General features: G+C 45.1%; 3 protein-coding genes, 1 long non-coding RNA gene and 1 other non-coding gene across 11 annotated transcripts; 2 read left to right on the top strand and 3 right to left on the bottom strand.

The window, feature by feature from the left end:
• Window positions 1–20,424: 20,424 nt before the first annotated feature.
• samd9l (sterile alpha motif domain containing 9 like) lies at window positions 20,425–107,138 on the bottom strand. Of its 4 annotated transcripts, XM_036941528.1 has the most exons (15): window positions 106,933–107,115; window positions 106,711–106,757; window positions 44,980–45,095; window positions 37,841–38,111; window positions 36,842–36,922; window positions 33,079–33,141; window positions 31,948–32,029; window positions 31,619–31,823; window positions 30,722–30,824; window positions 30,160–30,353; window positions 28,804–28,951; window positions 23,258–23,385; window positions 22,923–23,046; window positions 22,568–22,638; window positions 20,425–22,319 (listed from the first exon to the last, which is right to left on the bottom strand). In XM_036941528.1, the coding sequence occupies exons 4-15, from the start codon at window positions 38,100–38,102 to the stop codon at window positions 22,149–22,151; spliced, it is 1,632 nt and encodes a 543-aa protein (XP_036797423.1). In that variant the 5' UTR covers window positions 38,103–38,111; window positions 44,980–45,095; window positions 106,711–106,757; window positions 106,933–107,115; the 3' UTR covers window positions 20,425–22,148. The 4 variants fall into 4 exon arrangements, with proteins under 4 accessions (XP_036797423.1, XP_036797420.1, XP_036797421.1 ...); XM_036941525.1 differs by lacking the exons at window positions 20,425–22,319; window positions 22,568–22,638; window positions 22,923–23,046; ... (8 more) ...; window positions 37,841–38,111; window positions 44,980–45,095 and adding exons at window positions 93,795–99,172; window positions 99,277–99,333 and having other exon boundaries at window positions 106,711–106,759; window positions 106,933–107,138; XM_036941526.1 differs by lacking the exons at window positions 20,425–22,319; window positions 22,568–22,638; window positions 22,923–23,046; ... (9 more) ...; window positions 44,980–45,095; window positions 106,711–106,757 and adding exons at window positions 93,795–99,172; window positions 99,277–99,333 and having other exon boundaries at window positions 106,933–107,107.
• A 2,379-nt stretch (window positions 107,139–109,517) lies between these two features.
• Window positions 109,518–137,128, bottom strand: LOC110538772 (serine/threonine-protein kinase/endoribonuclease IRE1). 2 transcript variants are annotated; one of them, XM_036941524.1, is made up of 23 exons: window positions 136,813–137,128; window positions 131,706–131,826; window positions 128,077–128,110; window positions 127,643–127,715; window positions 126,964–127,036; window positions 125,324–125,446; window positions 123,137–123,238; window positions 120,540–120,801; window positions 119,206–119,284; window positions 117,661–117,820; window positions 117,252–117,367; window positions 116,951–117,154; window positions 115,574–115,817; window positions 115,280–115,370; window positions 114,785–114,974; window positions 114,460–114,559; window positions 113,877–114,076; window positions 113,503–113,650; window positions 112,695–112,822; window positions 112,428–112,551; window positions 111,640–111,707; window positions 111,188–111,550; window positions 109,518–111,157 (listed from the first exon to the last, which is right to left on the bottom strand). In XM_036941524.1, exons 1-23 carry the CDS (start codon window positions 136,891–136,893, stop codon window positions 110,933–110,935), a joined length of 3,309 nt encoding a protein of 1,102 aa, XP_036797419.1. In that variant the 5' UTR covers window positions 136,894–137,128; the 3' UTR covers window positions 109,518–110,932. The 2 variants fall into 2 exon arrangements, with proteins under 2 accessions (XP_036797419.1, XP_036797418.1); XM_036941523.1 differs by having other exon boundaries at window positions 109,518–111,550.
• Window positions 137,129–137,241: 113 nt separating this feature from the next.
• Window positions 137,242–138,257, top strand: LOC110538769. Of its 2 annotated transcripts, XR_002475811.2 has the most exons (4): window positions 137,242–137,449; window positions 137,536–137,649; window positions 137,854–137,955; window positions 138,140–138,257. It is a non-coding gene; the product is annotated as an uncharacterized LOC110538769 (long non-coding RNA). The 2 variants fall into 2 exon arrangements; XR_005035602.1 differs by having other exon boundaries at window positions 137,244–137,449; window positions 137,536–137,955.
• A 31-nt stretch (window positions 138,258–138,288) lies between these two features.
• On the top strand, window positions 138,289–138,430 carry LOC118938612. The gene has a single exon (XR_005035819.1). It is a non-coding gene; the product is annotated as a small nucleolar RNA SNORA50 (small nucleolar RNA).
• Window positions 138,431–139,050: 620 nt separating this feature from the next.
• tex2 (testis expressed 2) lies at window positions 139,051–179,188 on the bottom strand. 2 transcript variants are annotated; one of them, XM_036941522.1, is made up of 13 exons: window positions 178,889–179,188; window positions 177,347–177,452; window positions 158,362–160,066; window positions 154,400–154,600; window positions 153,718–154,072; window positions 153,283–153,509; window positions 151,342–151,497; window positions 151,003–151,102; window positions 146,688–146,808; window positions 143,800–143,907; window positions 143,106–143,315; window positions 142,366–142,486; window positions 139,051–141,436 (listed from the first exon to the last, which is right to left on the bottom strand). In XM_036941522.1, exons 3-13 carry the CDS (start codon window positions 160,039–160,041, stop codon window positions 141,281–141,283), a joined length of 3,435 nt encoding a protein of 1,144 aa, XP_036797417.1. In that variant the 5' UTR covers window positions 160,042–160,066; window positions 177,347–177,452; window positions 178,889–179,188; the 3' UTR covers window positions 139,051–141,280. The 2 variants fall into 2 exon arrangements, with proteins under 2 accessions (XP_036797417.1, XP_036797416.1); XM_036941521.1 differs by having other exon boundaries at window positions 177,347–177,449.
• Between the last annotated feature and the right edge of the window lie 34,741 nt (window positions 179,189–213,929).

Raw genomic sequence — 213,929 nt, 5'->3', positions numbered from 1 at the left:
TTTTTACCTCGTCAGCTCGGGGATTCAATCTCACAACCTTTCGGTTACTAGTGCAACACTCTAACCACTAGGCTACCTGCCACCCTGGGCTCCATGCACTGTGAACACCGAAATTTAGAACCAGGAACACATATAGCCCTTGGTTCTCTCCAGACCGGACTTCCCTTAACCAACACAAAAACATCCTGTTGTGTTCTGCAATAGCGTCGAACAGCCCCCGTAAAATGCAACTTTTAGGGAAGTTAGAAACCAATATACACAGGCAGTTAGAAAAGCCAAGGCTAGCTTTTTCAAGCAGAAATTTGCTTCCTGCAACACAAACTCAAAAAAGTTCTGGGACATTGTAAAGTCCATGGAGAATAAGAGCACCTCCTCCCAGCTGCCCACTGCACTGAGGATAGGAAACTCTGTCACCACCGATAAATCCCCTATAATTGAGAATTTCAATAAGCATTTTTCTACAGCTGGCCATGCTTTACACCTGGCCACCCCTACCCAGGTCAACAGCACTGCACCCCCCACAGCAACTCGCCCAAGCCTTCCCCATTTCTCCTTTTCCCAAATCCAGTCAGCTGATGTTCTGAAAGAGCTGCAAAATCTGGACCCCCACAAATCAGCCGGGCTAGACAATCTGGACCCTTTCTTTCTAAATGATCTGCCGAAATTGTTGCAACCCCTATTACTAGCCTGTTCAACCTCTCTTTCGTGTCGTCTGAGATTCCCAAAGATTGGGAAGCAGCTGCGGTCATCTCCCTCTTCAAAGGGGGGGACACTCTTGACCCAAACTGCTACAGACCTATATCTATCCTACCCTGCCTTTCTAAGGTCTTCGAAAGACAAGTTAACAAACAGCTTACCGACCATTTCGAATCCCACCGTACCTTCTCTGCTATGCAATCTGGTTTCAGAGCTGGTCATTGGTGCACCTCAATCTAGAAGAAAAAGAAACGCACACCTATTAAGACGAGGTGCTGGCTAGCGGAGTAGAAACTTGAAAATAAAAGAGAGCCGCACACTAAGAGCTCAGATGCAAAAATGTAATATCAACGTTTCGACAGCGAAGCTGTCTTCATCAGGGTATAATCACAAACACTGCGGGATGACTCGTTTATGTAGTGTCAAAAGACACAGGTGTCTGTAATCATGGCCAAGAGTGGCCTAATATCATTGATTAATAATCAAATATTAAAATGTCATACAAAGAACAGCATACAAACAAATGGATAGCATACGATCATATATTAATTTAACTACACAAGTTTACAAACAATTACAATGGCAAAGTCACAATAGTCAGAAGAATGGCTTCAGATCAAAGTCTACGTTGAGACCGAAGGGCGCAGGGGTCTTTAAATTAAAGATTCAGGCAGCCTCTCGTTTTAACAATAAATTATCAAGGTCACCCCCTCTCCTAGGGAGGGTGACATGTTCGATGCCAATGTAACGCAGAGACGAAATCGAGTGGCCTGCCTCCAAGAAGTGGGCCGCAACTGGATAAGTAAAGTTTTTACACCTAATGGTGCAACGATGCTCTGAGATACGTACTTTTAATTCGCGCTTTGTTTTACCTACATAATTTTTACTACAAGGACAAGTTATAAGATAAATAACTGCCTTAGTGGAGCACGTAATAACACCTTTTATTGGGATCGATTTCCCTGTTTGTGGGTGTTTGAAGGATCTACACGTATAAGTGCCATTGCATTGAGCACAGCCATTACATTTGTAATTTCCATCCAGTAGGGGCGCAAAAAGACATTGTTCAGGAATATCTTGGGGTGGTAAATCAGAGTTTATCAATTGGTCTCTGAGATTTCTGCCCCGCGAGAATACGACCAAGGGAAAGTCCGAAAACACATTACCGAGACTATCATCGGATTTTAGGATGTGAAAATGTTTGTGAACAATTCCCTTAATTTGTTCAGAGCACTTTGAATAGCGGGTAGTTAGAACGCAAGAATGCGTCTTTTTGCGAGACTGACCTTGAAAAAGGTCATGTTTTGTTTTCAATTTTCTCAATGGCAATATTAATCTGATCATTCTTGTAGCCCCTCTCCTTGAACTTTCTTTGCATCTCAGACATATTTCTGTCGGATTGTTTTTTGCAAATTCTTTTGATTCGACAGAATTGGCTGTAGGGCAAACTATTTTTCAAGGGAAGTGGGTGACAACTATCAGCCCTCAAACTGTTACGATCAGTAGGCTTCCTGTAAAGATCAGTGTATAGAACATCATCTTCACACAAGATCAGAAGATCAAGAAAACTGATTTGACGTGTATCAGATTGCATAGTAAATCTCAGATGCTCAGAACAGGAGTTAAGAAAAGCATGGAACGCCTGGAGCTGTTTTGCATCACCCCTCCATAGAACAAAAATATCATCAATATACCGTTTCTAAATAATGATGTGAGGCAAGAAAACATTTGAGAGGATTGAAAATAGACTGTTTCTCCATGTAACCCACATACACATTAGCATAGTTAGGAGCCATGGGGGATTCCATAGCAGTACCTTTCGTCTAAATAAAGAAATAATTTAGAAACATGAAATAGTTATGCGTGAGTACTATTTCAGCCAATGTTACAATGCATGCACTGGAAGGTAGTTCATTAGGGTCACGTTGCAGAAGAAAATGTCCCATAGCTTCAATACCGCCCTCGTGTAGAATATTAGTGTATAATGACTCAACATCAAAAGTAACTAACAAGGTATTCTCAGGGAGAGGATCAAGAGATTCAATGATAGAGATCATACTGCTGGTGTCCTTTACAAAGGAGGGGAGCTGTTCTGCGAGTGGTCTAATAAAAAAGTCAACAAAAGTAGATAGAGGGGCCGTTACAGCATCAATGCCCGCTACAATAGTGCGCCCTGGAGGTTGTGTAACATTCTTGTGTAATTTCGGCAAAGTATAGAAAGTGGCAATTTTAGGGTGTTGAATAGCCAAAAAAAGCATGTTCTTTTTTGGTTAACTTAAATACCCATCTAGGGCAGTCAAGATAGTATTCTGAAATTGGGAAGTGGGGTCACTTCTGAGTTTCTTGTAAAAGGTGTTGTCAAGCAGCTGTCTATGACACTCATGTACATAAGCTGTCCTATCCATGAGTACAACCGACCCACCCTTATCAGCGGGACGAATAAGGACTGACGTATCAGATTGTAAATCAAGCAAAGCTTGTTTTTCATTCTTGGGTAAATTATGGAAAGATTGGGATCCCTGTTTATTCTTAAGGAGAAGTCCAACATCATTTTCCACAAGTCTGCAATATGTCTCGATAGAGTGATTGCGATTGGCTGGAGGTATAAAATAACTCTTGCTTCTAAAAGGAGTCGGAGTATGTGCAGGAGAGCAACCTACTGGTTCAATAGAAGTGTCAGAATTAGGGGAGCTAAAGTATTCCCTTAAACGGATGTTTCTAAAAAACTTAAACATGTCTACATTAACATCAAAATCGTTGCACTGAGTTGTAGGCACAAAAGATAACCCTTTATTAAGCAAAGAGACATGGGCAGGGCTCAATATCTTGCTTGATAAATTAAAGACTCAGTCCCGTGGGTTCTGGGACCATGTGAACGGTCTCTGCCTCTGATAGTCGTTTCTTCTTACCCCGTCGGGTGCGACATCTCGTCGATGCGCGTGCCTGCGGCCTCCTCTGCCCTTCCGTCCGTCCAGTCTCTCGTTGAATAAAAAACTACCACTGGAAGCCGATGAGGCGCTGGTTGTGGAGCGTTGATCAGACAAGGGTGGATAGAAGTAAGCGGCATCCCTCCTGCGTCTGTCATGGAGAGGGGGAGCAGGACCTCTTTTGTCAGGGTTTCTCCAGAAGTAGACTTTACCATCGGCCTTGTCTTTTTTGTCTTGGTTGAATTTCTTGATTTCAAATTCCTTTATTTCTGTAGACAACTTGTCCTGGAGCGCTTGGTTAGTTTTCATCAGTTCATTGAATATGCCATCATCATTAACAACTGTTTGTAGAGCTGTGCGTTTGTCTTTAATCGTGTTATCTATTTCAATAAAATCCTTCAACTGGTCAACAATTAATGTCATTAAATCAATAGAGCATTTGTTCAGGATGGCACACCAGCGCTCACAGTAATCATCTGTGCGCTGTCCCAATGATGGTTATTTTTGCCATCTGAGTCCCCGTGGAATAATGCCTTGACGCACATAATCACTAAGAGTGACTATATGTAGATGCGTTCTCGTCTGGCGCTTAGATAAATGTAACAGTTCTTTCGAGAGGTCGGAATTACCTCCCGGCATGTCAAAAAGGGACTCCGAAATAATTATCTTATCACGCTCCCTTTGACTATATTCAAAGTAATCTTGTATGGGTCTATGACCAGTGTCAGGAAAATAATTATCATTCGGCATCGTTTAAGAGCTTTTTTTGTCGGTAGGGTGCTGTTTACTGGGTAACAGAACGATCTAGAAGAAAAAGAAACGCACACCTATTAAGACGAGGTGCTGGCTAGCGGAGTAGAAACTTGAAAATAAAAGAGAGCCGCACACTCTAAGAGCTCAGATGCAAAAATGTAATATCAACAGGCAAGCTGTCTTCATCAGGGTATAATCACAAACACTGCGGGATGACTCGTTTATATAGTGTCAAAAGACACAGGTGTCTGTAATCATGGCCAAGAGTGGCCTAATATCATTGGTTAATAATCAAATATTAAAATGTCATACAAAGAACAGCATACAAACAACAAATGGATAGCATACAATCATAGATTAATTGAACTACACCGCCTCTCCTTCCAGTTCTCTGCTGCCAATGACTGGAACGACTGGTATTACATTTTTGCATCTGAGCTCTGAGCTCTTAGAGTGTGCGGCTCTCTTTTAATTTCATGGGTGCACCTCAGCCATGCTCAAGGTCCTAAACGATATCAAATCAAATCAAATCAAATTTTATTTGTCACATACACATGGTTAGCAGATGTTAATGCGAGTGTAGCGAAATGCTTGTGCAGCAAGACAATACTGAAAGACAATTCATTGACCTGGCCAAGGATTTCGACTCTGTCAATCACCACATCCTCATCGGCAGACTCAATAGCCTTGGTTTCTCAAATTATTGCCTCGCCTGGTTCACCAACTACTTCTCCAACAGAGTTCAATGTGTCAAATCTGAGGGCCTGTTGTCTGGGCCTCTGGCAGTCTCTATGGGGGTGCCACAGGGTTCAATTCTTGGGCCGACTCTCTTCTCTGTATATATTAATGATGTCGCTCTTGCTCCTGGTGAGTCTCTGATCCACCTCTACGCAGACGACACCATTCTGTATACTTCTGGCCCTTCTTTGGACACTGTGTTAACAACCCTCTAGACGAGCTTCAATGCCATACAACTCTCCTTCCGTGGCCTCCAACTGCTCTTAAATGCAAGTAAAACTAAGTGCATGCTGTTCAACCGATCGCTGCCCGCACCTGCTCGCCCTTCCAGCATCACTACTCTGGATGTTTCTGATTTAGAGTATGTGGACAACTACAAATACCTAGGTGTCTGGTTAGACTGTAAACTCCTTCCAGACTCACATAAAACATCTCCAATCCAAAGTTAAATCTAGAATTGGCTTCCTATTTCGCAACAAAGCATCCTTCACTCATGCTGCCAAATGTAAAACTGACCATCTTACCGATCCTCGACTTTGGCGATGTCATTTACAAAATATCCTCCAACACCCTACTCAACAAATTGGATGCAGTCTATCACAGTGCCATCCGTTCTGTCACCAAAGCCCCATATACTACCCGCCACTGCGACCTGTACGCTCTCGTTGGCTGGCCCTCGCTTCATACTCAACGTCAAACCCACTGGCTCCAGTTCATCTACAAGACCCTGCTAGGTAAAGTCCCGCTTTATCTCTGCTCGCTGGTCACCATAGCTGCACCCACGCGTTCCAGCAGGTATATCTCACTTGTCACCCCAAAGCCAATTCCCCCTTTGGCCGCCTCTCCTTCCAGTTCTCTGCTGCCAATGACTGGAACGAACTACAAAAATCTTTGAAACTGTAAACACTTATCTCCCTCACTAGCTTTAAGCACCAGCTGTCAGAGGAGCTCACAGATCACTGCACCTGTACATAGCCCATCTATAAATAGCCCAAACACCTACCTCTTCCCCTACTGTATTTATTTATTTATTTTGCTCCTTTGCACCCCAGTATTTCTATTTTGCACACTCATCTACTGTTAAATCTACCATTCCAGTGTTTTACTTGCTATATTGTATCTACTTTGCCACCATGGCCTATTTATTGCCTTTACCTCCCTTATCTCACCTCATTTGCTCACATTGTATATAGACTTATTTTTCTACTGTATTATTGACTGTATGTTTGTTTTACTCCATGTGTAACTCTATGTTGTTATATGTGTCGAACTGCTTTGCTTTATCTTGGCCAGGTCGCAGTTGTAAATGAGATCTTGTTCTCAACTTGCCTACCGGGTTAAATAAAGGTGAAATAAAAATAAAAATACATTTAAAAAGTCTACGAATCACAAACCAAACTCTACTTAGTGCCTCCGTCTTTTATCCTCTCACTAAACTACTTTCATCAATGTTTACATTTTGTCTCGAGATCTATCTATTTTTCGTTCATGTTATTAGCTCTCATGAGGTTTTCTGCTCAAAACTAGTCATTAGCTGACTACACCCATGAAACATCAAGTTGAATCCTGTCCTAAGGGTGGTTTTCTCATAATTTCATATCGTTATTTCATTACACACAACATATCCCATACTACTTACGGGAAAGCCATACTACTTACGGGATGGGATAGTCTTCTGCTCTTGCTGATGTTGAGTCAGCTTATACCCAAGTGGGATGGGTTAGAGGCGTGTCTGATAAGTTCAGGTCTACCAGTACCATGCAGGGTGTGATTTACTGTAGTAGGGAATGTAGAGAAGTCATAAGCCCTTAATCTAAACAAGGAAGGTAGAAACACAGTATGAGAGAAAACAGATGTACACTATAGATGTACAGTACGTTTTAGAGTAGCTACTGTACATAAACAGCAGGCCCCTAATTAAATGAAGAAAAGTAACCAGAATAATTCAACATCAAAAGTTTAAATGGACAATGTAAAAAATCTGACATTTATTATACAGTTGAGTTCCTTTATTTCAGTCAGTAGACCTACACTGTTTTGTTGAGTCCAAACCTGCATTCCTGCAGGACCAGAAGATTGATGATTTTTATTTATCACACAAAAGCGATATACTGTCTGTTCTTTATGTTCACTTCCTGTTTTCTGTAAAAAGCATGAGCTGACGCACACCCAATTTATGTAGCGGTGCTGACTAGCGGAGAGTAAACTGTATAAAAATACAGAAAGTCACACACTATGTATATATGCAACTTTCTGTCATTATTTTTCTACACTTCCTTTTTCCTCTCACTAATCTTCTCACGACAATGTTTACTTTTTGTCTCCAGATTTCTGTTTGAGTTATGTTTACGGCCTCATTAGGGTCTCCTACTTGAAGCAACGAACTTCCTAACTACACCCATTAAACATCCAGTTTAATCCTGTCCTATAAGAGTGGTATTCTATCCCATTTCACATATAATCATATCCTTGACCCTTCTAAAAGTCTGATAAACCTTGTCAAAATCACAATGTATACAGTATTAATAGAATAATGGGATACTACTTATGGTACCAGATAACTTATTCTGCTCCCACTGATGTTGATAGCTTGTGAGACGTACACCGAATGAGGATATACTTCCTCTGAAAGTGGGATGGGTTAGAGGTGTGGCTGAGAAGTTCAGGTCTACCAGTACCACTAACAACGCAGGGTGTGATTTACTGTTGTGGGGAATGTAGAATGTAGATAAGAAAGGTAGAAACAGTATGAGAGAGAAAACAGATGAACACTACAGATGTACAGTGTGCTGTAGAGTAGCTACTGTACATAAAACAGCAGACCATAAGGCCCTATTCAATGAAAATCGATAACCCAGAATAAGTCAACAAGTTTCGATAGACATTGAGAAAAGCATGTTTGAAATGATGATACAATTTAGTTTCTTTATTTCACTCAATAGGCCTGATGTTTGTATTGTTGTGAGAATAACATGAGTCCAAACCTGTATTCCTGCAGGACCGGAAGATTGATGATGATTTTGACACAAAACCGATATCTGGGTTTCATTAAGAGGCCAACTGTCTCTAGTCCACTATTCTGCTGATGAATACTCATTTCAGCAACCCCTTCATGAAAGGATATCTAAGGGTTCAGATAGCACTAGAGAGTACTGCCCCGTATCACTGCCTGTCCTGCATCTGCTGGCCTTAGGAGGACGATACTATACTGCCAAGAGATGAGTCCTACTTTGCTGTACATGGCCTTCAGGTCAGAGACGGAAGAGGAAGCGAGAGAACTCACTCATTCCTTTTTTTCTGGTTCATGTACAGTCAATAAACATAGCAGACCAGACCCAGCTGCTAATGCATTGTTCCCTATGGGAAAGCCACCCCTTAAGCCGACCGGAACTGTGACAATTATTTTCAATGGCAAACGGCCTGAGTGGGAGATCTTTATTCATCCATCAACTTTTCTTGAGGTCTCTAGGGCCACGCTCATGAGGGTGGAATGATCTGAACATGGTAGACATGTCTTGTATAGAACTGGCATCATTCCCCATTTTACATGACAGAGAACCATGTCTGTTCTACATAATATACAGTATTTCTATCCAGTATTTCCATCTGAGCATTCTGTAAAGTTAAACTCAACCCAGGTGGACTCCATGATAGGACAGTGCACACATGAATCATCTATGTAACTAGTTTATATCTGAACATAAATATGTTGGGTATTAATTATACCCTACCACAACAGATAGGCATAATCCTCCCTTATTACAGCAAGTTGGTGGCATAATAAAAACACATTTTGAGGAAGGTCTTCCGCTTTCTCTGGTGGAATCATATACATATACGGGTTGGAAGCAGCAGTTAGAAATCTTTCTCCATAACAAAGGTCCCTGAAATGCTGAAGGTCAAATAGGAACACTGTGCTTCACTATGTAGTGATCTGTAACTGTTACTGCACATCCTGACAACAATGCAGTGGATTGTGAAATACAGTTGACTCCTGTTGTGAGAGCAACTGAGCATGCCGTTATCATGTGCAATTACAGTAAAATAACATAGGACAAGAAAACTGTATCATTCGTTTGAGCAGTGTGCATCTTATCTGAAGTGTGCTGAGTGATGAAATTAACATAGATATGGTGTTAATAATTGACCACAATGATTGGCCATATATCTACTATATTTGATCTGATTGGTCATACATCTACTATATTTGATCTGATTGGCCATATATCTACTATATTTGATCTGATTGGTCATACATCTACTATATTTTATCTGCATGCCACATACTGAGGAAAATATTTGACTACTAGTATGAAGCAAAAGATGCAGCCTTGCTGTATAGCTAAGTTTAATAACAGAATGAATAATTATTTTTATGTGGTACTACATATTCATAGGCCAACTATTAACAACTGTATGTGTTTTGCATTGTTCCCATACGGTAACTGATTTTGTTATAGGAAACACACAATAATCATTCAAAACAAACCAATAAAGTTATGGAAACTTTAATAGATGAGTATTTTAAGAACACAATGAAAACAAACTCCATCTTTGCACTAGTCACTCATCATACAAAAAAGGCAACATAATATTGAAACTGGTTAGAAGAAAATATATAAAAATTCCTATGAATTTGAAAATGTTATAGAGGGGGCCATTTCACATGGTAAACTATAAAAGAAAATGTATGAGAAAAGTACCCGGTTGATTAGCCATAATAGATTACTGTTTGGTCACAATACATATAATATTACACAGGCTTGATGAATAAGATAAGTTATAATATAAAGATATACAATGTTCTTTAAGAATGAAACAAAAAAAGACATCTCATATCTGCATAAGTTCACAACAAATTCCTTTAATATTGTCGGTCCAAATGGACTTCACTTGCTATAACTTATTCAAACATATATACACAATAGCCATGTATGTAGGCTACATTCTGTGATCGGAAGCATTACAGTCATAGTCGTCTGACAAACTGAAAACACATTTTCAACAACCAAAACCATTAAATATATTTGTGTTGTAAAAGTTCTGTACATACATTTTTGTTGGTCCAAAGTGTTGACAAAGTGTACAAAAAGAGATATTCAATAACAGGCTGCCTTGTCTGGCAGCATCTGTCTAACTGGCCTCTCTACCTTCTATTGCGACCTTACTTTTTCACAGTGATGTTGTACGCAACAGGTCCTCTGAATGTGAAGCCCAAGTAGAATGTGACGTTTTCATTGCCATAGGGAACTGACGCTGCATACAGTGGATGGATAGTGAACTTCTTTTTAGGACCCACAAGGTAGACGGTTCCATCTTCTGTCCAGCCAGAGACACGCTTAAACAGCTTTGTGATCACTGGTGTTGTCCACATTTCCCCACGAAACCACTTCATTCTTTTCACTGACACAGAGAGGAGCTTTGTGGTCATTTCAACTTTGCTTTTGTGGACAATCTTCTCCCATCCAGTTCCATTCCCCAGGAAAAAATGAGTGTAAATCCTCCTTTTTCGCTGTGGAATATCCTTCATTTTGGTCCAGTAGCTTCTTTTCAGGAATTCAACAGCTGACTGTACAATGTCATATTTGCTCTCTTTGTCTTGATCCGTGTCATGCTCTTCTGGCCAAAACAGCAATGTGAGTAAGAAAAGAGCACTTGAAAGGCATTTCTGTTTCTCTTTAGGAAATTGCTGACCAAGTTTCTGAAGATCTTTGAGAGTAGCCAGTTTTGGAGACAGAGTAGAAAGGCAGCTTAGGGCAACGTGAGATGCTATGTAATTGACCAGATCCATCTGATCCATCCTCACCCTCAGAGGGTTGGTAGGATACATAAATATGATATCTTCCAGCACTTTCACTTGGTCTTTATCCTTCTGGTGAGTCAGGAGGGATAAGATTGTGGTTATATTTCCACCACCAAGGCGATAGATTATCATGCGTTTTGTGAAAGGAGTTTGGACTAGGTTGGACTCTGATGTTTTTTGGGCAGTGCTGAGTGAAAAGTCACTGAAGTACTTCCCATATTCGGAGGCCTGTCTCACTAACCACTTCATGGGATTGAATATCTTCATCTCAGAACTTTCAATAGTCTCCTCCTCATCCGCACCAATGTCAGCTTGAAAGTAACTCAGGTCTTCTGAGATCCAATCAAGGGATTCGTGCAGAGTAGTTTGCAGGTTCTTCAGTTTGCTGTGAAAACATTCCCAGGGTTCCTTGACTTCTTCAGGAACATAGTCTGTGAGCAAGTACTTCAAACTTTCTGAATGACCATGTGCCTTGTTTGAAAACACACGCAGTGAGGAAATTAGCTTTAACAAGCTGAATCCGACTTCAACAGCTGCAAAAAAGCCTGAATTGTTCATGGAGTTATGGTCTGCGATTGCGACCTGCTCACATTCTTGGAAGCATTCCATAGCTTTCAGTGCAGTTTCTACTGCATCAGCTGTGTTTTCTACGGTCTTTGGGACGTTCTCTATTGCTTTACACTTGGCATTGAACCAGCTCCTGTAGACCTGACCTTTGGTGTTCAGGATGTAGGAGTTGTTAGGCATCTTTTTGCCTGCTATTTCTGCCCACTGTTCTGCCTCTTCAAATTTGTTGTGTCTGTAGTTCAGGCGGGCAAGCTGCTGAGCAAAGAATGGATCTTTGTTGAAACGTTTATATGCCTCCTTGAGGAGCTCGATTGCCTTGTCAGGGCCATCATTTTTACTCACATGCTCAATGAGTGGAGAAAAAAAGCTGTCAGATTCATCACCTTTGCATATTCTGCAACGCTTCATGAACAGGTCTCGCAGAAACTTCAAGTAATCCTCTTTTCCAAACCTGTGTTCGAAAAGCACATCCTCATGAAGAAGATCCATTGCTAATCTGCCTTGAGTCCCTTGACCTTGCTGGTGGTCACCCAAGCTGCTGGAGAATTTCCTTTGCTACAAATGGATGAATGATTCGGATTGATTCAATATATGTTCTGTCATCTCTCAGGTGTATGAAGACGAGTTTGGCCGGCTCACTCAGTGATCTCTCAAACGTATGCTGGCGAAACCTATCCATGTGAATAGTTAGAGCTAGCAGAGTTTCACAGTGGGACTGGGAAATGAAGGAGTTCTGAACATATGTGTTCAGCAATGCCACATAACGAATGAGGCGAGTGACAACAGATCCATGGTCAATGCCTTGCAGCAGATGTTTCACAAATTGTTCAACATACTTGACAATCTTTTTGTGCTCAAATTCTTCACTCATCAAGACAAATGTCAAGATGAATTCTGGCTGGTACTGTTCTTCAAGCTTCTGCCGTTTCCCAGCAAACTGTCTCTTCTCTTCTTTTGATAGTTTGTGAGTGACAGCTACATTCTGCAATGGCAAGTCCTTGCACATCTTCTCTGGGTTATGGGATCGTCTGCAGCTCAACAGAATGAAACACAGTGTTCCTTGCGCAATTTTTTTAGTGTAGCTTGCAACCTCTAATTCATGCTTCAAATCATCCAGATGTTCTTTGTCACAGTCCTCAACCAACAGGAGTACTGGGAGGCATTTCTGGGAATCTTTTTCTTTGTACTCTCTAAGTTGAACAGCATGCTCAGAGACTATGGTAGCAGAGTATGACGGTTTCACAACAGCACATCTTAGGTCTTTTCTGTTGTTCCACAGCACCTGCCTTACCACTGTGCTTCCACCACTTCCTGGGTGATGGTAGATGTTGATACTGTTCACAGCTAATTGGTCTATACTCCACTTCTGAGTGTCGCTGAGAAGTTTTGAGACGTCCCAGTAGGCATCCCGTTGAATGACATCCCCCACAAACTTCTTCTCTGCAAGCCAAAAATTAATCCAGCTCACTCTACTCTCACTCTGTAAAACTGTCTTTCAATGTTTTCTTTCTCTGCCTCGATAAAGTCATCACTACTTTCATCACAATGGTAAACACTGAGAATCTCTAGAGAATACATCCTTTCCTCGTCACGGGTCTCAAAAGGGCACTGTCCTTTAACATGGGTAGACAGATGTTTGGTTGCTCTAGTGGTGACATGTTGAATACGTTGAAGTGTGGCATTCACATGGCTCATTTTCATCCCAACAACACTGGAGGGGTTCACAGTTTCTGTTCCACATGAGAGCTCAGCAAAGTGTTGCCATTTCTGATAGTTGTCTTCAGATTCTGAGATACAGATGATGTCATCATGACCCTCCATGTCAGTGAAGAATACATTGAAGGTGTGCAAGAGTGGTTTCTCGACTGGGGAGGTGAGAAGCAAGACCACAGTGAATGTGCCTATTGGCAAAATCTGTTTGCAGATCAGTGACACGGAATCCCTGAGGAGTGTCATTTTTGTTTTGATCCATGTAATTTCATCGGAGGGACTTTCATTTCCTTCATAGTCATTCCGTCCATTGCAAAAGATCCAGCTGGTTTGCTAAAACAAATGCAGGTGACTCACAAAGTCTCCAATGCTCATGCCATCTGGGATTTTGTAGTTCTGCATGAAATGCATATTTGCAGCATGGTGCTGAATGTATTTACTGCAGAATCCTGACACTTTGGAATCAGGGTCAAAATCGAACACACAGAAAATGTTCATGTTGAGCAAGAAGGCAATGCTGCTCAAGTCATCTGGTTGGAACTGGTTAGTGACAAGAATGTACCATTTCCAAGTGAAAGTTGAAAAGACATCTTTCACGGACGCTATATAGATGTATTTTTATGGATGTTCAAATTGCATATGACATTAAAGCTGTATTTTTATGGATTTTGAAGAGACGTCTCTGCCAGATGTTGAAAACATATAATCAGCCCTTTGACTTTTTCCACATTTTGTTACGTAACAAACAGCCTTATTCTAAAATTGATTAAATTAATTGTTTTCCTCAATTTTCACACAATACCCCATAATAACTCAAAATTGAGACTCAAAATTGAGCTTAGGTGCATCCTGTTTCCATTGATCATCCTCAAGATGTTTCTACAACTTGATTGGGGCGGCAGGGTAGCCTAGTGGTTAGAGTATTGGACTAGTAACCGGAAGGTTGTAAGTTCAAACCCCTGAGCTGTCGTTCTGCCCCTGTTCCTAGGCCGTCATTGGAAATAAGAATTTGTTCTTAAAACTAGTCCACCTGTGGTAAATTCAATTGATTGGACATGATTTGGGAAGGCACAAACACCTGTCTATATAAAAAGTACCACAGTTGACAGAGCAAAAACCAAGCCATGAGGTCAAAGGAATTTTCTGTCCATCATTCTTAAATGGAATAAGTTTGGAACCATCAAGAGCTTTGAATCTGGTTTTTAGGGCGGTGCTGAAGTGATCTTAGAAGTAAACAGCGGCTTTGAGAATGATGATCGCATGTAATGATGAGCAAAAAATGACTTACCCCCCTCACTGTCCATTTCTTGTTTTTAAACGATGAGAGATTGGAGGTGGAGAGAGATTGTAAAACAGAAATAGTTGCTTTATGCATGCTGTACCTTACGACATGAGACATGACACGTCACGATGTAACAGAGGGTCCGTTATTTCAACTAAAACTTCAGAGTTTATCTGCTGTGTGAATAACGAGGCATAAATAGAGTCATTACCATGTTGATCAATGCTTGAATAGAAACCTAGTTCACACCCCGGATTTTGAAGTCAACACAGTCGCTACAGTCCCATTAGTCTTCTTTGTAGCCTCGTTTGAATGTTGCGGTTGCGCACATTTGTACGGAATGGGGTGAGTTTACTTTAATGAGCATGCAACTGCAGAATGGTTGTTAAGACACTAACAGCTTACAGACGGTAGGCAATTAAGGTCACAGTTATGAAAATGTAGGACCCTAAAGAGGCTGCTAAAATGTTTAGTTGATTACAAAATCACAAGGTAATGAATGCAGGTCTAGACACGGTTCCAAAATAATGGCTCAAGTCTCTTTGCTACAGTTAATAGATAGTTTGATATTTTCTTGAACATTTTCCAATACTAAGTAGCTAAATAAATCGTCAAATTAAGTTTAATCTGTTGTCTCCAAGCAAAGTAAATATTGGGCTTACCAATGGGGCGGGTGCAGATAAACCAGACGTTGGCGGGGATATTTTCCTCTGCAAAAAAAATATACTCCAGTTTTAGATTGCAGAGATAAAACAGACGCCCAAGAGGTTTGAAACAAGGTTAGGTATTTATGCCTCGTTATTCACACAGCAGATAAACTCTGAAGTTTTTCACCTGACAGAAATAAAGGGATAGAAATAAGTTTTGCTTTGTTGCCGCACTCTCGACAAGCATAGCCTACAGGGTATAGTTCTCACCTTGTGAAATTGTTCTAGAATACTTCTCCTCATGAAATTGTACCATTGCATACAGAAATATGTTTAGCTCTTAATACGCCTCACATCGTTATTTTTTTATGAAAAACTCGGGAAAAAAAGAAGATAACGTAATTGCAACTATAAGTCGCACTAGTTATGAGCTAAAATCTAAATTGCTAAAATATTGTTATATAAATATTCATACACATAGCTCATATAAACAAAGACATTCCATCGCAAGAACACATACACCCAGCCATAAGACTGACCACCTCTGTTCTCTTCTTTCACGACCCACTCTGCTCTCCTGTATCAGATTTCCAGACACACAATATCTCCTTGTATAAACACACATCTCATCCCCCTCTACTGGTTGGGGGCCAAGAGCAAAGGACTTTTGCTGTGCACCAATGGGGCCCGCTCTGGCTAGAGCAAGGCCCGCCTCCAACCCTTTGTGACCAGTCAGAAGACTAAAACGACAAGACTCCACCTACTTTATTCTATGTATAAAAATGAATGTAACCGTTGTATAAGGCCTCTTTTTCACCTGACTCCTTGCCGAGTTATATGAACTAGATCTGTGCACGTAAAACTGCGGGACAAGATATCTTTGACTCATTAAAACTGTCTTTTGTTACAACTGAAATCCACTCTGTCCAGCGTCCGTGATTTGGTCTCAACTCTCCAGTATTTAAACACTAACAATATACATCTATAGAAGGCTCATCTTTCCAGCTGGTAGATCTTTGTCTGCTGCTGTACTTGAGATGGTTGGTGTCGAATGCGTTCTCGCGGTCAGTCTCTTTGTGAAAAGCAAGGAACCGAACGCGTCATAGAAATGACGCCATTAAAGGGGCGGGCTTTTATCGGTAAATTTCGTTTAGGAGAAAAGGAGAGTTATCGGTGCAAGCAAGGCAGCCACTGGCAAGGTGTCATGGACCCCCCTCTGGCTTGCAGCGGAAGTCAGTTACATAACAAGCAATACTTGCATTTCTTATGTTTGCTTTGTCCCAAGAACTGAAAAAATGTCAAGTTCAAAGTCCCAAATATAATGCTGATTTATTTGGCATTTTCACTCAAGCAAGGATATCTTGTTGGCAATGCAAAATGAGAAAATTGTGAAACAGTGGTTCTCTATTCTTGCATAATCAGGATGGTATGTTAAGTTTTTTAGACATTGAATAATTAAGCAATAAGGGCGAAGGGGGTGTGGTATATGGCCAATATAATCTACTATGACTAACGCTTCGATCACACCAACATTGTCCTTGCATTTTGGTACCCCAGAATTACATTCATTGCGCAATTACCCTGTCGGTGTGTCGACAGCATCCTTGCGCAAAATAGCACGCAGCATCATCTGGATATGTATGCAACAAAAGTTCAACATTCACCTTCTGCTACCATTTCTGTCAAGCCGTCTATCTATACATACAGTTTGGCGCATAGGTTCAAAAAATCCAACATATGCACCACACCGAACACCATGCAATGCAATGCTGCAAGGCAAATACAGTGTTTCATTGATAATGAATGTAATTCTGGTGTACCAAAATGCACTGATGCTGTTGGTGTGTTCAAAGCGTAAGGGATGTTCTTATGCACAATGCAAGTGCCTGGACACAGCCCTCAGCCATGGTATATTGGCCATATACCACAAACCCCCAAGGTGCCTTATTGCTATTATAAACTGGTTACCAACTTATAGCAGTAAATATAAATGTTTTGTCATACAACTGGTATATGGTCTGATTTACTGTACCACGGCTGTCAGCCAATCAGCATTCAGGGCTCAGACCACCCAGTTTATAATCCAAATTATAATGGGTGGTTTGGGTGGTTTGAGCCCTGAATGCTGATTGGCTGACAGTCATGGTATCTCAGAGCGTATGCCACAGGGGTTAATTAAGCAATAAGGCACGAGAGGATGTGGCATATGGACAATATACCACAGCTAATGGCTGTATCCAGGCACTCCGCCATGCGTTGTGCCTAAGAACAGCCCTTAGCTGGGGTATATTGACCATATACCACATCCCCTCGTTCCTTATTGCTTAATTAGCCCATTAACCAAATCATTCATTTTGACTTTAGCTTAAAACTCTAATTTGACAAAATGCACAAGTAACATTTTTAGGGATGTATACTAAACAAAAATATAAATGCAACATGCAACAATTGTATTTTACTGAGTTAAAGTTCATATAAGGAAATGAGTCCATTAAAATAAAAATATTAGGCCCTAATCTATGGACTTCATGACTGGGCATAGGCCCACCCACTTGGCATCCAGGCCCATCCACTGGGGAGCCAGGCCCAGCTAATCAAAATATGTTTTTGCCCCTATATGCATGAAGTCACGTCTTTCTCTGCTATTTTACATCTTTCTTTTGCTATTTTACAGCATAAACAATCATGGACCAAAGCGTGTTATAGATCACTTTATAAATCAAATCCTTTGTATTGTCTTCAAAACCTTAAACTAACAAGAGCTTGTGCTTTTTGAAATTTTCTTTGATAAAAAGTAGGCCTAGGGCATATCATCTCATACCCCCTCAATTCCAGTCTTGGTTTTAACCTCACAGCTCTTCACTGGCACAGAAGTACGCTATTTAAAAAGTGCATGGTGGGTGGAGGAATTGACTGACAAATCTATGGATATAGCAGCCTATAGCTTTGTTTTGTCTATCAAAGAGGTAGGCCTACCTCTTATTTCTTAAATAGGAAGACAAATAGGCTTCAACATAAAGCCCTCTTGTTGTTAGTAAAGTCTAATTAAAATGAAGACAGTTTAAATGAATGCCTCCTCGAATTTGCCTATTTTCAGCACCATGAGCTGTCCATTTCTGATTGATTGTGCCGCTGCTTCAAGTTTCAGCACCACAATGTAAGTTACTTGAATCTGGCTTATTGTGATGTCAATGAGTCTGATAAATTGGCCTACATCATGGGCAAGAAACATATTGTTTTGAATAAAAATCAATTATAGTATTAGCAAGCTATCAAAGTTGACCTCTGATCCTCCTTCTCATATTCGCTCTCTCCTTCTCAAACTGAACAGAACATAGGCTATAGGCTAGTCCACATACACACATTTTTGGGGGACTAGGTCTAATTAACAAAAACAAATTCTGAAGAAGCTTTTGACTTCCACTGAACTGCCGCACAGCCTACACAGCGGCACGATTGGTTAGGCAGCAAACAAACAGTAAGAGCAGAGCCAACCCGTGCTCAGTGTTGGAATGGCCATTGTAGTGTGTAATGCTGCCTAGTTTTATTTACATCATCCCAGCAGCTATCATAGGAATATAACTTTGCTCTGTGCTTCTCCAAGCATGCACTTAGTAGTCTATAGGCTATGGATCATTTGATTGAGACCACACTAAATAGCCTATAGGCTATGGATAATTTGATTGAGACCACACTAAATAGCCTATAGGCTATGGATCATTTGATTGAGACCACACTAAATAGCCTATAACCTGTGGATCATTTGATTGAGACCACACTAAATAGCCTATAGGCACACTTGATATTGCACACCCAGTGGAGAATCAGAGATGAGGGGCGGCATCAGGCACACAGCGATATATCGCCTGATAAACAACTCATTCTAAAACACTGAGAAATATTGACATTTCATCAATTACAAATGACAAGACTCTCCCCTGGACTAGAGTTAAAAATACTAAACCCTCCCCCGAGGGTTTGAAATTGAAAAAGCATGACCCTCCTCCATTTTCCTCTGAGTACCCATTATGTAAATGTGGATCTTTCCCTAAGAATTTCACTGCACCTGCAATAACATCTGCAAAATGTGTACGAGACCAGTAACATTTGATTTGATTTTGATAATATACAACTACTAGAATAATACAATACCAATCAATAGATATGATGTAATTCATTGCCAAGAGACAGAACACTTACCTTGTTTCTTATGGCCCATAGAAGACTTAGTCCTCTTTATATGCTCCTTTGCGTTTTTCTAGATCTGCAGAGGGAGGAGCGACAGCCAGTAAGCAAACAATGATAACTACATTTACAGTATAGCAAGAATTGATCCAGAATTATGTTGTCACGAGAGGCAATCATTTTGTGATTCCACCAAGAAAGGAGATGTTGCTGTAGCCTGGTCCAGATCTGTTTTAGCCAACACCTCTGACAATCATTGTCATGGTGCTCTTGAGTTGGACCAGGCTAGTGGCTGTGATATACAGTACTTCAATTATATTAAGGACTTACAGTCTGTTGATGTTCAAATACTGGTCCTCAGACACCACCTTTCAGGAAGATCCTCAGTGATGTGTTCCATCCAGTTCCTCTTGACCACTGTTTCTGCCTCTGACTCCAGCTGATTGATGATGGCATCATACAACTCCGTCAGCTTTGACTATGCATCAATCCAGTCACTCACATCCTACAGGGGAAAACATGGCTTAATTCCTCAAAGATCTCCTTTATTACCTTCTTGCTGTATATAGCTAAGGGAGCCCACAATTTCAGATGGCCAGAAAATAACTAAATAAAAGATTTAGCAAACATGATATGCATAATGCTCTAATTAATGACTCAAGGCCAAACAGACTCCAGAAAGAGATTCCAGTCATCGAGAAGGAGGGCTACAGTATTGCCTCTTATCTAAAAAAAAATTCAGAATGGCACAAATTCCCCGATTTCAGGGTACACATGTCAACATGTTTGCTTTCAGAGCATATTTGATCAAAATATATCCCATATGTACTGTATCCCCATTGTAGTTATTGTTGGTAAGATTTATTCAGGGAATAAAATGACTTGATTTTCTATTGTAACTAAAGGTGACCAATTATACTTGATCGTGACCTGGAAGAACATCAGCTGTTTCTCCAGGCTCCAGAAGGGGTGTTTGAGCACGCTCTCAGTAGAAGGCCTCCACTTGGGCTCTATAATCAGCATCTATTCTATCAGGTGTTTGGCCAAGTTCTCTGGGATAGTGTGAGAAACACACTGTGGTAGGATTTTAACAGTGAGGCAACAACAATACTGAACTGATTTTTCCTGCCCAGAGTCAGGCTTTTATTTGCAAAGTGAGGATAAAGAGCCGGCAAACAGTACAATTATTTACACAATCAAATAAATAGACCTTACCTTGTCTGTCTCTAAAACCATGAGGGTTCTTATACTCCTACCCATAATGCATTTAACCAATAAAAACAAGGCATTTCACACACTGATCAATCAACATTCAAAAGACATGAATTACAATAGAAATGTCTTCAGATCAGAAACATACTTGAACATACAGCATACATGCACACATATCAATAAAGGGGCTTCCCCTGCTTTAAGGATCAATACAACCTGGGATATAAACATGTACATCCCTCGGGATAGGCTACTACCACATTACCTGTCCCAGTCAATAACTATGCAGTCGAACGCACCACTGCTTGCCCCTCAATTCTCAGACCAGGAAATGAACAGAACCCTCTTCAATAAACAAAGAATACAAGATAATCATACTCATTTCGGACTACCTTCACATTTTAAAGCTGCAATATGTCACTTTTTAGGCGACCTGACCAAATTCACATAGAAATGTGAGTTATCGATCTGTCATTCCCATTGACAGCAAGTCTAACAAGCTGTAGATGTTCTATGTGCACTATTTATATGCTTCCTGTTCTTTAGTTTCATTTTTACTCCTTTTACTGTCAGTTTTGTACACCAGCTTCAAACACCTGGAAATACAATATTCTTACTATTGAAGAGATATTTCACCACAGTTTAGATGGTGCAATGATTCTCTACACTATACAGTATATTACTTGTTTTGTCACAAACTGAAATTAGGCAAACTATTGCAATTTAAGAAACCAGGAATGGCAGAGTGATTTCTGCATATTGCACCTTTAACGAACTCATCAACATTCTTTTTGAAGGACTATCATCAATCCAGATGCCTAGATATTTATTAGTTGGGGACATAATCAATGAGGGCACCATCCAATGTACGTATACATAAATCAGATACATTTTTTACGTGATATGGAATATAATATATACTTGGTTTTACCTTGCATTAATTATGTAACAATTTCAGTTAATAAAGGCTTTCGTCAAGACAATAAAGGCAGATTAAAGCTCTGACAGAACCTGGTCAGCCATTGTGTCACGTTTTATCAAGGTGGGTGGAATTAGGCGCAGAGAGCAGGTTTCAGTGATTCGACAGTTTATTCTCCTGCGCAAAAAAAACACGTCAACCCAACATACAGGGTGAATAATCCAACACAGGATCAAAAATAGACCGGAGAAATAACACACATGTACGTACTACACCAAATGACATGAATAAAAAAACAATCCCGCACAAAACAAGGGCGGGACAACCTACTACATATAAGGACGCTAATTAAACTAAAATACACACAGGTGAAACTAATAAGACAAAACCAACAGAAACGAAAAAGGGATCGGTGGTGGCTAGTAGGACGGTGACGACGACCGCCGAGCTCCGCTGGAACAGGCAGGAGAGCCAACTTCGGTGGAAGTCGTGACACATTGGTGAAATAGGATACACAACAGTGTCATCTGCATACAAGTGAAAGTGATTGCTTCTTCTTCAGACAAACCACTATTGTTCATGTAAAAAGAACCGTGACATTACAGTGTACTGGCATAGATTGGAGGTTTGCTGGTGTGGGATGGAGTACTTCTCAGCGGAGCGCCTGACTTCACACTATGGTAGGTAGTAATGTTATGTCTTCACACTACTACATTAGGTAGTAATGTTGTAAAGTCAGCTCCTCAGCAAAGGAACGCACGGCGAGGAAGGTGTGCAGCAGCAGGTGGGGGAAGCGGGAGGTGAAGTAGGAGACAAAGTCATCAGGGATGGAGCCCAGAGTCTCCTGGACCTCCTTAGGAGAATCGTGGTAATGGTGTTTCTATGAGAAACAACATGTTGCTTATAAAATGTAATTTACACACATTTAGTTTCTTGTGTCAGATAAATACTACATTTAACAGGTTTATGGGGGTAGTAGGTGGCATAGAGGATGCCTGCATCCTCTCATGTTTTGACTAATTAAATAATATTTTGCAAATATACCAACATGTTATTATTATGCTTCATTTGTGTATTTTAATATAGTATGGCAATTGTATTTGGACAGAACATTTGGACAGAACACACCTTGTTTCTTATGGCACGTAGAAGACTTTTAACAGAGCCCTCTTCATATGCTCCTTTACGTATTTCTAGATCTGCAGAAGGAGGAAACACAGCCAGTAAACAAACAACAATACTATTAAGATACAGAATTATGATATCAAGAAAGTTTGTCATTAGTGTAATATAACACAACAACAAAACAGAGATGTTGCTGGTGTCTGGTCCAGCAATAAACTCATCTTGCAAATGTAGTCATGTCATTCATGACACCTATGATCTGGATGTTAGTGTTACTAGAAATATACTGTAATAGAAAATGGCTTTACAGGCTGCAAAGTGTTGCTGTTCAAAAGCTGATCTCAGACCAGTCACTAACCTTTCCGCAGAACTGCTGTGATGTGTTCCATCCAGTTATTCCTCACCACTTCCTGTCCCCCTGACTCTAGCTGCTGTATGATTGGACCATCCAATTTCTCATTTACAATTCTGTCACTCACGTCCTACAGGGGAAGACAGTACTTTAATTAATCCAACATCTCGTTTACCACCCTCTTGCTGTATGCTCAATGGACTCCACTATTGCTATATATTCTATTGATAGAATACCCAATGTTTCTGTTGTTGCAGTTACATTTTTCCCTACTAGAATTAAATAATATTGTAATCTAGCTAACTGACATTAGCTATGCATTGATTATACTTAATAGTGACCTGGAAGAACATCAGTTGTTTCTCCAGGCTCCAGAAGAAGGGGTGTTTGAGCACGCTCTCAGCAGAAGGCCTCCTCTGGGGCTCCATGTTCAGCATCTGTTCTATCAGGTCTGTGGCCACGATGTCCTCTGGGAAAGATAAGACCAAACACACACACAGACACAGTAACGATGGGCAGGTTCAAGGCCAAGGCACTTTGTTCATTCAAAAACATGGTGATGAAAGTACCCACACTGGACACACCACGTCATATGAAAGTACCCACACTGGACACACCACGTCATATGAAAGTACCCACACTGGACACACCACGTCATATGAAAGTACCCACACCACGTCATATGAAAGTACCCACACTGGACACACCACGTCATATGAAAGTACCCACACTGGACACACCACGTCATATGAAAGTACCCACACTGGGCACACCACGTCATATGAAAGTACCCACACTGGGCACACCACGTCATATGAAAGTACCCACACTGGACACACCACGTCATATGAAAGTACCCACACTGGACCCACCACGTCATATGAAAGAACCCACACTGGACACACCACGTCATATGAAAGTACCCACACTGGACACACCACGTCATATGAAAGTACCCACACTGGACACACCACGTCATATGAAAGTACCCACACTGGACACACCACGTCATATGAAAGTACCCACACTGGACACATCACGTCATATGAAAGTACCCACACTGGACACACCACGTCATATGAAAGTACCCACACTGGACACACCACATCATATGAAAGTACCCACACTGGACACACCACGTCATATGAAAGTACCCACACTGGACACACCACGTCATATGAAAGTACCCACACTGGACACACCACGTCATATGAAAGTACCCACACTGGGCAGACCACGTCATATGAAAGTACCCACACTGGACACACCACGTCATATGAAAGTACCCACACTGGACACACCACGTCATATGAAAGTACCCACACTGGACACACCACGTCATATGAAAGTACCCACACTGGACACATCACGTCATATGAAAGTACCCACACTGGACACACCACGTCATATGAAAGTACCCACACTGGACACACCACATCATATGAAAGTACCCACACTGGACACACCACGTCATATGAAAGTACCCACACTGGACACACCACGTCATATGAAAGTACCCACACTGGACACACCACGTCATATGAAAGTACCCACACTGGGCAGACCACGTCATATGAAAGTACCCACACTGGACACACCACGTCATATGAAAGTACCCACACTGGACACACCACGTCATATGAAAGTACCCACACTGGACACACCACGTCATATGAAAGTACCCACACTGGACACACCACGTCATATGAAAGTACCCACACTGGACACACCACGTCATATGAAAGTACCCACACTGGACACACCACGTCATATGAAAGTGGACAACTGGGTAATATTTGGTGGAGATTTTGATCAATGAGAATATAACCTACAGTATATTTACCCACTAAAAAGAGAGCCAACAGTTGTTGAACGTTTGTTGTTATCACTATGCTTTAGACCATCTACTGTAAAAGCACAACCAAATTACAATGGGAAAAGAATGTCAATTGTTGGTTTGTTGTTACCTAAATGTGTTATCACTGCACTTTCAAACATTTAAAACAAAGTTAAAATACCAATGTCAGATATTGTGTTTATTTATACAACTACTTAATGTGTTATTACTGTGCTTCATCTAATAGCACAATCAAATGAACTGGATTCAGTTGATTACATAGGAAGATATTTATTACAGTTACATCAACATGTGGCCACGGATGTGTTACTCATTTTAAGGTTGAATAAATACTGTTACAATAGTTTATAAGATAACTTTAGGCTAAGGCTATATTACAAAAGTAATTTTGAATTGTGTTTGGTTTACAACGCAACCAAATATCAACATTTGAAGAGTTTCATTCTAAAACACTATTTATCCATTTTCAGAAAGTTTGGTAAATCAGCTTTAATTGTTTAAAGAAATTCTGAAAGAGATTGGTGTGTTTTTTTTCACAATCTAACCATGGCATGGGGTTGTTCAATGACAGACGTGTTTGTTTAAAATCTATCACTTGATGGTTTCACAGTTCTATATATCTGTCTCACTCAAAGATAAATCATTTGTACTGCTAGGTTTTACACATGCAAATGTAACAAATAACGAATTGTTTAATAAAGAAATGTACAAATTATACTTTGTGACATCAATATTAAAACTTTTTTGTATTATTCAATACAGTAATATCTGTATGTCAACCATTTACATGAACATTTTAGACATTTAGCAGATGCTCTTATCCAGAGTGACTTATTTAGTGCATTCATCTTAAGATAACTAGGTGAAACAACCACAAATCACAGTCAAATATCCATTTCAGCTAAATAATGGACATATATAGTTTAGCAAAAAAACAACATTTTCATACACATCATACAAATCTATGAATAAAAACAGTAACATTTTACACACATGAAGGTACCCATAAGCAATCATTTGTGAAGAAAAAACACAAATGTGAAAAATTGGTAGTTGTAGCGTTTTGGAAATAAGCTCTTAATTTGAAGGAGATTATCTTCTGCTTAGATAGTTCCATCTGTGCCACTGACTTAGTCTGGCTTTAATTCCAGTTTGTCTACAAATTAATAATTTAGATGTTGGATGTGTGTCTCCAAAAATCTAAGTTACAGAAATAGGACAAAATCAAATCGAATCTACCTTTAAATGTACTTTAAAGGTGCACTGTGCAGAAATCGCTCTGTCATTTCCTGGTTGTTAAAACTAGTCTGCCTAATTTCAGTTTATGATACAAAATAAGCTAGTATAGTGTAGAGCAGGGGTCTTCAACTCTTTCCCTACGAAGTCCGGAGCCTGCTGGTTCTCTGTTCTACCTGATCATTAATGGCACCCACCTGGTGTCCCAGGTCTAATCAGAACTTGATTAGAGGGGAACAATGAAAAAACGCAGTGGGACTGGCTTCGAGGTCCAGAGTTCAGTTTGAGGGGTGTAGAGAATCCATATAAACTGCTGTGAAGTATAATTACCATAACCAAAAATATTGTTTTCTCAACTGTTTGAAACTGGTTTACAAATCCAAAGTAGAAGACGCAAAAACAAAACATTAGAGCAGGAAGTATAGAAATAGAGCACATAGAACAGATCTACTGCTACTTAGACTTGCTTTCAAATAGAATGATGGATCTATAACTCACATTTCTATGTGAATTTGGTTGGGTCGCCCAAAAAGCTGCATATTGCCACTTTAAATAAAGTTTGATTTCATTATTAATTTGTAGATTACATTTGAAATTAACTAAAGTTTGAAACCCTAGGCCTATATATATTGTCTATTTTTAGTTGAATCCTGGGCTAAATATAAACAATAGCTGTTGATGACTTGGTGTATAGGCCTAAATAGCATCATGGATGATATATGATTGATAAAGTATGTTTACCTTTAATTTGCTCTGTTAAACCTACACTTTGGAATTACATCGATTGCAACAGTGAATCTATTTAGGTTTTAAGTGGAGATCTCTCAGCAATCCTTCTCATGATAGCACATTGGTAACTGACTATAAAACAGGACTGGGCTTGGTCAAAACCCTGGATCAAAGGGATAGCTGTAGATAGATCTATTCCCCAGTAGGAGGTGCTGCCCAGCCTATAGTTATTTACTGATAGTGTATATAAAGTTGAAGATCTGACTAGGGTTGCAAAGCTATCAGTCCTTTACCAAAGTTACTGGAAGTTTCAGTACTTTTGGTAATTAACAAAAAATCTGTCAATCTATGTAACTTCGGTAATTTATACTTTAACTTTTTTGAAAAATATATTCATATATAGTATTAATTTGATATTTCTGTGTCCATATTGTCATTGAGTTTCTAGTAGATAGACCATTATTTTTCAAGAGAAAATAGCAAAATTAATGAAAAAAAGTATCTTATCAACAATGGCATTATTTTCAATTACCTCTGAAACTCATCCAACTATTCATTATTTTCAATTACCTCTGAAACTCATCCAACTATTCATTATTTTCAATTACCTCTGAAACTCATCCAACTATTCATTATTTTCAATTACCTCTGAAACTCATCCAACTATTCATTATTTTCTCAACTGCCACCAGTTTGATTCCAAAACACTGACAATAAATACATATTCACATACTGTAGCAAAATAAATAAGTGTGTAAAAAATATATAAAGATAAATTAAAGATTCTGGTAGATTCTGGTAGTTTACTAGTAAACTTTGAAAGTTTCCAGTAATATACCCTCCCTTTGCAACCCTGGATCTAACATTGTTTCAATGGAACAAATTCAACATATTTTATATACGGTTTGTCTCTGTTGAACATTGGTTACCATGATGCATAATCCTGTGGTTGAAATTTCACCCTCAAAACAACAGTTTACGTTTTTGACTTTTTGCAAATTCAATGTATTTTACACATAGATTCTACATCCCAATACGTTGGCAAATTACATTCAAACAACGTTGATTTAACCAGTTTGTGCCCAGTGGGTATTTCATCTGAACCAATGTGATGATTATAATGAAGAAAGACACAGAATTTTAGTTGAGACAAAGATGATGACAAAAGCAATCAATGGCAGTGCTTATTATAACATTTGATCAGGCCTCTGTCAAAGCCAACATTACAGATCACTATTCCATTGGGTCAAATTCTGGCTTGGTGTCTACAGATGTAGGATCTTAATTTGAATACTCTTTTGTTGTTGAGAATTTTCCTGCTTGGCAGGAAATGCAAACTTGTAGTGTATTTGTGGTTTAAAAAGTCTTCTAAAATGTGTAAATTCCTCTTTGAAATTTCTGAATTGATTTGCCCTAACAAAAAATGTGTTAATCCCTACAAAAAATGCTAAGTATAAACTAAATAATAATTCATATTTCCTGTTGCTGCAAGATTATTTTCCTGCTTTAGCAAACTAGCTCAAATTATGATCCCACATTTACATGGGCCATTTACAGGAATGAGAACAATACTAGATTTGGTTAATCATAAGTGAGAGGTCATATATTTATCAACAATATGCCATTTAAAAACCCACAACCATCATTAGCACATAGACTACATTTTCTTTATTTTCCTGCCACTTCCACTCTGCCAGATTGTAATCTCTGTTCAGTCAGTCATGCGTCTAGCTATTTGTTATTATTTAAGATCCTGTTGTGCCTGTTTCCTTGCCTGACGCTGTTTCGCTGCTCTGACTCTGGTTCCTGTCTCCTGTTCCATATCTCACCACCGTGCTACTCTGTCTGCATTCAACTCCGGATCTGTTTACCCTGTCCCAACCCAGCTCACTCCAATCTCAGCCTGCACATCTGGTTTCCTACAACTCCTCTGAGCTTCCCTGGATCTGCACTTCATCTCTCCCTGTGTTACAATAAATATCTTGGTTCATTCATCCCTGTTTCCTGGTCTGAGTCTGCTCTTGGGTTCCCCTGTGCTAACACAACCTTTCAGTTGTACCTTACCATGTTTGTCTTTCTGTAATCCGTTAAGGTTGTATTTGCCATCCATGATATTAGCAGTCTGCCGATAGGGTTCTCCAAAGGGATGTTTGCCTCCTGTCAACACATAGTAAAACACACAGCCGGCAGAGAAGATGTCCACAGCACTGGTCTGTAGAGGAAGAGGAGTGTCTTTAATAGTTGTTTCAGAACAGTACCACAATCACTACTAGTTCTAATCTACAGGCAACCTTAAAGAATAGTTCACACATTTCCTTTTTTGTCATGTACGGAATCAAACTCAAAAATGTTTCCATTGCATTTTCAATTCTACTCATAGTTTTGTCACAAAAACGGTTGAATTCAATAGAAATGTGTCTACTCTGGTCTTGGCACGTGCTCTCTAGCTAGCAGATACAGTCAGGGTAGGGTAGTCGACATGATGAGACTATGATGGATAAGAGACAGAATATTTTTGTCAAATGGAAGTCAAACATCGATCATCATGTCACCAGAATAAGACCCTCGATATTTATTGGAAAGGAGCATCAAGCTCACCACCTTTCATTTTTTGGGAGCAGCAGTGGTTAGAGCGTTGGGCAAGTAACCGAAAGGTTGCTAGATTGAATTCCCGAGCTGACAAGGTAAAAATCGGTCGGCAGTTAACCCACTGTTAACCCACTGTTAACCCACTGTTCCTAGACCGTATTTGTGAATAACAATGTGTCTTTACTGACTTGCCTAGTTAAATAAAGGTACAAAATATTTTCAAAATCACCCTCCTGTCAAGTTCATCATTTATTTAACCTGTAGCCTAATAAATGGCTTGGTTTCTGAAGTCGTAGTGGGAGGACCACACAACATATCATCGTGTGACTCCAAGTTTACTTCAGTATGATGGTTATTATATCAATATTTGAGCATGAAGCCGTTTTTACTGCCATTTCTCACATAAATCATTTTACAGACACAAAAAGATCCCACCATGTCGAACGAACAAATTATCTATTGGCAATCATAAAATTGTACAGAAACTTCCTGGTTCCATCATTTTTAATGGTACACTTTACTGGCATAAACATGTTGGATTAAAGGGGTTATTGTCTAATGTCAAGCATGGTCCACATCCCACACCATGGTTGTGTAGATGGTGCCTATCTTTCTTATGTACGTATGTGTAATATACTGTAGCTTGATCTCCACAACAGATGATCAACTTTTTAGGGTGAACTGTTCCTTTGAGCAATGGGACAATCCGGTTTAACTCCTGTAAGGAAATCCCAATTAGCCTATTTCATCACATTTCTTTCAGGATTATCTCTGAATCTGTAATGACTTGAACAGTTCTCTGGTCTAGTGTAAAGATCAGGAGCCACTCACAGGGTTTACTTTCCTGCTGTCATCCAGGACCTCTGGGGCATTCCAGCCCATGGTGCCAAGGGCTCCCGACCTCATGCTGTAGCTTTGTCTGCTGTCCGCTAACTGCTTACTCATCCCAAAGTCTGAGATCTTGACCGTGACTGAGTCAGAATGGTCTTTCAACAGGATGTTGTGGGGCTTCACATCACGGTGGACTGGGGAGAAAAGATCAGGATGAATCAGTCTACTGGAGTTGTGGGAAGATCATAGATCTGATCAATGGTAATATAAGGAAAAGTCATCAATACTGTAACTTCATTAGGATTATCTACAGTCTACAGCATTTACTGGGCTCCTGAGGGTTGCAGCGGTCTAAGGCACTGCATCTCAGTGCTATGGGTGTCACTACAGACCCTGGTTAGATGCCAGGCTGTATCACATCCGGCCGTGATTGGGAGACCCATAGGACGGTGCACACTTGGCCCAGCGTCATCCGGATTAGGGTTTTGCCAAGTGGTTTCTTAACTGGCTTGCCTAGTTAAATAAAGGTTCAATTAAACTGTTTTAAAAATGTAATTAGAACCTATGTTGTGAGAGTGCAGGTGTTCCAGTCCTATCATGGTCTGCTGCAGCAGCATCACTGGGTTCAGTCCGCGAAGGTCAAAAGGATTTTCTTTAGTAAAACACTGGAAGAGACACCCAAGTATTAGTGCGCTGATGAACACCAAGCATTCTAACCTTGGAATGTACACTGAACAAAAATATAAATGCAACATGTAAAGTGTTCGGCCTATGATCCATGAGCTGAAAAAAATAAAAGAAATGTTACACACACACAAAAGTTGTATTTCTCTCAAATTTTGTACACAAATTTGTATACATCCATTAGTGATAATTTCTCCTTTGCCAAGATAATCCATCCAACTGACAGGTGTGGCATATCAATAAACTGATTAAACAGCATGATCATTACACAGGTGCACGTTGTGCAGGGGACAATAAAAGGCCACTCTAAAACGTGCAGTTTTGTTACACAAACACAATGCCACAGATGTCTCAACTTTTGAGGGGGTGTCCAGCAACTTCGCACAGCCATTGAAGAGGACTGGTACAACATTCCACAGCCCACAATCCACAGCCTGTGTTGCAGTGCATGAGGCAAATGGTGGTCACACCAGATACTGACTGGTTTTCTGATCCACGCCCCTACCCTTTTTAAGGTATCTTTGACTAACAGATTCATATCTGTAGTCCCAGTCGTAAAATCCATAGATTAGAGTCTAATGAATTTATGTCAATTAACTGATTTCTTATATGAACTGTAACTCAGTAAAATCGTTGAAATTGTTGTATGTTGTGTTTATATTTTCGTTCAGTATATATTCTAACACAGATAATCATTATGTGAGACTGTTATAATAATCAAGTTTTAACCCCTTGGATAAGTCAGAGAATAAAATAGTGAGTCATTGACTTAGACCTTATCTAAAGAGACGGCACACAGCTCGATGGCGATGTATAGGAATTGCCCGTCCTTCTCAGTGCAGAAGTAGCGGACGACGTGGGGATTGTCGTCCAATTGAAGAAGCAAAGCGACCTCTCGATCAGCATTGCTTTCTTTTGCTAGTTCAATTCTCTTCACTGCCGCAGGACGCTTGTTGGCATCATCACAATGGAAGTAACCCCTGGAGGATAGCGGTAGAGAAAGATAAACATTTAGTCAATGAACCGATCGTAAAGACATTTTTGCTGCAAAGAGGGGATTAGGGTTACAAACACATTTCCACAATAACGTTTAAGCTGGTTTACCTGAACACAATTCCATCGGCACCTTTTCCAAGATGGTTATTGGTGTAGTATGTGATCTTTCCAATCGATTCCTCATCTGATGCTGTATCAAAATGAAAACGCTGTGTTCAGACAGAACATACCACCCTACTGTACCTTTATTGTCAAGACACAGAACCTTATCTGTTAAATCAAAGGCTTATGAGAATTATACATATGTAGGATTTAAATTTGAGCCAGTTTGCTACCACAGCAAAATAAACAACTGAACATTTTAATTATTATGTAGATTATAATTAATGGACATTTGTTTAGGTGTTAATGCATTTTTTCAGAACGGAAAATCAAATCTGAAATTGTAAAGTGAAAATAACAAACTTCAGAAGCCTTTTCAAACCTCAAATACACTACAGGTTTTAAATGTCCTGCATTGCAGGAAAGTTCTCCTGCAACAGGGTGATGAAATTAAGATCCTACATATACAGTAGGCCTAGCTACAATTACACATTCTATTAGTTTAGCACCTATTGCTGTGTTGAATTTAACATCTGTAAGGAATATTGAAATGCATACATGCTGTTGTAAATTTGGATCCAAACGGGGGGAATACTCTTTGGTCAATTGGATCTTTCGGTGTGGTTCTTGGGTGGTTTTAACAAGCATGTCAAAATGGTTGAAAGCTCACAACGTTCAACTGATTATCTTACAGTCCCAGGCAATATATTGGAGGCAGGAGGTAATGCAGGACCTAAGATTGGATAACATCAATCATACAGTGGAATCCATAATTATTGGATCCCTTGATAAAGATGAGCAGAAATACTATAAACAAAATACAATACTGGGCTATATTGTATGCTCAAATATTTTCATAAAATAATATTATTTTATACTAATACAATTGCTCAGTGAAAGAGAAGTAATTAAAACAAATCAAAAAAAAGATGGGGGTCAAACGTATTGGATCCCCGGTTTTCAAAAAATAAATGACAAATGTATGCAGTTTGCTCAAAACAATAGTATTATTTTTGAGTTGATCCCAAAGCAAATATGCTGTTGTAAATCGGGAACCAAAAGGGGGAATAGCCTCTGATCAATTGGAACTTTAGGTGTGGTGGATGGTTTCAAAATGTCAAATAGTTGATAGCTCACCAACTACAGCAGGTTTTCCTCCAGTCCCAGGCAATATATTGGAGGCAGGAGGTAATGCAGGACCTAAGAATGGATAACATCAATCATACAGTGGAATCCAAAAATGATTGGAGCCCTTGATAAAGATAAGCCAAAAAAAATCTAAAATAAATAATTAAAATACTGAGCAATATTGTATGCAAAAACGTTTTGTTTTAATATCTACTAATACAATTGCTCAGAGACATATATTTTGTTTAACAAGTAGTAAAAAAATGACACATAGCCTTCCCATTGCTTGGAAGGCAGCCACAGTTCGTCCTTTATTTAAAGGGGGAGATCAAGCTGATCCTAATTGTTATAGGCCTGTTTCTATTTTTCCCTGTTTATCAAAAATGTTGGAAAAACTTGTCAATAATCAACTGACTGGCTTTCTTGATGTCTATAGTATTCTCTCGGGTATGTAATCTGGTTTCCGCTCAGGTTATGGATGTGTCACTGAACTTAAAAAGGTCCTCAATGATGCCCCCGTTGCCCTTGATTCTAAGCAATATTGTGCTGCTATTTTTTATTGACTTGGCCAAAGCTTTTGATACAGTAGACCATTCCATTCTTGTGGGTCGGCTAAGGAGTATTGGTGTCTCTGAGGGGTCTTTGGCCTGGTTTGTTAACTACCTCTCTCAAAGAGTGCAGTGTATTAAGTCAGAAAATCTGCTGTCTCAGCCACTGCCTGTCACCAAGGGAAAGGCACCAAAGGCTCAATACTAGGCCCCAAGCTCTTCTCAATATACATCAACAACATAGCTCAGGCAGTAGGAAGCTCTCTCATCCATGTATATGCAGTCTTATACTCAGCTGACCCCTCCCCGGGTTTTGTGGTAAATACTCTACAACAAAGCTTTCTTAGTGTCCAACAAGCTTTCTCTACCCTTAAACTTGTTCTGAACACCTCCAAAACAAAGGTCATGTGGTTTGGTAAGAAGAATGCCCCTCTTCCCACAGGTGTTATCACTACCTCTGAGGGTTTAGAGCTTCAGGTAGTCACCTCATACAAGTACTTGGGAGTATGGCTAGACGGTGCACTGTCCTTCTCTCAGCACATATCAAAGCTGCAAGCTAAAGTTAAATCTAGACTTGGTTTCCTCTCTCGTAATAGCACCTCTTTCACCCCAGCTGCCAAACTATTCAGATGACCATCCTACCCATGCTAAATTACGGAGACATAATTTATAGATCGGCAGGTAAGGGTGCTCTCGAGCGGCTAGATGTTCTTTACCATTCGGCTATGTGATTTGCCACCAATGCTCCTTATAGGACACATCACTGGACTCTATAGTACTCTGTAAACTGGTCCTCTCTGTATACCCATCGCAAGACCCACTGGTTGATGCTTATTTATAAAACCCTCTTAGGCCTCACTCCACCCCTATCTGAGACATCTACTGCAGTCCTCATCCTCCACATACAACACCCGTTCTGCCAGTCACATTCTGTTAATAGTCCCCAAAGCACACACATCCCTGGGTCACTCCACATTTCAGTTCGCTGCAGCTAGCGACTGGAATGCGCTGCAACAAACACTCAAACTGGGCAGTTTTATCTCAATCTCTTCATTCGAGTGCCTCATGGACACTCTTACTGACAGTTGTAGCTGCTTTGTGTGATGTATTGTTATTATTATTCTCTACCTTCTTGCCCTTCGTGCCGTTTTTTTTATTTATTGCTACTTTTACCCATTTTTCTCCCCAATTTCATGATATCCAATTGGTAGTTACAGTCTTGTCTCATCGCTGCAACTCCCATACGGACTCGGGAGAGGCGAAGGTCGAGAGCCGTGCATCCTCCGAAACACAACCCAACCAAGCCGCACTGCTTCTTGACACAATGCCCACTTAACCCGGAAGCCAGTCACACCAATGAGTCGGAGGAAACACTGTGCACCTGGAGACCGTGTCAACGTGCACTGCGCCCGGCCCGTCACAGGAGTCGCTTGTGCGCAATGGGACAAGGACATCCCTGCCGGCCAAACCCTCCCCTAACCTGGACGACGCTGGGCCAATTGTGCATCGCCCCATGGGTCTCCTGATTGAGGTTATCTGTAACATAGTCTGGACTCGAACCCAGAATCTCTAGTGGCACAGCTAGCATTGCGATGCAGTGCCTTGACCACTCGGGAGGCCACCCTGTGCCCAATAACGTTTGTACCATGTTTTGTGCTGCTACCATGTTGTGTTGCTACCATGTTGTTGTTATGTTGTGTTGCTACCATGCTGTGTTGTCATGTGTTACTGTCTTGCTATGTTGTTGTCTTTAGGTCTCTCTTTATGTAGTATTGTGTTGTCTCTTGTTGTGATGTGTGTTTTGTCCTATATTTATATTGTATTATTATTTTATTTTTTATCCCAGGCCCCTGTCCCCGCAGGAGGCCTTTTGGTAGGCTATCATTTAAAATAAGAATTTGTTCTTAACTTACTTTTTCTATAATGTTCTATAACCCCACATTCTATAACCCCACATTCCTCCATACAGAGTCTTCTTTCTAGATTCTTGATATCCTTATTTTGCTGTTATGGACTACCCTCTTCAATTCAAACCACAGGTTTTCAATGGGGTTCAAGTCCAGAGACTGAAATGGCCATTTCAAAATGTGGCTTTTGTAGTCAATTAATAAATTATTTGTGGAGTTGGATTATTGCTTGGGTTAATTGTCTTGCTGGAAGATCAACTTGCAGCCAAGTGTCAGACTCCTGGCAGAGGCAACCAAGTTTTTGTCTAAAATGTCCTGGTCCTTGGTAAAGTTCCTTATGCTGGGGCCCCAGGATCAGCGGAAGCAAAACAGTCCCATAACATCTAAGATCCACCACCATATTTTACTGTAGGTATGAGGTACTTTTCTGCATATGCTTCTGTTTTTCAATGCCAAACCCACCATTGGTGTGTGTGGCCAAAGAGCTCTATTTTCACTTGGATGGGAACTAGTTCTATCGTCAGATAACATGAAAATAGAGCTTAACCACACCAGTGGTTGGTTTGGCGGTAAAATATGGTGGTGGATCTTTGATGTTATGGCCCTAATTTGCTTCCACTGGTCCTGGGGCCCTTAAGGTCAAAGGCATCATGAACTTTACCAAGTACCAGGACATGTTAGACAAACACCTGGCTGCCTCTGCCAGGAGGCTTACACTTCCAGCAAGACAATAACCCCAAGCACCAATCAAAATCAATTGACCACAAAATCAACATTGTGCAATGGCCATCTCAATCTCCTGTGGTTGAAATTGAAGAGGGTAGTCCATAAGAGCAGGCAAATGATATCAAGGATCTGGAAAGATTCTGAATAGAGAAATGGTCTAAGATCTCCCCGAACGTGTTCTCCAATCTCATAAAACATTTTAGATTAAGGCTCAGTGTAACAGTGTAATTATCCTTGCAAGGGGAGGGTTCTGGAGTTATGAAAACAGGGGTGCCAATCATTTTGACCCCTATCTTTTTTATTACTTGTTAAAAAAATATATTTCTCTTAACAATTGTATTAGTATAAAATAATACAATTCCCTCCTTTTTTTACTTACCATATAGCTCAGTATATATTATTTATTTAATAGAGTCTTTTTTGCTCATCTTTATCAAGATTGCTAATAATGATCAATCTGACTGCATATAACAAAATCATGTCATTTAGAACTACCATATCCACAATAGTGGATATAAACCATACATTTTATTATTGTCAATAAAGATAAGCCTAAAGAGGACCTGAGCGAGAAATTATAAAATACAACACCTGGCTGAAAATGTCCTGCAGATCTCCCTGAAGAAGATGCTTCCATGTTAAAACCATCTCCTAGAGCTCCAACAGGGCCATCTAGGGGGAGAGAGAGCGAGAGAGACACAGAGACAGTAGATAACAAATTATAATAGAAAATATGGTAGATTAAGTCGATTCAAAGCAAGTTACTGTAAATACAACTCTTAAAAAAATGTACTTTGTGTCAGGACCCAGTTACGAACCCGGGTCTTCGGAGTGAGAAACAGTCACTTAACCTACTGAGCCACGAATAGTCGGCAGAACCCAGAAGATGAGGCAGACACAGCAGTACTTGAGACGGTGTATTTAATGAAGTAAAAAGAGAAGTCCTTCAGGAAAACATGTAACTTCACAACCTCAAAAGGAATTCCACAAGAACAAAGGTAATCCTCCAAGACAAAAAGGTAAATCCACAAGGTGGTAGGAATAGCATAAAAAGCCTCAAAAGATACTCAAAAATAAATCAACAAGAACAAAAACAGAATTCCACAAGAGAGTCCACCGGGATCAACAAGAGTTCACAGAATACTAGGGCTGGGTGCTAACATACAAACACAGAGCAAAGAACTGAGGAAAACTAAGGGTTTAAATACAATCAGGGGAAACGAGGCACAGGTGCAAATAATAATGGGGATCAAGGGAAAACAAAAGGTCAAAAAGCACAATGGGGGCATCTAGTGACCAAAAACCGGAACAACCCTGGCCAAATCCTGACACTTTGAGATAATCTTTCTAATTCTACAGGATAAATAATGATATTTCATAAATTCCTTAAAAAGAGGTGGCAGGTTGCCTAGTGGTTAAGAGTGGTAGGCCAGTAATTAAAAGGTTGCTTGTTTAAATCCCCAAGCTGACTATGTGAAAAATGTGTCAATGTACCCTTGAGCAAAGCAACTTAACCCTAGTTGCTCTGGATAAGAGTGTCTGCTAAAAAGTTAGATAGTAAGCAAAGACTGTATTTCTCAACACACTTACATTTGTTTTTTAATGTTTCAGCTAGTTGGTTCTGGTTCATCTTCCTCAGGATCTCCAGTGTAATCTTCACAGCGTCCTCAGGTTGGTAGGTCCCCACTATCTTACTGATAGTATCAACTCTGTCAGTGTTCTCCAGCTGGCTCACTGGGATGAGTTGAGGGAAACCTTCCACGCCTTGACGAAGATACCATTTAAATTTGTCCATCTCTGCTTTACCCAAATCATCCAGAGTGGCCAGCAGCAGCTCAGGAACGGCAGCCATTGCTGGTCACTGAGAATAAAACATGGAGGCTGTTAGCCCTCGGCTAAGTGCAGTGTGAACACAGCTTTGTAGCTCATTGAGGATAAGACATGGAGGCTGTTAGCCCTCGGCTAAGTGCAGTGTGAACACAGCTTTGTAGATCATGGGGATAAGATATGGAGGCTGTTAGCCCTCGGCTAAGTGCAGTGTGAACACAGCTTTGTAGATCATTGAGGATAAGACATGGGGGCTGTTAGCCCTCGGCTACGTGCAGTGTGAACACAGCTTTGTAGATCATTGAGGATAAGACATGGAGGCTGTTAGCCCTCGGCAAAGTGCAGTGTGAACACAGCTTTGTAGATCATTGAGGATAAGACATGGAGGCTGTTAGCCCTCGGCTAAGTGCAGTGTGAACACAGCTTTGTAGATCATTGAGGATAAGACATGGAGGCTGTTAGCCCTCGGCTAGGTGCAGTGTGAAGACAGCTTTGTAGATCATTGAGGATAAGACATGGAGGCTGTTAGCCCTCGGCTAAGTGCAGTGTGAACACAGCTTTGTAGATCATTGAGGATAAGACATGGAGGCTGTTAGCCCTCGGCTAAGTGCAGTGGGAACACAGCTTTGTAGATCATTGAGGATAAGACATGGAGGCTGTTAGCCCTCGGCTAAGTGCAGTGTGAACACAGCTTTGTAGATCATTGAGGATAAGACATGGAGGCTGTTAGCCCACGGCTACATGCAGTGTGAACACAGCTTTGTAGATCATTGAGGATAAGACATGGAGGCTGTTAGCCCTCGGCTAAGTGCAGTGTGAACACAGCTTTGTAGATCATTGAGGATAAGCCATGGAGGCTGTTAGCCCACGGCTACATGCAGTGTGAACACAGCTTTGTAGATCTTTGAGGATAAGACATGGAGGCTGTTAGCCCTCGGCTAAGTGCAGTGTGAACACAGCTTTGTAGATCATTGAGGATAAGACATGGAGGCTGTTAGCCCACGGCTACATGCAGTGTGAACACAGCTTTGTAGATCATTGAGGATAAGACATGGAGGCTGTTAGCCCACGGCTACATGCAGTGTGAACACAGCTGTGTAGATCATTGAAGATAAGACATGGAGGCTGTTAGCCCACGGCTACATGCAGTGTGAACACAACTTTGTAGATAATTGAGGATAAGACATGGAGGCTGATAGCCCTCGGCTAAGTGCAGTGTGAACACAGCTTTGTAGATCATTGAGGATAAGACATGGAGGCTGTTAGCCCACGGCTACATGCAGTGTGAACACAGCTTTGTAGATCATTGAGGATAAGACATGGAGGCTGTTAGCCCTCGGCTAAGTGCAGTGTGAACACAGCTTTGTAGATCATTGAGGATAAGCCATGGAGGCTGTTAGCCCACGGCTACATGCAGTGTGAACACAGCTTTGTAGATCTTTGAGGATAAGACATGGAGGCTGTTAGCCCTCGGCTAAGTGCAGTGTGAACACAGCTTTGTAGATCATTGAGGATAAGACATGGAGGCTGTTAGCCCACGGCTACATGCAGTGTGAACACAGCTTTGTAGATCATTGAGGATAAGACATGGAGGCTGTTAGCCCACGGCTACATGCAGTGTGAACACAGCTGTGTAGATCATTGAAGATAAGACATGGAGGCTGTTAGCCCACGGCTACATGCAGTGTGAACACAACTTTGTAGATAATTGAGGATAAGACATGGAGGCTGATAGCCCTCGGCTAAGTGCAGTGTGAACACAGCTTTGTAGATCATTGAGGATAAGACATGGAGGCTGTTAGCCCACGGCTACATGCAGTGTGAACACAGCTTTGTAGATCTTTGAGGATAAGACATGGAGGCTGTTAGCCCTCGGCTAAGTGCAGTGTGAACACAGCTTTGTAGATCATTGAGGATAAGCCATGGAGGCTGTTAGCCCACGGCTACATGCAGTGTGAACACAGCTTTGTAGATCTTTGAGGATAAGACATGGAGGCTGTTAGCCCTCGGCTAAGTGCAGTGTGAACACAGCTTTGTAGATCATTGAGGATAAGACATGGAGGCTGTTAGCCCACGGCTACATGCAGTGTGAACACAGCTTTGTAGATCATTGAGGATAAGACATGGAGGCTGTTAGCCCACGGCTACATGCAGTGTGAACACAGCTGTGTAGATCATTGAAGATAAGACATGGAGGCTGTTAGCCCACGGCTACATGCAGTGTGAACACAGCTTTGTAGATAATTGAGTATAAGACATGGAGGCTGATAGCCCTCGGCTAAGTGCAGTGTGAACACAGCTTTGTAGATCATTGAGGATAAGACATGGAGGCTGTTAGCCCACGGCTACATGCAGTGTGAACACAGCTTTGTAGATCATTGAGGATAAGACATGGAGGCTGTTAGCCCTCGGCTAAGAGCAGTTTGAACACAGCTTTGTAGATCATTGAGGATAAGACATGGAGGTTGTTAGCCCACGGCTACATGCAGTGTGAACACAGATTTGTAGATCATTGAGGATAAGACATGGAGGCTGTTAGCCCTCGGCTAAGTGCAGTGTGAACACAGCTTTGTAGATAATTGAGGATAAGACATGGATGCTGTTAGCCCTCGGCTAAGTGCAGTGTGAACACAGCTTTGTAGATCATTGAGGATAAGACATGGAGGCTGTTAGCCCTCGGCTAGGTGCAGTGTGAAGACAGCTTTGTAGATCATTGAGGATAAGACATGGAGGCTGTTAGCCCTCGGCTAAGTGCAGTGTGAACACAGCTTTGTAGATCATTGAGGATAAGACATGGAGGCTGTTAGCCCACGGCTACATGCAGTGTGAACACAGCTTTGTAGATCATTGAGGATAAGACATGGAGGCTGTTAGCCCACGGCTACATGCAGTGTGAACACAGCTGTGTAGATCATTGAAGATAAGACATGGAGGCTGTTAGCCCACGGCTACATGCAGTGTGAACACAACTTTGTAGATAATTGAGGATAAGACATGGAGGCTGATAGCCCTCGGCTAAGTGCAGTGTGAACACAGCTTTGTAGATCATTGAGGATAAGACATGGAGGCTGTTAGCCCACGGCTACATGCAGTGTGAACACAGCTTTGTAGATCTTTGAGGATAAGACATGGAGGCTGTTAGCCCTCGGCTAAGTGCAGTGTGAACACAGCTTTGTAGATCATTGAGGATAAGACATGGATGCTGTTAGCCCTCGGCTAAGTGCAGTGTGAACACAGCTTTGTAGATCATTGAGGATAAGACATGGAGGCTGTTAGCCCTCGGCTAAGTGCAGTGTGAACACAGCTTTGTAGATCATTGAGGATAAGACATGGAGGCTGTTAGCCCACGGCTAAGTGCAGTGTGAACACAGCTTTGTAGATCATTGAGGATAAGACATGGAGGCTGTTAGCCCACGGCTACATGCAGTGTGAATACAGCTTTGTAGATCATTGAGGATAAAACATGGAGGCTGTTAGCTCACGGCTACATGCAGTGTGAACACAGCTTTGTAGATCATTGAGGATAAGACATGGAGGCTGTTAGCCCATGGCTACATGCAGTGTGAACACAGCTGTGTAGATCATTGAAGATAAGACATGGAGGCTGTTAGCCCTCGGCTAAGTGCAGTGTGAACACAGCTTTGTAGATCATTGAGGATAAGACATGGAGGCTGTTAGCCCACGGCTACATGCAGTGTGAACACAGCTTTGTAGATCATTGAGGATAAGACATGGAGGCTGTTAGCCCTCGGCTAAGTGCAGTGTGAACACAGCTTTGTAGATCATTGAGGATAGGACATGGAGGCTGTTAGCCCACGGCTGCATGCAGTGTGAACACAGCTTTGTAGATCATTGAGGATAAGACATGGAGGCTGTTAGCCCTCGGCTAAGTGCAGTGTGAACACAGCTTTGTAGATCATTGAGGATAAGACATGGATGCTGTTAGCCCTCGGCTAAGTGCAGTGTGAACACAGCTTTGTAGATCATTGAGGATAAGACATGGATGCTGTTAGCCCTCGGCTAAGTGCAGTGTGAACACAGCTTTGTAGATCATTGATGATAAGACATGAGGCTGTTAGCCCACGGCTACATGCAGTGTGAACACAGCTTTGTAGATCATTGAGGATAAGACATGGAGGCTGTTAGCCCACGGCTACATGCAGTGTGAACACAGCTTTGTAGATCTTTGAGGATAAGACATGGAGGCTGTTAGCCCTCGGCTAAGTGCAGTGTGAACACAGCTTTGTAGATCATTGAGGATAAGACATGGAGGCTGTTAGCCCACGGCTACATGCAGTGTGAACACAGCTTTGTAGATCTTTGAGGATAAGACATGGAGGCTGTTAGCCCTCGGCTAAGTGCAGTGTGAACACAGCTTTGTAGATCATTGAGGATAAGACATGGAGGCTGTTAGCCCACGGCTACATGCAGTGTGAACACAGCTTTGTAGATCATTGAGGATAAGACATGGAGGCTGTTAGCCCTCGGCTAAATGCAGTGTGAACACAGCTTTGTATATCATTGAGGATAAGACATGGAGGCTGTTAGCCCACGGCTACGTGCAGTGTGACCACAGCTTTGTAGATCTATGAGGATAAGACATGGAGGCTTTTAGCCCTCGGCTAAGTGCAGTGTGACCACAGCTTTGTAGATAATTGAGGATAAGACATGGAGGCTGTTAGCCCACGGCTACATGCAGTGTGAACACAGCTTTGTAGATCATTGAGGATAAGACATGGAGGCTGTTAGCCCTCGGCTAGGTGCAGTGTGAACACAGCTTGGTAGATCATTGAGGATAAGACATGGAGGCTGTTAGCCCACGGCTACGTGCAGTGTGACCACAGCTTTGTAGATCATTGAGGATAAGACATGGAGGCTGTTAGCCCTCGGCTAAGTGCAGTGTGAACACAGCTTTGTAGATCATTGAGGATAAGACATGGAGGCTGTTAGCCCTCGGCTAAGTGCAGTGTGAACACAGCTTTGTAGATCATTGAGGATAGGACATGGAGGCTGTTAGCCCACGGCTGCATGCAGTGTGAACACAGCTTTGTAGATCATTGAGGATAAGACATGGAGGCTGTTAGCCCTCGGCTAAGTGCAGTGTGAACACAGCTTTGTAGATCATTGAGGATAAGACATGGATGCTGTTAGCCCTCGGCTAAGTGCAGTGTGAACACAGCTTTGTAGATCATTGAGGATAAGACATGGATGCTGTTAGCCCTCGGCTAAGTGCAGTGTGAACACAGCTTTGTAGATCATTGATGATAAGACATGAGGCTGTTAGCCCACGGCTACATGCAGTGTGAACACAGCTTTGTAGATCATTGAGGATAAGACATGGAGGCTGTTAGCCCACGGCTACATGCAGTGTGAACACAGCTTTGTAGATCTTTGAGGATAAGACATGGAGGCTGTTAGCCCTCGGCTAAGTGCAGTGTGAACACAGCTTTGTAGATCATTGAGGATAAGACATGGAGGCTGTTAGCCCACGGCTACATGCAGTGTGAACACAGCTTTGTAGATCTTTGAGGATAAGACATGGAGGCTGTTAGCCCTCGGCTAAGTGCAGTGTGAACACAGCTTTGTAGATCATTGAGGATAAGACATGGAGGCTGTTAGCCCACGGCTACATGCAGTGTGAACACAGCTTTGTAGATCATTGAGGATAAGACATGGAGGCTGTTAGCCCTCGGCTAAGTGCAGTGTGAACACAGCTTTGTATATCATTGAGGATAAGACATGGAGGCTGTTAGCCCACGGCTACGTGCAGTGTGACCACAGCTTTGTAGATCTATGAGGATAAGACATGGAGGCTTTTAGCCCTCGGCTAAGTGCAGTGTGACCACAGCTTTGTAGATAATTGAGGATAAGACATGGAGGCTGTTAGCCCAGGGCTACATGCAGTGTGAACACAGCTTTGTAGATCATTGAGGATAAGACATGGATGCTGTTAGCCCTCGGCTAGGTGCAGTGTGAACACAGCTTGGTAGATCATTGAGGATAAGACATGGAGGCTGTTAGCCCTCGGCTAAGTGCAGTGTGAACACAGCTTTGTAGATCATTGAGGATAAGACATGGAGGCTGTTAGCCCTCGGCTAAGTGCAGTGTGAACACAGCTTTGTAGATCATTGAGGATAAGACATGGAGAAAGTTATCTGTAATATACTTTAGATACACCGCAGCAAACATGCCCACCAACTTGTTACTATCATATATATTTTTTACAAGAAAAACTGTTACGTTTCTCATATGTCACATGCACTTATTTAAGTATTTTTTGGGCAGTGAACAAGATCAAATTGTTTTCGGACATCACACAGCAGAACAGACTGTGGTAGACCTGGGCTTGCTATGTGTGCTTTTGGAAGCTTTGCTAGGAAGCACGGACTTGATGTTTCACTTTCACTCTTGCCAGAGCTGTATTTATATTTACTGTACATTGACTATAATAGTTTGTTGTACTCCCTATAAAGACAATGTACTTATTTATTTCAATCCCCAGAAAACAATGTTCACACTGAAAATAATACAATGCATTAAACTTCACAAGCACAACTGATAAGGAAGTCTACAATACACTAACCAAAATGTACTTAGTGCCTCCTTCTTTTATCCTCTCACTAAACTACTTTCATACATTTTTACATTTTGTCTCCAGATATCTATTTTTGGGTCATGTTATTAGCTCCCTTGAGGTTTCCTGCTCAAAACTACTCATTTCCTGACTACACCCATGAAACATCAAGTTGAATCCTGTCCTAAGAGTAGTTTTCTCACCATTTCATATTGTTATTTCATTACACACAACATATCATTCTTGACCTTAACCCTTCTAAAAGTTTCAATCTTTTCAAAATCACAATATATACTGTATTTATACAAACTAAAGCCATACTACTTACGGGATCGGATAGTCTTCTGCTCTTGCTGATGTTGAGTCAGCTTATACCCAAGTGGGATGGGTTAGAGGCGTGTCTGATAAGTTCAGGTCTACCAGTACCATGCAGGGCGTGATTTACTGTAGTAGGGAATGTAGAGAAGTCATAAGCCCTTAATCTAAACAAGGAAGGTAGAAACACAGTATGAGAGAAAACAGATGTACACTATAGATGTACAGTACACTGTAGAGTAGCTACTGTACATTAAACAGCTGGCCCCTAATTAAATGGAGAGAAAAAAACTAACCAGAATAATTCAACAACAAAAGTTTAAATGGACAATGTAAAAAGTTTGTCATTTATTATACAGTTGAGTTCCTTTATTTCAGTCAGTAGACCTACACTGTTTTGTTGAGTGAATAACATGAGTCCAAACCTGCATTCCTGCAGGACCAGAAGATTGATGATTTTTATTTATCACACAAAAGCGATATACTGTCTGTTCTTTATGTTCACTTCCTGTTTTCTGTAAAAAGCATGAGCTGACGCACACCCAATTTATGTAGCGGTGCTGACCAGCGGAGAGTAAACTGTATAAAAATACAGAAAGAAAGTCACACACTCAATGATGTATTCATGCAACTTTCTGTCATTATTTTTCTACACTTCCTCTTTCCTCTCTCTCTTCTCACGACAATGTTTACTTTTTGTCTACAGATTTCTGTGTTTGAGTTATGTTTACGGCCTCATGAGGGTCTCCTACTTGAAGCAACTAACTTCCTAACTACACCCATGAAACATCCAGTTTAATCCTGTCCTATAAGAGTGGTATTCTATCCCATTTCACATATAACCATATCCTTGACCCTTTTAAAAGTCTGATAAACCTTGTCAAAATCACAATGTATACAGTATTAATAGAATAATGGGATACTACTTACAGTACCAGATAACTTATTCTGCTCCCGCTGATGTTGATAGCTTGTGAGACGTACACCGAATGAGGATATACTTCCTCTGAAAGTGGGATGGGTTAGAGGTGTGGCTGAGAAGTTCAGGTCTACCAGTACCACTAACAACGCAGGGTGTGATTTACTGTTGTCGGGAATGTAGAATGTAGATAAGAAAGGTAGAAACAGTATGAGAGAGAAAACAGATGTATACTACAGATATACAGTGTGCTGTAGAGTAGCTACTGTACATAAAACAGCAGACCATAAGGCCATATTCAATGAAAATCAATAACCAGAATAAGTCAACAAGTTTCTATAGACATTGAGAAAAGCATGTTTGAAATGATGATACAATTTAGTTTCTTTATTTCACTCAATAGGCCTGATGTTTGTATTGTTGCGTGAATAACATGAGTCCAAACCTGTATTCCTGCAGGACCGGGAGATTGATGATGATTTTGACACAAAACCGATATCTGGGTTTCATGAAGAGGCCAACTGTCTCTAGTCTACTATTCTGCTGATGAATACTCATTTCAGCAACCCCTTCATGAAAGGATAACTACCGGTTCAGATAGTATTAGAGTACTCACTCCAGTGCTGCCATGGATCACTGCCTGTCCTGAATCGACATCTGCTGGCCTTAGGAGGATGATACTGTACTGCCAAGAGACGAGTCTTGCTTTGCTGTCATGGCCTTAAGGTCAGAGATGGAAGAGGAAGCAAGACATCTCACTGTCTCCTTTTTTTCTGGTTCATATACAGTCAATGAACTAAGCAGACCAGACCAGGCTGCTAATGCATTTTTGTCTGTGGGAGAGCCACCCCTTTGCTGAGGTTTCTAGGGCCTCAGGAGAGTGTAATGATCCTGTTTTGCGTAGAGCTGGCATCATTCCCCATTCTACACTGAACAAAAATATATAAACGCAACATGCAACAATTTCAAAGATTTTACTGAGTTAAAGTTCATACAAGGAAATAAATTAATTTGGCCCTAATCTATGGACTTCACATTCTACTGGGCAGAGGCGCAGCCACTTGGGAACAAGTCACAGTCAGTCTTAGTTTTTCCCACAAAAGGGCTTTATCACAGAGAAATATTCCTCAGTTTCATCACCTATCTGGGTGGCTGGTCTCAGACGATCCCGCAGGTGAAGAAGCCGGATGTGGAGGTCCTGGGCTGGTGTGGTTCCACATGGTCTGCGGTTGTGAGGCCTGTTGGACAAATTCTCTCAAACAACGTTGGAGGTGGCTTATGGTAGAAATTGTTACGTTAAATTCTCTGTCAACAGCTCTGGTGGACATTCCTGCAGTCAGCACGCTCCCTCAAAACTTGAGACATCTGTGGCATTGTGTTGTGTGACAAAACGACACATTTTAGAGTGGCCTTTTATTGCCCCCTGTGTAATGATCATGCTCTTTAATCAGCTTCTTGATATGCCACACCAGTCAGGTAGATGGATTATATTTGCAAAGGAGAAATGCTCACTAACAGTGATGTAAACACATTCGAGCACAGAATTTGAGAGGAATAAGAATTTAGTGCGTATGGGAAATTCCTGGGATCTTTTATTTCAGCTCATAAAATATTGGACCAACACCTTACATGTTGCATTTATATTTTTGTTCAGTATACATCATTTGTCATGTACTGTCATGTTGTGTCTTTCTGTCCTTTCCTTTCACCCTGTCTCCCTCTGCTGGTCGTATTAGGTTACCTTTTCTCCCCCGCTTTCCCCCAGCTGTTCCTTGTCTCCTCTGACTACCCATTCACCCCGTTTCCCACCTGTTCCCTTTTTCCCTCTGATTAGGTCCCTATATCTCTCTCTGTTTCTGTTCCTGTCCTTGTCGGATTCTTGTTTGTTGTGTTTCATGCCTGAACCAGACTATCGTCATGTTTGCTGTAACCTTGTCCTGTCCTGTCGGAATCTGCCGGTCTATCTGAGCCTACCTATGTTTGGTTATTAAAGAAGCTCTGTTTAAGTTAATTCGCTTTTGGGTCCTCATTCACTCACCGTAACAGAAGAATCCGACCAAGAATGGACCCAGCGACTTCGGATCCTCTCCACTCAGCCGTCGGGATCCAGGGAGCGATGCTAGGCAGACACGAGCAGGAATTGTCTGCTGCTCGACATGCCGTTGAGACCCTGGCCACCCAAGTCTCCAACCTCACAGAACAGGTTCACCATCTCCGCCTCGATCCACCGGCCACTTCCAGGGCTTTCGAATCTCCGGAGCCCAGAATCAATAACCCGCCGTGTTACTCTGGGGAGCCCACTGAATGCCGCTCGTTCCTCACCCAGTGTGATATTGTGTTTTCTCTCCAGCCCAACACTTACGCCAGGAGCACTGCTCGTGTCGCCTACGTCATATCTCTCCTTACTGGACGGGCTCGTGAGTGGGGCACGGCAATCTGGGAGGCAAGGGCTGAGTGTACTAACCAGTATCAGGACTTTAAGGAGGAGATGATACGGGTTTTTGATCGATCTGTTTTTGGGGAGGAGGCTTCCAGGGCCCTGTCTTCCCTATGTCAAGGCAATCGATCCATAACAGACTACTCTATTGAGTTTCGCACTCTTGCTGTCTCCAGTGGCTGGAACGAGCCGGCCTTGCTCGCTCGTCTTCTGGAGGGTCTCCGCGCAGAGGTAAAGGATGAGATTCTCTCCCGGGAGGTTCCTTCCAGCGTGGATTCCTTGATTGAACTCGCTATTCGCATTGAGCGACGGGTTGATCTTCGTCACCGAGCTCGTGGAAAGGAGCTCGCGCTCTCCGTCGCCCCCCTCTCCGCATCACTACCATCTTCCTCTGCCGGCTCGGGAGCTGAGCCTATGCAGCTGGGAGGTATCCGCATCTCGACTAAGGAGAGGGAACGGAGAATCACCAACCGCCTCTGTCTCTATTGCGGTTCTGCTGGTCATTTTGTCACTTCATGTCCAGTAAAAGCCAGAGCTCATCAGTAAGCGGAGGGCTACTGGTGAGCGCTACTACTCCTGTCTCTCCTTCAAGATCCTGCACTACCTTGTCGGTCCATCTACGCTGGACCGGTTCGTCAGCTTCCTGCAGTGCCTTAATAGACTCTGGGGCGGAGGGCTGTTTTATGGACGAGACCTGGGCTCGGGAACATGACATTCCTCTCAGACAGTTAAGGGAGTCCACGGCCTTGTTCGCCCTGGATGGTAGTCCTCTCCCCAGGATTCAGCGTGAGACGCTACCTTTAACCCTCACTGTTTCTGGTAATCATAGCGAAACCATTTCTTTTTTAATTTTTCGTTCACCTTTTACACCTGTTGTTTTGGGCCATCCCTGGCTAGTTTGTCATAATCCTTCCATTAATTGGTCTAGTAATTCTATCCTTTCCTGGAACGTCTCTTGTCATGTGAAATGTTTAATGTCTGCTATCCCTCCTGTTTCCTCTGTCTCTTCTTCACAGGAGGAGCCTGGTGATTTGACAGGGGTGCCGGAGGAATATCACGATCTGCGCACGGTGTTCAGTCGGTCCAGGGCCACCTCTCTTCCTCCACACCGGTCGTATGATTGTAGTATTGATCTCCTTCCGGGAACCACTCCCCCCCGGGGTAGACTATACTCTCTGTCGGCTCCCGAACGTAAGGCTCTCGAGGATTATTTGTCTGTAGCTCTTGACGCCGGTACCATAGTCCCCTCCTCCTCTCCCGCCGGAGCGGGGTTTTTTTTTGTCAAGAAGAAGGACGGGTCTCTGCGCCCCTGCATAGATTATCGAGGGCTGAATGACATAACAGTGAAGAATCGTTATCCGCTTCCTCTTATGTCTTCAGCCTTCGAGATCCTGCAGGGAGCCAGGTTTTTCACTAAGTTGGACCTTCGTAACGCTTACCATCTCGTGCGCATCAGGGAGGGGGACGAGTGGAAGACGGCGTTTAACACTCCGTTAGGGCACTTTGAATACCGGGTTCTTCCTTTCGGCCTCGCTAACGCTCCAGCTGTCTTTCAGGCATTAGTCAATGATGTCCTGAGAGACATGCTGAACATCTTTGTTTTCGTTTACCTTGACGATATCCTGATTTTTTCACCGTCACTCCAGATTCATGTTCAGCACGTTCGACGTGTCCTCCAGCGCCTTTTAGAGAATTGTCTTTTTGTGAAGGCTGAGAAGTGCACTTTTCATGCCTCCTCCGTCACATTTCTCGGTTCTGTTATTTCCGCTGAAGGCATTAAGATGGATCCCGCTAAGGTCCAAGCTGTCATTGATTGGCCCGCCCCTAAGTCACGCATCGAGCTGCAGCGCTTTCTCGGCTTCGCGAACTTCTATCGTCGTTTCATCCGTAATTTCGGTCAGGTGGCAGCTCCTCTCACAGCCCTTACTTCTGTCAAGACGTGCTTTAAGTGGTCCGTTTCCGCCCAGGGAGCTTTTGATCTCCTCAAGAATCGTTTTACATCCGCTCCTATCCTTGTTACACCTGACGTCTCTAGACAGTTCGTTGTCGAGGTTGACGCGTCAGAGGTGGACGTGGGAGCCATTCTTTCTCAGCGCTCCCTCTCTGACGACAAGGTCCACCCATGCGCGTATTTTTCTCATCGCCTGTCGCCGTCGGAACGTAACTATGATGTGGGAAACCGCGAACTGCTCGCCATCCGGTTAGCCCTAGGCGAATGGCGACAGTGGTTGGAGGGGGCGACCGTTCCTTTTGTCGTTTGGACTGACCATAGGAACCTTGAGTACATCCGTTCTGCCAAACGACTTAATGCGCGTCAGGCGCGTTGGGCGCTGTTTTTCGCTCGTTTCGAGTTCGTGATTTCTTATCGTCCGGGCTCTAAGAACACCAAGCCTGATGCTTTATCTCGTCTCTTCAGTTCTTCAGTAGCCTCCACTGACCCCGAGGGGATTCTCCCTGAGGGGCGTGTTGTCGGGTTGACTGTCTGGGGAATTGAGAGGCAGGTAAAGCAAGCGCTCACTCACACTCCGTCGCCGCGCGCTTGTCCTAGGAACCTTCTTTTCGTTCCCGTTCCTACTCGTCTGGCCGTTCTTCAGTGGGCTCACTCTGCCAAGTTAGCCGGCCACCCTGGCGTTCGGGGTACGCTTGCTTCCATTCGCCAGCGTTTTTGGTGGCCCACCCGGGAGCATGACACGCGTCGTTTCGTGGCTGCTTGTTCGGTCTGCGCGCAGACTAAGTCCGGTAACTCTCCTCCTGCCGGCCGTCTCAGGCCGCTTCCCATTCCCTCTCGACCGTGGTCTCACATCGCCTTAGATTTTGTCACCGGACTGCCTTCGTCAGCGGGGAAGACTGTTATTCTTACGGTTGTCGATAGGTTCTCTAAGGCGGCTCATTTCATTCCCCTTGCTAAGCTTCCTTCTGCTAAAGAGACGGCACAAATCATCATCGAGAATGTTTTCAGAATTCATGGCCTTCCGTCAGACGTCGTTTCGGACAGAGGTCCGCAATTCACGTCTCAATTTTGGAGGGAGTTTTGCCGTTTGATTGGGGCTTCCGTCAGTCTCTCTTCCGGCTTTCACCCCCAGTCTAACGGTCAAGCAGAACGGGCCAATCAGACTATTGGTCGCATCTTACGCAGTCTTTCTTTTCGCAACCCTGCGTCTTGGTCAGAACAGCTCCCCTGGGCAGAATACGCCCACAACTCGCTTCCTTCGTCTGCGACCGGGCTATCTCCTTTTCAGAGTAGCCTCGGGTACCAGCCTCCGCTGTTCTCATCTCAGTTCGCCGAGTCCAGCGTCCCCTCCGCTCAGGCTTTTGTCCAACGTTGCGAGCGCACCTGGAAGAGGGTCAGGTCTGCACTTTGCCGTTATAGGACGCAGACTGTGAGGGCTGCTAATAAGCGTAGAACTAAGAGTCCTAGATATTGTCGCGGTCAGAGAGTTTGGCTCTCCACTCAGAACCTTCCCCTTAAGACGGCTTCTCGCAAGTTGACCCCGCGGTTCATTGGTCCGTTCCGTATTTCTCGGGTCATTAATCCTGTCGCAGTTCGACTTCTTCTTCCGCGATACCTTCGTCGCGTCCACCCGGTCTTCCATGTCTCCTGTATCAAGCCCGTTCTTCGCGCCCCCGCTCGTCTCCCCCCCCCCCCCCCCCATCCTTGTCGAGGGCGCACCCATCTACAGGGTCCGCAGGATTTTGGACATGCGTCCTCGGGGCCGTGGTCACCAGTACCTCGTAGATTGGGAGGGGTACGGTCCTGAGGAGAGGAGTTGGGTTCCCTCTCGGGACGTGCTGGACCGTGCGCTGATCGAGGATTTCCTCCGTTGCCGCCAGGTTTCCTCCTCGAGTGCGCCAGGAGGCGCTCGGTGAGTGGGGGGGTACTGTCATGTACTGTCATGTTGTGTCTTTCTGTCCTTTCCTTTCACCCTGTCTCCCTCTGCTGGTCGTATTAGGTTACCTTTTCTCCCCCGCTTTCCCCCAGCTGTTCCTTGTCTCCTCTGACTACCCATTCACCCCGTTTCCCACCTGTTCCCTTTTTCCCTCTGATTAGGTCCCTATATCTCTCTCTGTTTCTGTTCCTGTCCTTGTCGGATTCTTGTTTGTTGTGTTTCATGCCTGAACCAGACTATCGTCATGTTTGCTGTAACCTTGTCCTGTCCTGTCGGAATCTGCCGGTCTATCTGAGCCTACCTATGTTTGGTTATTAAAGAAGCTCTGTTTAAGTTAATTCGCTTTTGGGTCCTCATTCACTCACCGTAACATCATTGGACAGGAAAATTTGCAACGCTCGCTCACTATAAAAAAATAATTGTTTTATTAGACAAGTTTAAAGATTGACGTTTCAGCCTTCAATGGCCTTCTTCAGAATAATCACAACGTGAATGGACAAGTTCATATAGGGCATAGGGAAGACGACTTGTGAGAAAACTCTCCTCAGCGTGTGGTGCTAATGAGAGACAGTGTGGTAGACCATACAGGTTGTTACTCAGGGTGTGGTGCTAATGAGAGACAGTGTGGTAGACCATACAGGTTGTTACTCAGGGTGTGGTGCTAATGAGAGACAGTGTGGTAGACCATACAGGTTGTTACTCAGGGTGTGGTGCTAATGAGAGACAGTGTGGAAGACCATACAGGTTGTTACTCAGGGTATGGTGCTAATGAGAGACAGTGTGGTAGACCATACAGGTTCTTACTCAGTGTGGTGCTAATGAGAGACAGCGTGGTAGACCATACAGGTTGTTACTCAGGGTGTGGTGCTAATGAGAGTCAGTGTGGTAGACCATACAGGTTGTTACTCAGGGTGTGGTGCTAATGAGAGACAGTGTGGTAGACCATACAGGTTGTTACTCAGGGTGTGGTGCTAATGAGAGACAGTGTGGTAGACCATACAGCTTGTTACTCAGGGTGTGGTGCTAATGAGAGACAGTGTGGTAGACCATACAGGTTGTTACTCAGGGTGTTGTGCTAATGAGAGACAGTGTGGTAGACCATACAGCTTGTTACTCAGGGTGTGGTGCTAATGAGAGACAGTGTGGTAGACCATACAGGTTGTTACTCAGGGTGTGGTGCTAATGAGAGAAAGTGTGGTAGACCATACAGGTTGTTACTCGGGGTGTGGTGCTAATGAGAGACAGTGTGGTAGACCATACAGGTTCTTACTTGGGGTGTGGTGCTAATGAGAGACAGTGTGGAAGACCATACAGGTTGTTACTCGGGGTGTGGTGCTAATGAGAGACAGTGTGGTAGACCATACAGGTTGTTACTCAGGGTGTGGTGCTAATGAGAGACAGTGTGGTAGACCATACAGGTTGTTACTCGGGGTGTGGTGCTAATGAGAGACAGTGTGGTAGACCATACAGGTTCTTACTCAGGGTGTGGTGCTAATGAGAGACAGTGTGGTAGACCATACAGGTTGTTACTCAGGGTGTGGTGCTAATGAGAGACAGTGTGGTAGACCATACAGGTTGTTACTCAGGGTGTGGTGCTAATGAGAGACAGTGTGGTAGACCATACAGGTTGTTACTCAGGGTGTGGTGCTAATGAGAGACAGTGTGGTAGACCGTACAGGTTGTTACTCAGGGTGTGGTGCTAATGAGAGACAGTGTGGTAGACCGTACAGGTTGTTACTCAGGGTGTGGTGCTAATGAGAGACAGTGTGGTAGACCGTACAGGTTGTTACTCAGGGTGTGGTGCTAATGAGAGACAGTGTGGTAGACCGTACAGGTTGTTACTCAGGGTGTGGTGCTAATGAGAGACAGTGTGGTAGACCATACAGCTTGTTACTCAGGGTGTGGTGCTAATGAGAGACAGTGTGGTAGACCATACAGGTTGTTACTCAGGGTGTGGTGCTAATGAGAGACAGTGTGGTAGACCATACAGGTTGTTACTCAGGGTGTGGTGCTAATGAGAGACAGTGTGGTAGACCATACAGGTTGTTACTCAGGGTGTGGTGCTAATGAGAGACAGTGTGGTAGACCATACAGGTTGTTACTCAGGGTGTGGTGCTAATGAGAGACAGTGTGGTAGACCATACAGCTTGTTACTCAGGGTGTGGTGCTAATGAGAGACAGTGTGGTAGACCATACAGGTTGTTACTCAGGGTGTGGTGCTAATGAGAGACAGTGTGGTAGACCATACAGGTTGTTACTCAGGGTGTGGTGCTAATGAGAGACAGTGTGGTAGACCATACAGGTTGTTACTCAGGGTGTGGTGCTAATGAGAGACAGTGTGGTAGACCGTACAGGTTGTTACTCAGGGTGTGGTGCTAATGAGAGACAGTGTGGTAGACCGTACAGGTTGTTACTCAGGGTGTGGTGCTAATGAGAGACAGTGTGGTAGACCGTACAGGTTGTTACTCAGGGTGTGGTGCTAATGAGAGACAGTGTGGTAGACCGTACAGGTTGTTACTCAGGGTGTGGTGCTAATGAGAGACAGTGTGGTAGACCATACAGCTTGTTACTCAGGGTGTGGTGCTAATGAGAGACAGTGTGGTAGACCATACAGGTTGTTACTCAGGGTGTGGTGCTAATGAGAGACAGTGTGGTAGACCATACAGGTTGTTACTCAGGGTGTGGTGCTAATGAGAGACAGTGTGGTAGACCATACAGGTTGTTACTCAGGGTGTGGTGCTAATGAGAGACAGTGTGGTAGACCATACAGGTTGTTACTCAGGGTGTGGTGCTAATGAGAGACAGTGTGGTAGACCATACAGCTTGTTACTCAGGGTGTGGTGCTAATGAGAGACAGTGTGGTAGACCATACAGGTTGTTACTCAGGGTGTGGTGCTAATGAGAGACAGTGTGGAAGACCATACAGGTTGTTACTCAGGGTGTGGTGCTAATGAGAGACAGTGTGGTAGACCATACAGGTTCTTACTCAGTGTGGTGCTAATGAGAGACAGTGTGGTAGACCATACAGGTTGTTACTCAGGGTGTGGTGCTAATGAGAGTCAGTGTGGTAGACCATACAGGTTGTTACTCAGGGTGTGGTGCTAATGAGAGACAGTGTGGTAGACCATACAGGTTGTTACTCAGGGTGTGGTGCTAATGAGAGACAGTGTGGTAGACCATACAGCTTGTTACTCAGGGTGTGGTGCTAATGAGAGACAGTGTGGTAGACCATACAGGTTCTCATGGTGTGGTGCTAATGAGAGTCAGTGTGGTAGACCATACAGGTTGTTACTCAGGGTGTGGTGCTAATGAGAGACAGTGTGGTAGACCATACAGGTTGATACTCAGGGTGTGGTGCTAATGAGAGACAGTGTGGTAGACCATACAGGTTCTCATGGTGTGGTGCTAATGAGAGTCAGTGTGGTAGACCATACAGGTTGTTACTCAGGGTGTGGTGCTAATGAGAGACAGTGTGGTAGACCATACAGGTTGTTACTCAGGGTGTGGTGCTAATGAGAGACAGTGTGGTAGACCATACAGGTTGTTACTCGGGGTGTGGTGCTAATGAGAGACAGTGTGGTAGACCATACAGGTTCTTACTCGGGGTGTGGTGCTAATGAGAGACAGTGTGGTAGACCATACAGGTTGTTACTCGGGGTGTGGTGCTAATGAGAGACAGTGTGGTAGACCATACAGGTTGTTACTCGGGGTGTGGTGCTAATGAGAGACAGTGTGGTAGACCATACAGGTTGTTACTCGGGGTGTGGTGCTAATGAGAGACAGTGTGGTAGACCATACAGGTTCTTACTCGGGGTGTGGTGCTAATGAGAGACAGTGTGGTAGACCATACAGGTTGTTACTCGGGGTGTGGTGCTAATGAGAGACAGTGTGGTAGACCATACAGGTTGTTACTCAGGGTGTGGTGCTAATGAGAGACAGTGTGGTAGACCATACAGGTTGTTACTCAGGGTGTGGTGCTAATGAGAGACAGTGTGGTAGACCATACAGGTTGTTACTCAGGGTGTGGTGCTAATGAGAGACAGTGTGGTAGACCATACAGCTTGTTACTCAGGGTGTGGTGCTAATGAGAGACAGTGTGGTAGACCATACAGGTTGTTACTCAGGGTGTGGTGCTAATGAGAGACAGTGTGGAAGACCATACAGGTTGTTACTCAGGGTGTGGTGCTAATGAGAGACAGTGTGGTAGACCATACAGGTTCTTACTCAGTGTGGTGCTAATGAGAGACAGTGTGGTAGACCATACAGGTTGTTACTCAGGGTGTGGTGCTAATGAGAGTCAGTGTGGTAGACCATACAGGTTGTTACTCAGGGTGTGGTGCCAATGAGAGACAGTGTGGTAGACCATACAGGTTGTTACTCAGGGTGTGGTGCTAATGAGAGACAGTGTGGTAGACCATACAGCTTGTTACTCAGGGTGTGGTGCTAATGAGAGACAGTGTGGTAGACCATACAGGTTCTCATGGTGTGGTGCTAATGAGAGTCAGTGTGGTAGACCATACAGGTTGTTACTCAGGGTGTGGTGCTAATGAGAGACAGTGTGGTAGACCATACAGGTTGATACTCAGGGTGTGGTGCTAATGAGAGACAGTGTGGTAGACCATACAGGTTCTCATGGTGTGGTGCTAATGAGAGTCAGTGTGGTAGACCATACAGGTTGTTACTCAGGGTGTGGTGCTAATGAGAGACAGTGTGGTAGACCATACAGGTTGTTACTCAGGGTGTGGTGCTAATGAGAGACAGTGTGGTAGACCATACAGGTTGTTACTCAGGGTGTGGTGCTAATGAGAGACAGTGTGGTAGACCATACAGGTTGTTACTCAGGGTGTGGTGCTAATGAGAGACAGTGTGGTAGACCATACAGCTTGTTACTCAGGGTGTGGTGCTAATGAGAGACAGTGTGGTAGACCATACAGGTTGTTACTCAGGGTGTGGTGCTAATGAGAGACAGTGTGGTAGACCATACAGGTTGTTACTCGGGGTGTGGTGCTAATGAGAGACAGTGTGGTAGACCATACAGGTTCTTACTCGGGGTGTGGTGCTAATGAGAGACAGTGTGGTAGACCATACAGGTTGTTACTCGGGGTGTGGTGCTAATGAGAGACAGTGTGGTAGACCATACAGGTTGTTACTCGGGGTGTGGTGCTAATGAGAGACAGTGTGGTAGACCATACAGGTTGTTACTCGGGGTGTGGTGCTAATGAGAGACAGTGTGGTAGACCATACAGGTTCTTACTCGGGGTGTGGTGCTCATGAGAGACAGTGTGGTAGACCATACAGGTTGTTACTCAGGGTGTGGTGCTAATGAGAGACAGTGTGGTAGACCATACAGGTTGTTACTCAGGGTGTGGTGCTAATGAGAGACAGTGTGGTAGACCATACAGGTTGTTACTCAGGGTGTGGTGCTAATGAGAGACAGTGTGGTAGACCATACAGCTTGTTACTCAGGGTGTGGTGCTAATGAGAGACAGTGTGGTAGACCATACAGCTTGTTACTCAGGGTGTGGTGCTAATGAGAGACAGTGTGGTAGACCATACAGCTTGTTACTCAGGGTGTGGTGCTAATGAGAGACAGTGTGGTAGACCGTACAGGTTGTTACTCAGGGTGTGGTGCTAATGAGAGACAGTGTGGTAGACCGTACAGGTTGTTACTCAGGGTGTGGTGCTAATGAGAGACAGTGTGGTAGACCGTACAGGTTGTTACTCAGGGTGTGGTGCTAATGAGAGACAGTGTGGTAGACCGTACAGGTTGTTACTCAGGGTGTGGTGCTAATGAGAGACAGTGTGGTAGACCGTACAGGTTCTTACTCGGGGTGTGGTGCTAATGAGAGACAGTGTGGTAGACCATACAGGTTGTTACTCGGGGTGTGGTGCTAATGAGAGACAGTGTGGTAGACCATACAGGTTGTTACTCGGGGTGTGGTGCTAATGAGAGACAGTGTGGTAGACCATACAGGTTGTTACTCGGGGTGTGGTGCTAATGAGAGACAGTGTGGTAGACCATACAGGTTGTTACTCGGGGTGTGGTGCTAATGAGAGACAGTGTGGTAGACCATACAGGTTCTTACTCGGGGTGTGGTGCTAATGAGAGACAGTGTGGTAGACCATACAGGTTGTTACTCGGGGTGTGGTGCTAATGAGAGACAGTGTGGTAGACCATACAGGTTGTTACTCAGGGTGTGGTGCTAATGAGAGACAGTGTGGTAGACCATACAGGTTGTTACTCGGGGTGTGGTGCTAATGAGAGACAGTGTGGTAGACCATACAGGTTGTTACTCAGGGTGTGGTGCTAATGAGAGACAGTGTGGTAGACCATACAGCTTGTTACTCAGGGTGTGGTGCTAATGAGAGACAGTGTGGTAGACCATACAGGTTGTTACTCAGGGTGTGGTGCTATAGAGAGACAGTGTGGAAGACCATACAGGTTGTTACTCAGGGTGTGGTGCTAATGAGAGACAGTGTGGTAGACCATACAGGTTCTTACTCAGTGTGGTGCTAATGAGAGACAGTGTGGTAGACCATACAGGTTTTTACTCAGGGTGTGGTGCTAATGAGAGTCAGTGTGGTAGACCATACAGGTTGTTACTCAGGGTGTGGTGCCAATGAGAGACAGTGTGGTAGACCATACAGGTTGTTACTCAGGGTGTGGTGCTAATGAGAGACAGTGTGGTAGACCATACAGGTTCTTACTCAGTGTGGTGCTAATGAGAGACAGTGTGGTAGACCATACAGGTTGTTACTCAGGGTGTGGTGCTAATGAGAGTCAGTGTGGTAGACCATACAGGTTGTTACTCAGGGTGTGGTGCTAATGAGAGACAGTGTGGTAGACCATACAGGTTGTTACTCAGGGTGTGGTGCTAATGAGAGACAGTGTGGTAGACCATACAGCTTGTTACTCAGGGTGTGGTGCTAATGAGAGACAGTGTGGTAGACCATACAGGTTCTCATGGTGTGGTGCTAATGAGAGTCAGTGTGGTAGACCATACAGGTTGTTACTCAGGGTGTGGTGCTAATGAGAGACAGTGTGGTAGACCATACAGGTTGATACTCAGGGTGTGGTGCTAATGAGAGACAGTGTGGTAGACCATACAGGTTCTCATGGTGTGGTGCTAATGAGAGTCAGTGTGGTAGACCATACAGGTTGTTACTCAGGGTGTGGTGCTAATGAGAGACAGTGTGGTAGACCATACAGGTTGTTACTCAGGGTGTGGTGCTAATGAGAGACAGTGTGGTAGACCATACAGGTTGTTACTCGGGGTGTGGTGCTAATGAGAGACAGTGTGGTAGACCATACAGGTTGTTACTCGGGGTGTGGTGCTAATGAGAGACAGTGTGGTAGACCATACAGGTTGTTACTCGGGGTGTGGTGCTAATGAGAGACAGTGTGGTAGACCATACAGGTTGTTACTCGGGGTGTGGTGCTAATGAGAGACAGTGTGGTAGACCATACAGGTTCTTACTCGGGGTGTGGTGCTAATGAGAGACAGTGTGGTAGACCATACAGGTTGTTACTCGGGGTGTGGTGCTAATGAGAGACAGTGTGGTAGACCATACAGGTTGTTACTCAGGGTGTGGTGCTAATGAGAGACAGTGTGGTAGACCATACAGGTTGTTACTCAGGGTGTGGTGCTAATGAGAGACAGTGTGGTAGACCATACAGGTTGTTACTCAGGGTGTGGTGCTAATGAGAGACAGTGTGGTAGACCATACAGCTTGTTACTCAGGGTGTGGTGCTAATGAGAGACAGTGTGGTAGACCATACAGGTTGTTACTCAGGGTGTGGTGCTAATGAGAGACAGTGTGGAAGACCATACAGGTTGTTACTCAGGGTGTGGTGCTAATGAGAGACAGTGTGGTAGACCATACAGGTTCTTACTCAGTGTGGTGCTAATGAGAGACAGTGTGGTAGACCATACAGGTTGTTACTCAGGGTGTGGTGCTAATGAGAGTCAGTGTGGTAGACCATACAGGTTGTTACTCAGGGTGTGGTGCCAATGAGAGACAGTGTGGTAGACCATACAGGTTGTTACTCAGGGTGTGGTGCTAATGAGAGACAGTGTGGTAGACCATACAGCTTGTTACTCAGGGTGTGGTGCTAATGAGAGACAGTGTGGTAGACCATACAGGTTCTCATGGTGTGGTGCTAATGAGAGTCAGTGTGGTAGACCATACAGGTTGTTACTCAGGGTGTGGTGCTAATGAGAGACAGTGTGGTAGACCATACAGGTTGATACTCAGGGTGTGGTGCTAATGAGAGACAGTGTGGTAGACCATACAGGTTCTCATGGTGTGGTGCTAATGAGAGTCAGTGTGGTAGACCATACAGGTTGTTACTCAGGGTGTGGTGCTAATGAGAGACAGTGTGGTAGACCATACAGGTTGTTACTCAGGGTGTGGTGCTAATGAGAGACAGTGTGGTAGACCATACAGGTTGTTACTCAGGGTGTGGTGCTAATGAGAGACAGTGTGGTAGACCATACAGGTTGTTACTCAGGGTGTGGTGCTAATGAGAGACAGTGTGGTAGACCATACAGGTTGTTACTCGGGGTGTGGTGCTAATGAGAGACAGTGTGGTAGACCATACAGGTTCTTACTCGGGGTGTGGTGCTCATGAGAGACAGTGTGGTAGACCATACAGGTTGTTACTCAGGGTGTGGTGCTAATGAGAGACAGTGTGGTAGACCATACAGGTTGTTACTCAGGGTGTGGTGCTAATGAGAGACAGTGTGGTAGACCATACAGGTTGTTACTCAGGGTGTGGTGCTAATGAGAGACAGTGTGGTAGACCATACAGGTTGTTACTCAGGGTGTGGTGCTAATGAGAGACAGTGTGGTAGACCATACAGCTTGTTACTCAGGGTGTGGTGCTAATGAGAGACAGTGTGGTAGACCATACAGCTTGTTACTCAGGGTGTGGTGCTAATGAGAGACAGTGTGGTAGACCGTACAGGTTGTTACTCAGGGTGTGGTGCTAATGAGAGACAGTGTGGTAGACCGTACAGGTTGTTACTCAGGGTGTGGTGCTAATGAGAGACAGTGTGGTAGACCGTACAGGTTGTTACTCAGGGTGTGGTGCTAATGAGAGACAGTGTGGTAGACCGTACAGGTTGTTACTCAGGGTGTGGTGCTAATGAGAGACAGTGTGGTAGACCGTACAGGTTCTTACTCGGGGTGTGGTGCTAATGAGAGACAGTGTGGTAGACCATACAGGTTGTTACTCGGGGTGTGGTGCTAATGAGAGACAGTGTGGTAGACCATACAGGTTGTTACTCGGGGTGTGGTGCTAATGAGAGACAGTGTGGTAGACCATACAGGTTGTTACTCGGGGTGTGGTGCTAATGAGAGACAGTGTGGTAGACCATACAGGTTGTTACTCGGGGTGTGGTGCTAATGAGAGACAGTGTGGTAGACCATACAGGTTCTTACTCGGGGTGTGGTGCTAATGAGAGACAGTGTGGTAGACCATACAGGTTGTTACTCGGGGTGTGGTGCTAATGAGAGACAGTGTGGTAGACCATACAGGTTGTTACTCAGGGTATGGTGCTAATGAGAGACAGTGTGGTAGACCATACAGGTTGTTACTCGGGGTGTGGTGCTAATGAGAGACAGTGTGGTAGACCATACAGGTTGTTACTCAGGGTGTGGTGCTAATGAGAGACAGTGTGGTAGACCATACAGCTTGTTACTCAGGGTGTGGTGCTAATGAGAGACAGTGTGGTAGACCATACAGGTTGTTACTCAGGGTGTGGTGCTAATGAGAGACAGTGTGGAAGACCATACAGGTTGTTACTCAGGGTGTGGTGCTAATGAGAGACAGTGTGGTAGACCATACAGGTTCTTACTCAGTGTGGTGCTAATGAGAGACAGTGTGGTAGACCATACAGGTTTTTACTCAGGGTGTGGTGCTAATGAGAGTCAGTGTGGTAGACCATACAGGTTGTTACTCAGGGTGTGGTGCCAATGAGAGACAGTGTGGTAGACCATACAGGTTGTTACTCAGGGTGTGGTGCTAATGAGAGACAGTGTGGTAGACCATACAGCTTGTTACTCAGGGTGTGGTGCTAATGAGAGACAGTGTGGTAGACCATACAGGTTCTCATGGTGTGGTGCTAATGAGAGTCAGTGTGGTAGACCATACAGGTTGTTACTCAGGGTGTGGTGCTAATGAGAGACAGTGTGGTAGACCATACAGGTTGATACTCAGGGTGTGGTGCTAATGAGAGACAGTGTGGTAGACCATACAGGTTCTCATGGTGTGGTGCTAATGAGAGACAGTGTGGTAGACCATACAGGTTCTTACTCGGGGTGTGGTGCTAATGAGAGACAGTGTGGTAGACCATACAGGTTGTTACTCGGGGTGTGGTGCTAATGAGAGACAGTGTGGTAGACCATACAGGTTGTTACTCAGGGTGTGGTGCTAATGAGAGACAGTGTGGTAGACCATACAGGTTGTTACTCAGGGTGTGGTGCTAATGAGAGACAGTGTGGTAGACCATACAGGTTGTTACTCAGGGTGTGGTGCTAATGAGAGACAGTGTGGTAGACCATACAGCTTGTTACTCAGGGTGTGGTGCTAATGAGAGACAGTGTGGTAGACCATACAGGTTGTTACTCAGGGTGTGGTGCTAATGAGAGACAGTGTGGAAGACCATACAGGTTGTTACTCAGGGTGTGGTGCTAATGAGAGACAGTGTGGTAGACCATACAGGTTCTTACTCAGTGTGGTGCTAATGAGAGACAGTGTGGTAGACCATACAGGTTGTTACTCAGGGTGTGGTGCTAATGAGAGTCAGTGTGGTAGACCATACAGGTTGTTACTCAGGGTGTGGTGCCAATGAGAGACAGTGTGGTAGACCATACAGGTTGTTACTCAGGGTGTGGTGCTAATGAGAGACAGTGTGGTAGACCATACAGCTTGTTACTCAGGGTGTGGTGCTAATGAGAGACAGTGTGGTAGACCATACAGGTTCTCATGGTGTGGTGCTAATGAGAGTCAGTGTGGTAGACCATACAGGTTGTTACTCAGGGTGTGGTGCTAATGAGAGACAGTGTGGTAGACCATACAGGTTGATACTCAGGGTGTGGTGCTAATGAGAGACAGTGTGGTAGACCATACAGGTTCTCATGGTGTGGTGCTAATGAGAGTCAGTGTGGTAGACCATACAGGTTGTTACTCAGGGTGTGGTGCTAATGAGAGACAGTGTGGTAGACCATACAGGTTGTTACTCAGGGTGTGGTGCTAATGAGAGACAGTGTGGTAGACCATACAGGTTGTTACTCAGGGTGTGGTGCTAATGAGAGACAGTGTGGTAGACCATACAGGTTGTTACTCAGGGTGTGGTGCTAATGAGAGACAGTGTGGTAGACCATACAGGTTGTTACTCAGGGTGTGGTGCTAATGAGAGACAGTGTGGAAGACCATACAGGTTGTTACTCAGGGTGTGGTGCTAATGAGAGACAGTGTGGTAGACCATACAGGTTCTTACTCAGTGTGGTGCTAATGAGAGACAGTGTGGTAGACCATACAGGTTGTTACTCAGGGTGTGGTGCTAATGAGAGTCAGTGTGGTAGACCATACAGGTTGTTACTCAGGGTGTGGTGCCAATGAGAGACAGTGTGGTAGACCATACAGGTTGTTACTCAGGGTGTGGTGCTAATGAGAGACAGTGTGGTAGACCATACAGCTTGTTACTCAGGGTGCGGTGCTAATGAGAGACAGTGTGGTAGACCATACAGGTTCTCATGGTGTGGTGCTAATGAGAGTCAGTGTGGTAGACCATACAGGTTGTTACTCAGGGTGTGGTGCTAATGAGAGTCAGTGTGGTAGACCATACAGGTTGATACTCAGGGTGTGGTGCTAATGAGAGACAGTGTGGTAGACCATACAGGTTGTTACTCGGGGTGTGGTGCTAATGAGAGACAGTGTGGTAGACCATACAGGTTGTTACTCGGGGTGTGGTGCTAATGAGAGACAGTGTGGTAGACCATACAGGTTGTTACTCGGGGTGTGGTGCTAATGAGAGACAGTGTGGTAGACCATACAGGTTCTTACTCGGGGTGTGGTGCTCATGAGAGACAGTGTGGTAGACCATACAGGTTGTTACTCAGGGTGTGGTGCTAATGAGAGACAGTGTGGTAGACCATACAGGTTGTTACTCAGGGTGTGGTGCTAATGAGAGACAGTGTGGTAGACCATACAGGTTGTTACTCAGGGTGTGGTGCTAATGAGAGACAGTGTGGTAGACCATACAGGTTGTTACTCGGGGTGTGGTGCTAATGAGAGACAGTGTGGTAGACCATACAGCTTGTTACTCAGGGTGTGGTGCTAATGAGAGACAGTGTGGTAGACCATACAGCTTGTTACTCAGGGTGTGGTGCTAATGAGAGACAGTGTGGTAGACCGTACAGGTTGTTACTCAGGGTGTGGTGCTAATGAGAGACAGTGTGGTAGACCGTACAGGTTGTTACTCAGGGTGTGGTGCTAATGAGAGACAGTGTGGTAGACCGTACAGGTTGTTACTCAGGGTGTGGTGCTAATGAGAGACAGTATGGTATACCGTACAGGTTGTTACTCGGGGTGTGGTGCTAATGAGAGACAGTGTGGTAGACCGTACAGGTTCTTACTCGGGGTGTGGTGCTAATGAGAGACAGTGTGGTAGACCATACAGGTTGTTACTCGGGGTGTGGTGCTAATGAGAGACAGTGTGGTAGACCATACAGGTTGTTACTCGGGGTGTGGTGCTAATGAGAGACAGTGTGGTAGACCATACAGGTTGTTACTCGGGGTGTGGTGCTAATGAGAGACAGTGTGGTAGACCATACAGGTTCTTACTCGGGGTGTGGTGCTAATGAGAGACAGTGTGGTAGACCATACAGGTTGTTACTCGGGGTGTGGTGCTAATGAGAGACAGTGTGGTAGACCATACAGGTTGTTACTCAGGGTGTGGTGCTAATGAGAGACAGTGTGGTAGACCATACAGGTTGTTACTCGGGGTGTGGTGCTAATGAGAGACAGTGTGGTAGACCATACAGGTTGTTACTCAGGGTGTGGTGCTAATGAGAGACAGTGTGGTAGACCATACAGCTTGTTACTCAGGGTGTGGTGCTAATGAGAGACAGTGTGGTAGACCATACAGGTTGTTACTCAGGGTGTGGTGCTAATGAGAGACAGTGTGGAAGACCATACAGGTTGTTACTCAGGGTGTGGTGCTAATGAGAGACAGTGTGGTAGACCATACAGGTTCTTACTCAGTGTGGTGCTAATGAGAGACAGTGTGGTAGACCATACAGGTTGTTACTCAGGGTGTGGTGCTAATGAGAGTCAGTGTGGTAGACCATACAGGTTGTTACTCAGGGTGTGGTGCCAATGAGAGACAGTGTGGTAGACCATACAGGTTGTTACTCAGGGTGTGGTGCTAATGAGAGACAGTGTGGTAGACCATACAGCTTGTTACTCAGGGTGTGGTGCTAATGAGAGACAGTGTGGTAGACCATACAGGTTCTCATGGTGTGGTGCTAATGAGAGTCAGTGTGGTAGACCATACAGGTTGTTACTCAGGGTGTGGTGCTAATGAGAGACAGTGTGGTAGACCATACAGGTTGATACTCAGGGTGTGGTGCTAATGAGAGACAGTGTGGTAGACCATACAGGTTCTCATGGTGTGGTGCTAATGAGAGTCAGTGTGGTAGACCATACAGGTTGTTACTCAGGGTGTGGTGCTAATGAGAGACAGTGTGGTAGACCATACAGGTTGTTACTCAGGGTGTGGTGCTAATGAGAGACAGTGTGGTAGACCATACAGGTTGTTACTCAGGGTGTGGTGCTAATGAGAGACAGTGTGGTAGACCATACAGGTTGTTACTCAGGGTGTGGTGCTAATGAGAGACAGTGTGGTAGACCATACAGCTTGTTACTCAGGGTGTGGTGCTAATGAGAGACAGTGTGGTAGACCATACAGGTTGTTACTCAGGGTGTGGTGCTAATGAGAGACAGTGTGGTAGACCATACAGGTTGTTACTCGGGGTGTGGTGCTAATGAGAGACAGTGTGGTAGACCATACAGGTTCTTACTCGGGGTGTGGTGCTAATGAGAGACAGTGTGGTAGACCATACAGGTTGTTACTCGGGGTGTGGTGCTAATGAGAGACAGTGTGGTAGACCATACAGGTTGTTACTCGGGGTGTGGTGCTAATGAGAGACAGTGTGGTAGACCATACAGGTTGTTACTCGGGGTGTGGTGCTAATGAGAGACAGTGTGGTAGACCATACAGGTTCTTACTCGGGGTGTGGTGCTCATGAGAGACAGTGTGGTAGACCATACAGGTTGTTACTCAGGGTGTGGTGCTAATGAGAGACAGTGTGGTAGACCATACAGGTTGTTACTCAGGGTGTGGTGCTAATGAGAGACAGTGTGGTAGACCATACAGGTTGTTACTCAGGGTGTGGTGCTAATGAGAGACAGTGTGGTAGACCATACAGGTTGTTACTCAGGGTGTGGTGCTAATGAGAGACAGTGTGGTAGACCATACAGCTTGTTACTCAGGGTGTGGTGCTAATGAGAGACAGTGTGGTAGACCATACAGCTTGTTACTCAGGGTGTGGTGCTAATGAGAGACAGTGTGGTAGACTGTACAGGTTGTTACTCAGGGTGTGGTGCTAATGAGAGACAGTGTGGTAGACCGTACAGGTTGTTACTCAGGGTGTGGTGCTAATGAGAGACAGTGTGGTAGACCGTACATGTTGTTACTCAGGGTGTGGTGCTAATGAGAGACAGTGTGGTAGACCGTACAGGTTGTTACTCAGGGTGTGGTGCTAATGAGAGACAGTGTGGTAGACCATACAGGTTCTTACTCGGGATGTGGTGCTAATGAGAGACAGTGTGGTAGACCATACAGGTTGTTACTCGGGGTGTGGTGCTAATGAGAGACAGTGTGGTAGACCATACAGGTTGTTACTCGGGGTGTGGTGCTAATGAGAGACAGTGTGGTAGACCATACAGGTTGTTACTCGGGGTGTGGTGCTAATGAGAGACAGTGTGGTAGACCGTACAGGTTGTTACTCAGGGTGTGGTGCTAATGAGAGACAGTGTGGTAGACTGTACAGGTTGTTACTCAGGGTGTGGTGCTAATGAGAGACAGTGTGGTAGACCGTACAGGTTGTTACTCAGGGTGTGGTGCTAATGAGAGACAGTGTGGTAGACCGTACATGTTGTTACTCAGGGTGTGGTGCTAATGAGAGACAGTGTGGTAGACCGTACAGGTTGTTACTCAGGGTGTGGTGCTAATGAGAGACAGTGTGGTAGACCATACAGGTTCTTACTCGGGATGTGGTGCTAATGAGAGACAGTGTGGTAGACCATACAGGTTGTTACTCGGGGTGTGGTGCTAATGAGAGACAGTGTGGTAGACCATACAGGTTGTTACTCGGGGTGTGGTGCTAATGAGAGACAGTGTGGTAGACCATACAGGTTGTTACTCGGGGTGTGGTGCTAATGAGAGACAGTGTGGTAGACCATACAGGTTGTTACTCGGGGTGTGGTGCTAATGAGAGACAGTGTGGTAGACCATACAGGTTCTTACTCGGGGTGTGGTGCTAATGAGAGACAGTGTGGTAGACCATACAGGTTGTTACTCGGGGTGTGGTGCTAATGAGAGACAGTGTGGTAGACCATACAGGTTGTTACTCGGGGTGTGGTGCTAATGAGAGACAGTGTGGTAGACCATACAGGTTGTTACTCAGGGTGTGGTGCTAATGAGAGACAGTGTGGTAGACCATACAGGTTGTTACTCAGGGTGTGGTGCTAATGAGAGACAGTGTGGTAGACCATACAGCTTGTTACTCAGGGTGTGGTGCTAATGAGAGACAGTGTGGTAGACCATACAGGTTGTTACTCAGGGTGTGGTGCTAATGAGAGACAGTGTGGTAGACCATACAGGTTGTTACTCGGGGTGTGGTGCTAATGAGAGACAGTGTGGTAGACCATACAGGTTCTTACTCGGGGTGTGGTGCTAATGAGAGACAGTGTGGTAGACCATACAGGTTGTTACTCGGGGTGTGGTGCTAATGAGAGACAGTGTGGTAGACCATACAGGTTGTTACTCGGGGTGTGGTGCTAATGAGAGACAGTGTGGTAGACCATACAGGTTGTTACTCGGGGTGTGGTGCTAATGAGAGACAGTGTGGTAGACCATACAGGTTCTTACTCGGGGTGTGGTGCTCATGAGAGACAGTGTGGTAGACCATACAGGTTGTTACTCAGGGTGTGGTGCTAATGAGAGACAGTGTGGTAGACCATACAGGTTGTTACTCAGGGTGTGGTGCTAATGAGAGACAGTGTGGTAGACCATACAGGTTGTTACTCAGGGTGTGGTGCTAATGAGAGACAGTGTGGTAGACCATACAGCTTGTTACTCAGGGTGTGGTGCTAATGAGAGACAGTGTGGTAGACCATACAGCTTGTTACTCAGGGTGTGGTGCTAATGAGAGACAGTGTGGTAGACTGTACAGGTTGTTACTCAGGGTGTGGTGCTAATGAGAGACAGTGTGGTAGACCGTACAGGTTGTTACTCAGGGTGTGGTGCTAATGAGAGACAGTGTGGTAGACCGTACATGTTGTTACTCAGGGTGTGGTGCTAATGAGAGACAGTGTGGTAGACCGTACAGGTTGTTACTCAGGGTGTGGTGCTAATGAGAGACAGTGTGGTAGACCATACAGGTTCTTACTCGGGATGTGGTGCTAATGAGAGACAGTGTGGTAGACCATACAGGTTGTTACTCGGGGTGTGGTGCTAATGAGAGACAGTGTGGTAGACCATACAGGTTGTTACTCGGGGTGTGGTGCTAATGAGAGACAGTGTGGTAGACCGTACAGGTTGTTACTCAGGGTGTGGTGCTAATGAGAGACAGTGTGGTAGACCGTACATGTTGTTACTCAGGGTGTGGTGCTAATGAGAGACAGTGTGGTAGACCGTACAGGTTGTTACTCAGGGTGTGGTGCTAATGAGAGACAGTGTGGTAGACCATACAGGTTCTTACTCGGGATGTGGTGCTAATGAGAGACAGTGTGGTAGACCATACAGGTTGTTACTCGGGGTGTGGTGCTAATGAGAGACAGTGTGGTAGACCATACAGGTTGTTACTCGGGGTGTGGTGCTAATGAGAGACAGTGTGGTAGACCATACAGGTTGTTACTCGGGGTGTGGTGCTAATGAGAGACAGTGTGGTAGACCATACAGGTTCTTACTCGGGGTGTGGTGCTAATGAGAGACAGTGTGGTAGACCATACAGGTTGTTACTCGGGGTGTGGTGCTAATGAGAGACAGTGTGGTAGACCATACAGGTTGTTACTCAGGGTGTGGTGCTAATGAGAGACAGTGTGGTAGACCATACAGGTTGTTACTCAGGGTGTGGTGCTAATGAGAGACAGTGTGGTAGACCATACAGGTTGTTACTCAGGGTGTGGTGCTAATGAGAGACAGTGTGGTAGACCATACAGCTTGTTACTCAGGGTGTGGTGCTAATGAGAGACAGTGTGGTAGACCATACAGGTTGTTACTCAGGGTGTGGTGCTAATGAGAGACAGTGTGGAAGACCATACAGGTTGTTACTCAGGGTGTGGTGCTAATGAGAGACAGTGTGGTAGACCATACAGGTTCTTACTCAGTGTGGTGCTAATGAGAGACAGTGTGGTAGACCATACAGGTTGTTACTCAGGGTGTGGTGCTAATGAGAGTCAGTGTGGTAGACCATACAGGTTGTTACTCGGGGTGTGGTGCCAATGAGAGACAGTGTGGTAGACCATACAGGTTGTTACTCAGGGTGTGGTGCTAATGAGAGACAGTGTGGTAGACCATACAGCTTGTTACTCAGGGTGTGGTGCTAATGAGAGACAGTGTGGTAGACCATACAGGTTCTCATGGTGTGGTGCTAATGAGAGTCAGTGTGGTAGACCATACAGGTTGTTACTCAGGGTGTGGTGCTAATGAGAGACAGTGTGGTAGACCATACAGGTTGATACTCAGGGTGTGGTGCTAATGAGAGACAGTGTGGTAGACCATACAGGTTCTCATGGTGTGGTGCTAATGAGAGTCAGTGTGGTAGACCATACAGGTTGTTACTCAGGGTGTGGTGCTAATGAGAGACAGTGTGGTAGACCATACAGGTTTTTACTCAGGGTGTGGTGCTAATGAGAGACAGTGTGGTAGACCATACAGGTTGTTACTCAGGGTGTGGTGCTAATGAGAGACAGTGTGGTAGACCATACAGGTTGTTACTCAGGGTGTGGTGCTAATGAGAGACAGTGTGGTAGACCATACAGCTTGTTACTCAGGGTGTGGTGCTAATGAGAGACAGTGTGGTAGACCATACAGGTTGTTACTCAGGGTGTGGTGCTAATGAGAGACAGTGTGGTAGACCATACAGGTTGTTACTCGGGGTGTGGTGCTAATGAGAGACAGTGTGGTAGACCATACAGGTTCTTACTCGGGGTGTGGTGCTAATGAGAGACAGTGTGGTAGACCATACAGGTTGTTACTCGGGGTGTGGTGCTAATGAGAGACAGTGTGGTAGACCATACAGGTTGTTACTCGGGGTGTGGTGCTAATGAGAGACAGTGTGGTAGACCATACAGGTTGTTACTCGGGGTGTGGTGCTAATGAGAGACAGTGTGGTAGACCATACAGGTTCTTACTCGGGGTGTGGTGCTCATGAGAGACAGTGTGGTAGACCATACAGGTTGTTACTCAGGGTGTGGTGCTAATGAGAGACAGTGTGGTAGACCATACAGGTTGTTACTCAGGGTGTGGTGCTAATGAGAGACAGTGTGGTAGACCATACAGGTTGTTACTCAGGGTGTGGTGCTAATGAGAGACAGTGTGGTAGACCATACAGGTTGTTACTCAGGGTGTGGTGCTAATGAGAGACAGTGTGGTAGACCATACAGCTTGTTACTCAGGGTGTGGTGCTAATGAGAGACAGTGTGGTAGACCATACAGCTTGTTACTCAGGGTGTGGTGCTAATGAGAGACAGTGTGGTAGACCGTACAGGTTGTTACTCAGGGTGTGGTGCTAATGAGAGACAGTGTGGTAGACCGTACAGGTTGTTACTCAGGGTGTGGTGCTAATGAGAGACAGTGTGGTAGACCGTACAGGTTGTTACTCAGGGTGTGGTGCTAATGAGAGACAGTGTGGTAGACCGTACAGGTTGTTACTCAGGGTGTGGTGCTAATGAGAGACAGTGTGGTAGACCATACAGGTTGTTACTCAGGGTGTGGTGCTAATGAGAGTCAGTGTGGTAGACCATACAGGTTGTTACTCAGGGTGTGGTGCTAATGAGAGACAGTGTGGTAGACCATACAGGTTGTTACTCAGGGTGTGGTGCTAATGAGAGACAGTGTGGTAGACCATACAGCTTGTTACTCAGGGTGTGGTGCTAATGAGAGACAGTGTGGTAGACCATACAGGTTCTCATGGTGTGGTGCTAATGAGAGTCAGTGTGGTAGACCATACAGGTTGTTACTCAGGGTGTGGTGCTAATGAGAGACAGTGTGGTAGACCATACAGCTTGTTACTCAGGGTGTGGTGCTAATGAGAGACAGTGTGGTAGACCATACAGGTTCTCATGGTGTGGTGCTAATGAGAGTCAGTGTGGTAGACCATACAGGTTGTTACTCAGGGTGTGGTGCTAATGAGAGACAGTGTGGTAGACCATACAGGTTGTTACTCAGGGTGTGGTGCTAATGAGAGACAGTGTGGTAGACCATACAGGTTGTTACTCAGGGTGTGGTGCTAATGAGAGACAGTGTGGTAGACCATACAGGTTGTTACTCAGGGTGTAGTGCTAATGAGAGACAGTGTGGTAGACCATACAGGTTGTTACTCAGGGTGTGGTGCTAATGAGAGACAGTGTGGTAGACCATACAGCTTGTTACTCAGGGTGTGGTGCTAATGAGAGACAGTGTGGTAGACCATACAGGTTGTTACTCAGGGTGTGGTGCTAATGAGAGACAGTGTGGTAGACCATACAGGTTGTTACTCGGGGTGTGGTGCTAATGAGAGACAGTGTGGTAGACCATACAGGTTCTTACTCGGGGTGTGGTGCTAATGAGAGACAGTGTGGTAGACCATACAGGTTGTTACTCGGGGTGTGGTGCTAATGAGAGACAGTGTGGTAGACCATACAGGTTGTTACTCGGGGTGTGGTGCTAATGAGAGACAGTGTGGTAGACCATACAGGTTGTTACTCGGGGTGTGGTGCTAATGAGAGACAGTGTGGTAGACCATACAGGTTCTCATGGTGTGGTGCTAATGAGAGTCAGTGTGGTAGACCATACAGGTTGTTACTCAGGGTGTGGTGCTAATGAGAGACAGTGTGGTAGACCATACAGCTTGTTACTCAGGGTGTGGTGCTAATGAGAGACAGTGTGGTAGACCATACAGGTTCTCATGGTGTGGTGCTAATGAGAGTCAGTGTGGTAGACCATACAGGTTGTTACTCAGGGTGTGGTGCTAATGAGAGACAGTGTGGTAGACCATACAGCTTGTTACTCAGGGTGTGGTGCTAATGAGAGACAGTGTGGTAGACCATACAGGTTGTTACTCGGGGTGTGGTGCTAATGAGAGACAGTGTGGTAGACCATACAGGTTCTTACTTGGGGTGTGGTGCTAATGAGAGACAGTGTGGTAGACCATACAGGTTGTTACTCGGGGTGTGGTGCTAATGAGAGACAGTGTGGTAGACCATACAGGTTGTTACTCAGGGTGTGGTGCTAATGAGAGACAGTGTGGTAGACCATACAGGTTGTTACTCGGGGTGTGGTGCTAATGAGAGACAGTGTGGTAGACCATACAGGTTGTTACTCGGGGTGTGGTGCTAATGAGAGACAGTGTGGTAGACCATACAGGTTGTTACTCGGGGTGTGGTGCTAATGAGAGACAGTGTGGTAGACCATACAGGTTGTTACTCGGGGTGTGGTGCTAATGAGAGACAGTGTGGTAGACCATACAGGTTCTTACTCGGGGTGTGGTGCTAATGAGAGACAGTGTGGTAGACCATACAGGTTGTTACTCAGGGTGTGGTGCTAATGAGAGACAGTGTGGTAGACCATACAGGTTGTTACTCAGGGTGTGGTGCTAATGAGAGACAGTGTGGTAGACCATACAGGTTGTTACTCAGGGTGTGGTGCTAATGAGAGTCAGTGTGGTAGACCATACAGGTTGTTACTCAGGGTGTGGTGCTAATGAGAGACAGTGTGGTAGACCATACAGGTTGTTACTCAGGGTGTGGTGCTAATGAGAGACAGTGTTGGTAGACCATACAGCTTGTTACTCAGGGTGTGGTGCTAATGAGAGACAGTGTGGTAGACCATACAGGTTCTCATGGTGTGGTGCTAATGAGAGTCAGTGTGGTAGACCATACAGGTTGTTACTCGGGGTGTGGTGCTAATGAGAGACAGTGTGGTAGACCATACAGGTTGTTACTCGGGGTGTGGTGCTAATGAGAGACAGTGTGGTAGACCATACAGGTTGTTACTCGGGGTGTGGTGCTAATGAGAGACAGTGTGGTAGACCATACAGGTTCTTACTCGGGGTGTGGTGCTAATGAGAGACAGTGTGGTAGACCATACAGGTTGTTACTCAGGGTGTGGTGCTAATGAGAGACAGTGTGGTAGACCATACAGGTTGTTACTCAGGGTGTGGTGCTAATGAGAGACAGTGTGGTAGACCATACAGGTTGTTACTCAGGGTGTGGTGCTAATGAGAGTCAGTGTGGTAGACCATACAGGTTGTTACTCAGGGTGTGGTGCTAATGAGAGACAGTGTGGTAGACCATACAGGTTGTTACTCAGGGTGTGGTGCTAATGAGAGACAGTGTTGGTAGACCATACAGCTTGTTACTCAGGGTGTGGTGCTAATGAGAGACAGTGTGGTAGACCATACAGGTTCTCATGGTGTGGTGCTAATGAGAGTCAGTGTGGTAGACCATACAGGTTGTTACTCGGGGTGTGGTGCTAATGAGAGACAGTGTGGTAGACCATACAGGTTGTTACTCGGGGTGTGGTGCTAATGAGAGACAGTGTGGTAGACCATACAGGTTGTTACTATGGGTGTGGTGCTAATGAGAGACAGTGTGGTAGACCATACAGGTTGTTACTCGGGGTGTGGTGCTAATGAGAGACAGTGTGGTAGACCATACAGGTTCTTACTCAGGGTGTGGTGCTAATGAGAGACAGTGTGGTAGACCATACAGGTTGTTACTCAGGGTGTGGTGCTAATGAGAGACAGTGTGGTAGACCATACAGGTTCTCATGGTGTGGTGCTAATGAGAGTCAGTGTGGTAGACCATACAGGTTGTTACTCAGGGTGTGGTGCTAATGAGAGACAGTGTGGTAGACCATACAGGTTGTTACTCAGGGTGTGGTGCTAATGAGAGACAGTGTGGTAGACCATACAGGTTGTTACTCAGGGTGTGGTGCTAATGAGAGACAGTGTGGTAGACCATACAGGTTGTTACTCAGGGTGTAGTGCTAATGAGAGACAGTGTGGTAGACCATACAGGTTGTTACTCAGGGTGTGGTGCTAATGAGAGACAGTGTGGTAGACCATACAGCTTGTTACTCAGGGTGTGGTGCTAATGAGAGACAGTGTGGTAGACCATACAGGTTGTTACTCAGGGTGTGGTGCTAATGAGAGACAGTGTGGTAGACCATACAGGTTGTTACTCGGGGTGTGGTGCTAATGAGAGACAGTGTGGTAGACCATACAGGTTCTTACTCGGGGTGTGGTGCTAATGAGAGACAGTGTGGTAGACCATACAGGTTGTTACTCGGGGTGTGGTGCTAATGAGAGACAGTGTGGTAGACCATACAGGTTGTTACTCGGGGTGTGGTGCTAATGAGAGACAGTGTGGTAGACCATACAGGTTGTTACTCGGGGTGTGGTGCTAATGAGAGACAGTGTGGTAGACCATACAGGTTCTCATGGTGTGGTGCTAATGAGAGTCAGTGTGGTAGACCATACAGGTTGTTACTCAGGGTGTGGTGCTAATGAGAGACAGTGTGGTAGACCATACAGCTTGTTACTCAGGGTGTGGTGCTAATGAGAGACAGTGTGGTAGACCATACAGGTTCTCATGGTGTGGTGCTAATGAGAGTCAGTGTGGTAGACCATACAGGTTGTTACTCAGGGTGTGGTGCTAATGAGAGACAGTGTGGTAGACCATACAGCTTGTTACTCAGGGTGTGGTGCTAATGAGAGACAGTGTGGTAGACCATACAGGTTGTTACTCGGGGTGTGGTGCTAATGAGAGACAGTGTGGTAGACCATACAGGTTCTTACTTGGGGTGTGGTGCTAATGAGAGACAGTGTGGTAGACCATACAGGTTGTTACTCAGGGTGTGGTGCTAATGAGAGACAGTGTGGTAGACCATACAGGTTGTTACTCAGGGTGTGGTGCTAATGAGAGACAGTGTGGTAGACCATACAGGTTCTCATGGTGTGGTGCTAATGAGAGTCAGTGTTGTAGACCATACAGGTTGTTACTCAGGGTGTGGTGCTAATGAGAGACAGTGTGGTAGACCATACAGGTTGTTACTCAGGGTGTGGTGCTAATGAGAGACAGTGTGGTAGACCATACAGGTTGTTACTCAGGGTGTGGTGCTAATGAGAGACAGTGTGGTAGACCATACAGGTTGTTACTCAGGGTGTAGTGCTAATGAGAGACAGTGTGGTAGACCATACAGGTTGTTACTCAGGGTGTGGTGCTAATGAGAGACAGTGTGGTAGACCATACAGCTTGTTACTCAGGGTGTGGTGCTAATGAGAGACAGTGTGGTAGACCATACAGGTTGTTACTCAGGGTGTGGTGCTAATGAGAGACAGTGTGGTAGACCATACAGGTTGTTACTCGGGGTGTGGTGCTAATGAGAGACAGTGTGGTAGACCATACAGGTTCTTACTCGGGGTGTGGTGCTAATGAGAGACAGTGTGGTAGACCATACAGGTTGTTACTCGGGGTGTGGTGCTAATGAGAGACAGTGTGGTAGACCATACAGGTTGTTACTCGGGGTGTGGTGCTAATGAGAGACAGTGTGGTAGACCATACAGGTTGTTACTCGGGGTGTGGTGCTAATGAGAGACAGTGTGGTAGACCATACAGGTTCTCATGGTGTGGTGCTAATGAGAGTCAGTGTGGTAGACCATACAGGTTGTTACTCAGGGTGTGGTGCTAATGAGAGACAGTGTGGTAGACCATACAGCTTGTTACTCAGGGTGTGGTGCTAATGAGAGACAGTGTGGTAGACCATACAGGTTCTCATGGTGTGGTGCTAATGAGAGTCAGTGTGGTAGACCATACAGGTTGTTACTCAGGGTGTGGTGCTAATGAGAGACAGTGTGGTAGACCATACAGCTTGTTACTCAGGGTGTGGTGCTAATGAGAGACAGTGTGGTAGACCATACAGGTTGTTACTCGGGGTGTGGTGCTAATGAGAGACAGTGTGGTAGACCATACAGGTTCTTACTTGGGGTGTGGTGCTAATGAGAGACAGTGTGGTAGACCATACAGGTTGTTACTCGGGGTGTGGTGCTAATGAGAGACAGTGTGGTAGACCATACAGGTTGTTACTCAGGGTGTGGTGCTAATGAGAGACAGTGTGGTAGACCATACAGGTTGTTACTCGGGGTGTGGTGCTAATGAGAGACAGTGTGGTAGACCATACAGGTTGTTACTCGGGGTGTGGTGCTAATGAGAGACAGTGTGGTAGACCATACAGGTTGTTACTCGGGGTGTGGTGCTAATGAGAGACAGTGTGGTAGACCATACAGGTTGTTACTCGGGGTGTGGTGCTAATGAGAGACAGTGTGGTAGACCATACAGGTTCTTACTCGGGGTGTGGTGCTAATGAGAGACAGTGTGGTAGACCATACAGGTTGTTACTCAGGGTGTGGTGCTAATGAGAGACAGTGTGGTAGACCATACAGGTTGTTACTCAGGGTGTGGTGCTAATGAGAGACAGTGTGGTAGACCATACAGGTTGTTACTCAGGGTGTGGTGCTAATGAGAGACAGTGTGGTAGACCATACAGGTTGTTACTCAGGGTGTGGTGCTAATGAGAGTCAGTGTGGTAGACCATACAGGTTGTTACTCAGGGTGTGGTGCTAATGAGAGACAGTGTGGTAGACCATACAGGTTGTTACTCAGGGTGTGGTGCTAATGAGAGACAGTGTTGGTAGACCATACAGCTTGTTACTCAGGGTGTGGTGCTAATGAGAGACAGTGTGGTAGACCATACAGGTTCTCATGGTGTGGTGCTAATGAGAGTCAGTGTGGTAGACCATACAGGTTGTTACTCAGGGTGTGGTGCTAATGAGAGACAGTGTGGTAGACCATACAGCTTGTTACTCAGGGTGTGGTGCTAATGAGAGACAGTGTGGTAGACCATACAGGTTGTTACTCGGGGTGTGGTGCTAATGAGAGACAGTGTGGTAGACCATACAGGTTCTTACTTGGGGTGTGGTGCTAATGAGAGACAGTGTGGTAGACCATACAGGTTGTTACTCAGGGTGTGGTGCTAATGAGAGACAGTGTGGTAGACCATACAGGTTGTTACTCAGGGTGTGGTGCTAATGAGAGACAGTGTGGTAGACCATACAGGTTCTCATGGTGTGGTGCTAATGAGAGTCAGTGTGGTAGACCATACAGGTTGTTACTCAGGGTGTGGTGCTAATGAGAGACAGTGTGGTAGACCATACAGGTTGTTACTCAGGGTGTGGTGCTAATGAGAGACAGTGTGGTAGACCATACAGGTTGTTACTCAGGGTGTGGTGCTAATGAGAGACAGTGTGGTAGACCATACAGGTTGTTACTCAGGGTGTAGTGCTAATGAGAGACAGTGTGGTAGACCATACAGGTTGTTACTCAGGGTGTGGTGCTAATGAGAGACAGTGTGGTAGACCATACAGGTTGTTACTCAGGGTGTGGTGCTAATGAGAGACAGTGTGGTAGACCATACAGGTTGTTACTCGGGGTGTGGTGCTAATGAGAGACAGTGTGGTAGACCATACAGGTTCTTACTCAGGGTGTGGTGCTAATGAGAGACAGTGTGGTAGACCATACAGGTTGTTACTCGGGGTGTGGTGCTAATGAGAGACAGTGTGGTAGACCATTCAGGTTGTTACTCGGGGTGTGGTGCTAATGAGAGACAGTGTGGTAGACCATACAGGTTGTTACTCGGGGTGTGGTGCTAATGAGAGACAGTGTGGTAGACCATACAGGTTCTCATGGTGTGGTGCTAATGAGAGTCAGTGTGGTAGACCATACAGGTTGTTACTCAGGGTGTGGTGCTAATGAGAGACAGTGTGGTAGACCATACAGCTTGTTACTCAGGGTGTGGTGCTAATGAGAGACAGTGTGGTAGACCATACAGGTTCTCATGGTGTGGTGCTAATGAGAGTCAGTGTGGTAGACCATACAGGTTGTTACTCAGGGTGTGGTGCTAATGAGAGACAGTGTGGTAGACCATACAGCTTGTTACTCAGGGTGTGGTGCTAATGAGAGACAGTGTGGTAGACCATACAGGTTGTTACTCGGGGTGTGGTGCTAATGAGAGACAGTGTGGTAGACCATACAGGTTCTTACTTGGGGTGTGGTGCTAATGAGAGACAGTGTGGTAGACCATACAGGTTGTTACTCGGGGTGTGGTGCTAATGAGAGACAGTGTGGTAGACCATACAGGTTGTTACTCAGGGTGTGGTGCTAATGAGAGACAGTGTGGTAGACCATACAGGTTGTTACTCGGGGTGTGGTGCTAATGAGAGACAGTGTGGTAGACCATACAGGTTGTTACTCGGGGTGTGGTGCTAATGAGAGACAGTGTGGTAGACCATACAGGTTGTTACTCGGGGTGTGGTGCTAATGAGAGACAGTGTGGTAGACCATACAGGTTGTTACTCGGGGTGTGGTGCTAATGAGAGACAGTGTGGTAGACCATACAGGTTCTTACTCGGGGTGTGGTGCTAATGAGAGACAGTGTGGTAGACCATACAGGTTGTTACTCAGGGTGTGGTGCTAATGAGAGACAGTGTGGTAGACCATACAGGTTGTTACTCAGGGTGTGGTGCTAATGAGAGACAGTGTGGTAGACCATACAGGTTGTTACTCAGGGTGTGGTGCTAATGAGAGACAGTGTGGTAGACCATACAGGTTGTTACTCAGGGTGTGGTGCTAATGAGAGTCAGTGTGGTAGACCATACAGGTTGTTACTCAGGGTGTGGTGCTAATGAGAGACAGTGTGGTAGACCATACAGGTTGTTACTCAGGGTGTGGTGCTAATGAGAGACAGTGTTGGTAGACCATACAGCTTGTTACTCAGGGTGTGGTGCTAATGAGAGACAGTGTGGTAGACCATACAGGTTCTCATGGTGTGGTGCTAATGAGAGTCAGTGTGGTAGACCATACAGGTTGTTACTCAGGGTGTGGTGCTAATGAGAGACAGTGTGGTAGACCATACAGCTTGTTACTCAGGGTGTGGTGCTAATGAGAGACAGTGTGGTAGACCATACAGGTTGTTACTCGGGGTGTGGTGCTAATGAGAGACAGTGTGGTAGACCATACAGGTTCTTACTTGGGGTGTGGTGCTAATGAGAGACAGTGTGGTAGACCATACAGGTTGTTACTCGGGGTGTGGTGCTAATGAGAGACAGTGTGGTAGACCATACAGGTTGTTACTCAGGGTGTGGTGCTATTGAGAGACAGTGTGGTAGACCATACAGGTTGTTACTCGGGGTGTGGTGCTAATGAGAGACAGTGTGGTAGACCATACAGGTTCTTACTCAGGGTGTGGTGCTAATGAGAGACAGTGTGGTAGACCATACAGGTTGTTACTCAGGGTGTGGTGCTAATGAGAGACAGCGTGGTAGACCATACAGGTTGTTACTCAGGGTGTGGTGCTAATGAGAGACAGCGTGGTAGACCATACAGGTTGTTACTCAGGGTGTGGTGCTAATGAGAGACAGTGTGGTAGACCATACAGGTTGTTACTCAGGGTGTGGTGCTAATGAGAGACAGTGTGGTAGACCATACAGGTTGTTACTCAGGGTGTGGTGCTAATGAGAGACAGTGTGGTAGACCATACAGCTTGTTACTCAGGGTGTGGTGCTAATGAGAGACAGTGTGGTAGACCGTACAGGTTGTTACTCAGGGTGTGGTGCTAATGAGAGACAGTGTGGTAGACCGTACAGGTTGTTACTCAGGGTGTGGTGCTAATGAGAGACAGTGTGGTAGACCGTACAGGTTGTTACTCAGGGTGTGGTGCTAATGAGAGACAGTGTGGTAGACCATACAGGTTGTTACTCAGGGTGTGGTGCTAATGAGAGTCAGTGTGGTAGACCATACAGGTTGTTACTCAGGGTGTGGTGCTAATGAGAGACAGTGTGGTAGACCATACAGGTTGTTACTCAGGGTGTGGTGCTAATGAGAGACAGTGTGGTAGACCATACAGCTTGTTACTCAGGGTGTGGTGCTAATGAGAGACAGTGTGGTAGACCATACAGGTTCTCATGGTGTGGTGCTAATGAGAGTCAGTGTGGTAGACCATACAGGTTGTTACTCAGGGTGTGGTGCTAATGAGAGACAGTGTGGTAGACCATACAGGTTGTTACTCAGGGTGTGGTGCTAATGAGAGACAGTGTGGTAGACCATACAGGTTGTTACTCAGGGTGTGGTGCTAATGAGAGACAGTGTGGTAGACCATACAGGTTGTTACTCAGGGTGTGGTGCTAATGAGAGACAGTGTGGTAGACCATACAGCTTGTTACTCAGGGTGTGGTGCTAATGAGAGACAGTGTGGTAGACCATACAGGTTGTTACTCAGGGTGTGGTGCTAATGAGAGACAGTGTGGTAGACCATACAGGTTGTTACTCGGGGTGTGGTGCTAATGAGAGACAGTGTGGTAGACCATACAGGTTGTTACTCGGGGTGTGGTGCTAATGAGAGACAGTGTGGTAGACCATACAGGTTGTTACTCGGGGTGTGGTGCTAATGAGAGACAGTGTGGTAGACCATACAGGTTGTTACTATGGGTGTGGTGCTAATGAGAGACAGTGTGGTAGACCATACAGGTTGTTACTCGGGGTGTGGTGCTAATGAGAGACAGTGTGGTAGACCATACAGGTTCTTACTCAGGGTGTGGTGCTAATGAGAGACAGTGTGGTAGACCATACAGGTTGTTACTCAGGGTGTGGTGCTAATGAGAGACAGTGTGGTAGACCGTACAGGTTGTTACTCAGGGTGTGGTGCTAATGAGAGACAGTGTGGTAGACCATACAGGTTGTTACTCAGGGTGTGGTGCTAATGAGAGACAGTGTGGTAGACCATACAGGTTGTTTCTCGGGGTGTGGTGCTAATGAGAGACAGTGTGGTAGACCATACAGGTTGTTACTCGGGGTGTGGTGCTAATGAGAGACAGTGTGGTAGACCATACAGGTTGTTACTCGGGGTGTGGTGCTAATGAGAGACAGTGTGGTAGACCATACAGGTTGTTACTCGGGGTGTGGTGCTAATGAGAGACAGTGTGGTAGACCATACAGGTTCTTACTCAGGGTGTGGTGCTAATGAGAGACAGTGTGGTAGACCATACAGGTTGTTACTCAGGGTGTGGTGCTAATGAGAGACAGTGTGGTAGACCATACAGGTTGTTACTCAGGGTGTGGTGCTAATGAGAGACAGTGTGGTAGACCATACAGGTTGTTACTCAGGGTGTGGTGCTAATGAGAGACAGTGTGGTAGACCATACAGGTTGTTACTCAGGGTGTGGTGCTAATGAGAGTCAGTGTGGTAGACCATACAGGTTGTTACTCAGGGTGTGGTGCTAATGAGAGACAGTGTGGTAGACCATACAGGTTGTTACTCAGGGTGTGGTGCTAATGAGAGACAGTGTTGGTAGACCATACAGCTTGTTACTCAGGGTGTGGTGCTAATGAGAGACAGTGTGGTAGACCATACAGGTTCTCATGGTGTGGTGCTAATGAGAGTCAGTGTGGTAGACCATACAGGTTGTTACTCAGGGTGTGGTGCTAATGAGAGACAGTGTGGTAGACCATACAGCTTGTTACTCAGGGTGTGGTGCTAATGAGAGACAGTGTGGTAGACCATACAGGTTGTTACTCGGGGTGTGGTGCTAATGAGAGACAGTGTGGTAGACCATACAGGTTCTTACTTGGGGTGTGGTGCTAATGAGAGACAGTGTGGTAGACCATACAGGTTGTTACTCGGGGTGTGGTGCTAATGAGAGACAGTGTGGTAGACCATACAGGTTGTTACTCAGGGTGTGGTGCTATTGAGAGACAGTGTGGTAGACCATACAGGTTGTTACTCGGGGTGTGGTGCTAATGAGAGACAGTGTGGTAGACCATACAGGTTCTTACTCAGGGTGTGGTGCTAATGAGAGACAGTGTGGTAGACCATACAGGTTGTTACTCAGGGTGTGGTGCTAATGAGAGACAGCGTGGTAGACCATACAGGTTGTTACTCAGGGTGTGGTGCTAATGAGAGACAGCGTGGTAGACCATACAGGTTGTTACTCAGGGTGTGGTGCTAATGAGAGACAGTGTGGTAGACCATACAGGTTGTTACTCAGGGTGTGGTGCTAATGAGAGACAGTGTGGTAGACCATACAGCTTGTTACTCAGGGTGTGGTGCTAATGAGAGACAGTGTGGTAGACCATACAGCTTGTTACTCAGGGTGTGGTGCTAATGAGAGACAGTGTGGTAGACCGTACAGGTTGTTACTCAGGGTGTGGTGCTAATGAGAGACAGTGTGGTAGACCGTACAGGTTGTTACTCAGGGTGTGGTGCTAATGAGAGACAGTGTGGTAGACCGTACAGGTTGTTACTCAGGGTGTGGTGCTAATGAGAGACAGTGTGGTAGACCATACAGGTTGTTACTCAGGGTGTGGTGCTAATGAGAGTCAGTGTGGTAGACCATACAGGTTGTTACTCAGGGTGTGGTGCTAATGAGAGACAGTGTGGTAGACCATACAGGTTGTTACTCAGGGTGTGGTGCTAATGAGAGACAGTGTGGTAGACCATACAGCTTGTTACTCAGGGTGTGGTGCTAATGAGAGACAGTGTGGTAGACCATACAGGTTCTCATGGTGTGGTGCTAATGAGAGTCAGTGTGGTAGACCATACAGGTTGTTACTCAGGGTGTGGTGCTAATGAGAGACAGTGTGGTAGACCATACAGGTTGTTACTCAGGGTGTGGTGCTAATGAGAGACAGTGTGGTAGACCATACAGGTTGTTACTCAGGGTGTGGTGCTAATGAGAGACAGTGTGGTAGACCATACAGCTTGTTACTCAGGGTGTGGTGCTAATGAGAGACAGTGTGGTAGACCATACAGCTTGTTACTCAGGGTGTGGTGCTAATGAGAGACAGTGTGGTAGACCATACAGGTTGTTACTCAGGGTGTGGTGCTAATGAGAGACAGTGTGGTAGACCATACAGGTTGTTACTCGGGGTGTGGTGCTAATGAGAGACAGTGTGGTAGACCATACAGGTTGTTACTCGGGGTGTGGTGCTAATGAGAGACAGTGTGGTAGACCATACAGGTTGTTACTCGGGGTGTGGTGCTAATGAGAGACAGTGTGGTAGACCATACAGGTTGTTACTATGGGTGTGGTGCTAATGAGAGACAGTGTGGTAGACCATACAGGTTGTTACTCGGGGTGTGGTGCTAATGAGAGACAGTGTGGTAGACCATACAGGTTCTTACTCAGGGTGTGGTGCTAATGAGAGACAGTGTGGTAGACCATACAGGTTGTTACTCAGGGTGTGGTGCTAATGAGAGACAGTGTGGTAGACCGTACAGGTTGTTACTCAGGGTGTGGTGCTAATGAGAGACAGTGTGGTAGACCGTACAGGTTGTTACTCAGGGTGTGGTGCTAATGAGAGACAGTGTGGTAGACCGTACAGGTTGTTACTCAGGGTGTGGTGCTAATGAGAGACAGTGTGGTAGACCGTACAGGTTGTTACTCAGGGTGTGGTGCTAATGAGAGACAGTGTGGTAGACCATACAGCTTGTTACTCAGGGTGTGGTGCTAATGAGAGACAGTGTGGTAGACCATACAGGTTGTTACTCAGGGTGTGGTGCTAATGAGAGACAGTGTGGTAGACCATACAGGTTGTTACTCAGGGTGTGGTGCTAATGAGAGACAGTGTGGTAGACCATACAGGTTGTTACTCAGGGTGTGGTGCTAATGAGAGACAGTGTGGTAGACCATACAGCTTGTTACTCAGGGTGTGGTGCTAATGAGAGACAGTGTGGTAGACCATACAGGTTGTTACTCGGGGTGTGTTGCTAATGAGAGACAGTGTGGTAGACCATACAGGTTGTTACTCGGGGTGTGGTGCTAATGAGAGACAGTGTGGTAGACCATACAGGTTCTCATGGTGTGGTGCTAATGAGAGTCAGTGTGGTAGACCATACAGGTTGTTACTCAGGGTGTGGTGCTAATGAGAGACAGTGTGGTAGACCATACAGCTTGTTACTCAGGGTGTGGTGCTAATGAGAGACAGTGTGGTAGACCATACAGGTTCTCATGGTGTGGTGCTAATGAGAGTCAGTGTGGTAGACCATACAGGTTGTTACTCAGGGTGTGGTGCTAATGAGAGACAGTGTGGTAGACCATACAGCTTGTTACTCAGGGTGTGGTGCTAATGAGAGACAGTGTGGTAGACCATACAGGTTGTTACTCGGGGTGTGGTGCTAATGAGAGACAGTGTGGTAGACCATACAGGTTCTTACTTGGGGTGTGGTGCTAATGAGAGACAGTGTGGTAGACCATACAGGTTGTTACTCGGGGTGTGGTGCTAATGAGAGACAGTGTGGTAGACCATACAGGTTGTTACTCGGGGTGTGGTGCTAATGAGAGACAGTGTGGTAGACCATACAGGTTCTCATGGTGTGGTGCTAATGAGAGTCAGTGTGGTAGACCATACAGGTTGTTACTCAGGGTGTGGTGCTAATGAGAGACAGTGTGGTAGACCATACAGCTTGTTACTCAGGGTGTGGTGCTAATGAGAGACAGTGTGGTAGACCATACAGGTTCTCATGGTGTGGTGCTAATAAGAGTCAGTGTGGTAGACCATACAGGTTGTTACTCAGGGTGTGGTGCTAATGAGAGACAGTGTGGTAGACCATACAGCTTGTTACTCAGGGTGTGGTGCTAATGAGAGACAGTGTGGTAGACCATACAGGTTGTTACTCGGGGTGTGGTGCTAATGAGAGACAGTGTGGTAGACCATACAGGTTCTTACTTGGGGTGTGGTGCTAATGAGAGACAGTGTGGTAGACCATACAGGTTGTTACTCGGGGTGTGGTGCTAATGAGAGACAGTGTGGTAGACCATACAGGTTGTTACTCAGGGTGTGGTGCTAATGAGAGACAGTGTGGTAGACCATACAGGTTGTTACTCGGGGTGTGGTGCTAATGAGAGACAGTGTGGTAGACCATACAGGTTGTTACTCGGGGTGTGGTGCTAATGAGAGACAGTGTGGTAGACCATACAGGTTGTTACTCGGGGTGTGGTGCTAATGAGAGACAGTGTGGTAGACCATACAGGTTGTTACTCGGGGTGTGGTGCTAATGAGAGACAGTGTGGTAGACCATACAGGTTCTTACTCAGGGTGTGGTGCTAATGAGAGACAGTGTGGTAGACCATACAGGTTGTTACTCAGGGTGTGGTGCTAATGAGAGACAGTGTGGTAGACCATACAGGTTGTTACTCAGGGTGTGGTGCTAATGAGAGACAGTGTGGTAGACCATACAGGTTGTTACTCAGGGTGTGGTGCTAATGAGAGACAGTGTGGTAGACCATACAGGTTGTTACTCAGGGTGTGGTGCTAATGAGAGTCAGTGTGGTAGACCATACAGGTTGTTACTCAGGGTGTGGTGCTAATGAGAGACAGTGTGGTAGACCATACAGGTTGTTACTCAGGGTGTGGTGCTAATGAGAGACAGTGTTGGTAGACCATACAGCTTGTTACTCAGGGTGTGGTGCTAATGAGAGACAGTGTGGTAGACCATACAGGTTCTCATGGTGTGGTGCTAATGAGAGTCAGTGTGGTAGACCATACAGGTTGTTACTCAGGGTGTGGTGCTAATGAGAGACAGTGTGGTAGACCATACAGCTTGTTACTCAGGGTGTGGTGCTAATGAGAGACAGTGTGGTAGACCATACAGGTTGTTACTCGGGGTGTGGTGCTAATGAGAGACAGTGTGGTAGACCATACAGGTTCTTACTTGGGGTGTGGTGCTAATGAGAGACAGTGTGGTAGACCATACAGGTTGTTACTCGGGGTGTGGTGCTAATGAGAGACAGTGTGGTAGACCATACAGGTTGTTACTCAGGGTGTGGTGCTATTGAGAGACAGTGTGGTAGACCATACAGGTTGTTACTCGGGGTGTGGTGCTAATGAGAGACAGTGTGGTAGACCATACAGGTTCTTACTCAGGGTGTGGTGCTAATGAGAGACAGTGTGGTAGACCATACAGCTTGTTACTCAGGGTGTGGTGCTAATGAGAGACAGTGTGGTAGACCATACAGCTTGTTACTCAGGGTGTGGTGCTAATGAGAGACAGTGTGGTAGACCGTACAGGTTGTTACTCAGGGTGTGGTGCTAATGAGAGACAGTGTGGTAGACCGTACAGGTTGTTACTCAGGGTGTGGTGCTAATGAGAGACAGTGTGGTAGACCGTACAGGTTGTTACTCAGGGTGTGGTGCTAATGAGAGACAGTGTGGTAGACCGTACAGGTTGTTACTCAGGGTGTGGTGCTAATGAGAGACAGTGTGGTAGACCATACAGCTTGTTACTCAGGGTGTGGTGCTAATGAGAGTCAGTGTGGTAGACCATACAGGTTGTTACTCAGGGTGTGGTGCTAATGAGAGACAGTGTGGTAGACCATACAGGTTGTTACTCAGGGTGTGGTGCTAATGAGAGACAGTGTGGTAGACCATACAGCTTGTTACTCAGGGTGTGGTGCTAATGAGAGACAGTGTGGTAGACCATATAGGTTCTCATGGTGTGGTGCTAATGAGAGTCAGTGTGGTAGACCATACAGGTTGTTACTCAGGGTGTGGTGCTAATGAGAGACAGTGTGGTAGACCATACAGGTTGTTACTCAGGGTGTGGTGCTAATGAGAGACAGTGTGGTAGACCATACAGGTTGTTACTCAGGGTGTGGTGCTAATGAGAGACAGTGTGGTAGACCATACAGGTTGTTACTCAGGGTGTGGTGCTAATGAGAGACAGTGTGGTAGACCATACAGCTTGTTACTCAGGGTGTGGTGCTAATGAGAGACAGTGTGGTAGACCATACAGGTTGTTACTCAGGGTGTGGTGCTAATGAGAGACAGTGTGGTAGACCATACAGGTTGTTACTCGGGGTGTGGTGCTAATGAGAGACAGTGTGGTAGACCATACAGGTTCTTACTCGGGGTGTGGTGCTAATGAGAGACAGTGTGGTAGACCATACAGGTTGTTACTCAGGGTGTGGTGCTAATGAGAGTCAGTGTGGTAGACCATACAGGTTGTTACTCAGGGTGTGGTGCTAATGAGAGACAGTGTGGTAGACCATACAGGTTGTTACTCAGGGTGTGGTGCTAATGAGAGACAGTGTGGTAGACCATACAGCTTGTTACTCAGGGTGTGGTGCTAATGAGAGACAGTGTGGTAGACCATATAGGTTCTCATGGTGTGGTGCTAATGAGAGTCAGTGTGGTAGACCATACAGGTTGTTACTCAGGGTGTGGTGCTAATGAGAGACAGTGTGGTAGACCATACAGGTTGTTACTCAGGGTGTGGTGCTAATGAGAGACAGTGTGGTAGACCATACAGGTTGTTACTCAGGGTGTGGTGCTAATGAGAGACAGTGTGGTAGACCATACAGGTTGTTACTCAGGGTGTGGTGCTAATGAGAGACAGTGTGGTAGACCATACAGCTTGTTACTCAGGGTGTGGTGCTAATGAGAGACAGTGTGGTAGACCATACAGGTTGTTACTCAGGGTGTGGTGCTAATGAGAGACAGTGTGGTAGACCATACAGGTTGTTACTCGGGGTGTGGTGCTAATGAGAGACAGTGTGGTAGACCATACAGGTTCTTACTCGGGGTGTGGTGCTAATGAGAGACAGTGTGGTAGACCATACAGGTTGTTACTCGGGGTGTGGTGCTAATGAGAGACAGTGTGGTAGACCATACAGGTTGTTACTATGGGTGTGGTGCTAATGAGAGACAGTGTGGTAGACCATACAGGTTGTTACTCGGGGTGTGGTGCTAATGAGAGACAGTGTGGTAGACCATACAGGTTGTTACTCAGGGTGTGGTGCTAATGAGAGACAGTGTGGTAGACCATACAGGTTGTTACTCAGGGTGTGGTGCTAATGAGAGACAGTGTGGTAGACCATACAGGTTGTTACTCAGGGTGTGGTGCTAATGAGAGACAGTGTGGTAGACCATACAGGTTGTTACTCAGGGTGTGGTGCTAATGAGAGACAGTGTGGTAGACCATACAGGTTGTTACTCAGGGTGTGGTGCTAATGAGAGACAGTGTGGTAGACCATACAGCTTGTTACTCAGGGTGTGGTGCTAATGAGAGACAGTGTGGTAGACCATACAGGTTGTTACTCAGGGTGTGGTGCTAATGAGAGACAGTGTGGTAGACCATACAGGTTGTTACTCAGGGTGTGGTGCTAATGAGAGACAGTGTGGTAGACCATACAGGTTGTTACTCAGGGTGTGGTGCTAATGAGAGACAGTGTGGTAGACCATACAGCTTGTTACTCAGGGTGTGGTGCTAATGAGAGACAGTGTGGTAGACCATACAGGTTGTTACTCGGGGTGTGGTGCTAATGAGAGACAGTGTGGTAGACCATACAGGTTGTTACTCGGGGTGTGGTGCTAATGAGAGACAGTGTGGTAGACCATACAGGTTCTCATGGTGTGGTGCTAATGAGAGACAGTGTGGTAGACCATACAGGTTCTCATGGTGTGGTGCTAATGAGAGTCAGTGTGGTAGACCATACAGGTTGTTACTCAGGGTGTGGTGCTAATGAGAGACAGTGTGGTAGACCATACAGGTTGTTACTCAGGGTGTGGTGCTAATGAGAGACAGTGTGGTAGACCATACAGGTTCTCATGGTGTGGTGCTAATGAGAGTCAGTGTGGTAGACCATACAGGTTGTTACTCAGGGTGTGGTGCTAATGAGAGACAGTGTGGTAGACCATACAGGTTGTTACTCGGGGTGTGGTGCTAATGAGAGACAGTGTGGTAGACCATACAGGTTCTTACTCAGGGTGTGGTGCTAATGAGAGACAGTGTGGTAGACCATACAGGTTGTTACTCGGGGTGTGGTGCTAATGAGAGACAGTGTGGTAGACCATACAGGTTCTTACTCAGGGTGTGGTGCTAATGAGAGACAGTGTGGTAGACCATACAGGTTGTTACTCAGGGTGTGGTGCTAATGAGAGACAGTGTGGTAGACCATACAGGTTGTTACTCAGGGTGTGGTGCTAATGAGAGACAGTGTGGTAGACCATACAGGTTGTTACTCAGGGTGTGGTGCTAATGAGAGACAGTGTGGTAGACCGTACAGGTTGTTACTCAGGGTGTGGTGCTAATGAGAGACAGTGTGGTAGACCGTACAGGTTGTTACTCAGGGTGTGGTGCTAATGAGAGACAGTGTGGTAGACCGTACAGGTTGTTACTCAGGGTGTGGTGCTAATGAGAGACAGTGTGGTAGACCATACAGCTTGTTACTCAGGGTGTGGTGCTAATGAGAGTCAGTGTGGTAGACCATACAGGTTGTTACTCAGGGTGTGGTGCTAATGAGAGACAGTGTGGTAGACCATACAGGTTGTTACTCAGGGTGTGGTGCTAATGAGAGACAGTGTGGTAGACCATACAGCTTGTTACTCAGGGTGTGGTGCTAATGAGAGACAGTGTGGTAGACCATATAGGTTCTCATGGTGTGGTGCTAATGAGAGTCAGTGTGGTAGACCATACAGGTTGTTACTCAGGGTGTGGTGCTAATGAGAGACAGTGTGGTAGACCATACAGGTTGTTACTCAGGGTGTGGTGCTAATGAGAGACAGTGTGGTAGACCATACAGGTTGTTACTCAGGGTGTGGTGCTAATGAGAGACAGTGTGGTAGACCATACAGGTTGTTACTCAGGGTGTGGTGCTAATGAGAGACAGTGTGGTAGACCATACAGCTTGTTACTCAGGGTGTGGTGCTAATGAGAGACAGTGTGGTAGACCATACAGCTTGTTACTCAGGGTGTGGTGCTAATGAGAGACAGTGTGGTAGACCATACAGGTTGTTACTCGGGGTGTGGTGCTAATGAGAGACAGTGTGGTAGACCATACAGGTTCTTACTCGGGGTGTGGTGCTAATGAGAGACAGTGTGGTAGACCATACAGGTTGTTACTCGGGGTGTGGTGCTAATGAGAGACAGTGTGGTAGACCATACAGGTTGTTACTATGGGTGTGGTGCTAATGAGAGACAGTGTGGTAGACCATACAGGTTGTTACTCGGGGTGTGGTGCTAATGAGAGACAGTGTGGTAGACCATACAGGTTGTTACTCAGGGTGTGGTGCTAATGAGAGACAGTGTGGTAGACCATACAGGTTGTTACTCAGGGTGTGGTGCTAATGAGAGACAGTGTGGTAGACCATACAGGTTGTTACTCAGGGTGTGGTGCTAATGAGAGACAGTGTGGTAGACCATACAGGTTGTTACTCAGGGTGTGGTGCTAATGAGAGACAGTGTGGTAGACCATACAGGTTGTTACTCAGGGTGTGGTGCTAATGAGAGACAGTGTGGTAGACCATACAGCTTGTTACTCAGGGTGTGGTGCTAATGAGAGACAGTGTGGTAGACCATACAGGTTGTTACTCAGGGTGTGGTGCTAATGAGAGACAGTGTGGTAGACCATACAGGTTGTTACTCAGGGTGTGGTGCTAATGAGAGACAGTGTGGTAGACCATACAGGTTGTTACTCAGGGTGTGGTGCTAATGAGAGACAGTGTGGTAGACCATACAGCTTGTTACTCAGGGTGTGGTGCTAATGAGAGACAGTGTGGTAGACCATACAGGTTGTTACTCGGGGTGTGGTGCTAATGAGAGACAGTGTGGTAGACCATACAGGTTGTTACTCGGGGTGTGGTGCTAATGAGAGACAGTGTGGTAGACCATACAGGTTCTCATGGTGTGGTGCTAATGAGAGACAGTGTGGTAGACCATACAGGTTCTCATGGTGTGGTGCTAATGAGAGTCAGTGTGGTAGACCATACAGGTTGTTACTCAGGGTGTGGTGCTAATGAGAGACAGTGTGGTAGACCATACAGGTTGTTACTCAGGGTGTGGTGCTAATGAGAGACAGTGTGGTAGACCATACAGGTTCTCATGGTGTGGTGCTAATGAGAGTCAGTGTGGTAGACCATACAGGTTGTTACTCAGGGTGTGGTGCTAATGAGAGACAGTGTGGTAGACCATACAGGTTGTTACTCGGGGTGTGGTGCTAATGAGAGACAGTGTGGTAGACCATACAGGTTCTTACTCAGGGTGTGGTGCTAATGAGAGACAGTGTGGTAGACCATACAGGTTGTTACTCGGGGTGTGGTGCTAATGAGAGACAGTGTGGTAGACCATACAGGTTCTTACTCAGGGTGTGGTGCTAATGAGAGACAGTGTGGTAGACCATACAGGTTGTTACTCAGGGTGTGGTGCTAATGAGAGACAGTGTGGTAGACCATACAGGTTGTTACTCAGGGTGTGGTGCTAATGAGAGACAGTGTGGTAGACCATACAGGTTGTTACTCAGGGTGTGGTGCTAATGAGAGACAGTGTGGTAGACCATACAGGTTGTTACTCAGGGTGTGGTGCTAATGAGAGACAGTGTGGTAGACCATACAGGTTGTTACTCAGGGTGTGGTGCTAATGAGAGACAGTGTGGTAGACCATACAGGTTGTTACTCAGGGTGTGCTGTGGTCAATGTCTCCACCTATTGATGAAAAACAGAAGTAAAACCAGCAAACAACAACTGGAAAACTGGACAAGCTTTTTTCAACTACAGTAGGTGTAATTGATATACCACCATTACTTTATAATATATGTTGGGTATTGAAAATTAAACAACAGGGCTAAGCAAAACTAGGAATAATAACACAAAACATCATAAGCTAAGGCAATGACAGAGAACCATGTCTTTCCTACACAATATTTATGCACAGTATTTCCATCTGAACATTCTGTAAAGTCGAACTCGACCCAGATGGATCCCATGACAGGACAGTGCAGACATTAATCATCTATGTAATTAGTTTGTATTCTGAACATAAATGTTAGATATTAATTATTCCTTACCACAACAGATAGTCAAAATCAATCATCCCTTACTACAGCGAGTTGTTGGCATAATAAGAACACATTTGATCCATAAACCTTACTGAGGCTTGTGATGAGACCTATCTTACCAGGATGAGGAAGGTCTTCCATGTCCTCTAGTGGAATCATTTACTTATAAGAGTTGGAAGCAGCTGTTAGAAGTCTTTCTCCTTAACAAAGGTCCCTGAAATGTTGAAGGTCAAAGGTGAACACTGCGCTTCACTATGTAGTGATCTGTGACTGTTACTGCACATCCTGACAACAATGCAGTGGATTGTGAATGTTAGCGTTGGTCATATCAATTGTGAAATACAGTTGACTCCTGACAAAATGTTCATTGTTTTCAACTGCATGCCGTTTTTTATTTAAACAGGGAGTCACATTGAGATTAAAATATATTTTACAAGAGAGCCTTGTACACATTACAATAAAAACAGAATATTAAAACAACATACACGTATAAAACAATAACATTCAGCACAATAAATAAAAACATCTAATAAAAACAATCACATTCAATTACATAGAGATCCTCAATCAATGTAATTGTGCAATTACAGTAAATGAATGTAGGACAAAAACACAACACACTTTTGTGCTGAAATTAACAAAGATGTGCCATTAATAATGCACAACAATGATTGGTCATACATCTACTATATTTGATCTGATTGGTCATACATCTACTATATTTGATCTGATTGGTCATACATCTACTATATTTGATCTGCATGCCTCATATTGAGGAAAATATTTGACTACTATTGAATACACTTCGAGTTTGCAACAAGAGGGTAAAATATCCAGCTATGATTCTATGACGAGATGCTCACTTATGTGTTGTTGATGTCGTGGATACACCTTGGCTTCATGCCATTTTGGTCTTCAGAGAAGGAATGGGACATCTAGTTGATGTTGACCACTGAAGTTATGTTGACAAACCAGAGTTCATTTCCGTAGACTTTACACAATGGACACTGTCCATCACAGTTCTAAGTGTCAGAAGCATTGCACTTCAGCCTACATACCTGCTTGTGGGTAGTTTGAACTCAACTGTTTTCATTATGTGGTCCTATGGATTCATGGGACAACCATTAAAATGTTTATTTTCTATTTTTTCTACGAGTGAATTTCATGTTACTATTTTAGCATTGTTCACACATTTGCTAAAAGAAACAGTCACACAACCATTCAAAACAAACAAAAAAGTCAAGGCAACTTTATTAGGCATAACTCCATTTTTGAACTAGTCATTCTTCATACAAAAAGACAATATTAAGACTGGTTAGAAAAAAATACATCAAATGTGAAAATCCTATATAAAGGGGCCATTTCACTGGGAAAACTATCATTAAAATGAATAAGAGAAGTACAAAGTAGTTGGTTATCAAATACCACATTTTGGGCACAATACATATAATATTACACAGGCTTCCTGCATAAGACAAGATTTAATATAAAAAATATATACAGTATTCAACAAACAAAAACAGATCATGACTTCATAACTTGACAACACATTCCTTAATATTTTCAGTCAACATAATGGTTGAAAACTTGCAACAAAGCATTCAAACAGAAATAACTTTACACTTACGGTATGCAAAATATCCATACAATTTGCCTTGTGAAATATTTTTTTACAGGCAGAATTTAATTCATTCTTAAGACACTAAACTGAATTTTGTACACACACACACACACACACACACACACACACACACACACACACACACACACACACACACACACACAGTCTTCCTCTGACAATGCGCTCTAAAACATACTCATTCATTGGTATGTTGGTCCAAAATGTTCAGGAGATATTCCATAAGACTCCTTTTCTGGCAGGATTTGTCTAAGTGGCGACCCTACTTTTTCACAGTGACGTTGTACGCAACAGGTCCTCTAAATGTGAACCCCAAGTAGAATGTGATGTTTTCATTGCCATAGGGCACAGAGGCTGCTTTCAGATGAGGAATAGTGAACTTCTTCTCTTTTGGGCCTTCAAGGTACACTATCCCATCTTCTGTCCACCCAGACACAGTCCTGAGAAGTTTTGCCATCTCTGGCATTTTCCACACCTCCCCACTGAACCACTTCATTCTCTTTTCTGAGATGGAGAGGATCTTTGTAATCGTTTCAACCTTGCTTTTGTGAACAATCTTGTCCCACCCACTTCCATTACTAAGGAAAAAGTGGGTGTAAATCCTTTTCTTCCTTTGTGGTATATCCTTCATTTTGGTCCAGTAGCTCCTTTTGAGGTACTCAACAGCTGATAGAACAATGTTGTATTTGGTCTCTTTTTCAGGGTCTGTGTCATGATCTTCTGGCCAGAAGAGCAAGATGAGCAGGAACAGAGCACTGGACAGGCACTTCCGTTTCTCTTTTGGGAACTGCTGACTGAGTTTCTGAAGGTCTTTCAGAGCAGCCAACTTTGGAGATTGGGTTGTAAGGCAACTCAGAGCAATATGAGCTGCTATGTAATTGACAAGATCCATTTGATCCAGCCTGGCCATCAGAGGGTTGCTGGGGTAGAGCGATATGATATTCTCTAGGACTTTGACTTGGTCTCTTTCTTTCTGGTCAGTCAGAAGGGAGAAGATTGAAGTTATATTCCCCCCACCAAGCCGGTAAATGATCATGCGTTTCATGAAAGGAGTTAAACTGCCAGGGTTCAACTGGCACAGCTTTGGGGCAATGCTGATTGAGGCATCACTGAAATATTTACCATACTCAGAGGATTTTCTTACCAACCATGTCATTGGATGGCTTATTTTCATCTCAGAGCTTTCAATTGTCTCCTCCTCATCTGCACTGATGTCTGTCTGGAAGTAACTCAGGTCCTCCGAGATCCACTCCAGGGCTTCATGCAGTGTCATTTGAAGGCCTTTCAAATTGATGTGAAAATTCTCCCAGGGCTTCTTCACTTCCTCAGGAATGTAATCAGTGAGAAGGTACTTCATACATTCTGAATGGCCATACGTTTTGCTTGAGAAAACACGCAATGAGAATACGAGCTTCAACAGACTGCAGCCAACTTCAACTGCAGCAAAAAAGCCACTGTTGTTCATGTTTTCAAGGTCCGAGATAGCAGATTTCTCACATTCTCTGAAACACTCCATTGCTTTCAGCGCAGTTTCAACAGCGTCTGCTGTATTTTCTGCCGTTTTTGGTACTTTCTCAATTGCTTTACACTTGGCGTTGAACCATCTTCTGTATACCTGGCCTTTCGTGTCAAGAATGTAAGAGTTGTTAGGCATTTGTTTTGCTGCTATCTCCGCCCAATCTTTTGCCTCTTCAAACTTCTCATGGGAGTAATTCAGGCGAGCAAGTTGCTGAGCAAAGAATGCATCTTTGTTGAAGCGTTTGTATGCCTCCTTGAGGAGCTCGATTGCCTTGTCAGGGGTTTCCTTTTCACTCACATGTTCAATGAGAGGAGAGAAAAAGCTGTTTGATTCATCACCTTTACTTACTCTGCAGCGTCTCATGAACAGGGCTCGCAGGAACTTCCCATAATCTTCTTTTCCAAATCTGTGCTCAAAAAGCACATCCTCGTGGAGAAGATCCATGGCCAACCCACTTTGCAGTTTTTGGTCACCAAGGAGCTGCTGAAGGATTTCCTTTGCAACAAGTGGATGAATGATTCGAACTGATTCAATGTGCGTCTTGTCATCTCTCAGATGTATAAAGACAAGTTTGGCCTGCTCACTCAGTGATCTCTCAAAAGCATGCTGGCGGAATCGATCCATATGAATGGTGAATACTAGCAGAGCTTCGCAATGGGACTGGGAAATGAATGAGTTCTGAACATAAGTGTTGAGCAATGCCACATACCGAATGAGCCGAGTGACAACCGCTTCATGATCAATGTCTTGCAGCAGATGTTTCACAAATTGCGCAACATACTCAACAATCTTCTGGTGTTCAAATTCTTCACTCATCAAGACGAATGTCAAAATGAATTCTGGCTGGTACTGTTCTTCAAGCTTCTGTCGTTTCCCAGCAAACTGTCTCTTCTCTTCTTTTGATAGTTTGTGAGTGACAGCTACATTCTGCAATGGTGAGTCTTTGCACATCTTCTCTGGGTTATGGGATCGCCTGCAGCTCAACATAATGAAGCAAGGTGTTCCTTGTTTGATTTTCTTAGTGTTGATGGCAAACTCTAATTCATTCCTCAGCTCATCAAGGTATTCTTTGTCACAGTCCTCAATCAGCAGGAGCACTGGGAGACATTTCTCAGGATCTTTTTCCTCATACTCTCTGAGCTGGACAGCATGTTCAGATACAGTGGCTGCGGAGTATGACGGCTTCACAACAGCACATCTTAGGTCTGTCCTCTTGTTCCATAACACTTGCCTTCCCACTGTGCTTCCACCGCTTCCTGGGTGATGGTAGATGTTGATACTGTTCACAGGTCTGTCTACACCCCATTTCATAGTGTCTGTGAGAAGTTCGGAGACCTCCCTGTATGCATCCCTTTGAATTACTTCTCCAACAAACCTCTTCTCTGCAAGCCAGAAATTCAACCAGGTCACTCTTCCCCCGTGGTAGAACTGTCTTTCAATGTTTTCTTTTTCTGCTTTGATGTAATCATCGCTTGTTTCATCACAATGATTGACACTCAGGATTTCCAAGGAATACATCCTTTCCTCGTCACGAGTTTCAAGAAGGCACTGTCCTTTCAGGTAGATAGGCAAGTGTTTGGTGTCTCGAGATGTTACAGGTTGGATTCGCTGCAGTGTCGCATCAACATGGCTCATTTTCATCCCGACAACACTGGAACGGTTCACAGTTTCTGTTCCACATGAACCCTCTGCAAAACTTTGCCATTTTTGATAGTTATCCTCAGATTCTGAGATGCAAATGATGTCTTCATGGCCTTCCATATCTGTGAAGAACTCATAGAAGGTGTGCAAAAGTGGTTTCTCAACAGGGGATGTGAGAAGGAAGACCACCAGGAATGCTCCTTTTGGCAAGACCTGTTTGCAGATCAATGACACAGATTCCCTCAGGAGTGTAATTTTTGTTTTGATCCATGTCATCTCATCACAGGGGTTTTCATTCCCTTTGTAATCGCTTCGTCCGTTGCAAAATATCCAGCTGGTTTGCTCAAACAAATGCAAATGGCTCACAAATTCTCCAATGCTCATACCACTTGATATTTTGTAGTTCTGCATGAAATGCATATTTGCAGCATGGTACTGAATATATTTACTGCACAGTCCTGACAGCTTGGAATCTGTGTCAAAGTCAAACACACAAAAAATATTCATGTTGAGCAAGAAGTCAATGCTGCTCAAATCATCTGGTTTGAACTTGTTAGTGACAAGAATGTACCATTTCTCCTTTTCAATGAATTTCTTGCCACTGGTTATCAGCATGGTGAGTTTCCTTCCGAGGTCTTGGCAGATGTCCGGGGTGTTAACATATCGACAATGCTCAGCCTCTTCTCTTTGGGCATCTCTGTCTCTGACTCGCTGGTAGAAGTCATTTTGATCACTCACTGGCTCGGTTTTTGATCCTACCCTGCGATAGATTGTTTCCTTTTCATGCTCAATCTTGTTAGAGGACTCTTTGAAGTTTGGCAGGCGAACAGAGTACACTCGGTTCTTAACAATGCTTATGGAGGGAACAATATCAACCTCCACCACATATCTTTTTTCTGTGCTATTTATGTCCATAACCTCTATAAACCGAGGTGGACGTATGCACTGTCGCACATGCTCGCTGTCAGAGCGAGAGAAACTCCTCTCAATGTGATCCAATGCATCAACATATATATCTTTCTCAGAAACCAGAACACCAATTATCTCACCATGCACATAGCCTGCATCATCCCTACTGTCCATCACACCAAAGTGTATTGTGCCATTTGATCTGATATTCATGCAGCCACTACCGAATTTGAGAACCTCTTTGGCAAATTTTGCCTGTAGTCTTGTGCGGTCCAATTTGGCAGCATTGTCAAGTGACTTATACTCATGACAGGGAGATATTAGATCAAATACACCAGATTCAGGTTGCAGAACACTATGTTTGACATATGTGAAATCAATGCCTTCTTTGCCAAATGGCCGTGGCTTGCAGTCTCTCTTCGTGGTTAACACATTGTCCTCAACAGATTGTCCTTGATGAGTTTGTTTCTCTTCCTCTGAAAGACCTTGATCTGTCTCTGGAATCTGGGGAGCTGATCCCTGCTTCTTCTTTTTACTTTCCTGTTCACTATTGTTGCTACTTTGAGGCTTTTCCTTGCCCTGAGTTGTCTGTTTGGTGTCTATAAGCTCATTTCTCTTTCTGATGATCAACAGAGCTGGTCCTGATTTCATTCCAATCTCTTTTCTCAGATAGTCCTCAGTCAGTACAAGGAGAATTCTCCCATCTACCTCTTCCTCATAAAGCTTCTTGATGTATTGCTCCTTCACTCCAATAGTTCTTAACCAAGAGCTCACGTTGGAGTCAGTCCATTTTTCAACAGGCAGTTCATCAGGTTCCTCTGCTGTAGAATATAATAGAAAAATCAAATAACTGATTTATTACCTATATGAAGTATTAGTAGAATATAAAAACATAATTACACCAATATCTCAAACTATTTCTTACCCATTATTGCACTTCAGTCTACAAGCTCACTGCTGTGTAGGGTCTTGCATAATCAGTCTGTGGAAAATAGTAACTATTAATCAATCAACTACATCATCTAAAATAGCACTGCTTGTTTTTCTACTGTGTGTTGCTCAGTGAAACATATTTGAAATTAACAAAACTACAAAAGAAGTACATCCTTTAGTAGGCTGTGAATATATTTTAAAAAATGTCTTCTTTCTTGGTAGCCCAGTAAGCAAAATGACCTTAAATGATGTTGAAATAACATCTGACATTGGAACCATGTTAATTTTCAGTTGTAAGTGAAGGTTTAAAATACATATTTTAGGGACGTTGAAAAGACGACTCCTCTGGGTGTTAAAATGGTGTCTGACATTAAAGCCATGTTCATTTTCAGTTCTACGTGAAAGATAAAAATCAGTATTTTTTTGGGACGTTGAAAATCTGTATTTTTTGCTGTGGTTTCATAAAGTCAAATTTTAACCGTAACCAATTTCACTGACATCTCATGTCAATGATGAAAGTATTATGTCCAATCCCAAAAATATTTGGTTCTGATTGATTTATTATTGCTCTCATCTGTCACTTGCTATTAGCCATTTCAAAAGCTGAAGAACTGGCAGTGATCATGTTCAAAGTTTATAGACACAACCAACCGAACACTAACTACAACAATTTTCTCTATCGACATAATGTTTTAAAATATACACTTGCAAATAACACTGGGTATTATTCTAATGAGGTCCACCCCAAACAAGGCCAAATTGAGTTGGTCCGTCGGCGTTAATCGCATCTCCATTTTCTTCACTGCACGGATCCTTTTAAACACACGCATTTCCGCACGGAAGCTGTTAAGCACAGAACACAGCTACAGTCAATGCTTGCTGACGTCGCTGATGACTCTAGCCAAAATCATGTAAAAGTTATGCCCAATGTCGCAGGAGCTATGTTTTTTTCTTTCTGCCACTGCTTAAAAAAAAAATACTAAACTTTCAGGGCCAAATGTGAGCAAATTCAAATGTTTTCAATAATCGTGATTAATCTCAATTAACTAACGCAATTAACTATTTTAATCGTTTGACAACCCTAAAGAATAGACATTTTCAATGTCCGTAAATTACATATTTTAAACTTTAACTTAGAACTGAAAATTAACGTGACTGTGTAACGGATGTGAAACGGCTAGACGTAAGCGACATTAGACGTAAGCGACATTAGACGTAAGCGACATGCTTCCTTCATGAAACACAACTGCGGGTGTTACTCTACTCTAGTTGTCAAAGTCTAGATGACAGGCCGAGAAAGCTGCTAAATGGATCTAAACAGTGAACTGTTTTGGTCACACCACTTCTCGCAAACCAGCCACTTTACAGTGAGAGTGTTGAAGGGGCTCCTGCACTCTGGGTAGTCTAGAAGACAGAGGCAAATCGCATTCAGATTCTCCTCCTCACAAGCCATGCACAGCGCGCCATAGTTTCCTAGAGGGCGGAAAATAGGCTAGAGACAGCGGTGATATGCTACATGAAGATGAAATTGACAACCATTTCAAAACAGAAACACATGCATTGGCTAAATAGATACATTGCTGCATTGCAAACATAAAAAATGTAGACAAAGATAAATTAATTCACACAAGGAACCCACAGACCTGTCAGTGGCAGTGTCCCAGACAACAATATCTAACCTGTTCCGAATAAATTACTGTCGGGTTGCAGTAGGACGATATTTGCAAATTGGTGTGAACGGTGTCATTAAACAAGACGTGCTCATATTATTTATTTTATGTACTTGGTGAGAGGGCCTTTAGCAATGTTAGCTAGCTAGGGTTCACCTATTTGGCTAATAGCTTAGCTAGCTAGTACCACCTTAGCCGAAGACAACTGCGTGAATATTGGTGTTTCTCCGGTCTTGAGTCTCATATCACCATAGCATCGTGAGGTGTACTAAACGAGAGAAGCAAGCTGGCCAGTAGCTAGTAGGCTTTTCAGCATTGTTGTGAATTAGCCTTCACATGCGTGATAGCAACACTACCTGAGCAGGTAGGGAACTCCAAGTTATCTAGCCAGGTGTATGCCACTATGTGCATGTAGGACTGCTAGTGTGGCTAGCTTGCTAGTTAGAAGCCTCACAGGTAATGCTAGTTAGGGCTAGCACAGTGTGAATGCCACGGCCATGAAGCTAGTAATGCATTATATAGCTAGCAACTGCCTTATGGCTAAGGTAACCAGCATATTGCTGGTCGGAGTGTGGGTTATTCACAAACGAGTAAACATAGGTTTTAACCAAACAAGAGAATGGCTCAGTAGGAAGCTAGAAATCTAGTCATGCTGAGGAGAGCTTTAATGGATGCAGTCACATCCACAAGGAAGAGAAGCAAGAATGACCAGGAATGTGTTCAGTACGTTTTTAAAACCTGGAATGTTAAATTGAATGGAAATGGCGCTTTACTGAATGACCAGTTAAAAATGGGGAGCGGTTGGGTTGTGGAACAATTTCAGCATTGCCACTGCCCGTAAAATAAACTCACCAAAAAAAGAAACGTCCATTTTTCAGGACCCCGTCTTTCAAAGATAATTCATAAAAATCCAAATAACTTCACAGATCTTCATTATAAAGGGTTTAAACACCGTTTCCCATGCTTTTTCAATTAACCATAAACAATTAATGAACATGCACCTGTGGAACGGTCGTTAAGACACTAACACCTTACAGACGGTAGGCAATTAAGGTCACAGTTATGAAAACAGGAGACAAAAGAGGCCTTTCTACTGACTCTGAAAAACACCAAAAGAAAGATGTCCAGGGTCTCTGCTCATCTGCGTGAACGGGCATGCTGCAACGAGGCATGAGGACTGCAGATGTGGCCAGGGCAATAAATTGCAATGTCCGTACTAGAGGTCAACCGACTATGATTTTTCAACGCAGATACCGATTATTGGAGGACCAAAAAAAGCTGATACCGATTAAATCGGCCAATTGTTATTTATTTATTTGTAATAATGACAATTACAATAATACTGAATGAACACTTATTTTAATTTAATATTCATAAATAAAAATAAATTTAGCCTCAAATAAATAACGAAACTTGTTCAATTTGGTTTAAATAATGCAAAAACAAAGTGTTGGAGAAGTAAAAGTGCAATATGTGCCATGTAAAAAAGCTAACGTTTGAGTTCCTTGCTCAGAACATAAGAAAGTTGGTGGTTCCTTTTAACATGAGACTTCAATATTCCAAGGTAAGAGGTTTTAGGTTGTAGTTAATATAGTATTTATAGGACTCTCTCTCTCTATACCATTTGTATTTCATATACCTTTGACTATTGGATGTTCTTATAGGCACTTTAGTATTTCCAGTGTAACCGTATAGCTTCCGTCCCTCTCCTCGCCCCTACCAGGGCTCGAACCAGGAACACCAGGAACACGACAACAGCCAGCCTCGAAGCAGCGTTACCCATTGCTCCACAAAAGCCGCAGCCCTTGCAGAGCAAGGGGAACAACTACTCCAAGTCTCAGAGCGAGTGACATTTGAAACACTATTAGCGCGCAACCCGCTAACTAGCTAGCCATTTCACATTGGTTACACCAGCCATTAGGCTGATAGGCTTGAAGTCATAAAAAGCACTGTGCTTGCGAAAAGTTGCGGGCAAAACGCACGAAGGTGCTGTTTGAATGAATGCTTACGAGCCTGCTGCTGCCTACCATCGCTCAGTCAGACTGCTCTATCAAATCATAGACTTAATTATAACATAACACACAGAAATACAAGCCTTTGGTCATTAATATGGTCAAATCCGGAAACTATCATTTAGAAAACAAAACGTTTATTATTTCAGTGAAATACGGAACCGTTCGGTATTTTATCTAACGGGTGGAATCCCTAAATCTAAATATTCTTGTTACATTGCATAACCTTCAATGTTATGTCATAATTACGTAAAATTCTGGCAAATTAGTTCGCAATGAGCCAGGCTGACCAAACTGTTGCCTATACCTGGACTCTGCGTGCAATGAACGCAAGAGAAGTGACACAATTTCACCTGGTTAATATTGCCTGCTAACCTGGATTTCTTTTAGCTAAATATGCAGGTGAAAAAATATATACTTCTGTGTATTGATTTTAAGAAAGGCATTGGTGTTTATGGTTAGGTACAGTTGTCCAACGATTGTGCTTTTTTCGCAAATGCGCTTTTGTTAAATCATCCCCCAGCGTAGCATTGATTATATGCAATGCAGGACACGCTAGATAAACTAGTAATATCATCAACCATGTGTAGTTATAACTAGTGATTATGATTGATTGATTGTTTTTTATAAGATAAGTTTAATGCTAGCTAGCAACTTACCTTGGCTTCTACTGCATTTGCGTAATAGGCAGTCTCCTTGTGGAGTGCAACGAGAGGCGGGTGGTTATAGCGTTGGACTAGTTAACTGTAAGGTTGCAAGAATAGTTCCCCGAGCTGACAAGGTGAAAATCTGTCGTTCTGCCCCTGAACTAGGAATGGTTAACCCACTGTTCCTAGGCCGTCATTTAAAATAAGAATGTGTTCTTAACTGACTTGCCCAGTTAAATAAAGGTATAAAAATCAAAAATGTACTTTTTTTTTTAATCGGCAAAATCAGCGCCCAAAAATACAGATTTCCGATTGTTATGAAATCTTGAAATGGGCCCTAATTAATTGGCCATTCCGATTAATCGGTCGACCTCTAGTCCGTACTGTGAGACGCCTAAGACGGCGCTACAGGGAGACAGGATGGACAGCTGATCATCATCGCAGTGGCAGACCATGTGTAACAACACCTGCACAGGATCGGTACATCTGAACATCACCCCTGCGGGACAGGTACAGGATGGCAACAACTACCCGAGTTACACCAGGAATGCACAATCCCTCCATCAGTGCTCAGACTGTCTGCAATAGGCTGAGAGAGGCTGGACTGAGGGCTTGTAGGCCTGTTGTAAGGCAGGTCCTCACCAGACATCACCGGCAACAACGCCGCCTATGGGCACAAACCCACCATCTCTGGACTAGACAGGACTGGCAAAGGTGCTCTTCACTGACGAGTCGCGGTTTTGTTTCACCAGGGTTGATGGTTGGATTCGCGTTTAACATCAAAGGAATTAGCGTTACAGCGAGGCCTGTACTCTGGAGCAAGATCGATTTGTAAATGTAGGGTCTGTCATGGTCTGGGGCAGTGTGTCACAGCATCATCGGACTGAGCTTGTTGTCATTGCAGGCAATCTCAACGCTGTGCGTTACAGGGAAGACATCCTCCTCCCTCATGTGGTACCCCTCCTGCAGGATCATCCTGACATGACCCTCCAGCATAACAATGCCACCAGCCATACTGCTCGTTCTGTGCGTGATTTCCTGCAAGACAGGAATGTCAGTGTTCTGCCATGGCCAGCGAAGAACCCGGATCTCAATCCCATTGAGCACGCCTGGGACCTGTTTGATCGGAGGGTGAGGGCCAGGGCAATTCCCCCCAGAAATGTCCAGGAACTTGCAGGTGCCTTGGTGGAAGAGTGGGGTAACATCTCACAGCAAGAACTGGCAAATCTGGTGCAGTCCATGAGGAGGAGATGCACTGCAGTACTTAATGCAGCTGGTGGCCACACCAGATACTGACTGTTACTTTTGATTTTGACCCCCCTTTGTTCAGGGAGACATTATTCCATTTCTGTTAGTTACATGTCTGTGGAACTTGTTCAGTTTATGTCTCAGTTGTTGAATCTTGTTATGTTCATACAAATATTTACACATGTTAAGTTTGCTGAAAATAAAACGCAGTTGACAGTGAGAGGACGTTTCTTTTTTTGCTGAGTTCACGTCACCCGTTGCTTCAAGCCACACCTCGCTACACCCAATAAACTGGAGCAAACATACCTCAGTCTGTTCAAGAACATTCAAGAACGTTCAGGGAACACGTGTCCTTCAGTACAAACCGTTTCACAACGTAGCAAATGTTCAAGCAAACTGAACGAACCTCAGTTTACAGGCGAGTGGCTCCCTTTATAGATCCCCACAGTGGATGTGTCATAATACCCATAAAACCTAGCGGTCAAACAGGGAAATGGTTTAAATGATTTTTCCACCATTCGTTTTCCCCATTTTAGAAATACTTAAAACAAGGGCCGTGTCTTGTGTAGGCTTACCCTGGTGTGACGTTTTGATATTTGTGTAAATCTCTCTCAGACAAGGTGACTTTTAAATCAATACATTCAGCTCTATTTACTCTCAGATTCGAAAAATGATAATTAATGACATCATGCAAGACTACAAATACATGCATGTCTCTCTAGCTGACACCTTTGCTAACAGGTATTGTTTTATTTTAAAACATGACCAAAACAGTTTTTATTTTTTATTTTAAATGTGACCAATTTATGCATTACTACATTTTGCTAACATTAGATAGTTAATTCAGAGATTCTTACCTTTGCCTGGATTCAGCAGTCTCGTCCAGATAGTATTTGTAGTTCTGTCGGATAGCCTCATTGGCAGCCAATTAGCATTTCATTTTTTTTATACCAGCGAATATATTAATAAGTCACCTTGTCCGAGAGAGATTTACAGTTATCAAAACGTTACATCAGGGTAAATTTACACATAAGAGTCTAAAATCGCCTATGGGAAAAATGAATGGTTTAAAAACGATTTGAACCATTTCCGTTTGACCGCTAGGTTTTATGGGTATGACTCATATTGTGGTACTCTTTGGAGGAGAAGCTCACCTCATTCACCACTTCACCTGTGTCTCCTGTAGTATCTAGGATCTACATCTGTTTATATGAGTTACTGTGCTGTTACTAAGCAGTAATGCATTACGGCAGTGTTACGTTACTACACCTAATAGGAAATGCACATGCGCACTGGGGTGCCAGGAACTGTAGAGCACAAGGGGTTTTGACTTTACTAAACGAAAACTAACTGTACTCCCGTCTCCTGCCTGGTCATTTCTCCACAACACAAATATTACAGATTATGTTTGATTGGTTACTTTGAAAGATTGTGGACATGCCCATAGCTAGACATTGAAACGAATATTTGAAATATACCCTATTTCAAGACAACGAAGCTGCTAAAAAGTTTAGTTGATTATAAAATCACAAGGGAATGCAGGCCAATGCACGGTTTCAAATAAATTGGCTCAAGCCTATTAACGTTGGCTACAGTTAGTATTTTTAGATGTTCAAGAAACTCTTTAAGTAACTACATAGCTACATAGCCCACATTAGCTACATTGCCTGTTCACACTGCTATTATGCTTTATCTTGGCCAGGTCGCAGTTGCAAATGAGAACTTGTTCTCAACTAGCCTACCTGGTTAAATAAAGGTGAAATAAATAAAAAAAATAAAAATACACCGTTTTAATAAAAATTCAGTTTAATCTGTAGTCTCAAAAAAAAAATATATATATTGGGTTTACCAATGAGCGGGCGAAGATGAACCAGACGTTGGCGGGGATGTTGTCCTCTCTAGAAAAAAAATACACTCCAGTTTTAGATTGCAGAGATAAGACTTCAATATAGTTTTTTTCCATTCAGCAGATACACTTTACACCAAACAGAAATAAAGGGCTAAGAATGTGTCTTTCCTTTGTTGGAGAGCACTCTCAACAAGCGTAGCCTATAATTGATATAGTTCTCACCTCTTTAAATTGTTTCATTGCCAACATAAATATGTTTAGTTCTTAATTCGCCGCACGTCTTTCATGCTTTAGAATATTCGGTGTGATAGAAGACGACTCTTTTCAACTGGTAGATTTCTGCTGCTGTACTAGATAGCTGGTGTCGAATGCTAAAACGCTCTAAAACCATGGACCCTAACTACGTCAGATCCCGTAAGTTTCGTTTAGGAGAAAAGGAGAGTTATGACACTGGCAACTTGGCATGGACCCCCTCAGGCTTGCAGTGGAAGTCCGTTAAATAACAGGCAATAATGAATATATTATGTTTGCTTAGTCCCAAAAATAACTGACAAAAATGTAAAGTTCAAAAGGCACAAATATAACGCTGATTTATTTGGCTTTTTCACTTAAAACAGCTGCATATTCGTTGGCAATGCAAAATGAGAAAATTCTGAAACTGTGTAGTATGGACAGTACATAAAAACAGCTTACAAAATAAATAAAATATTAGAATATTACAGTTAAATGTAATACATTAAATACCTATTAATATGTTATTCACTGACAATGGATATGATTGAATAAAACATGTTGCATTGGATCATCGTTAAGGAATATGAGATGAGAGAAATTAAATATAATTCCTCCATCAAAGAATGGACAAAGAAACTCAAGCCCATAACCCAGAATGTAAAGGGAATACATTGTAATCATCCTATCATGACTTGTAGCTGAACAAGATTTAGTTATGCATAGTGTGTCAAGAGATCAAGCAAACAAGACTTCGGCTGACGCCCTGCAATAAAAAAAACACTATTTATTTGTGCCCGATGTACAGCACAGCACAACGCTAACAGAGATAAGATAAAGTAGAAAAGAAACACATGCTTCTACCAGTGTTCAATTCAAACACCCTTTGGAATATCTCTCCTTGACTGCACAGGAAGACAGGCACTGAAATAGTACTGAGTCAAGCAGCATCTGCAGCAGCAAGCAAAACTATTCCAGACACATCTACCCTCACAGAGCTCACATACATAACACAGTATTATTTAAAAAAGGCATAATGGCCACATATGATTTTCATTGATCAAGTCATTATCAAGTAGTCACATATACAAAAATATACACCTCTTTACAGTGAAAAGGCTCACTGAGGGAACATTGTACAGTAAAACTACCATTGTTGACTTAAATCTTCCAACATCAACAGAAGGATTCCTCCCTTGTATTGCCAAGTATTTTTGTACTCAACAATACTTGACATAAGGCGGGACTCCATTGCAAATAAAACAGGTTCTCTCTGCCCACACTAGTTCATTTCCACCCTGGCTTCTTGATGCATCGGGGGACCTTGGGACGGTTCCATTCTGAGCCATTTTGTCTCAGTAGAGTAGGAAAGGCACTTGGTTTGGGCTGCTGCTGCCCCGTCGGCAGGTCCCAGGCAATGCAGGCCTGGTCCTCACCAGCACAGGAAAGAGCCACAGGGCCCCAGTATGTGTCCACTCGTAAGGCAATCAATCAATCAAATGTATTTATAAAACACCCTTTTTACAACCGCAGGTGTCACAAAGTGCTATACAGAAACTCAGCCTAAACCCCCAAGGCAACGCTTCTCTGTGCCATACCCATCACCTGGCTTTCAGGCAGGCTCTGTGTCCTGTGTGGCACTGGTGGTTCAGGATTTGTAGGGGGGATTTCTGAGGGCTGGGTGGGCAACTGTCCGTGGAGGCAGGTCTGGCAGTGTGGATGAGGGTGATGTAGGCAGTACTGGTTTGACTGGTAATGATGTGGATGATACTGGCAATATGGTTGTGTTGTTGAGATTGATAGTGACTGTATGGGTGTAGAGTCTGATACGGTCACTGACTGTATGGGGTCTGTGGATGGAATTGTGCTCGACACCATCACAGGCTGTGAGGGTACTGTGTTTGACGCTGTGGGTTCCTCTGGCTGCGACGTGTGTGTCTGCAGCGGGGGGGGGGGGGGGGGGGGGCCTCATGGTGTGTGTAGGGAGTCCGTTGGGAAGGAAGTGCCTCCTGTGCACATGTGTGCATGGCCAGGTAGGTGTGGCGCGGGAGGTGAAGTAGGAGACAAAGTCATCAGGGATGGAGCCCAGAGTCTCCTGGACCTCTGCTGGTAACTCCCTGTAATGGTGCTTCTAAAGGAGGGATAAAAGAAGAAGGATTCATATACACAGACATCTAAATCAGGTAAACACGCATAGGAGGCTGTTGCATAGAAAAGGGTCTGCATACATTGTTACACCAAATCCTAATTCACCAACTAAAAGTACAGCTTTCATGGTTGGTAACAAATTCAAGTTAAAAAATGTTAATAGATTGCTTTTTATAAATGTTGTGCTACATTTAACTGCCGAAACTGCTGTTGGTGAAGTCTCTTCCTTCGTAGGTGTTGTCAGAGGTCAGCATGTGGGAGAAGTCGAGATCAGGGATGATCGATGAGTTTCCCACTAGTAATTAGAAGTTGTAGGTGCGTTCAAGTGGATTTTTTCCAGTCGGTATATGGTAAATACCACCTTCCCACTTGGTTATGAATGCAGCATTAGTCCCACAAGCTCAAAATATCTGCAAACTAACACAGTAACAGATATTAATGCTGATTTAATTTGGCATTTTCACTCCAACAATGGCAGACATGTTGGCAAAAGGAGACAATTGCAAAACTGAAAATGGAATATCATAAAACAAACTATTCTTGCATTCAGGATGGCATGTTAGAAATGAAATCGTAACAGTAAAAGGCATCGTCAGGCGAGACTGCAAAATAATCTGTTCACTTTTGCACAAAACCCTCTTCACTTAATTTTAAACAGCTTGCATTAGACAAAATACTGTACATTCTTGGGGTTTTTGATGTACAATGAACAGTACAAAAATAAACCTGAAGTAAACGTATTTCACTTAAAAAATAAAATATGAACAAACTATAACAGTTAATTGATGTAATAAATGAAGACCTATTTAACTGCCAATCATTATACAGACAATATGATTGAATAAAACATGTTGCATTGGATCATCATTCATCAAAGTTATGATGAGAGAAAACACCATTCTGACAGCAAAACCCAGAATGTGAAGTGAATGCTTTCTGTAAATCATCCTGTCATGACTTATAGCTGAACCAGTTTTAGTAAAGGCCTCGTGAGTCAGAGGTCAAGCAAACAAGACTTTGGGTGATGTCCTGCAATAAAAACACAAACAGATCACATATTGCCTTGTGCCTTATGTACAGCACAAAGCTATCAGAGATAAGTAGAAAAGATAAACACATTCTGCTTTTACCAGTGTTCAGTTCAAACACCCTTTGGACTATCTGTCCTCGCCTGCACAGGAAGACAGGCACTGAAATAGTACTGATTCAAGAGAGAAAATCAGCATCTGCAGCAGCAAGCAAAACTATTCCAGACACATCTACCCTCACAGAGCTCACATACATAACACAGTGTTATTTAAAAAGGCACATTGGCCACATCCCATGATTTTCAAAGATAGTCATTATCAAGTCGTCACCTATACAATAATATACACCTCTTTACAGTGAATAGGCTCATTAAGAGAAATAAGATTCCACAGTAAAAATACCATTGTCGACTTGTCTTTCAACAACATCAACAGAAGAATTCCTCCCTTGCTTTGCCAAGTATTTTGTGCCCAACAATACTTGAATACCTCACAATACTTGACATTAGGAGGGACTCCATTGCAAATAAAACAGATTCTCTCTGTACTACACATTACGGCCCCCACTAGTTCATTTCAGCCCTGGCTTCTTGATGCTTCGAGGGACATTGGGACGATTCCATTCGGAGCCATTTTGTCTCAGTCGAGCAGGAAAGGCACTTGGTTTGGGCTGCTGCTCCCCACTGTCGGCAGCTCCCAGGCACTGCAGGCCTGGTCCTCACCAGCACAGGACAGAGCAACAGAGCAACAGTATGTGTCCACTTGTAAGGCAATGCTCCTCTGTGCAGCACTCATCCACCACCCCTCGTCGGCTCTCAGGCAGGCTCCGTGTCCGGTGTGGCTGGATGTGGCACAGGCAGTATGTGTGGCTCAGGTGGGATGGGATCTGTAAGGGGGGTTTCTGACTGTGTGGGGGGTTCTGAGGGCAACACTGTCTGTGGAGGCAGGTCTGGCAGTGTGGATGAGGGTGATGTAGGCTGTACTGGTTGAACTGGTAATGATGTGGATGATACTGTCTCTGCTGGTAATGTGGTTGGCACTGACTGTGGGGGGGTTGTTGTGATTGACAGTGACTGTATGGGTGTGGAGTCTGATACGGTCACTGACTGTATGGGTGCTGTGGATGGAATTGTGTTTGACACCTCAGGGTGTGAGGGTACTGTGTTTGACGATGTGGGTTCCTCTGGCTGCGACGTGTGTGTCTGCAGCGGGGGGGTGGTCTCGGGGTGTGTGTAGGGAGTCCGTATCCAGGAGAGCTGCTCTGAGCTAGAGTAGTAGGGAAGGAATGACCTCTCGTGGGCACAGGTGCGCATGGCCAGGTAGGTGTGGCGCAGCAGGTGGGGGAAGCGGGAGGTGAAGTAGGAGACAAAGTCATCAGGGATGGAGCCCAGAGTCTCCTGGACCTCTGCTGGTAACTCCCTGTAATGGTGCTTCTATAGGAGGGACAAAAGAAGAAGGATTCATATACACAGACATCTAAATCAGGTAAACACGCATCATTTAGCTGGAAAGACACCCATACCTTGTTTCTCATGGCACGGAGAAGATCTCTGACAGACCCTCCTTTATACGACCGGAATTTGCGTAGGTCTGACAAGAGAAAATACATGCAATGAGTAATCCACACAGTACATTCTAATAATTTATTCTAAAATGTATCATTTATCCTAAAAGTCTCATAATACAGCAAGATTGAAATACCTCAATGTCCTGGTTTAAAGTTAGATATCCTATAAATATAGTCTACCTGTCAGGAAATCTTCAGCCGACTAGTTCTCCACATGGCATGAAAACTAAAACATAACAACAAGCTAAATAGACAAATGACTGACATGCAAATTAAAAACTCATGAATGCAACAGTCACAACAAACCTTCTCTTACCATTTCTTTCACATACAGTGGCATATTAAGATTAGAACAACCCTATGAAACAACCCTATTCAGATGAACACTCAACAGGAAGCAAAGCAGCCTTTCAGGTTGAGAAGAGCTCAGCTAAATGCTGCAGTCTGGATTGACAGGAAATGCAAACCACATCCACAGTCACTGCATTTTATATCAATGACTACACTCACATCTCTTCTGCACTTGAGAAACATTAACCCTAACTGGGCAACTAAAACTGTAGTAGGTCATCATTTCTTAATGAAATATATACCCTTTAATTTATTAAAGGCACTAGCATAGTAGTAGGGTTAAAACTGAACTCAGACCACTCTCTTTACCAGTCTACACTCATGACATGGACAAAGTCTTGTAAGACTGGTATGTGGTTGTAGCTACAACTGATCTCAGTCCAGTCTCTTACCGGTCTGTAGAGGCACTGTGATGTGTTCCCTCCAGTCCAACTTCACCACGGCCCGCCCCCCTCGCTCCAACTGCCTTACGATTGGTCCGTCCAGCGGCTCCTTCTCTATCCTGTCACTCAAGTCCTACAGGGGAAACAAGATGAAATATGGGTTTTTATTTAAAAAAAGAAAATGTCGTTATTGGTAAATGTTCCGTTCACAGCTGCATCTCTATACTGATTTATGTGGAACAGTTTAATTAGAAAAGTATTGGATTTGATTGTGACCTGGAAGAACTGCAGCTGTTTCTCCAGGCTCCAGAAGAAGGGGTGTTTGAGCACGCTCTCAGCAGAAGGTCTCCTCTGGGGCTCCATGTTCAGCATCTGTTCTATCAGGTCTGTGGCCACGATGTCCTCTGGGAAAGACAAGACCAAACACTCTCAGTCACTATGGGGCAGTGTGGCAGAATTGGGGTGAGCCATTGTCACTTCTCAAGGGTTATGTTATTGTTCTGTGTTGGACTGTGATGTTATGCATTTCATAACTCCTGTTATGTCTGCACCCTAAAACAAGGCCATTGTGCTCTGGAACTGTTGCTTGTATAAAATAACTTGTAACAATATGATTGTATTATTACCTTCCACTGTAAAAGGGACATGTAGCCATTTATTCTTGGAGCTCCATCCCTGACTGAGATCAGAGAGGGATCTACCTAGCAGCTTCTCGTCTGCATTAAAGATTCACTATTATAAATTAGTCTCTGCCTAATCTTTGGATCAAATTTTCCACAACAGCGGTCTCTGATGTGAAACAACTGATTGTCAATGTTTGAGTTTGCATTAAACAAAATTGCAATAACATCAGGACATTATCTGTCTATAATAACTCTAATACTGCCTTTACCAAAACTGTCCAATGTAAACTTATTGCTCTCTTTGTACTTTCAAAGGCTGAACTGATGCTCACTAGCAAGGAACTACTGTTTCTTAGACAGTCAACATCCTGGTTTAAATCAAATCACTTCCAAACCAATCCTACACCAACTTCCCCTCACCGCCTTCCTGTGGGTCTGAGAACAGGAAGTGATGTCCTCACCATGTTTGTGGGGCTGTAGCTGGTCCAGGCTGTAGGCTCCCAGCAGTATGTTGGCTTGCCTCTGCAGGGACTTGCCAAAGGGATGACATCCCCAGGACACCACATAGTAGAACACACAGCCTGCAGAGAAGATGTCCACCGTGCACGTCTACAGAGGAAGAGAGAGAGAGGTTGGGCGTTCAATAATGCCGTTCTGTTGATGGTTAGCAATCAATGTCTTTGATAAAGGCAAGATAAGTATGTAACAGTGAACTGCATTCACATCAATTTAAATTAGTATTAGACAGCGACAGTCACAGGCTTTTGTTTCATGACAGCTGCTATCTGTAAAATCAGGACCAGTCATGTGTCTAGTAGGGAGAGGGACCACTCACAGGGTTGTCCTTGCAGTCCTCACTGAGGACCTCTGGGGCGATCCACCCCTCGGTGCCGGGCACCCCGGACCTCCTGCTGAAGCTGTGTCGGCCCACCGCCAGCTTCTTACACAGGCCAAAGTCGGAGATCATGGCCCGCGCCCGACCGTGGGCGTTGGGCATGGACACCAGGATGTTGTGGGGCTTCAGGTCTCTGTGCACTGGGGACGGGAAGAGTGGAGAAGATCAGATCAGACTGGAAGAATAACCTGTAACCTAGGAGATCTTAGATGTTTACTGTACATAGTCCAGCTGCAGTAGTCTTGTGAATCTTATTGAAAATATTACTGTATGGTAAGAACCTTTTTGTTCTTCATGAAAACCTATATTAAAACCTAGTGGGGCGGCAGGGTAGCCTAGTAGTTCGAGCGTTGGACTAGTGACCGGAAGGTTGCAAGTTCAAACCCCAGAGCTGACAAGGTACAAATCTGTCGTTCTGCCCCTGAACAGGCAGTTAACCCACTGTTCCTAGGCCGTCATTGAAAATAAGAATTTGTTCTTAACTGACTAAAGGTAAAATAAAAAAACATCTTGTGATTATTACCTATATTGAGGGAGTGCAGGTGTGCCAGTCCTGACATGGTCTGCTGCAGCAGCATCACAGGCTCCAGTCCATGCCGATCAAAATCCTGTCTCTCCACATACTGAAAGAGGAAACAAAGAGTCTGCATCCAGTGAGTGAGTAAAAGTAACAAGAAGCAACTTTAAGAGGATTAATTAATTAATACATGAATGAGAGCGTAAGCTGAAAGGTCAGGAAGAGAGAGGGTGTTGTAGGGCTTAAGACAACTTTGGAGGGCCAGATACATTTGGCTCGTGGGCCGGGTGTTGCAGACCCCTTGGTTTGGTGGTCAGTGAGGCTGCAGTACCTCTTGCAGTGAGGCGGTACACAGCTCTATGGCGATGTACTGGAACTGGCGGTCCCTCTCTGTGCAGAAGTAACGGATGACGTTGGGGTGCTCGTCCGACTCGCGCAGCAGGTCCACCTCACGGTCAGCAAAGCTGAAGCATTCTGGGAGGATCCTCTTGACTGCCACGGCACGGTTGTCAAACTGACCCCTGGTGGACAGAGCAAGGGAAGGTTAGTAGAACATTCCTAAACAGACACTTTACAAAGAAAGGTTGAGTTCTTGTCTGTATGTTTGTAAAACTGAACATTTATCAAAGTAAATGAAAAACGAAGGTTGTGTCCCAATTCTCTTCCCACTTGCACAGAAATAATGGGGATGCGGCCAAAGACTCTGGAGAGTCTATATGACAAGTAGAGATGATTGAACGACTAAGTGAGCAGCCTCAAAAAGGCACTTGACTTTCATTTCACTTTGTTACAAAATGTAGATACATTAGCCTGGGGTGAGACTTACTTATACACGATGGTTCCCTCTGCACCGTGTCCCAAAACATTTTTGGGACGGAACATTATCTTTCCAACTCTGACCATGTTGGAGTCCTCATCTGATGAACCATAAAAAAAGCACATCAGATATTGGAATCAGAAGAGTATCTTCTCTCCTTTTCAAAACAATTGCCAGGCATCAAGATGAACAGAGCAGTGCTAGACCTACTGTAAGTGTGTGAGTGAGTATCTGTGAGTAATTGTGTGCGCATTAATGTGTGTTGTCTTTATCAATGTGTGTATCCACTTGTGTCCTCCATACCTCCGTCCTCGTGCTCGTTGGCGGAGCTGCCCAGCTCGGGCACAGACAGGTTGGAGTGGTTGGATGCACGGGGGGTGATGTTGGGGGTGCCGTTGGGACTGCTGTGGTCTGAGTCAGCGTCCGGGGCCAGCAGGAGCAGGTCGGTCCCTGGGGGAGAGAACGGCTGTCTCCTCAGGAGATCCAGCCGCTCATCCAACTGCCTCTGGAACTGTTCATGCTGCAGCTGCTGCTGTTTGTGAACACTCTGGGAGAGGAGAGATGGAGAAGAGGGTGTGTGTAAACCAGAAGTACATGTATAAGTGAGCTATAGTGTTCAAGTTAGGTTTGTGTTATATCCATAACTCAGCATTTCAACTAAACTGTGGCTTTACTTCATACATTTAACACAGAGCCTACCACCATACTGGAACTAAACTGTGGCCTTACTTCATACATTTAACACAGAGCCTACCATCATACTGGAAATAAACTGTGGATTCCTACATTTAACACAGAGCCTACCACCATACTGGAACTAAACTGTGGCCTTACTTCCTACATTTAACACAGAGCCAACCATCATACTGGAACTAAACTGTGGCCTTACTTCCTACATTTAACACAGAGCCAACCATCATACTGGAACTAAACTGTGGCCTTACTTCCTACATTTAACACAGAGCCAACCATCATACTGGAACTAAACTGTGGCTTTACTTCATACATTTAACACAGAGCCTACCACCATACTGGAACTAAACTGTGGCCTTACTTCATACATTTAACACAGAGCCTACCATCATACTGGAAATAAACTGTGGATTCCTACATTTAACACAGAGCCTACCATCATACTGGAACTAAACTGTGGCCTTACTTCATACATTTAACACAGAGCCTACCATCATACTGGAACTAAACTGTGGCTTCCTACATTTAACACAGAGCCAACCATCATACTGGAACTAAACTGTGGCCTTACTTCATACATTTAACACAGAGCCTACCACCATACTGGAACTAAACTGTGGCCTTACTTCCTACATTTAACACAGAACCTACCATCATACTGGAAATAAACTGTGGATTCCTACATTTAACACAGAGCCTACCATCATACTGGAACTAAACTGTGGCTTCCTACATTTAACACAGAGGCTACCACCATACTGGAACTAAACTGTGGCTTCCTACATTTAACACAGAGGCTACCACCATACTGGAACTAAACTGTGGCTTCCTACATTTAACACAGAGGCTACCATCATATTGGAACTAAACTGTGGCTTTACTTCATACATTTATGTCACTCATGTTCAGCTTGTTGACTGACAATTTGTACAGCCAGGTAGTAACAGCAATACACCAGATCACCACTAGGTGTCAGTGCTCCCTCACCTTGGGGTAGATGATGATGAAGGCTACCCAGCCAGCCAGGAGGAAGGTGCTGAAAATGATGGTGGCCATGTCTTTAAGCATAGAGTCCACAGGGGCCTCCACCCTCACCTGTGAGGTTCGCCCCGGCTGCTCCTGGATGGAGGTGACCGCCGGGGGGCTGGGGCCCACAGTGGGGCCTTCTCCCATGTCACTCTCATTCACCTTCTAGAGGAGGACGAGGGAGAAGATATTTTTTATACCCCAACAAAATCAAATCAAAGAGGAGAGGTTAGTTGGCATGCTGAAGGACTGAAACACACACCTCCTCTAGGGTCTTCTCTGTGGTGGGGGGGATGACATTGCCCTGCTGGCGTGGGATACTGTCAGGGAACTTCTCCAGGATCTTGTTATGGGCATCAGGAGGCGTCTCATGATGACCTGGGAGAGAAACGCATCCAACCAGCATCAGCATCATCACTATGATGATATTACAGTGTGTGTAATAACATCTATAACATCAATAACATATTCTTAAATCATTATCATGCTGACATCACTGAAAACCAACTTCCATCCTTATTCTACAGCCACAACTGCATTGAAGTGTATGGACTTGGACAATGCTTGTGTTCCACATTTGAGAACTAACTGAGCATCCAGCAGAGGGCACTATAATAACACAAGGTAGACACTGGGGAGGGGGGAAAATGCACAAGAGGAGTGTTCTCTACCTATGAGGAGCAGGTGGTTCCTCATGAAGTTGATGCGGTTGCGTTCCCTCAGGGCAGAGTTGAATTTGACGCTGGTCCTGGGGGTGATCACACACTCTTCCTCCATTGTTACCTCCTGGCTGTTAGGACCCTCCAGCATGGGGAAGGTGCTGCCGCGGGGCTACAGGAGACACACAAACCACTAGATTATGGAACTTTTTTTTAACTAGGGAAGTCACCTAGTGATTGACATCCTTTTCAAGTACTAAGTAGTTCAATGTTAATATACACTACCTGGCCCAAAATATGTGGACACCTGCTCATCGAACATCTCATTCCAAAATCATGGGCGTTAATATGAAGTTGGTCCCCTTTTTGCTGCTATAACGGCCTCCACTCTTCTAGGAAGGCTTTCCACTAGGTGTCGGAACATTGCTGCAGGGACTTGTTTCCATTTAGCCAAAAGAGCATTATGCACTGATGCTGGACGATTAGGCACTGATGCTCGCAGTCTGCGTTCCAATTCATCCTAAAGGTGTTCGATGGGTTTGAGGTCAGGGCTTTTTGCAGCCCAGTTAAATTCTTCCACACTGATCTCAAATCATTTCTGTATGGACCTCGCTTTGTGCACAGGGGCATTGTCATGCTGAAACAGGAAAGGACCTTCCCCCAAACTGTTGCCACAAAGTTTGAAGCACAGAATCTTCTACAATGTCATTGTATGCTGTAGTGTTAAGATTTCCCTTCACTGGAACTAAGGGGCCTAGCTCGAACCTTGAAAAACAGCCCTAGACCATTATTCCTCCTTCATCAAATTTTACAGTTGTCACTATGCAGTCGGGCAGGTAGTGTTCTCCTGGCATCCACCAAATCCAGATTCATCTGTTGTACTGCCTGATGGTGAAGCGTGATTCATCTCTCCAGAGAACGGGTTTCCACTGCTCCAGAGTCCAACGGTGGCGAGATTTACACCACTTCAGCGACGCTTGGCATTGCACATGGTGACCTTAGGCTTGTGTGCCTATTTCATGGAGCTCCTGACGAACAGTTCTTGTGCTGATGTTGTTTCCAGAGGCAGTGTGGAACTCGGTAGAGTGTTGCAACCGAGGGCAAGTGATTTTTATGCGCTACACACTTCAGCACTCAAAAAGCTGAATCCACTCATTTGAAGGGGTGTCCACATGTAGTTTAATGTTGTTAAATGTTGACAGAAACTAATACATCCTTTACTACTTAGAAGGATACTGAAATAAGTGGGATGTCAATATCAAACGGATTACGTCAAATTAATCTCAACATCTTATTGTAAATAGATAGCATCAGCAAGACCCCTTATTTCTATCTCATGTTCCTCTGTGCTGCAGGGACCCAGGCCTGAGGGGATTGTGATGGTCAGGTAAACAATCAAACCAACACTAGTGCAGGTCCCTGTGACTTTTAACTCACATCTTTGATCTTGGGCTAAGAGATCAGCTCCCAGAAGCTTCCAGTTGTTTGATGATTGTTCTAGATTCTAGACGGAATGTCACATTTTGTTCTAACACAGAAGAGCCTAGTGCCACTCACCACGACCGTGACCCCATCATGCACCAGGGAGGGCGATGCGTACAGGCTGGTGGAGTACTTGCCTACGTAGAGTGTGGCCCTGTGAAGACAACAGAACAGGATAGTCTTAATGTTAGCTTTAAACAAGGAAGAGAAGCCTAATAGTCTACCTCAACCAGGACATTTAGAATAGGGAGATTCTCTATTATACTGTAGACCGCTTTGACTTGAGTCAGAAAACTGCACTATTGGTTACAAACAGACAATTTCACACACACACTACAAGATCACCCACTGAAACTCTTATTTCTCCTTTCTTCTGAAAGCTGGTGTAAATAGAAGTACAGAACTGTATTGTGAAACCATGACTGAAAGAGTCCATCTGTGTTGGTTAGATATGTATCACTTTATGAACAAATGAAACACCTCTACAAGTCCTGACTACACCACCACTGGCTCATGCGATCATCAAACATAGATATAAAGAGATCTTCAATACACCCCATCAATGATTCAGAGCCCTGGAATGCATATCAAAGCTCTAACACGAGATGGGGCCAACCCCTGTTCTCAGGATGGGGAGATCAACCGTAACACGTGCTGCTTGCAAAATCAACTTACTCAACCCATCAGAAATTACTTGTGAGACTTCAATAGTTCAGTTAAAGCATTTTCAAAGGGGCCCCTGTTAACAAAATAAATGCCTTGAAGGAAAACAGAGATCCGGAGTAAATTATTTAATTAATCATAAGAGAGAAGGAAGTGGCTAAATAAGCGTGAAACTAATTCAACAGAAGTCAAAGGAGAATGGTCTTGGCAGAAATGCTGTGGCAAATGCTAAAGGGGAGAGGCTCTGCTTGGAGTCTTGCTGAGCATATACTGGAGCTGGTAGAAACCAATCAACATTGTTTATAGAAAAGGGTGGGGCTTCTATTCCTAACCCATCAGGACAGAATCCTCAACCCAGATATGCAAATATATACAGTACCAGTCAAGAGTTTGGAAACACCTGCTCATTCAAGGGGTTTTCTTTATTTGTTGCTATTTTCTACATTGCAGAATATATGTGTATGCACATTCAATGCCCAAGGCTATGGGAAGATTTGCATGAAAGTTCAAGCTAAAACAGTAGTCAGCTCTACACTTTAAAATACCCACCCTGGGGGTATTTACTATAGAAAAACAATGACATGAGGGTAAAATGGACACAAGTGACAATGAAAAAGTTTCATCCAATTGTCTGTGTTTTTCTATGAAAGCATAAGACACCTACAAAGTCATTTCTTAAGTCAGGGTTGTGCCTCCATAGCTGAGTAACTAAAGGGAAGCCACTGTCGATCACACAGTCTACTTACATGAGTTTGTTTTTGGGCTTCTTCTCCTTGGGGAAGGGATACTTCCACTGTGTGATGCGGCCCACCTCGCCTGACATGAAGGTGAGGTAGCGCAGCGTTTCCACAGCGACGTTGGTGAGAGGCACCTTGCGCAGGCCCTCACGCTGCCATATGTACATGGCCACCACGGGGGAGTTGTAATTCTGGATCCACTGGACGTCACCCGACTCACTGTCCACTGTCACCACCAGCCCGTCACCATTGGAGACAAAGTGGGCCATCTCTATAAGGGGAGGGGGAGAGGAGGGGGGTTACGTAAACTGGGTGTACGTATTGCATCATTGCAACTATGTGAAAGATGACGTGAGGTGGACAATACACATATATAGAAAGAGGTAGAGAGGGAAAGAGATGGAGATGTGAGGAGAGGGAGAGAAACGTGAGGAGAGAGAGGAGAATCATACACTGCTCAAGAAAATAATGGGAACACTTAAACAACACAATGTAACTCCAAGTCAATCACACTTCTGTGAAATCAAACTGTCCACTTAGGAAGCAACACTGATTGACAATACATTTCACATGCTGTTGTGCAAATGGAATAGACAACAGGTGGAAATTATAGGCAATTAGCAAGACACCCCCAATAAAGGAGTGGTTCTGCAGGTGGTACCACAGACCACTTCTCAGTTCCTATGCTTCCTGGCTGATGTTTTGGTCACTTTTGAATGCTGGCGGTGCTTCCACTCTAGTGGTAGCATGAGATGGAGTCTACAACCCACACAAGTGGCTCAGGTAGTGCAGCTCATCCAGGATGGCACAATGCGAGCTGTGGCAAGAAGGTTTGCTGTGTCTGTCAGCGTAGTGTCCAGAGAATGAAGGCGCTACCAGGAGACAGGCTAGTACATCAGGAGACGTGGAGGAGGCCATAGGAGGGCAACAACCCAGCAGCAGGACCGCTACCTCCACCTTTGTGCAAGGAGGAGCACTGCCAGAGCCCTGCAAAATGACCTCCAGCAGGCCACAAATGTGCATGTGTCTGCTCAAACGGTCAGAAACAGACTCCATGAGGGTGGTATGAGGGCCTGACGTCCACAGGTGGGGGTTGTGCTTACAGCCCAACACCGTGCAGGACGTTTGGCATTTGCCAGAGAACACCAAGATTGGCAAATACGCCACTGGCGCCCTGTGCTCTTCACAGATGAAAGCAGGTTCACACTGAGCACGTGACATACGTGACAGACGCCGTGGAGAACTTTCTGCTTCCTGCAACATCCTCAAGCATGACCGGTTTGGCGGTGGGTCAGTCATGGTGTGGGGTGGCATTTCTTTGGAGGGCCGCACAGCCCTCCATGTGCTCGCCAGAGGTAGCTTGACTGCCATTAGGTACCGAGATGAGATTCTCAGACCCCTTGTGAGACCATATGCTGGTGCGGTTGGCACTGGGTTCCTCCTAATGCAAGACAATGCTAGACCTCATGTGGCTGGAGTGTGTGTCAGCAGTTCCTGCAAGAGGAAGGCATTGATGCTATGGACTGGCCCGTCCGTTCCCCAGACCTGAATCCAATTGAGCACATCATGTCTCGCTCCATCCACCAACTCCTGGACAGTCTGTGGTGCAACGTGGCGTTGGTGGATGGAGCGAGACATGATGTGCTCAATTGGATTCAGGTCTGGGGAACGGACGGGCCAGTCCATAGCATCATAGTATCCATCCACCAACGCCACGTTGCACCACAGACTGTCCAGGAGTTGGCGGATGCTTTAGTCCAGGTCTGGGAGGAGATCCCTCAGGAGACCATCCGCCACCTCATCAGGAGCATGCCCAGGCATTGTAGGGAGGTCATACAGGCACGTGGAGGCCACACAAACTACTGAGCCTCATTTTGACTTGTTTTAAGGACATTACAGCAAAGTTGGATCAGCCTGTAGTGTGGTTTTCGACTTTAATTTTGAGTGTGACTCCAAATCCAGACTTCCATGGGTTGATACATTTGATTTCCATTGATAATTTGTGTGATTTTGTTGTCAGCAGTTTCAACTATGTAAAGAAAAAAGTATTTAATAAGAATATTTAATTCATTCAGATCTAGGATGTGTTATTTTAGTGTTCCCTTTATTTTTTTGAGCAGTGTATTTAATATTAGTTTCCTTTGATATTGGATGATGTTCAATAGTTATGAGGATGTTGTGAGGATAATGACAGTAGAAAATCATCTCCCTGGATCTATGTTCTATGAGATATGCTTTCAACCAGAGAGCAGGACGATATCAGTAACACAATACTCGTTAGTATCATGGCAAGGAAACAAAAACACGAAGCGGATTTAACTTCTTTAGGAAAACAGCCCTGATGTTGGAAACAAACATCATTGTTGTCATCCAGATTCACACATATTTATTTTCCAAGCTATAGCACACAATATGTTACATCCAGCAGGTTTTTACAGGACCAAAGAGTTACATCTGCTTCCTGTTTTCATTTTTGCCATGAAAAATATATTGTGATACTGGCATCATCACAGCCCTACCAGACAGCAGGTCTCAAACAACTCAGTCTCTCACATACATAGCCTACATTCACTGTCGCTATCGAGAGATATAAACGCATGTCTTACTGTATCTGGTGTCGTCGTCAGGCAGCGTGGAGGCGTAGTCGAAGTAGGTGGCATTCCAGCGGAGCTCTCTACTCTTGGTGTCGTACATGGTGATAGTGTACTCTGGGGAAGGGACAACATCATATACTGTAGCCTAGAACATGTAGGATATGCCAGAGTAGTGAAACTAAACTCAGCAGGACTTAACCCATGGTGATATTGTGCTTTGGGAAGAAATGGTGAGAGCGCTCATTACAACTATGGTGACAACACTGGCCAAATTCATGTTCCCCTGACAGAGGTATCCCACGTCTCCATGTCTCAAAGCATTTATACTTCTTGGACTGCTGCCCTGGCAGCCTGACCTTTACAACCGCCATAAATATCTACAACAAGCCACACACAAGTCATCTAAAGTGACATCAAAATTAAGCGGATGCCATAGGACACAGGGTATGACAGATCACCGCAGTAATAACTGGGATTACAAATGGGCATGGAAGTAGAGTAGCATTTCCAAGGCAGTAAAGTTGCCCCTAATCGCTGATCAGATTCACATTTTCCCCTCTAATGGTTAAGGTTTGGATTGGGGGAGCTGATCCCAGGTCTGTAAAGGGGATGTGAATGAGGATGTGGAAAATTAAACCCAGGGAGAGAAATTTCACTTGCTTTGGCAATGTAAACATATGTTTCCCATGCCAATAAAGCCCCTTAAATTGAAATTGAATTGAAAAGAGGCTTTGCGTTGATGCCAGACTTTTACATAAGTGCCATTAGCAGAGAAGGTTGAGGCGTCCGCATGCTCCCCAGCTGAAACAGTTCAGAAGAGTTTGTGCATATATTATTACATTTTGTGACGTTTTCGTTTGTTTTGGACTTCAGTGAGGGTTTTTGTGTGTTTGGGCACACACATTTCTGTCTGGACGCAAGACGAAGTCGGTAGCCGAAGTCTACGCCCCTTCGTCTGAGATTGGTCAACAGTAGGGATTCTTCAATAAAGTCTGTTGTCATTCGACGTGCGGCGACTCATTTTCATACACATTGTTTAATTGAGAAATAATGCACCAAACATCTTAGTTAGATTCAAAATTGGGCAACAAAGACCTCCTCGACAAAAACCGTAATGAAATGACAGATTCCTTGAGTTAGATTAATTCTGACTATTTTGAGGAAGTGTACACTGACTACGCTGTCTCAAAAATGGACAAATAGTACAACAGCTGCTTTTTTCTAGTTTTAAGGGAGTATGTGAGCACAAACGTTCGGTTCGCCTAGCTGACTTCGGCTAGCTGCCAGCTGAACAGCATGTTGCCTTTAGACAGTACAAACAAATTAGCTGGGATAAGATACCTATGGAGATTAAGTAAGTAGATTTGGGACTGTGGGGAAAGGATAGGTAGGGCTGACCAGGTGAAGCCAGGAAGAGGCAGGGATGTAGAGGGGACAGGGGTTGGGGGCAAACGGGTCTATCCATAGAAACGAATAGACAGAACACATCTCTATGAGCCTGGGCCTGTGGCTTTTTTATTTTACCCCTTTTTCATGGTATCCAATTGTTTTAGTAGCTACTATCTTGTCTCATCGCTACAACTCCCGTACAGGCTCGGGAGAGACGTCATGAAAGTCGTTGAAAGTCATGTGTCCTCCGATACACAACCCAACCAAGCCGCACTGCTTCTTAACACAGCGCGCATCCAACCCGGAAGCCAGCCGCACCAATGAGGAAACACCGTGCACCTGGCAACCTTGGTTAGCGTGCACTGCGCCCGGCCCGCCACAGGAGTCCATGCCCAGCCTACACCTAGCTGGCTTGGGGTCTAAACATCTCCATGGGATATTAATTATTCACTTCTCCCCCTTAAGGCACTGGGCCTCCCGGGTGGCGCAGTAGTTAAGGGCGCTGTGCCATGCTCTGTCGCAGGCTCTGGGTTCGCGCCCAGGCTCTGTCGCGACTGGGAGGTCCGTGGGGCGACGCACAATTGGCCCAGTGTTGTTAGGGAGGGCTTGTGCGTCGCCCCACGGACCTCCCAGTCGCGACAGAGCCTGGGCGCGAACCCAGAGCCTGCGACAGAGCATGGCACAGCGCCCTTAACTACTGCGCCACCCGGGAGGCCCAGTGCCCTAAGGGGGAGAAGTGAATAATTAATATCCCATGGAGATGTTTAGACCCCAAGCCAGCTAGGTGTAGGCTGGGCTACAGGTGCCTACCGGTGCGTCCCAGGTAGATCAGGGAGGAGGAGGGACACAGCATCTCAGCAAAGGAGGAAGTGAGGGTCTGCTGCTTCTCCCCTGTCAACAGGTCCACCACGTACCACAGGTCCTGCTTCTTACCTGCGCATACACACAAAGTGATACAAAAACAGACATAAGGACATCATGAGGACACAAACACATGGACACAATAGGGCTGGGTGATATATATTGAATTCATTTGTTTGTATGGGAGTTTATGTCCACTTCTCGTGTCTTTTTGGTCTCGTCTCCTTTTCATGCTCAGTTTCAGTCGCACGTGGCATTGCGTACCACTAGGAGCATTTTAGCCAAAGCCTATTATTCAAGCTCTGTGTTTGTCTGTGTTTTAATAAATATGCAATAAGTATAAAAACACAAATATATAAGGAATTGGCAACTCATTCTCATTCTCGGTAGGTCACTTGATTTCAACATCTGGCTAGCATGCTGTTCAAACAGTTGGAGACAGACAGAAGGGTGTGTTCATAACAATTCAACTGTTCTATCTAGTCAACTACCAAATAGATCCAAGTTAGCTAAACTTGAAATATAAATATTAACTGGATACTCACTAACATGTGGGCTTGTAATTGAGATAATGTGTATGAGACCCGTGTTAATGCTCTATAATGCCTGCTACAAGAAGTGAATCCTTATTATGCATGGTTCTTTTTAGGCCACATCGCCCAGCCCTAGGAAACACAGAGCAGTCAGCCTAATAACATTGTAATAACTTGTCTCTGGTCTGAAAGCAGAGCCATACATGCAGTTGAACCACATTCAATCTGAGTTGTTTATTATGCTCATTATACTTTGAGTGAATGGGAGGGACAGAGGGCGGGCAACCTCAGTTAAGTAAAGGTGGGCTAGACAAGCACCCAGCATTCTCCCAGGGGGTAATGGGTGTTAACCTACCTATAGTCTTATTAAAAACACCCCATGCCCTGGTAGTGCACTGTCTCCCTATTGTGTTGGTGAAGGGAGTGACATTAATCGTTATTCTGGCTGGACTGTAATAACAACGCCTGATGGATTACGAAACAGTGTCCCATCTGCAGTGCTGGTGGCCCCACCCGTGAGTAAGATGTTGTTGGCTGAGCTGCTCCTCAAACTGACTTTGCAGGACGGCTTTAGACTGAAGATTACGGTTGTCTGTCTAGCACAATGTAAGGTGAAAATTGCCATTGGCCAACAGGTTTGACAATTAACACAGAAAATTCTCCCTTTGTGCTCGCAGTGGCTTCAGTGAATGGGTGTGAAAACTTCTACAGGACTAAGAAACATGACATCCATTTTCTCCGCTGAACAATGGCACGGTAGATAGGTTAGATTACGGTCACGCCTTCGTGCCGCAGTATATTCAAAGGAGCAGGAGTTATGATGACCGTGAGGTGAAAGGAATGGAAATGTAGTATAACGTCTTTTAGTTCTAACAAGATTCTATTCATTCATTAGAGGTCAGCCTGATCGGGAAATTGAACGGTAGTCTCGCTTGGTAGAGTAGATAACCATGACAACGTAGTCCAAACGGTTCCTGGTCTGTTCTAAATGTCTACATGTCATGTCAGTGTGTGTGTGTCGTCATATACTCCAGGTCTGAGAGCTGGAAGAGTTACCCATGTAGATGATCCCGTCAGAGCTGCGGCAGGGCGACGCCTGGACCAGCTCAGGTATGGTGAAAGGCAGTTTCTGTGGAAAACAGGGAAATGTCCATTGGCCCACTCATAAGCATGTTTACTGTGAGTGTATCAATATCAAGGGGTCAATGTTGAGCAATGCCATTTCATCACAAACCACATACTCACTCACAATCTCACACAATCTCACACAGACTCTGCTACTACAACCTCGCCAAACAGAAATATATGATGTGCGCGCACACACACACACCTATGTGCACTACATGTTTTGCGTGACTTGCTTATCACCTGTGGTTGGCAGATATGCAGAGGCCTTCTAGAGAAAGAGGAAACTGTCAGTTCCTCTCTAGTGAGGGGTGACCCTGTTAGTCTAATAAGGGGGTTCAGTGGTTCCTCTCTAGTGAGGGGTGACCCTGTTAGTCTAATAAGGGGGTTCAGTGGTTCCTCTCTAGTGAGGGATGACCCTGTTAGTCTAATAAGGGGGTTCAGTGGTTCCTCTCTAGTGAGGGGTGACCCTGTTAGTCTAATAAGGGGGTTCAGTGGTTCCTCTCAAGTGAGGGGTGACCCTGTTAGTCTAATAAGGGGGTTCAGTGGTTCCTCTCTAGTGAGGGGTGACCCTGTTAGTCTAATAAGGGGGTTCAGTGGTTCCTCTTACAGTCAGTCCCTCGTTGTTCTTCCCTCCTAGAGAGTACAGGCTGCCATCGTTAGGGTCAGGCAGAAAAGCTGGCCTACGGCGAGAGAGAGAGAGAGAGAGAGAGAGAGAGATGGGGTAGAGAATGTTAACACTCCGACAGATCATACATAATTCAAGGTGAAGTGTGCTGTGACACCTGTGCACTATAGGCCTAAATAAAGTTGGATTTGATTGTTGGATAGGGCTTACACATTGTCAGATCAGTCATCAATGAACCCGGTTGTATTTTGAATAGAGTAGTCTTATTGCTCAAGCAGAACAGGACAAAAAACAGTTATGCATGCTCAGCACATTGTGTTAATTTCCTGTTGCACTCAATACACTATGACACCCAAACTGACAGACTCGCACACGCACACAAAAACTGACAAACACACAGTCTTCAGGATACTTACTCCGCCACATGCGTTGGAACCTGCAGAACAGGATCTGTCCACAGAAGAAAACGGAAGAAAATGTGCCTTTCAGTCATCAGTGCCATGAATAGTACACTACAAATGATGACAGTACCGGTTGATCAAGAATCAGTAGCATGTATACAGTACACAATATGAACCACTACAGTGCTGTCTTTCCTGTTTGAATATAAACCCCAGTTCTTCAGTTCATAAACGATTACTCCCAAACACAGAATTAAACTTTAAGGTCACTGAAAACTTTAAGGTCAGGGACCTTTCACTCTCTGATCTTGAGAAAGGAAGAATTAAGGATCCAGCTTTAATATCGCAAATAATTTAAATTTTGCTCCTAAATTAATCTTTGTGTGCGCCTATATTTTTCAACTTACGCCACATGCTCCTTGTAAAAATTGTCAGCATAGACCCCTGCATTGTTGGTCTCAGGTTAAGCGGCTCCTTAAACCACACTTGTCCTAACTGATAAGAGGCCAACGCCCCTTATTTAGCTAATGACAACAGTATAGCCTAAATAAACAGTGGCCAGTAGCCCACAGGGGACACATTAATACTCACTGTAAAGGCCCAGGTCGTATTCTGAACTTCGCAGCTAGAAATGTATTGTATAGAGCGGACATGATTCCCTATTCTACATGATAGAGAAGCAGGTCATATATTACTATCTGAATGTCCTGTAATGTCGCACCCCACTGAATGTGATACAGCACCCAGGCCACCCTGCCAAACTGGCACACACAGGGACCAGGGCGTAATGACATTACTACTAGACAAACACACACAGTGGCAGTGGAGTCCACAAGGTCAGCCAGATGAAACCTCTGCTCTGACTGGCAGAGGTCTGTGCTGGGTGGTTTACCTGGAACTGCGTTTACACAGGTAGCCCAATTGTGTGATGACATCTTTTACGGACGACCATGCAGGAGATGTATATATTTTTTAGTAGAACGTTTTCAATTCAATTCAAGGGGCTTTATTGGCATGGGAAACATGTGTTAACATTGCCAAAGCAAGTGAGGTAGATAATATACAAAAGTGAAATAAACAATACAAATTAACAGTAAACATTACACATACAGAAGTTTCAAAAGAATAAAGACATTACAAATGTCATATTACGTATATATACGGTGTTGTAACAATGTACAAATGGTTAAAGTACAGAAGGGAAAATAAATAAGCATAAATATGGTTTGTATTTACAATGGTGTTTGTTTTTCACTGGTTGCCCTTTTCTTGTGGCAACAGGTCACACATCTTGCTGCTGTGATGGCACACTGTTATTTCACCCAGTAGATATGGGAGTTTATCAAAATTGAGTTTGTTTTCGAATTCTTTGTGGATCTGTGTGTTTTCTCCATTTGTAACGACAGAGCGCCGTGTTCCGACCTCAATGTTCTTTCCCTTCACTGAATATGCACCTCACCTGATAGCGTAACTGTTTGGGAGGACACACTGACTATTGATGTGTGTGTTGTTGTATGAACGAGTATACTTGGCCGGTGTGTCAAATGTCACTGGTAGGTGCAGCAGGGTCAAGACAGCGATGCATCGTTTTATCCACGCCTACCATTTATCCTAGCAACATTCAAAGCCGCGCTGATTGGTCAGAGTTAAGTTGTTCCTGCGTTTTGAAAGAACAAACGCTACAGACAGAATCGCCTCCAAAACATTGCCATCCATACTTTGCATTTCCCCTAAATTTGGATATGAAGTTGCATTTAACTATGTAGCTTTTTAGTTAGTGACTGCAACCAGCTTGATTGACCAGATGGATAGCATTGACATAATGGATAGTTTAATTGTTTTTGGAGATAAGTAAGATGTGACTTATATCAAGTGTTATCGCTAGCTTACATCGCCGATTGGGTTGATGCTGTCTAGTAGTGCGTTGACCACACTAGGAGTTCGAAGTGTTTACAAAATGACTATTGAGATACTTAGCTACATTACATTTGTGCTGGTACGCAACTAAACGAGATGCTAGCTCCATTCATTCACCATTACTGACAATAATGTAATGTTAGCCATCTACAGTCACTTGTTGCTTGCCTTTAGTTAGGATAATTTCAAAACGAAGCCGCGGAACTCCCGCGGGTTCTTTGCATGGCAGGCACGAGCAAACTACGAACTCCCAGTTCGCCGGGATACCTCTTCAGCTATCTTTCCGCGTATTTACTTAATCAGTATCTCCGAACTCTGACCAATCAGCACGGCTTTGAATGTTGCTAGGTTGCTTGTGGGCGTGGTTTGGCCCCATAAAAAGGACACACCAAGGATGGGACCCATGCCAACCCTGGGTTGGATCCTACCTGCTGGGCCTGAGTGACAGGTTCCTACCTCCCTCCAGGCTCCTTCTGTGGGCATTAGTCAGTTAGGCCTCAGGGAAGACCTGCCTACCCCCTGGATGTGGGCTTTAGTTAGTTAGGCTTCAGGGAAGACAGCAGATGTTTGAGAAAGGCGACCTGGTGCTATCCCTGTCCATGTTCATATTAAAAGGGCCTTTTGAGGAAACACAGGGCTCAGATGGGACCAATTCCATATTCTCATGTTTATTAATGATGTTATACAGTATCAGGTGTGACTCGCTGGTTTGACATGAAAGGTCAACCATTTGTGATCCACCGTTTCCCTGTTATTCAGCCCATCTGATAGCATGTGTTGTTCACCTTGAATCCAAAATGGAGTTTCAGTAACGTTACTAGCCTAGCTACATGACTTCTAGTAAATAGACCCTGCATTAGTATGCTAATCATACCAATGCTCATTCTGACCATGTAACCTCAGACAGGGTGTTTAGATGTGTTTTTTTTTTATTGTCATGTGCACAAGCAAGTACAATGAAACGCCTTTCTTGCAAGCTCTTTTCCAACAACGCAGTAATCATTATCAGTAGTACTATAAAATAAAGTAAAACAAAAACAAGAGAAATATAAATACAGCAGAGCAGTTCACCCCTGCCTATTATGGCTGACCACGATTAAAGGCTATATCTGTCCCACTCTCTCCAGGTTAATGATTACCAGGTTAGCATGCGTGAGCAAAGAGTTCACTGCATTTACTCATGCGCCGGGAGAGCAGAAAATACAGTAAAAACACCCACCATTATCTAAACCCAGAAATGCCTCAAAAATGCCATTTACACAGTGAAAAATAATCTGTCAATACATCCCTTTATGAGAGGTAGGCCTGAGAATAACACAGTTACCATAGTTTATGATCGACAGCCTACTCCCACGCTCACTAGAGCAGTGTTGATTTCTCTAACCATTCAGTACCTCAATAGCTGTAATTACAGTATTAGTACATGCAATGATACGCAGCTGAGGTAAAAAAAAGTAGGCCGACACGTGCATTCTTCCCACTGCCTCGTACACTGTGTGATTAGTTCTGAAAATAATGTTTCTGCTCTGAATCTGGTTTCCACCATTCAACAAAAGACGAAATAGAGCTCGTCTTCACTTTCACAAACTAAAGGGGTCTCGATTGTGATCCTTGTGGAACAACAATGGCACTTTGTTTCACAGGTGTAACTCAAACAGCAGCTAAAGATTGATAGAGACAAACAAAGGCGCTAGTGAATTACTCAGGACTCTCCTCTTCTTCCTTACCCTCTTTCAGCGTCCATTTGATAGAGCCTGATTTCTTGCTGACGGCGTGTAGGTTTCCATCCAGGGTGGACACAAAGAGCAGGCTTTCGGGGAGGGAGATGGTGCTGGCGCGGCAGAAACTCTGCAAGACAGAACACAAAATACTGTAAAAGCACATCTATAGGGGAACAGAAGATAGTCTTCTTAGTGGTATTCAACATAAGCCAAGGGCCTAATCTTAGTATTCACCTCTTTCAAAAAGACTTTCATCTACAGCCAATGCAAGTACCTTCTGTTGACCAAAGAGCTCTGGCCATATCAGCCCTGATATGACCATGGCCTCTATGGCTAGACACTATAATAATGGAAACTATAGCCATAGAGCCAAGGACGCATGTGTGCCGTTGTATTGTATACGTGATGAATAATGAACGGTTGCAACTAATTAAATGGTGGTATTATTGAACACTGATTCATAATCAGTTTGATCATACCTAACTATAAAATAGTCTACACTACATAGGAGTACAGGCAATGTGCTGCCATAATAGAGAGCAGTTTATAAGGCCCCAGAGGAATGCCAATACTGAGAAGGACTGTTCAGGAGTGCCGGAGCGGCAGGGTAGCCTAGTGGTTAGAGTGTTGGACTAGTAACCGAAAGGTTGCAAGTTCATATCCCCGAGCTGACAAGGTTCTGTCGTTCTGCCCCTGAACAGGCAGTTAACCCACTGTTCCTAGGCCACCATTGAAAATAAGAATTTGTTCTTAACTGACTTGCCTAGTTAAATAAAAGGTAAAAAAAAAACTGAATATACATCCTACTAGACTGGGACGTGGGGAGGAAGGCTAGGTAAGGGTCAGGACTGGGAGACTGAAGAGTGGGGAGGAAGGCTAGGTAAGGGTCAGAACTGGGAGACTGAAGAGTGGGGAGGAAGGCTAGGTAAGGGTCAGGACTGATAAAGCAAGCATGGTCGGCTTGCTTTACTGTGGAACTCAGGGAGAAATGTGTTTCTCAGTCACCGCACAGACAAAGAGTGGGCTGAGATGGACATGTGAATGTGTTTCTCTCCAGTCCTTCTCATATCACTCTCTCTGGGAGAGGGACACAAGCCCACATGGGCAGACTTTGACTGGGTTCAGTAGAAAAACATGGACAGCAATTTTGGCAAGAAGGAATGAAACAACCGAAAATGTATGCCGCGCCTGAATCACTGACCACACTTTAAGCTCTGACAGAGGCCCGGTCAAGCCAAGGGGGTGTTTCTTTCCTTAGAAGTCTCTGTGGTCAGTGAGTGCAAGGGATCTTAAAAAAAAAAACCATCACACTGATATGCGATACGTAGTCTTCATTTTGATTTTGGCACAGGAAGAGGCCGGGTGGGAGTGTCTGTACTGTAGAGTGCTCTGGCTGCTCAAGGGTTTTGACTAGATGGGATACAGCTTTTGTAAAAAAAAAAAACCTTTCCCTAGCAGGTTAGGATAATTAGCATAGCAGGTTAAGGTTAGGAAGGGTTAGGGATAGCTAAAATACACCAAAAACATAAAAACATATTTTGACATTCATTTCACAAAAGCTATACATCTCTTATAGCCATGACCCAGCTAAAGGAGGCAGCTAGGGCCAGAGGGATTTTAATACCGTGCATGACTTGTGTGTGTACAAACCTACTCCACTAACCCCACCCCCACTCTTCCAGCCAAACCAAAGTTAGAACAGTAGAACATAGAATTTAATGTCTTAATTCAATGGGATGAAACATCCCCTCCAAAGGGCACTCAGGATAGTATAACTAGTCCCTGCTGTTTCTGTTAAAGGCAGATCACTGATCTATAATTACTCCAGGCCCTACCCAGCACTCAGACACTTACAAGGGAGAACTAGGCCTAAGTGCTGTTAGGCCAGAAACCAATGTGCCCCCCCCCACATCACAACCAGCAAGCCAGGGCCTGAGGAGCACATGGCATCCAGAACAAACAGAGTACACTTCAGTGAATCACCCCTGGCCTTCTATGAATCAGACAGCCTTGTTATGTTGTCTTCCTCCCAGCCGTCTACAGTCTACGAAATTGACCAGACCAAACACACTCGGCCTGCTGGAGTAACGAAAGAAACCCAAGGGTACTGTATGAAGCTAGGCCTATCTGATGAAATCAAAGCAATTATAACCTAACCACGTGACTTAGGTGCTGTTTGCTAGCTACAGCTCATTTATTTAGCAGTTTATCTAAAAATGTCTATGGTATATAAAAAAAAGAAGAAAGCGTGTGTGTTTCTGGGTTTGTTTGTTCAGTTAACCCTGCTGTAATCTTACAGTCTACACACCGGAGAGAGCTTGTGTCAATACTGGACACCTGTGGTTGTTCCCACTGGCTTATCACCTCATAAGAACAGTACCAGGAACAGTAAAACAATAACCATCAATGTCAATGTATTATTATTCATCCCCACAAACCTCCAGCCTGCTCTCAGTTTCAAAATCAACATCTCTGGAACATCTGTCGGACGGTTGGAGTTTGTGAGAAGCAGCACTCTGTACGAAACAACGTTTAACACCTTCAGGCCTAAAAGTACATCCTTGGGACATCTGTACGCGGTTGTTAGGCTATACGGTATGATTGATAGTATAGAGGAGGGGAGTTCAGTTCTATACTGGTCTGTATCTGGGAGCGGGAGTAGAGAGAAAAGGTCATTGGAGCAGGCCCCGTTTGGTTTACATGTCATAATGCTTTTTACCAGGGAAAGAAGTCAGACATTGCGTAACACTGCTAGGGTTACATAATATACCCAAACCTGGCGAAACTATTCTTGGCAGGTTCCGAGTTTTCACTCTGCCTCTGCAATGAGGCCATGTTCCATTAGAGAGAGACAGAATGAACATGCCTAAGAGTTCTCGGGCAGTGGTATCAGGTACATGTGATTGGCAGGTTTCCCACCATCAGTCAATAGGAATCAAAGCCTTCTAGGGAAGAGGGAACACAAAGGAGGGGCAAACAAGTAGTCTTTCAGAGTAATGTAATGCTACTGATGCTTAGAGCTAAAGGTCTCACTGGTAGAGACCGGTGAGAAAGTGTATTATTTTTTTTTTTACATTGCATCTAGGCTTAGGCCTAAATGTTCTCAACCACTACTGGAACCACTAAGAGAGGCACTAGCCTACAGAATTCATAGGCCCAATCAAAAAGAGAGTGAAAAACATTGACGCTAGATGCACCCTCCAGAAGGGACATGGAGAACAGAAACCGGACACGGTACAAGCTGCTTCAGAAATACTTAGTGGAACTGAATGTAGAAATGACCTTCCAACCTAAATCTGCAGGATCCCTGTTAACAGACCTACTATATCAGAACAGACCATTGCGTTGAAGAGGTGTTATTACCTGTCAAATTTGCTGTCAATTAATGCTCGACTAGCAAGTAATTTATCAACCTTGCCTCCATTAATTCACCTTCAATGGAACATTTCCAAAACAGTCTGAATGTTTCCTCCCATTTGTAGACTCGCTGTAGCGCTCACAGTTTGTGTGCAGGCATGAATTAAGACAGGAACTGATGACGCTCATTATCTGGTGACCACAGATCAAAATCTAAGAGGAAATGTTTTTTTTTAAAAGGTGAGAAAATTAAACCTACATGGTGTACAAATGGCCATGCATGACCAGGTTATGTATATTTTGTGTTGAACAACCTGCGTGTCCCATCTTGAGCATCTTGCCCTCAACACCACCTTGCATTAAATTTCACTGTGGTTTTATTTTAATTGTCTACTTGTTTTGCCCACATGCAATGCACACGTAGGCAGGTCGGATGGCCAGATATTAGTGTGTGCAGAGACTTAAAACATCAAGCATGTTTGTTTTGTGATTTCTCTGTGCATGGCCATTTGAGCTCCCTTCCACTTGTCAAAAACCAGTGGCACCGTCTCTGCCGCAGCTTCACGTAGACCCTAATACACCCGCACAAAGTGCCTGCACAGCCATTGGCCTTGTGATAAGATAGGACGCACACACAGTCAAACAGAACATACACAGACTGAACTCTGTCTATACGCACATGGTAGCACGGCCTGCAAGTATAACTGGGACAATAAACTGAAAATTATCAACACCAACCAAACCGACCACTTATCATGGACATTTTGCTGATATCATTCATTAAATACCCTATAAGGGCCTACTAGAGAAATGTGAAGTTTTAAATTAAATACATTTTCTAATATTGTGATTGTTGATGGGAAACTGATAGCTACAACATTTAAAGTATTATTATTAAGGGTAATAAATGAAAATAAAAAAACTGGCCCACATTAATGTTAAACTTATAGTTCAATGTATTGTTATCATGACAATAGTCAATTTATCGCTATATGGATTTTTGCCCAGCTCTACCTACAAGTCTGACTGCGCAACCAGAACAAGCACAACCAGAACAAGCATGCTGAATTACTAGGGCACTGAGTGTGTTAAACAAACATCCCTGCACTGCTATTCATAAAGATACATGTTGGATAGCTACATTTTGAAAGCACTATCACAATATTTTTATTTTATGTTTTAGAAAGAAACATTTAACACAGAGCAATGGGCTTGCTCCAGCAACCAGTGAGGTGGTGGAACTTCACCTGGTTGGTCTTTACTGACAGACTCTTTACACGGGGGTCTAAAGTCTAATCGTATCAATTTAGCTAGGGTCCCCAGCCTGGCTCTAATGCCTTGGCTTCATCTTATGGCATGGTTAGATTACCCAACTAGTGTGACTTAATGGGTAGGTTGTTGAATAAATGCGGTACAATACATTTATCTGTAATTTTACCCCTACTACAAAAACAGGAGACTAGCTAATACTACTACTTCAAGCAATTTAACAACATACTATATTGGCCTTAGCTTAGTTGGAGTCGACACTAGTTAACTAGGCATAAAATATATAACTGGTTGTTAGCTAGCCAACCAGCCAAGTATACTAGCTAACGTTAGCTAGCTAATAACCATTTAGCCAAAAATATCAGCTAGCTAACGAGTTGTAAATCTTAGCTAGGTGTTAACCCCTAAACCCATTAGCTAACTAGTTAGCCAATATGCCAATTCCTCCCACTAAGGTTCAGTATCGTAAGTTAGGTTAGCTACTTACCACTTGAAGTGGGTCAATACTACACAGTAACGTGAATATGCACCACAATAGGGCCCGACTGCTAACCGTCCAGTCCATCATACAGTCCAGACGGGGTAGTACGAGTTACATAGAATGCAATGCGTCGATACAACCAAGTTTTAAAGAGGCATTCCCAAAGAGTTACGATATCAAAACATTTCAGTTTGTCTGTGGCGTTGCTACTCTTCTTGCTTCGGTAATCAAGTGTTACTGGCTCTGTGCCGGTCCAACTTGCATCTTCCTGAAATGAATATGTGGGTGTTGGACTTAGATTGCGAAGTCCGAAACAGTGGAGGATGGGGGGGGGGGGGGGGGGGGGTTCTAGGATGTCTCTCCACCAATAAGTACACAGCTAGCTACCGGATATGCTTTGAAGCAAGTATAAATTCGTCGGGGGTCTTCCGGTCACATTACATCAAGCAAGAGGAACATGGCTCAGTCTGTGCAGACTAAACTCGACATTTGTTTACCCATATTGTTTGATGGACGCAAGAAGATTATACATTGAAAACTGTAGTGAGTGAATGTCAATTAATCCCTATTATGTAATTTGCCAAGGAACTCAGTAAAAAGGCCAGTAGCTAATGGCTAACTAGCTACTTACGACTCGTTCAAGGTAAGGTTAATTTATTGACATCTGGATTAACTTTAAACATCCTTGATGCTAAATCATTTCGTTAATGTTTTGATTCTATTCCCCAGGAAAGTCGGAGGCCATTACGAGCACCACAATCATGTGCGGAGATTGCGCACGTGGTCCGCAGCATGGCCCTCGAGTCCACGTTGGGACCATGGAACCCCTTGTGTTCTCTTGAGGTAGTTGCATGCAATGGCAATCCAATAACCATAGAAAATATCCATTGTTGTATGAATGATGTTTTAACGCGTTAGACTTCTGATTGACAGTGAAGTTGACTTTTGTTGTTCTGACTCATAACCCAGGCATGGACATCAATGTGGTTGTCTCCAGTCTTGGTGAATAACTTTTTTTTGTGCTTATTTTTGCCTTTGCGACTTCAGGGAATCGTGGCTTGTCTTGGAGCAGGAGACGTGTAAGCCATTAACAGCGTGTCTCCTTTCTACGAAGGAACCCTGCATCATTCAGGTTTCCCTCAGACGAAGGTGAATACTGTGATCTCGACATTTGTAGTGCAATGGCGGGGGGTTTATGAATGATGATTAATGCGTTAGACTTCTGATTGATGGTGAAGTTACCTTTTGTATTCTGACAACCCATTCTCATATCAAACTGACTGTCTGTTTGAAATAGTAGGCTTATTTGTGCCTTTTTTTCCCATGGATCTAGATGCAGTCATGGGAGTCCAATGTGGTGCAAAATGAATACCAGGGAGAGACTTCAACTGATACAACTACATTTATTGAACATTATTAAGTTGTCCAATAAAGTCATATTTGTAGTGGAATGTTTTGTGTTTTCATTTATATCGTAACTGTATGCACTGTCTTTGAACCAGCAGAGCCCTCTCCATGGCTCTGTAGGCCAAGCTACAGCTGCAAGAACAAATCAAAGGCTTGTTATAACTGGGGTTACTTGGCATTTCATCCCAAGTTTCTCTTTTAAATGCAACTCACATCTACTCACTAATATTTGTCGTGTGTGTGGTCTGATCTTTAACCTGAATACTTAATGATTTTGAAGTACCATTCCCTAACTTTGGAGCTACAAGGAATAAACCAGTATTATATATTGTTATAGGCAGATTAAATCCTACTTTTTTTTTTCTGCATATTTATTCAGTGACATGTTAACCTGTTGTGTGATCTGTACACATGGGCAAATGTCCCTATAACTCAAAAGCAGTCACTATGGCCCAAACAACCACTCATTAGTTTGAATGGGCCTAGGATGAGGTACTGTTGTCAAAGCACGATTAGTTACATGCAAGCAATGTTTTATTGATCAGAACTAGTGACATTGCTCAATGCAACTGAAATTCCAGATTAATTTTTCCTGTCACTGCAAATGTAATGATCGGTAGCGTATGAGGAAAAACTCTGACATGACCTCACACGCACACATGACTTGACTTAGCTGTAAACATTTGACTAGAATTTCTTGTTATTCAAGTGGCACTTCTGCCTCATACACAAACATTTGAACAAGGTTGTGGCAAACAACCCAAATGTCACAGGTGAAGTTATTCTTGGCAAATTTCATGAATCTGAAAGGTTTCAAAACCATCTACGCCAGTCTGCTTGATATTTGAAATGGTTTATTTTTCATATGTACATAGCATGAAGTCCGGTATTTCAAGACAGGAAATTGATAAAGAAAAGCAGTCATATTTACTGAATGGCTCATGTTTCCATTGGTTGAGCGGTATGGCTAACATAAGTTATGGCTGTTTGAATCACCAGCTGCAGGCATCTAACCATGTTCAGACTCTTAAGTGTGTGAAAGCTGTAACGTATCCTAGCTGGTGAACGTGGTCTAAGATAGTGGTGCTCAACCGTCGGGCCCTGGGATGTTGCTGATCAGTCATGGGTGTCTGACAATGAAGTAATGTAGCGCAGTGGTGCTCCAAAGAGGAAACGCATAGCTTTGGCAGTAACTAAGCATGCCTTGTCCGAACCAGAATGGACCACAGGGCAGGAGCCTATCTCCTGTTTCTGTATTGTGAGACTTGCTGTACAAGTTCACCCCCTGAATAAGACCAGATTTGCCAGTTGCTGGTACAAAAAAGGTTGAGAAACAGTTTTAAAAAGAGGTGTGTGTGAAAGTGCTGCTTGGCCTATAAGACGAGACAAATGCATTTGACCTCTGCCTTTTAAAACAGTTGATAGAAAATGAACTCTGGAAAAATCTCCTACCACTGCCAAAGTAATGCCTAGATTCAATCAGATCAAGCATTTACCAGGGACAGACGACCTCCGCAAAGCGAATGTTTTGGAGGTGTAACTGTTGAAGCTGTGAAATCGGTGAGCAGCTGCTCTTGTGATCATTGTCACAAAGCCACACCGGCCCACACATTAGAAGTTCAGAATGAGAAAGTATAGTCTATATAGAAATAATGACACTCAAATTGAAAATCATTCAACAAAAAAAAGATCATTTCTATCAGCCTAATTAAGGTGTAGAAAACATCTCACATTCCAATGTTCGAACTTGTAAACGGGTCTGCATAGGATTTCTCTTAATGCGACTCAAAACACAATGGCAATGTCTGCTTTAGGTACAATTCCAGAAGCCGCTTGTGGATTTGATCGCTCTAATGCAGTTCCACCGGCAAAACAACCATTATGCAGATGTCGCCTAAAGCGGATCTGATTGATTCGAGCCCTAAGTCAGCAGTCTATTAGGGTCCTTTATATTTGACCCAGTTAGGGAACTGCCTGCTTTACATGTACAGGTACATTCATTAGGCCTTCTGTCTACACTCTACACACCTCTTTTGACATCATAGCTGTAAGACTTGTGACAATACATAGATTTATGGTTGGTACTTGTACACCTCGTCAACAATGTGGTTTGACTTCAGAATGGCTGAGGCAATGGTGGACAGAAGACACTGAAGGCCCTATGCATTTGATGAAAACTCCCAAGCTATACAGTCAGTAACTACTATATATAGCCTTCATCTGTGACTTACTCGGGTGTCATACCCATGCCACAAGAGTGTGTGAGCACGCTGAGCTAAAGCATAGACATCTTGAGGATCCAACACACATTTTCAGGTCTCAGGCAAGGTTATTCATCCCAGGCTATTCAGTAACTACCACATGCAGTTTGAGTTGTTCTGGGATGGTATTGTTGATCGATCAACAGTGGCGTTGACCTGCTTGCATAAGGAATGCCACGCGATGGAAGGGGAGGAGGCGGAGAGAGGGATAGACATTGTCTCAGAATGTCCATAGATGATGAAGCATGTGACAAATCACACACACACACAGCCTTCTCTCTATGACCATCACCCATTCTTTTTTCATGGGTTTCGGGTCTGAAAGTCAATGGAAAAAGAAATGCAGGGCATATCATGGACTCCGATTAGTACACACACGTTTCATGTTCATCTCTGACGTTTGGTGTAGCTGCTGTATATCACAGGTAGTGTGGTTCTTCAGTTTACACTGCAAGGCAATTTGTCTGACCACACACACACTTACAATCCAAATGGTCTGTGTATCCAGGTGAATCCATGACCTGTCTGACTGACACCGTCCTCAGATTAATATTCCCTCAAACCAATGATGCAGTATTTCCCAGCCAAGTGAGAAGTAAGCAGGCTGTCTCTCTCCATCTCTCTGCCTTTCTTCACTTCCTGGTAGAGGATCCACAGTCTGGAGTGGCTGTGGGATTGGCCCACTGTCCTGAGGGGAGGACAGTAAGCCCCGCCCACTGCGACGCTGGCACCAGTGGTTACTGGGATGTCAGGTCGCCAGTGACTTATCCTTAGCAACACCCCAGAAACGGAGAGTCTTGTTGTCTTCACACGTCAAAGAGTTCAGGCTCCGAGAGGTCTGGGTCCCTCAAGGCATCGGTCGATGTTGTCACAGTAGCCAGGTTGGCGTTAGAACGGGTGTCCATGGCAGAGTGCATGATGGGTAGCCAGAGGTCGTCCATGTTTGGCATCACAAATATTTTCTGTGAGAACAAAAACGAGAACTTGAGTAACTAGGATTAAAACAGAAAACACTTCAAGCTAAAGGTGTGCCACAAATATTTATTACATTTATGATACGCCTTTTGTCTGTGCATGTTTGACAAGAACACAAATCTTAGTTTATCACTTGAATGCTGAACGAGGTGCTTTGGTCTAGCTGGTATCACAAAATAGCAATTTATAGTAGTTATACAGTATATGTTTCTGTGAAAACAACAAACAGGCCTCAACACCAGTTACAGCAGAAAGGCAGATTTTGGACAAAAACCCAGGAGACTGCAGTCAATCTTATTCTGTGTGATTGGATTTGGGGATTGTCTGGAGTCTGGTATTTTTGGGAAGCCATACATAGTCACTCACAGCTGATGTGTGCGTACTTCTGTGCCTGTGTGTGTGGTAAGGATAATAATAATGTAGCGAAGTCTCAAACAGGGATACATGTAGTTCTACTTCGTAGCCTGGCAGAATAACTGAGTTGTAAACAGGTGTGCCTCAGGGCAGAGTTCTAGGAGCAGCCTGATCATTATATGAAGACAGAGCCACAAGCATACTGTCTTTGAAGTACAGCTTGGTGGGCTGCTGTAAATACATCACACACCACTCTTCTGTTGTCCCAGTCCCATCATTGTCTAACACTGGGAAGACATTCACTTTGTTGACAAGGGAAGAGATGCAAAGCTAAGATAAATGGAAAGCTTTCGATACATATTGAACAAAATATACATTCATGTGATGATATGATTCATCAAATTGTTTTAACAAATAGTTAGGGGGACTATAGAGCCCAGAGATGTTCCCAGGCAGATCCCATGTCCAGAAAAAGCTCCTGGATTTCAGATCACACAATACAGTTATTACATAATCCAAGTAGAGAGCTGTTAATGCTCTACTCTCCCTGGTCTCAGCGTACCTGAAACTCCTGATCCAGTTTCTTCTCGATCCAGTCGGTGACGTGGGCCAGCGTGACCTCCCTCTCACCCAGCTTGGGCCGGGCTTTCAGCTCCAAGTGGGGGGGACTCCTGAAGCCATACCTGGACGGGGAAGGTTCCCTATGTTACACCCATTGGCTTACTGTATCCTAATATCCTGGGGAAGGTTTCTCTTACACCCGTTGAACTAGTAAGCTACTAGTCTAGTCTTCCTTTTTATAATGCTAATGCCTCTACTTCATATTACCAGCAGAGGACATGTGGGCTACTGTGTCAACAAGCCAGGCTAAGCCCTTCTGTATCTCTATAGCTGAATATTACACCCATTGGCTTACTGTATCCTAATATCCTGGGGAAGGTTTCTCTTACACCCGTTGAACTAGTAAGCTACTAGTCTAGTCTTCCTTTTTATAATGCTAATGCCTCTACTTCATATTACCAGCAGAGGACATGTGGGCTACTGTGTCAACAAGCCAGGCTAAGCCCTTCTGTATCTCTATAGCTGAATAACATGCATATTCACACTGGATATTCAATATTCAGACCTTACCCCTGGAGCGGAATGTACCAAATTCTGTCTGCGGGGGTAGGTGCTAAGTATACTGTATGAGGGTGATGGGGCGTTCTATATCCTAATGGTGAGGTGGTATGTAACTGTATGAAGGTATTGGGACGTACCATTATCCTGTCAGTGAGGGGAGGTGGGATGGATGGAACGTACCATATCCTGTCGGTGGGTGGGGGTGGTATGTTGACAGCCAGCATCCCGCGGCACTCCAGCACCTCCACGGTGAGAAGCAGTGGCGTGTTGGACACCTCCTCGATCTTCTTCTTGATAAACTCTGTCTCCGTGGCCTTCTGGAAGTACTTAGACTTGGCGATCTTGTCCACAAACCTCATGATCTTACTGGGCCGGTGGCCTCCGACGAAACTGTGAGGGAAGAGGAGTAGATGAAGTAATAGGAGGAAGAAGAAGGAGAGAGGACAAAGAGCAGAAAGAGGAGATGGAGAACGAGGGAGAGGAGGGGAAGTGAAGGAGGTGTCGGAAAAGGAAGAGGAGGGAGTGAGTCAGCATCATCAGATATTCATTAGTCTCTCCCTTGACCCACTATACAGGGCAGTGAGTGGGTACATTCTGTCACTCTGGGCCGGAAAGCAGTTCCTGCCTGTATCTGTTTGTGGCACTTAGGACAATACCTTAAACCGGGCTGTAAAAAAAAGTATAACCAACAATTGCTACACGATTATTAGCCTGCATAATTGACTGTGTTCTCTGTATCTTCTTCATTGTAATATTCTAACAGATAAAATGAGCTGCAATTCACCAATTAGTGCTAGAAAGAGTCTCTGAAGTCTATAAAAACACACGAATGGAAACAGAGACAGACACGGCCTGATGCTAATGATGTTCTCACCCCTCCGCCCCCAGCATGTCCATGGGGATTTCTGGGGGATCCTCTTCGTCAGACGATCCAGCACTGGAGGACTCTTCGTCACTGTCTGCCAGGCAGTAGGCCCGAGGTCTGGGCCTTTACACACACAAAACATGAGAACAAAGGGGATGAGTATTAGTCAGCTTTAAGAAATGGAAGTGGAAAACAGATGAAAATTAGTATGAGCAATTGTCTGATGTTATTGGGGAGCGGTGTTGGCAGCATTTGTGCCTAGGAAGCCCTCAGCAAATCCAGTCTGGACACAGCAGTTCGTTCCAACGGTCAAAGCTGACACTCCTTCAGTCCTGAACGGGGACTAACATTTACCCTAGACTAAAGCCTAAAGGACTCCCATGTGGTACAGCATGAGAAGTCATGTTTCTGCTCACAAGGCCATCCCCACTGTTTGCAGAGGGAGTTTCTTCCCTTTTCGTCAAACCAAGTACACTCGGAAGAGGATTCGCTGAGCAGCTCAAAGACTATCATCAAATCCCCTATTAAACATTCCCAGAACGATTGATCCCTCAGAGGCCTCGGCTGGGAAATAGCCTGGTCAGTGGTCACCAACCGGTTGATCACGATCGACTGGTCGATCTCCAAGGCATTCCTAGTGGATCACCAAACATTTCTGTAAAAAAAACTATAATAAAGCCTTGTGTTCCTTTTTTTTCGTTTCACTGTTGGTGGTAGGTGCACTTGATTCAGCATCATTAGTTGCACCAGGAAGGAAGTGTTCCCATTCTTTTACAATTGCATGCGTCTGAAGGTAGAACTCAGACAACACAGCAGGCCCAAAGAGGAAATCAAGTGCACCTATAGGCCTACCACTGGCCAATCAGGTAGCTCAGATCACCGTGTGTGCACAGTTTCCTCGAGCCATAGACGGTAAAAAGAAGCCCAGAATGCACAGTAAAGTTGATACTGTGAGATTTCAAAAAGTTTACGAATACAGCAAAGAGCTGCTGTTTTTGTGAGCAAGTTTATGTTTAAGTTGTCATTCAGCACCGTCAACACTTTAACCAATAAAATGTGCGTTCTCCCTACTTCCACTAAAACTAGCACTGCAGCTGCATTGAAGGAGTAGTCGATAGCAGAGTGCTCAGATAAGCTTGCATTGCTATTACCAGTGTGATCATATACCTAAATGTTTTAAATATAATTTCTAAATGGTCTCAGAAGAACAACATTGGCAGGGCAATTTAAGCATAGCAATATGCAATGATAATGTGTTGGGCCTATAGCCTACTGCACAAACCTCATTGTTACAGAACTGTTTTTAATGGGCTTATGTTTCAGTCATGTTTAAAACAAATCTGAGCTGTAGATATCGGCTTGCATTTTGACTCAGAAAGTAATCTCGACTCAGAAAAGGTTGGTGACCACTGCCATAGAAGATGGCAAGACAGCACAAACAGATCTGGTACCAGACTCATTCCTTGCCGGGGCTTTTAAAGGATCGACTGGCTTGCAGGGAAGCTGATTCCACGAGCAAAAGAGGGTGAAATATGAAAAGAGGGATGATTTCAGTATACCAGGCAGAAATAAATCTTTCCCAAACTCACCAGCAATAAGACACATCCACCGAGGTCAGAGGTAGAATCCAGAGAGAGAGGGAATAAAGGAATGAAAGAAGAAAGGAGAAAAACATATGCAAATGTGACAGTTAACAATGCCTCTCATTCAAACGCAGTGTTTTCAATCCTGCTCATGTGGTGCAGGTTTTTGGTCCAGCCCAGCACTAACACACCTGTTCTTGAATCATGTGTGTTGATGTGGGCTGGAACAAAAGCCTGCAAATCCTATGAGCGTAGAACAACACTGAACAAACCCTATCAATTCAGCCATTAGCACATGCTCAAAGCCATGCATGCTGTTGATCCTAGATTTACAGCAAAAAAATGTTACTTCTCATTATCCCCTCCCAGCATCCACTAATTGACTAATAGCATTTTTGTTGGAAATCAAACAAAACACGTTGACAGTTCCAGATGAAGTCAGGCAGTGAATGGAGCCAATAAGTATTTAGAAAAGGTGTTGCTATGTCACTCTGTTCAGTATCATACATCCTGAATGCCACTAATTCCTCACATGTGATTGCCTACATAACCAAAGAGGTGCACATACTTTAAAGTACTATATAAGTAAGTACTTGATTTTAAGATTTATAATATCTCCCTGAGTGCTCTTTTTTAACCACATATGTAAATAGAACATTTTAAATACCACATATCTCTATGTCCTTACCCCTCGCTCTCCCAGCCCCTCTCCCTCCTCCATACTCACCCCTCTCTCCCCTGCTCCTCCAGCCCCTCTCCCTCCTTCCTACTCACCCCTCTCTCCTCTGCTCCCCCAGTCTCTCCTCCATACTCACCCCTCTCTCCTCTGCTCCCCCAGTCCCTCCTCCATACTCACCCATCTTTCCCGTGCTGCCCCAGCCCCTCTCCCTCCTCCATACTCACCCATCTTTCCCGTGCTCCCCCAGTCCCTCTGCCTCCTCCATACTCACCCCTCTCTCCTCTGCTCCCCCAGTCCCTCCTCCATACTCACCCATCTTTCCCGTGCTCCTCCAGCCCCTCTGCCTCCTCCATACTCACCCCTCTTTCCCGTGCTCCCCCAGTCCCTCTGCCTCCTCCATACTCACCCCTCTCTCCTCTGCTCCCCCAGTCCCTCCTCCATACTCACCCATCTTTCCCGTGCTCCTCCAGCCCCTCTGCCTCCTCCATACTCACCCCTCTTTCCCGTGCTCCTCCAGCCCCTCTGCCTCCTCCATACTCACCCCTCTTTCCCCTGCTCCTCCAGCCCCTCTGCCTCCTCCATACTCACCCCTCTTTCCCCTGCTCCCCCAGCCCCTCTCCCTCCTCCATACTCACCCCTCTTTCCCCTGCTCCCCCAGCCCCTCTCCTTCCTTCCCCAGACGGGCCAAGTTCATCTTGGTCTCCAGGGTCATGATGAAGGAACCAGTGTAGGATACCTCCAGATCAAACCACAGACCTAGAAAGTGTAGGGAGTGAGAGAGAGAAAGAGAGAGAGAGGGAAAGAGAGAAAGGGATAAAATCATTACTAACATACACATTGGACGGCAATAGTGGAATAATGAGGCAGAACTGTTTTCACACTTCCCTGCAATGAAAACGTTCTCAACCGTTGAGGATGCAGCCAACAAACTACATAGCCATATCGGTTAGGTACTACAAAAGCACAAAAATGTATAGCTAATGCTGACGGTATATAAAAGCTCTTGGTCCTATGTGTAAGTGGATAAGTCACTCATCCACTGTGAGCCTGAGGCAAAGAACAGTAAGAGCTCCCTTAGTTTTATCCCACCTGGACTACTGCCCAGTTATATGGTCAAGTAAAGCAAAGAAGAATATAGGCAAATTACAGTTGGCCCAGAATAGAGCAGCACGGCTGGCCCTTAAATGTAGACGGAGGGACAATATCAATAACCTGTATGTCAGTCTACATCCCTACTTTTCTTTGGGAGAGGTGTGTTGAATGCACCAAACTGTCTGTTCAAACGGCTAACACACAGCTCCGACACCCATGCATACCCCACAAGAAATGCCACCAGGGGTCTCTTCACAGTCCCCAAGTACAGAACAGACTCTGGGAAATGCACAGTACTACATAGAGCCATGACAACATGGAACTCTTCCACATCAAGTAACTCAATCGAGCTGTAAAATCAGATTGAAAAAAAAACAGATAAAACAACAACTCACAGCACAACGTGGACTGTGAAGAGACACTTACGCACACACACACACACAATGCAATATTGTGGTATAGTGGTATAGTGTATTTTATATTGTAAATGTTGTATAATAGAGTAATAATGTATGATGTATTGTGTTATTGATGATGTAGGCTGTTGTTGTGTTTTGCTGTGATGTAATTGTTTTAACACTGTTTAGACCCCAGGAAGAGTAGCTGCTAATCTCTCTCTCACTCTGGTAACATGTTGTAACGTATACGAAGCTCCGTCGCTCTGTTTGCGTGGTTTGTAGCGGCCTTAAGCAGCATCACATCTGCCTTTGGGGCACTCTGGTCGCTAGCAGCCCCTGGTTGGAGCACATATGAACAACAGCTTGAATACTAAGTTCTTATGTTACCCAGTGTTTGATGCAATTTCAAGATAATTCATTCAGCATTGTTTGCTTTGGCCCTGTGTTAGTACTATTGTAAAGCTCAGTTAAACATTGCATGTCTCTAAAGTACAAATGCTAAGGTTGTTTTTGTAGACTAACCAGAAGTTACCCGCCGGACTCCTAATTGCAGTGAAGCCACATGCTGTGTCTGACTGGTAGGGAGAGGAATGATCCTCTAGTAAACACACCATAAGGTCAACACTAGGGCAGCCTCACCTCTGATTGGCTCAGAAGCTGGCTAACTCACCAGGCTTCTTCCTGGTTTTGGGTGGGAAAGGTCAGAACCCAGCAGCGTTTTTTGGTGTATACGTGTGTGTGTGTGTGTGTGTGTGTGTGTGTGTACACTAGTGAAATGAAGCTCTTCAGTCATATCACGTCTCTATACGGGGAAGAAATATCAACACGTTTACTCTTCATCTCTCTCCAGACTCTCTCTCCAAACACTCTCTATCCCACACAATGAAAGTGGGGAGGGATTTCTGTGACTAAATCTCTGGAAACTCTTCAGATGATAACGGTTATAAAGCCCTTAACTTATATCAGCTTCATCATCCTCCTGGAATAGAGGAGCACAGGGCTGCTGAGCAGTAATCCCCATAGGGCTCATTATGTGCAAGCATTTAGCTGATAATGCCTGGGGGGAAAGCCCATGGGAACTGTGTTGTGTAGGACAGTGTGCAATAAATCACTCTCTGGAATGAGGAGCTTATGGGAAAGGAGATACCTATATTCAGTTGTACAACTGAATGCATTCAACCGAAATGTGTCTTCCTCATTTAACACAACCCCTCTGAATCAGAGCGGTGTGGGGGTCTACCTTAATCGACATCATCGGCGCCCAGGGAGCAGTTGTTGTTGGCGGTTAACTGCCTTGCTCAGGGGCATTCAAACCAGCAAACTTTCGTTTACTGGCCCAACGCTCTTAACCACTAGGCTACCGGATGCTTCTACTGTAGCAAGACAGCAGAGCAGTGTTTCCAAACTCAGTCATGGGGACCCGAAGGGGTGCACGTTTTGGTTTTTGCCCTAACACTACACAGCTGATTCAAATAATCAACTCATCATCAAGCTTTGATGATTTGAAATCAGCTGTGTGGTGCTAGGCACCCCTTGTGGTCCCCAGGAATGAGTTTGGGAAACGCTGCAGTAGAGCCTTAGGAGTTTAACCCTTAACCTTGAATATGGAAAGCTTCCCAAATCCTTTAAAGGCCCAATGCAGCCTTTTTTAAAATCTCAATATCAAATCATTTCTGGGTAAATATTAAGTACCTTACTGTGACTGTTTAGAATTAAAATGGTCCACAAAAAAGAAATCATTTTACTAGGACTGTCTGGGAGTGGTCTGAATGGGGAGGGAAAACTGAAAACTAGCTGGTATTGTCAGGGAGGTTTAGAACTCTTTGTTTTTGGTCTATTAAAACTTATGCCGCCTGTTGATTTCACCAGGTAAGCCAAAACTCCATTAAAGTGTTAGTTTCATCAGCTGTTGTACAATATGACACAAAACCAAGGAAACATTTTGACTTCACTGGGCCTTTATGGAGAAGTGGACCGTTAAAGCGAGACAGTGAGACATTCAAGCTTAGCAATGAAATGTTTTTCAGGTAAAACATGGAAAACAGACTTAACCACACACTCCCAACTGTATCCCCTACATCAGAATATAGTTAAATGACTGGATCAATATTGTCACGTTCGTCATAACGAGGAGACCAAGGCGCAGCGTGATACGAATACATACTTCTTTTAATAAACAAAGAACACTTAAACTAACAAAATAACAACCCGACCATGACGCTATATAAACCGAGTGCTGACAGGAAACTACACATAGACAATAACCCACCAAAATCCCCAAGGAATATGGCTACTTCAATACGGTCCCCAATCAGAGACAACGATGAACAGCTGCCTCTGAGAACCAATCTAGACAACCATAGACATATAAAACACCTAGACTAGCCCCCTAGACATACAAAAACCCCTAGACATGCAAAAACTAAACAAACCACCCTCGTCACACCCTGACCTAACCAAAATAATAAAGAAAACAAAGATAACTAAGGTCAGGGCGTGACAAATATGACCTCCCACTCTCCTCACGAGCCTCACGAGGCTGTATTCACATTCTCAGTTGGAGTGCTGATCTAGTCTGGCCTTTTGGATCCTAATCAATAACATCTACAGTTTTGTGAAAAAGTATCTGCCCCCCTTTCTAACTTTCTCTACTTTTGCATATTTTTCATACTGAATGTTATCAGATCTTCAACCAAACCTGATATTAGATAAAGGGAACCTGAGTGAACAAATAACACAACAATAGACTTAATAGATGTATTTCATAAACAAAGTTATGCAACACCCAATGCCAAGACATAATGGGACACATCTCATCCAAAAAGTTGACTCAAGTTTGCCAAAAAGCACCTGGATGATCCTTTTTATTTTTTTATTTATTGTTTTTGTTTTAAGGACAGATGAGTCAAACGTATAACATGTTGGACGACATGGGTCCCATTATACCTGGCGAAAACCAAACACTGAATTCCACAGTAAGAACCTTATGCCAACGGTTGAGCATGGTGGTGGTACTGGGATGGTACCATGAATTCTGCTCTGTATCAGAGAATTCTACAGGAGAATGTTAGGCCATCCGTCTGTGAGCTGAAGCGCAGCTGGGTCATGCAGCAAGACAATGATCCAAAACACACAATCAAGTCTACATGAAAATGGCTAAAAAGCAACACATTTGAAGTTTTGGAATGGCCCCAAAGTTCAGACCTAATCCCAATTGAGATGTGGCAGGACTTGAAACGAACAGTTCATGTTTGAAAACCCACAAATATCACCAAGATAAACCAGTTCTGCATGGAAGAGTGAGGCAAATGTTTAATTCCTCTGGTTAATAGAAGCAGGGGTATGGGGAGACTGAAACAAAAGGCAGAAGGGAGGGGGAAAGAGAGGAGATAGGAGGGAAAGGAGAAAAGATAGAGAGGGAGAAGAGAAAGCAGGGAGAGAGAGAGAGAGAGTGTCCTACCTTGGTGGTCCACAGAGGGCTTGGAGGCATGGAGGATCTTGGGAATGGAGAAGCCCATGTCCAGCGCTGTCAGAGCCAGCTCATTCATAAAGTATGGCAGCTGTAAAACACAGGACATTTACACCTCAGGACAGTCTCCTTTCTTACACGTGTTTTCTCTGAGTTACATCTCATGTCAATCTGGTGAGTTGAGAAGTAAGTGAGGGGAAGACGGGAGGAGAAGACGCTTGTAATTAAAAAAGGACTATCGACAAAGAGCTCTCTGGGACAAAGACAGATAAGAAGAATATACACGCTGACTGTATGTGGAGGCAGAGGAGACAGGATGCCAGTACTCACCCTGATCTTACTGAGCTTCATCTGGATCTTTTTGGAGACCATGTCAGCCCAGTACTTCTCCCCCAGGAAGTCCCAGAACACCCGGCCTATCAAGGCGTTCACCCACGCCTCTGGCACCGCCCCTCGCCCCGGCCGCTCGCACGAGCTGCTGGGTAACTGACAGGAACAACGTGGGAGTAACAGGTAGTGAGACAAAGGTAGTAAACATACATATTCTATGTCCAACTGATTTTAGAGGTCAGGTCCAGGGTATATACAATTATATGTGAAACGAATAGAGAATACTTGCTCATTGCTTAAAGTTTGAATGTATACTGAACAAAACTATAAATGCAACATGTAAAGTGTTGGTCCTATGTTTCATGAGCTGAAATTTTCCATATGCACAGAAAGATTGTTTCTCTCAAATGTTGTGCACAAATTTGTTTACATCTTTGTTAGTGAGTATTTCTCCTTTGCCAAGATAAACAGCATGATCATTACACAGGTGCACCTTGTAATGGGGACAATAAAAGGCAGCTCTAAAATGTGCAGTTTTGTCACACAACACAATGCCACAGATGTCTCAAGTTTTCAGGGAGCGTGGAATTGGCATGCTGACTGCAGGAATGTCCACCAGAGCTGTTGCCAGAGAATTGAATGTTCATTTCTTTACCAACGTCGTTTTAGAGAATTTGGCAGTATGTCCAACCAGCCTCACAACCGCAGCTGATGAAACTGTGGGTTTGCACAACCAAAGAATTTCTGCACCAACTGTCAGAAAGCGTCTCTGGGAAGCTCATCTGCGTGCTAGTCATCCTCACCAGGGTCTTGACCTGACTGCAGTCTGACTACATCACCGACTTCAGTGGGCAAATGCTCACATTCGATGGTCACTGGCACATTGGAGAAGTGTGCTCTTCACAGATATATCTTGGTATCAACTGTACCGGGCAGATGTCAGACAGTGTATGGCGTCATGTGGGCAAGCGGTACCCCATGGTGGCGGTGGGGTTATGGTATGGGCAGACATAAGCCACGGACAATAAACACAATTTCATTTTATTGATGGCAATTTGAATGAACAGAGATAATGTGATGACATCCTGAGGACCATTGTCGTGCCATTCATCCGCCTCCATCACCTCATGTTTCAGCATGATAATGCACTGCCCCATGTCACAATGATCTGTACACAATTCCTTGAAGCTGAAAATGTTCCAGTTCTTCCATGGTCTGCATACTCATTTCACCCATTGAGCATGTTTGGGATGCTCTGGATCGACGTGCATGATAGTGTGTTCCAGTTCCCGCCAAATATCCAACAACTTCACTATTGTGCGCTAATGTGACTAGAATGACGCTGTAAGTAACATCCAACTTTCCAGGACATAGACATGTCTTATATGTGCAGAAAGCTTAAATTCTTGTTAATCTAACTGCACTGTCCAATTTACAGTAACAAAATACCATGCTACTGTTTGAGGAGAGTGCACAACAACAAAAAACTATCACGGCACTTGGTTTGATAGATTCACCTCTGAAGGTAAATAATGTACTTACATTCAGTAATCTTGCTCTGATTTGTCATCCTGAGGGTCCCAGAGATAAAATGTAGCATAGTTTTGTTAAATAAAATCAATTTTGTATTCAAATGTAGGAACTGGGTTCTAAGGTTTGAACCCCTGCTGTTCTGTATTCCCAGTCATGTGAAATCCATAGATTAGGATCTAATGAATTTATTTCAATTGACTAATTTCCTTATTTGAGCTGTAACTCTTTGAAATTGTTGCATGTTCCTTAGTATAGTTGTTTATTGTTCAGTATAGTTACATGCTATTACATGGCCACACTATCTACATGTCTACATGGCTATCTGATCAGCCTGTGTCAACATGATCCCCTCCACAGAATTACATATAGAATGAATAAGATCTCTGTGGTCTCCCCCATCAACCCTACCTTCTTGGTGGCTCCAGGGCTGCCCTCTGGGCTGTGGGAGGGGCTGCTGGCCGGGGGGCTGTCCAGCGGGGGCAGGGGGGTGACGTACTTGGCCATGTAGACGTTGTAGTCCAGCAGCATCTTCTGCCTGACCCCTCCGGCCAGGGAAGGGTCCTTCTGACTGGGCTCATCCATCAGGCTGCCACGGCTGCTACTCCTGCTCTCTGCCTCCAATCTGTGAGGCCAGTCTGTTAGGCAACGACAACCACACCTGGGTTCAAATTCTATTGGAAATCATTTCACATACGTTAATGTCTAGCTAACGTCTCCCTGTCTGTAATCCTCTTAGAATTAGGGTTAGGGTTAAGGTTAGGGAGAATAGGATTTTGAATGGGAATCAATTGTTGGTCCCCAAAAAGTACAGCTGTCTGTGTGTTCATCTGAATGTTCCCTCACCGCCCACTGGATGCTCACTGGACGTTTTATTAGCCTCAGACTTAAGTCTGGATGCCACCAAAATCCTTCTGAACCATTCTTCTTTCTCCCGACCTGTCCTCCCAAACAGGAACAGGGTCAGATCCCGCTCCCCTGGGGGTTTCCTAGGCTCCTCTCCACCCCCAGCTCCACCTGGACCCTCCAGCTTCTCCCCCTTCTCCCCCACCCCGGCCGGTTTCTCTTCCCCAGGTTCAGGCCTCTCTCCCTGGGCCTGGACCTTGGACATGAAGTCGTCCTGCTTGGCCAGCTCGATACAGATGGGGTACTTCTTGTTCCACACGCGCTTCCTGGCCAGGCTCTGGGGCACCAGGTGGATCTGGGGACACATTTGGATGTTACACGCTACATGAACCTCATGGGGGTGTTATAAAAATATTAGGCTGATATTAGGCTGATATTAGGCTGATATTAGGCTGATATTAGGCTGATGATATAAACGTCGAGCCCATTCAAGAGATTAGGGGACAGGACCCGGAAGTATGACGTAGGACGACGTCCCTTGCACATTGCTTTTCCCTTTCCCTTCCTCTCTCTGTCTTAGACATACACAAACAAAATGGGGCATCCATCCGCAAACGACCATACAACACGTTCCACAGACAGACGGACAGACAGAGAGATATACAGACACACACACACACACCTTGCTGTCGGTGAGGTCGTAGATCTTCTGGCTGATGTAGGTGACGTCAGGTTTGGGCTCGTTGTGCGTGGCCCGCCGGGCGATGTTACGGTTGGGTTTGGACAGGCGCAGGGTGGAGCCCTCCAGACGTACATACACAGAGTGGGTCAGAGTGGCATGGTACATCTCTAGGTCATAGCTGGACATCTGGTTCATCCAGCCCTGTTAATGGGAACAATACACACGGTTAACTCTCAGACCGACGCATGAAACAACATGGAGACTAATAATATGCACGAATGACACGCACACACACACACACACACACACACACACGCACACACACACGCACACGCACGCACGCACGCACGCACGCACGCACACACACACACACACACACACACTAATTGGGGAGTGTGATCGGCTGCAATACAGCCACATAACCACACGGTCTCCAACTTTTAGCTGACAGTCCTGGTCCATACTAACATCACAGTGAGAGAATCATCCAGAGCATGTTGATATGTGGAGATATTATCACAACATGGCTTCATCTAAACAACAACAACGGTCTGTTCAGTTCTCTTCAGAGACGAGGAGACGTTACATCATGTTGATATGTGGAGATATTATCACAACATGGCTTCATCTAAACAACAACAGCGGTCTGTTCAGTTCTCTTCAGAGACGGGGAGACGTTACATCATGAGTTACATCATGGGCATGATGACATCATAGCGTGACTGTGGGTGAGAGCTGACCCGTATGACCTCTCCTTTAGCTGGCTATATTCTGTGGTTCCACAGGTGCTATGTTGGGCTGTGTTCCACGTGACCAGAGAGCCTCTCTCCAGTACAGCTGTAGCCTGAGGATATGGAGCTCATGTGCCCACACGGGTTCAAACACACACGCACAAGCACACACAAACACACGCTTACATAACCGCTAGCCAACCGCTAAGCGTGTCTCCTCTGCTTCAGTTTCCAGCACATTGACTGGGCTAAAAGGAGAACGTTTGACAAATCAACAGACCATTTCATCTGTGAGGTTGTTTCAGGGCAAACCCCAATGCAGCTGGAGGGAACGCTATATAGCCTCAGTATGTTGTTGGATAGCCCAATGAGGATGTTAGATCCGTCATTTAGCAGACACTTTTATCCAGAGTCTTATTACAGTAGTGAGGGCATACATTTTCATACTGGTCCCCCATGGGAATCAAACCCACAACCCTGGTGTTGCAAGCACCATGCTGTGCCACACCGGACTTTGATGTGTTTCTTATCCAGCCAATGTTTCTCTATCCCACTGGGAAGCCACCATTGTGAATCCTGCATGAGCATTCAGGAGAGGTTGTACATCCCAATATTTAAGCCAGTGTAATGTTTAATGGTGTAATAACCCAAGCCTACTGAAAAGTACTGGTGTGGATAATAGGATTCATGGAGGGAGGAGAATTGTTACCTTGGCAACCATGTTGTTTAGCCATTCAAGAGAGGGAAGAAGATGGATATCTACAGACATATACTGAATGGCTTCCTGTCCTATCTGATAAAGTGAGCAGCCATCAGGTTTTATTCCTGAACTTTAACGACAAACAGAGACGCGATATGGAGAATTGGTTTGCATCTCAAATGGCAACCTAATCCCTATATGGTGCACTACTTTTAACCAAGAACCCTATGGGCCTTGGTCAAAAGTAGTGCAATACATAGGGAATAGGGTGCCATGTGGGACGCAGCCTTGTAGATCCTCCCTACTCTCTCCGAGTCCCACTGGGGAAAAGCCAGCCGTGTATCAGCTGTTTATCTTGTAGATGCTATCAGCAACATGTGCTCAGCTTGCTAACTCAATAGAAGCTGCAGGCTGTCTGTCCACAGTGGTGACAGGTACTACTAGGGGAAGGACACAGCCTATCTAAGATGTCAGGCTGTCTGTCCACAGTGGTGACAGGTACTACTAGGGGAAGGACACAGCCTATCTAAGATGTCAGGCTGTCTGTCCACAGTGATGACAGGTACTACTAGGGGAAGGACACAGCCTATCTAAGATGTCAGGCTGTCTGTCCACAGTGATGACAGGTACTACTAGGGGAAGGACACAGCCTATCTAAGATGTCAGGCTGTCTGTCCACAGTGGTGACAGGTACTACTAGGGGAAGGACACAGCCTATCTAAGATGTCAGGCTGTCTGTCCACAGTGGTGACAGGTACTACTAGGGAAAGGACACAGCCTATCTAAGATGTTAGGCTGTCTGTCCACAGTGGTGACAGGTACTACTAGGGGAAGGACACAGCCTATCTAAGATGTCAGGCTGTCTGTCCACAGTGATGACAGGTACTACTAGGGGAAGGACACAGCCTATCTAAGATGTCAGGCTGTCTGTCCACAGTGATGACAGGTACTACTAGGGGAAGGACACAGCCTATCTAAGATGTCAGGCTGTCTGTCCACAGTGGTGACAGGTACTACTAGGGGAAGGACACAGCCTATCTAAGATGTTAGTCTGTCTGTCCACAGTGGTGACAGGTACTACTAGGGGAAGGACACAGCCTATCTAAGATGTTAGGCTGTCTGTCCACAGTGGTGACAGGTACTACTAGGGGAAGGACACAGCCTATCTAAGATGTCAGGCTGTCTGTCCACAGTGGTGACAGGTACTACTAGGGGAAGGACACAGCCTATCTAAGATGTCAGGCTGTCTGTCCACAGTGATGACAGGTACTACTAGGGGAAGGACACAGCCTATCTAAGATGTCAGGCTGTCTGTCCACAGTGGTGACAGGCACTACTAGGGGAAGGACACAGCCTATCTAAGATGTCAGGCTGTCTGTCCACAGTGATGACAGGTACTACTAGGGGAAGGACACAGCCTATCTAAGATGTCAGGCTGTCTGTCCACAGTGGTGACAGGTACTACTAGGGGAAGGACACAGCCTATCTAAGATGTCAGGCTGTCTGTCCACAGTGGTGACAGGTACTACTAGGGGAAGGACACAGCCTATCTAAGATGTTAGGCTGTCTGTCCACAGTGATGACAGGTACTACTAGGGGAAGGACACAGCCTATCTAAGATGTCAGGCTGTCTGTTCACAGTGATGACAGGTACTACTAGGGGAAGGACACAGCCTATCTAAGATGTCAGGCTGTCTGTCCACAGTGGTGACAGGTACTACTAGGGGAAGGACACAGCCTATCTAAGATGTCAGGCTGTCTGTCCACAGTGGTGACAGGTACTACTAGGGGAAGGACACAGCCTATCTAAGATGTTAGGCTGTCTGTCCACAGTGGTGACAGGTACTACTAGGGGAAGGACACAGCCTATCTAAGATGTCAGGCTGTCTGTCCACAGTGGTGACAGGTACTACTAGGGGAAGGACACAGCCTATCTAAGATGTCAGGCTGTCTGTCCACAGTGGTGACAGGTACTACTAGGGGAAGGACACAGCCTATCTAAGATGTTAGGCTGTCTGTCCACAGTGGTGACAGGTACTACTAGGGGAAGGACACAGCCTATCTAAGATGTCAGGCTGTCTGTCCACAGTGATGACAGGTACTACTAGGGGAAGGACACAGCCTATCTAAGATGTCAGGCTGTCTGTCCACAGTGGTGACAGGTACTACTAGGGGAAGGACACAGCCTATCTAAGATGTGTTTCTATGTGATCTGCCTTAAATATACCTTGGTCGTTGCACAACAGAAAAGTATTCCTATCCATGACAATATCTTTATTGTTGCATTTATAAATCTATTATCTATCCTCTTGGGTAGAAAGCTTTCTTTGTCATAACCTTACACAAAAAAATACAGGGATAGGCTGTGAAACATAGGACAGTGTTCAGTCACAAACTCTGGTTCTGGAGAGTAGAGCAGGCTTTTGTTCCAGTCTTATACTAATGCACCCTTTACAGTTTTTTCCCAATTGTTTTGGCACTAATTTCAATTTCTAAATACTTAGTACTAAACTGCTAACACAGTGACCTACCTTAAAGATTCCAGGTTCTTTGATATCCAGCTGGGCCACGTTCCACTGCTCCCCCCTTCGTCTGCCCTGCCTGGTCCCACTGCAGCTGGAGACCTCCGGAGCCGACAGCCACACCACCAGTATAGCCAGCATGAACCCTGCTGCCACCCCCTGCAACACCGCACACAAATAGGGTGGCAGGGGGAATACCAGGTAACTGTAGACTAGACACGTGAAGAAGAGGAGGCCAGTGATGGGCACGTTTGGTAAGTCTTCCTCCTCTTCGTCGGACTCGGCTTCACTGCAGACGCCCGTGCTTCCCGTTTGGATCTGCAGGGACCCGGGCCGCTCCCCGTCCGGTGTCTCAGTGTCAGTACAGAGCTCAAAGCCTTCACTGTAGAGCTCACAGAACTCTTCGTCCTCCAGGCGGACTAGGGCCGACATGGAGCAGTGACCCAGGGCGAGGGAGGAGGACCTAGGGAGAGGAGGAGGGGAGGAGACCCTGGAGGTCCTGGAGGACTTGGCTGGAGGAGAGGAGAAGATAGTGTCTGCTGAGGCTTCACCAGTAGGGGTCTCCTCTTCCTCCTCCTCTCCTTCAGAGTTGCCCCCCTCCTCTTTGATGCTGTAGTTGTTGTTGCTCTCTGCGTGCCCATTGAGGCCTGCCAGGTTGGTGAGCTCCGTGGCGCTGAGGGAGAGGGAGCGGTGGGTAGCAGAGGCACCCCCTCCTGTACCCCCTCCCTCGGCTCCGCCTCCAGCCTCGTCGCCCATGAACTTACTGAACAGCTGCATTGGCTCACACATGACCTCCGACAAACGCCTCCTAGTATCCTCGATCCTGGCCTCCATCTCTTGCACCTTGAAGAAACACCTCCCGTCGGCCGGGGAGGTGAGGGGTGAGGAGGGGGCCGTCTTGGAGTCACCACCCCCAGACGTGGTGGAGCCCATCGGCTGGCCCAACTGCTTGAAGAGCTGCAGATTGTTGACGCGGGAGTCTGGAGGTGGGCGCTGCTGGGAGAGAGATGGTGGTGATGGCGCCTCCTGGTGGTCGGGCCTGGTGTTGTCCGTGGAGAGAGACTTGACGAACGTCTTCATCAGGTGGTGGCGGTGGCGTCCGGCAGAAGAAGGAGGGGCAATCATCATTTCATTGGACAGGGACCTGAGGCTGAGGAAAGGCTTGGAGGGCAGGGCTGCTGAGCGAGACGGGGAGGAGGTGGTGGAGGAGGAGGTGGGAGGGATCATGGGTCTTGTGTGATCAGAGGGCCAGGAGGAGCAAGCGGGGGGGGACTGGAGGGGGGTGTGCATGGAGGGGGGGAGGATGGGCAGGGCTGGGCTGTGGGGTAGAGTGGTAGAGGACACAGCAATGGTAGTGGTGGTCCCAATCCCTCCAGCCTCAAACAGTAGCTCCTCGCTGGCTTCCAAGGCTGTCACGATGCCCTGGTCCTCAGTCCTCCCCCCCATCCCACCCAGCCCTTCTGACTCCTCTCCTGCGGAGGACGATGACACAGACGCCCCAAACCCATACAGCTCTTCGTCCTCCTCTTGTCCCAGGGCGGAGAAGTGGATGGTGATGGTGTCCCGGGAGAGAGAGCGCTGCACCTGCAGCTTGGGGCCTGGGGGCGGGCGGGGGGGCGTGGAGGAGGAGGGGGTACTGTCAGCGGCATGGCCGTCCTTCCTGCTACTGTTGCTGCCCTGGCTGGTCATGACCACACTCCACAGGGCTCACAGCCTGGAGAGGGGGAGAGAGAGAGGGATGAGGGAGAGAGAACGAGTGGTGTGGAAGAGGCAGGGACAGAGAGAGAGAGTGAGAAAGAAAGAGAGAAAAATATTGGTTTAAAGCTAGAATCCTTAGCTGCTACATCGATTTTTGACCATTGATTCTTGAGGAATATAACTTATAAGTGCCTCATGAGGTTAGTTCAACTGTCGTACCCCATCAGAACCAAAAATATTCGTTTTTTTTACTCTGAAGTTTGTAGTTTAGTTTATTAATTCAACCATTTTAAAAAACAAGCACACATAAAACTTAAAGCCATACTTGCACTTTAATAAAAATGATTGAGGATAACACACAATAAAGTCTGGGACTTATTTCTATTGTGGTCCTCTTGAGACAAGATGGCTAGACAAGATCCAACACAGTATGGCAGTTAAATAATAAAACAAAAACATAGAAGAAGAACATCTATCTCATCATTCCAGTTACATCATAGGGGTAAACAATATATATAACAATATATAATATGTAAACAATATATATGCAAACAAAAACTATATAGCCTCAAAACATGGTAACAACTGTCCTTGCATCCACAGCTCTGTCTTTGAATTTGAGAGTGGTTACATTTCTCCAGGCTCATCCCTCATTTTTCTTTTACCAAAACAGAGGCTATGGTGTCCACTTTGTCATTGTTTCAATTAAGGATTCCAGCTTTAATTGAGGCACCAAGCTTGCTGGTTCCCGCTGCTCGCTCCGTGGATAAACGAATGCTCCTAGCGCTGTCTCTCCCAAGCATCTCTGACCGGGGTTTTCACATACTGCTCGCTCCGTGGATAAACGAATGCTCCTACCGCTGTCTCTCCCAAGCACCTCTGACCGGTGTTTTCACATACTGCTTGTATCCACAGCACTAACTGACTTGATGAGTAAAGTGCAGCCAGGATCCATTCAGTGATCAAGCCCTCCTCTTTCTCTCTGTTTATCCTACTGGTGCATGTGTGATCAAGCCCTCCTCTTTCTCTCTGTTTATCCTACTGGTGCATGTGTGATCAAGTCCTCCTCTTTCTCTCTGTTTATCCTACTGGTGCATGTGTGATCAAGTCCTCCTCTTTCTCTCTGTTTATCCTACTGGTGCATGTGTGATCAAGCCCTCCTCTTTCTCTCTGTTTATCCTACTGGTGCATGTGTGATCAAGTCCTCCTCTTTCTCTCTGTTTATCCTACTGGTGCATGTGTGATCAAGTCCTCCTCTTTCTCTCTGTTTATCCTACTGGTGCATGTGTGATCAAGTGTGAGTTGCTGTTGCGTGTAAGTCATTTCATTGGCGGAGCTTGTTTTCGGGAGACGGGTTGTGGGTTGTGTTTGCGAACTCATTTTTAGCTCACAACAAGCTTGTGGCATGGCTGATACTATACAGAAAAACGCCGCAAAGCTCAATGCGGAAGACGAGTACGTATCAAGCACTACTCTCCATGAACTACTGGATCAACAAAAAGACTTCTAGAAAGATCTAACACATCTGCAGGACAATAACTTCAAGTCCTTCCTGCAACTTTTTCTGGATTCTACCAACAGAAGGGTTAATGATCTGTTTAAGGATGTAACGGAATTTATACACCGTTTGGAATTTACGCAGTCGGAGGTGAATGTCCCCAGCCAGACCGCATTCAAAACCATGTCTGAGGATCTCACCATTTTACAAATAACACTTGACAAGCACTCTTCCAAAGGATACTACCTCAAAAACCAATCGAGGCACAATAACATTTGAATTGAGGACGTAAAGACTGAAACTTGGCATGACACAGAAGTCAAGGCCAAGACACTCCTGACAGATCAAGTCAAACCGGACCCTAAACTCATGGAGATGGAGAGGGCTCATAGAAATGGCACTTTCTTCCCCGATGGACAAATTACAAGTAGTATAAGAACAAATTTACTCACCTACTTCAGATATCCCCCAAAATATATTTGACTAATTCCAAGAATCCTTAAATAATACAAAATCAAATGGGAAAATCATCAATCAATTGTTAAATAAGAAAAAGGCATCTAGAACCATCCCATCTCAATTTATTGTTGGAAATAAGAATTGAATAACTTTTTTGTGAATGTGGGTTCCTCTCTGTAAAAGAATATTAAGAAAACTGATGGCAATCCCTTGGATTACATTAAGAGACATTTCCCTTCTCTGCTTCATGTCGCGCGCTGACCTTAGATTGTCTGTTTTTCTATATATTTTGGTTAGGTCAGGGTGTGACTAGGGTGGGTACTCTAGTTGTTGTATGTCTAGGGTTTTTGTCATCTAGCGTTTTTGTATGTCTATGTTTACCTGTTTCTCGTTGTCTCTGATTGGGGATCATATTGGTAGCCATTTTCCCCATTGTTAGTTGTGGGATCTTGTCTATGTTTAGTTGCCTGTCAGCACTAGTTTGTATAGCGTCACGTTTCGTTTGTTTGTTATTTTTGCTCATTCATTAAAAAGAAAATGTACGCATTCCACGCTGCGCCTTGGTCCGATACTTATGACGAACGTGACACTTCAGTTTGATCCTCCTGATGTGATGGAGGTGATGGAGTTAAATGGTAAAGATATCAGTAGAAGGTCATGATGAGATTGGTGCCTTTTTGGTGAAATCAGTGTCTTCCTCGATTACTGAGCCTCTAATGCATATCTTCACCAAATCTATGCAAACTAGTACTGTTCCTATAGATTTAAATATTACCAAAGTTATCCCCCTCTATAAATCTGGGTATCCAATATCTTTCACAAATTATTGGCCAATATCTGTACTACCATGTTTTTCTAAAATCCTAGAAAAATTGGTGTGTAAGAGAATGTTGAAGCACTTAAATCAACACTATATTCTACATGAGCATCAATATGGTTTTTGAAAAACTACCCCACAGATATAGTTCCTTTGTAACTTGTGGATAAAATCTTTACAGCCCTGGACAACAATGAACACGCTCTCTGCATCTTTTTAGATTCATCCAAAGATTTTGACACGGTTGATCATGAAATGTTACTTTCTAAATTGCATTATTACCTTTGTTATTCCTAATCTATATCAATGACCTTGCTGCTGTGTCTTCTACCGTACCTCCCATTCTCTTTGCTGAGGATACCAAGTAGATTTTTATCACATAAGAGTTTTGATTAATGAAGCCAACCTAGGCATGGACACATTTTCTGAATGGTTCCAGATAAACAAATGATCTTTAAATGTTAAACAATCTAACTTTATTATGTTCACTAGTAAGAATAACAAATATTGTAAAAGAAATACAAAATAAAATAAAAAAGAAGCCAGAAACTCAAATGGTGGGAATTACAGTGCCTTGCGAAAGTATTCGGCCCCCTTGAACTTTGCGACCTTTTGCCACATTTCAGGCTTCAAACATAAAGATATAAAACTGTATTTTTTTGTGAAGAATCAACAACAAGTGGGACAATAATAATAATAATAATTTAATTATTTTGCACGCCCAATTGTTCAGTTTTTGATTTGTTAAAAAAGTTTGAAATATCCAATAAATGTCGTTCCACTTCATGATTGTGTCCCACTTGTTGTTGATTCTTCACAAAAAAATACAGTTTTATATCTTTATGTTTGAAGCCTGAAATGTGGCAAAAGGTCGCAAAGTTCAAGGGGGCCGAATACTTTCGCAAGGCACTGTAAATGGATCAAGTTACATCCACTAGATTCCTCTGAGTTCTAGTTGATGAAAAGTTGTCCTGTAAAGATCATATTCAAAATGTCCGTAGCGAAGTGAAATCTGCTTTCATCAGAAAGACTAGTGGTTTGGTTCATCAGGCTTGCTTCCTAACTCTATAGCTTAAATGACCCATATCTCATTTACTGTAATATTGTCTGGGCCAGTAAATATGCCTCCTAACTAGACAAATTACTCATTATACAAAATACGTTTGCAAGAATAGCCACCTCCTCTAATTTCCCGGCTCCATCTGCACCTTTGTTTAAGAAACTCAATATCTTGTCTATTTACAACATTAATGTACAGCAATTATGCACTTTCATAAACAAATACTCATACCCCCAGACAGTTTACCTTTCAATGGATTCTTCCAGGTTCATTCTGACATCCATCTATACAACACAAGACACTGTGATAACCTTCACCCTCCTCCACTGCCACACCTCACATAGTCAATTCTCTATCAGATACAGAGGTACCACACTCATCTTCACATTGCCAAAATATCACCATCCCTCAAAGACTGGGGGTCAGCCTGATGAACCAAACTACTCAGTAATCTCCTCCATAAAGCCTAACTCTCACACATTCACATGCACACACACATTTAAACAAAACAGTTGCTTTTGTTTTTTGACATTACTGATCAATTCATTTATACATGTATAATTAGTAGGTTTACTAGGTTCTGTTGTAACAAACTAATTGTATTTTTGTACTTATGCATTGAATATAGTTATTTTGTGGTGTGGTTTTCATTCAAGCACATCTGCACACTGTTTTTCATCTGTATTGTTGTTGTTGTTGTTGTTGTTGTTGTTGTTGTCTATCACTTGTTTTCTTTGGTGCAAATAAATACATAAATAAATCCCTCAACAAAAAAGGAATTCAGAATGGATATTACAGAAAACAAACAACACTGCACACAAACACACTGTAATTAATGCAAAATGGGTCGTGCTGTGAGCCCCGGCTGGTAGATCATACAGTAACAAGCCAGTCATTGTTTTTCCCAACACGGCTGAACTACAGACAATAATCAGTGAGTGATTTCCTGACTTAGGCGTGGCGTTGTTATTGAGTTATTCTAGCTTTTTAATCTTGCCCATTGGATAATTATCTGGGTAGCCATATTACACACACACACACACACACACACACACACACACACACACACACACACACACACACACACACACACACACAAGGCTGGTAAGGGGTTGACGGCTCATAATAATGGCTGGAAGGGAATGGTATCAAACACATGGAAACCATGTGTGATGTGGTTGATACCATTCCATTGATTCCCTTCCAGCCATTACTATGAGCCCGTCCTCCCCAAATAAGGTGTCACCAGCTACCTGTGACACACACACACATATACACACTCCCCCTCCACCCCAAATATACAAACACACACATCTCTCAAGCCTGCAAGTGGTTGATAAAAGCCTAATGGAAGATGGAGAGATAGAAACAACGAAACTGGTAGGCTGTGATTGTTTCTTTATATCCCAGAAAGCCTTTCTTCCCACCAGAGGCTCAGCCTGAATTGGTTCTCGTTCATAGTCATTTGCTGGACAGAATGACACAGTGTTTGACCCTCCTGCATGCCCCTTTTTTTTGCTGGGCTGAAATATGTTTTCTCTAAAGTGTCTAAGCGAGGGAGTGTGTGTGTGTGTGTGTGTGTGTGTGTGTGTGTGTGTGTGTGTGTGTGTGTGTGTGTGTGTGTGTGTGTGTGTGTGTGTGTGTGTGTGTGTGTGTGTGTGTGTGTGTGTGTGTGTGTGTGTGTGTGTGATATTTAAGTCATGGCAATGCAGGCACAAGAGATGGAGGGAGCGAGAGGGCGATAAAACGTTGGATCAAAAATAAGGAAATAGAGAGCCACAGGGGCCTGTAGTGGAAACAGAGGACCTTCAGAGACTAGTCTTTGAAGAGGAATTCAAATGCTTTTGAAGTGAGAGTACAGGCCACAGATCAGGGCTGAGAGGGAGGGTGAGGATGACATCCTGGTGATCAAAGGTTAAACGACAGACTAAAAGATGAGAGGTAAAAGGGCAGAACGATTTGCCTGGCTACCCAGACTCCTTGTTCCGACCAAACGCTACGCCACACCCACGGATGTTAGTTTCTTCTCCGCAATGAGTCTGGATCTGAGTACCTCCCTGACCCTTCACCGAATGTAAACACATTCGGGGCCGTCTGATGATTGGTCCAGAAGCCGATGGGTTGGGCCAGAACACACGAGGGGTAAAGTGGCGAGGTGAAAATTCGTCATTGTTTTTGATACTCTGATTGGTTAGAGACGATCCAGTCGCTGATGACTTTGTTTTGTACAACGCCCCTCGTGCCCCTGGTCACCACAAACAACTTCAATGACGGCAGTCTCAGACTAAAGTATGTAGCGAACGACAGAGCAACAGAACACTTCAGTGTGAGTCGTCAGGATACAGAAAGATCTGGATTTCTGGATTCAACAGCTGTAGGAAGACAGCCAGAAACTCAACCAGGAGAGGAAGAGGATCCATACAGAGCCTTAGTGCTGAGCATCTGACAACACACAGGTCTACTGTTGCTTATTATCACTACAGTGGCATTGTGGAAAACGATTGACAACATTGAAAACATCCTAAAACAGAGGAAGTTCCATGCAGGTTACAGGGATCTTTAGCAGCTATAATGCTACAATGGAATAGGAGCAATCAAACCTGGTGGAGACAACACACTCATCCAATTAATCAAAGCAAGGCCCCTTTAATGAGCTAAAACCTGATTTGCCCTCTGCATCTCACCCACAGACAGACAGACAGACAGACAGACAGACAGACAGACAGACAGACAGACAGAGGGTAGTGAGAGGGAACAGAGATGGGGGAGAGAGATGGAAGGAGAAACAGGGGTGAGATGGGGCAGTTAAATAATTGCCTACTTACATACATTGCCAAAGAAAAGTTACCATGCTACTGAAAATAGTTTACGTCGTGTTTTCTAGTGAGCAACATGTTAGATTGTTCTGAGACAGTGTGAAGGGTAGACTCCACTAGATTAGGGGAAAGGGGATACCTATTCAATTGATGCATTCAACCAAAATGTGTCTTCCATATTTAACCCTCAGAAAGGTGCGGGTGGTCGGCTCTGAGTTTCAAACCAGCAACCTTTCGGTTAATGGCCCAACGTTCTTAACCAATAAACGATCAGACGAGAGAGTGAGGAAACAGGAGAGAAATCTGGTTGGTCTGAGACATTGAGGAAGCTAGCTTAAGACTAAGAGAGAGAGACAGATTCAGTATGTATAGTTAGTCTGAGGTAAAGAAGGCTAGATTAAACTAGGAGAGAGTGAGATAATGAGAGGGAGAGAGAGAGAGGGAGAGAGAGAGGCAGATTCAGTATGTATAGTTAGTCTGAGGTAAAGAAGGCTAGATTAAACTAGGAGAGAGTGAGATAATGAGAGGGAGAGAGAGATAGGGAGAGAGAGAGACAGATTCAGTATGTATAGTTAGTCTGAGGTAAAGAAGTCTAGATTAAACTAGGAGAGAGTGAGATAATGAGAGGGAGAGAGAGAGAGGGAGAGAGAGAGACAGATTCAGTATGTATAGTTAGTCTGAGGTAAAGAAGTCTAGATTAAACTAAGAGAGAGTGAGAGGTAGATAAAGAGAGAGAGAGAGTTTTCTGAGTCCACCCATTACTACTTAGCATTGAGCTCCACACCAGTGAGCCTGTCTGTTCTGTCACAAAGACACAGAGTTACACATCATCCATAAACACACAGCTCAATATGCTGGTGTACATTACCATGACAGGGCTAGGTAAAAAGGTGACACATGCATTTATGTAGCCAAGCGGGCACATACATACGTGTGTGTGTGTGTGTGTGTGTGTGTGTGTGTGAATGAAAATGTATGCATTCACTACTGTAAGTCTCTGTGGAACAACTCAAAACCCATAACAGCCTACAGACAGTGTGGATTCTGCTGCCACCTGCTAAGTGAAATGAATCACCAGAAAACCTCTATTTCTCTAATTAGAGAGTCAGTGGTGTGTATTTCACTGCATCCCCACTCTCTGTCTATATATATTTCTCTCCCTTGCCCCACCTCTCTCCCTCTCTCTCTCTCTTGCTCAGAACAGAGCACTCAGCCATGCCGGATCAAACCGGTTCTGTCTCCCATTCATCATCATTGCCATCTCACAGGCAGAACTTACTGTCAACGTCTCCAGCCTCTCCAGGATCAAGACAAGCTGTTGCCATGTCAACTGTGAGAGAGCTCCACTCTACCATCTATATCTCTACTATTATCCTCAGGTTCCTCCTCCTCAGAATCTGACCTTCAACAAGTGTTTGTTAGCAACAACTGTTGGTTAGAAACAGACAGTTCTGTGGGGAGTATTTTCAAGTTCCTTACGGAGTGGTAATGAGGAGAGGAGAGGAGAGGAGAGGAGAGGAGAGGAGAGGAGAGGAGAGTCCTGTGACAGTCTCTGAGAGGGAGCTGAAGAAATCCACACATAACCTCACTTAAGTAATACTAATGTTGTGGAATGGCTGTTTAGTCATATGTGATGACATTAGACTAAGCTGGGGATATAGTGGATTTGGTGTGTATGGCTGAGCGGTATCAACCTAGGATCAACTGGTTTTCATCTTTGCCTTTTAGCATGTATAGAAATATGAAAGTGGTAATGTCATTGACAGATACACCTCAGGGAGTATAGAATGTACTGGAGGATTAGTGTGTTGAGGAATACTAGGAGGGCTGCCTGTGGAGTTTCAGCAGTCACTGTGTGTAAGCCTTACATATACACAATCCATAGGTCTGAGAGAGAGGGGGAGGGAAGAAAACAGAAGATGGAAGAGATGCTCTGTGGCTGATGGAGGGAGAAGGTGACGGCGAGAGAAAGAGAGAGATTGAAAGGCAGAGAGACGGATGAGAAGGTAAAATACAACATCTGGAATGAGGGCATCGTTCTTCTATAACTGTCACTAAATATGAATATATATCTACATTTACGACAAGCAAGAATTTGTTTAGCCATGCTAAAACCTAACTGAAATCTAGGGTCAAACAAAGACTGTTGAGATTCAATTCTACTCAGTGGATGTTAAAGTATTTCCCTTCCCCTTTCCTCAGCTCTGGTGCATTAGACACCACACAGACTGCATCCCTCCCTCTTTCTCAAACAAAAGCAGTAGTACTGATAGCCCCCTGCCAGTCAGTTCCTCCAGTACTGATAGACCCAGCCCAGTCAGCTCCTCCAGTACTGATAGACCAAGCCCAGTCAGCTCCTCCAGTACTGATAGACCCAACCCAGTCAGCTCCTCCAGTACTGATAGCCCCAGCCCAGCCAGCTCCTCCAGTACTGATAGACCAAGCCCAGTCAGCTCCTCCAGTACTGATAGACCCAACCCAGTCAGCTCCTCCAGTACTGATAGACCAAGCCCAGTCAGCTCCTCCAGTACTGATAGACCCAGCCCAGTCAGCTCCTCCAGTACTGATAGACCCAACCCAGTCAGCTCCTCCAGTACTGATAGCCCCAGCCCAGCCAGCTCCTCCAGTACTGATAGCCCCAGCCCAGTCAGCTCCTCCAGTACTGATAGACCCAGCCCAGTCAGCTCCTCCAGTACGGATAGCCCCAGCCCAGTCAGCTCCTCCAGTACTGATAGCCCCAGCCCAGTCAGCTCCTCCAGTACGGATAGCCCCAGCCCAGTCAGCTCCTCCAGTACTGATAACCCCAGCCCAGCCAGCTCCTCCAGTACTGATAGCCCCAGCCCAGCCAGCTCCTCCAGTACTGATAGCCCCAGCCCAGCCAGCTCCTCCAGTACTGATAGCCCCAGCCCAGCCAGCTCATCCAGTACTGATAGCCCCAGCCCAGTCAGCTCCTCCAGTACTGATAGCCCCAGCCCAGCCAGCTCCTCCAGTACTGATAGCCCCAGCCCATCCAGCTCCTCCAGTACTGATAGCCCCAGCCCAGTCAGCTCCTCCAGTACTGATAGACCCAGCCCAGTCAGCTCATCCAGTACTGATAGCCCCTGCCCAGTCAGCTCCTCCAGTACTGATAGACCCAGCCCAGTCAGCTCCTCCAGTATTGATAGCCCCAGCCCAGCCAGCTCCTCCATTACTGATAGCCCCAGCCCAGCCAGCTCCTCCAGTACTGATAGACCCAGCCCAGTCAGCTCCTCCAGTATTGATAGCCCCAGCCCAGCCAGCTCCTCCAGTACTGATAGCCCCAGCCCAGTCATCTCCTCCAGTACTGTTAGACCCAGCCCAGTCAGCTCCTCCAGTACTGATAGCCCCTGCCCAGTCAGCTCCTCCAGTACTGATAGACCCAGCCCAGCCAGCTCCTCCAGTACTGATAGCCCCAGCCCAGTCAGCTCCTCTAGTATTGATAGCCCCAGCCCAGCCAGCTCCTTCAGTACTGATAGACCCAGCCCAGCCAGCTCCTCCAGTACTGATAGCCCCAGCCCAGTCAGCTCCTCCAGTACTGATAGCCCCAGCCCAGTCCGCTCCTCCAGTACTGATAGACCCAGCCCAGTCAGCTCCTCCAGTACTGATAGACCCAACCCAGTCAGCTCCTCCAGTACTGATAGCCCCAGTCCAGTCAGCTCCTCCAGTACTGATAGCCCCAGCCCAGTCAGCTCCTCCAGTACTGAGCCTTTGTTCAGTAATTTAATCGCTCCACTGCAGACACACTTTATAAGGAAAATATAAATTATAATATCTACCAATCAGCTAGACAGAATGAAGACTCTTAATAAGTAATCTCACCAAATGGATATTGCTTCAAATTTGAATGACGAGAGTTTATACTTTCACCTAGAAAGAAGGCATGTCAAGAGAGAGGGATGGATAGAGGGATATCAAGGGAGTAGGGATACAGGAAATGGAGAGGGTGAGAAATTGGGGGAGAGATGTATAAATGGGGAGATAAATAGATATAGATCTCTCAGAGGGTCCTATTAAATCAAAAAAGTCCATCCTATGCCTCCTGAGTCTGTCACCGCCCCCACATCTGTCGACCCCAACCACGTCTGTCTCCTCTAGCCTCCAGTCCCCATCTGCCCAGGTTGAGGTGAGCTGACTGAGCGAGGGGAAATTACACAACCAGCTATGAGAGAACCCACACAGGGTTATGGTTGGGGATTATGGACTGTCCAGTGCACGCAGGTAGAGTATGCACCAGCATCAGGACCACAGCCCTTTACCTCAGCATCAGGACCACAGCCCTCTACCTCAGCATCAGGACCACAGCCCTCTACCTCAGCATCAGGACCACAGCCCTCTACCTCAGCATCAGGACCACACCCCTCTACCTCAGTATCAGGACCACAGCCCTCTACCTCAGTATCAGGACCCCAGCCCTCTACCTCAGCATCAGGACCACACCCCTCTACCTCAGCATCAGGACCACAGCCCTTTACCTCAGCATCCGGACCACACCCCTCTACCTCAGCATCAGGACCACAGCCCTTTACCTCAGCATCAGGACCACAGCCCTCTACCTCAGCATCCGGACCACAGCCCTCTACCTCAGCATCCGGACCACACCCCTCTACCTCAGCATCAGGACCACAGCCCTTTACCTCAGCATCCGGACCACACCCCTCTACCTCAGCATCAGGACCACAGCCCTTTACCTCAGCATCAGGACCACAGCCCTCTACCTCAGCATCCGGACCACACCCCTCTACCTCAGCATCCGGACCACAGCCCTCTACCTCAGCATCAGGACCACAACCCTCTACCTCAGCATCCGGACCACACCCCTCTACCTCAGCATCAGGACCACAGCCCTCTACCTCAGCATCAGGACTACAGCCCTCTACCTCAGCATCAGGACCACAGCCCTCTACCTCAGCATCAGGACCACAGCCCTCTACCTCAGCATCAGGACTACAGCCCTCTACCTCAGCATCAGGACCACAGCCCTTTACCTCAGCATCCGGACCACACCCCTCTACCTCAGCATCCGGACCACAGCCCTCTACCTCAGCATCAGGACCACAGCCCTCTACCTCAGCATCAGGACCACAGCCCTCTACCTCAGCATCCGGAACACAGCCCTCTACCTCAGCATCAGGACTACAGCCCTCTACCTCAGCATCAGGACCACAGCCTTCTTTCTACCTCAGCATCAGGACCACAACCCACTACCTCAGCATCATGACTACAGCCCTCTACCTCAGCATCAGCAGGCCTCACGGTCTACTGCACAGCTAACACGACACTATGGCTCTGCTTCTGTCCAGGATGCATGGGAGACTGCTATAGCTCTGATGACTCAGAAGCATGCACACGTGCAAACACGCGCACACACAGGGACACATACATAAATGCACACACACACACCCAGACAGACTCAGACATTATGCACACATACTGTAGGCACTCACACACACACACACACACACACACACACACACACACACACACACACACACACACACACACACACACACACACACACACACACAATTATTTTTACACATTTTTACATAATTGACATTTAAGGGTAAAAAAATTGCATCATTTGTATTTATTTTTAATCTAGAAATTATAGAAGTTTGACAACCCTGTTTGTAATCTTGTAAATGATATGAATCTCAACCGTTAATCTTTTACAGTGATGAAGACATGTCATGGTATGGTGGGGTGTTCAACATAGGTCAACTTTGAGCAACTTTTATTTCTTGAATGTTTTGTCATTCAGGTCCAAAACGTCACTTTCTGACCACTTCTACAATGAAGAAACATGTATGGAAGGTTTTGTTCAAAAGCAAAAGGTGTTGCTGTCAAAACGTGATTGAATTCAAATGTATTTAACCTACTGCATTGTGTGAAGACCAGTGTGAATACATACGTACACATACACACATATAATGCATTCACATAAACATTACAGGGAACAGGGCTTTATCTGACTAGCAAATTCACCTTGCAATTAACTGACCTGAATTCCATCTGGCCTAGTAGCAGCTATAGTGTGTGTATAGTGAATGTATCTCTACTGTGTGTGTGTGTGTGTGTGTGTGTGTGTGTGTGTGTGTGTGTGTGTGTGTGTGTGTGTGTGTGTGTGTGTGTGTGTGTGTGTGTGTGTGTGTGTGTGTGTGTGTCAGTAGGACTCCATCCACACTTAGTCTGTGTACGTATGCGTATGTGTTTTGAGCGAATCTCCAGAATCTGCTAACAGGAAGAGAACACTTCCTGCTCTGAGAGAGCCTCAACAGAAAGGGACGTACCACCCTGGTCAAACACAAGTAACTAAATATTTAACTTAACAATTCTTCCAAAAGCAATGAGGGACCAAATCAGAAGTCAACACAAGACAGGATCATGTTCTGTAGTTATTGAAACACTGGCCTCTGTAGATTGAAAGTAGCTGAAATTAGTCTGCCTCACAGTAAGGCTAACAGAACCAGTCGATAAGCAAACACACACACACACACAATCAATCACACAGGAGAGGACTCCATGTGCGTACTGAACCCATTTACCATCCTACACACTGGTTGTTAAAAGAAGCAGTTGTGACTTGTTTCTTTAAGGCTGAATGCTGAGACAGTCAGTCAGACATGGCTGGCCAGACAGCCTCAAGCTGAATGTATTCAGACTTGGAGAGAACCTACAGCCCTAAAGCTCAACCTGAAAAGTGGAAAAGCTCAATGCACATAGTTGATAGAAGTAGCCATGATGCTAACCTCATCCCCAGGCATTGGGCATTAACATAGGTACATGCAAACACACAGACACACAGAGACACCCCCCACACACACACAAACACACGCTCATCCCCCACACCATCACCATCACCTCCTATCCCCCCCACAGACCATCACCCCCCATCCCCCCCACACACACCATCACCCCCTATCCCCCCCACACACACCATCACCCCCTATCCCCCCACAAACCATCACCCCCTATCCCCCCCACACACACCATCACCCCCTATGCCCCCCCACACACACCCCCACCCCCTATGCCCCACACCATCACCCCCTATCCCATAGACCATCACCCCTATGCTCCCCCCACACACCATCACAAGATATCCCCCACACCATCACCCCCTATCCCCCCCACACACCATCACCCCCTATCCCACCACACACACCATCAACCCCTATCCCCACACCCTCACCCCTATCCCCCACACCATCACCGCCTATCCCCCACACACACCATCACAAGATATCCCCCACACCATCACCCCCTATCCAACACCATCCCCCCCTATCCAACACCATCACCCCCTATCCCCCACACCATCACCCCCTATCCCCCCACACACACAATCACCCCCTATCCAACACCATCACCCGCTATCCAACACCATCACCCCCTATCCCCCACACCATCACCCCCTATCCCCACACACACACAATCACCCCCTATCCAACACCATCACCCCCTATCCCCCACACCATCACCCCCTATCCGCCCACACACACCATCACCCCCTATACCCCCCACACACACACCATCACCCCCTATACCCCCCCAACACACACCATCACCCCCTATACCCCCCACACACACACCATCACCCCCTATCCCCCCCACACACCATCACCCCCTATCGCCCACACCATCACCCCCTACCTCCCCCCACACCATCACAAGATATCCCCCACACCATCACCCCCTATCCCACACACCATCAACCCCTATCCCCCACACACACCATCACCCGCTATCCCCCACACCATCACCCACACCATCACCCCCACACACACCATCACAAGATATCCCCAACACCATCGCCCCCTATATCCCACACCATCACCGCCTTCCCCCACACCATCACCCCCTATCCCCACACCATCACCCCCTATCCACCAACACACACCATCACCCCCTATCCCCCCACACACCATCACCCCCTATCCCCCACACCATCACCCCCTATCCCCACACCATCACCCCCTATCCACCAACACACACCATCACCCCCTATCCCCCCACACACCATCACCCCCTATCCACCAACACACACCATCACCCCCTATCCCCCCACACACCATCACCCCCTATCCCCCCCACGCACCATCACCACCTATCCACCAACACACACCATCACCACCTATCCCCCCCACACACCATCCCCACCTATCCCCCCACACACCATCAGCCCCTATCCCCCACACCATCACCCCCTATACCCAACCCCATCACCCCCTATCCCCCACACCATCACCCCTATCCCCCACACACACCATCACCTGCTATCCCCCCACACCATCAACTCCTATCCCCCACACCATCACCCCCCTCCCCCACACCACCACCCCCTATCCCCCTATCCCACACCATCACCCCTATCCCACACGCCATCACCCCCTATCCCCCAAACACACACACCATCCCCCGCCATCCCTCACACCATCACCCCCTATCCCACACACCATCACCCCCTATCCCACACAGCATCACCCCCTATCCCCCACACCTTCATCCTCAATTCCCCACACACACACCATCACCCGCTATCCCCCCACACCATCACCCCCTATCCCACACACCATTAACCCCTGTCCCACACACCATCACCCCTATCCCCCCCACACACACCAGCACCCCCTAACCCACACACCATCACCCGCTATCCCACACACTATCACCCCGTATCACCCACACACACACCAGCACCCCCTATCCCACACACCATCACCCCTATCCCCCACACACACACCAGCACCCCCTATCCCCCACACACACACCATCCCCACCTATCCCCCCACACACCATCAGCCCCTATCCCCCACACCATCACCCCCTATACCCAACCCCATCACCCCCTATCCCCCACACCATCACCCCTATCCCCCACACACACCATCACCTGCTATCCCCCCACACCATCAACTCCTATCCCCCACACCATCACCCCCCTCCCCCACACCACCACCCCCTATCCCCCTATCCCACACCATCACCCCTATCCCACACGCCATCACCCCCTATCCCCCAAACACACACACCATCCCCCGCCATCCCTCACACCATCACCCCCTATCCCACACACCATCACCCCCTATCCCACACAGCATCACCCCCTATCCCCCACACCTTCATCCTCAATTCCCCACACACACACCATCACCCGCTATCCCCCCACACCATCACCCCCTATCCCACACACCATTAACCCCTGTCCCACACACCATCACCCCTATCCCCCCCACACACACCAGCACCCCCTAACCCACACACCATCACCCGCTATCCCACACACTATCACCCCGTATCACCCACACACACACCAGCACCCCCTATCCCACACACCATCACCCCTATCCCCCACACACACACCAGCACCCCCTATCCCCCACACACACACCATCACCCCCTATCCCCCACACACACACACCATCACCCCCTATCCCCCACACCATCAACCGCTATCCCACACACCATTACCCCCTATCCCCCACACACACACCATCACCCCCTATCCCCCACACACACACCATCACCCGCTATCCTACACACCATTACCCCCTATCCCCACACACACACCATCACCCCCTATCCCCCACACACACACCATCACCCCCTATCCCCAACACACACACCATCACCCGCTATCCCACACACCATCAGCCCCTATCCCCCCACACACACCATCACCCCCTATCCCCCACACACACACCATCACCCCCTATCCCCACACACACACACCATCACCCCCTATCCCCCCTACACACACCATCACCCCCTATCCCCCACACCATCACCCCCTATCACCCACACACACACCATCACCCCCTATCCCCCACACCATCACCCCCTATCACCCACACACACACCATCATCCCCTATCCCCCACACCATCACCCCCTATCCCCCACACACACACCATCTCTCCCACTCAGAGAGAGTTGATATGTGTTTCTATTAGCAAACTACACCTGCTAACCAACACACCTCCAGTGTAGTTACAGTAAAATGTCTAGTGACAGCAGTAATGGATCCTCTTCAGTGTTTGACAAAAACACTAAAAGCCAGAGGAGATTTATACCGTCAGTTTTTATTGCTCTTATTGAGTTTGGTAATGCCGAATTCAAGATGCTGTGCTGCCCTTTATAAAGTATACTGCTTCAGTCTCTCTAAGGCAGGCTCACACACGCATGCACACACAGAACACAGAACACACACAAAGAACACAGATCATGCAGAACACACACACAGAACACACACACACACAGAACACACACACAGAACACAGAACACACACACACACAGAACACACACACAGACCCATGTCTCTTCCCAGGTGACAGTATAATAGTGTGTCCTCTATGTAATGCGGTGAGATAATGCAAACCTCTTAGCATGGTTAATGTATGCCAGGAAAAGGCACAGTGGTTTAAAGGGTTTGGACTGATGGACAGAGAAAAAGACAGAGAGAGTGATAAATAGAGAGAGAAAAGAAACAGAGGAAACAAGAGATAAATAAAGCGACAGAGAGAGGCTGTTCAAGGCTGGATCAATCCTCCCTCCTCCCTCTCTGTGAGGTCAGGCCATACAGTCCCCATGCAGGGTCCCGATCAATAGGAGCTCATATTCAGGCTTACCTTGAGACTTCAGTGGCATTCAATCTGCTGCCTCTGGCCTGGGCTGCAACACTGTCTGTCCTCACTGACAGTCACACACACAGCCAGGCCATGGATCATGCTGCTGCTTTAGAGGTTTGCATGGGAGAGAGAGAGAGAGACATCGGTTGTGGTGAGGGGGAGCACTAGAAGGTATATCATTATTTTACTGTCACACACACACACACACACACACAGCACAGCACAGCACAGCACAGCACAGCACAGCACAGCACAGCACAGCACAGCACAGCACAGCACAGTCGAGCACAGCACAGCGGTAGCACTCTGATTAGCAGATAAACCCTGAATGCCACTTCACTCTCTCAATCAGCAGACAGACTGCAGTTCTGTGAATGAACTGGGACTCATAAGATATTAATGTGCCGAACTTGTCTCCAACACAAACGCATGGATGAATGACAAACCCCCCTGATACCTCAGTAACCCCGTTCACCAGAGAGAGAGAGCGTGTGTGAGCAGAGAGAACAGAGACTGAGGTGTTCAGGTAAGGAGAGATCGAATGGTGACTGAACTCTGTGTTCAGCTAGTTACCAGTGTAGCTACAATGTCAATGCTTTTACCACAAAAACATATACAGATGTATGTGTAATGACAGGATTATAGCACAATTGATGTCAATGAGATACAGCAGACATGAGCCCACACTGTCCCTCAATTCCCTATTCATTATTGAAACTGTGATACCTCTGTGATACCTAGCTGATTCATCATCTATCTCTGTGATACCTAGCTGATTCACCATCTATCTCTGTGATACCTAGATGATTCACCATCTATCTCTGTGATACCTAGCTGATTCATCATCTATCTCTGTGATACCTAGCTGATTCACCATCTATCTCTGTGATACCTAGCTGATTTACCATCTATCTCTGTGATACCTAGCTGATTCACCATCTATCTCTGTGATACCTAGCTGATTCACCATCTATCTCTGTGATACCTAGCTGATTCACCATCTATCTCTGTGATACCTAGCCAATAATACTTCAGAATATTACTAAATGGAGACCTGCGATCACAGCTTCACAGCTCAGAGCCTATAGACAACGACCTCTAGGCGGTCTGCATGCTGCAAATGATATGTCTGTTAATAACAATAAACCATGACATAAACACTGTAGCATAAACAAAGACATGCAGATACACAGGCTAGGCTATACGCTACTGTATGTGCAACGTTACAGCCTAGGCTACAATATCCTACCGCTCCCATTTCAGATGGTTTTAATGTATCAGCACCGTTACATTGTAACATTGTAGGTTAACCTCTGTAGCGGACATTATAAACAGGTCGGAGTCACATCGCTACTTTGCCTTTGTCTGTCCACATCTGTAAAAGGCTTCTTTCTATCTGCTCTCTTCCGTGTCGAATATAGTAGACCCACCCAGCTAAATGGACTGGAGGATACAGCCATTGACAAAAAAAAATGCTCTCCGAAAGAGAAAGCAAAGGCATATTAGAATATAGGCTAATATCATAGGCGATATCAATCTTACCGTATTGACGGTTCATTTCATCCACATCGGGTGTGTTTGATGCTGCCGCTGATGCACACTGTAACTAATCCTGGATTTCCCACAATCAATCTGCGTATAGTATAGCTGCCTACATACGTGATGATGAGCGCTGAATGTGAATCCCAGTGACAGCCCAATACAGTGAGAAACAGCGAGAAAAAGTACTCTCCGTTTTCCAAGGGCAGAATAATCAAATCGGATCCGATGGCAGAACGCCTAACGGGCATCTGATCTCTACGCTCTGGGATTGATTAAAATGTTAGAGACTAGGTATTTGGTATTATAGGTGATCATATGACACACCCACATTGTATAACGCTGTCTTTATGCGACCCTGCAGCACCATATGGCCTACCTTACAATACTGAAGTCATTACAACCCATACATCAAATAATATGCATATTTAATGATATCGCAGCAGAATAGTCAGAAGTGCATCACTATGAAGTGATTGGGGTGAATATCCTGAGTTGTAATCACAGGCATCAGTTATGATTTACAACACTTTTGCAATCTCCCTTCTATAGGAATGCAAGGGTTTCACTTTCACCAATTTAGAAAGGAGGGAGGGAATGAGGGAGGGATACATTCTCAAAGTATTTAAATAGGGCCTAGAGTTCAACCTGTTATTCTGTGGTTCAGAAGCCATGGGACTGAATGGGACCGTCATGGGACTGAATGGGACCGTCATGGGACTGAATGGGACCGTCATGGGACTGAATGGGACCGTCATGTGACTGAATGGGACCATCATGGGGCTGAATGGGACCGTCATGGGACTGAATGGGACCGTCATGGGACTGAACGGGACAGTCCTGGGACTGAACGGGACAGTCATGGGACTGAATGGGACCGTCAGGGGACTGAATGGGACCGTCATGAGACTGAATGGGACCGGCATGTGACTGAATGGGACCGGCATGGGACTGAATGGGACCGTCATGGGGCTGAATGGGACCGTCATGGGACTGAATGGGACCGTCATGGGACTGAATGGGACCGTCATGGGACTGAATGGGACCGTCGTGGGACTGAATGGGACCGTCGTGGGACTGAATGGGTCTGTCATGGGACAACCCCTGCCGCCTAACCTAGACACTTGTGTAGATCTGAAAGGATTGAATATGTGTAAGCAATGGGACCAAACATCTCTTTCTGTTTGGAAGAGAAATGTGGCCATCTAGTGGATATGAACCATCAACAAGAGAAAATGCATCTACGTATGTTAAAAACAAATTCTTAGTTACAATGACAACCTAGGAACAGTGGGTTAACTGCCTTTTTCAGTGGCAGAACATCAGAATTTTACCTTATCAGCTCAGGGATTTGATCTAGCAACCTCCTTCGAGTCTCTCTCTCTGGTGTAAAATAGGAACACAGTGACACCCAGTGGTATTTATTGGTGGAACAAATTGGTGTTGTGAGGTACAGAACTGACAAGAGGGTAGAACAAGAGAGAGGGAGACAAAGACAAAGTGTAAGGAGTTAAAATAACAGAGAGAGAAAGAGAACACTTGCTTTGGCAATGTTTCCCGTGCCAATAAAGCCCATTTGAATTGTAATGTAATGGAGAGAGAGTGAGACAGAGAGAGAGGGAAATTAATGATAAAGGGGACAGAACAGTAAAAGTTCAGAATGATGAGGGACAGAGAGAGTAAGAAACAGAGAGAGACAGATTCACAGGGACTCACAGAGAGAGAGGAGCTCAAAGAGAAAGAAAGAGAGCGAGCGAGACTCACAGAGAGAGGCAAGAGAGAAGAAAGTGAGGGACCGTAGTTAATAATTGATATGGGCCCTGGTCCCAGACTCAGTTCTGGGTTCCGCAGAAGATCCCTCTATCTCCCTCACACAAAGCCATTTAGCAGTGATTCACATCAAAGCAGTCCAGCCTCCTGCTGCTAAGCTGAAAGGCCAGAGCCCCCATTGCCTCCCTGCTGCTCTAATAATGCATCCTTTATCAAGTTCACAAACCAAACTATTAATGCAGAGGGCTCACCGAGCTAATAACTTCAGAGAAGTAGAGAGAGGGGAGAGACAGAGAGAGAGACAGAGAGAGAGGGAAAGGCAGAGAGAGAGACACAGAGAGAGGGAAAGACAGAGAGAGAGAGAGAGAGACAGAGAGAGAGAGAGAGAGAGAGAGAGAGAGGGAGACAGATAGAGAGAGAGAGAGAGAGAGAAAGAGAGAGGGAGACAGAGAGAGAGAGAGAGAGAGAGGGAGACAGGGAGAGAGAGAGAGAGAGAGAGAGAGAGAGAGATAGAAACAGAAAGAGAAACAGAGAGAGACAGAGAGAGGGGAGAGACAGAGAGAGAGACAGAGAGAGAGAGAAACAGAGAGAGAGAGACAGAGAGAGGGGAGAGAGAGAGAGAGACAGAGAGAGGGGAGAGAGACAGAGAGAGAGGGAAAGACAGAGAGAGAGACAGAGAGAGAGGGAAAGACAGAGAGAGAGACAGAGAGAGAGAGATGGAGAGAGAGATGGAGAGAGAGAGGGCGGGGAGACAGAGAAAGAGAGACAGAGAGGGAGAGAGAGAGGGGGAAGAGAGAGAGAGAGAGAGAGGGGGAAAGACAGAGAGAGAGAGAGACAGAGAGGGAGAGAGAGAGAGAGGGAGACAGAGAGAGAGAGAGAAAGAGATAAACAGAGAGAGACAGAGAGAGCGAGTGTGAGACAGAGAGAGAGAGAGAGAAGGCGGGGAGACAGAGAGAGAGAGAGAGAGAGATAGAGAGACATCAAAGCTCAGTCGCAGTGTTTGGAGATCACAAGGCCTTCCGTGCTGCATCTGTCTCAAACACACTACTACTGAAACACAGCAGTGATGAACAACAAACATTTTATCTGGCCACTGATGGACGCAGATGTCTCGCCTCTCTCGGCTTACTCTCCCCTCTGTTCAGTGCTGCGGGGCACCACCACGGCTGACCAATCAATAGCCACCGCTCAGCGTTCGGTGAAAAGTACATAGAAGTGCTGAGCACTGGAACTTTTTGCTTTTCAAGGCTGCCCTTTCTTTGTTGTGTGCTAATGACTAAACCTTTTGATCTTAAAGACAGGGGCTGGGGTTGGGCGAGGTGTACAATGAGAGATGGGGTTGGATGTTAAGGCAGAGGTGGGTGGACAGGGGAGGGGAACTACCTTTTCATGTTACCTTTACTCCGCTATAGGGATTTATAATGAATGTCAGCACTGATAACAAAGCCCCATTTGCATATCATAATCGTCCATCTCTGGGTTTTCTGATCAGGTGGAAGGACTGCTCTGTTCTCTCCCTCCTCCTCTTTCCCCTCCAGTTCCCTTTGAAAGCTGTTTGAAGTGCACTGCCCTGCTGTTCAAATAACCAGGAACGTGTGCATGCCACCACTGAGCTGCCTGCCGCTGATTTGTTTAAAAGAGGAGAATGGGGGAAGAGGGGAGGAGGGGAGATGTAGGTGAGGAGAGGGAAGTATACTTTGTGTACATTATAGAACTCATTTGGCCTGAGATGATGCAACTTTCTATCATTTGCTATAATTCTTACGTGTTTCTATTCTATTCTATTCTATTCTATTCTATTCTATTCTAGGTTATATAATCATGTACATGTGAATTCCAAACTCAGGTGGGTATGATAACTTCTGGCCAGCCATGACTTGTGCTGATAGATAAGAGTCACTGTCACTTTGGTCAAAAGTTATCATTAAAAAGCAGGATGCTGAGAAACGTAGACACACACACACAGGCACAGGCACAGGCACAGGCACAGGCACAGGCACACGCACACGCACACGCACGCACACGCACGCACACGCACACACACACACACACTCTTCAACTGCGAATCAGCTCTGCCTTTCACCTGTCACTATAACCCTCTAATCTCAGCCAGAGTGCTTTAGTGTGACAGAGGGAATGGCACTGGCTTTCTCAGGACAACTCCCCATCAAGCCATAGAGCATCCCCAACAGCACACACTGTTTCTTTCTAGGTCTGGAGATGTGCACCCCTGTTCTAACTGCACAGCAGGCCCAGTTCACCAGGTGTAGAAGACGGGCCAGGGAGAGATGTGCTGGAATCAAAGGGCCTTCTCACCTCCTCACATAAATATGTAGTCAGACAGCGGAGCAAAACTGCTGTGCCGAGCTTCAAAGAGGAGCAGGCACTGAGAGATGGGAGAGGGTGAGAGGCGTGGAATCATAGAATGCACTCAGGAGAAGTAAAGGTGTGTGTGTGTGTGTGTGTGTGTGTGTGTGTCAGTAGGACTTCATCCACCCTTACAGAACTATGTCCATTTTGTTTTGATGTCGGAAGTGAAGTATTTAAGTTATTCTAACTGAAGCCTGTTTACCAGTCTCAAATGAGCCAGTTCTCTGAACAAGCCCTTAGTTCTATGCTCTCTGCAGGGGTTCTCATGTTTTTCCTAACCAACATTTTAATTGATATCCTGCAGCTGTTGATTGGACATCTGAATAAATAACCTGATGCTCCTAGTGTCAATCAAGTGCTGTTTCAAAGACATGACCAAGACCCCCTGGTCTCTCGCCTTCTCTTTTTATCTGTCTTTCTCTCCCCGTTGCCTTCTCTCTTTCTCTATTACTTACTCACTTCTCTCTCTTCCTGATGTCCCTCCAACTTCTCTCATATTCTTTTTCTCTCACTTGTACCCCTAGTACCCTTTGTGACCTCTGAAAGAGAGACAGAGAAAGAGCAAGAGAGAGAGGAGGGAGAGAAAGAGAAAACAGAGAGGGTGAGGAGAGAGAGAGAGAGAGAGAGAGAGAGAAAGAGAGATAGAGAGAAGGAGAGAAGGAGAAAGAGAAAGAGAGGCAGAAATAAAGAAAGATAGAGGGGGTGTCTGGAGGCTCAATAGCCCCTCTGTCCCTCTCACTACCATGGGGGCCTCCATGCTGGGAGCAGGCTTTTTCATCCACACAGACTCCAACTCATAAAGCCTCTCTAGACCACCATCACAACCTGAAACTCCCTCCCCAATCCCCTCTAACCCCCTCTACCTCCTAACCCCCTGGCCCTGGTCCATGGGAACTCACAACCTGCAGCATAATGTCCCCCTGGCCCCAGAGCAGCTTTCTCCAAACTAATGCTGTGGAGTTTTAATACCCACTGCTCCACAAGTGGGTCGTCTTGGCTAGAGCCTAGGTCTGCTACAACCAACTTGGCCCTCTGCCTTATTTTCCCTTTTTCAATCTATTTTTCTCAAACAAAAGAGGGGGATTCTCCTTCTAATTGGTTTGGATATTGAAAGCCGATGGGATGTGGTCGGTGTAAATGAGACGGAGGCCCCAGGGTCAGCGGGGGACTGTCAGTCCGGCTCTGCCCGCCCAGGGTGGGAGGTAGCTGGGATAAAGGCGCTGGCAGGCAGCCTCCTCTCTGGAACTCTGGAGCAGAACTGGAGGATCAGAGGCAGGCAGGGGAGATCTTGTTGAAGCCCCGTCTTTACAACGCAGGCCAACAAGATTTTGGGAATGTTGGAGGAGTCTGTTCTACACCTCTGCAGGAGTTCCAATCTCCACACATGGGAACCAAGTCTGCTGCTCCTCAGAACCAGGGTCGTATTCATTAGGGCACACCGTAGCAAATCGAAGAACAAGTTCAGATAAAGTCCCTGACATTTTTTTTCTTTGTTTGGTGCCTACTGAATACGACCCAGGATTCTCACGCTGAACACTGGAGAAATGGCTGCCAAACCTTTCAGTTATTCACTAGCTGGCGGTGCTTTATGTAGAGAATAGGCAGACTAACTGTGTACTGTACTGACTCTTTTCCAAGCCAACCCCAGCCTGAACAATCCCACCACTGTAACTGATTGTTCCTATGTGAGAGGAGATGTGCCCACAGTCTGTGATGCCAAGTCACATAGATGGGCTGGTCCATGACCTCAATTCAGCTGACCACGGCTACAGACAGATGACCTCTAACCAAAGCCAGACTACGGTTTACAACTGCACATGGGGACCAATATCGTACTTTTTGGATAAATGTCTTCTGGTTTGATGAAACAAAAATAGAACTGTTTGGCCATAATGACCATCATTTTGTTTGGAGGAAAAAGTGGGAGGCTTGCCAGTCATGATAAATGAGCAGATGATGATGTGCAAGTAGAGATACTGGTGTGCAAAAGAGCAGAAAAGTAAATAAAATAAAAACAGTATGGGGATGAGGTAGGTAGATAGGGTGGGCTATTTACAGATGGACTATGTACAGCTGCAGCGATAGGTTAGTTGCTCAGATAGTTGATGTTTAAAGTTGGTGAGGGAGATAAAAGTCTCCAACTTCAGCGATTTTTGCAATTCGTTCCAGTCACTGGCAGCAGAGAACTGGAAGGAAAGGCGTCCAAATTAGATGTTGGCTTTGGAGATGATCAGTGAGATATACCTGCTGGAACGTGTGCTACGGGTGGGTGTTGTTATCGTGACCAGTGCACTGAGATAAGGCGGAGGTTTACCTAGCAAAGACTTATAGATGACCTGGAGCCAGTGGGTCTGGCGACGAATATGCAGTGAGGGCCAGCCGACTAGAGCATACAGGTCGCAGTGGTGGGTGGTATAAGGTGATTTGGTAACAAAAACGGATGGCACTGTGATAGACTGCATCCAGTTTGCTGAGTAGAGTGTTGGAAGCTATTTTGTAGATGACATCGCCGAAGTCGAGGATCGGTAGGATAGTCAGTTTTACTAGGGTAAGTTTGGCGGCGTGAGTGAAGGAGGCTTTGTTGCAAAATAGAAAGCCGATTCTAGATTTGATTTTGGATTGGAGATGTTTAATATGAGTCTGGAAAGAGAGTTTACTGTCTAGCCAGACACCTAGGTATTTATAGTTGTCCACATATTCTAGGTCGGAACAGTCCAGGGTGGTATTGCTAGTTGGGCGGGCGAACGGTTGAACAGCATGCATTTGGTTTTACTAGCGTTTAAGAGCAGTTGGAGGCCACAGAAGGAGTGTTGTATGGCATTGAAGCTCGTTTGGAGGTTAGTTAGCACAGTGTCCAAGGAAGAACCAGAAGTATACAGAATGGTGTCGTCTGCGTAGAGGTGGATCAGGGAATCGCCCGCAGCAAGAGCGACATCATTGATATATACAGAGAAAAGAGTCGGCCCGAGAATTGAACCCTGTGGTACCCCCTAGAGACTGCCAGAGGTCCGGACAACATGCCCTCCGATTTGACACACTAAATTCTGTCTGCAAAGTAGTTGGTGAACCAGAAGAGGCAGTCATTCGAAAAACCAAGGCTATTGAGTCTGCCGATAAGAATACGGTGATTGACAGAGTCGAAAGCCTTGGCCAGGTTGATGAAGACGGCTGCACAGTACTGTCTTTTATCGATGGTGGTTATGATGTCGTTTAGTACCTTGAGCGTGGCTGAGGTGCACCCGTGACCGGCTCGGAAGCCGGATTGCACAGCGGAGAAGGTACGGTGGGATTCGAAATGGTCAGTGATTGGCTTTGAAGACTTTAGATAGGCAGGGCAGGATGGATATAGGTCTGTAACAGTTTGGGTCTAGGGTGTCACCCTCTTTGAAGAGGGGGATGACCGTGGCAGATTTCCAATCTTTAGGGATCTCGGATGATACGAAAGAGAGGATAACAGGCTGGTAATAGGGGTTGCAACAATGGCGGCGGATAGTTTTAGAAAGAGAGGGTCCAGATTGTCTAGCCCGGCTGATTTGTACGGGTCCAGGTTTTGCAGCTCTTTCAGAACATCTGCTGTCTGAATTTGGGTGAAGAAGAAGCTGGGGAGGCTTGGGCGAGTAGCTGCGGGGGAGGCGGAGCTGTTGGCCAGGGTTGGAGTAGCCAGGAGGAAGGCATGGTCAGCCGTTGAGAAATGCTTATTGAAATGTTTGATTTATCATGGATTTATCAGTGGTGACTGTGTTACCTAGCCTCAGTGCAGTGGGCAGCTGGGAGGAGGTGCTCTTGTTCTCCATGGACTTTACAGTGTCCCAAAACTTTTTGGAGTTAGAGCTACAGGATGCAAATTTCTGCTTGGAAAAGCTAGCCTTTGCTTTCCTGACTGACTGCGTGTATTGGTTCCTGACTTCCCTGAACAGTTGCATATCGTGGGGACTATTCGGTGCTATTGCAGTCCGCCACAGGATGTTTTTGTGCTGGTCAAGGGCAGTCAGGTCTGGAGTGAAACAAGGGCTATATCTGTTCTTGGTTCTGCATTTTTTTGAATGGGGCATGCTTATCTAAGATGGTGAGGAAATTACTTTTAAAGAATGACCAGGCATCCTCGACTGACGGGATGAGGTCAATATCCTTCCAGGATACCCGGGCCAGGTCGATTAGAAAGCCCTGCTCACAGAAGTGTTTTAGGGAGCGTTTGACAGTGATGAGGGGTGGTCGTTTGACCGCGGGCACATAGCGGATACAGGCAATGAGGCAGTGATCGCTGAGATCCTGATTGAAAACAGCGGAGGTGTATTTGGATGGCAAGTTAGTCAGGATAATGTCTATGAGGGTGCCCATGTTTACGGATTTAGGGTTGTACCTGGTGGGTTCCTTGATGATTTGTGTGAGATTGAGGGCATCTAGTTTAGATTGTAGGACTGCCAGGGTGTTAAGCATATCCCAGTTTAGGTCACCTAACAGAACGAACTCTGAAGCTAGATGGGGGGCGATCAATTCACAAATGGTGTCCAGGACACAGCTGGGAGCGGAGGGGGGTCGATAGCAGGCGGCAACAGTGAGAGACTTATTTCTGGAGAGGTTCGTTTTTCAAATTCGAAGTTCAAACTGTTTGGGTATAGACCTGGAAAGTATGACATTACTTTCCAGGCTAATTCCTCCCCCTTTGGCAGTTCTATCTTGACGGAAAATGTTGTAGCTGGGTATGGAAATCTCAGAATTGTTGGTGGCCTTCCTAAGCCAGGATTCAGACATGGCAAGGACATCAGGGTTGGTGGAGTGTGCTAAAGCAGTGAGTAAAACAAACTTAGGGAGGAGGCATCTGATGTTGGCATGCATGAAACCAAGGTTTTTTCGATCACAGAAGTCAGCAAATGAGGGTGCCTGTGGACACGCTGGGCCTGGATTTACCTCCACATCACCCGAAGAACAGAGGAGGAGTAGGATGAGGGTACGGCTAAAGGATATCAAAACTGGTCACCTAGAGCGTTGGGGACAAAGATTAAAAGGAGTAGATATCTGGGCGTGGTAGAATAGATTCAGGGCATAATGTGCAGACAGGGGTATGGTGGGGTGCGGGTACAGCGGAGGTAAGCCCAGGCACTGAGTGATGATAAGAGAGGTTGTATCTCTGGATAAGCTGGTTGTAATGGGTGAGGTCACCGCATGTGTGGGAGGTGGGACAAAGGAGGTATCAGAGGTATAATGAGTGGAACTAGGGGCTCCATTGTAAACTAAAACAATGATAACTAACCTGAACAACAGTATACAAGGCATATTGACATATGAGAGAGACATACAGCGAGGCGTAAAGTAATCACAGGTGTTGATTTAGAGAGCTAACGTAAACTCACCCCATTCCGTACAAATGTGCGCAACCGCAACATTCAAACGAGGCTACAAAGAAAACTAATGGGATTGTAGCGACTGTGTTGACTTCAAAATCCGGGGTGTGAACTAGGTTTCTATTCAAGCGTTGATCGACATGGTAATGGCTCTATAGTATTGGAGAAAAGTTGAAAAAAACTGACCCTCTGTTACATCGGGACGTGTCATGTTGTAACGTACAGCACGCATAAAGCAACTATTTCTGTCTTACAATCTCTCTCCACCAGGTGTAGCACTTCTCTCATCTTTTATAAACAAGAAATGGACAGTGACAGAGGTAAGGGGGGATACCCAGTCATTTTTTTCTTCATCATTGCATGCGATCATTCTCAAAGCCGCTCTTTATTTCTAAGATCACTTTAGCACCGCCCCAAATTCGAAAGAAACCTTCAAATAGGTATGTAATGACACATTATATAAAATCTTTATAGTGTTTTATTTACATTTTAGAGGCAATAAGGTGATAAGTTGGACAGATCGAGTGAAAAAAAGCTGTTTTCCCACACGACATCTCTCCGTCTCACCATCATGCATTAGTTTCGCTCCCCCACCCGCCATTTTTAAAAAGACCCGACGGGGCCAATTGCCTGCTTGAATTATGCAGAAACTGGCAGTGTTTAGGTTATGTAATTGATTATGTTGGAAAGGGGAGAAATTGTGCTTTACAATGGTATTGACAAGAGTTGATCTGGAAGTATTACGTTTTGGGGCGCTAAACTAAGGGCAATTGTACGGACCAAGGCGATGTACGAGTTTACGTTAGCTAAGACAACGAGTGAGACAACAACAGCTAATCAGCTAAAACAACAACAGGTAAAATGGCGATGAATGTGCAGAGAGGGTCGGTTAACTACACAGAGCCTGAGTTCGCGGCTGGGGCCGACAGATAAAAAAACTAATAATAATAAGACATTAAAAAATAAAATAAAAATAATAAAAAAATAATAATAATAAATAAATAAACAGAATGGAGTACCGTGATTAATGGACAGTCCAGCGGGCATCAGCTATGTAGCCAAGTGATCATAGGGTCCAGCGGGCAACAATAGATGGAACAGGGAAGCGGCGGAGTAGTCGTTACTCCACTAGCACGCGGGCAACACAGCGTTTAAAGTTAGTAGCTTCATCTGCTCCAACGTCCGACGGAGACTGGTTGAAGCCACAGCATATGTAGTATTCGTCGGCAGACCTGTCGTGTTGGTGCGGCGGGGCGCCATGTCGACTAAGGATCCAAGCCAGATGGCGAAAGTTTTCTATCCGTTTTCTATCCGGGAGATGCGCCTGCCTCACGGCTAACTGGTGCTAGTTTCGGGGCAGGGGCGTTAGCCACTATAGCCACTCGGTAGCAGCGGTGATCTGGTGCCAAGGTCGAGAGTTTACTGCAAGGATCCGGTGGAGTAGTGTGTTCTAGCCATGTTTGAGTAGAATCTGGGTGAACAACTGAGTAGGCCGGGAGGTGGGCCTCAGGGATAGCTTCTGTACTGGGTAACTCGGTGGGTGCTAGCTACCTGTGAAGATCAGGAGAATGGTCCAGGGATTAAGGCAGGAATCCGGCGTCGTAGTGGAGAGACAGTCCGTTACTGGTAGGCTGGCGAGTATTATCCAAGCTAAAAAAAGGGCTGGTACCTGTGCAGAAGGTAAAGGCCGCTAGCAGTGGCTAACAATGACTAAATAGCTTGTAGCTAATTAGCTGGTTAGCTTCTGGTGGCTAGGTGGTTCTTGAATGCGTCTCCTTCCTGAGCAGTATGATGGCTGCGTGGTCCCATGGTGTTTATACTTGCATACTATTGTTTGTACAGATAAACGTGGTACCTTCAGGCATTTTGAAATCGCTCCCAAAAACAAACCAGACTTGTGGAGGTCCACAAATTTTTTTCTGAGGTCTTGGCTGATTTCTTTTGAATTTCTCATGATGTCAAGGAAAGAGGCACTGAGTTTGAAGGTAGGCCTTGAAATACATCCACAGGTACATCTCTAATTGACTCAAACGATGTCAAATAGCCTATCAGAAGAGAAGCTTCTAAAGCCATGACATAATTTCCAGGAATTTTCCAAGCTGTTAAAGGCACAGTCAATTTAGCGTATGTAAACTTCTGACCCACTGTCACGAACCGGCTCAAAGCCCGTAACAAAGGGAGACAACGTGGAGATAAGGAGTAACAAAAGATATTTATTAACTAAAGCAACTAAGGAAAATATACAATGATGTGTGTAATCAGTAATCAGTAGCGTAAGTGAGTGTTTTGCATGCATGAATGTGATAATGCAGGGTGTTGAAAGGTGCCAAAGCAAACAAACAAAAAGTCAACAAGAACCACAACACAATCTACAAATGTCTGCATGGAGAGAGTCTCCTCCATGAATGGGGAAGGGGTGTATTTATCCTGGGAAACACCTGGGCCCAGGTGTTTCCCATGTAGCTGACGACCCTCTCAACTCCGCCCACCGGCATCCTAATAAGGAAACAAGAACAAAGACAAAATACGGCAGACAGAGTGGGAGGGTCGTCACATTCCCCCCCATAAAACCGGGGACCAACAAGGACCCCGGAACAACATACCAGCCCCTGCAGTCCCAAATTGGTGAGGGGTTATGTGTTCACACTTACAATTTGCCCCAGCCAACCTCCTCCCCAAACCTCAGCAACCTTTGCACAGGAAGCAACATTTAAGAGGAACGAAGAAAACAAGACCAGGAGGGAGCAGACAGGACAGAGAGAACATGACAATAGGAAGCAATGGTCAGTCCCGTAAACATTTAGGAGCAGGGTGCATTACGCAGACCGAAACTCATAACCGAATATGAGTACAGACCAAAGGGTGTAATAAAGGCAGAGATTTCACGTGCCCTAGTCGTCAGTGGCACCTGCCAATAGCCTTTTAACAGGTCAAATTTGCTCACAAGCTTAGCTGCACCGACTTGATCAACACAGTCCTCCATCCTAGGAAGAGGAAATGAATCTGGCTTTGTGACACTGTTTACCTTACGGTAGTCCGTACAAAATCGGTTTGTTCCATCCGGTTTACTGACCAAGATACAGGGAGAAGCCCAACTGGAGAAAGAAGGCTCTGCTATCTTACTCTCCAGCATGTACTTGACCTCAGCATCCAGACAACGTAGTTTCTCTGAAGAAACTCTATAGAACCGCTGACGAATGGGGTCAGCATCTCCAATGTCAATATCATGTTCCATTAAGTTTGTACGTGTAGGTGTATCAGAAAACAAACCTGGAAATCTCTGAATCAGACCAACCATCTCTTTCCGCCCAACAACAGGTAGGTGAGTGAGAAGACTGTCTAAGATCTCCAGTGTTTCTGAATTTTTCAATCTACCCTGCAATATACAATCACACACACACACACAGAACACACACACAGAACACAGAACACACACACACACAGAACACACACACAGACCCATGTCTCTTCCCAGGTGACAGTATAATAGTGTGTCCTCTATGTAATGCGGTGAGATAATGCAAACCTCTTAGCATGGTTAATGTATGCCAGGAAAAGGCACAGTGGTTTAAAGGGTTTGGACTGATGGACAGAGAAAAAGACAGAGAGAGTGATAAATAGAGAGAGAAAAGAAACAGAGGAAACAAGAGATAAATAAAGCGACAGAGAGAGGCTGTTCAAGGCTGGATCAATCCTCCCTCCTCCCTCTCTGTGAGGTCAGGCCATACAGTCCCCATGCAGGGTCCCGATCAATAGGAGCTCATATTCAGGCTTACCTTGAGACTTCAGTGGCATTCAATCTGCTGCCTCTGGCCTGGGCTGCAACACTGTCTGTCCTCACTGACAGTCACACACACAGCCAGGCCATGGATCATGCTGCTGCTTTAGAGGTTTGCATGGGAGAGAGAGAGAGAGACATCGGTTGTGGTGAGGGGGAGCACTAGAAGGTATATCATTATTTTACTGTCACACACACACACACACACACACAGCACAGCACAGCACAGCACAGCACAGCACAGCACAGCACAGCACAGCACAGCACAGCACAGCACAGTCGAGCACAGCACAGCGGTAGCACTCTGATTAGCAGATAAACCCTGAATGCCACTTCACTCTCTCAATCAGCAGACAGACTGCAGTTCTGTGAATGAACTGGGACTCATAAGATATTAATGTGCCGAACTTGTCTCCAACACAAACGCATGGATGAATGACAAACCCCCCTGATACCTCAGTAACCCCGTTCACCAGAGAGAGAGAGCGTGTGTGAGCAGAGAGAACAGAGACTGAGGTGTTCAGGTAAGGAGAGATCGAATGGTGACTGAACTCTGTGTTCAGCTAGTTACCAGTGTAGCTACAATGTCAATGCTTTTACCACAAAAACATATACAGATGTATGTGTAATGACAGGATTATAGCACAATTGATGTCAATGAGATACAGCAGACATGAGCCCACACTGTCCCTCAATTCCCTATTCATTATTGAAACTGTGATACCTCTGTGATACCTAGCTGATTCATCATCTATCTCTGTGATACCTAGCTGATTCACCATCTATCTCTGTGATACCTAGATGATTCACCATCTATCTCTGTGATACCTAGCTGATTCATCATCTATCTCTGTGATACCTAGCTGATTCACCATCTATCTCTGTGATACCTAGCTGATTTACCATCTATCTCTGTGATACCTAGCTGATTCACCATCTATCTCTGTGATACCTAGCTGATTCACCATCTATCTCTGTGATACCTAGCTGATTCACCATCTATCTCTGTGATACCTAGCCAATAATACTTCAGAATATTACTAAATGGAGACCTGCGATCACAGCTTCACAGCTCAGAGCCTATAGACAACGACCTCTAGGCGGTCTGCATGCTGCAAATGATATGTCTGTTAATAACAATAAACCATGACATAAACACTGTAGCATAAACAAAGACATGCAGATACACAGGCTAGGCTATACGCTACTGTATGTGCAACGTTACAGCCTAGGCTACAATATCCTACCGCTCCCATTTCAGATGGTTTTAATGTATCAGCACCGTTACATTGTAACATTGTAGGTTAACCTCTGTAGCGGACATTATAAACAGGTCGGAGTCACATCGCTACTTTGCCTTTGTCTGTCCACATCTGTAAAAGGCTTCTTTCTATCTGCTCTCTTCCGTGTCGAATATAGTAGACCCACCCAGCTAAATGGACTGGAGGATACAGCCATTGACAAAAAAAAATGCTCTCCGAAAGAGAAAGCAAAGGCATATTAGAATATAGGCTAATATCATAGGCGATATCAATCTTACCGTATTGACGGTTCATTTCATCCACATCGGGTGTGTTTGATGCTGCCGCTGATGCACACTGTAACTAATCCTGGATTTCCCACAATCAATCTGCGTATAGTATAGCTGCCTACATACGTGATGATGAGCGCTGAATGTGAATCCCAGTGACAGCCCAATACAGTGAGAAACAGCGAGAAAAAGTACTCTCCGTTTTCCAAGGGCAGAATAATCAAATCGGATCCGATGGCAGAACGCCTAACGGGCATCTGATCTCTACGCTCTGGGATTGATTAAAATGTTAGAGACTAGGTATTTGGTATTATAGGTGATCATATGACACACCCACATTGTATAACGCTGTCTTTATGCGACCCTGCAGCACCATATGGCCTACCTTACAATACTGAAGTCATTACAACCCATACATCAAATAATATGCATATTTAATGATATCGCAGCAGAATAGTCAGAAGTGCATCACTATGAAGTGATTGGGGTGAATATCCTGAGTTGTAATCACAGGCATCAGTTATGATTTACAACACTTTTGCAATCTCCCTTCTATAGGAATGCAAGGGTTTCACTTTCACCAATTTAGAAAGGAGGGAGGGAATGAGGGAGGGATACATTCTCAAAGTATTTAAATAGGGCCTAGAGTTCAACCTGTTATTCTGTGGTTCAGAAGCCATGGGACTGAATGGGACCGTCATGGGACTGAATGGGACCGTCATGGGACTGAATGGGACCGTCATGGGACTGAATGGGACCGTCATGTGACTGAATGGGACCATCATGGGGCTGAATGGGACCGTCATGGGACTGAATGGGACCGTCATGGGACTGAACGGGACAGTCCTGGGACTGAACGGGACAGTCATGGGACTGAATGGGACCGTCAGGGGACTGAATGGGACCGTCATGAGACTGAATGGGACCGGCATGTGACTGAATGGGACCGGCATGGGACTGAATGGGACCGTCATGGGGCTGAATGGGACCGTCATGGGACTGAATGGGACCGTCATGGGACTGAATGGGACCGTCATGGGACTGAATGGGACCGTCGTGGGACTGAATGGGACCGTCGTGGGACTGAATGGGTCTGTCATGGGACAACCCCTGCCGCCTAACCTAGACACTTGTGTAGATCTGAAAGGATTGAATATGTGTAAGCAATGGGACCAAACATCTCTTTCTGTTTGGAAGAGAAATGTGGCCATCTAGTGGATATGAACCATCAACAAGAGAAAATGCATCTACGTATGTTAAAAACAAATTCTTAGTTACAATGACAACCTAGGAACAGTGGGTTAACTGCCTTTTTCAGTGGCAGAACATCAGAATTTTACCTTATCAGCTCAGGGATTTGATCTAGCAACCTCCTTCGAGTCTCTCTCTCTGGTGTAAAATAGGAACACAGTGACACCCAGTGGTATTTATTGGTGGAACAAATTGGTGTTGTGAGGTACAGAACTGACAAGAGGGTAGAACAAGAGAGAGGGAGACAAAGACAAAGTGTAAGGAGTTAAAATAACAGAGAGAGAAAGAGAACACTTGCTTTGGCAATGTTTCCCGTGCCAATAAAGCCCATTTGAATTGTAATGTAATGGAGAGAGAGTGAGACAGAGAGAGAGGGAAATTAATGATAAAGGGGACAGAACAGTAAAAGTTCAGAATGATGAGGGACAGAGAGAGTAAGAAACAGAGAGAGACAGATTCACAGGGACTCACAGAGAGAGAGGAGCTCAAAGAGAAAGAAAGAGAGCGAGCGAGACTCACAGAGAGAGGCAAGAGAGAAGAAAGTGAGGGACCGTAGTTAATAATTGATATGGGCCCTGGTCCCAGACTCAGTTCTGGGTTCCGCAGAAGATCCCTCTATCTCCCTCACACAAAGCCATTTAGCAGTGATTCACATCAAAGCAGTCCAGCCTCCTGCTGCTAAGCTGAAAGGCCAGAGCCCCCATTGCCTCCCTGCTGCTCTAATAATGCATCCTTTATCAAGTTCACAAACCAAACTATTAATGCAGAGGGCTCACCGAGCTAATAACTTCAGAGAAGTAGAGAGAGGGGAGAGACAGAGAGAGAGACAGAGAGAGAGGGAAAGGCAGAGAGAGAGACACAGAGAGAGGGAAAGACAGAGAGAGAGAGAGAGAGACAGAGAGAGAGAGAGAGAGAGAGAGAGAGAGGGAGACAGATAGAGAGAGAGAGAGAGAGAGAAAGAGAGAGGGAGACAGAGAGAGAGAGAGAGAGAGAGGGAGACAGGGAGAGAGAGAGAGAGAGAGAGAGAGAGAGAGATAGAAACAGAAAGAGAAACAGAGAGAGACAGAGAGAGGGGAGAGACAGAGAGAGAGACAGAGAGAGAGAGAAACAGAGAGAGAGAGACAGAGAGAGGGGAGAGAGAGAGAGAGACAGAGAGAGGGGAGAGAGACAGAGAGAGAGGGAAAGACAGAGAGAGAGACAGAGAGAGAGGGAAAGACAGAGAGAGAGACAGAGAGAGAGAGATGGAGAGAGAGATGGAGAGAGAGAGGGCGGGGAGACAGAGAAAGAGAGACAGAGAGGGAGAGAGAGAGGGGGAAGAGAGAGAGAGAGAGAGAGGGGGAAAGACAGAGAGAGAGAGAGACAGAGAGGGAGAGAGAGAGAGAGGGAGACAGAGAGAGAGAGAGAAAGAGATAAACAGAGAGAGACAGAGAGAGCGAGTGTGAGACAGAGAGAGAGAGAGAGAAGGCGGGGAGACAGAGAGAGAGAGAGAGAGAGATAGAGAGACATCAAAGCTCAGTCGCAGTGTTTGGAGATCACAAGGCCTTCCGTGCTGCATCTGTCTCAAACACACTACTACTGAAACACAGCAGTGATGAACAACAAACATTTTATCTGGCCACTGATGGACGCAGATGTCTCGCCTCTCTCGGCTTACTCTCCCCTCTGTTCAGTGCTGCGGGGCACCACCACGGCTGACCAATCAATAGCCACCGCTCAGCGTTCGGTGAAAAGTACATAGAAGTGCTGAGCACTGGAACTTTTTGCTTTTCAAGGCTGCCCTTTCTTTGTTGTGTGCTAATGACTAAACCTTTTGATCTTAAAGACAGGGGCTGGGGTTGGGCGAGGTGTACAATGAGAGATGGGGTTGGATGTTAAGGCAGAGGTGGGTGGACAGGGGAGGGGAACTACCTTTTCATGTTACCTTTACTCCGCTATAGGGATTTATAATGAATGTCAGCACTGATAACAAAGCCCCATTTGCATATCATAATCGTCCATCTCTGGGTTTTCTGATCAGGTGGAAGGACTGCTCTGTTCTCTCCCTCCTCCTCTTTCCCCTCCAGTTCCCTTTGAAAGCTGTTTGAAGTGCACTGCCCTGCTGTTCAAATAACCAGGAACGTGTGCATGCCACCACTGAGCTGCCTGCCGCTGATTTGTTTAAAAGAGGAGAATGGGGGAAGAGGGGAGGAGGGGAGATGTAGGTGAGGAGAGGGAAGTATACTTTGTGTACATTATAGAACTCATTTGGCCTGAGATGATGCAACTTTCTATCATTTGCTATAATTCTTACGTGTTTCTATTCTATTCTATTCTATTCTATTCTATTCTATTCTAGGTTATATAATCATGTACATGTGAATTCCAAACTCAGGTGGGTATGATAACTTCTGGCCAGCCATGACTTGTGCTGATAGATAAGAGTCACTGTCACTTTGGTCAAAAGTTATCATTAAAAAGCAGGATGCTGAGAAACGTAGACACACACACACAGGCACAGGCACAGGCACAGGCACAGGCACAGGCACACGCACACGCACACGCACGCACACGCACGCACACGCACACACACACACACACTCTTCAACTGCGAATCAGCTCTGCCTTTCACCTGTCACTATAACCCTCTAATCTCAGCCAGAGTGCTTTAGTGTGACAGAGGGAATGGCACTGGCTTTCTCAGGACAACTCCCCATCAAGCCATAGAGCATCCCCAACAGCACACACTGTTTCTTTCTAGGTCTGGAGATGTGCACCCCTGTTCTAACTGCACAGCAGGCCCAGTTCACCAGGTGTAGAAGACGGGCCAGGGAGAGATGTGCTGGAATCAAAGGGCCTTCTCACCTCCTCACATAAATATGTAGTCAGACAGCGGAGCAAAACTGCTGTGCCGAGCTTCAAAGAGGAGCAGGCACTGAGAGATGGGAGAGGGTGAGAGGCGTGGAATCATAGAATGCACTCAGGAGAAGTAAAGGTGTGTGTGTGTGTGTGTGTGTGTGTGTGTGTCAGTAGGACTTCATCCACCCTTACAGAACTATGTCCATTTTGTTTTGATGTCGGAAGTGAAGTATTTAAGTTATTCTAACTGAAGCCTGTTTACCAGTCTCAAATGAGCCAGTTCTCTGAACAAGCCCTTAGTTCTATGCTCTCTGCAGGGGTTCTCATGTTTTTCCTAACCAACATTTTAATTGATATCCTGCAGCTGTTGATTGGACATCTGAATAAATAACCTGATGCTCCTAGTGTCAATCAAGTGCTGTTTCAAAGACATGACCAAGACCCCCTGGTCTCTCGCCTTCTCTTTTTATCTGTCTTTCTCTCCCCGTTGCCTTCTCTCTTTCTCTATTACTTACTCACTTCTCTCTCTTCCTGATGTCCCTCCAACTTCTCTCATATTCTTTTTCTCTCACTTGTACCCCTAGTACCCTTTGTGACCTCTGAAAGAGAGACAGAGAAAGAGCAAGAGAGAGAGGAGGGAGAGAAAGAGAAAACAGAGAGGGTGAGGAGAGAGAGAGAGAGAGAGAGAGAGAGAAAGAGAGATAGAGAGAAGGAGAGAAGGAGAAAGAGAAAGAGAGGCAGAAATAAAGAAAGATAGAGGGGGTGTCTGGAGGCTCAATAGCCCCTCTGTCCCTCTCACTACCATGGGGGCCTCCATGCTGGGAGCAGGCTTTTTCATCCACACAGACTCCAACTCATAAAGCCTCTCTAGACCACCATCACAACCTGAAACTCCCTCCCCAATCCCCTCTAACCCCCTCTACCTCCTAACCCCCTGGCCCTGGTCCATGGGAACTCACAACCTGCAGCATAATGTCCCCCTGGCCCCAGAGCAGCTTTCTCCAAACTAATGCTGTGGAGTTTTAATACCCACTGCTCCACAAGTGGGTCGTCTTGGCTAGAGCCTAGGTCTGCTACAACCAACTTGGCCCTCTGCCTTATTTTCCCTTTTTCAATCTATTTTTCTCAAACAAAAGAGGGGGATTCTCCTTCTAATTGGTTTGGATATTGAAAGCCGATGGGATGTGGTCGGTGTAAATGAGACGGAGGCCCCAGGGTCAGCGGGGGACTGTCAGTCCGGCTCTGCCCGCCCAGGGTGGGAGGTAGCTGGGATAAAGGCGCTGGCAGGCAGCCTCCTCTCTGGAACTCTGGAGCAGAACTGGAGGATCAGAGGCAGGCAGGGGAGATCTTGTTGAAGCCCCGTCTTTACAACGCAGGCCAACAAGATTTTGGGAATGTTGGAGGAGTCTGTTCTACACCTCTGCAGGAGTTCCAATCTCCACACATGGGAACCAAGTCTGCTGCTCCTCAGAACCAGGGTCGTATTCATTAGGGCACACCGTAGCAAATCGAAGAACAAGTTCAGATAAAGTCCCTGACATTTTTTTTCTTTGTTTGGTGCCTACTGAATACGACCCAGGATTCTCACGCTGAACACTGGAGAAATGGCTGCCAAACCTTTCAGTTATTCACTAGCTGGCGGTGCTTTATGTAGAGAATAGGCAGACTAACTGTGTACTGTACTGACTCTTTTCCAAGCCAACCCCAGCCTGAACAATCCCACCACTGTAACTGATTGTTCCTATGTGAGAGGAGATGTGCCCACAGTCTGTGATGCCAAGTCACATAGATGGGCTGGTCCATGACCTCAATTCAGCTGACCACGGCTACAGACAGATGACCTCTAACCAAAGCCAGACTACGGTTTACAACTGCACATGGGGACCAATATCGTACTTTTTGGATAAATGTCTTCTGGTTTGATGAAACAAAAATAGAACTGTTTGGCCATAATGACCATCATTTTGTTTGGAGGAAAAAGTGGGAGGCTTGCCAGTCATGATAAATGAGCAGATGATGATGTGCAAGTAGAGATACTGGTGTGCAAAAGAGCAGAAAAGTAAATAAAATAAAAACAGTATGGGGATGAGGTAGGTAGATAGGGTGGGCTATTTACAGATGGACTATGTACAGCTGCAGCGATAGGTTAGTTGCTCAGATAGTTGATGTTTAAAGTTGGTGAGGGAGATAAAAGTCTCCAACTTCAGCGATTTTTGCAATTCGTTCCAGTCACTGGCAGCAGAGAACTGGAAGGAAAGGCGTCCAAATTAGATGTTGGCTTTGGAGATGATCAGTGAGATATACCTGCTGGAACGTGTGCTACGGGTGGGTGTTGTTATCGTGACCAGTGCACTGAGATAAGGCGGAGGTTTACCTAGCAAAGACTTATAGATGACCTGGAGCCAGTGGGTCTGGCGACGAATATGCAGTGAGGGCCAGCCGACTAGAGCATACAGGTCGCAGTGGTGGGTGGTATAAGGTGATTTGGTAACAAAAACGGATGGCACTGTGATAGACTGCATCCAGTTTGCTGAGTAGAGTGTTGGAAGCTATTTTGTAGATGACATCGCCGAAGTCGAGGATCGGTAGGATAGTCAGTTTTACTAGGGTAAGTTTGGCGGCGTGAGTGAAGGAGGCTTTGTTGCAAAATAGAAAGCCGATTCTAGATTTGATTTTGGATTGGAGATGTTTAATATGAGTCTGGAAAGAGAGTTTACTGTCTAGCCAGACACCTAGGTATTTATAGTTGTCCACATATTCTAGGTCGGAACAGTCCAGGGTGGTATTGCTAGTTGGGCGGGCGAACGGTTGAACAGCATGCATTTGGTTTTACTAGCGTTTAAGAGCAGTTGGAGGCCACAGAAGGAGTGTTGTATGGCATTGAAGCTCGTTTGGAGGTTAGTTAGCACAGTGTCCAAGGAAGAACCAGAAGTATACAGAATGGTGTCGTCTGCGTAGAGGTGGATCAGGGAATCGCCCGCAGCAAGAGCGACATCATTGATATATACAGAGAAAAGAGTCGGCCCGAGAATTGAACCCTGTGGTACCCCCTAGAGACTGCCAGAGGTCCGGACAACATGCCCTCCGATTTGACACACTAAATTCTGTCTGCAAAGTAGTTGGTGAACCAGAAGAGGCAGTCATTCGAAAAACCAAGGCTATTGAGTCTGCCGATAAGAATACGGTGATTGACAGAGTCGAAAGCCTTGGCCAGGTTGATGAAGACGGCTGCACAGTACTGTCTTTTATCGATGGTGGTTATGATGTCGTTTAGTACCTTGAGCGTGGCTGAGGTGCACCCGTGACCGGCTCGGAAGCCGGATTGCACAGCGGAGAAGGTACGGTGGGATTCGAAATGGTCAGTGATTGGCTTTGAAGACTTTAGATAGGCAGGGCAGGATGGATATAGGTCTGTAACAGTTTGGGTCTAGGGTGTCACCCTCTTTGAAGAGGGGGATGACCGTGGCAGATTTCCAATCTTTAGGGATCTCGGATGATACGAAAGAGAGGATAACAGGCTGGTAATAGGGGTTGCAACAATGGCGGCGGATAGTTTTAGAAAGAGAGGGTCCAGATTGTCTAGCCCGGCTGATTTGTACGGGTCCAGGTTTTGCAGCTCTTTCAGAACATCTGCTGTCTGAATTTGGGTGAAGAAGAAGCTGGGGAGGCTTGGGCGAGTAGCTGCGGGGGAGGCGGAGCTGTTGGCCAGGGTTGGAGTAGCCAGGAGGAAGGCATGGTCAGCCGTTGAGAAATGCTTATTGAAATGTTTGATTTATCATGGATTTATCAGTGGTGACTGTGTTACCTAGCCTCAGTGCAGTGGGCAGCTGGGAGGAGGTGCTCTTGTTCTCCATGGACTTTACAGTGTCCCAAAACTTTTTGGAGTTAGAGCTACAGGATGCAAATTTCTGCTTGGAAAAGCTAGCCTTTGCTTTCCTGACTGACTGCGTGTATTGGTTCCTGACTTCCCTGAACAGTTGCATATCGTGGGGACTATTCGGTGCTATTGCAGTCCGCCACAGGATGTTTTTGTGCTGGTCAAGGGCAGTCAGGTCTGGAGTGAAACAAGGGCTATATCTGTTCTTGGTTCTGCATTTTTTTGAATGGGGCATGCTTATCTAAGATGGTGAGGAAATTACTTTTAAAGAATGACCAGGCATCCTCGACTGACGGGATGAGGTCAATATCCTTCCAGGATACCCGGGCCAGGTCGATTAGAAAGCCCTGCTCACAGAAGTGTTTTAGGGAGCGTTTGACAGTGATGAGGGGTGGTCGTTTGACCGCGGGCACATAGCGGATACAGGCAATGAGGCAGTGATCGCTGAGATCCTGATTGAAAACAGCGGAGGTGTATTTGGATGGCAAGTTAGTCAGGATAATGTCTATGAGGGTGCCCATGTTTACGGATTTAGGGTTGTACCTGGTGGGTTCCTTGATGATTTGTGTGAGATTGAGGGCATCTAGTTTAGATTGTAGGACTGCCAGGGTGTTAAGCATATCCCAGTTTAGGTCACCTAACAGAACGAACTCTGAAGCTAGATGGGGGGCGATCAATTCACAAATGGTGTCCAGGACACAGCTGGGAGCGGAGGGGGGTCGATAGCAGGCGGCAACAGTGAGAGACTTATTTCTGGAGAGGTTCGTTTTTCAAATTCGAAGTTCAAACTGTTTGGGTATAGACCTGGAAAGTATGACATTACTTTCCAGGCTAATTCCTCCCCCTTTGGCAGTTCTATCTTGACGGAAAATGTTGTAGCTGGGTATGGAAATCTCAGAATTGTTGGTGGCCTTCCTAAGCCAGGATTCAGACATGGCAAGGACATCAGGGTTGGTGGAGTGTGCTAAAGCAGTGAGTAAAACAAACTTAGGGAGGAGGCATCTGATGTTGGCATGCATGAAACCAAGGTTTTTTCGATCACAGAAGTCAGCAAATGAGGGTGCCTGTGGACACGCTGGGCCTGGATTTACCTCCACATCACCCGAAGAACAGAGGAGGAGTAGGATGAGGGTACGGCTAAAGGATATCAAAACTGGTCACCTAGAGCGTTGGGGACAAAGATTAAAAGGAGTAGATATCTGGGCGTGGTAGAATAGATTCAGGGCATAATGTGCAGACAGGGGTATGGTGGGGTGCGGGTACAGCGGAGGTAAGCCCAGGCACTGAGTGATGATAAGAGAGGTTGTATCTCTGGATAAGCTGGTTGTAATGGGTGAGGTCACCGCATGTGTGGGAGGTGGGACAAAGGAGGTATCAGAGGTATAATGAGTGGAACTAGGGGCTCCATTGTAAACTAAAACAATGATAACTAACCTGAACAACAGTATACAAGGCATATTGACATATGAGAGAGACATACAGCGAGGCGTAAAGTAATCACAGGTGTTGATTTAGAGAGCTAACGTAAACTCACCCCATTCCGTACAAATGTGCGCAACCGCAACATTCAAACGAGGCTACAAAGAAAACTAATGGGATTGTAGCGACTGTGTTGACTTCAAAATCCGGGGTGTGAACTAGGTTTCTATTCAAGCGTTGATCGACATGGTAATGGCTCTATAGTATTGGAGAAAAGTTGAAAAAAACTGACCCTCTGTTACATCGGGACGTGTCATGTTGTAACGTACAGCACGCATAAAGCAACTATTTCTGTCTTACAATCTCTCTCCACCAGGTGTAGCACTTCTCTCATCTTTTATAAACAAGAAATGGACAGTGACAGAGGTAAGGGGGGATACCCAGTCATTTTTTTCTTCATCATTGCATGCGATCATTCTCAAAGCCGCTCTTTATTTCTAAGATCACTTTAGCACCGCCCCAAATTCGAAAGAAACCTTCAAATAGGTATGTAATGACACATTATATAAAATCTTTATAGTGTTTTATTTACATTTTAGAGGCAATAAGGTGATAAGTTGGACAGATCGAGTGAAAAAAAGCTGTTTTCCCACACGACATCTCTCCGTCTCACCATCATGCATTAGTTTCGCTCCCCCACCCGCCATTTTTAAAAAGACCCGACGGGGCCAATTGCCTGCTTGAATTATGCAGAAACTGGCAGTGTTTAGGTTATGTAATTGATTATGTTGGAAAGGGGAGAAATTGTGCTTTACAATGGTATTGACAAGAGTTGATCTGGAAGTATTACGTTTTGGGGCGCTAAACTAAGGGCAATTGTACGGACCAAGGCGATGTACGAGTTTACGTTAGCTAAGACAACGAGTGAGACAACAACAGCTAATCAGCTAAAACAACAACAGGTAAAATGGCGATGAATGTGCAGAGAGGGTCGGTTAACTACACAGAGCCTGAGTTCGCGGCTGGGGCCGACAGATAAAAAAACTAATAATAATAAGACATTAAAAAATAAAATAAAAATAATAAAAAAATAATAATAATAAATAAATAAACAGAATGGAGTACCGTGATTAATGGACAGTCCAGCGGGCATCAGCTATGTAGCCAAGTGATCATAGGGTCCAGCGGGCAACAATAGATGGAACAGGGAAGCGGCGGAGTAGTCGTTACTCCACTAGCACGCGGGCAACACAGCGTTTAAAGTTAGTAGCTTCATCTGCTCCAACGTCCGACGGAGACTGGTTGAAGCCACAGCATATGTAGTATTCGTCGGCAGACCTGTCGTGTTGGTGCGGCGGGGCGCCATGTCGACTAAGGATCCAAGCCAGATGGCGAAAGTTTTCTATCCGTTTTCTATCCGGGAGATGCGCCTGCCTCACGGCTAACTGGTGCTAGTTTCGGGGCAGGGGCGTTAGCCACTATAGCCACTCGGTAGCAGCGGTGATCTGGTGCCAAGGTCGAGAGTTTACTGCAAGGATCCGGTGGAGTAGTGTGTTCTAGCCATGTTTGAGTAGAATCTGGGTGAACAACTGAGTAGGCCGGGAGGTGGGCCTCAGGGATAGCTTCTGTACTGGGTAACTCGGTGGGTGCTAGCTACCTGTGAAGATCAGGAGAATGGTCCAGGGATTAAGGCAGGAATCCGGCGTCGTAGTGGAGAGACAGTCCGTTACTGGTAGGCTGGCGAGTATTATCCAAGCTAAAAAAAGGGCTGGTACCTGTGCAGAAGGTAAAGGCCGCTAGCAGTGGCTAACAATGACTAAATAGCTTGTAGCTAATTAGCTGGTTAGCTTCTGGTGGCTAGGTGGTTCTTGAATGCGTCTCCTTCCTGAGCAGTATGATGGCTGCGTGGTCCCATGGTGTTTATACTTGCATACTATTGTTTGTACAGATAAACGTGGTACCTTCAGGCATTTTGAAATCGCTCCCAAAAACAAACCAGACTTGTGGAGGTCCACAAATTTTTTTCTGAGGTCTTGGCTGATTTCTTTTGAATTTCTCATGATGTCAAGGAAAGAGGCACTGAGTTTGAAGGTAGGCCTTGAAATACATCCACAGGTACATCTCTAATTGACTCAAACGATGTCAAATAGCCTATCAGAAGAGAAGCTTCTAAAGCCATGACATAATTTCCAGGAATTTTCCAAGCTGTTAAAGGCACAGTCAATTTAGCGTATGTAAACTTCTGACCCACTGTCACGAACCGGCTCAAAGCCCGTAACAAAGGGAGACAACGTGGAGATAAGGAGTAACAAAAGATATTTATTAACTAAAGCAACTAAGGAAAATATACAATGATGTGTGTAATCAGTAATCAGTAGCGTAAGTGAGTGTTTTGCATGCATGAATGTGATAATGCAGGGTGTTGAAAGGTGCCAAAGCAAACAAACAAAAAGTCAACAAGAACCACAACACAATCTACAAATGTCTGCATGGAGAGAGTCTCCTCCATGAATGGGGAAGGGGTGTATTTATCCTGGGAAACACCTGGGCCCAGGTGTTTCCCATGTAGCTGACGACCCTCTCAACTCCGCCCACCGGCATCCTAATAAGGAAACAAGAACAAAGACAAAATACGGCAGACAGAGTGGGAGGGTCGTCACATTCCCCCCCATAAAACCGGGGACCAACAAGGACCCCGGAACAACATACCAGCCCCTGCAGTCCCAAATTGGTGAGGGGTTATGTGTTCACACTTACAATTTGCCCCAGCCAACCTCCTCCCCAAACCTCAGCAACCTTTGCACAGGAAGCAACATTTAAGAGGAACGAAGAAAACAAGACCAGGAGGGAGCAGACAGGACAGAGAGAACATGACAATAGGAAGCAATGGTCAGTCCCGTAAACATTTAGGAGCAGGGTGCATTACGCAGACCGAAACTCATAACCGAATATGAGTACAGACCAAAGGGTGTAATAAAGGCAGAGATTTCACGTGCCCTAGTCGTCAGTGGCACCTGCCAATAGCCTTTTAACAGGTCAAATTTGCTCACAAGCTTAGCTGCACCGACTTGATCAACACAGTCCTCCATCCTAGGAAGAGGAAATGAATCTGGCTTTGTGACACTGTTTACCTTACGGTAGTCCGTACAAAATCGGTTTGTTCCATCCGGTTTACTGACCAAGATACAGGGAGAAGCCCAACTGGAGAAAGAAGGCTCTGCTATCTTACTCTCCAGCATGTACTTGACCTCAGCATCCAGACAACGTAGTTTCTCTGAAGAAACTCTATAGAACCGCTGACGAATGGGGTCAGCATCTCCAATGTCAATATCATGTTCCATTAAGTTTGTACGTGTAGGTGTATCAGAAAACAAACCTGGAAATCTCTGAATCAGACCAACCATCTCTTTCCGCCCAACAACAGGTAGGTGAGTGAGAAGACTGTCTAAGATCTCCAGTGTTTCTGAATTTTTCAATCTACCCTGCAATATACAATCGTCAGGACCAGGAACATCTTCCTCCTCATGCACAGATCTAGCACGACAAGAACCCAAGGAAACAACGGTATCAGCCAAAAGAACAGGTTTAGCGTCCTCTGCAGAATCCCACTGTTCAGTCTCAGAGGAACGTGCATAATAGGGTTTTAACAGATTTACATGGCACAGCTGGTGTGCTTTCCTTCGTTCTGGAGTGGCCACTAGATAATTTTGCTCAGTGTACTGGCGCAACACTGTATATGGACCTTGAAACTTGGCTTGAAAAGGAGAACCAACAATTGGCAACAGAGCAAGAACCTGGTCACCCGGACTAAATTGACGAGGCTCAGCTCGGCGATCAAATATGCCCTTCATCCTCTCCTGTGAAGATGATAACTTCTCTTTAGCCATTTCACCAGCGGCATACAGCCGTCTCCGGAAATCACACACATACGATAACAGGGACTGAGGAGGCTCGGGAGACTTCCAGTCATCCTGGAGAACAGATAAAAGTCCACGCACCCTATGTCCAAACACAAGGTCATTTGGACTGAAACCCGTGCTCTCCTGTGAAACCTCCCTAGCGGCTAACAGTAACCAAGGCAACCCCTCCTCCCAATCCTTATCCATCTCAGTACAATAAGCTCTCAATAAAGACTTTAGAGTTTGATGGAAGCGTTCCAGTGCTCCTTGACTTTGCGCGTGATAGGCGCTAGACAAATTGTGTTTAATATGGAGCTGTTGAAGAACCTGACTAAACAGATTAGAGGTGAAATTCGATCCTTGATCACTCTGAATGACCTTAGGGATTCCAAACAATGAGAGAAACTGAGTCAAAGCTTTTAACACAGATTTAGTTGTGATAGATCGGAGAGGATAGGCAGCAGGAAACCTAGTGGTCTGACACATCACAGTGAACAGGTAACTGCTACCCTTTTTAGAACGAGGCAGGGGACCCACACAGTCAATAATCAGATACTCAAAAGGTTGGCTGAGTACAGGAATAGGAAACAATGGTACCGGTTTAATAGCTTGATTAGGCTTACCAGTTAATTGACAGGTGTGACAAGTTTTTATAAAATCAGAAACATCCCTCTTTAATCTAGGCCAAAAGAAATGTCTTAAAATGCGATTGTAGGTTTTCCTCACCCCCATATGTCCAGCAACGTCGCTGTGGGAAGTTTCCAACACCAAGTCACGAAGCTTAACTGGTACAACAACCTGACTAATTGCCTCCCCCAGAAAACAACTATCATGAGACACCCACTTTCTCATCAGGACATCCTCTTGGAGAAAATAGCCATGGGCGACATCTCCCAACTGTTCTACAGGCACAATTTGGTCACGCAACTCTTCTAACGTGGGGTCATCCCGTTGCGCATTAATTAAATCTGAGCGGGTTACAGATAACGGAATAACAGGGAAAACAGTGGCATACTTTTTTGTATTATTATCATTAGTCGGCGCAGTGACCAATTCGCCACGGCTCATAGAACGTGTCACTGCACACGCAGAGAACACCTCTGGGAAACTCTGTACACTCTCATCAGGAATCCCAACAAATGACGGCTTAGTGGAAACCACTAGAGATGGAAACACGGCAGGCCATACACGCTCACCAGCCAAGTTATTCCCAAGGATAACGTCGATACCCTCAATAGGCAGCGAAGGCCGCACTCCCACAACAACTTCACCTTTCACCAGTCCACAATCCAGCATCAGTTTATGCAATGGAACTGACAGAGTGTTCAAACCTATTCCCCTAATTAGAACACTATTCCCCGAATCAGTCTTAGCAGAAAAGGGTAACACAGATTCCAACACAAATGATTCAGAGGCACCTGTGTCTCTCAGGATCTTCACTGGCACTAGGTCTTTACTTCCTAACATAGACACAAAACCTTTCGTAATAAAAGGTAAATAGTCTGGATCAATATGGACTTTCACCTTCTCCTGGGCCTGAGGAAATGAGTCATGAGTGAACTGATGTGGAACAGGTGCAGCTAACGCGGTAGGTTTGGATTTAGCGTAAGCAGCCTTTGACCTGAGAAGTGGACATTCGTTTTTCCAATGACCTGAACCTTTACAGTAGTGACACTCCTGCCCAAAGTCAGCTTTACCATGGGAGTCAGGCTCAACCTTAGTTGAATAGAACTCTGCCCGTGAACCAAAGTATCTCGGTGAGCGAAGCCCAAATCTATCCGAACGCCCCCACTCTTTCCGAATACGAGGCTCTGCAAAGACACTTGTGAGTCAACACATACTCGTCCGCCAAAACCGCAGCTTCAGCGACATTCTTTACTTTCTGTTCGTTAATATACGTGGCAATACGATCAGGAATTGTGTCCTTAAATTGTTCTAACATAATCAGATCACACAGCCCTTGGAAAGTCACAACTGCAGAGGCGGAACACCAGCGATTAAACTGTAAAGATAATTGTCGCGCAAATTCAACATGAGATTGCTTATCATCCCTTTTGAATGTTCTAAATCGTTGGCGGTAAGCCTCAGGGACCAATTCATAAATCTGTAACACAGCTGTTTTAACTTTATCATAATTGGCACTGTCGTGTACACTAAGAGCTGAATATGCTTCCTGCGCTTTACCAGTCAGCACACACTGCAACATTAAAGTGCGGTCAGAATCAGGCCAACTCCTAGCGTCAGCAACAGGCTCAAACAACGAAAAGAATGTATCGGGATCCCTTTCATTAAACTGAGGCAATAACCGTAAGTTCCCAACAATATCAAATGTCTCTGGGGCACGACCAAAAGAGGAACTACCCCTAGGTAAATCTGGATCACCTTCCCAAAACAAACTCTCCCCTGAGATCTTTCCTTCCCTAACCAACTCTATACGTTCTTGTTGCAACTTGATTTTAGCACGCTCCATATCTTGTTTAAATGCCAATTCCTTTTCATACTTTACACGATCATGCTCTAGCTTCTCACGATCATGCTCTAGCTTCTCACGATCATGCTCTAGCTTCTCACGATTACTTTGCCGATCATGCTCTAGCTGTAACAAAAGCAGTTCTTTCTGCTGTTCAAAAAGAAGACTACTTGGACTAACCGATGGAATGGCCATTGTAACGTTATGGGGAGACGACAAACTCTCAGTAGAGGCTGGCTCAGTGGTAACTTCAAGAATACCACTCTCCATCAGATTGGCCTTCAATATCAACCTAATAGAATTCTTTAGACGTTTATCACTAATCTCAACGTTGTAGTGTTCAGCGACCTTCAACAGCTGTTCTTTAGTACCTAAATCTAACAATTTCTCCGATGGAAAGCGAATGAATTCATCTCTATAAGATGCCATAGTTACAACAACAAAACAAAAAAACAAAAAAAAATCTCGCTCTTCCCCTCTGCTGAGCACACCAGACCATAACCCGAGAATTGACAATCACCCTGAGCACCACAGAAGAGAGATGAGATACGGAGCTTCCCCAAAACCTACAATAACTCAACCCTAGTCTTCGTGCAGATTTGCAGTGGGAATTTACGCACTGTAGCCCGCTGGCAAGGAAAAACTCCCCAGCATGCTGGTAAATTCCACCAAGCCACGGATGTGCCCCCGAGACAACTGCTCAGTCCACAGACACCACACAAAAATAACAAACATTAACCATGCCCAACATATTCCAAAAATGAAACATGTCGCTAAGCCTATCAGGGGAAAAAAGCTATAGCTCCAGGTAGCAAGTTCCACTACCCTACCCAAATCTCCCACTGAGGTACACAGCCGATTACTCACCTCAGGCTGATGTCCCAAAAGAAAGTAGAACAAACGTTTCCAGGCTAGGCAGGGCCTGGAAACTAACCATTATACTCTCTCCAACGCAGCACACAACCCAACCAAAGGCAACCAATACTGGGCCTATTAAACTCAAACACAGTATACAAACAAACACGTACTTCCACGGTCTCCCAAACCAACAGTTCAAATATCCCGGACGAGCCCCCACTTGTCACGAACCGGCTCAAAGCCCGTAACAAAGGGAGACAACGTGGAGATAAGGAGTAACAAAAGATATTTATTAACTAAAGCAACTAAGGAAAATATACAATGATGTGTGTAATCAGTAATCAGTAGCGTAAGTGAGTGTTTTGCATGCATGAATGTGATAATGCAGGGTGTTGAAAGGTGCCAAAGCAAACAAACAAAAAGTCAACAAGAACCACAACACAATCTACAAATGTCTGCATGGAGAGAGTCTCCTCCATGAATGGGGAAGGGGTGTATTTATCCTGGGAAACACCTGGGCCCAGGTGTTTCCCATGTAGCTGACGACCCTCTCAACTCCGCCCACCGGCATCCTAATAAGGAAACAAGAACAAAGACAAAATACGGCAGACAGAGTGGGAGGGTCGTCACACCCACTGAAATAATCCAAGTGAAATAATCTGTCTGTAAACAATTGTTGGAAAAATTACTTGTGTCATGCACAAAGTAGATGTCCTAACCGACTTGCCAAAACTATAGTTTGTGAACAGGTAATTTGTGGAGTGGTTGAAAAACGAGTTTTAATGACTCCAACCTAAGTGTATGTAAACTTCCGACTTCGACTGTATGTATGTATGTATGTATGTATGTACAGTCATGGCCAAAAGTTTTGAGAATGACACAAATATAAATGTTCACAAAGTCTGCTGCCTCAATTTGTATGATGGCAATTTGCATGTGCTCCAGAATGTTATGAAGAGTGATCAGATGAATTACAATTAATTGCAAAGTCCCTCTTTGCCATGCAAATGAACTGAATCCCCCAAAAAACATTTCCACTGCATTTCAGCCCTGCCACAAAAGGACCAGCTGACATCATGTCAGTGATTCTCTCATTAACACAGGTGTTGACGAGGACAAGGCAGGAGATCACTCTGGAGATCACTCTGTCATGCTGTTTGAGTTCGAATAACAGACTGGAAGCTTCAAAAGGAGTGTGGTGCTTGGCATCATTGTTCTTCCTCTGTCAATCATGATTACCTGCAAGGAAACACGTGCCGTCATCATTGCTTTGCACAAAAAGGGCTTCACGGGCAAAGATATTGCTGCCAGTTAGATTGCACCTAAATCAACCATTTATCGGATCATCAAGAACTTCAAGGAAAGCGGTTCAATTGTTGTGAAGAAGGCTTCAGGGCGCCCCAGAAAGTCCAGCAAGCGCCAGGACCGTCTCCTAATGTTGATTCAGCTGCGGGATCGGGGCACCACCAGTACAGAGCTTGCTCAGGAATGGCAGTAGGCAGGTATGAGTGCATCTGCATGCACAGTGAGGCAAAGACTTTTGGAGGATGGCCTGGTGTCAAGAAGTGCAGCAAAGAAGCCACTTCTCTCCAGGAAAAACATCAGAGACAGACTGATATTCTCTGAGTCCCCCTTCCGATTGTTTGGGGCATCCGGAAAAAGGCTTGTCCGGAGAAGACAAGGTAAGCACTACCATCAGTCCTGTGTCATGCCAACAGTAAAGCATCCTGAGACCATTCATGTGTGGGGTTGCTTCTCAGTCAGGGGAGTGGGCTCACTCACAATTTTTCCTAAGAACACAGCCATGAATAAAGAATGGTACCAACACATCCTCCGAGAGCAACTTCTCCCAACCATCCAGGAACAGTTTGGTGACGAACAATGCCTTTTCCAGCATGATGGAGCACCTTGCAATAAGGCAAAAGTGATAACTAAGTGGCTCGGGGAACAAAACATTGATATTTTGGGTCCATGACAAAGAAACCCCCCAGACCTTAATCCCATTGAGAACTTGTGGTCAATCCTCAAACAAAAACCCACAAATTCTGACTAACTCTAAGCATTGATTACGCAAGAATGGGCTTCCATCAGTCAGGATGTGGCCCAGAAGTTAATTGACAGCATGCCAGGGCGGATTGCAGAGGTCTTGAAAAAGAAGGGTCAACAAGGTTCTACATATACTGTATGTTCCCCAATAACTGAGCTTTGAGGGCACTATGGTGTTGAACGCTGAGCTGTAGTCAATGAATAGCATTCTCACATAGGTGTTCCTTCTGTCCAGGTGGGAAAGGGCAGTGTGGAGTGCAATAGAGACTGCATCATCTGTGGATTTGTTTGGGCGGTATGCAAATTGGAGTGGGTCTAGGGTTTCTGGAATGATGGTGTTGATGTGAGCCATGACCAGACTTCATGGCTACAAACTTGAGTGCTATGGGTCGGTAGTCATTTAGGCTGGTTATCTTAGTGTTCTTGGGCACAGGCACTATGGTTGTCTGCCTAAAACATGTTGATTTTACAGACTCTGTCAGGGAATGGTTGAAAATGTCAGTGAAGAGACTTGCTAGTTGGTCAGCGCATGCTCACAGTACACGTCCTGATAATCCATCTGTCCCTGCGGCCTTGTGAATGTTGACCTGTCTAAAGGTCTTACCCACATCGGCTGCGGAGAGTGTAAACACACAGTCTTCCGATACAGTTGGTGCTCTCATGCATGTTTCAGTGTTATTTGCCTCGAAGCAAGCATAGAAGTAGTTTAGCTCGTCCGGTAGGCTCGTGTCACTGGGCAGCTCTCGGCTGTTCTTCCCTTTGTAGTCTGTAATGGTTTGCAGGCCCTGCCACATCCGATTAGCGTCAGAGCCGGTGTAGTATGACTCGATCTTAGTCCTGGTAAGATCTGGTATCAGATATCAGTGTAAACCACTGGCCCCAGGTGTCAGGTATCAGTGTAAACCACTGGGCCCATTCCGATTGGTGTTTCAGCACCTTGAAGGTAGGCTGTGTTTTCTGTTACTTAACTGTTTGCTTCAGTTGAATTGTGAAATCAACCATGTTGTAGATTCCATAAGGGACCGCAAAGGGGGCTCTTTTCTGCCTCCTGGTGGTGTCATCTAGAGTTGCAGTTTGCTTATGGAAAAGGTGGAAGACAAACAAGATTTGACAGAAAGCTGGGTTTCAATTTGACACTAAATAATGCCTCCCCTTTAGTAGCCATTAAGGCTGTACAACCCTGGAGGTCCTAGTTCCATTACTTTACAACAGCAACCTGTCAGAGAGAAACATCAGAAACATATATGGCATTGATGAGTTTCTAGCTGCTATATGAAATACATACAATTCAGTAGATGTTTCATGCTAACCTACATGAGAAATGGAGACTGGACATAATCCAAGCATTATGCTCCAAAATTCTTGGATGCATTTATAATCTGAACTTCAAAGAGAAGGAGCATGGAGTCACTACAGCAAAGTGGAACACCCTCATAAAATGATGATGAAGACAGTTATATTAACCTTACTCATTACTTTTTAGTTTCTACAGCTGCTGTCTCATCGGTTTTATGATGTTCCATTAGGAAATGGCTAATGAACCTTCTAGGACAGTGTGTCTTTTAGTGTGCCTGTGTGTGCGTGTGTATCTGTGTATA

The sequence above is a fragment of the Oncorhynchus mykiss genome, chromosome 13 (assembly GCF_013265735.2).
Source record: "Oncorhynchus mykiss isolate Arlee chromosome 13, USDA_OmykA_1.1, whole genome shotgun sequence".
Classification (NCBI taxonomy): domain Eukaryota; kingdom Metazoa; phylum Chordata; class Actinopteri; order Salmoniformes; family Salmonidae; genus Oncorhynchus; species Oncorhynchus mykiss.
This window is presented reverse-complemented; position numbering and strand designations above follow the sequence as displayed.

Bases quoted from the DNA above. Each gene is read 5' to 3' on its own strand.
- LOC110538772 (XM_036941523.1), bottom strand. From the start codon at position 136,893: ATGATGGACTGGACGGTTAGCAGTCGGGCCCTATTGTGGTGCATATTC. The intron at 123,239-125,323 runs GTAGGCACCTGT...TCCCTTCCCCAG, and splicing joins GATCTACCTGGGACGCACCG to AGTACACTATCACCATGTAC. The intron at 117,155-117,251 runs GTGTGTGTTTCA...GTCCTCCTCTAG, and splicing joins CAGAGAAGACCCTAGAGGAG to AAGGTGAATGAGAGTGACAT.
- tex2 (XM_036941522.1), bottom strand. From the start codon at position 160,041: ATGACCAGCCAGGGCAGCAACAGTAGCAGGAAGGACGGCCATGCCGCT. The intron at 146,809-151,002 runs GTAGGACACTCT...TACACTTTCTAG, and splicing joins GCCCTCTGTGGACCACCAAG to GTCTGTGGTTTGATCTGGAG. The intron at 143,316-143,799 runs GTGAGAACATCA...CTTCCCTCACAG, and splicing joins GACATGCTGGGGGCGGAGGG to TTTCGTCGGAGGCCACCGGC.